At 45.3% G+C, this 288,358-nt stretch overlaps 3 protein-coding genes across 3 annotated transcripts; 1 reads left to right on the top strand and 2 right to left on the bottom strand.

The window, feature by feature from the left end:
- Positions 1-87,817: 87,817 nt before the first annotated feature.
- Positions 87,818-119,651, bottom strand: FECH (ferrochelatase). The gene is made up of 11 exons (XM_060236128.1): positions 119,340-119,651; positions 115,978-116,095; positions 113,430-113,549; positions 112,336-112,484; positions 101,549-101,683; positions 98,490-98,596; positions 96,237-96,335; positions 94,158-94,265; positions 92,469-92,633; positions 89,743-89,802; positions 87,818-89,010 (listed from the first exon to the last, which is right to left on the bottom strand). Exons 1-11 carry the CDS (start codon positions 119,407-119,409, stop codon positions 88,876-88,878), a joined length of 1,266 nt encoding a protein of 421 aa, XP_060092111.1. The 5' UTR covers positions 119,410-119,651; the 3' UTR covers positions 87,818-88,875.
- An 11,392-nt stretch (positions 119,652-131,043) lies between these two features.
- NARS1 (asparaginyl-tRNA synthetase 1) lies at positions 131,044-158,467 on the top strand. The gene is made up of 15 exons (XM_060236127.1): positions 131,044-131,290; positions 133,807-133,889; positions 135,428-135,493; positions 135,601-135,693; positions 138,142-138,231; positions 139,741-139,819; positions 143,129-143,199; positions 143,878-143,964; positions 145,265-145,486; positions 146,299-146,498; positions 147,492-147,627; positions 150,862-150,975; positions 153,149-153,280; positions 155,187-155,318; positions 156,509-158,467. Exons 1-15 carry the CDS (start codon positions 131,248-131,250, stop codon positions 156,638-156,640), a joined length of 1,680 nt encoding a protein of 559 aa, XP_060092110.1. The 5' UTR covers positions 131,044-131,247; the 3' UTR covers positions 156,641-158,467.
- Positions 158,468-163,793: 5,326 nt separating this feature from the next.
- ATP8B1 (ATPase phospholipid transporting 8B1) lies at positions 163,794-270,118 on the bottom strand. The gene is made up of 28 exons (XM_060236109.1): positions 270,020-270,118; positions 214,267-214,458; positions 211,890-211,987; positions 211,197-211,310; positions 206,392-206,490; positions 204,473-204,534; positions 200,531-200,603; positions 200,355-200,425; positions 199,362-199,444; positions 195,919-196,077; positions 195,595-195,683; positions 192,872-193,062; positions 189,390-189,598; positions 188,002-188,045; positions 187,169-187,325; positions 185,641-185,829; positions 185,093-185,205; positions 182,843-183,007; positions 180,089-180,200; positions 179,820-179,895; positions 179,474-179,606; positions 177,867-178,155; positions 175,496-175,719; positions 174,383-174,466; positions 170,582-170,827; positions 167,874-168,012; positions 165,875-166,005; positions 163,794-164,059 (listed from the first exon to the last, which is right to left on the bottom strand). Exons 2-28 carry the CDS (start codon positions 214,442-214,444, stop codon positions 163,829-163,831), a joined length of 3,759 nt encoding a protein of 1,252 aa, XP_060092092.1. The 5' UTR covers positions 214,445-214,458; positions 270,020-270,118; the 3' UTR covers positions 163,794-163,828.
- Between the last annotated feature and the right edge of the window lie 18,240 nt (positions 270,119-288,358).

Genomic DNA, 288,358 nt, shown 5'->3' with positions numbered 1-288,358 from the left:
GAAATGCCATAGAGTCCACCCTCCAAAGCAGCCATTTTCTCCAGGGGTAAATATCAACAGATCCCAATGTAAGTGAATAATAAAGTAAAAAAACATCGGAATAACAATAACACTTTTACACAATATAGTGTATGTGCAACCTACATTTATCAAAATACATGCGTAGCAATGGTCATCATTAGTAACTTATGAACCACTCCTGATACGAAATTCACAAATGCTCATAATACAAATGCAGCTGGAAAGAGTTCTTTTCACTCCCCCACACTGTCTGCTGTATGAAGTACAGTTCCTCAGAGGCAATTGCCTTCCTGCTGTTCTCCCTTATGTTCAGCAACTTGGGTTGAGTTCTCAAATCTCCAGTACAGCTGGCCTCTGATTGTAAGTCTGCTCTGACTATTAGCAGCTTCCAGAGTTTCATGTAGAGGCCGTTTCTAAGGCTGCCAGGTCTGACTCAGGAAACATCTGGGGACTTTGGGGGTGGAGCCAGGAGACTTTGGAGTGGAGCTAGGAGTGAGGTTGTGACAAGCACAGTAGAACTCCAAAGGATGTTTTGGCCATCACATTTAAAAGGACTATGTTGGAAATAATGGAGGATGGGGGCATCTTCTTTGGGGGCCTCATAGAATTGGACCTCCTGGTCCAATCTTTTGGAAGTTGGGAGGGTTTTTTTATTTATTTATTTATTTATTTTATTTAATGAACTTATATCCCGCCCTTCTCACCGAAGTGTCTCAGGGCGGCTCACAACATAATGATTCATTCAATTCCATTTAAAACATTTACAGATACAATAAAAGCATAGTTAATAAAACAAGATAAAATAAAGCCAGCGGTCTATAAGAGCATTTTGTTCCATCCAAAGATGTTCCATCCAAAGTATCAGTTAGGTGTTATAGGCCTGCCGGAAGAGGGCTGTCTTGCAGGCCCTGCGGAACTGCCCTAGGTCCCGCAGGGCCCGCACCTCCTCCGGCAGCTGGTTCCACCAGTAAGGTGCCGCTGTTGAGAAGGCCCGATCCCTGGTGGATTTTAGGCGGGCCTCCTTTGGCCCAGGGACTACCAGCAGATTTTGTGAGCCGGAACGTAGTACTCTCTGGGGAACGTGTGGGGAGAGACGGTCCCTCAGGTAGGCAGGTCCTAGGCCATACAGGGCTTTAAAGGTAATGACCAACACCTTGTACTGGACTCGGAATGTTACTGGCAGCCAGTGCAGATCCCGGAGCCCCGGCCGAATGTGCTCCCATCTTGGGAGCCCTAATAACAGCCGGGCAGCAGCGTTCTGCACCAACTGCAGTTTCCGGGTCCGGCACAAGGGTAGCCCCATGTAGAGGGCATTACAGTAGTCCAACCTCGAGGTGACCGTAGCATGAATCACTGTTGCTAGGTCGTCGCGCTCCAGGAAGGGGGCCAACTGTCTCGCCCGCCTAAGGTGAAAAAAAGCGGACTTGGCAGTGGCTGCTATCTGAGCCTCCATCGTCAGAGAAGGCTCCAATAGCACCCCCAGGCTCTTGACCCTGCCCGACGCTGTCAGCGGCGCGCCGTCAAAAACTGGCAGGGGGATTTCCCTTCCCGGGCCGCAGCGACCCAAGCAAAGGACCTCTGTCTTCGCTGGGTTCAGCTTCAGCCCGCTCAGCCTAAGCCACCTAGCCACTGCCTGTAACGCCCGGTCCAGATTTTCTGGGACGCAGGCGGGCCGGCCGTCCATAAGCAGATAGAGCTGGGTGTCATCCGCATATTGGTGACAACCCAGCCCATACCTTCGGGCAATCTGGGCAAGGGGGCGCATATAGATGTTGAATAACATCGGGGAAAGTACCGCCCCTTGAGGCACGCCGCAGTCAAGCGTGTGTCTCTGGGACAGTTCCTCCCCAATCGCCACCCTTTGTCCCCGACCATCAAGGAAAGAGGAAAGCCATTGCAAGGCCAGCCCCTGAATCCCAGCGTCGGCAAGGCGGCGCGCCAGAAGCCGATGGTCGACCGTATCGAACGCTGCCGATAGGTCCAACAACATCAGCACCGCCGAGCCGCCTTGATCCAGATGCCGCTGAAGGTCATCCACCAGGGCGACCAGCACCGTCTCCGTCCCATGGCCCGGGCGGAAGCCAGATTGGTAGGGGTCAAGGACAGAAGCATCCTCCAGGAAACTCTGTAGCTGCAACGCCACTGCCCTCTCAATAAGTTTGCCCAAAAAGGGCAAATTCGAGACCGGCCGATAGTGTGCCAATTTTAGGAGAGGCACCAAATGCTGTGCAGAAAATTTGATACCTCTCCATCTAAAAACGGGGGAGCCCCCTAGCTCCTGATACCCACAGATTGATTCTTCATTGTATCCTATGGGGACTGGTCTCCATACGGTATAATGGAGTGCTCAGCGGACAGTCAACCACCCCACACACACTTTCTTATAACCCTGAAGCAAGGGGTGGGCCTCCAAACCAGGGTATCCCCTGTCCCCAACTGAGGATTGGAGAACAAGCATAGAGCACCGCGCGCACCAGGCTCTTGATACAACCAGGATTTTAAAAGATGTGTTGTTCAATAAAAAATCCAGTTCTCAAAAGCCTCAATTAATTTAAGAAGAAAGTGTGGGAAATCAGTCCAATAGTAACATCCCAAGTTCGCTAAGGTTGACCGTATGTGGAAGCACTCCAACATTAACCAGCAATAAAGCAAAGTGACAGGCAAAACCGGTCTACTTTCCTGTTTCGCTGTAAGCTTTGTCTCAGCTGCAGCTTATTCATTCAAAACATTTTCCAACAATCTCATATAACGCTTCACTCTTTAAAAATATCGGTTGTATCGGGAGCCTGGTGCATGCAGGACTCTATGCTTCTTCGCCAGTTCTAACTCCGTGGAACTCTTTTTGTTGCCCAACCAGGAATAGGCAACCCTATCCACATCACTAGCTACTTGATCCTTTTAACTGGAGATGTTAGAGGTCAAACCTTCTGCGTGCAAAGCTGATGTTCATCTGGAGAGCAGTTATAATAGTGGGAGATCTCCAGGTGCCACCTGGAGGTTGGCAAGCATAGGCCATTATGTATAGGGAATCACACAAGCTTGCCTGAGGCTGGCAACCATTGCTCTGAGCAAGTGCTCATAAACCTTTTGTTCTTGAGCCTTTCAAACTGTGGTTTCTAGGGGATTCAGATATTTGTGTCATATTCAGATATTTGTGTCTTTGAGAGCCAGTATGGTGTAGTGGTTAAGTGCGCGGACTCTTATCTGGGAAAACTCCTCCACTTGCACCTGCTGGAATGGCCTTGGGTCAGCCATAGCTATGGCAGGAGTTGTCCTTGAAAGGGGAGCTGCTGTAAGAGCTCTCTCAACCCCACCCACCTCACAATGTGTCTGTTGTTGGGGAGGAAGAAAAAGGAGATTGTGAGCCGCTCTGAGATTCAGAGTGGAGGGTGGGATATAAATCCAATATCTTCTTCTTGTCTGGAAGTTCTGAGCCTGCTTAACAACTTGTCCAGATGTCTTTCCAGAGGTTTGGTGGTTAGCTGGTGAGATCCAACCTCTCCTTGAGATGATTTTTCAAGGTTCTAAACAGAAGTTTGGAACTGGAGGCACATAGTAGCTACCCCAGGGTGCAGTTCTCCTCAATATTAAGTAACCACAAATGGTCCCCATGCAACCTTGGATGAAGGGGTCTTTAGCCCCCCCAGCAGCCTGGCCCCGCTCCTGATGAAGTGAGCTCTGACATTACGTCTGTGGGGTGCTGCCTCTCTAAGAGGCTATCCCAGAAGGCCTTGGTGCAAGCAGGAGAGTAGTAGGAGTGAAATAGCTTCGTTTGCCTGTTAGCAACTTGCAGGAGTGCAAGGCCTATACACAAATGGGGTTGTCAGTCCAGCTCCGAGTTGTGATGGAAGCCTGCAGCTTAGATACACAGAAACATATGGCTAGATTTGTTCTGTGGTTCTAGTTTGCATGTATGAAACGTACATGCACAATACACGTGTTGCTCCTTTGGAGCAAATTCATATACCAGGAGGACCATGAGTAGCATCCTCCTGACATGCATAGTTGCCAGTTGCGCATAGACGTATGATCTAGGGTTGCCAACTTCAAGCTGATGAATTCCTAAAGACCTGTGGGCTGAGCCTGGGCAGGAGGAGCTAGGGGAGAGGGACCATAGCACCATAAAGGGCATCCTCCAAAGCAAGCGTTTTCTCCACAGCAACTGAGCTCAGTAGTTTGGAAATCAACTGTAATCCCAGGAGCTCAAGATGATGGTTAATGGATGGTTAGAATCCACTCACAGATGGGCGGCATATAAATCTAAAGTAAATAAATAAAATAAGTCTTTGTTACAACGTTGTGAGTGAGTGAGAAGTGATTCTAATGTTGAAATTTGAGGTAAGATTTATAGGATAAGATGAATCTGTTTTATGGGGAACTGGTGGTGAATTAATAAATGGATGTTAATAAGTAAAATTGTTTTGCAGAAGCCGGGAAAAAGCTGATGAGGGAAACAGGACAATAAACCGGTTTTGCCTGTTACTGTACAGGTTGAATATTTGAGAATGTTGGATGTTTATTCAAAAGTATTATTGCCTACTGGTTGGGAGAATATGTTTGTCTGAAGAGAAGTGCTGTGATGGTATTTCTTCCGCCCAGTGCATACTTGTTTGTTGCACATTTGAAAGCGGAGTAAAACATTGATATTGTCATTTGAGAGTCATTATTATTGCTTGAAAGTTTGAGAATATATGTCTTTAAGAGGCACGCTGCACGGAGCCTACGGGTTTCTCTCCAGTCCCACCTGGAAGTTGGCAAGTAATCCTCCCTGGTGCCTGCTTATGGTAGGGTTGCCAAGTCCAATTCAAGAAATATCTGGGGACTTTGAGGGTGAAGCCAGGAGACTGTGGGGGTGGAGCCAGGAGACTTTGGGGGTGGAGCCAAGATCAAGGCTGTGACAAGCATAATTGAACTCCAAAGGGAGTTCTGACCATCACATTTAAAGGGACGGCACACCTTTTCAATGCCTTCCTTCCATAGGAAATAATGAAGGATAGGGGCACCTTCTTTTGGGGCTCATAGAATTGGACCCCCTGGTCCAATCGTTTTGAAACTTGGGGGGTATTTTGGGGAGAGGCACTAGATGCTATACTGAAAATTTGGTGCCTCTACCTCAAAAAACAGCCCCTCCAGAGCCCCAGATACCCACGGATCCATGATTTTCTATGGGAATAAATCTCTCTAGGGAATAATAGAGTTCCCAGCAGACATTTCCCTCCCCTCCCCCCGCTTTCTGATGACTCTGAAGTGGGCAGAGGACCTTCAAACTGGGGGATCTCCTGCCCCCACCTGGGGATTGGCAACCCTAGCTTATGGTGGGCAATCTCCCAAAAACTTTGGCTGCTGTTCATCAAAGCTAGTGTTGCCAGCTCCAGGCTGGGAAATACCTGGAGATTTGGGGGTGGAGCCTAGGGAGGGCAGGGTTTGGGAAAGGAGGAACCTCAGCAGGGCACAGGGCCATAGAGTCCACCCTCCAAAGCAGCCATTTTCTCCAGGGGAACCAATATTGGTAATCTACAGATCAATTATAATAGCAGGAGATCTCCAGGTACCACCTGGAGATTGGCAACTCTATCCCAGCTGGCTGGCAAACTGAAACAGGCCAGTCAAAGGCGGCAGCAGCAATCATCCTCCTTGTGTGTTAACATCACTTCCAGCTTGACCTGAAAGTGCTGGCATTGCTCCAGGGCAATACCCAAGTATTTGAAGAAGATTATGATTTTGGATTTATACCCCACCCTCCACTCTGAATCTCAGATCTCAGAGCAGCTCACAATTTCCTTTACCTTCCTCCCCCACAACAGACACCCTGTGAGGTAGGTGGGGCTGGAGAGAGCTCTCACAGAAGCTGCCTTTTCAAGGACAACCTCTGCCAGAGCTATGACTGACCCAAGGCCATTCCAGCAGCTGCAATTGGAGGAGGAGGAGGGGGGAATCAAACCCGGTTCTCCCAGAAAAGAGTCTACACGCTTAACCGTTACACCAAACTTGGCCCAACTCTGTGGTTTCCATAGCGTTTCATCTCCCACTCTGGGAAATCCTAGTATGGTTTGGAAAGGACTTGTTAGCCTTTGATGTGCCATTGGAACCCCTGTTCTCCATGGCTCACACAAGCTGATAATGTTGAAGACTCCTTGAGCATCTCAACTGGGCTTTCGTTGCTGGCTGTTTCTGGGATTGTCAAGGAGGGAAATTGTTTTGGATTGGCTACAGATAACAGACTTGTAAAAACCCCTTGTTGTTCCACGCTGGCCTTCCTTCTCCCTTCCATCCAGGGAACTTGAGATTCATAATGCGCGTTTGGCGAGGCCTTTGCATACTCAGGAAAAGGAGGAGAGGGGGAGAATTATGTTAGCTCAGCTTTGTCTCCAGCCACATGCATTAACTTAGCAGATTAATGTTGCATTTGCTCGGCATAGCACAGTCGAGCAGGGGAGGAAATATAGAACTGTAGAGTTCATAGGAGTAGATATAAAATATTAGGTGAAGAGTGTCTGACCCCCTATGCTAAAAGAGTTGTGTAGCCTGAATTCATTTCATAGCCATTTCCACTGGTACGCACTCCCTGTAAGGATATGCTGTATATTGCCTAAGTCAGGAGTGTCGAACTCATTTGTTATAAGGGCCGGATTTGACATAAATGAGACCTTGCCAGGCCGGGCCATGTCAGGCCGGGCCATATGTGTACCTATTTAAGATTAAGCTGGGCTATTTTTGAGCAGGAACGCACAGAAACGCAGTTCCAGCTGGCTTGGCCTCACAGGGTGTGGCCTAATATGCAAATGAGTTCCTGATGGGCTGTTTCTTTAAAAAGCCCTATGTAAAGCAATGTTGATGTCAGGGTTGTGGCCTAATATGTAAAGGAGTTCCTGCTGGGCTTTTCTACAAAATAGCCCTGAGATTAAGTAGCAGAGATATAAACTTCATAAAGCATGCAGACAAATACAATAAAGATTTTTTTAAAGCCCTGTATTTTTAAAGCCCTGTGTCAAACAATGGAAGAAACAATCTTTGCTGTCAGGAGATCAGTTGTAAATCTGGGATAGCTCTGGGCACCGTTTTGAGAATGGCAACCCTACCAAGCATATCTATATACAGGGAGCATACAAGGGCTGCGTCAGGATACAAACCAGGATGTCTACATTGGTATGTCATGCCTGACCAGTTAAGATCCTCTTCCCTAACCCTGTTCTCTGTGCCTCTACTTGCAGACATCAGTGAAGGTGGTGACAGGACCTTTTTGGTGGTGACACCTTGCCCTTGCAAAGTCCTCCCCCTTGAGGCTCACCTGGCTCCTACCTTTTAGGTGCCAGGCCAAGACATTTCTCTTTGCCCAGCCTTTTGACTAAGGAGTTCCATCATTTAAAGCTGTTTTTATGCTCTGCTTCTAGCATGAGGATTGTTTTATGGATATTTTTAGGTGGCTCAATGGTTGTTTTACGGTTTCTTTATGCCAATGGTTGGTTTAAATTACTTTCTATGGCTTGTTTACATATTAAATTTTTTTTTTTAATTGTCTTGCTCTTTGTTCTGTGAACTATCTCAAGCAAGTTCTTGGAGAGGCTCCCTATCAATATTCTAAATGAGTGACTGTCTGAACCAAGCCACTGTCTGTATTTGTCAGGGCTTTTTCTGTAGCAGGAACTCCTTTGCATATTAGGCCACACACCCCTGATGTAGCCAATCTTCCAAGAGCTTACAGTAGGCCCTGTAAGCTCTTGGAGAATTGGCTACATTAGAGGGGTGTGGCCTAATATGCAAAGGAGTTCCTGTTACCAAAAAAAGCGCCCTGGTGTTTGTTGTCCAGCCTTGCTTAAGGTTTCTTGGCACCCTAGAGGAGATGGAGGCCGGGTGCACCTATGGAAACAGCATGTCTCTAAACTTCCTTTGGACCCGGACAGGGTAATGTTCATCCCAGAAGCAGCATATGAAAAATGTCTGTTTCCTCCAGCATGACACCCCTTGAACTGAACCACCCCATGGGCTTTGGAAAGAGGCCATTGCTCAGTAGCAAAGCATCCACATGGCATGCAGAAGGTTCCCAAGCGCCATCTCCAGAATCTCCAGTTAAAAGGATCAGATAGGAGATTTAGGGTTGCCAGGCCTCCTTGTCATGCTGGCAAGGGGATTTGAGGAGGGCATTCTGGGACATTCCCAATGCAGTGATGTCACCTGGAAGCAGGGGTGGAATTCTAGCAGGAGCTCCTTTGCATATTAGGCCACACATCCCTGATGTAGCCAATCCTCCAAGAGCTTATAAGGCTCTTTTTTGTAAGCTCTTGGAGGACTGGCTACATCAGGGGGTGGGGCTAATATGCAAAGGAGCTCTTGCTAGAATTCCAGTCCTGCCTGGAAGTGACATCATCACATCAGGGATGTTGCATGGCAACGCTCTGGGTTTTGGGCAGAACCCTAAGGTAAAACTGGCCTCAAATCATAGAGTTTCCCCCTCAAACCAGAGCATTGCTGCACGCCATCCCTGACGGGAGATGTCACTTCCAGGTTACATCATTACATCAGGCAGCAGCATGGCTCTTTGGGGGTTGGTTTTCCCCCACCAGCCAGCCAGCTAGCCAGCAGCAGGGGAACTCCTGCTGGGACCTGGGGACTGGCAACCCTAGAAGTGATGTGAAAGACCACTGCCTGAGATTCTGGAGAGCCACTGCCAGTCAGAGTCAAGACTGATAGACCTAGGGTCTAACTCAGGATAAGGCAGCTTCATAAGAACGTAAGTAGAGCCTAATGGATGAGGCCAGTGGTCAGGAGTCATTATGTAGAAAAAGAGGTGCTGGAACGCATTAGCACAACTCATTTGCATATGCCACACACCCATGACATCATTGGAAGGTGTACTAAGTTATAGCAGCTCAGCATTTACCTTAACATGCTTCTTGAATTATAACTGTCATCATAAAACCTTACTCCCGTCATACTTTTAAAATTACTTTCTCCGATGCAGCCACAGTGGCATGAGGAAGGTTTCCATCTGGCTGCTTTAGATGTTTGGGTTATTTTCCCTTTTTTTGTGGGGGGAAATATTAGGAAGTTTGTCAAATCTTAGAGTTCAGCAAAGTTTCCGGCTCAACATTAGGATGAATTTCCTGACCATTAGAGCAGTTTTTCAGTGGAACAGGCTTCTTCAGGAGGTGGTGGGCTCTCCTTCCTTGGAGGTTTTAAAACAGAGGCTGGATGGCCATCTGACAGCAATGAAGATCCCGTGAATTTAGGGAGAGGTGTTTGTGAGTTTCCTGCATTGTGCAGGGGGTTGGACTAGATGGCCCTGGAAGTCCCTTCCAGCTCTATGATTCTCACAGGGGGTTTGAATGATGGAGCCCAGAAGCAAGTTTTGTTTTTTTTTGGGGGGGGGGGAGGCGGGGGTTAAAAGAAAGAAAAGGCACTATAAAATTTAGAGGTTCTGCCGTTCTGCTCCTGTGAGCTCCTGCCCAAAATAAGGCCTGCTGGTGGTCCATCTAGTCCAGCTTCCTGTTTCAATGAGCAGCCAGCCAGCTGCTCTGAAGGGCCAAACAAACTGAGCAGAGAGGCCTTCCCCTGCACTGGTATTTAGAAGTTTGCTGCCTCTGTGTATGGAGGTTCCTTTTACTCGCCCTAACTAGTAGCCATTGATGGGCCTTTCCTCCATGAATCTGTCCAGCCATCTTCATATGCAGCTGACTAATCTGCCTATAGGGTCATGCTGACCCGGTTAATTATCGCTCTACGTCAGCCGCAACTGTCTTCACAGCGCCCACGATCTGTATTAGTTACTTCAATTGAGAGTAGATGGGCCTGAGAAGGTCGGATATCGACATCTCGGCAATTTGCACAATAAAGTTTAACAGTTTACATCTCATCTACGGCTTCATCAATGTTTTCAATGTATCACCTGCTCCGTTGATTGGTACTTATGCGCGCATTGATTCTTTTCTCTCTCTCTCTCTCTCTCTTTATTTCACTTTCCCAAGCATGCAAACGCAAAGAACAAGAACCAAACAAAGACAGGAACAATTCCCAGAAGAAATCTCGTCTGGTCTTCACCGATCTCCAACGCCGAACACTTTTTGCCATCTTCAAAGAGAACAAACGCCCGTCCAAAGAAATGCAGATCACGATCTCTCAACAGCTGGGCTTGGAACTTACCACTGTCAGTAACTTCTTCATGAATGCTCGGAGGCGGAGTCTCGAGAAATGGCAGGATGACCTGAGCACCGGGGGATCTTCCTCAACCTCCAGCACTTGTACCAAAGCATGATCGAAGAGCAGAATCTAAATTGGGCACAACTCAACTAATGTGTATCGAAAGAAACGGATTCTTAAAGGGGCCCTTCACTGGTGATTTGAAAGCACAGTTCTCTTAGGCAGTGATACTAATTTACAGCATAGGACATTTAAATTGATTTAAATGATTCTTCTTCTTTTTTTTTAATGTACAAGTCAAAAATGCATCCAAGACAAGCTAAGCATGTCTGAAACAGAAGTAGGTCATTCATGACTCAAAATTAATCCACAGCCACCATGGCAGAGCGAAAGCTCTGAAGGCTCGTTCGTCATCTTTGATGAATGGGATGATGTTGAGATTGGCCAACAAAATGGCAGGCAACTTAGAAAATTGGTCACCAATTAAAAGCCAAACATGTCTGATCTAATTTGTTTTTCTGAATGCTTAGATTATAACACACTACCCTATACCAAAGCTCACAAACATGGAAACACACGAGTATTGAGCACAAACTTTAAATAGACCTAAGAACATTGGGTTTTTATTTTAGAAACTCAGGCATTGTTACATTAGATATTTTCAGAATGATCTGACTTCACCCTTTGGGGCTTTTAAATATATATATATATATTGTCTTTAAATATTGCCTGTGAACATAACAGTCTTGGATCAGTACGATTCGGTTCCCTTGAACCCAAACTATCAAGCACAAAGACAATAGCTAGAGGAAACAGGAACAGCTCTGGACTCTTTGCCTGTTCTTACAAGACGTGCTCGGAGTTAGGGAGGTGTTAGTGAACACATTGGTTTCAAGCACACTTTTGCAGGTTTTCCCAATTCCTATTTGTACATAGTGCAGACACACACTCAGGAAACCAGTTTAGATGCTACCACATGGAGCAAATGCAACACTTCCAAAGCTCTAGATTTTTATTTTTCAGAGGATGACACACACACACACACACAATTCATACACGCATTAGTTTCAAGACATCTAATTTGTCATCATAGTTATCCAAGTCACAGGTTTGGTTTTGATTTTACCTCATTGCTTCTCGAGTCATTAGCTGGTGTTTTAGGCAGGAAAATAACCCATGTAAATGCCTTCGAGATGTTACCGACCACTTGAGTGCTTACTTAACGCTAATCTCCAGGTCTGTTCCATGGATTTTTTTTTAAACCACCCATCTCCACCTTACCACATCATGTAAGAATGCGGCACACCAAAGATGCAGGTTTCTGAAAACCAAAGACCATAATCACTTGCCATTTTCTCACATTGTCATCCTTGTTATCAACCATCGACATAGTTAGATCTTCTTGAATGCATTAGCAATTGATGGCAGTCAATGTCCAGCTCTCTTTCGGTTCCTCCTTCCAGCGAACCGGAAGAGATATTGCTCTTGAGGGAAGTAGCGACGCTAACTTTTCACCACGTCTGTGTCCAATGTTCATCTAATGATACCCATCTGCCATCTTTCTCACTGGAATCCTTACAGTCACCCAATGTGCATATTTACCAGTGAATTGCCCCCTCTTCCTTGGAACACCACTTGAGTGTTCAAAAGCAAGCCAAACGCTGTTAACGATCCTTTAAAGACACTTGAGACTCTTTTATGTACTACTTAATCGAAACCAAAGAAACTTTTTTCTGCACCTACTTCTGCAACAAACTGTTCCGTTTAGGGGAAAAAAAATAAAGAAATGAATAATAATTAAAAAAAAAAAACCAAAACAAGGAAGCACGTCAGGAAAAAAAAAAACCAATGAGAACACACTGTGTTTTGACAGACATCTTGGGACATTTTTAGGAAGCAGAGTTCAAAGAAAGGGTTGACAAGAAAAGAATGGAAAAGCCAACAGGATTGCTGCTTCATTTGACAACTCAGTAATCTTAAAGTTGAAGATTGTCTTTAATTTGTGCCTATGCAGTTTTTTCAAAAGAACAAGGAACAGAGCAACCGAGACCTCAACAGCTACAATACCAAAGATGAGGATTTCTCACGACTTTTCGTTCAGTTCATTCTCTTCCCTTGCACAGCTAATATGCTTGTAGCACCATTGATCTGTGTAAAGGTAAATTAATTCTGTTTCTTTTGAGCAACAGCAACCAACCAACCGAGCAAAGGATGATTTTTTTTCCCTTTTAAGTTCTTTTTTTTTCTTCTTCCAATTTCTGCTCCCACATGGAATCTTCTAAAGGATTCTATGGGCTCCACGTATAAGATGTTGGGATACTAAATTAAACAATCCTCTCTAACCAAAACTAGCATGTCAGGGTGGGGGTGGGGGGGGGAGAATCATACCAGTGAAATGCTAGTTTGGGTTCCATGGGGTTTGTGTTGTGTTTCCTACTTCTAACGATGCAGGGTTAGAGGGAAAGTTTCATGAATGCCAACTGGATGACGTTTTCTTGGTTGAGACAGGAACACTGTTGGGAAATAAGCCCAAATCATAGAATCCAATTAATTCTTCATCAGATTTTTCATTGTGCTTCATGTAGCCACAGAGTCATGACCAGCCAAGTCCAGAATGTTCTACTAGATCGTTGTTCAGACTATGAAATAATGTCGCTTCTCCAGGACTTTTTTTGTAGCAGGAATTCCTTTGTATGTTAGGCCACACCCCTCTGATGTAGCCAATCCTCCTGGAGCTTACAGTAGACCCTGTACTAAGAGCCTTGTAAGCTCTCAGAGGATTGGCTAAATCTGGAGTGTGACCTAATATGCAAAGGAGTTCCTGCTACAAAAAAAGCCCTGTACGTCTCAAAATCTGCTAAAGCTTCTGCCGCTTTGCCCATGGTTAACCTACAGCGTCAGTGTGTATATTGTAGATTATTTTTCTGGAATTCTTGCTCAGTGCAGGCCCTATGGTATCCATTTCATCCCTTTAGTTCCTACACACCACAGTCTTGTAAGACCCTTCATCTCTGACTTCAAGTTACTGTGCCTGTAGCAGTCAGGGATGCAAGACCAGCTTTCATCTACACAACCAATATGTGATCCACTGCTGGGGCCCCCCTGTTCATGGGATTGGCCCTCGTCTTAACTGGAAAACACTGTTCAGCCACTAATTTCTAAGCCTTTGATCATGGGACTCCTCCAACAGAATTTTGACTTCATTCTTATAGTTAGAAAATGAAAGTTGCTTCAGTGTCATGGACAAAATCCACCTCTGTTAATCTGGGACACCACCAACAGAGCTCATGTGACTCTTTTTTTACTGGTTTTGTTTCTGGAAATCGATGACCTTTTGAGAATTGACGGTGGGCTGTCCAAGAAACTATTCTGCGGACTATAATCTAGTCCCATTAAAACATACTGAGACTGTTCCTGTTGACAGCACAGATTTCAAAATGTCATGGATCCTGAGAAGGAAAAAGATAACTTCCCATAAGAACAAGACAACCATATGATTTGCTTCTTCATAAAAATAAATTTGGCACTGAGAATCCATCCATGAAAAACAGACAAAATTTATTTGCAAAGCCAAACTCAAACATTCCTGAAATTCAGAGGAGCTGAGGCTTCAGAGGTGGATTTTGCTCCTTCTCAAAAATGGGTTCTGGCAACAAGATTTCTGAGACAAAAAAAATGTACATTTCCGCTATGAACTTAAGAATGACTAAGGCAGCAAATAAATGCTGGAGTTTAGTTCTACCAAATGCCACAGTGATAGATCAGAAAAACATAACATTGCATGAGTTTTGGAGCACCATTATAGGTTGCTTCTGTTGTACAGAAAAATGGAATCACAGAACTACATACGTATTTTGTGTTTTGAGTCATTGTGGAAATTTTCTGTTTTGGCAGATATATTCAGTGATCCCTCCCCCCTTTCATTATTATCAGTTCCTTATATAATTCTCTGGCTTTATAACAGTCCTTAAGTGGACATGGTTGAAGAACAAAGTGGTGTTCCTTAACTTGTCTGAGTTTATTCACTATTTGTGCTTTTAGTTAGAAGAGGCTAACATACACACGTGTTTCATATGTCAATCATCCATGGCCAAATCAGTTATCATATATCTGTGAGACACTTGATAAGAAGACTTTTTTTTTCTTAATATGCCAGGAAAGCAGTTTATTTCTATCTTCAGCAAACCCTTTCCAGATTTGCTGAGAAATCCCAGAGTGTCTGCCGTAGGATCTTTGTGATCGACAAAGATTCTGGGAAATGCTTTAAAGAGCGCCATCAGTTCAGGCAGTTCTTTAGCCAGTCCTTTGGGGTCCACAGATGTCCTGCCTAAGCTGAGAGCGTCCGCACTAACACACCCCTTGCGTGTCAGTGTCACGGCGATGAGAAAGGGGGGCTGCACCAAGGCAAAACGAAGATGAAGAAACAAATTGGTGCAGAGGGAAACAGAAGCCTTAATAATTGTACAGCCCCTACACGTTTTGTGTGCTGCTTTGTCAGTTTACACTATTTATGTATGAGAACGAAACCAGATAGAATCGGAAACATTCCCCCAATGAGGCTGCATGCGAAACATGTAGGGGATGTACAATTATTAAAGATTCTATTCACCTCTGCACAGATTTGTTTCTTCATCAGTGTCACCACAAAACATCAGCAAATGTTAACGAGCGAGCCGCCATCTTGACAGGAAGCTCCTTCCACTTTCTGAGAGGCTTGGTCTTCACTCTCATCCACAGCTCCTAATAAGTTTCTGAGGAAATAAGCTTCCCAGAAACATGATTTGAAAACCACGAAACTTAGGATCTGTTTTATAGCTCATTCACATGGAAGTTAATATGAGACAGTACTTTCTATTTGTACATATACAATCTGTATTACCCTCCAAACAGAGTCATACTGTTTGCCAGAACATTTGCCCTTGAATCATGAATTCCCCACCCCCCCAGACCATCAGTTGGCACTGGGAGCTCTGGTGAGCCGGGATTTTTTTGTAGCAGGAGCTCCTTTGCATATTAGGCCACACACCCCTGATGTAGCCAATCCTCCTGGAGCTTACAGGGCTCTTCTTACAGAGCCTACTGTAAGCTCTTGGGGGATTGGCTACATCAGGGGTGTGTGGGCTAATATGCAAAGGAGTTCCTGCTACAAAAAAAGCCCTGCTAGTGAGGAAGCTATGAGAGATCCTTAAGCATGTAAAAAGCGTGGTCTCCGTTTAAAGAGCTGCAAGGAGCAGGGAAGAGAGTTGTTACATCATGAAACTCTTCCCTTATTATCCTCAGTGACTCTTGCACTGGTATTAAAAAGCATGGAGCAAAAGTGCGCTTGCTATGATGAGCTTTGTCTGTACCAAGGGAGCCCTTTGCAATGCAGAGCCAAGGAGACCCTACTGTACCCCTCTGCCTTGAATCCCAATCACCCATTTGAAAGAGAATTGGAACAAATCCCTTGATCCCATGAGACTCATCCAGAATAATATCGCTGCCAAAGATGTGGCCAGGGGGTCTCATTATAAACCCGAGACACACACAAATTTGCAACCCTTGTTCAGCTGGCTGTGGAAAGATGAGGAGGAACTGGGAAAATTTCACACCTAAGCTCCTTATCCAAAGAGGATTTTAGTCTCTGTGAGTTGCAGACCGTGCAGCAAAACCAAGCTGTTTGTCTGTTCTGTGATAGGCAAGCAGGCAGGCTGCTGTAGTGGTTCAAGCTTAGCTTAAAGAAAAGAAACACTGGGAGACAAACGAACCCCAGATGTTAAGAGGGTCAGGGGACATTTTCAGTTCCAAGCATTCAGATGGGCTGATTGCAGGCCACAATCACTTGCATTATTGAAGCATTAAATAATATATAGTCCTATACGAGATGGCAGATCATTGCATTTTGGGATAGATGGCCAACAATATTGCCATAATGAACTGGGGCCTCTTGTTTTATGGAAGCAAAACTTCCAGATCGAAACTTGCCCAAAGTTCAAAGTTGTCAACTCTATGAGATACAGAGCCAGTTTGGTGCAGTGGTTAAGTGCGCAGAGTCTTATCTGGGAGAACCGGGTTTGATTCCCCACTCCTCCACTTACAGCTGCTGGAATGGCCTTGGGTCAGCCATAGCTCTTGCAGGAGTTGTCCTTGAAAGGGCAGCTTCTGTGAGAGCCCTCTCAACCCCACCCACCTCATAGGGTGTCTGTTGAGGGGGAAGAAGATATAGGAGATTGTAAGCCGCTCTGAGCCTCTGATTCAGAGAAAAGGGCAGGGTGTAAATCTGCAATATTTTTCTTCTTCCTCCTCCTCCTCACTAGCCTTTGCCCAAAAAATCCTGGGAACTGTAGTTTGGTGTAAGTGCTAAGAACTCTGCGCCAGAGTTCCCAAACTTTCCTAAGGAGAGCGGTACATTCAGGGGTGGAATTCTAGCAGGAGCTCCTTTGCATATTAGGCCATACACCCCTGATGTAGCCAATCCTCCAAGAGCTTACAAGGCTCTTTTTTGTAAGCTCTTGGAGGACTGGCTACATCAGGGGTGTGTGGCCTAATATGCAAAGGAGCTCCTGCTAGAATTCCACTCCTGGGTACACTATAAACCCACTTTATTTCTGCGGCATAGTTAGAACTGTTGTCTTCTATCAATGGACCACAGCCCCCACCACCAATGTTATTGTCCAGTGGTTTTTCTAATGGGTTCAGATATGATATATTTTTGTGATTTCAGTCTACCGAGATTTAGCATTGGTGGTGGTGGAAAGTGCCAACAAGTTACAGCCGATTTATGGCAACTCTGTAGTGTTTTCAAGGCAAGAGACATTCAGAGGTGGCTTGCCACTGCCTGCCTCTGCAGAGAGACCCTGGGCTTCCTTGGTGGTCTCCCATCTGAATATTAACCACAGCTGAGCCTGCTTGGCTTCTGAGATCTGATGAGATCAGGCCAGCTTGGACCATCCAGGTCAGGGCTGAGATTTATCATTAAGTCTTCCATTTCATCTTCCACGGCAACCCTATTATTATTTTTTAAGTGCGCACAGCTCAGGACTGCACATGGCACATACATCTTGGTGGGGGGTCTGTCATTTAGTGTAGCCTTACAACCAGCAAAAGTAAAAGCAGGGGTGGAATTCTAGCAGGAGCTCCTTTGCATATTAGGCCATACACCCCTAATGTAGCCAATTCTCCAAGAGCTTACAAGGCCACACACCCTTGATGTAGCCAGTCCTCCAAGAGCTTACCAAAAACAGCCTTGTAAGCTTAGAAAAAAGAGCCGTGTGGCCTAATATGCAAAGGAGCTCATGCTAGAATTCCACCTCTGAGTAAAATATGGGTATGCATGCCTCCACCAGCATTGTACTATGTTCCTGTGATTGGCAGTGGCATACGGCACATGTATATACTTCCAGTGCATGCAGAAGAACCAGTGCTGGATTCCTGAGGAATGGGAAGAAAAGGGAACTTGCAAGAGACGTGGAGGGTGATTTCACTGCTCATAATTCTTTGCATTTCAGGGTCAGGGTAAAGGCTTGCAGAGCTGTGAGAACACTATAGCTCTAGGTGTCAGGATTCCTAAAGATCTATGCTTTGATTAGAACCAAAGTGCCCAAATGTTTGCAGGATATGCTGTGTGCACAAATATGCATGTACATGGGAGGTATGCATCTCTGATGTGCCAGGGCACCTGCGCACATTTGCATGGATTTACCAAGGGTCTCCTTTTAAACTCTGATATTGGTTTCAGAGCCTCTAAATGTTCACTCTGGGGGAGAAAACTATCTCAATGTTGTATCTGGTCCAATTCCGACATCTGGTATGTCCGTTCAAACCTGAGAAGCAGAGCCAGTTTTTATAATGAAACAGAACCAAAAGGCCGTGTTAGAGTTTTGCATTCTGGACAATGGCTGAGCCAATGATTTCTCACCAACATATGAAAAATCAGCAGATTTGACGCATGAAGTTCTCTAGTATCCAGCCTTGCAGTTTCCCAAATTATCCATCTTCCCTACACCCCTAACAGGCAACCTTTTATACCCATGATCCGTTTCTAGCCTTCTCTAATATACACTTGATTGATGTATACCTCTATCTTTTTGCATACGACTAGCCTAGTATCCCAACATCTTCTTTACCTCTATACTTGGAGTTGTTTTTCATGGGCACATCCAAGATGAATTCAACTTTCAAGAAACCTTGGATATTGTTTAATCATCTGTGGAGGAACAAAGAATGTGCTTGATTACTTCGGTTGAATAGCTTTATTCTGGATCTCTCTTAACTAAAGCTAAATCCAAAGACCTATGAAAGGACAAAAACCAGCAAAATGTAAAGCTCAGACCGACTTACGGGAATACTGACCTCCCTTTTTTTTTAACACCCAAAACCAAAAAAAAAGAGGAGATATGGCGATGACATAGCTATGGGGGAACAAAAATTCCAATGTTTTTCTTGCTTGTTGTCATATTTAAGTACTTTGGGATCTTTATAGATTATACTTGGCCTACTCATCAATATTTATTGCAGGAATATATATATATATATATATATATATATATATATATATATATATATATATCTTTCTAATGTTATTGTTTAAAGTTATGCCAGTCAACTTCAAAGCCTTGTATTTCTTCCCTGATACATTTGGGCTGCCACCCGATATATTGGTTCTCCGTTGTGTGATATATTTAATTAGATGGAAACCCCCAAACCCACAAGCTTTAGCTCATGCTAAACTTTCATTCCATTTAAAAAGCTTTGGTTGGCATTAGGCGTCCCGCCTTGAAGCATCAAACTCAACTTTAGTGGGAGCTAAAGCTTCACGGTTCAGGGAGGACTGATTATCTTTTGTGATTCTTTTAATGACATTCCTGACTATTGTGGCCACGATCCACTCGGAGTTGCTCCCACTGAAGCATTTCCCATTGAAATGAATGCATAGTTGTGCGAAAACTGCCTCAAATTTTCAATGTGGCATGCTCGAGGGCCAGTTTCCCAGTGGGTCATGCCTTTTGTTGGCTAGACTTACTTTTGCTTATTGATCAGTCCTAGAAATATAGTGCAGCCTAATGCAAATCTGAGGCTAGTGCATAACTTTAACATTTAGGAATTGGGGGGTGGGTTATTTTTTGTTTTTGTTTTTGTAAAGGAAGTTGCCAAGTTCTGTTACAGACAAAGGGGGAGGATAAATTACCAAAAATATTAACAATCCCCCACCCCTCTCCCCTAATGGGGGTATGTTTTATTTCTGATACTCACTTTCAATGATTGATTAAATGATCAATTCTTAAGTTATTTAAATTAATTCTTCCTCCTCACCTCACTCAAAATAATAAATAAATAAAACAGTGAGGCATAACCTTTAATTATTATTGTGGCACATTAAAAGCCTTCTTAATATAACTTATTTATTTAACTTATTCAGCATCTACTAAAGATGCCCTTGTATAGTTTGTATTTTTTTTTATATAAAATCAACTTAAAGCACTACAGTTTATTTGGTATCAAAACAACAGAGTGATATTTCCTTTTTACTTTTTTTTTTTTTTGGACAAGCAAGGAATATTTTGGCTAAAACATGCATTCAGGAACAACAGGGGATTTAAAAAATAAAAAAAACCAAGACACTACAACACTTTGCCTGAACTTTGTGGCTTTTTAAAAACCTAAGCTGGGGGCGGGAAAAATATTAAAAAAAAAAATAACAACAAGCAAAAAATAATAATAAAATACTAATAAAGAAATGAATTTAAAAAGAGAGAAACCCTTAAAGTAGCTGCTTCCAAGAATGAACTTTGTGTGTGTGTAAAAAAATAAATAAATAAAAGGATTTAAAAAAAAAACCAGAAAAAAGGAAAAAAAAAACCTTTCTATTTCTAGTGAGAACCAAAGAGGCTACCTCACTGAGTTTTTTCCATTTGTAATTTTAATCGTGTTGATGATACCAAAGATACCAAAGATTTCTTTCTCTGTGCGGTCTGCAATTTTGCTCTTGCTCGTTTTGAACTTCTTTTTTTCCCCCCTGTCTTTTGACATCCTCTATGTACAGCTGCAACTCAGATAACCCCCAAAGAAAACACCGTCTGAGGGAACTGCTAATTCTGACGAGAACATTTTCTGTGTTTCTCTTTCTGCCAATCCCTTCCTCTTTTTCTCCTGCCTCTCCAAAATGGGCCTATGACCTTGATCCTAAGCACGATTGCCATTATCCAGAGGGGGGATAACTGCATGCAGATAGAGGTTTCCATGGATACACCTCATGACACTCATCCAGGCCATACTGAATTGGCTGGATAAAGGGATGGGGGAAGTGCAGGCCTTTCCCAGTTAGTTGCTGAGGGGGAAATTAGAGACTATAATGGGTGTGGGTGTGAATGTTATACAGTAAGACCATTTATATACAGTAGGACCATTTATAAAGTTGCTAGCCTCCTGGGCTGGAGATCGCCTGAGATTACAAATGATCTCCGGGGGATGGAAATCAGTTCCTCTGAAGAAAATGGCTTCCTTGAAAGGTGGACTGCATAGCATTATACCTGCTTGAAGTCCCTCCCCTCCCCAAACCCTTCCATCTTCAGGCTCCACCAAGTAGAGGTGTTTAGGCTTGACCTTTAAGTCTGGTTAACATAAATGAGACAAACTATATTAACTGTTCTTAAGGAGGCATTCCTGAGTGTGCATCATTGGAGGTAGGACCACTGGACATCCATGGGATTTGTAAGAAATCCCTACATGTCTCATTGGTTTTATCTGGCACTAGTGTTTTTTTCAGAATTGCACCATTCAGTTGTGTTGATCCTATGCACACCTACAAGTAGACCTTTCCTTTGGTTTTAGCAGAAGTATAATCTCCCTAGAGTGGCATATAGCTTTCGCAAAGCATTGAAGTTTCTTGGGAAGCCCTTGCATGCATTGAAGCAATGTGTGTGCATGCACACATCTTTGGCAGCTCCTATACCCACTACAAGAAACCCTTGGATGAGGGTAAGCGTGCTTGAGATCAAGACGTAGGACTTTGAAATGAAAGAAGGCAATTGTGTTGAACATGAGTTGAATTCATGATTCATTTTTGTTCCTAGAAAGTTAACTTAGCTGATCCCTAAATGCCTGTTGGGAGTTTCGGGGGGATTTTACAAAAGATTTATTAGCAATATTTGACCTTGAACTTGCTTGCTGGTCTTAAAAATGTTTTTTTTTTAAAGAGTGAGAAAGTCCTCACTCTGACCAATGCTAAAGGTGAAACTACTAAAATCTGGTTAGATCCAAATAGGCAGCCGTGATGGTCTGAAGTAGTAGAACAAAATAGGAGTCAATCTGGGTTCATAGACTTACTGAGTTTAATTAACAACATTTCTGAAGGTTTTTTAGAAGGGAAAAAAGAGGGCAAAGTTTAGTATCCCTTTTGAATTTGTTTTTTAACACTATCCCTGCTCCCTCTGTAGGCTAAACCGAATGGCTAAACTGGCTTAGATGCAGCATTTAATTATGATTTAATTTAATGCATCTTTAAAATTATAAACATAAATAAAATGACCACAAGCCAGGCAAAATTAAGCTCCTTTAAATTATTTAGATTGAAAGAGTTTCCCACCTGTTTTAACTCTCCCACTGAAACTCATAGAATTTCAAAGCTCTTAACTTTTGCTAGATTATATTTACTCTATGAAGTAAAATAAAAAGAAATCTAGCAGCAGACTCAAGTACGCTCTGTCAGTCCTTGCAAAATGAAAAGGTCCCTTGGCAGCTCCTAAGAGAGCTGATGGTCTTCCCTTGTGTGGGAAGTCCATAAGCAAGCTCACAAGAGAAACCAGGTTCCAAGAAACTGGCACTTTGGCCAACAAACAGAACATTATTGAGCAGGACTTCAATACAAAAGGTTTATCCATAAAATATGCCCCTTAAATTTTCCAACTCACAGGCCTCTTGAAGTTTGGAAGCTGCAAGCCCACACAGTTTTGTGATGTTTCTTGATTAAACAGCTTAAAAGATTCCCCCCCCCCCCCTATAAATTGTGTCTATTCACCTCAGCCTAGCAAGGACTGCCTAAATAGGTTCCCACCTAAGCAGATGGAAACCACAATTGTTCCTTTTGCAAGAGCGTCCCTTCTGAGAAAGTAGTTGGTGAAGTTACAACCTCTTTGTAGCCGTTCAGCCTATTCATTTATTAAAAAATCATTCCACAAAGTAGGTAAATAAGATTTCAGTACCAGCGAGGTGGGCAGTAGAATGGAAGGTCCCAGGTTCGATCCTTGGCACACCTTCTCAAAACCTTGGAAAATCACTGTCACTCTTATCAACTAGACAGACCAGCGGTTTGAAACCATGAGGCCGCATCTATAACTACAGCCCTGGATAATACTAATGAACATGACTCATAAGCACAGGTCTTTGTCAACAACCAGATGTTTGCAAAAAAGGTTGTTTGGTGTGTTGTTTAAGATGCCTTGCAACACAACCATCTCAGCATGGAAAGGCAGAGAAGTCTGTGACTCCCATGCCAGACAAATTAACTTTATCCGGTCAGGGTGTCTCCTGAGGAATATTGTACAGGAACTGTTTGTTGAGGGTGCCAAAACTTTTCAGTTAAAGAACAAATTGGCTCCTCAAGACAGAACCCTAATTCCCAGCATTCCTTGTGAGGTACTCATGACTGTTAGAACAGTGTATATTTGTAATGTAACCCTAGCTCTGGACTTGTGGCAAGAGATTTTAGAGGATATCCAACATTATTGGCAAATGGAGGCAAGTGGGGTAGTAATCCCCCCATTCCCAACAAGGCAATTCCCCACTGATTTTCTAAATGTAAATTGTGTTCCCCTCATCAGTTCAACACAAAACTGCCCCCCTCCCCTGGACACATTAAATACTTTTTTAAAAAAACCTTTTGTAGTCTTAATTTTTAAATTCCTTTACCCCCCCTCCCAAAAAGGCATGTTTTTCTTTCCTCCAATCCTATTGTATAATGTACAACTGTACGCCTTCAACTTAGAGCTATAATAATTCTCAGGATTCCTTCCATGTGTGGAAGATAATGATAGATCCTTTGTGTTAAACTTTCCAAGCCAGGCCCTCTGTACACCTCCCGCCCTGCAAGGGAAAGTGAGGAGGGCCAAAAACCTCGAACGCAGTAAAATGATCAAAATTGGCAGGACCCTTCGACGGCGATTGCGTTTTGATATCAGACTCTTGTTTCATGTGCAAAGTGTGAATTTACCACAGGACGAGTGCCTTGCTTGAACCAAAGCAACGATTTTGCCAGTCTAGACCTCTCTGTGCTTTTTTTCCTTTTTTTAAAATTCTTCCTGTGAATACCTCAGCGTCAAATGGGCCACCATATTGTAACTGGTGGGCTTATTGTACTGTGGTGCTTTGCAATGCAACTCTGCAAAGAACACAATTTGTAATAAGAATACCAAAGGTCCTTTCCCTCTTCTTCTTCTCTCCTCTCTATTTCTTCATGGTTCCAAAGCTTTAAAATATAAACCTGGGCATGTTGGCAACGCAGACCGCTCAATTCCTTACCGAATTTTCTCAGATATACCTCATAGATAATAGTGTTTAGAGTAATGTTATTATAGCGTATGTAATAAATTATTCACTTGTTTTCATTTTGGTAACTGTGATTTAAAAGAAATTTTAAAAAGCTTTATACGTTTTAGGTTGTGCTTTTGTAATAGACAGGAGAAAAAAGTACGCTTTAAAAATGTTTGTCCGTCTTTCTTCCCTTTGGATTTTTATTTATTCTGGATTGGGGAAAGTTGCAGAATGAGCCCAACGTTTACAGTTTTTCATAATTTGCTGAAGAAACAATCTGTGTTAATCTGCTCTGTCGAAGAAAAAAGTATGATTATTTTCTACATTTGTGCTACTTGGTCTGAACGATTAATTGTTCTGTGTTAACAGTGTAGTATTATAATTAGCAACTGCTATAATTTCAGTGCTATAATTTTGATGCATGAGGCAAAAAAGAAGAAAATTTAGCAGTGTAATGCATTGTGGTTCTTAATAGCAACTTTTTTCTTTTTCGTTTGGAAATAGGTGTTTCCCTTTTGATTTCATGAAATTTATTTATGCATGGGAGGCTGTTATCCCTTAGCAGTTGTGAAAGAGTTGTGTATACATGCATTTAGACTGTGAAAATGTGCACAGTTCTGTCTCATACAGTTGGAATACTGGTTTGCAAAGAGAAGGTACTTCTGTTTTTAATATGTGTTTAGATCAGTGCACATTGAGAGAGAAAAAGAAAATATACACCCAATCCAAATTGGATTCTGATTATGATACTAAAATAAATATGAAAAATGAAGATCGGTCTGTCAAGTTCCCCATTTCTAAGATTAACAATGTAATTTATGAGTGGGTAGTTTGAAAAGACACCTTTGATTGGAAATTCAAGTCAGCTGTGCATTTTTTCCAATTAAAAAATCAAAAGGAGTTCCTTTGGCTTTATGGTTTTTTGTTAAAAAAAACAAAACCTTCCAGTGATACAATGCTGTGAAGAAGGATCATATCCCCAGCTCACAGGAAATGATCATATTGATGTATTTGTGCTTTCTTCCTTTTGGGGTGTGTTACAACAAGAGAGTCAGCGCTCAGCAGGAACCAAACCCCACCGGAATTAGCAGAGTCTGTTACAGTCTTCTTGTCTCCTATGACTGACAACAGGCATTCTTGATAGTTTAATAGAAACCAAAAACCAGTTATAATTGTCATTCACCTACCTTGCCTATGCAACTGTGTTTCAGTTTCCCAGTGTGTCCGAAAGGTGTCTGTTCATTTTATTTAGTACGTCACCCCAAAATTAAACAGAGGCAGGGTCTTTCGTTTGCCTTCAGGACATAAAGGAAGGTATTGCAGCCTGTAAGGTAATATTTATTGAAATATATATTTTGGATGGAGCTCAAGAATGCTGCTGAATATATAACTCAGTGTTGCCTGAGGTGTCTAGATGCAGGACCAAAGAGTAGAATGCAATTTTTAGTAACATTGTTAATTCCATCCCCTGGCCCCGGACCCAAAAGATTCGGATTTCCATTTGAAATGTTGTTGACAACAAGATCCGCTGAACCACAGAGACAGGGATTATCTTTGCTGACCTTTAGGTGAGGGCTGGAGATCATCCAGAATGGCAACTGATCTCCAGCTGACAGAGATCAGCTCCCCTGGAGAAAATGGCTGCTTTGGAGGGTGGACTCTATGGCACTGTCCCCTGCTGAGGCCCCTCCCACTAACATTCACTAGGCTCCACCCCCAAATATCCAGGGATTTCCCAGCCTGGAGCTGGCAACCCCAACAGGATGACCAACAAGCGTTAGGCTTAGCATGTTGTGAAACACAGTTCTATGTTTGTGCTAAATCTCTGACACAACTAAACACCTTGCACAAACTGAGAACGTGCCACAATGCAAATGGTACAGGAACTGGCCTTGACACAGTTTATAACAATACGTGGCATTAGTATATCTGTGGTCATAGATATTTGGGTCTGTGCCTGACCCTGTTTGCACACTTTCCGATGAAACCGATCTTCACCCATTGCACCATAAAGCCAAATCAACTGCTAAGTACACTTCCTTTTGTTTAACAGAGTGTAACTTAGGAATCCGGGTGTGTGGAAAATGGCAGTCTGCTATACAAGATGTCCAACGCAACCATCCGTACAGTGTTTATATGTCTTTTTGTCATTAAGAATATACTGGACGTGTGCTTTCATTAGTGCAAAAGAACATATTTTTTATTTGGCCTTATTCAAGTAGATTGTGATAAAAAAAAAAAAATTGAAAGCTTTGTACTATAGTCTTATTTTTGTTTTGTTTTTTGTTTCCTTTGCTTTTTATTTCCTATTTATCTGCCAAAGATGGTAATGGATAACAAGGATTTTAAATAGGGGTTTTTTGTAAGACAGTTAATGATTGTAATAGTGTTGAAACTTCCCCCCCCCCCCAAAAGCTTTATATGTTCTTCCGCAATAAGCCGAATCAATATTTCTTTCAATAAAGACCAGTCATGCTAACAGATCCACCAACCATTCTTTAACCAAAAATGCAGTTGTAATATTTTCATGAAGTTCAAATGCATTTTTTTTTCTTTCAATCCAAAGGAAATAAGGGGTATGTGAGAGAGCAGCGATGCCTGCTACTGTTTAAGCAGCGCAAGGCTCAGCTTACTAAACTTTGCTGAGAATACTTGTAATTTAAGGTATATTTTATAATGCCATTCTATGTCTTGTTTTGTTTTGTTTTTTTAATTTTCTTTTGTGAAGGTGATATGTTAAATCGAGTGTTCCAGACAAATAAAGTAGCTACAGAATGAATGTTATTTTTATTATTAAATGGTTTTTACTCAATTATTTGTGCCAACGGACATCCTTTACCTTATTAACAAATTACTGTATATGTGTCAAAGTCTTAATTTATAGTTCTTGATGTGAAAAAAATAAAAGAAAAAACACATATGGTTTGTCAAAGTTGAATAAATGAGGAAACAGCTCATTTTTATTTATTTTTGCTTCCTTGTGCACTAGAGAGATGCTTTAATGGGATTTTTTAATTTATTTTTTTTTTTTTTTGCGTTAGGGGCAGAGACACACCACAAAGACACAGACTATAGAATCCAGAACCAATTTGGTGAACTTCTGTGCACATGGTATTGCTCCCATACACACATGGGGCTCCACAAATATAAGGACTGGTCCAGTCTCATTAAATGCATTTTAAATTGATCACTCCATAACACTGAAGGGAATAAAAGAAAATACTCAAAGCTCCACTTAAGCATGGAATCCCTGCAGGAAGATGAGATGTGTTCACAAAGTTTTATAATCTATAGAGCTGGGAACATGTGAAGTAATTGCATCAAGAGACTATTCCTACAAACTGGAGGGCCAGATGCCAAACCGGTCCTAATACTGAAGGGCATTTGCTGTTTTTAGCATTCTTGGGCTGTCCTGATTTCAGCGTTAGGACTTGCTGTGGCTCAGTGGCAGAGCATCTGTTTGGCATGCAGAAGGTGAAGGTCCCAGGTTCAGTCCTCAGCATCTCCAGCCAAAAGGATCAGGTAGTAGGTGATGTGGAAGGCCTCAATCTGAGACCTTGGAGACCCACTGCCACAGTAGACAATAGTGATGCAATACTAGCTACAATGGACCATTGGTCTGATTCAGTATAAGACAGCTTCCTGGGTTCAAGTCGAGTATATTGGAAGAAAGCAAACTGCTAAAGAAGGCAGCACAACACTAAACATGTAGCAGATCCCAAAGAAAGAATGCGTTGAAAGGTTGCTTCCATAAATTCACAGCTCTCTCATTCTGTCTCCTTCAGAATTTAGAGTGATAGTAAAACTAGGGTTGCCACTTGCCAATCCCCAGTTGGGGGCCGAGGATACCCTGAATTGGAGGCCCTCCCCCCACATCAGAGTTACAGAAAACGGGGTGGGGGGGGAGGAAATGTCTGCTGGGCACCCCATGATACTCTATGGAGACCAGTTCCCGTACAGTATAATAGAGAATCGATCTGTGGTATCTGGGGCTCTGGAGAGTGTTTTTTGAGACAGAAGACGACGACGACAACTGCAGATTTAAACCCCGCCCTTCTCTCTGAATCAGAGACTCAGAGCGGCTTACAATCTCCTACATCTTCTCCCTTCACAACAGTCACCCTGTGAGGTGGGTGGGGCTGAGAGGGCTCTCACAGCAGCTGCCCTTTCAAGGACAACTCCTAAGATAGCTATGGCTAACCCAAGGCCATTCCAGCAGCTGTAAGTGGAGGAGTGGGGAATCAAACCCGGTTCTCCCGGATAAGATTCCACACACTTAACCACTACACCAAACTGGCTTTCAGCATAGCATCTGGTGCCTCTCCTAAAAAAACCCACCATGTTTAAAAAAGATTGGACCAGGGGGTCCAATTTTATGAGCTCCAAAAGAAGTTCCCCCATCTTCCATTATTTCCAGTGAAGGGAAGGCATTTTAAAAAAGCACAGTCACTTTTAAGTGATGGCCAGAACTCTCTTCGGAGATCAATCGTGCTTGTCACAACCTTGCTCCCGGCTCCACCCCTGAAGTCTTTTGGCTCCACCCTCAAAGTCCCCTCCCAGATATCTCCTGAGTCGGACCAGGCAACCCTAAGCAAAACAATTCCTCAGCTCAGGGATGCGAGATTCCAAATGCTGGAGATTCCAAATGTCAGCTCAGATTCCAAATGTCAGCTCAGGGATGCGAGATTCCAAATGCTGGAAATTCCAAATGTCTAGCCTTTATTCCCCGCCCTTCTCGCCCAGATTCCAAATGTCAGCTCAGGGATGCGAGATTCCAAATGCTGGAAATTCCAAATGTCTAGCCTTTATTCCCCGCCCTTCTCTCTGAATCAGAGACTCAGAGCAGCTTACAATCTCCTATATCTTCTCCCTGTGAGGTGGGTGGAGCTGAGAGGGCTCTCACAGCAGCTGCCCTTTCAAGGACAACTCCTGCGATAGCTATGGCTAACCCAAGGCCATTTCAGCAGCTGCAAGTGGAGGAGTGGGGAATCAAACCCAGTTCTCCCAAATAAGAGTCCGCACACTTAACCACTACATCAAACTAAGGACCATTCCCTCACATCATCCTCAAAAGCCAGGTCGATGATTCAAAATTCACCAATATTTAAGTCAGCCAACTCCTCAACAGCATTATTTACTACTCTGATAGCTCTTCGCAGCATTCTAAGATCTTTCGCCTTGTTAGATCACAGGATCCAATCCCTACTTGTGACCTGGAAGCTGACTGGAGGACCCTGGGCAAGTCCCCCTCTCTCAGCCTCACTACCTCACGGGGTCATTGCAAGGATAAAATGGAGGAGAGGAGAAAGACGTCAGCAGCTTTGGCTGCCATTGGGGAGAAAGGTGGGGTACAAACAAATTTGCATATGCCACACACCCCTGACATCACCGGAAGGTATACTAAACGATATCAGCTCAGCATCTACCTTAAAATGCTTCTTGAATTATAACTGTCAGAATAAAACCTTATTCCCATCACACTTTTTACATTTCTTTTCTCCTATGTGGCCACAGTGGCATGAGGAAGATTTCCATCTGTCTGCTTTATATGTTTGGGTTATTTTCCCATTTCTGGGGGGGGGGAGGAATATTAGAAATTTGTCAAATCTTAGAGTTCAGCAAAATTCTCACAGGGGGTTTGAACAATGGAGCCCAGAAATGAATATTTTTTGGGGGGGAGGGTAAGAAAGGAGCACAATAAAATTTAAAGGTTCCAGAACTCCGCTCCTGTGAGCTCCTGCCCATAATGAGGTCTGAGTGGAAGAAAAGTGGAGGGGCACAGCAGAAATCACCTGTACAGCCAATACAGTAAACTGATAGACTTTTGCACTCATAAGAACATAAGAGGAGCCATGTTAGATCAGGCCAATGGCCCATTCTGTGTCACAAAGTGGCCAAAAAACCAGGTGCCATCAGGAGGTCCATCAGTGGGGCCTGGGCACTAGAAGCCCTCCCACTTGGACTGGGAAGAGCTGGGTTCAAATCTCTTAGGCTGTGAAGTTTAGTGCATGGCCTTGGGTCAGTTGTTTGCACTTAGCCTGACCTATTTTGCATGGCTACTGTGGAAACTAAAATGGATTATTCCATCCTCGTGTACTACCTGGAACTTCTTGGAGGCAAGACAGACAAAGGAAGCCCAGAAACAGCTAATACCCAGAGAGGTAAAAGGTTTGCATTAACACAGGATGTTTCCCTTAAGCCATCTAACAACAACAACAAAGAATTTTCATACAATTTAAAAGAGTAGATCTCTTGGTTCCAAATGAATTTGGGGGTAGAGCCTGCGGAGAGGAGGGTTTGGGGAGGGGAAGGACTTCAATGGGTCATGATGCCATAGAGTCCACCTTCCAAAGCAACCATTTTCTCCAGGGGAAGTGATCTCAATCGTAATCCCAGGAGATCTCCAGCTACCACCTGGAGAATGTGCAAACCAAACAGGAAAGAACACAGTAAGCCTGGAAGCCTGGAGAGACCCGTGTTCACTAATACGACTTAGCAATTGGTCACAATTCCTGGGATTTATCAATATTACAAAAATTTCATGGCTTAATGCTTATATCAATTTACTTAGTATTCAAATCCACAAATTCATACAAATTAATGAATTCCACAATTCCCAAAAACATTCATTTTAAAGCAATAAGCACACGTTCGTTCAAAAGAATACAAATGCTCACGCTGACAAGGCAAAAATGCAAAGAGTTAATAATATGTATGAGTCGCTGAGAGAGTCCACCGAGGACGAAAATTTCTAAAAGTGAAGCGTCCTTGTAGGTGCGAAGACCTCTCTGAAGCAGTAGCAATATAGTCGTACAAAGACGATCCTTTTGAATGAATGTGAATTGCTTTAAAATTGTATGTTTTGGTGGGAATTGTGGAATTCATTGATTTGTATGAATTTGTGGATCTGAATACTAAGTAAATTGATATAAGCATTAAGCTGTGAAATTTTTGTAATATTGATAAATCTCAGGAATTGTGACTAATTGCTAAGTCATATAAGTGACCACCTGGAGAATGGCAAACCTGTTTAGCATGCATTTCTCAACAGAGTTACATCCTGAAGAAGTGTGCATGTGTTAACCTCAGTTTGTAGGCTCTGTGGGGCAGAGAACTTGGAATGAATCTTGCCAGCGGTGCAATCCTAGCAGGAGCTCCTTTACATATTAAGCCACACACCGCTGATGTAGCCAATCCTCCAAGTGCTTACAAAAAAGAGCCTTGTAAGCTCTTGGAGGATTGGCTACATCAGAGGTGTGTGGCCTAATATGCAAAGGAGCTCCTGCTAGAACTCCACCCATGAATCTTGCAATAATTCAAAGAGGGTAGAACATTTTAAATTTTCACTTAACATCCTATCTGCTGAATCCAGACCGGCAGTTCAAGCCGCCTCAGGGACAGCAGGTCAGTGGACAAAAAAAGTGCATCCAAACGTACACATCTGCCCCCTGTCCTGCTCCTGCCCTCAACCCATCCCTATCTGCAGGCTAGCCAGCTCAAAAAGGTACCACTACTGAAGTGGTACCAAATCACTGAGGTGCCTCCGAGGTGCCTCCCCAACTGTCTGGATGGGCAGGAAGCACCCTGGAAGCACCTGGGGAGCAGGGGACGGGCGCATGAGTGCTCTGAAAGCTCCTCTGGGGTGCCTACAGCCCGTCCCTGTTCCAGCGGTGGGCTGTATGCCGTCTGGACACTCCAAGGTGTTCCTGTTTCCACCAGCTCACTTCTGGGTTGGCACACTGCTGCCCTGAGCCAGCGGTCTGGACACAGCCATCATCTGACAAAAACATAGAACCAGGGGTGGAATTCTACCAGGAGCTCCTTTGCATATTAGGCCGCACCCTCCTGATGTAGCCAATCCTCCAAGAGCTTACAAAAAAGAACCTTGTAAGCTCTTGGAGGATTGGCTATATCAGGGGTGTGTGGCCTAATATGCAAAGGAACTCCTGCTTGAATTCCACCCCTGCATAGAACGTAGTAACACAACAGTATAATAATCTTTTAAAGTCCAAATAACTAACTTTCCCCTCTTTTACAGCTTGTCTCCCCCAAAGTCCATTTCTTTCCTCTTGTTGGTGACCCAGGAAATCTCCAGCTAAACATTCTCTGCACCGGCTTCCAAGACAACCCAGCCCTTTTAAACAAGATGTTAAGAGCCTTGCTTCCCTCCTTTGCGTTGCTTTCCACACAGTCATCCTGCTGCTTCTAGAGGCTCCACCCCTTCCAAACTCATTCCATTACTAGCGAGGGGTTATACATGCACACAAAATCTTATATCCAAAATGAAACTTTGTTCATCTTCAGGGTGCCACAGGACTCAAACTTCATTCTCCCGCTTCAGACCAACACAGTTACCCACCTAAATCACCCTTCTAAAATGTGTGTCTTATGCTTGCCAGCCCCCAGGGCCAGGTGGGGGATCTCCTCGTTTTCAATCAATATTAATTTCAGTCAAAAACCAGAACAACACGACAACTCATAAGAGTACAGTCCATAAAATCAAGGCTCTTCCAGATATTTCGTCTTACAAATTACAATTCCACCAGCCAGCTGGCCAAACCCAATTATAGGATGGAGGAAAACTCTACCCCATAGACTGCTCCCTTACTTTTGTTTTCCTGTGTTAGTTTGTAAAAATTGTTTGGAATACAGCAGATTGTTACATTCAGCAACTCCAGTGAGTAAATTCCCCCCAGTGAGATCACAAAACTGTGTGTTTGCAAACTGCTTGTGTTTATTTTGGCTGCTTTGTGAAAGTATGTGTGTCCCTTAATAAAGCCATGTGTAGAAATGCTACCAAAGCCTGACAAAGGACTTGTGGGGTATGACAAATTTCACATTCATTTAGTGGAAGAGCAGCTGCTGCGGAACCCTTTGAAGGTTAAAAAAAAAAAAAAAAGAGGATGAGGAAATGAAGACTGTATTCAGGGGAACTGTGTGGCTGTGTTTTTAGGGGAACTGTTTTCAGGGGAACTGTTTTCTGGCTGTGTTGCCAGAGCTGGATCTGGCAACCCTAGCGGGTCTACTGGTCTCATGTTATAGCAGGAGACTTCCAGCCTGTACAGCAGCAGGAGGAAGAATGGGAAACAGCCAGGCGTTGCAGCAATGCTATGATGTCACTTCTTGAACAATCTAGGGAGACCTCCAGTCCTCACCCAGTGGTTGGCAATCCTATAGCTTCTTGCCACCATTACTGAGCCTCATTCCTATCCAAACCTTGCCTTCGATATGCTACACAGTGTACATTGATTTGTTACCACTTTGGAACTGTCATGGCTTCCCACAAAAAGGTCTGGGTATTTTACTTGGGCAGAGGAGTTGCTCAAAACTCTAACAGAGCCCCCTGGCTTCTCCGTCTTCCCCGAAGCTAGGAAGGAGGGGAATTGAAAACATTTCATAGCCAACTGGAGTTGAAGTCTGTCATCTGGAGATTCTGGAAGAGAAGCTGGCCCTAGAATGAAACCATTCCTTGGGGGGGGGGGGGTTAAAATACATTTAGATTTGCCTCAAAGAGAGTGTGTTCCAGTGACCTTCCCTTTCCCATACCATGGGAAAGTCTCCTGCTTGTCTTGAATGGCTTCCTGCAGAGAGTAGATGTGACCGAGTCTATCAGCAAACAAGGAAAAGCACTTAGGAGTGAACTTCCCCTTTGTTTTTCAGAGCTCTCTCCCTCTCTCTTTCTCTCTTTTTAAGCAAAAGCATTTAAAGGGAAAACTTTTCTTCTTTACTCTTACCTGCAGAAATGGAAAAATACCACACACACACACACACACAGATATCTAAGTCAAGTTGCAACTGATTTATGGAGACGGTGAGACTTCAGCAAGGGGCTTTTAAGTCAAGGCAGAAGCAGAGGTAGTTTGCCATTCCCTTCCTCTGCAGAGTCTTCCTTGGTGGTCTCCCTTCCAAGTAGGGTTGCCAAGTCCAATTCAAGAAATATCTGGAGACTTTGGGGGTGGAGCCAGGAGACATTAAGGGTGGAGCCAAGATCAAGGCTGTGACAAGCATAACTGAACTCCAAAGGGAGTTCTGGCCATCACATTTAAAGGGACGGCACACCTTTTCAATTCCTTCCTTCCATAGGAAATAATGAAGGATAGGGACACCTTCTTTTGGGGCTCATAGAATTGGGCCCCCTGGTCCAATCTTTTTGAAATTTGGGGGGTGTTTTGTGGAGAGGAACTAGATGCTATACTGAAAATTTGGTGCCTCTACTCCCAAAAACAGCCCCCCCAGAGCCCCAGATACCCGCGGATCAATTCTCCACGATTTTCTATGGGAATAAATCTCCATAGGGAATAATAGAGTTCCCAGCAGACATTTCCCTCCCCTCCCCCTGCTTTCTGACGACCCTGAAGTGGGGGGAGGGCCTCCAAATCGGGGGATCCCCTGCTCCCACCTGGATATTGGCAACCCTACTTCCAAGAACTGACCCTGCTTACCTTCCAAGATATCTGACGTGGTAGGGCTGTACTATGCTGCCTTCCCTTCCTCACATATATGCACCCCCCCTCAAATCTCTTTCTTCTGAGGAAAAATGCAGCATCAATCCTGCTGATTATGGATGTCTGCAGCAAGACCTTCTAATATACTGTTTACAACGTAATCCACTTGAACAATCTTATGCCCTTCTAATCCCATTGATGTAAATGGATTTAAAAGCATGTTCACTCAGTTTAGGATTGCACTGTTACCAAACCGCATGCCAAGCCTGCCCGCTGTGCCTTGTTTTCTTGCCTCTTCATAGTCAATTTCTGCTAGAGTGGGTTAATTCCATGACATCTTTACATGGGGTGTGAGATAATGGAGAACTGACAGTCTTCAGAGGAGGCTGCCTGTTCCATCTCTGCTAGAGTCAGTGTTCTGGGATTTCACAACCAGTAACTCATGCAGAAACACATGGCCAGGTCATTCTTCCTTCCCTCATCCAAATGTAAGATTCTTGGCTATGAAATGTTTTCAATTTTAATTCAGACAAGAAAAAAAAAACCCTATTAGCTCAGCTATCAGAAAACTGGGAATCACAGATTTAAAGTGAAGAAAAAGAATCCCCCCCCCCCCCCAAGCAGGGACCTGAAGAGGCTTACAGCACTGTTCTCCCCTCCTCCATTTTATCCTCACAGCAACCTGTGAGTTAGGTCAGGATGAAAGAGAATGTCTGAGCTTCCATGGCAGAGTGGCGGTATGAACCAATATCTCACAGACCATAGTACCAGAGTCCCCACCCAGTGTGGTCCCCGCCCAGTGTGGTGCCTGCTTTTCAGGCACCTGCCAACACTTTTACAAAGTGGGTAGGGCTCGTCTGATTGGCCATTGGATATCAGATTGGTTGTGCAGATTACAATTATCTTTCTCCTTACAGCAGCTGCCACATATTATTGGCATTGTTCTCTTCCTCGCTCCTATTCTCCATTTGCATTTCTGCTGTGTATATGCATGTCTTTGCCTTCCTAGGCAACCATTTTGTGGCTGGCTGCGCCTCTCGTGGTGGCCATTTTGTGGTTGGCTTCAGCTCCTGTGTCAGCCATTTTGTGGCTGTCTCCACCACCCTGTCAGAATTCCAAAGGTACCAGCAAGCTCAACAACGTTGGGGTCTCCTGTCCAATATTTTAGTAAGCAGCTGGGTAGGTCTGAAGCAGAACAGTCAAGATTCGAGTCCAGGGCCAACAAGAGTCTCAAGGCAGAAGCTTTTGAGAGGCAAAGCTCTACTAATGTCTGATGAAAGGAGCTTTGACTTTCAAAAGCCTGTAGCCTGAAAAACCTTTTTGGTCCCTAACGTGCTACTGGACTCAAATCTAGCTGTCCTAATGTGACACTGTAACCACAATGACCAGCCAGTGTAGTATGCGGAGACTCTGGTTCAAATTTCCACTCAGACACACAATTCACTGGTTATCTTGCCCAATTCACTGGTTATCCTGCTCCCAGCAGGAGCTCATTTGCATATTAGGCCACACACCCTGACACCAAGCCAGCTGAAACTGCATTCCTGTTCTAAAAATGCCATACCTTGGCGTCAATTGTGCTCCGTCTCAACTTTCTACCTCATAAGGCTGTTGCGAGGATAATGACTGGGCAGGGGGGGAAGATCATACTGGCTGCCCTCAGTTCCTTAGAGGAAGGAATGAGGTAAAAATGTGATAGATTGGGGGGGGTGTAGAAAAAGCCCAGTGGGAACTCATTTGCATATTAGGCCATACCCTCTGACACCAAGCCAGCTGGAACTGTGTTCCTACTCTAAAAAAAGCCCTGCCTTGGGGTCAATTGTGCTCCATCACAACTTTCTACCTCTTAAGGCTGTTGTGAAGATAATAACTGGGCAGGAGGGACAGTCATACTGGCTGCCCTCAGTTCCTTAGAGGAAGGAATGAGGTAAAAATGTGATAAATAGGGGTGGAGGGGTTGTATAAAAGGCCCAGCAGGAACTCATTTGCGTATTAAGCCACACTTCCTGACATCACCATTGTTTCATACAGTGGGGACACATTTGCATATTAGGCCACACACCCCTGACACCAAGCCAGCCGGAACTGTGTTCCTGTGCATTCCTGCTCAAAAAAAAGGCCCCGTAGATAGATACAAGCAGGACCGGATCTACATGTCAGGGGGGGGGGGGCAAAATTAAAAAATGATGCCCCCTTTTGGCCGTTCTGTCTTATGGTCCCATAGAATACAATGGACTCCGTACCCAATTTGGGCCCCCCCTTCATCGGCACCTGGGGCAAGCACCCCCCTCTGCCCCCCCTCCCCCAATCCGGCCCTGGATACAAGAGAGCTCCTGAGAAATAATTGCAATGAGGTCTGAAATTGCTCTTTGCTGGCTCTGTTAGCCCATCTGGCTTTGTGGCGTTCTATTAGCCCAGCAGCAGGAAGCATCCATTTGCGACTCCAGTTGTCAGAAAGTGTATTCAGCTTGACCTTGCGATAAGCACAGATAACAAATATGGAGGGCAGCTCAACCAGCTGTAACCAATTGTCATTTTGAGAGCCACTTGACTAAACCCTGGGAAGCCACTCCACAATCTTTCTGGAGTGGGTGACCAGAACTAATCATATGGCCGTCGAGGGGATTTGAAGGAGCAATTATCAACGGGGCCAATTTTCTGTATTAATTACCCTCCTCTGTATTCATCCCGCTGGGAACAATTTAGGTGGAGTCTAAGAGCATCCCTTTCGATCATTTTAGGCCTGACTCAAAGGTGACGCTGGCCAAGGATCCGGGGAGGGGGTTTTCCACAGGGTTCAGCGTCTCATTTAACACAGGATATGACCCATGCAAAGTAGTTTCCTCTGGACAGCAAAGATCAATACCTCTTGCGTGTTGGCATGCTAACTAAGGGTGAAGGGGTGCTTCTGGGCTGCCAAACCCTAGGTGGGGGCAGGGGATCTCCCATTTTGGAAGCCCTCCCCCCACTTCAGGATTATTAGAAAGCAAGGGGGTAATATGTCTGCTGGGCACTCCATTACTCCCTATCCAGACTGATTCCTATAGGGTATAATGGAGAATTTATATGTGGGTATCTGGGGCTCTGGGGAGGCCTGTTTTTTTAGATAGAGGCACCAAATTGTCAGCATAGCATCTGGTAACTCTCCTCAAAATACACCCCCCCCCCAAGTTTCAAAACGATTGGTCTAGGGGGTCCAATTCTGTGAGCCCCAAAGGAAAGTGCCCCTATCCTTCATTATTTCAAATGGAGGGAAGGCATTCAAAAGGAGTTTGGCCCCTTTAAATGTGATGGCCAGAACTCCCTTTGGAGTTCAATTGTGCTTGCCACACCCTCTCTCCTGGCTCCACCCCCAAAGTCATCAGATATTTCTTGAGTCAGACTTGACAATCCTAGGGTGCTTTGCTCCAGATACAACCCAGTTTAAAGGTGGCACTGAGCTGGTACAATGTGTCCACCCTAAGTAAATCCAGTCCTACGTTCAGGGCTTTTTTTGTTGCAGGAACTCTTGCATATTAAACAACACACCCCTGATGTGGCCAATCCTCCAAGAGCTTACAGTAGGCCCTGTTACAAAAGCCCTGTAAGCTCTTGGCTACATCAGGGGTGTGTGGCCTAATATGCAAAGGAGCTCCTGTTACAAAGAAAAGCCCTTGCCTATATGTGCAACAGAATGAATTGGCAGAGCGGACTGTACCACTTCAGGTTGCAAAGGTTTGGGATGTTAAAAAACCTCCCTGCAACTGTAACGTCTGTACTGCTTAATATGTTGCGGAAATACTTATGCTTTGCGCCTGTTCTTTCTAGTGGTTCCAGTCTTCTAATATCCTAATGCATTAAATAGTGAATCTCCCATTTTGTGTAAATTGTAGTGACTTGCTCTGTATAATCTGTCTCGAGTCCATCTGAGAAAGGCAGATTATAAATAAAGTCAGGAGTCATTTCGTAGAAAAATGGGTGGCGGAGCTCATTAGGAATAACTCATTAGCATATGCTGCCCCCTACCAGCCAAAAACAACCCAATCCAAGAAAGGAGAGCCCTGGACAAGCAAGGCCTGCTTGGGCTGGCTAGAGATCCAGCCAGCCCAAGCAGGCCTCGCTTGATTGAGGCTCTCCTGCATCGCCTGCCCAGTCAAAAGGCCAGCAAGCTACAGGCCGCACAAAATCACATGAGGAGGAAAGGGTGGTGTAGGCTTCTCCAGGGCTGCTGGGGGCGTGGCAAAGCCCCTGGTGACTGGTTGGCTGCCTGCTCTCCTAATCCAGGGATTGTTATCAGCTGTACCTACTATTCAATGGACAAGGTAGGTGGGGAGGAAGAGGGGGAACCCTCAGAAAGGTTCAGGAACTGCACTCCTGTGAGCTCCTGCTGAATCTGAGGCCTGAATAAAGTAAATAAAACAAGCTAAATAAAACAAGTAACTAAAACTAGCCCATCTGGCTTTGTGGCGTTCTATTAGCCCAGCAGCAGGAAGTATCCATCCATCCCAATATTTGATCGGCAGCAATTTCTTGGGCCCAACCAAGTGATGTGACATGCTTTCTAAAATCTAGATCTACTAAGGATCCAACCTGGGACTGATCACATGCAAAGCATGCCTTCCACGTAGCCTTCCAAAGCGTGGCCACCAAGGTGCTGTGATGCTAACAACAGATGTACCGCTCGCTCACTCTGCAGAAAAGCGGCACTTTTGCTTCCCCGATTCTTTGTCAAGAAAAAACAAATGAGGCAACCTTAGACAAAATATATATCTCCTTTGCCAGCAGAGAGACAAGAGATCGGACAGAAAATCTTTCCGGGATGTTTATAGGCTTCTTTATATTGGTTGTCATTATACACCACTTAGTACTAAGACTTTGGAGTCTAATTAGTCTCCCCACAATGTATGTATTTAAAAGCTGACTCACGTGAAAGGTTTTCCGGGCCGCTGCAACCTTGGAGTGATTTAAACACAGGAAACCAGCCATTCCATGCTAGCAGATCCAGGGCTTTTTTGGTAGCAGGAGCTCCTTTGCATATTAGGCCACACACTCCTGATGTAGCCAATCCTCCTGGAGCTTACAGCAGGCCCTGTAAGAAGAGACCTGTAAGCTCTTGGAGGATTAGCTACATCAAGTGTGTGTAGCCTAATATGCAAAGGAGTTCCTGCTACAAAAAAAGCCCTGTGTTTCAATGACCACCTGGACAATCAGGCATTGTTCATGTGCAAAGACCTGGAGTTTTCATTTATTTTTACCCCGCGTTCCTCCCTAGGGTGCTCCGAAAGCAGCTTACAACATTGTTCTCAGCAGAGCTTTTTTTTTCTAGATAAAGCTCAGCATCAACTTATTTGAATATTAGGCCACAGCCCCGAATGTCACCATTGTTTCTCACAGGGCTTTGTTGTAGAAAAAGTCCAGCAGGAACTCATTTGCATATTAGGCCACTCCCCCTGACACCAGGCCAGCCAGAACTGCATTCCTGTGCGTTCCTGCTCAAAAAAAGGCCCTGGTTCTCAGTTTTATCCTTATAACAATAACCCTGCGAGGTAGGTTAGGCTGAGAGAGGCCACCAAGCAAGTTTCCATGGCAGTATGGGGATTCAAACCTGAGCTGTGTTCCTTGTCCCATACTCCACCACTACACTGATTCATTTCAGAAATCCTCTTGGGTTACTTTTTCTTCTTTTTGGGGAAAGCTGCAGAGCATTTTGCAGCTTCACAGCAGGCAGAAAGTCTGCAGTTTGGGCTTTTCACAACATAGAGATCTGGGAATGCTTTCTCCTCTTGAATTTCTGCCTATAGTTCAGCTATTCACACACACACACCCATGGGGGGTAGCAACTGCCTTCCGGTTGAATGCACGCTGAATGATTGTGTGCCCTTCACAGCCCATGCTTCAATGAAGGAGGGCAACTTTGCGTTAAAACATTAGTGGCAACTACCAAATTGTTCACAACCCAGTGGGCCTGCATGGCCACTATAAGCTCAGGATTTTCAATTGTGCAAATAAGGAACCCAAGGCAGTGAGGGGAGACAGAACTAGCAGATGTGGGGCGAGGGCGGGGGGGGGCTGCCCACAAACAAGGCGGGGGTATTTGCATAATCAAGGGGCTCCCCATGGTTTGCAAGCTACCCACAGACCAAACGGTGGGCTGTGAATATTCAAGGAGCTCCTCAGCTATGCAGGAAAACTTTGATTGTAAAAAGTTCCTCAGTGGAACAGACTTCCTCGAGAGGTGGTGGGCTCTACTTCCTGGGAGATTGGCATCCTGTCTCACACAGTGGCCAATCAGTTCCTCTTGAGGCCAACAACAGGACATAGAGGCCAAGGCCTTGTGCTGATGTTTTCTCCTGGTGCTGGTATTCAGATACTTAGTTCCTCTGAAGGTGGAGGTGTAATGTACTGAGTGACGAGACGTGTTGAAGGCAACATGCTTTATTAGCGAGTACATCACAAGAGGGGGAAACGCGGGCCGGGTCCCGATTATATACATAACCCGGAACAACCCTCAGCCTGGCCAGGTCCAATCGTGGCCAGTTAAACTTCCCGCCACAGATCTTGATTGGCGGAGCGTATTTGCGAGCTTACGTCCGGGGACCAGTGGACTCCCACTGGTCACCTCTGTAGATATCGCTGCGTTGCAGCTTCAGGACTGAAATGCAAGACACAACACTCCTCCCCCCTTAGTTCAAGACACAAAGTCTTTCAAGTAGGCTGGCACCCTGCGTTCCCTGGTCGACCTCCTTGGGGTTATTTCGGGAGTTGGAGCAGCCACCATAGCTGGCGGGGCTGCTGCTTCCTCATGGTGGGGTGACACCGGAAGAGGGCTGTCCGCCGCTTGTTGCTGTTCCAGAACCTCATCTTTGGGGGGGGGGTCGCTTCCTCCGCTGTGGTGCTCTTCCGCCTGTATAGTCGGCGTGGCCAGCATAGGCTGGGTAGCTCCCGGGGGTTTTGCTGTTAGTTCTCCCCCACTCTCCACTCCCCCGATCGCTGTCGGTTCTTCCGGCATGGTGCAGCGGCGCAGCTGGTCAATATGCCTCCTTAGGATCTGCCCCCCCTCTGATGAGACCTTGTAGGAACAGGACCCGGTGACCCGCAGCACACGAGCAGCTACCCACTCCGGCCCGCTTGCAAAGTTCTTTGTGTATACCAGATCTCCTGGAAAGAATCCCCTATCGGCTTCCCTGATTTCGGGGGAACTGCAGAGGTCCGTAGCCCAGTCAGGGAGCAACCTGTCTAGCCTAGTGATCAACTTCCTCCCCATTAGCAACTTGGCAGGGCTTAACCCGGTGACGGGGTTGGGGGTGATTCTGTTCCCAAATAGGAAGGTTGCCAGGTGGTGGTCCCAATCCCCCTGTACAATGCGACCCAGGGCCTCTTTAGTGGTGCGCACCATGCGCTCTACTTGGCCGTTGGTGGCTGGATGGAAAGGGGCGGAACGAATGTGCTGGATGAGGTACCTATTCAGGAACTCCTGGAATTCCCAGGAGGTGAAATAATAATAATAAAATTTTATTTGTATCCTGCCCTCCCCGCCTAGGCAGGCTCAGGGCGGCTAACAGCATTTCATAAACATACAATGATAAATATAAAACTTTAAATTTAACAAATATAAACTTTAGATTTAACATCATTTAAAAACCAGTCAATATAATTAAAATTTTATAACTTAATCTGACAGTGACAATGGCATTTTTGACGCTAGTTTCTGTCAGTTTGCCATTGTCTGTGACAAGGGTCTCGGGAATCCCATGGGTGCAAAAGACCCTTCGCAAGGCTCTGACTGCCGCCACGGTGGAGGTTGAAGCTACAGGAATCACCTTCAACCACTTGGTGTATGCGTCAACTAGAATAAAGAATATTTGGCCCTGGTATGGCCCCGCAAAGTCTTGGTGTAACTGGGACCATGGCCTCCTGTTGAACTCCCAGCAGTGGACAAGGGCACTGGGCGGATCAGGCCGGGACTCTTGGCAGGGTTGGCACCTTCGAACCCACCCTTCTATCTCCTCGTCCATCCCCGGCCACCATACATAGCTACGTGCCAGGGCCTTCATACGCACTATCCCTGGGTGTGTTTCGTGCAAGGCTTCCAGCACCTGCTTCCGCAGTGGAGGGGGGGAACCACCACCCTGCTACCCCAGAGAATGCACCCCTTGTGTATGGACAGTTCTCTGCGTGATGCGAATGCCCTGAATTCTGCATCCAGTTTGCCCGCAGGCCATCCCCTTCCCACCCAGTCTAAAACGCGTGCGAGGGTGCAGTCTCTACCTGTGGCCCTAGCTACCTCCGCAGCATGAAGGGGCCTCTCGTGTAGAGTCTCTAGAAGCATCACATGGTGGGCAGGGGCGGGATCCGGGTCCATAGAGGGCAGCAGCAGGCGGCTGAGGGCGTCAGCATGTCCCATAGCTTTGCCAGGGCGGTGGACCAGGGCATATGTGTACGAGTTGAGGAACTGGTTCCACCACAGGACGTGCTGTGACAGAATCTGCGGTGTCTGGCGGTCCAGGGCGAGGAGGCCCAGAAGCAGCTTGTGGTCCGTGGCAATTGTGAAACGCCTACCGTACAGGTAGTCGTTGAATTTATGCACACCCGCCATTGCAAAGGCCTCCTTGTCTATCTGGGCATAGTTATGCTCCGCGGGGGTCAGGGTCCGCAAATAATAGGCCACGGGAACCTCCCTCCTCTCTGGGAGTTGGTGCCCCAGAATGGTGCCCACCCCGTACAGGGAAGCATCGCAAGCCAGAATCACTGGTAGGGATTTGTCAAAATGGTGGAGCACAGCATTGGAAACTAGGAGGTCTTTGACTGCCTGAAATGCGGCGGCCTGCTTCTTTTCCCAGACCCACGGGGCGTGTTTAGCAAGGAGCCTAAGTAGGGGTTCTGCGATGGCCGCTTTGTGGGGCAAAAATGAATGGTAAAAATTTAATAACCCCAAGAAACTTTGTAACTCCGCCTTGAACGCGGGGGCCGGGGCATGGACTATTGCCCTGGTCTTGTCGGGTGGACTCCCGCGGCGTCCACAGCAAACCCCAAGTACTCCACCCTCAGCACCCGAGGGAACACTTCTCCCACTTCACTTTAAATCCCACCGTCTGGAAGCGGCGGAGTACCTCTCGCAGACGGCTGCTGAACTCCTCAGCGTCCGGGGCAGCGATCAAAACGTCGTCGAAAAACGGTTGCACTCCGGGGATCCCTTTGAGAAGAGATTCCATTAAAGATCCCCGGAGCCACACTAATCCCAAATTGCAACCGCCACACCCGAAAAGCTCCCCTGTGAGTCACAATGGTCTGAGCCTCTGCTGTCTCAGCATCCACCGGGAGTTACTGGTATGCTTGGGCCAGGTCCAGTTTCCCAAAAACGTTAGAGCCTGCTAGGGCTGCCAGGACGTGACTGACCACAAGAACGGGGTATGGATTGTCCTGGAGCACTTTATTTATTGTGCACTTATAGTCAGCGCATATGCGCACATCTCCATTCGGCTTTACCGGAGTGACTATGGGTGTTTCCCATGCGGTGTAGGATACCGGTTCTAGTACTCCCTGGGCTATGAGGCGGTCCAGCTCCGCTTCTATTTTCGGTTTAAGAGCAAACGGAACTCGCCTGGCCTTCAGCCTTATTGGTCTCATGTGGGGATCGAGAGGTAAGGTGATGGGAGGCCCCTTGTAGCACCCAAGGGACCCGTCAAACACTTCTGGGAATTCCTGGCACACGTGTTTGAAATTGTTTATTTGCATCTGCTGCATCCCCACTATTTGAATGCCCAGCGGTCGAAACCAAGCCAGCCCCAGCAATGTGGTGAGCTGGCAGCGTGCCCTTAAAGTTCTTAAACTCTACCCTTACAGTGGCCCAACCCAAAATCTGAACGGGGTTTTTCTGGAAGTCCCGCAGTATGAAATCAGCCAGTCGCAACCTGGGCCGGCCACGGGGGCAAAGTTTTCTTAGAGACTCCTCTGAAATTATGGACATGGAGGAGCCTGAGTCCAGCTCCATTAGGCATGGAGCACCCTTGATGAGGACCGACACCATGACCCTATCGGGGGTGGTGAGGGGCAAGTTCATTACCTGCAGGCTAGTCGATCGGTCGAGTCGTGGTGGGTGAACTGGCATCTTTGGTTGGCCTTGGCCCGGCAAGCCCTCGCTATGTGGCCCACTCTTCCGCAGTTCCTGCAGTCCACGTTGTGATAAGGGCAGTCCCATTGCTCGTGTGGATCTCCACAGCTGGCACACTTGGTGTTGGCTGGTCTCTGTCACACATGGCCAAGTGGGCGCTCTCGGCCCCATCCCTGGTTGGCGGCGGAGATGGTGTGCCTCCTCCTCCTCTGGGTTGCCCGGTGCCATCTCCTCCTGGTGGACGGCTTCAGCTCGCGGGTTGTGGTAAGCTTTGGTTGCTCTCTCGAACGCGGTGGCTTCGTTGAAGGTGAGTTGGAGGGTGAGCTCCTCCTTTGCAAAGAGCTTTTGTTGCAGTCTTTCATCTCGGAGGCCCCAGACGAATCGATCTCTCAGGGCTTCCTCCAGCTTGTCGAAGCTGCAGTTCCCCGCAATTTGGTGGAAGGCGGCCAGGTAGACAGCGGCCATCTCTCCCACCCCTTGATCCCTCTTGTGGAAGAGAAATTGGCGGGCGATGATGGATGGTTGGGGCAAGAAATGCCCCGTCAGGAGTCTGACCACCTCTTCGAACGTTTTCTTGGTGATCTTTGCGGGGGTCCAAGAGACCCTTGGCTATCTCGAATGTGGCCTCCCCACAGACGCTCAAGAGTATGTTTCTCTTACAGCTGTCGTCTGTGATCATGTTTGCTCGTAGGTAGCAGTCGACCTGCTCAGTGTAGGTCTCCCACCTCTCGGGATTGGTGGGGTCGAACTCAGCAAGGTGGCCCGTCGTCCCACTCGGGTTAGCCATGGTGGCGGTGGGCGCTTCAGTCTCTCTTGACTGCGTGCCTTCCTCATCTCCGGCCAGGTCAGCAAATTCCCACTTGGGAAGTTACCTGGCTAGGATCCCACCTTCGTTGCCAATGTAATGTACTGAGTGACGAGACATGTTGAAGGCAACATGCTTTATTAGTGAGTATATCACAAGAGAGGGAAACGCGGGTCGGGTCCCGATTATATACATAACCCGGAACAACCCTCAGCCTGGCTAATTAAACTTCCCGCCACAGATCTTGATTGGCGGAGCATATTTGTGAGCTTACGTCCAGGGGCCAGTGGACTCCCACTGGTCACCTCTGTAGAGATCGCCGCGTTGTAACTTCAGGACTGAAATGCAAGACACAACAGGAGGTACCCCTCAATCACCATGGTTTGTAGCCATCGATATACTGATCCTCAATGAATCTATCTTTTCAAGGTGTTTATTCCTGGGCCATCACTACATCCTCTGGCAACCAATTCCACATTTTAATCCTCTCTACTATGTAAAGTAGTATTTCCTTTTGTCCATCTTGAACCTACTGCCCATCAGCTTTGTTGATGTATCCTAAAGTTCTAGTATTTGGGGAGAGGGAGGCGAGGGCAGGGAATCCACGTTTGGAGGCCCTCCCCCCACTTCAGGGTCATCAGAAAGCAGGGGAGGGGGAAATGTTCACTGGGCACTCAATTATTCCCTATGGAGACCGATTCCCATAGGGTATAATGGAGACTTGATCTGCAGGTATCTGGGGCTCTGAGGGGGGTGTTTTTGAGATAGAGGAGCCAGATTTGCAGCATAGCATCCAATGCCTCTCCTCAAAAGACCCTCCAAGTTTCAAAAAGATTGGACCAGGGAGTTCAGTTCTATGAGCCACCAAAGGAGGTGCCCCTATCCTTCATTATTTCCAATGGAGGGAAGGCATTTAAAAGGTGTGCCATTCCTTTAAACATGATGGCCAGAACTCCCTTTGGTGTTCAATTATGCGTGTCACACCCTTGCTTCTGGCTCCACCCCCAAAGTCTCCTGGCTCAACCCCCAAAGTCCCCAGATATTTCTTGAGTTGGACCTGGCAACCCTACTCTATCATGTCTCCCTTTAGTCGTCTCTTTTCTAAACTGAAAAGCCTGTCCTCATTGGGAAGGTGCTCCATTCCCCTAATCATTTTGGTTGCTCTTCTCCTCACATTATCTCTTGCATTCAGAAACAGACTTATATACAGGGCTTTCTTTTGTAGCAGGAACTCCTTTGCATATTAGGCCACACACCCCTGATATAGCCAATCCTCCTGGAGCTTACAATAGGCCCTATAAGAAGAGCCCTGTAAGCTCTTAGAGGATTGGCTACAACAGGGGTGTGTGGCCTAATATGCAAAGCAGTTCCTGCTACAAAAAAAGCCCTGCATATATGAACACGTATAATATAGTGGGTTCTATTCATTAATGAGGCAAGGTGGTAGTGAACATAGTTCTTTTATTGAATACAGCATGGTATAGCACTGCCTACGAAGACTAACTACTAGGGCCGTAGGGCCTTCTATATATACACACCCAAAGTTCCCACGCTGCCTGTGACTGGACCATTCAAACCAGTTGAGGGCTCTTGATTGGAGCAGGACAGCAGGATTTGGATCCTATTGTTCCCGAGTCCCCCAAGCTCTGTCCTTCAGGCCCCAGTGAGCCAGGCAAGAACTCCAGCTTATAGATACAATTCTAAGCAGATATACAACATCCCTCCCCATTTAGTTTGCAAGCCTAGCTGACACAGTCATTGAGGTAGGCTGGCTTGCGATGCTCTCTGGTGGATCGCCTGATCCCTGGAGGGGGTGGGGGAGCGGACGCAGTTGCAGCGGCGGTGAGTGGAGGGGCTGCCGCTGTATCACTCTCAGCTGGCAGTTCCCAGGCCTCCATGACAGCCGGCTCCGCCTGAAGGGCAGGGCTCGGGGCCCCTGCCTCCGCTGCATCGGTTGGGGAAGGAGTGGAGGTGGCGATCATATGCAACAATAGAGGTTCAGACTGAAACTTCATGGCAAATGCCTATCAGTAGATCTTTCATCAGTAGACCCTAACTCGGACCGTTCCCTGAAAGGTCTGATGCTGAGGCTGAAGCTCAAATACTTTGGCCACCAAATAAGAAGGGAGCACTGACTGGAGAAGATCCTGATGCTGGGAAAGACAGAAGGCAAAAGATGAAGGGGACAGCAAAAGATGAGATGGCTGGACAGCGTTACCGATGTAACTAACACAAATTTGAGCAGACTTCGGAGGATGGTGGAAGACAGGAGGGCCTGGTATGACTTGGTCCATGGGGTCGCAAAGAGTTGGACTCGACTGTGCGACTGAACAAAGATCTTCCATGAATTTCTCCCTAAAGCCATTTGGGAACCGAACTTCACCTGATGTCCAGCTGCCTAAGCAATTCTTTCCCTTAATGGCTTGGAGCCCCCCCCCCCTCCACCATGCAACCGCAGAAGGCTTGACAAAGCACAGCCAATCAAAACTATCCCCCCAGCTGTTTTCTCACCCATGGGGGGGGGAGGAGATACAGGGATTTGAAAATTGCAACCTTCCAGCAGCTGCCCATACATTTTAAAAATAACACGGGGGAGGGGGAAATCACACAACTGAGCATCATATATAGTTCTGGCACCATGATTTGGGACCATGAGATCCCATAGTTTAATTATACATTGTGTAAAGAGCCCTTTTTTAAAAAGGGGGGTTTTGCCCCAAATCTATTACATGTCAATGACAATGTGAAATTTCTCTCCTTCTCTTTCTCTTTCTCCCCAGTTCTTTTAAAAACACAACCCCGCATAAATTCCTCTCTCTACCCGTTTCCTATTATGGACACGATGTCCTTCCCCCACACTTTTTTGTTTGATTATCCTCCCTTTCCAATTCATCTTTTGGTATTCTTTAAATTGGCTAGAACAGAAATTATGTGGTAAATGTAATTTTCACAAACGCCATCGAGAATCACGGGGAAAAAAGCGTTCATTCATCACACTGGAAATGTCTTTCCCTCTTGCCTGGCAAACATCAATAATAATAAAAAAAACCCTTCCTAAGACAAAAATTACATTTCTGTCATACTGTTGTTTCTATCCGTTTAAGGTCATGACATTTAGACTCCATTCTCCATTAACATTTTACATTCAGTGCCAACCAGATTAACTTCACTTTGTGCAATCAGTCTGTTCCGATGACCTTGCGGTAGTCGCGATGCTTTTTGACCCGACAAGATCTTGCATGATTATTTCAAGTTAAATCATTTTCTTCCTTTTTCTCTCTTTTTTTAAAATAAGGAAACAAAGAAACCCACCCAGTTTTGACCTTGAAGAAAAAGGAACAGCTTCATAAATGATACACCCACACTGGTATAAGCATTTGGAGGTGTGATCGGCCCTTTCCAAGCACTAAGATACTTATATGCGTTGATTTATCTGAAAGAGAGGGTTTTTGCTGCCACGCAAATACAGCATGCCACAGTAACGGATATTGTATACAGAATTCAACAATTTAGAAGAAGAAGACCATAGATTTATACCCCGCCCTTCTCTCTGAATCAGAGTCTCAAAGTGGCTTACAATCTTCTTTATCTTCCTCCTCCACAACAGACAATCCTGTGAGGTGGGTGGGGCTGAGAGAGTCATGCGGAAGCTGCCCTTTCAAGGACAGCTCTGCTAGAGCTATGGCTGACACAAGGCCATTACAGCAGCTGCAAGTGGAGGAGTGGGGAATCCAACCCAGTTCTCTCAGATAAGAGTCCACACATTTTATCACTACATCAAACTGCATGTTGTTTTTTAAGCAAGTTTTTAATCTTTATGACATGGCAAAATTTACAAATATGGATTAATGCCAAGTGAATGTAGGGTTATCTTTTACTAATCTGAAGTACTTAAGGTATTTATAAGATATTTATACTCCACTTTGCAAAAGGAACCCAAAACATCCTCCCATCCTCCATAGTATTCCCACAACGGTCTTATGACATAGGTTACTCTTTAAGCAGACCAGGATCACGCAACAAGCTTGCATGTGCCACAACAGGATTCGAACCTGGGTCACCCAGAGCCTAGTCAGATGCTCTAATCTTGGGTTCATTGATATGAAAAGTCAATAAATGCCAGATTCTGCAAATAAGCCATCATCCATACAGATCCAGTTTTATTTATTTCCAATATTTATATCCCACTTTTGGTTGTAAACATTTCTGAGACAGTTAACAACAACAAAAGAATAAATCAAACACATCATAATGAAATCACTAAGAGAAACCATGTTAAAATAATTCAACAGCTGGAACCATTCAAACAATTAATAGGAAAGCAGAAGTAACAACCGATAAATCAGTTGTTAGTGGTGTAGCCTGGATATCTTCTTGGGGGGGGGGGGGTGTCTTTTTCCAGAGTTAGAATCATATCCAAATAAATTAGGGTTACCAGATCTGAATTGAGAAACACCAGGAGAATTTGGGGGTGAAGCTTGAAGAGGGCAGGGTTTGAGGAAAGGAGGAACTCAGTGGAGTATAATGCCACAGTGTTCACCTTCCAAAGCAGCCATTTTCTCCAAGGGAACTAATCTCTGTCACATGGAGATCAGTAGTAATCCCAGGAGATCTCCAGCCACCGCCTGGAGCTTGGCAACCTTAAAACAAATGGATTGGAGTTTCTTTCCTTCCCCCCCCCCCCCAGCCTCCTTCTTTCCACAGCGTTTTCTCCTTGATAAAACAGTCCCAGCAGCTGCCTTTGCAAAAGAAAAAAAAAGACATCTAAAAGAAACATGGTTGTGTGTATTTGTGCCAGAATTTGGGGTGAGACTGGCAACCTCCAGGTGGGACCTGGAGATCTGCTTTTACAAGGGGTCTCCAGCTCGCAGAGATCAACACCCCTGGAGAAAATGGCGGCCTGGAACTCTATGGACTCTGTGGCATTGTACCATGCCCGCCCACTCCTGGATCCACCCCCAAAGTCCATAGGTATTTTCCAACACACAGACCTGGCAACCCTAACTTGGGAACTGAATGAGATTTCCAGTGGCCAGATGGCAATGTGTCTGCTGCCCCGCACAATATCCTTTCCCTCTCTTCCCCACTTCTAGTTAGGCCCCTGCTGGAAACATTGCTGCAGATGGACACAGAATAGAATTGCCAGGTCCAACTCAAGAAATATCTGGGGACTTTGGGGATGGAGCCAGGAGCAAGGGTGTGACAAGCATGAATGAACTTCGAAGAGAGTTCTTGCAATCACATTTAAAGGGACTGCACACCTTTTAAATGCCTTCCCTCCATTTGAAATAATGAAGGATAGGGGCACCTCCTTTGGGGGCTCATGGAATTGGACTCCCTGGTCCAATCTTTTTGAAACTTGGGGGGGGGGGGGGATGTTGAGAAGAGCACTCGATGTAGTGCTGAAAATTTGGTGCCTCTACCTCAAAAAACACACACACCCCAAGCCTCAGATATTAACAGATCAATTCTCCATTAACCCTTATGGGAATTGCTCTCGATAGGGTATAATGGAGTGCTGAGAAAACATTTCCCTCTCCCCATTTCTGATAACCCTGAAGCATAGGGTTGCCAAGTCCAATTCAAGAAATATCTGGGGACTTTGGGGGTGGAGCCAGGAGACTTTGGGGGTGCAGCCAGGAACAAGGGTGTGACAAGCATAATTGAACTCCAAGGGAGTTCTGGCCATCACATTTAAAGGGACAGCACACCTTTTTAAATGCCTTTCTTCCATAGGAAATAATGAAGGATAGGGGCACCATATTTTGTGGCTCATAGAAATGGACCCCCTGGTCCAATCGTTTTGAAACTTGGGAGGTATTTTGGGGAGAGGCACTAGATGCTATACTAAAAATTTGGTGCCTCTACCTCAAAACATAGCCCTCCCAGAGCCCCTAATACCCGCGGATCAATTCCCCATTATTCCCTATGGGAATCGTTCTCCATAGGGAATAACAGAGTGCCCAGTAGACATTTCCCTCCCCCCCCCACGCTTTCTAAAGCGGGGGGAGGGCCTCCAAACCAGGGAATCCCCTGCCCCCTCCCTCTCTCACACATACAAATACTTACTGGGTCTTGTTCCTGCAGAACTTTACTTCATCTGAAAACGAAAGCAAAACAAAGGGAGGGGCCGTTCTCCGAAGCTCTTCCTGTTTCCTGCTCAGCCTTAAAGGCACATATTTTAAAAACGGACCTGCAAGAACTCTAAAACTACATGGTGATTGTGGGGGGCGGGGCTTCCCCGCCGGCCAGCTGGCTGGGGGCGGGGAGAAGCCTGTAAAAATGGGAGATCCCCGGCTGGGACCTGGGGATTGGGAAGCCTACTGAAGCAGGAGGAGGGCCTCCAAACTGGGGGATCAAAAGCCCCCACCTGGGGACTGGCAGCTCTAACATAGTACAGTGTGGCCTGGCCTCTGTTTTGAAGCCTCTTCACTACAAGGCCTCGGCAGGTCAGAAACATGACAACACAGTCAGGCAAGCAGAAAGCTGTACCAAGACGCAAATAAAGACCGGTTTGGGAGAGGCCTGAGTGAGGAGGGATTTGCACCTCCACCCGCTAGCAGACCTCCTTAGGGAGGCCTGCTTCATCACTCAAACCCCACAGCCGCCATGCATTATGCAATTCGTGGAGGGCTCTTCTCTCCTCACAGCCCCATTACCAGACTCTGCCGCACACATATCTCGCTCTGCATAATAGCTGAGAGAAAAACAAGGGCCGCGCTCGCTCTTAGGGTCTCCATGGCCATCAAAGAGCCTTTTGCGTTTTTTTGGCCAATATAAAATGGCTCCAAATGACTCCAGGGCCCATCTACTGGGAGGAGAAGCGTAATGGGCAGGAAGCCATAATATATTAAAACAGTAGATTAAAACAAACAAGAGCCCTTTTGGATCGGATTACACATCACTTTTCTTCACGTCTGACAACAGACGAAATCAGAGGCAGTAAAAGACAATCGTAGGCCATAATGGTCTAATAACTCTGCGCTAAAAGTACTTGTGGGAGTCGACCGCTACCAGCTCAGCAGAGGCCTTCAGGATACGTAGCAGGCCTTAAAACCCACCACGGCATACTCAAGAGCATTTCGGCGTAAGTGCTCGTTTAAGACTTCCTCCGAAATGCAACACGCTCACTTAAGAAACGTAATTAGGCCTCAATTGCGGGTGATGTTCACACATTGTGGATCATCCTTAAAGTGACAGGGGAGGGAGGTTGGGGGGGGGGAGGAATGAATGACCTAGACTGAGAGCTCTGAAGGGTGCATTACGTGCCTGGCTCCATTATGTTGCCGTGTGGGGAAATTACCACTTTATGACCAAAAGAAGCACTGGACCAATACAGCACTTTTTGCATGTGCTAAAGATGCCAAGGACAAAAAAATGGTATGTCTTAGGGTCACCTTGCATGCGACACAAAAAAATCCTGCATGGAAAATAAAATAACGGAACTATGGTTCCCTTTTCTGACTGACTTACGTACACAGTATTTCTTGCTGGAAATAAGAAATACGGCTGGACTCAGTTTGAGGGAGCATCTGTATCCCAGTGGTACAAGACAATCTTTTGTTTGTCTATACTAAAGTCTGTCTCAACCAGTGCATTTTTGTAGGGAAAAAAACAGCAGGAGCTCATTTGCATATTAGGCCACACCGCCTGGCCTGGGAGCACGTGGCTGCCGCATGGTGGATCAGGCCAGGAGAAGGTCCACTCCTGTGGAAGCCGGCAGAAAAAAAGCCCTGGTCTAAGCTGTGGAGTCTTGAGAGCAAAAATTCTACTTTCTGAGCTACTGGTATTAAAGTTGTGAGCTACTGCATAAATTAGTTTAAGAATATAAGAACATAAGAGAAGACATGTTGGATCAGGCCAATGGCCCATCCAGTCCAATACTCTGTGTGTCACACAGTCGCAAAAAACAAAACAAAAACACAACAGGTGCCATCAGGAGGTCCATCAGTGGGGTCAGGATACTGGAAGCCCTCACACTGTTGCCCTTCCCAAGCCCCAAGAATACAGAGCATCACTGCCCCAGACAGAGAGTTCCAACAATATGCTGTGGCTAATAGCCACTGATGGACCTCTGCTCCATATGTTTATCCAATCCCCTCTTGAAGCTTGCTATGCTTGTAGCCACCACCACCACCTCCTGTGGCAATGAATTCCAGGTGTTAATCAACCTTTGGGTGAAGAAGTACTTCCTTTTATCCTTTTAGCTTGCTCTGGGGCCATCTTTCCTGAGCGAAGACAAAAATGTGTGAGCCAGAGACTAAAAAACTGAGCTAGCTCACATTAACTCAGCTTAGAGGGAACACTGGTCTCAACTAAGGCTGATATCACATAAGAGTAAGCCTCAGTGAACACTACAGTTTACTTTTGAATAAATATACATAGGTTTGTGCTTCCTGATTTTCAAGTTTCACATAAAAACAGGGCCAGAGAGACAGACAAACTATGCATATGACCAAGAAGGATGACTTTGGGGGTGGAGCCAGAAGCAAGGTTGTGACAAGCATAATTGAACTCCAGAGGGAGTTCTGGCCATCAGATTTAAAGGGACCGCACACCTTTTAAATGCCTTCCCTCTATTTGGAAATAATGAAGGATAGGGGCACCTTCTTTGGGAGCTCATAGAACTGGACCCCCTGGTCCGTTTTGAAACTTGGAGAGTGTTTTGAGGAGAGGTGTTGTATGCTATGCTGCAAATTCAGTGCCTCTACCTCTAAAAACAGCCCCTCCAGAGCTCCAGATACCCACAGATCAAGTCTCCATTATACCCTATGGGAATCAGTCTCCATAGGGAATAATGGAATGCCCAGCAGACATTTCCCTCCACTTTCTGATGACCCTGAAGCGGGGGGAAGGCCTCCAACCAGGGGATCCCCTGCCCCCACCTGGGGATTGGCAACCCTACAGTTCCCCTAGAGAAAATGGCCGTTTTGGAGTGTGGACTTTATGGCATTCTATCCTGCGGTGGTCCCTAAACCCTGCCCTTCCCTGGCTGTGCCCCCCAAATCTGCAAGAATTTCTCAGATCAGAACAGGCAACCTTAAAAGGGGGGGGGGGGGGAGGTAACCCTTTTCACAACAACACATCATGGTGCACACTGTTTCAACAATGATCAGAATATCAAGAGGCAATGGGGAATGAGTTGTCTAATTGCAGGGTAGATGCCTGGGCGTGAGGTACATAAGAACATAAGAGAAGCCATGTTGGATCAGGCCAATGGCCCATCCAGGCCAACACTCTGGGTCACACAGTGGCCAAAAAAAAACCCCCAAGTGCCATCAGGAAATCCACCAGTGGGGCCAGGACACTAAAAACCCTCCCACTGTGCCCCCCTCAAGCACCCAGAATACAGAGCATCACTGCCTCAGACAGAGAGTTCCAACGATAAACTGTGGCGAATAGCCACTGAAAATAAGGTACTGACAATAAGGTAGCAGCACACACACAATTTCTTGCACAAAAGTGACATTGTCTTTCATTTTAATGCAATAAACAACAACACTCCCCCCCCCCCTTAAAAAAAAAAAAACAGCCAGCATATCAAAAGTTTAGGCAGCATTCGTCTTGGTCACTTCAGGCCAAACAAAACAAAGCACAATAAGAAATCAGGCCGGCTCCTGAGAACTCATGGACGACATCTCATCCAAAGGAAAACGACCTCCAACATGGCTGAATGGGTAGGAAATGATGGGGAGATTTCGGCAGGCCCAGGAAGTGGGCCGTTCCAGCCTCCCTTGTCGCTATAGACGCAGAGCACAATATATCACAGTTGGAGGCAGATGGTGAATAGATGGGGGTCACTGCGGAAGCAGAAGCTGGGCAAGTTGTGAGGGGAAGCGGCCCGCTCCACTGACAGGTGGCTCTTGTTAAAACAAGGGTCTCCAACCAGCCCTCTGAGCCAGGCCTTTGTTGTGAGCCGTGCCAGCCGCCTCAGCCAGAATTGGCCAACGCTGTTCCTTCAGTCACAGGGATGGTTCAAAAGAGGGTTACCAGCTTCCGGGTGGGGCCTGGAGTTCTCCCAAAATTAGAGCAGATCCCCAAGCAACAGAGATCAATTTCCTTTGAGGGAAAGGCAATTTCAGAAGACAGACTGTATGAACACACAAATGAAGCTGCCTTATATGGAATCAGATCTTTGATGTCAACATTGTCTACTCAGACTGGCAGCGGCTCTCCAGGGTTTCAGGAAGAGGACTTTCTAGGTTTGCCAATCCCCAGGTGGGGGCAGGGAATCCACTGGTTTGGAGGCCCTCCCCCTGCTTCAGGATCATCAGAAAGCCGGGGGGGGGGCGGAATGTCTGCTGGGCACTCCATTATTCCCTATGGAGACCAATTCCCATAGGGTATAATGGAGAATTGATCCATGGGTATCGGGGGCTCTGGAGAGTCTGTGTTTTAAGGTAGAGGCACTGAATTTTCAGCATATCATACAATGCCTCTCTTCAAAACACCCTCCAAGTTTCAAAAGGATTGGACCAGGGGGTCCAATTCTATGAGCCCCAAAAGTAGGCGCCCCTATCCTTCATTATTTCCAGTGGAGGGAAGGCATTTAAAGGGTTTATGGTCCCTTTAAATGTGATGGCCAAAATTCCCTTTGGCGTTCCATTATGTTTGTCACAACCTTGTTCCTGGCTCCACCTCCCAATGTCTCCTGGCTCCACCCCCAAATTCCCCAGATATTTCTTGAATTGGACTTGGCAATCCTGGGTCTTTCATATAATCTACCATCTAATCGTTTAAGAAGATGATGAAGAAGAAGATATTGGATTTATATCCGCCCTCCACTCCGAAGAGTCTCAGAGCGGTTCACAATCTCCTTTACCTTCCTCCCCCACAACAGTCACCCTGTGAGGTAGGTGGGGCTGGAGAGGGCTCTCACAGCAGCTGCCCTTTCAAGGACAACCTCTGCCAGAGCTATGGCTGACCCAAGGCCATTCCAGCAGGTGCAAGTGGAGGAGTGGGGAATCAAACCTGGTTCTCCCAGATAACCACTTAACCACTACACCAAACTGTCTCTCCTGGAGATGCTGGGGATTGAACATGGGACCTCCTGCATGCCAGGCATATGCTCTGCCGCTGAGCCAAGGCCCTCCCTTATGGCATCAAATCCCCCACTGACCTCCCAAACTCAGCCCTCTCCAAGCTGTGCCCTCAAATATCCAGAGATTTCCCCAGCCTGAGCTGGCAATACTTGTTCAAGAGCCAGTATGGGGAGTAGGTTCGAATGCCAGACAGTGACCCAGTTTCAAACACCAGCTCTGCCCTGAGAGTTTGCTAGGTGACCTTAGGCCAGCTACTCTCTCTCTCTCAGCCTGATCTACTTCACAGGTTCATTGTGATTAGGATAAAAGAGAATTAAGCCACTTGAATTAAGATACTACAAATGTATATCCAAAAGCCCAGATATGCATGCTGTTTTCCTACCCAACTAGTAAGATTTGCATTTTGAAAAGTGCATTTCAGAATCCTGGTGTTAAAACCTTTAAAAAACCTCACCTTTTAATCCTGCAATTTTTCATGAATGGATTGGTTGCAACAGGTAACTAAGGCATACGTTTCAAACTGGAATTATGCTGTTGGGTTTTAAAATCTGTTTGATGCTCTGAGAGCCAGTTTGGTGTAGTGGTTAAGTGCGTGGACTCTTATCTGAGAGAACCAGGTTTGATTCCCAACTCTTCCTTTTGCAGCTGCTGGAATGGCCTTGGGTCTGCCATAGCTCTCACAGAGCTGTCCTTGAAAGGGCAGCTTCTGGGAGAGCTCTCTCAGCCCCATCTACCTTACAGGGTGTCTGTTGTGGGGGAGGAAGTTAAAGGAGATTGTGAGCAGCTCTGAGATTTGGAGTAAAGGGAAGGGTATAAATACAACATTTTCTTATCTTCTATCTGCAAGGCTGAAGTCCTTTTTTTTAAAAAAAAAAAATCTAACCTCAGTCTGGCTACACATAATGGGTGATGCACATGCTTTGTAAGAAATAGTAACAGTTCAGCTGAGAGTCAATGGATGTTCACTTCCATCCATCCATCATGGATGATCTTGATGCCATTAACTAGGCTGAAGTGAAGATTTCCTTCAATTTCCCATCATTCATTGACAGGCCCTAATGCTACAGCGAATTTGTCAGTTTCTGCTGCTAACCTGGTTTGGAAGCATCATCAGTAGGAGAGCTGGAGGCGGGGGGGGGGGGGGGAGTTGCAGGGGTAGGGAGGAGAGCCAGAAAAATGTTCCTTAAAGCTCTAAGAAATCACACAACTTGGGCACCTGCCATGAATTTATTTTTAGCCCGCTTCCCAACTTTATTACATTTTCAGGCACTCGTGTGGATCACGCTGACAATATGGTCATGTTGGAATGCGAGATTGATCATGCGGGTGTCTTTCACACATGTGTGTGCATGCACAGACACAGACACACAGAATTGGCAGCCAATGTATCTTGTGCCCAAAGGTGGAATTCTAGCAGGAGTTCCTTTGCATATTAGGCCACACCCCCTGATGTAGCCAGTCCTCCAAGAGCTTACAAAAAGAGCCTTGTAAGCTCTTGGAGGATTGGCTACGTCAGGGGTGTGGCCAAATATGAATGAGTTCCTGCTAGAATTCCACCCCTGCTTCTGCCCAGGTACATTTACTAGGCTAAACATAATTAAGAGTGCTTGACGCAAATGCAAATAAACTTACTAACTAACTTCTTTTATGCCCATCCTTTCTCCCCAGTGGGAACCCAAAGCTGCTGACATTATTCACCTCTCCTCCATTTTCCCCTCACAACAATCCTATGAAGTAGGCGAGGCTCAGAGAGTGTGACTAGCCCAAGGTCTAGTGGGGACTCAAATCCAGGTCTTCCAGAAACTAGTCTGAAACTCTTCATCACTACAGTCAGTAGTAGTGGAGAGCCAGTTTGGTGCAGTGGTTAAGTGTGCAGACTCTTCTCTGGGAGAACCGGATTTGATTCCCCACTCCTCCACTTGCAGCTGTTGGAATGGCCTTGGGTCAGCCATAGCTCTGGCAGAGGTTGTCCTTGAAAGGGCAGCTTCTGTGAGAGCCTTCTCAGCCCCACCCACCTCACAGGGTGTCTGTTGTAGAAGAGGAAGATAAAGGAGATTGTAAGCCACTCTGAGTCTCTGATTCAGAGAGAAGGGCAGGGTATAAATCTGCAGTCTTCTTCTTCTTCTTCTACACCACACTAGGTCTCTGCTTGCTAATTCCTGCTTGACATGAAACTGAGTGACACTGATCCAGCCATTCTCTTTTGACCTAATCTACTCTACAGGGTTGTTGTGAGGATAAGAGAGCCAAGTATGCTGACCAGAAAAGAAGAACCAGGTAACGCTGAAAAGAAAGGTTGGGATGAAAATATACAAAATAAATAATGGGCAGATTTGTTCTAGATTAATCCATCTATCTCTCCATCCAATGTATGTAGGTAATGTTAAATTAAATTGAATTAAAGGATCAGTCATGCCTTAAAGGTGACATTTTTGATGCACACAAGAAAAGCAGAGGGGTTGGAGAAAGTAAAAATGTAAGACAAAGGGTGTGTCAACATTACACTAAATAATGTGTTTTGCAACTGGATTTTTACTGTGCAAAATGCATTATTTAGTGTAGTATGAATGCACCCAAAATGAGATTATTATTATTTTTTACATCAGGTGTTTATATGCACCAGTGGAAACAGCCACATGGAAGCAAAGAAATGTTTTAGTGCAAAGAGTATTAAGGAGGAGAAGGCATTTTGGGGCAAACAGAGGAGGCTGTTTTCAGAAGACAAGGGTGCTAGAAAAGTGAACAAGCATGAAAGCAAGGGACAGATAAATTGGAATGGGAGAAATGAAGAGATCTGAAGGTCAGCAGAAGGGTTCAGAAAGAAAGAGGAAAGCACTGTGCGGAACAGGAAACACAAGGAGTAATATGATCATAACGATGATGTAGGAAGGGAAGCAAAGCTTTCCCGCCACATGAAGATGCTTTGGCAAGCAGCAATTTCTCAGTCACCTTACCCATGTGAGGTTATTGTGAGGGTGAGCTGACAGCATACAATTCCCTGAGTTTCTTAGAGGAAAGCGAAGATGAAAATGGGATGGATTGATTAGCAAATCCAGGGCTATTGTTTCTTGTAGCAGGAACTCCTTTGCGTATTAAGCCACACACCCCTAATGTAGCCAATCCTCCTGGAGCTTACAGTAGGCCCTGTACTAAGAGCCCTGTAAGCTCTTGGAGGATTGGCTACATGTTATTAAGAGGGGTGTGTGGCTTAATATGCAAAGGAGTTCCTGCTACAACCTGTGTGTTTTGACCCCTGGATTACAGCTACCTCATAATAAGCACACTATTTTTAAAAATATTCTATTCAATGTTCTTGAGTATTAAGAAACATTTGACCTCTCTGCATGGTTAGCATAAAGGTAAAGGTAAAAGTAGTCCCCTGTGCAAGCACCACTCATTTCTGACTCTGGGGTGACATCACATCACAACATTTTCACAGCAGACTTTTTACGGGGTGGTTTGCCATTGCCTTCCCCAGTCATCTACACTTTCCCCCCAGCAAGCTGGGTACTCATTTTACCGACCTCGGAAGGATGGAAGGCTGAGTGAACCTTGAGCCAACTACCTGAACCCAGCTTCTTCTGGGATCGAACTCAGATCATGAGCAGAGAGCTCTGCACCATGGGGCTCCTCATGATTAGCATACAGCATAATAAAGGTGTTTAATAGAGGAAAGGGCAATATCCATCCCTGCCCTTGTTTCTGAGAGAGAATGTCTTAGTAAACTGACCACAGTTTTCTTTACAATGAATCTGGTCCTGGCCTGTCCGTCTGTTTGTCTGTCTCTCTCACTCTCTCTTTCACTCCCCCCCCCCGCCCCGTACACACATTTCCATACATAATGCACTAAACTCAGGCTTCTCTCATTTCCAGAAGACTTAACTTGAAGCAGAGCCTTTTTTGCAGGAAAAAAGCCCAGCAGGAACTCATTTGCATACTAGGCCACACCCCTGACACCACCATTGTTCCACACAGGGCTTTTTTGCCAAAAAAGCCCATCAGGAACTCATTTGTATATTAGGCCACACCCCCTGTTGCCAAGCCAGCCGGAACAGCGTTCCTGTGTGTTCCTGCTCAAAAAACAGCCCTGACTTGAAGGATCAACTCAGTCTGTAGAACCCAGCCCATCTGTTAAGATCCTGTTTCCAAGCTGTGCTCTCTGTGTCCCCGTCTGCGGAGTTGACTGAGCTAGTGGCCCCCTCACCTATGGAATTCCCTCCCCCTGGAAGCTTGCCTGGCAACTGCCGCACTCTATTTTATCACCAAACCAAAACATTTCTTTTTACTCAGACATCTGAGGGCCAGTGACACAAACACAATACATTTTTAACAAGTTGAGTCCAGGGATCTTGGATTCTGTTTCCCTTCATCCCCATAGCAGGTGCTGGGAATGCCCATGTAAAATTCTGAATGCCAGTGTGAAGTCAAGTGGTTAAGAGGGGCAGAGTCTAATCTGGTTTGATTCCTCACTCCTCCACATGAAGCCAGCTAGGTGACCTTGGGTCAGTCACAGTTCTCTCAGAACTCTCAGCCCCACCTACCTCAGTCACAGGGTGTCTGTTGTGGGGAGAGGCAGGGAAGGAGATTGTAAGCCACTCCGAGACTCCTTTGAGTAGTAAAAAGCAGAGGTATAAAAACTAACTCCTACTCCTCTTCTTTTCTTCTCCTCTTCCTTCTCTGCCAGGAGCTCAATTCCATTTGGTACTTTAGTGCCAAGGCCTTCCTCAGATGTTGCCTCCTGGCCCTGGGATCGAGAGGCAAAGTGTTTCTGAATGTGCAGGTCCCCCTCCCTCACCATGGCTAGTAGCCATTGATAGACTTCTTCTCCATGAATCTGTCTAATCCTCTTTGAAAGCTGTTTATTCCTGTAGCCATCACTACATTCTCCGGCAGCAAATCCCACATTTTAATCACTCTCTCTCCCTCTCTCCATGGCCGCTTTTCAGAGCCAAATTACAAATTTCCAGTCACAGAATGTAGTGTGATTCTAAATGAATATAGCACACAACCGATAATTGGCTGGGGTGAGAGAAACGTGAGGGGAGGGAAACAGCCCCTGCTATAGTAGGGAAATTAGAGTGGTGCCAATATTCAAGTATTCCTGACACCCCACCCCCTTCTCCTCTCAGCTGTGAAACACTGGCCTGTATGTGCTCATCTACGCTGACTGTCTGCATGTATCAAAAATCCCGTCTGGCACAGAGTGAAGCCCACTATCATGACTGTCAGGGGGATATTGTTTGAGGGGAGATTTCTATTTATAAGAGCTCTTTTCAGAGCCGGCTGTGCACTTGCCGCTCACAGGCTTTCAGCTTCACTTCTTCCGCATTTCTGCTGCCGCCGAAGGCTTTCTGGACCTCTGGGGAACGTAAATGTGCCTCCTCGTGCATTTCTGAGAGATCTTGGAAGCCTCGGCATAAATCAGAAGAAGTTAATTTTTTTGTAATGTATTTTTTGCAGCGAGACAATGAGACACTTCCCTTGCAGTCCGTGGAGGGCAAGATGCTGGGAAATTCAGCACTTCCATAAAAGTCTCTGGGAATGCTGGGAGAGCTCAGTTCTTTTGAGCCTCCATTCATTATTATTATTATTATTTTCAAGAACCAGAGCATCTCTGTGCTAGCAAGAGTTGTTTGTTTTTGTAGAGCCTCACTACCCACAAGCATCATATTGTCCTTGCTCAAAATAGACTTTTTGACTTCTAATGCCATTTGTCACGTTTTTGAGGTTTGAATGGCTGCCAGTGTTCAGAAGTGGGGGCTTGAAAGAACACTAATAGCACAAATATAGCACTTTTTAAAAAGTGATTTAATTCATTGCTCAGGCACTGAGAGTACTGTCTCCCCCCCCACACACACACACACACACTCACAACCCTTTTCTTTGTCCCTCCTAAACACCCCTCCAATTATAAGACGAAATAGCTTTTAAAGGAGCTTTTGGAAATATCTGCTCAGGCCTAATGAATCTCTTGGGTGAGGGAAATACCAGATTCAAACCGCTGAGGGGAGGTGGGTGCGGAATGAGAAGGAGAAAGAGCAGCCCCATATTTGCTAAGGGGATGCTGCTGTTCAATTCCCTTGAAAGATAAAATGAGGACAGAAGATGCAGATGGTGGAAATAGCAAGCGATCTACTCTGATAGACTGCAAAGGCTACAATCCTTTTTAAAAGCCCAGTTTGTTGGGAGTAAGCCTTATTTAATAAATTTAACAATTTAATAAATTATAAGGGGGAAATTCTAAGAACTATAAGCAGTTCTGTTCTCCAGAAGAGACATTACCAAAAACTGTATTAGAGCTGATCTATATTAACCAAAGTACCTCTTGAAGAAAAGAAGTAAAAATCCTTTAAACTAAACTACTAATACACTCTCTGAAATGTTCTAAGAATCCAAATCTTTATATATTAGGAAGTTTTTACCTCAGCAATCTTGACACTAAGCTACCAATACACTTTCTTGAATGTTTTAAGAATCCAAATCTTTATATATTAGGAAGTTTTTACCTCAGCAATCTATAAACCTCTAAACCTCTCTAAACCTCTAAACCTTGACTCCTTCTATTATATTTATATATAGCCTGTTTAATAAAAAGAGCCCCATGGCACAGTGTTAAAGCTGCAGTACTGCAGTCCTAAACTCTGCTCATGACCTGAGTTCAATCCCTGGTGGAAGCTGGGTTTTCAGGTAGCCAGCTTGAGGTTGACTCAACCTTCCATCTTTCCAAGGTCAGTAAAATGAGTACCCAGCTTGCTTGAGGGGGAAAGTGTAGATGACTGGGGAAGGCAATGGCAAACCACCCCATAAAAAAGTCTGCTGTGAAAACGTTGTGAAAGGAACGTCACCTCAGAGTCGGAAACGACTGGTGCTTGCACAGGGGACCTTTCCTTTTCCTGTTTAATAAAATATTTATTCTGTTTTTGAAAGTAATCTTTTGAGAAGACAGGCTTGCTCCCGAAGAGACACATAGAGCAACTAGTAAACTGAAGGGGTCCAAAGACAGTGTGTGTGTCGGCTTCTGACAGAGAACACCTGGTTCACCTCTGCACTCCACCATGAAGCTCACTGGATGACTTTAGGCCAGTTATTCTCAGTTCAGCCTACCCCACTCTGAGCTCGATGAAAAGAAGGCGGGGATGTTCAAATCTTATCTCCATTTCACACTTGCAAAGTAGCTGTAGACGAATCACGGATGCTCAGTCATGCCTCTCCATCTACAATATGGGGGTCGTCCATGGATTATCAACATTTTTGCTCCTGGCATTAATATGTTATGATTACTGGCACTGTGCTCATGGCACAGAGTGGCAAAGCTGCAGTGCTGCAGTCCAAGCTCTCTGCTCACAACCTGAGTTCAATCCCGGCTGAACCTGCGTTCAGGTAGCTGGCTCAAGGTTGACTCAGCCTTCCATCCTTCTGAGGTTGGTAAAATGAGTACCCAGCTTGCTGGGGGGAAAGTGTAGATGACTGGGGAAGGCAATGGCAAACCACCCCATAAAAAGTCTGCCATGAAAATGTCAGAAAGAACTGGTGCTTGCACAGGGGACTACTTTTACCTTTATATTTTAACCATCTAAGCTCTAAAACCATTCAAATGTTGCTAAATGTCATTAGAATATGTTATTATATTTTGACACACACATTCTTCCTCTCCTCCATTTCCCCCCAATTCAACTGCACAAATTAGGTTAGGTTGGGACAGGAACAATGATTGGCCTAAGACCAACCTGACTGAATCCAGGTCACCTCTACACTACTTTTTGCCCTTTGAAAAATTCACTTGCTAAATGTGTGTGCTAAGCGCCACCAACCAATAAAGTCCTTCAACATGTCCTATTGTTAACAGTCTGGCTCAGGTCTTGCAAACTGAGGGCCATAGCTTCCTTGTCTGAGGCAATCTGACACCTTCAGCTTTCGCTAGCATTATTGAACTTAAAAAAATTAGAGAGCAGCAGCCTGTGAGATTGCACTGAGAGGCAAGGAAATTTTGTGTGAGGTATTCTGTGGAATTCCACTGCTTTAGCCTGGAAAAGTGAACTTGGTGGCAACTTCCTGAAGATATCAAACTAGGCAGAAGTAGAAGTTTAATACAGAACATTTCAGCTGTGTTTACTTTTAAAAAATTAAATTCCTTATCTGTCTTCTGTATAAATTTTGTTTGCTTTCCCCCCCCTTTTTTTTAAAAAAAAAAAAAATCCTTTTCTGTCTTCTGTATAAATTTCTTCCAGCAAGCGAAAGTTTGCTTTTTTATTCTCACCCTGGTGATGAAATTTCTGGGCCCTCCTGACAAAATCAGACAAGACAGCAACCCCCACGGACAGCTCCTTTGTTTATACGAGGCACACATAAAGTGAAATGTTTTATTATAGGCAATATAAATATGAAGCACATGTCAATATACTGTGAAAATTTAACACACTCTGACCCAAGTGGCAGGCTTTCGGAAATCTATGGGATGCCAGAGATTTGAGCCCAGAGTTCGCAAACGATTCCTAATCTCGACGCTTTGGTGAGCGCCATTTCCTCTGCTTGCATTATCCTGTTTTTCCACCTAGTGTGGACCATGTGATCCAAGCCTTAAACTCTTCTCTTCGGAGAACAATGGGAGTGACACCCTCAGTGCCTTTGCCTTCTTCAGTGGCCTCACGACCTCTTGCCCTCTGAGGTTCAGAGGTCACTTCAGGCAGCAGGGCAGGCAGTTTTTGATGTAACCTCTGAACTCCAGAGGATAAAAGACTGCGAAGCCCAGAGAGACAATCCATCTCGGCACGGTGGCAATAAAGAATGCCATTCAATCAGAAGCCCAGCTCACAAATTAAATGACACTCTCCTCTCGGAGGTGATCGCTTCAGCATCCAAATTTGCCATGTGTGATAGGGGAGCAAGAGAGGGGATGGAGGAAAAGAAGGGAGCAGAAGGCGGGGGGGGGAGGATTCGGGGCCAGCGCTGTCAAGACAGAGTCACAGGCACCCCAACGGAAAGGTTTTTGACATCACCACAAAACCCCATAGGATGAATTGACGATTAATTCCTCCTGGTGATTGCAGAGAGTCATTCTGCCTGTTTGATAAGACCGTCGAGTGATTCCAGATTGCTTACAAAAAACAGTCAATCATCTGTCAGGTTTTCAAGCGGACGAACTCATCTACTAGCCTATTGCGGTACAAATTATGGCACTATGCAGGGTAGACGAAGCTATTCCAGTCCTTGAAAGCAGTGAGGAGAAATTTTCAGGACTATGGGATTATCTTTACTGAGGTGACCTGCCGCAAGTGACACATTCAGAAAGGGATCATTGCATGGCCAGTTGTTTTTAGATTTTTTTAAATCTTTGCCCAACTTGTAAGAAGCTTAGGAAAGCTAGTTTGGTGTTGTGGTTAAGCACACGGACTCTTATATGGGAGAACCGGGTTTGATTCCCCACTCCTCCACTTGCACCTGCTGGAATGGCCTTGGGTTAGCCATAGCTATCGCAGGAGTTGTCCTTGAAAGGGCAGCTGCTGTGAGAGCCCTCTCCAGCCCCACCCACCTCACAGGGTGTCTGTTGTGGGGGGAGAAGATATGGGAGATTGTAAGCTGCTCCGAGTCTCTGATTCAGAGAGAAGGGCGGGGTATAAATCTGCAATTCTAATTCCTTTCTTAGGTGGCTCTTGCCCTCCTCTTAACTTCACAACAACCATGTGGGGTAGGATAGGCTGAGGGGCTTGCTCTGCTCCATGGTATGATTCACATGGTTTGTGCTAGATGGAATAACAGGAGTCCAAGCCTTCCGAAAGGCCACTATCGCTGTGGTCACTACATCAAACAGGTTCAGCTTCTGAGTTGTTATATTTTACCTCCTCAGAGGTGCACTATTTGAATTTCCCTGCCTCAGATATAAAAGGGCGTATCTGGGGTCTGTGGGGGTGTTTTTGTTTTTTTAGTATTACTGTGGAATTGGCCAACAAGAATGAGAAATGATGCCTTGGAATATTTAAAGCAGTGCATCCTTGAAGGATAAATGATTCCTTTTCCCTACCAGGAAAAGCTAAAACTTTGAGGCCTTTTGAGGGGGATGGGGAGAGATTATGAGAGGAACATGCTCTTTAACTGACAAAAGGACATAGCGGCCGGAGGAATCTCTGAAGCACCACGGCAGAAGCTTTTGGTCTGCCTCCTTCTAGATGTAGTTAATGCATTCAGGACCGTGGACAGGTAAATTTAGGCCATATTTGGGCTGTATATTTCTCAGTGGTAAAGCATCTGTTTAGCATGGAGAGGGTACCAGGTTCTCTCTTACATTCTCCTGTTGGAAAGGACCAGGCAATAGGTGATGTGGAAGACCTTTCAGCCTGAGGTCCAGAGAACTGCTGCCAGTCTGAGTAGACAATACTGATCTTGATGGTCTGATGCAGTATAAGGCAGCTCCCAAAAACATCTGCACATTATTGTTGTGTTTCTCAGCCCAATAATGAAAAAAAAAATCCATTTTTTTACACATTTCTGTCTTCCTCATTTACAAGTTCTCCATATTTATTTTTCAAATGCAAGCTAGGGCAGATCTGTGCTCTATCAAGGTCGATACTGTCTACACTGACTGACAGCAGTTCTTTGGGGTCCTTCACATCTCCTACCCTCTTGATCCATTTAACTGGAGACGCCAGGGCCTTTGAAACTGGGGCCTTCCACATGTGAAGATGTGGTTCCACCACACTGAACTGTGGCCACTCCCGGTAACAGTCCCAATTGAACCATAGAATCATAAAGTTGGAAGGGACCTCCAGGTTCATCTAGTCCAATGCAGGAAATTCACTCCCTCCTTGGAGGGAGGTTTCTTATTTTCCTAGCTAGCTGCTGCACAGATCATGATGAAGATACATGTCAGGAGCAACAGATAACTTATACCCCATTTCTTACATCTTTAGTGAATGCAGTTATCCTTGACTGAGAAGCCATTCTCCTAGGGCAGAATCACCAATCTCTCCCCACCCACCTCCAGACAAACACATGAATCTGCCTTATACTGAACAAGACCATTGATTCATCAGGTTAGTATTGTCTACTCAGACTGACAGCAGCTCTCCAGGGTCTCAGGCAGAGGTCTTTCACATCGCTCACTACCTGGTCCTTTTAATTGGAGCTGCTGGGGATTGAACCTGTGACTTCCCTGCATGCCAAGCAGATGTTCCACCTCTCTGAGCCACAATTCCTCCTCAACAGGCAAGTGGTAGTGAATGAAAACGCCACATCTAGAGCAACTGATCAAAAGAACACTGATCATAACCTGTTTTCAGGCTTTTTGACTCCCTAAGGTTGGTGTCCAGGACTGAAAACCCCTCCTTTTAAAGCAGGCTATAGGGTTACCATATTTTGGAAGAGGAAGAAGAAAAAGAAGAGGAGGAGGGGGTTGGACTTATGCTCTGCCCTTCTCTCAAAGTCTCAGAGTGGTTTACAATCTCCTTCCCTTCCCCTCCCCACAACAGACGCCTTGTGAGATAGGTGGGGCTGAGAGAGCTCTTGAGAGAACTGCTCTTGAGCAGAACAGCTCTGAGAGAGTTATGATTGACCCAAAATCACTCCGCCAGCTGCATGTGGAGGAGTGGGGAATCAAACCCGCTTCAGCCAGATTAGAGTCCATGTTCCTAACCGCTACACCAAACTGGCTCTTTGGGACATATTGCCCCACTGAAGACTTCAAACAAGCAATCACTGTGACCAATCTCATTTTAAATACCCCTACTATCTAAACTGTGATCATTGCTACTCACTAGGAAGATTCCTAACCTTCCAATCCAAGAGGAGGACATTTTCATCAGGTTTTTTTTTAAAGCCCCAAAGAGGATGGACATGCACACCAAAAAAAGTGGACATTTTTTTTAGAAGACATCAGGTAATTCTAGTCACTGGGGAAGGCGGAGAGTTTCAACTCACCCAGCCTCCTTTCTCCCTCGTCTATACCTCTTTTATGTCAGCAAGACTAAAGTCTGGCTCTCCCTTCAGCCCTGGGCCCAGGTTTTGAAAAGGGTATGAACTGGTGGCATTACTTCAAGAAGCTCATGGGACAAGATAGCCCTGGGCTCATCCAATGCCCCCAGGATCTGGGGCAGGGCTGTGTGGGATGTGTCCAACTGGGGAGACTCAACAGGGTATAATGACAAAGTCTACTTTCCAAAACAGCCATTTTCTTCAAGGGAATTAATCTCTGTTGGTGTCCCGAGGACACCCAGGTAGGGGCTGTGCATCATTTGTAAAGCATTTTGACCCAGTTTCAAAGGAGTTTATGTCCACCTTGAAAATGGCATAGAATTTTTATTTAGAGGAAATTTGTATTCTGAGTTTCATCACTAGGCTCAAGTGAATGACTATAAACTGACCCAGATCAGCCAGACTAAGGTTGCCAAGCTCCAGGTGGTACGGTACAACAGACACACAAAAAACCTGTGAATATAACAGGCTAAGACACTATATACCAAGGGTGGCCAAACTGTTGTTCAGGAGGCACATGTGGCTCTTTCACACATATTGTGTGGCTTTGGAAGCTTCCATCACTCTGTTGGCTGGCTTGGAGAAGACATTTGTCTCTTTAAATCACTTCAGCAAGCCAAACCAGTTGGTGACTTGTACAATGCATTTAAAGTTGCTTTCTTTCTGCCTCTCCTTCCCCATCTATTTGTCTTCCTTCCTTCGTCTTGTGGCTCTCAAACATCTGATGTTCATGTCTTGTGGCTCTCAAACATCTGACACATTCTATGTGGCTCTTACATTAAGCAAATTTGACCACCCCTGCTATGTATTAATTGCAATATGTATCTCAGAGCAATTAACAACAGTCATCATAAGTCACATACATAATCAAGTACAATGCTGGTAGTTCTTTCAGATATAATGCTTGTAATTCATTCCAATCACAATAGGATGCAGTCCTTCAAGTGCATTCCAATTTCCAGTCTTTATAAAAGTGCTGGTGCTGATCCTATGAAGTCCTAATAAAGTATTTCAAATACAATCTTTGTCTCTTTCAGTGCATTCTGGTAAGTTAATATCGCTGAATTCTGAATGGAATGGACATATTCAAGCCTTCGATGAAAACTGTCAACCTGTGACATCTTTTCTAAGTGAATCTTTCTCAGAAAGGCATATGGTCCATCCAAATCCTTCAATTGTGAACAAATCCTTCAAATGTGAAATTCAAGCACCAATTTTCTGGAGAAAATATTCCACTTTTCTTTTTTTGCAGGTTTGTTTTGCTGTATTGCCTGCGTTATGAATATCTCATTTTGTAATCTCCAGGTAGTGACTGGAGATCTCCTGGGATTACAACTGATCTCCAGGTGACAGAGATCAGTTCACCAGGAGAAAATGGCTACTCTAGAGGGTGGACTCTATGGTATTATCAGGGGTGGCATTCTAGCAGGAGCTCCTTTGCATATTAGGCCACACACCCTGATGTAGCCAATCCTCCAACAGTTTACAAGGCTCTTTTTTTGTAAACTCTTGGAAGATTGGCTACATCAGGGGGGCATCCTAATATGCAAAGGAGCTCCTGCTAGAATTCCACCCTTGGGTATTATACCCCATTAAAGTCCCTCCCCTCCCCAAACTCCACCTTCCTCAGGCTCCACCTCCAAAATATCCAGATATTTCCCAACCCAGAGCTAGCAACCCCAAGCCAGAGCCTGCAGCACTGCTTCAAATCATGAATATTTTTGCTAGCTGGGGAAAGAACAGAGCCAGCCAATATCAGATTAGGATGTGGATTCAAATCCCTGCTCTGCTACAGACGCTCGCTGGGTAACCTTGGGCCAGTCTCTCTCAGTCCAACCCACTTCACAAGGTGGTTGTTGTGAGAATAAAACTGAGCCAGGGAGAACAATGTGAGCTGCTTTGTGACCCCATTTTGAGGGATGGGGAAACACAGCGTATATGAATAAATACAAAGAATACAGTCAGAGCAGTTCACCGTATTAGTCTGTTGCTAAATAGTAAAGAAGAAGATGACCGCAGATTTATACCCCACCCGTCTTTCAGAATCAGAGACTCAGAGCAGCTTACAATCTCCTTTATCTCCTTCCCCCACAACAGACACCCTGTGAGGTGGGTGGGGCTGAGAGAGCTCTCCCAGAAGCTGCCCTTTAAAGGACAACTCCTACAAGAGCTATGGGTAACCCAAGGCCATCCCAGCAGGTGCAAGTGGAGGAGTGGGGAATCAAACCTGGCTTTCCCAGGTAAGAGTCCGCACACTTAACTACTATACCAAACTGGCTCCAGTAGCACCTTTTAAGACAAATTTTATAACAAATTTTATTGTGGCGTAATTCTTGATAGTATCTTACAGCTTCCGGATTCATATAAACTGCTGAATCTACTAAACAACAATGATGGGAACATAACTGATACTGTGGCAACGTTTTTGCAGGCTGCTCTTTTTATACGCAGTAATGTATTGTAATTGAAATTTGTATTAGACAGATTAATTTTTGACTTATTTTTGTACAAATTTTAGACCCTTTTAGAATGTTCTTTTGTCTTGACTTACATTGGCATGTTTTACCTATTTGTATGCACATGTGTGTACATCTATTTTTTTTTCTCTTTTACCTCTCCTTTAATGCCAATAAAGGTAACTGAACTTTGGTATAAGCTTTCGAGAAGCACAGCTCTCATCATGCTTATGCTCCAATCAAATTTGTTAGCCTTAAAAGTGCTGCTTGACTCTTTACTAAATAGTGCAATGTGAGCCATATTCCATTTACTGAGAATCAGGGAGGCCAACTAGACCCCCAAAAGTCCAGCCTGGCCTGGCCTTTTAACAGCAGCTTAATGCTCGGGAAGAAGCAGTGAACCTTCAAAGCAGGCCTGATCCAGCAGGAGCTCATGGGAGCGCAGTTCCTGAATCTTTGTGAGGGTTCCCCCTCCTCCTCCCCACCTACCTTGCCCATTGAATAGTAGGTGCAGCTGCATAACAATCCCTGGATTAGGAGAGCGGGCAGCCAGCCAGCCATCAGGAGCTTTGCCGTGCCCTCAACAGCCCTCATTAACCCCTGGAGAATCCCACACCACCCTTTCTCCACTTCTTATGTGATTTTGTGCGGCTGATGGCTTGCTGGCCTTTTGACTGTGGAGGGGGAGGCCAAGGTGAGCCCCAGGTGAGTGAGGTCTGCTTGGACTGGCTGGATCTCTAGCCAGCCCAAGCAGGCCTCGCTCACCCGCGGCTCTCCTTTCATGTGTTGGGTTGCTTTTGGCTGGTGGGAGGTGGTGGTATATGCTAATGAGTTATGCTAATGAGCTGCAGCACCTATTTTTCTACAAAACAACAACTGCTTCAAAGCATTCAGATGTCTGCACACCCAGATACCGCAGAGCGCACAGGAGTAAGGACTGCTTGATCAGTTGGCAATCCGCAGGACAACAGGTATGACAAACAGAAGTGCCACCAGTACACCAGTACACAGCATCATACTCAAAGCCCAGTACTTAGTAGCAGTACCTATGCCTGGCTGGATTTGGGTCAGACGTGGGTACATTTGCAAAGACCATTAAATGTCGGGTTTGCAATTAATCAGTGTACTTGGCTGGACTGGCCTGAACTTCTTGAATGGGAATGCACCCTGGTCTTCTCCCCTGCCTCCCCCCACCCCCCCTTCAGTGATGTCTCTTCTACATAAACACACACACCAGAGATCAGTAATGAGAGCTCACTAATGGATTGGCTTAAGCATGGAACAACATCCCATCGCCGTTCCAGAAAATAATCAATCAAGCACTTAATTTTAAACGTAAAAAAACTAAGCTGCCTAGAGACTGTTAATAGATAACCAAATAAATTAACAGTTGTGGGTAGGTTTTCATTTAAGACAAGGTCAAATTGCTTGCTCCGGCTTCCTCTTCCCCCCCCCTCCTCCTTTGCCATCTTTTTTTCAAAGCTCTCTTTTGTTAATGCTGTCCTTGGCTCAGAGCTGATTTTTGATAAGAGAGAGATGAATGGCATTGGACTTTCGCCTTCCAATGGGGTTCCTGGCCCACACACGGTTTTGGGGGGAGTGCGGGGGAGATACACTGCAATAACTATCGACAGCAAGCGGGTACGCTGGGATACCTGTGCACCCTGACCTAAATCCTAGCATCATAAAGAGGATGTCCCAAGGCCAAGCATTGAAAAATCCAGATAGAAACATTTAAAATATATTAAAAGCAGGGCTTTCTTTGTAGAAAAAGCCCAGCAGGAACGCATTTTTATATTAGGCCACACCCCCTGACACCACCATTGTTCCACGCGGCTTTTTTGTAGAAAAAGCCCAGCAGGAACTCATTTGCATATTAGGTCACACCCCATGACACCAAGCCAGGTGGAACTGCGTTCCTGCTTGAAAAAAAGCCCTGATTAAAAGGTACAGAAAGTCCACAGCAAGGAGTCTTCAGCAGATAAGACTATGGAGAAAGTGGTCTTTGTACGTTTTATTTTTTTGCTTATACCCCACCTTCCTCCCCAGTGGGGACCCAAAGGGGTTTACATCATTCTCTTCTCCTCCATTTTATTCTCACAACAACCCTGAGAGGTAGGTTTGGCTGAGAGAATGTGCCTGGCCCAAGGTCACCTAACAGGCTGCCATGGCAGAGTGGGGATTCTAGCCCAGGTCTCTAGACCAGGGATATCTAACACAGCTGTTATGAGGGCTGGATCTGACAAAAATGAGACCTTGTTGGGCCGGGCCATGTTGGGTTGTTCCATGTGTGTACCTATTTAAGATTAGGTAGTTGGGGTTTGGAGAGGTCGAGGAACTAGAGATCAAATTGCCAACATTTGATGGGTTATGGAGAAAGCATGGGAGTATCAGAAAAACGTCTATTTCTGCTTCATTGACTATGCTAAAGCCTTTGATTGTGTGGATCACAACAAACTGTGGCAAGTCCTTAAAGAGATGGCTGTACCAGACCACCTCACATGTCTCCTGAGAAACCTGTATAAGGGTCAAGAAGCCACTGTCAGAATGGGATATGGAACAACTGATTGGTTTAGAATAGGAAAAGAAGTTTGACAAGGATGTATATTGTGACCCTGCTTATTTAATTTATATGCAGAGTACATTATGCGGAATGCTGGCCTGGATGAAGCACAACCTCAGATATGCAGATGACACCACTCTAATGCAGAAAGTGAGGAGGACCTAAAGAACCTCTTGTTGAGGGTGAAAGAGGAGAGCACAAAAGTAGGCTTCAAACTCAACATCAAGAAAACTAAGATCATGGCATCCAGCCCCATCACACCTTAGCAAATAGAAGGGGAAGACATGGAAGTACTGACAGAGTTCACATTTCTGGGATCCAAGATCACTACAGATAGTGACTGTAGCCATGAAATTAAAAGACGTTTGCTCCTTGGGAGAACAGCTATGGCGCACCTGGGCAGTATAATAAAAAGTAGAGACATCACCCTGCCAACAAAAGTCCGTATAGTCAAAGCGATGGTATTCCCTGTGAGAGCTGGACCATAAGGAAGGCCGAGCGCAGAAGAATAGATGCTTTTGAGATGTGGTGCTGGAGAAGACTCTTGAGAGTCCCTTGGACTGCAAGAAGATCAAAGTCAGTCCTAAGGGAAATCAACCCAGACTGTTCCCTGGAAGGTCAGATGCTGAAGCTGAAGCTCAAATCCTTTGGCCACCAAATGAGAAGGGAGCACTCCCTGGAGAAGATCCTGATGCTAGGAAAGATAGAAGGCAAAAGAAGAAGGGGCAGCAAAAGATAAGATGGCTGGACAGTGTTACTGATGTAACAAACACGAATTTAAGCAGACTTCGGAGGATGGTGGAAGACAGGAGGGCCTGGCGTGACTTTGTCCATGGGGTCACAAAGAGTCGGACTCGACTGTGCGACTAAAGAACAAGCAGAGATATAAATTATATAAAGAACACAGACAAACACAAATGTATCTTTTAAAAAACTTAAAACGTTCTTAAAACATTAGCACTCATTGGTCTTAAAGATGCTTTCTTTGTATTTCTCCCATGGGATCCAGGGAACTGGGCAAAGGAAGCTTTGTCTCTTTTCTTCCTTCCCCAGGGGACTGGTGAGGGGGAGGAGCCTCAGCCAATAGAAGGAATAGAGGCTTTGCTCAGTAGCTCTTCTATGCTATTGAGAGAGTCTGGCATAGCAAGCTATTCCTCCCCTCTTCTTCCCCAAGGGAGGAGCCTCAGGCAATGGAGAAAATAGAGATTTTGCTCTGTAGCTCCTGTGCAATTGAGCAAGCCTTGCAAAGCAAGCTGTTATGCAGAAGGAAGCAAGAGATAGGGAGAGGGGAGCAGATGACAGCCAGTTGCTCGATGGCCTGATAGGAGCCCTCCGGGGGCCTGATTCGGCCCCCAAGCTGCATGTTTGGCATCCCTGTTTAGACACGTATAACTGCTACTCCACACTGGCTCTCAGTTTGGATTTGGTTTGGATGCTGCTGGTAGAAAGATGCCTTTGCAGACAGTTGAAAGACAACCAACACATGCATCCAACTCGTCTGTGGGCTTTCGATTTTACAAGCTGTTTTAAAACCTGGCGTAAACAAAGAAGCAAAGAAAAAGGAGGGCTGCATCAAGGCAGCGGGAAGATGAGGAAACAAATTGGTGCAGAGGGTTTATGAATCTTTAATAATTGTACAGCCCCTATGCGTTTTGTGGGCAGAACCAAAAAGAATCTGAAAGATTCCACTGCCCTGACAAAGCTGCATGCAAAACACAGAAGGGCTGCATAATGATAAAAGATTCATTTCCCCCTGCACCGATTTGTTTCTTCGTCTTTGTAAAATAAAAAGCAGCCCATGGAGAGTTTGACATAGGGGCACTCCCGTTCTGAGAGAGAGCAGGGAGAGCTGGCGTTGTGGCGTGGTTAGGAGCATCAGACTAATACCTGGGAGAGTCAGGTTTGAACCCCCCTTCTTCCATGGAAGCTCTCTGGGTGACCTTGGGCCAGCCTCACCTACCTCGCAAGGTTATTGTGACAATCAAACGGAGAAGGGGACAATGTTCTGAACGACTTTGGGTTCGCAATGGGGGAGAGAAATGGGGTAGAAATAGCATAAATAAATCAATAAAGGCTGAAGCACGCGACGCAACTTAGATCAGGTCTTCCCAACCTTTCTGAGCCTCCAGGCACACTCGGGATTCTGACACAGAGGGGTGGGCGCATCCATAAAATGGCCGCTGTAGAACTACCTGACAGAGCAGTTCCTCAGTGGAACAGGCTTCCTTGAGAGGTAGTGGGCTCTGCTTCTGTGGAGGTTTCTAAATAGAAGCTAGATGGCCATCTGACAGCAACACTGATCCCGTGAATTAGGCAGCTCATGAGAAGGAGGGCAAGAAGGGTTGCATCAGTGCTTAGTTCTCGTGGCCCCCTTTTATACACCCAGGGAAATGCCGATCACCACTTTGGGGTCAGGAAGCAATTTTTCTCCAGGCCTATTTGGCCAGGGATCCTGGAGAGTTTTTTTGCCATCTTCTGGGCATGGAGCAGGGATCACTGGATGTGTGTGGGGGGAGGCATTTGTGAATTTTGTGCATTGTGCAGTGGGTTGGACTAGATGGCCCTGGAGGTCTCTTCCAATTCTATGATTCTAGGTGGGGCCAGCCACAAAACAGCTTACTTTTAGTCAGGGGTGAAATTCTAGCAGGAGCTCCTTGGCATATTAGGCCACACCCCCTGATGGAGCCAATCCTCCAAGAGCTGACAAGGCTCTTTTTTGTGAGCTCTTGGAGGATTGGCTACATCAGGGGGTGTGGCCAAATAGGCAAAGGAGCTCCTGTTAGAATTCCACCCCTGCTTTTAGTCACACAGTGGAGATCCCTGTGCTGTGGAGACAGCTTCGGCCAAAGCAATATTTGTGAAAATCTGCAAGTTGATCAAGTCTTCCATGGCCCATTGGAAAACTTGCTGTGACCAAAAGCCCCAGCTGGCCCTGCCCCCTTTCTAAAAGCCCTTAGTGGGCACAAGGAACGGTTTTGGGGGGCACTGTGGCACCCATGGGCACCAGGAATAGTGGCACCCCTGGGCACTGTGTTGGGGAGACTCAACTTAAGGTGCTTATCATCAGGGCTTTTCCTGTAGCAGGGACTCGTTTGCATATTAGGCCACACCCCTGATGTAGCCAATCCTCTAAGAGCTTACAGGCCTGTTAGTACAGGGCCTACTGTAATCTCCTGGAGGATTGGCTACATCAGGGGGTGTGGTCTAATATGCAAAGGCGTTCCTGCTACAAAAAAAGCCCTACTTATCGTCCAGGTATAGAAACCCAAGGAGCCAGATGGGACAAACATATTGGCGGTGCTTATAGCTCCACCTTTGCCTCCGTTTCTGCTTGCAGACAGCACTGCTTGGATTTGGCTTGACTGCACGCTCTTTGTGTTCCCTGCCCAGAGAGATCCAAAAAGAAATGCTGCCTCCGTCGCTGACCGCAACGCAGCGCCCTCCCCACATGCATTTGCTTGATAATCATAACATGTATTATTTATAAAGCACCCAAAGTCCAAGGCTTTGTGAAAAACTATTAATTAGTAATCAGGTACATCTTGCAGAGGCCAAGAGCCCTAAAAATAAACTCAGAGCCTCAGATCTTTAATGCTGGACTGCCGGAGTGCCCAAAGGGGGGGGGGGGAAAGCTAATCAGTATTATTTTATATATATTATATCCCATTCCTCTGACTCCAAGAAGCTTGGAGCAAGCAGAACGGGTCCAGCAGGCAGCCAGTGTGAGGTAGTGATTCATGTCAGGCTAGGACCTGGGAGACCCAAGTTCAAATCCCTCACTCTGTCTTGGAAGTTAGCTGGGTGACCTTGAGCCAGTCACAGTTCTCTCTGAGCTCTCTCAGCTCTAGCCTCTTCACAAGGTGCCTGTTGTGGGAAGGGCAAAGGAATACGATTGTAAGCAGCTTTGAGACAAAAGCAGGATATAAGACCTATTCTTCCTCCTCTTCAGTTCCTGTGGTCGTTAGCATGGCTTTTTTGTGTAGTAGGAACTGATTTGCATATTAGGACACACACCCCTGATGTAGCCAATCCTCCAAGAGCTTACAGGGCTCTTATTGCAGGGCCTACTGTAAGCTCTTGGTAACATGAGAGGGGTATGGCCTAATATGTAAAGGATTGGTTACATGATAGGGGTATGGCCTAATATGTAAAGAAGTTCCTGATACGAAGAAAGCCCTAGTCGTTACCATAGAGATCAGGGAAATTCCCAGAATACCATGCTACACGGTGACATAACTTCCGGGTCTCCACCATGATATTGCTATGTCAAGTGATGCTGATTTCATCAGTCTCTCACCTCCCCGTCCCCAAGTATTGTCAGTTGCCTGTGAAGGCCTGGAACCCTACTGAAAGGCCTACATGGGGGCTCAAGCCACCACCTATCGTGACCCCCATAAATAAATAAATGTATGCAATAGCAACATGCAGGGCAACGTGCACACTGTCAGACTCATTTGCATATTAGGCCACACCCCAATGGCACCATTGTTTCACAGAGGGCTTTTTTTGACGAAAAAGCCCAGCAGGAACTAATTTGCATATCAGGCCACACCCCCTGACACCAAGCCAGCTGGAACTGCGTTCCTGCATGTTCCTGCTCAAAAAAAGCCCTGCTTAGACAGAATTTTTACTACAGGGACTGTATGTACAGCCGCCCCCAATGTGCCCAGTCACAATAGCCTTATTTTTTGCGCCACCCAGAATTGCAATGGCTGCACACACAATGCCCAGGAAAGGCACCGGTTTTCACAGATGGCACTTCTGCAAGTGTGAACCGGATCACACCACCTGACTATGCTTATAATCAGGATGCTCGTAAATGCAAACAGGCTTACTGGCTCCCTCTCAGTTGCACAATCTGTATGTCAAAATTCAGTTCTCAGCATTCCGCCTCCAGTCACCAAGAAGCCTGGAGAAAGATGCCCTGGGGTAATTCATCTGCTTGGCATTCAGTAGGTCCCAGGTTCAGTTGAAAGGATATGGCATGGCAAGAGGTGGTCTGAAAGACTTCAATCTGAGATCTTAGAGCAGCGGTGGCCAAATTGAGACTCAGGAGTCACATGTGGCTCTTTCACACATATTGAGTGGCTCTCGAAGCCCCCACTACTCCGTCAGCCAGCTTGGAGAAGGCATTTGTTTCTTTAAATCACTTCTCCAGTGTCTTGGAAAAATGCATTTGAAGTTGCTTTCTTTCCGCTTCCGCGTCTTCCTTCCTTCCTTCCTGCCTTGCAGCTCTCAAACATCTGATGTTTATTCTTTATGGCTCTTAAGTTAAGCAAGCTTAGCCACCTCTGCCTTAGTGGGCTGCTGCCAGTCCGATTAAGAAGACTGCAGATTTATACCCCGCCCTTCTCTCTGAACCAGAGACTCAGAGCGGCTTACGATCTTCCATATCTTCTCCCCCCACAACAGACACCCTGTGAGGTAGGCGGGGCTGAGAGAGCTCTCCCAGAAGCTGCCCTTTCAAGGACAACTCCTGTGAGAGCTATGGCTAACCCAAGGCCATTCCAGCAGCTGCAAGTGGAGGAGTGAGGAATCAAACCCAGTTCTCCCGAATAAGAGTCCGCACACTTAACCACTACACTAAACTGGCTCTCATTAGACAATACTGACTTCGATGGACCAAGAGTTTGATTCAGTATAAGGCAGCTTCATGTGCTCATGAACCCTTTGGCAAAAGTTCACCCACTGCACTATGCTGGCTTTACCCTGCATTGGGCCCTTGGCTTTTCCCTCATGAATGCAAACAGAAATACTGTAATCCTGATGCCATGATGCCAGAAGAAGCAACAGTATTGAACGCACAAAATTTAATTATACTGTCTCCGCTAATCAAAAACCACCGGCTTTCTTCTTGCCGTCGTCATCTGTCTGTTAGAAGCCTGAAAATTAATTGTTATCTACATTACAGGCTAATAGCAAAAAGTAAAACAAACACGTTGGGGTAATTATCCGACTTGTGGTTAAGGAAAGATAAAAATTGAATTTTAAATACCTCCCGCTACCACGGGGGTACATGCGATGCCTCATAATTTATGCCAGCTAATTCTTCCTACCTTCTTTTAGCCAAAAGATAAAAAGCCAATCAATTTTTATAGCTATTATAACATGCCCACAAAGTTAGCCTTCGGTGTTCGAGACTCACAGATTTGCAGCCGACTGCCAGCACGCAATACGAATGCATTGGCAGTAAAGCTTTGGAGGAAGACCCTATGGATATGAAGCCGTAATTCATGCGCCTGAGGCAGCAGCTCTGGCCTCAGTGGGTTACCAACCTCCTGTTTGCACCAAGACAAGAGATTGCGCTGGGGGTGGAATTCTACTAGATCATTTGCATATTAGGCCACACACCCCTGATGTAGCCTATCCTTCAAGAGCTTACAAAAAAGAGCCTGGTAAACTTTTGGAGTAGTAATGTATGGCTGTGAGAGCTGGACCACAAGGAAGGCCAAGCGCAGAAGAATAGATGCTTTTGAGATGTGGTGCTGGAGAAGACTCTTGAGAGTCCCTTGGACTGCAAGAAGATCAAATCAGTCAGTCCTAAGGGAAATCAACCCAGACTGTTCCCTGGAAGGTCAGATGCTGAAGCTGAAGCTCAAATACTTTGGCCATTATTTTCTATGGGAATAAATCTCCATAGGGAATAATTGAAGAAGAAGATGATGATATTGGATTTATATGCCGCCCTCCACTCCAAAGAGTTTCAGAGCAGCTCACAATCTCCTTTAACTTCCTCCCCCACAACAGACACCCTGTGAGGTGGGTGGGGCCGGAGAGGGCTCTCACAGAAGCCGCCCTTTCAAGGACAACCTTTGCCAGAGCTATGGTTGACCCAAGGCTATGCTAGCAGGTGCAAATGGAGGAGTGGGGAATCAAACCCAGTTCTCCCAGATAAGAGTCCGCACACTTAACCACTACACCAAACTGGCTCTCCAGTAATGGAAACTGTAAATAGATTGTAAATAGTTCCCTCTCTGAGGGGCTTTTTCCAACGCCTCTAAAAGAGGCTGTGGTCCCTCCCCTCTTGAAAAAAGCTACATCAGACCAGGCCAAATTGACAAATTACTGGCCAGTCTCGAATTTACCCTCTTTAGGTAAAATTATTTAGAGGGCAGTAGCGCTACAGTTACAGAGTTTTCTGGATGACGCTTCCGTTTTAGACACCCACCAATCTGGCTTCCACCTAGGTCACAGAATGGAGATAGTGCTGGTTGCCCTGGTGGATGACCTCCAGCGGCATCTGGATCGAGGCGGCTCGGCGGTGCTGATGCTGTTAGACCTATCGGCTGCGTTCGATACAGTCGACCATTGGCTACTGACTCGCTGCCTTGCCGATGCGGGATTCAGGGGTCGGCCTTGCAATGGCTTTCCTCTTTCATTGATGGTCAGGGACAAAGGGTAGCAATTGGGGGAGAACTGTCCCGGAGGCACCCGCTTAACTGTGGGCTGCCACAGGGGTCGGTTCTCTCCCTGATGTTGTTTAACATCTACATATGCCCCCTTGCCCAGATTGCCCGGAGGTATGGGTTGGGTTGTCACCAATATGCTGATGACACCCGACTCTATTTACTGATGAACGGCCGGCCTGACTGTGTCCCAGAAAATCTGGATTTGGCATTGCAGGCTGTGGCGGGATGGCTCAGGCTGAGTAGGCTGAAGCTAAATCCAGCGAAGACAGAAGTCCTTTACCTGAGCCGGGGCGACCTGGGTAGGGAAATCCCCCTTCCAGCAATTGACGGTGCGCCACTGAAAATGGCGCACAAGGTCAAAAGCTTGGGGATGTTGCTGGAGCCTGCCTTAACAATGGAGGCCCAGATAGCAGCCACTGCTAAATCTGCTTTTTTTCCATCTTAGGTGGGTGAGGCAGTTGGTCCCCTTCCTGGGGTGCGACGACCTGGCGACAGTGATCCATGCAAGTCACTTCAAGGTTGGATTACTGTAATGCCCTCTACATGGGGCTGCCCCTGTGCCGGACCCGGAAACTGCAGCTGGTGCAGAACACGGTGGCTAGGTTGTTATTGGGGCTCCCTAAGTGGGAACACATACAACCGGGGCTGTGGGAACTGCACTGGCTGCCAATAGTGTACCGGATTCGTTACAAGGTGCTCGTTATCACCTTTAAAGCCCTATAAGGCCAAGGACCTGCCTACCTTAGGGACCGTCTTTTCCCATATACTCCCCAGAGGGTACTTCGATCCAGTTCTCAAAATCTATTGGTAATCCCCAGGCCAGAGGCCAAATTAAAGGTCACCAAGGAAAGGGCCTTTTCGATCGCTGCCCCCCACTGGTGGAATCAACTCCCATTGGAAATGCGGGCCTTGTGGAATCTTGGTCAGTTCCACAGGGCCTGCAAAACAGTCCTCTTCCAGCTGGCCTTTAATTGATATGGAGCCTATATCATAGATGGAATACCGTCACATTGTAAAATTGAACAAGATAATATCTGGATCTGTTGACCAAATGATATGTTGTTTTAATCTTTAAATGTATACTTTATAGAAAGTATTATTTTATAATATGTATTGTTTTAACTCTGTGGATGTTTTATGCTGTGAGCCGCCCTGAGCCTGCTTCAAATCAAATCAAATAAAAAAATAAATGGAATGCTCAGCAGACATTTCTCTCCCCTCCCCCCGCTTTCTTATGACCCTGAAGTGGGAGGGAGGGCCTCCAAATAGGGGATCCCCTGCCCTCACCTGGGGATTGGCAACTCTATCTTGGAGGATTGGCTACATCAGGGGTGTGTGGCCTAATATGCAAAGGAGCTCCTGCTAAAATTCCACCCCTGGATTGCGCCAAGACCGTAGGACTAGGGCCTCTGTGGTGATCAGGAAGAGAAGAGCCAGTTTGGTGTAGTGGTTAAGCCGCCCTGAGCCACTTGTGGGAAGGGCGGGATATAAATCCTAAATAAATAAATAAAAAATAAAATAAATAAGTGTGCGGAATCTTATCTGGGAGAACCGGGTTTGATTCCCCACTCCTCCACTTGCACCTGCTGGCATGGCCTTGGGTCAGCCATAGCTCTGACAGAGGTTGTCCTTGAAAGGGCAGCTGCTGTGAGAGCCCTCTCCAGCCCCACCCACCTCACAGGGTGTCTGTTGTGGGGGAGGAAGGTAAAGGAGATTGTGAGCCGCTCTGAGACTCTTCAGAGTGGAGGGCGGGATATAAATCCAATATCTTCATCTACCTCACAGGGTGTCTGTTGTGGGGGAGGAAAGTAAAGGAGATTGTGAGCCGCTCTGAGACTCTTCAGAGTGGAGGGCGGGATATAAATCCAATATCTTCATCTACCTCACAGGGTGTCTGTTGTGGGGGAGGAAGGTAAAGGAGATTGTGAGCTGCTCTGAGACTCTTCGGAGTGGAGGGCGGGATATAAATCCAATATCTTAAGAGCCCAGGGAGGGGGGCTGCTGGGTATTTCTCCCACTGGGAATGAGAACACCCCAGCATTACCAGTCAGGATGGCCATGCTGCTAGGCCTCTGCCTGGGAGGAAATCCTGGCAACTCTCTTCCTGAGCCCCAGTGTAGTATAGTGGTTAAGAGGGGCGGACTCTACTCTGGAGAACTGGGTTTGATTCCCCACTCCTCCACGTGAAGCCTGCTTGGTGACCCTGGGTCAGTCCCATTTCCCTCAGAACTCTCTCAGTCCCAGCCGCCTCACAAGGTGCCTGTTGTGGGAAGAGAAAGGGAAGGCGATTGTAAGCCCCTTTGAGATTCCTTAGGGTAGAGAAAGGGGAGGTTTAAAAACAAACTCCTCTTCTTCTTCCTGAAATGGACACAATGGTAGACACCTACAGATGGAATGGAACTCATGAGGAGTTAATATGTTACATACAAAATAATCATAAGGCAAACACACACAATTGCTATGTGCCAATTTACGGTGGGCAGTTTGCTGCCCCCAAATGGTAACCAGTATGGAAGTCAGAGTGAACAGAGAAGAGTGAAGGGGGACAAATGCTAGCACAGAGGTGGCCAAGCTTGTGGCTTTCACACATATTGTGTGGCTCTCGAAGCCACTTCGAGAAGACATTTCTCTCTTTAAATCACTTCCCTAAGCCAAGCCGGCTGGCAGCTTGGAGAATGATTTAAAGTTGCTTTCTTTCCACCTCTCTTCCTCCCACCTCCATTTATTTGCTTTCCTTCCTTCATTTTGTGGCTCTCAAACAACTTAACGTTTATTCGATGTGGCTTTTACGATAAGCAACTTTGGCCACTCCTGTGCTAGCAGCTGTGTGAATGTGCTCTAGGAACAGCAACTGGGCCTAATCTGACCCTAACAGAGAACATTGCCTGCCTGTGTATGTACAGTACGATCAAGTTGCAGCCCACTGATGCAAGAGACATTCAGAGGTGGTTTGCCAGTGCCTGCTTCTGCAGAGACCCTGGCCTTCCTTGGTGGTCTCCCATCCAACCACTAACCAAGGCCAACCCTGCTTAGCTTTTGAGCTCTGCTGAGATCAGGCTAGCCAGGCCAAGGCAAATGCTGCTTATCGAAATAAACACACAATGTGGGATACACATCTCACAATAAGAATAATCAAAAAAGGGGTGTCCCCTCTGTGCATGATTAACATGGGGCGACTGCTACTCATTTTCGTGAATGCTTGTCAACCCCACCACACACACATTTATAAACCTAAAGGTAAAGGTAGTCGCCTGTGCAAGCACCTGTCGTTTCTGACTCTGGGGTGACGTCGCATCATGATGTTTCCACAGCAGACTTTTTACAGGGTGGTTTGCTATTGCCTTCTCCAGTCATCTACACTTTCCCCCCACAAGCTGGGTACTCATTTTACTGACCACGGAAGGCTGAGTCAACCTTGAGCCAGCTATCTGAACCCAGCTTCCCCTGAGATCAAACTCGGGTCATGAGCAGAGCTTGGACTGCCCTACTGCCCAATTAATCAGAGATACCTTTTCAAGCATTTAGAATATTTTAATTAATTAATCCAAGCAATTCATTTACTAAACAATCATTGCAATCTTTATTCATGTAGCACCTTGAGTGTGCGCGTGAAAACGCTTCCCGTACAATTGATCATCTTCAGGAATGTGTACAAGGAATCTGTAAGGTCGGTTGGTATTTTTACTCCCACAGTGTATACATAGGAGAGGCAAAGAGAGAGGCGCTTTGCTTAAGGCCACCCAGCAAGCCTGTGGCTGTAGTTACATTTGAACCCAGGACTCTGCAGTTTATTATCTCAATGTCTACCCAGCAGCAGTTTTGTAAGGTGTAGAAAATATAGAGATCTGTAGTACAGGACTAGCTAAGAAGTCAGTTTGGCCCTGACTGCATCTTTTTCAAACGTCCTAACCAAACTGAGGAGTCTCCCACAACTAGCCCAGGGCTTTTTTTGTAGCAGGAACTCCTTTGCATATTAGGCCACCCCTCTTATGGAGCCAACACTCCAAGAGCTTTCTGGCCTCTTAGTACAAAGCTTACTGTAAACTCTTGGGAGGATTGGCGACATCAGGGGTGTGTGGCCTAATATGCAAAGGAGTTTCTGCTACAAAAAAAAGCCCTGAATATCTTTCACTCACTTACCACCTCTCCAAAAGCGGTACTTTTGATTTTCCCAAGTTAAGGATGTATGTAATCCTTCATCTGCTAATCGCAAGAGAGTCCTTATAACCACCAATCTCATACCACAAGTTTGTTTGTTTTTTTCAAATGTTCCAACAGATCATTTTGGGGAGATTAATTGACAATTAAATCCCCCAATTAATTCATCTGGGGGATTTAATTGACAAGACAAAATTAAATCTGGATCAATTTGTATTTGGAGAAATCCCACAAAAACCACGGTGTCTTGGCAGCTGGAAAGCGCTAAGCAAAATCTATAAAGCGGCTGTGAAGAGAAGCCTCACATTCTGATTTGGTCACATAGAAGGAAGCCCTCGGTCAAAAACATAAACTTGGGCATGTAGAGGACGCTCCTTACACAGAAACAAGAATTCTGGGTGGACGTGAAGGCAGCTACCACCTCGAACCCATCCCATATAGATCAATGTGGCCTACTCATTTATGAACATATGAAGCTGCCTTATACTGAATCAGACCCTCGGTCCATCAAAGTCAGTATTGTCTTCTCAGACTGGCAGCGGATCTCCAGGGTCTTAAGCTGAGGTTTTTCACACCTATTTGCCTGGACCCTTTTTAGTTGGAGATGCCAGGGATTGAACCTGGGACCTTCTGCTTCCCACGCAGATGCTCTACTACTGAGCCACCGTCCCATCCTCTTTGCAAAAGGATATTCTCAACACTCAGGGCTGTTTCCAAGTTGCATTAATGGAGAAATTCCCATTGATAGCTAAACTGTACATATTGCTGTTAAGCAAGGCTTTTGTAACAGGAACTCCTTTGCATATTAGGCCACACATCCCTGATGTAGCCAAACCTCCAAGAGCTTACAGGGCTCTTAGTACAGGAGGATTGGCTACATCAGGGGGTGTGGCCTAATATGCATAGGAGTTCATGCTACAAAAAAAGGCCTGGCTGTTAAATATCAGAAGTTTGGTAACTGTTAACATTTACCGATAGTTCTTCAGAGAACTGAGGAAATGCAGATCTTGAAATTTACCAGCACCTTAAATTAAGCATCCAAGCAACCACTTCCTTTCCATCTCTCTCAGCACTGGCCATTTCATATGCTTTAAGTATAAAAATAAACCCAGTGCTCATGACACAAATACTTCTGTCATTTTCCAGTAGGCCTTCTAAAATTACTGGTAAATATCAACATTTGCCAGTTTCCTTATAGTTTACTCATAACGGATCCCTGTGAACTGGAATCATCAACATTGTCTGTTGCAAGCATGATGGAGGATGTGCATGCATGCTAATGGTTGTATACACAGACTGTTCCCACACAGTGATGGTTTTCCGCATGGCTCTTGTCACTGGTCTGACTGCAAAAGCATCTATAATGGCAAAAAAGCATCCCCATGGCTCTTCTCCCCATGCTCCCCTTCCCTGCTTCCTCTGGCCTCTCTTTCCCTTCTGCCATTGGATGGCTTTTCTCAAAGATCAGTGACAGTACAATAATGTTACCAGTCTACAGCTACGATCTACTAGATCCAAGGTTGTTTTAACAAGTCACTATCTAGCTTCTTTCATTGCATAGATATAAAGGAAAAGGTGTATCACACCTTGGCAAAGGCTTTTTAAAAAATGGAAGTTGGTAATTTTGAGGGGCTACTGGAGTGTGGCCGTAGCCAGTTTTAATGTTGTTGTGTTAAGCAACCTAGCAGCTGCTGGATTTTTACAAAAGGCCCCTAAAGTTCTCCAGTGCAGGGAAGGGGGGACAGCAGAGGCTGAGACGAAACCTTCAAAAACCTACTGAGGCTGAGACGAAAGGAGTTCCTGTTACAAAACAGCAGAGGCTGAGACGAAACCTACAATCCATCCACATGGTGTGGGAAAAGTGGTCGGACTGTGCTTCTTCAATAAAGACAATCATCTTTCCTAATCTCAGACCAGGTTTTAGAAGGATCTCAGCAAAGCAGAGGATAAGGGGACCCAGGGGTGGAATTCTACACCCCTGATGTAGCCAATCCTCCCAAGAGCTTACAAGGCTCTTTTTTTGTAAGCTCTCGGAGGATTGGATACATCAGGAGTGTGTGGCCTAATATGCAAAGGAGCTCCTGCTAGAATTCCACCCGAGTGGACCATTTACAAGGTGACATTGTGTAGATGCTCCACACACCCCTTTAGTTTGGATGCCAAAACAGATCAACACCTCCACATGGAGGTCACCGGTCCCCGGGGGGTTGGGGGGGTGGTCACCAGTGGCCTGGAGTAATCTGAGCCAAGTGCCCCACTGGATGCTACAAGAGTCAATTGACTCAGACTGCAATAATGACAGCAACAGGTTTAAGCAAGCCCATGGCACGAGCCTATGCCCGTTAACCCCACAGCGGCTCTGCAAAGCCTGCTTGGCCAGTTCACCTCCAGGGTTGGATACAGATGGGCAGCTTGGGGCGGCAGCCACCTGTCGCAGAAGGAAGCTGGCATAAAGTGCCCTGGGGCAGTCAGATGGCGCATGGGGATGGGACACGCACCCCAGAAGAGCGGTCATGCACTCCGATGCTCAAACGCTGCATCCCTGGTGCTCCCCAGCCATTCGGACGGCTGGGAAAGGAGCTCCGGAAGCACTCCGCAATTGGCTACCACTTCTGACATAGTAGCTTTTTGGAGCGGCACAGTGACGGCAGGGAACGAGGTGAGGGCGGGAGCAGGGCAGGCCCCAGATGTGCATGTCTGAATGCACCTTTCTGATCTGGATGTGACCTATTCTTGTGGCGACTTATACTTGCTGGCTGTATCCAGCCCAGGACTGTTACACTGATCCAACCTGCCCTTCGTGAAGAATGTTAAGGTAGCTTCCACACGCTTTAGCAATAATGTGCTTTAGTGAACATTTACAGTTGGCTTTTCTCATTTCAAACATGGAATTCCTGTTGCAAGCCATCGTGCATTGCCAGCGTATCATCCAGCAATGAGACAGCGGCCTCGCAGCTCACAAGATCGAATGCAGTCATACTGCAAGGAAGAAACGTTCCTGCAAGGCTAGTAACCCAAAACTCCTCTAGGAGCTGGGAAGGCACATCAGTATTCGGCAAAACTACCCACAAACATCCCCGCTACCATTCAGTGTGCTTACAGTCGGCTTCATGCCCAAATCTGAAGAGGCATCCACTTCCTTTTTTAAAAAGGAGAGAGGGGGAGAGAAATCTTTTCTTCATGTACCGCTGAAATCCCTGCAAAGAAAAGTATGCAGAATGCAGTTTGGGTATGATTCAGTTATTATTTGGTTGTATGCAGGGGGCAAAACCTTTTTTGGGCTGCAGCAGAATCACTTTCATGTGAAAAGAAACACAACATAAAAAAACAAAAACCAACCTCTTTTTTTTTTTAAAATGTACACAGGCCATTAAAAAACCCTTAGATGTCACTTGTTCATTAAAAAAAAAAGTAAAGGCAATCAGCTGCTCAATGAATTTGCTACAGAGCTCCAAAAACAGGACCTCAAAAAATAGTAGTTTATCCTACCTGGAAGGCTTGATGTAAATATAAGTGCATATTAAGAGCTCTCAGAGATCTAGGTAGAAATTCTCAGGTCCAGATCTCTGGAGCAGGCTTTCTGGACTGGACAGAACTAGGCTGGAGGACGGGCCCCTCCCACAGAACCAAAAGCCACCAGCCGTTTCTCCTCAAACAGCATCAATTAAATCAACAGAACTAAACCCCAGTGTAAGTGGCTGGGGGAGTCCAACATGTAACATTTCAGCTCTTGGTAGGCCGAAAAGGGAACTGCTGGGACTGATACTGAGGAATACGAAGAGCCCTCGTCTTCCCCTGCCACGCTTATCTGTTCTAGAGGGAGCCGAGTGTTCTCCGCACTCTGCAGGATGGAGTCCTTAGAAGTGACTTCCAGGCATGGAGTTCTAGCAGGAGCTCCTTTGAATATTAGGCCACACACCCCTGATGTAGCCAATCCTCCAAGAGCTTACAAAAAAGAGCCTCCTAAGCTCTTGGAGGATTGGCTACATCAGGGGTGTGTGGCCTACTATGCAAAGGAGTTTCTGCTACAATTCCACCCCTGGCTACTTCCCTTCCGCACTAGATCCCTCAACAGAAAAGAAAACAAGTCTCAAGTTCTTCCCTCTTGCATCCCAGTGTAAACCACTCCTCGGGGTCCAGGGCTGCTTCACAATGGACACACACAAACACAATCGTGTGTGAAACGGTCCAAATCGAGGAGCTGAAGAAAGAGCGCAGAGGAAGATTCTCAAAATCCACAGGGCTTCTTCATCCGAAGGTATCGCCTCCGTAAAAGCACACATCATTGCTCTTGACTGGTAAAGAAAGATTTCATCTCGCGGCAGACGGGATTCACGCAGAGCGGGCAGCTGAGGGTCAACTGCTTGGAGCAGATTTCGTTCGACTGCAGATGGGAACAGACTAAGTCTGCCAGTGCCTGAAAAAATGTTTTTTTTTAAAAAAAAATTGAAATTGTTAATGTCAAGCTTCCAAAGATCAGCAAAAGCAAGTAATGGCAAGTGAGGGCTAGTAAAAGAGAACAAAAAAATCACAAAACTTTGCACAGGACTTGAGAAATACTACTGCAGAGGGGCTGTGGCTTAGTGGAAGAACCTCTGCTTGGCATGAAGAGGCATGAGAGTCAGTCTGGTGTAGTGGTTAATTGCGTGGACTCTTATCTGGGAGAACTGGGTTTGATTCCCCACTCCTCCACTTGCACCAGCTGGAATGGCCTTGGGTCAGCCATAGCTTTCACAGGAGTTGTCCTTGAAAGGGCAGCTGATGTGAGAGTCCTCTCAGCCCCACCCACCTCACAGGGTGTCTGGTGTGGGGGAGGAAGATAAAGGAGATTGTGACCTGCTCTGAGACTCTGAAATTCAAAGTGGGGGTGGGGGGGTGGGATATAAATCCAATATCATCATCGTCATCATCATGCAGAAGGTCCCAGGTTCGGTCCCTGGCATCTCCAGTTAAAAAGGGTCAGGAAGTGTTCCTTCACTGCACAATCCATTCACATGTATTTCTGGTGCAGATTTCTGCTTTTTAAAATCCAAAACACTTGGTCGACTATAAACTGATGGGATCATTACCGGAATCAAGATTTGATTGTGTGTAGTATTTCATACCAAACAGCTAACAACCCCAGATGTGGACTGCTCATTGTAATTACCTTGGCAAACAGAGGACTTCCGTTGAGAGATTCTGCTCTTCTGATGTTTTCAATCCCACACTGGGAAAGGAGAACGAAGGGTTAAAGCATGGTACCACTATACTATGGATAGTTCAATGATCCGGATTGCTAACGCTGGGCTTGAACATACATCATCGAAATAGTGAGATATCAATTTTCCTGTCCTGATCCTATGCTACGGTGGTAATATCCATATCAAGAATAAGCATACAAAATAAAAAAAATAATCATTTTCTTGTTTTTTCTTCACTGAAATTTTTCTTGGATTGAATTCTATGGCAAACATTAACACTAATTATTAACCACCTTTCCCCATCAATCTACTACAACATTCATCCACATTTTACAACGGAAAACATTCGTCAATCAATCCAAAATAAAAGCTTGTGCTGCAAAGTCACAGGTATAGAAAATGGAGTTACAGAAGTAAAATGTACCAAAGGAGACATGCCTGTCAATGTAAAGTGGTAATCTCCTTATTCTGATGAGATGAAAGCTTGCCTGAGTAGTATACAAGACAGCCAGTTTGGTGTAGTGGTTAAGTGCTTGGACTTTTATCTGAGAGAGCCGGGTTTGATTCCCCACTCTTCCACTTGTAGCTGCTGGAATGGCCTTGAGTTAGTCATAGCTCTCGTAGGAGTTGTCCTTGAAAGGGCAGTTTGGTGTAGTGGTTAAGTGTGCGGACTCTTATCTGGGAGAACCGGGTTTGATTCCCCACTCTCCACTTGCACCTGCTGGAATGGCCTTGGGTCAGCCATAGCTCTGGCAGAGGTTGTCCTTGAAAGGGCAGTTTGGTGTAGTGGTTAAGTGTGCGGACTCTGAAAGAACCGGGTTTGATTCCCCACTCCTCCACTTGCAGCTGCTGGAATGGCCTTGAGTTAGTCATAGCTTTCATAGGAGTTGTCCTTGAAAGGGCAGCTTCTGGGAGAGCTCTTTCAGCCCCACCTACCTCATAGGGAGTCTGTTGTGGGGGAAGAAGATATAGGAGATTGTAAGCTGCTCTGAGTTTCTAATTCAGAGAGAAGGGTGGGGTATAAATGTGCAGTCTTCTTCTTTTACACCAGGGACTATAAATTGTCTAATGAGGTGCACGCTAATTAAGTTGCTTTGGAGGAGTATGTTAAGTACTAGGAGTTCCCTGATGAGATGCAAGCTAGCCTGGAGATTCTGATAAAGTACACTGAATATTACAAATAGTCTACTGAACTTTTCAGGTCCTCTGTATGGAGACATTACTAGATTGACAAAGGACCTCTTCCCTTTTCTCAAAGCACTGGCAACAATTGTTTCTACTCCCAACCCTGCCACTCACGTTTCTGCATAATAATCAAGCACTTGAATTTTTTCACTACGGCCAATAATATATGCACCCACAATCCACTCTGCATATTTACCAGCAGCACCTTAACATGCATGCAGCCTGATCCAAAACAGGCTTAGGTGACCTTGGGCCAATCCCACACTCTCAGCCTAACCAACCACACAGGGTTGTTGTGAAGATAAAAGGCAGGAGAGGAGAAGAATGCCAGTCGCTTTGGGCCCCCGTTCGGGAGAAAGGCAGGGATACAAATAAATGTGCAGAAGAAAAAAATCATCCAGTTGAAAAGGGCTTGCTTCCCACAACACATGCTAGGAACTGCAACTACAGACCTTCCATCATCAGATCCTGGGGTCAGAACTGCTACTGGGTAGAAACAGCAAATGGTCTTGGCAGCTGTACCCAATATATGCCAGGGCTTTTTTTTGTAGCAGGAACTCCTTTGCATATTAGGCCACACCCACTGATGTAGTCAATCCTCCTGGAGCTTACCGTACACCCTGCACTAAGAGCTCTATAAGCTCGTGGAGGATTGGCTACATCAGGGAGGTGTGGCCTAATAGGCAAAGAAGTTCCTGCTACAAAAAAAAAGCCTTGGTTTTGCTGTAGATGCTGGGCCACTTCTCAGCAGCAGAGCCTTTGCTTTGAATGTAGAAGGCCCCATGCTGAATCCCCAGCCTCTCCAGTTGAAATGATCAGGTAAGGAGGTGGTGTGAAGGACCTCTGGCCAAGACCCTGGAGAGCAGGCCCACAGCCAGGATTTTTTCAGTTGGGGGCATTGGGGAAATTGCAGGGGGGGGGGGGCTGACAAAATTAAAAAGTCCTTCCAGCGCCTCTGTGCCACTCCCTTGCCTCATTGCCCTTTCTTCCCCCTCCAAAGACTTCGTTCGATTTCCCACTAGCGTTGCTCCACCCTGAGTCTTATGTTTCCCCCCAGCTCAAGATAAGAGTCCACACACTTAATCATTATACCAAACTAATAGAAATAAAGTGCACAATTGTATCATCCTGAAACCACTGCCCGCCCACCCAAGTCCGTGGAAAAATTGTCTTTCTCAAAACCGGTCCCTGGTGCCAAAAAGGTTGGGGACCTCTGTGCTAGAGAGCCATCACTGATCAGACCAGACGATCTTGACCTATCAATAATCTGTTTCCAAATGTGGCAGCTTTGCTCAGGACAGGACCATGGTTCAGTGACTGCACATCTACTTCTCATACAAAGTTCAAGTCTGATCCTTGTCGTCTCCACTTGAAAGGACCAGGTAGTACCGGATATGAAAGACCTCAGCCTGAGACCCTGGAGAGCTGCTGGCACTCAAAATAGACAAGACCAACCTGCAGAAATCAACAGTCTGACTCAGCACAAGGCAATTTCATGAGTTTTTACCTCCGTGGCTAACTTCTGAGAGTACTCAATGTCCAGTTCATAGAGGGTTTCGATGTGGTCGCTGGTAAATGCTATCGGAACCAACAAAATATTCCTCTTCCCCCTTTGGCAGAGCCCTTTGATGGTCTCATCTGTCTGAGGACCCAGCCATGGCATAGGACCCACCTAGGACAAAGAAGCAAGACAGCAAGCATTTTTGGGGGTAGAGCGTGCTATGAAGTCACATGGGGTTTTCAAGCAAAAACTTTAATTGCAAAAAAATGGAAGGAAGAACGCATACCTACACTCAACAATTGGTATGACAAAATTTGGGAACGTTTTACTTATAGTAAAATTGCCTTTGGTTGTTATAACACCTCTTCTTTGTCATCTTATGAGAAAAAAAATTGTAATCCATCCCTTGGTTCCCATTAGTTACCTTTTTAACTCAACAGGCGATTATACCAAGTAATCTTATGTACCGATCATTAATATACTTTTAGGAAATAAGTATCTTTTTAGTTACTTTACTATTTTCCAGGTAGATTTTAAGCTAAGTTAAGCAATTCATAATTATTTCCACCCTATTGTTTACACAAAATACTGCAAATTTTAATGGTTAAATCCTATACCTTAGACATGCATACCTGTTACTATAACAAATCCTCTGTCACTTTCAAGGTTTAAAGGACCGTTGTATCATGGTTAAAGTTCAATAAAAATGTTAATTGGAAAAAAGGAAAAAGACATTCAGAGGTGGCTTGCCTGAACTTCCTTGGTGGTCTCCCATCCAAATACTAACCAGGTCAGCCCCTGCTTAGCTTCCAAGATCAGGTGACGTTGGGCTAGCCTCAGGCATCCAGGACAGGGCTCAGGGGGTGTGGCCTAATATGCAAATGAACTCCTACTGTGTGAAACAATGGTGACACCAATGGGTGTGGCCTCATATGCAAATGAGTTCCTGCTGGGCTTTTTCTACAAAAAAAAGCCCCGGCACCAGCCCTCCTGAAATTAACACAGACGGTACACCAAACAGCTCCTATTCCAACTACAGGCAGTTAAGCATCATAGGACAAATGTGCCCTTCCGACAGGAAGTCAGTGCATCAGGAATTAGGATTAGAATATAGTCCAGGGGTGGCCAAACTGTGGCTCTCAAAGTCCCCACCACCCCATCAGCCAGCTTGGAAAAGGCATTTCTCTTTAAGTCACTTCTCCAAGCTGAGCCAGCCAGCAGCTTGGAGAATGCATTTAAAGTTAAAGTTGTTTTCTTTCCAACTCTCCCTCCCTCCTCCATCCATCCTACTTCCTTCCTCTCTCCCAGCTCTCAAATATCTGATGTTCACGTCTTGTGGCTCTTGAACATCTGATATTTATTCTATGTGGCTCTTACGTTAAGCAAGTTTGGCCACCCCTGGTATAGCCTTCTTCCTAAGGTGCCACGTTTCCTCCTGCAGAGTGCTTTGGACACAAGCAAGCATCCCCCCACCAGCATCACAAAATGGTATTGTCCAGCAGAAGTCCCTTGACTTTTCTGAATGTTTCACTTGACCCGTAGAACTGCAAGGCATCCAGGCAGGGACCACTGAATTTCCTTACAACATACAGCACCGAGCACACGTTAATAACAGCAGCAGAGACGATCAATCAGCCATCAAGCGTAGAATGTTTTTGATTTAGAGAGCTGTAGAAGCTCCCATCTATTCCATACCTTGGATTGCCACACCAGCCTGTAAGGGTTGGAGTAGTTGAGTTTCTCCATAACCCTCTGGACAGTAGCTCCCACCTCTTGGGGATATGGATCACCTCGATTAACTACCTGTGACATGACAATGAAAAGCTTCAGCTCTTAAACACATTCCTTTGACATTAAAGCACATGCCGGAAATATTTCAGACTCTACCACATGCTCAGGGTCTGGCAAACTGTGGGCTGTGGCTTCCTTGACTGAGTCCATCCATCTCCTGTCGGATCTCTTTCCTCTTTTCCTACCATTAGTGCTTTTCCAGCGACTCTTTCTCTTCTCAGGATGTGACTGATGAATGATAGCCTCAATTCAGCCATTTTTGCTTCTAAGCAGAGTTCAGGCTTGATTCAATCTAGAACTCACTGACTTGTCTTTTCAGTAGTCCATGCCAGGGGTGGAATTCTAGCAGGAGCTCCTTTGCATATTAGGCCACACCCCCTGATGTAGCCAATCCTCCAAGAGCTTACAAAAAAGAGCCTTGGAAGCTCTTGGTGGACTGGCTACATCAGGGGGTGTGGCCTAATATGCAAAGGAGCTCCTGCTAGAATTCCACCCCTGGTCCATGATATCGATAACATTCTCCTTCAACACCGCATTTCGAACTAATCTACTTTCTTCCTGTCAGCTTTCTTCATTTTTCAACGTTCACACCCCTATACAGAGGAATCAAAATTTGTTTTTTTTTTTAAAAGGTACCCAAATCCAAAGTTATACTTTAAGCCAAAGTGTTCTTTATTGGGAGAGGGAGAATTAAAAATCACTGTGAACTATCCTTCAACTGAAGCAATATGCCTGAACCTCAAGATCCTTATCAGATGTGCTGTAGCAACATTTGAACCACTTGTTTTGCTACTGCTGACCACGAGATGGCACCACATACCCAAGAAAAGCAAAATCTTTGCTCTAGTTGAGATGCGGGCTGGAAAGGTGAAAAGGAACAAAAAACCAGTTTTCTGATCCCACAGTTACTACTGGCATCAACATAACAAAACTAAGAACATTATTTATTTCCTCTAATCCTTCTACTCCTCCATAGTACAAACAACTGAGAGGACAGAAACAGATCCACCAATTATGCCAACAAGATCGATCCAGGTGGGTAGCCACGTTGGTCTGAAGCAACAAAACACACTCTGGGTCCAGTAGCAGCTTTGAGACCAACCAAGGCTCTTTTTGAGCAGGAATGCAGTTCCGGCTGGCTTGGCATCAGGGGGTGTGGCCTAATATGCAAATGTGTTCCTGCTTGGCTTTTTGCACACAAAAAGCCCTGCACAAAGCAATGGTGATGTTAGGGGGTGTGACCTAATATGCAAATGAGTTCCTGTTAGGCTTCTTCTACCAAAAAAGCCCTGAGACCAACGAAGCTTTATTCAAGGTATAAGCTTTCATGTGGTACACACATACGCTTATACCTTGAATAAAATCTTGTTGGTCTTAAAGCTGCTACTGGAATCTTACTTTATTCTATACCAACAAGATGAAGCCCACAAGCAAAAAAGGAAAACTGAAACTTTTTCTTTCTCTTTTAACAACTGCAGTGCACCCTAAACATGGAAATGCATCCTTCTCTTGCATTTGAGAATTGTGTCCTCAATATCTGAATAGTTTCCCAGCATTTGCTTAGACAGCATACAGGAATTGCAATACTTTTGATAGTTTCCATAATCCTACGTAAAAGGCTTTATGTTACATAGGTTTTAGTAATAATATTGGAGGATTAAATATACAAATACCTTGTCATAAACATGTTATTTACCACTGTAAAAGAAAATGTTCCATAATCCTCTCCCCCCCCCTCCATTTTTCCAGGAAAAAGTGACTTTGGGAGGAAAAGCCCCCCCCTCCCGTTTCAGTTTTTTCCCGGGCCTTCCTATCGCTCCACCACATCAGCCTTTTTGCCTGGTGAATGACCAACTGAGGAACGGGTCCAAGTTGTGCAGTGCCTCCCCCCACCCAAAACAAATCAACGAAGCTGAAAAAAAGAATAAGGCCCTTCTTGAGGGAGAGGTTCAATCCCTTCCCGAATGGCTTTTTGCTACTCACAGACATAGGTAGGGAGTGAGCGGAGAAAAGTATGACAACGTCTTTCCTCTTTTCGGGTGGAAACAACTCCAGCTCCTTCTGGATGTGCTCTGCAAAACACTGGACACACAAATCAAAGGAAGTCACGTGTCGCAAGGTCAAGGCTGACTCCTCCAATCATGAGAACAATTGCTCAAACAGAATCCAGGAGCTGAATATCAAATTCTGTGATTTTCTTTGGCCATCTTACGTTTACAACATGGGCCTATTAGGCTCAGGGCCTGATGCCTTTAGTAGCCAATTTGGGAGCAGCCACAGCTCAGAGTTAGAGCCTTTGCTGTGCATGTGAAAAGTCCCAGGTTCAATCCTTGGCATCTCATGAGAACATAAGGGAAGCCATGTTGGATCAGGCCAGTGGCCCATCCAGTCCAAGACTCTGTGGCCCAAAACCCAGGTGCCATCAGGAGGCTCACCAGTGGGACCAGAAATCCAGAAGCCCTCCCACTGTTGCCCCCCAAGCACCAAGGATACAGAGCATCACTGCCACAGACAGACAGTTCCATCTATACCTTGTGCCTAATAGCCAATCGTGGACCAACAGCCAATCGTGGACCAATAGCCAATCCAGTCCTCTCTTGAAGCTATCTATGCTTGTAGCTGTCACCATTTCCTGCGACAGTGAATTCCACGTGTTAAAGATTCTCCAGCTAAAAGGATCCCTCTACTTTGTGAGCTACTGGCATTAAAATTATTGCGTAAATTAGTTTGCTCTCAGGCCATTTTTCCTGAGCTAAAACAAAAATGTGTAAGCCGGAGGCTAAAAAACTGTGCGCTAACTCATACTAACTCAGCTAAGAAGGAACACTGTCAGGTAGTAGGTGATGTGAGACCCCAAAGAGCTACTGCCGTCTGCACAGACAATGCTGTCCTTGATGGAGCAAAACTAAGTTTATCATTAATGCCTGGTGACATTTAAATTCGGAGAGGAAAGAACAAGTTGTTAGATAGAGTTTCTTGGGGTTGAGAGTAGAGTTTTAATGCACTGCATTCCTGCTTTTAATGCTCTGCAGTACTGCCTTGAGCCGTTGTGAGTGCTGGTTTAGAGATTGTGGTAGAGACCTAGTGTCCTTTTTGGAATATATTAAGATTGCTTCAAAGAGTTCATGGCAGTTGAAATATTGTATTGCTTGAAGAATTGTTTGGAAACTCAACTACTGAAGTATTTTTCACAATTGGAATATCCCTTGCTTGAGGAAAGCTTTGAAACAGGCATGTCAAGTCGACTCCCTGTAAGGATTATATTTTTATGTGCGGCTACACCAAGTTTAAAAGGCAGTCCCCTGTGCAAGCACCAGTCGCTTCCGACTCTCAGGTGATGTCGAATCACAATGTTTTCGCAGCAGACTTTTTACGAGGTGGTTTGCCACTACCTTCCCCAGTCATCTACACGATGAGCTCTGTTCACGACCTGAGTTTGATCCCGGTGGAAGCTGGGTTCAGGTAGCCAGCTCAAAGTTGAGTCAGCCTTCCATCCTTCCGACGTTGGTAAAATGAGTACCCAGCTTGCTGGGGGGAAAGTGTAGATGACTGGGGAAGGCAATGGCAAACCACCCCATAAAAAAAGTCTGCCATGAAAACGTCGTGATGTGACGTCACCCCAGAGTTGGAAATGACTGGTACTTGCACAAGGGACTATCTTTACATCAAGTTTAAGAAGATATATCCTTACATGGAACTTTGTCAGTAGTATAAAATGGAAGAAGATGATGATGATATTGGATTTATATCCCGCCCTCCACTCCGAAGAGTCTCAGAGCGGCTCACAATCTCCTTTACCTTCCTCCCCCGCAACAGACACCCTGTGAGGTGGGTGGGGCTGGAGAGGGCTCTCACAGCAGCTGCCCTTTCAAGGACAACCTCTGCCAGAGCTATGGCTGACCCAAGGCCATGCTAGCAGGTGCAAGTGGAGGAGTGGGGAATCAAACCCGGTTCTCCCAGATAAGAGTCCACACACTTAAGCACTACACCAAACTGGCTCTCCAGAGATTCTCTCATGTGTAACTAATGGCATACACACCCTATTAATGTTCTTTTGGAATTTGTGATAATATTGTCTTTGCCTTTAATACAACTGAATTTTGTAAACTGTTAGTAATTTCTGTCACTAGAACCTATTGGTTGTGTTAGTCAGTCTCAGAATAAGGCAGCTCTGGGTGTTTTGCACTGTTAATCGTCACTCCCCTAGCTTTGCTCCCCACTGCAAGAGTGCCATACCTGAATCAGAAGGGGATGCGTCGGCCACCGATCTATGGTGCTCCACTTCATCTTTGGCTTTGCCCCTTTGGTGTTATAGTGGCGATAGATGGCATTTAAACTGCTCCCTGAAAGGCAAAACAAATCACGAACATTGGCAGGAAGGGTGACCCACAGGGGTTTCAGCACACCAAATCTACTACTTATCAAACAGGGAACATACATGAAGCACACAGATCTTACATGTTTAATGACAATATATCTGATTCTTGTGACAAGCAAGCTCTCCTTGGGAGCTTCCCTGGGTGTCTCTGCTGGAGAAGAGAAGATGATGATATTGGATTTATATCCCGCCTACCCTTCACTCTGAATCTCAGAGTGGCTCACTATCTCCTTTATCTTCCTCTCCCATAACAGACACCCTGTGAGGTAGGTGAGGGCTGAGAGCGCTCTCCCAGAAGCTGCCCTTTCAAGGACAACCTCTGCCAGAGCTATAGCTGACCCAAGGCCATTCCAGCAGCTGCAAGTGGAGAAATCGGGAATCATACCCGGTTTTCCCAGATAAGAGTCTGCGCATTTACCCACTGCACCTAACTGGCTCCCTGCTGTAGCAGGTGAATATTAGATTCTTAAAATACCACTTCCACCAACAGCAGAACGCAATTTCAAGAAGAATTAGTTTAAATGCTACTATAAGATACACTCCACTTCCCTAATTGTGCTCTCTGGGCCCCTACTTTTAGAGGTCAGGAGGGTGGCGACTATAGACAGGGCATTTCCTGTAGTGGCACCTTGCCTCGGGAATACCCCCCTCTCTGAGGCTTGACTTATGCATACCTTCCTGATTCTGTTCCTGCATATAAACTACCCAAGTCCTTAAAAGAGCTCCCTCCCCACCCTAGGCAACTGCAGGAGTTCAGCCATTCAACAGGGTTGCAATCTGGGCAAAGCCATTACAGACTTAGCTTGCACACCAAACACCTGTTGTCCCTGAGGATTCTGTGCCATCATGCTAGAAAGTGCACATCACTGCTTTGCATGGATTGCAGCACAACTGACACGAGACCCTGAGTCTGTTCAGAGTTGCTCAGGGAAGCTCTTCCACCTTGCCAGCCTGGCTCTGCAACATGATCGCCTCCTGCCCTGCCAACCCAAGCAGCACCACACACATAAATCTATCACTTCGACTTCAGGTGTCCAAATGTACCCTTGGGAGAGATGGTGTCATGTTGCAGTTAGAGGGACAGCCCAGGACTGGAGAGACCTAGATCCACATCTCTATTCTGCTGTGGAAACTTGCTGGGTGACCTTAGGTCAGTCATTCTCACTCAGCCTAACCTACCTCACAGGGTTGTTGTGTGGATAAGAGAGGAGAAGGTGGTCTGACACCCTGAGCTCCTTGTAAGACAGGAAGGACAGAAGTCCGATTTAAGGCATTGTTCAGAATGCAAAGTAAACTAAAAAGGAGGGAGAAACGATGGGGTTTTAGCTAGATTGGAAGGGCCATGGCCTTGTGGTAGAGCAGGGGTGTCAAACATGCAGCCCAGAGGCCGAATCAGGCCCCCAAACAACTCGCTGTCATCTGCTTCCTTCTACCTCCCTCTTGCTTCCTTCTGCATCACAGCTTTCTTAGTTGCACAGGAGCTACAGAGCAAAGCCTCTGTTTTCTCCATTGGCTGAGGCTCCTCAGGGAAGAAAGGGGAAGGGATAGCTTGCTTCAAAGGAAACTCTGGCTCTTTCCTTCCCCAGAGGACCAAGAGGGGGAGATGACTCAGCCAATAGAAGGAAGAGAGGCTTGGCTCAATAGCTCTGCTGTGCAACTGAGCCTGGATTGCATGGGAGAAATAGAAAGAAAGGACCTTTAAGACCAACAGGTGCTGATATTTTAAGTATGTTTTTTTTTAAAGTTTTAAAAAAATCTTTGTGTTTGTGTCCTTTATAAAGTTTATACCTCTGTTACCTGTCATTATATTTTATGACACACATGGCCTGGCCCAGCAAGGTCTCATTTATGTCAGATCCGGCCCTCATAACAAATGAGTTCGACACCCCTGTGGTAGAGTACTTGCTTGGCATTCAGAAGGTCCCTGGTTCAATCCCTGGCATCTCCAGTCAAGAAGAGGTGATGTGAAAGGCCTCCATCTCAGACCCTGGGGAGCTGCTGCTACTCTGAGTAGACAATGCTGGCCTTGATGGCCCAAGGGCCTGATTCAGTATAAAGAAGCTTCACGTGAAATGAAATAACCTACAAGTCTGGCCCCCCTTCTCCCAATGCCAGACTGCACTTTCTCAACAGAGAGGTAAAATATGAGCCCTGCTGGGACAGACCAGTAGTCTATCTAGTCCAGCATCCTGCCTCACACAGTGGACAACCAGTTCCTCTGGACGGCCAACAACAGGGCATAGAGGCCAAGGCCTTCCCCTGATGTTGCCTCCTGGCACTGGGATTCAGAGGCTGACTGCCTCTGGATATGGAGGTTCCCTTCAGTCTCCATGGCTAGTAGCCATTGATAGACCTATCTTCTGGGCTTTTTTGTGGAAAAGGCCCAGCAGGAGCTCATTTGCATATTAGGCTACACCCTCTGAGACCACTATTGTTTCACACTGGGCCTTTTAGTATAAAAAGCCCAGCAGGAGCTCATTTGCATATTAGGCCACATCCCCTGGCACCACCATTGTTCCACACAGCTTTTTTTATAGAAAAGGCCCAGCAGCAGCGCATTTGCATATCAGGCCACACCCCCCGATTCCAAGCCAGCCGGAACTCTGTTTCTGTGTGTTCCTGCTAAAAAAATGCCCTGCTATCTTCCATGAATCGGTCTAATCCCCTTTTAAAGCATTCTATGCCTGTGGCCATCAATACATTTTCTGGCAGTAAATTTCACATTTTCATCACTCGCTGTGTAAAGGCATATTTCTTTTTGTCCATCCAGAGAACATACTTCTTACTTGCAATTATCTCACATATTCTAGGCCTCAGCTGCAATGTTTAAAGAGTAGTCTCAAAGCTAATGCCTACAAGAGATCAAGCTGAGCTTTGAAGGCTGGGAGCTGGACACTTCCTTCAAGTACACACTCACCTGTGGTCGAGCAGCTGAACTGTGGATACTGTGTGAAAGCGATGGCCCGTTCGATGCCCTCTTGCTCCATCAGCTCAATTGCTTCTTCTGTCAGAGGGTGGACATAACGGAAGCCGATATAGTATTTGTGGGGAGCTGGAAAGAGAAGGCATCAGGTGACTTTACTGCCTGGTTAACTGGGAAGAAATCTCTTATGTTCTTGAGCATTTCCTAAGTTTGGCACTCTGAACATAAGAGAAGCCATGTTGGATCAGGCCAATGGCCCATCCAGTCCAACACTCTGTGTCACACAGTGGCCAAAACCCCCAGGCTCCATCAGGAGATCCACCAGTGGGGCCAGGACACTAGAAGCTCTTTCACTGTTGCCCCCTCCCCGAAGCGCCAAGAATACAGAGCATCACTGCCCCAGACAAAAAGTTCCAACAAGTCCACTGATGGACCTCTGCTCCATATGTTAACAAGCCTGGCTCCCAGTTTTTGTGGGCTTAGGAGAACAATATAACTGCCCACACTCTTTTTGTCACTCCTCCACACTGGCGCCTCAATTCTGGCTCTTCCCTCTCTCTAACCACACCCCTTCCTTCTTGCCTTTCCCCTTCAGTTCCGTCTTTTCAACCTGGTTCAAAGGAAGGCAACGAAGACGATCGGGTGGGGAGGAAGGGAGGTCTGAAAAATATGTCCTAACCAATGTTTCCTCTAAGCTGTGGGGTCTTGTGAGCAAAAATTCTGCTTTGTGAGCTACTGGCATGAAAGTTGTGAGCTACTGCATAAATTAGTTTGCTCTAGGGTAATTTTTCCTGAGCTGAGACAAAAATGTGTGAGCAGGAGGCTAAAAATTTGTGAGCTAGCTCACACTAGCTCAGCTTCGAGGGAACACTGATCCTAACTGAAGAGGCTGAAAGAACAGGGAATTTTTTAAAATCACAATTTGTATTTATTCTTTCACAAATAACAAGTTAACTAAAAGGAACGATAACAGTAAAATTCCTAGCTACGTGTCAAGGAACAGGGAATGTTTCAGCTGCTACATATAAGATCCACACTATCTTCGAAAATTTTAAGTTCTAGTTCAGGAAGGAAATTCCAGACAACAAGAATTCTGGCATCTCATACTGCAGCTTTTTCCTGCTTCTTTAAGCACCAGCATGGTGTAGCGGTTAAAGTGTCAGCCTAGGATTTGGAAAATCCAGGTTCAAATCCCTACTTGTACCACCGAAGCTTTCTGGGTGATCCTGGGCCAGTCACATTCTCAGCCTAACCTACCTGACAGAGTTGTCGTGAGGGTAAAAGAGAAGTGAGGAGAATGATGTAAGCTGCTTTGGGCCTCAATGGGGCAAAAGGCAGATATACATACATAAAAACATATGTTTCTCTATGGAGCCAGGTCACGTAGGCACCTGTCCTGCTAAACCTTGAAGCACATGGTTTTTTAAAAAATTGGGGGGGGGGGGTTTGACTGTTTTACATGCCTGTTAAGACTTTATGCGACACTGCAATTATCAAATGACAAATGTGAATGCAGGTGCAATATCCCTGGGCCAAGGGAGGCCAGATTGAAGTCCACCCGGGATCGGGCCTTCTCCATAGTGGCTCCCCTACTGTGGAACCAACTCCCGGAGGAGGTACGGGCCCTGCGATGTTTAGACCAATTCCGCAGGGCCTGCAAGACCCACCTCTTTAAAATAGCCTTCACTTAATACCAAGCCAAGAAAGTCCTGCTGGATATGTTTTATGTTTTAGTCACTGGATTTTATGGAAGATCTTAACTATAGCACCATAATCTTAATCTTAATGTAAATTTTTAATGATTTTAAGGATGATTTTATAACTGAAATTGTAATTATTGTATATGGTTTTATTGTACACTGTATTTACGTGTTGTGAGCCGCCCTGAGCCTGCTTGCGGGGAGGGCGGGATACAAATATTATTATTATCAGATAATTTAGATAGCTGACCATTTGTGTTTGGGCCACTGGCCCCCCGGCAACACGAGCCTATTCACTAGCCAGGTTCACTGTGCTACCATCTGCGCTACTTCTTGGAAGATTCCATAAAACTCCCTATGCCAACAGACTGTGCACTTGTGCATGTCCAGAGATAGAACCTTTAGAACACGTGTTCCTAAACTGTACTTTTTACTCTGAACTGTGCTCCATACTCATTGACCCCTGTCTGAGTAAGCAAACAGTGAAGCCTGACAAATATAAAATTGTCTTCCTGTTGTCAACTCGGAACCAATTGGTAATTGAAACTGTCGCAAAATTTTTATATTTAGCAACTAAAAAAAGGTAAAGGTAAGTCCCCTGTGCAAGCACCAGTCATTTTCGACTCTGGAGTGATGTTGCTTTCACAACGTTTTCATGGCAGACTTTTTACGGGGTGGTTTGTACTAGAAGGCGCTTAATGTATTTGCAAACTGCCATTTGATGGAGGGACTGGTTCCTTGTCATGTTCGATATCATGCCAACAAAGGCTATTGTCTTGTATTGTCTGGGCCACTGGGAGGCAGCATTTCCCTTCTGATGCAGAAATGCAAGCCCCCCTCCTCCTCCCATTCCTACAGTACTCTGAAAGGTCAGGGAGAAGAGGAGGAGAAGGCCTGATAGAGCAGGGAAAATGGGTCGGCTCCCAGAAGAGGGCAAGAAAAACATGTGCCACAGCAAACGCTTCATAGCAAACAGAACGGTGTGGGGAGAAGAGCCCAAGGACGCGTTCGGAAGGGACAGGATACGTTCAGCATGAAAGTTCAGTGGGCTTTGGACTGGCATCTCTGTTGAGAGGCCCCCTGGAATTCCAAAGGAGAAAGGGCGGAAGGGGAATGCAATGTGAAATATTTATACCTTCAATTTTTCCCCCAAAAGGAAGCTAACACAGGTTACAATATTGTTTTCCACAGGGCTTTTTTTTTTGTAGAAAAATACCAGCAGGGACTCATTTGCATATTAAGCCACACCCCCTGACATCACCATTGTTTCACAGAGGGCTTTTTGTAGAAAATCCCAGCAGGGGCTCATTTGCATATTAGGCCACACCTCCTGATACCAACCAGCCGCAACTGTATTCCTAGCCCTGGTTTTCCACAACCAGCTGTCTGCGAGGTAGGCCAAGCGTGTACTATGTGCCCAAGATCCCCCAGCCGTTTTCAACGGAAGAGTCGAGATTCAGACCTGGGTCTCTGGTCTCACGCTGCCTCATATTTGTTGTTTATAAAAAAAAATACCGAAAAGGATCTGTGAATACGATCGTTTACAGAGCTAATCTACAGCTTTGTTGGAAAACTCGCTGGGTAAGTTTGGGCGAGTCACACTGTCTCCGCCTAACCAACTTTACAGGGCTATTGTGAGGATATGATATAGGAGAGAAGAGCCACATATGTTGTCCTGAGCTTCTTAGAGGCCAGCTAGGGTACACAGATATTGGTGCATGAGCCAGCTCACGTTCACATTACTCTCTGCAACAGGGGGAAATCACTAAGTATGCTTCACGCACACAATTTCCTTTATTGGCATTATAAAAGGTATTAGCATAGACAAAAGTAAGATAAAAAGAAATGCAGAAATGAAGCATGCACGTGTAAAAATGTATTTCCGTATTTCAATTCCACTCTAAAGTAAGTGATGAGTTAAATTATCATAAAATAGCTTAGTTTACCATGGTACTACGTGTAAGTGCAGCTGCTTGGAGGAACTAGTTTCAGTAATATTGTTGACAGTGTTATTTAACAGAAAAAGCCATTTGTGTGTATCAGGTAAAGCTGAAATACTACCAAGAACTGGTGATACAATGCTATGCTGTACATACATTGATGTATTAACAGCATTCTAATAGCACATGGGATGGCACCACTTGCACAGGGATGGTGGCTCAGTGGTAGAGCATCTGCTTGGTAAGCAGAAGGTCCCAGGTTCAATCCCCGGCATCTCCAACTGAAAAGGGTCCAGGCAAATAGGTGTGAAAAACCTCAGCTTGAGACCCTGGAGAGCCGCTGCCAGTCTGAGTAGACAATACTGACTTTGATGGACTGGGGGGTCTGATTCAGTATAAGGCAGCTTCATAGGTTCACAGGGACATAATCTATTGAGGAAAGGTGTGCCATTGGCTCTTCCCCTTAGGATCGCTGAGGGGAAGATCTTAAGCCTAACAAGTGAAAAGGTTCAATGTAGTGTTGAATTCTGAAGTTGGTAAAGGTAACTGGGAGGGTGACCCACAACAGGTAATATCCCATAGTTGAGGGGAGAGCAAGTCTTATTGGCTGCACTGCACAATTCAGCTAGTGACCCACAATAGGTAATATCCCATAGTTGAGGGGAGAGCAAGTCTTATTGGCTGCACTGACTGACTGCACAATTCAGCTAGTTCTACTTCTAACAATCTGTCCCTTATTATTCGCAGACAGGATACACAGATATTGGGGCATAATCCAGCTCACATTTACATTACTATCTGCAATAGGGGGAAATCACTAAGTATGTTTACCCCTCCCTCTGCAATAAATCCCATCAATTCTTTGGTTTACGCCTCTCTTTGTCACTAATTCTACTTCATGTAATAGCCAGGGTGGTTTAGCGGATAGGAGTGTCGGACTAGTATCTGAGAGACCCAGGTTCGAATCCTCCCCTTATGTCATGGAAGCTCACCGGATGATACACTTTCTCAGTCACATTCTCTCAATCTCACCTACCTTACAGAGCTGTTGTGAGGACAGAATGAAAGAGAGAAGAATGATACAAGCTGCTTTGGGTCCCCACTGGGGAGAAAGGCAGGATATAAATAAATAAATAAATAAATAAATAAATAAATAAATAAATAAATAAATAAATAAATAAATAAATAAATAAATGAAACATGATGGGCACATCTCTTTGTATGTGCTCCGTACACTCTTCAAGAAGGCCAAAATCGCCCTAATTTGAGTAGCCCAGGCAAGCCCAATTTTGTCAGATCATAGAAGCTAAGATGGGCTGACTCTAGCAAATGCTTGGAAGGGAGACCTCCTTGGAATACCAGGAACGGGAGACGGAGGCAGGCTGTATCAAGACACTGCATCAAGCCACTTCTCTGAATATCTTCCATGCCCCAGTAGGGGTAGCCAGAAGTCTTCCAGGCACGTGGACACACGCACACAAGAAGGCCAAAACCAACAAAAATGCCACAAAATTATTTCTAATAGATGCACACTTTTAGCATATCGGCTGAAAAGGAAAACTCAGACAAGCCATCGAGTCCAAACAGAATTCCAAGGGCGGCAAAACCACATCAGAGTCCCCAGCGCAATAACTGCTACAAATGCCATCGCTTGCCCACCTCTGTCTTGTATTTCCCTAATAAATTATAGGTATGCAGCCCGCGTAGCAGCAAACAGCGACAGTCCCGCCAATACAATAGGAGCAGGAGTTAACATGCAAAGGGTGTCCAAGCAGATAACACGACAGGCAACTTTTTCTTGGGAAACCAGACTGTGAAGGCAGAGGGAGTGACGAGGCCTGACGGGAGCAGATAACACTCCCCAAACGATTAACTTGATGCTCACGAGAACCCAGCCCTGGGTTTTTATTAAAGCTTCCAACTTGCACGCCACAGTAAGGGGCAACGGGTAAACCCATCCTTCGCCTCTGAAGTGCTCAGCTGTGACAGGCTTCGCTGAGAGACTGTGCCAAGCCAAGAGTATTTCTTTAAAGCCTGTTATTCTCCATCAAGGACTCGAGGTGAGTCGTCGAGACCCCAGACCAAAGAAGGACGTGGGCAAAGGCCAGGCTGCATTCACTTTTTTCCAGCTGCATTCAGCAGCTGCTTTGTTACTCAGTTCCCCTACCACCTCTACTCCCATCTCCCCATCGTCGCAGCAGAGGGGCCTAAGAGGTGGGTCACTAACAGGCAGCACTTGGGATTTTCACCTGGCAGATTCCAGTCAACTGGACCCAACGAGGCCTGCAAACAGGAGTCAAACACTGTTTGAATGCTCCACCTGGGTAAAACAAACCTCTTACAAGAGGTTCTAGCTCAGGGGTGACCAAACTGCAACTCAGGAGTCACATGTGGCTCTTTCATAAACATTTTGTGGCTCTCAAAGCCCCCACTGGCCCAACAACTGGCTTGGAGAAGGCGTTTAAAATTAAAGTTGCTTTCTTTCCACCTTTCTCTCTCTCTTCCCTTCCCCCCCATCTATTTGCTTTCCTCCCTCTCTTCCTCCCTGTCTTGAGGCTCTCGAACATGACATTTATTCTATGCGGCTCTTACATTAATCAAGTTCGGCCACCCCGTCCTAGTTTAACAGTTTGTCGTGTATTTATATTGGTTTCCAACCTCCAGCTGGCACCTGGGGATCTCCCACAATTACAGTTGATCTCCAGTCAACCAAGATCAATTTACCTGGAGAAAATGGCCGCTTTGGAGGGTGGCCTCTGTGGTATTGTGCCCTGCTGAGGCCCCTCCCCTCCTCAAACCCCGCCCTCCCCAGACTCCGCCCACAAAACCTTCAGGTATTTCCCAAACAAGAGCTGGCAACACTAATTTACCAAGAAGTCTAGACCACATATCTCCTCCATGTTTGCATCAGCTTAGATGCAAACCCCTATTCTAAGTAGAAAAGACAACCTCCCCAACACACACACACACAGTGAACTGCTGTCATTATCCAAACAACTTTTCTTATCTCCTGGCCTATATGCAGGGGAGGTGTTCTCCTAAGGCCTGGGTGGGACAAATGACGGTTTTTCCACTTAACAGCATGGCTGGGGGGGGGGGGGGAAGAGACACACCAAGAGAAGGAGGAACTTTAATAAAAAAACGCTCATTGGTTCGCTCTAAGGGCTGCTTTTTCAGCAGTGGTGCCACTACGGCACAAGGATCTGCACGGTGTTACTGAAGTTAATCTGTGGGCAACATTTTGTGGCTGGTTCTGCCTCCTGCAGCAGACATCTGTTGTTGCTTCCGCTGTATTATGTCACAACGCCAAATGAGTCTACAGGCTCAAAAACGTTGTGGGGGCCAATCACAATCGCACCACATTTCCTTCGAACAGAACATTCCAGTCACCTCAAAAACCAAGAACCCACAAGGGTTACAGCACATCAGATCTACCTCTTCTCAAGCAGTGAATGTTTATGGGGCATATAGATCTTCCAGATTCAGGGCCAGTATACCAGATGCTTGGAATAACAAATGGAGCTGACTGTTTCTATCAAGCTCTGCTCAGAAGCTTCCACAGTCCCTCCACTAGTCCCTGATGAAGGGCAGATGAACCTTTGGCTTGCTTCAGTAGGCAAGTTTTGCATTCATAAAATACCACTGCAACCAAAAGCACAAGATGACTCCAAGGACTAGTGAAAATACTACTGTAATCTATAATCTGCTTCCTAAATCCTGCACTCTATGACCCCACCATCAGAGGCCAGGGTGGTGGTGATGAGACACAGAGAAAAGAGACAGCTCACCTTTGGAATGCCCTCTTCCTTAAGAGTCAGTCTGGTGTAGTGGTCTAAGCGAGCAGACTATTATCTGGAAGAACCTGGTTTGATTCCCCACTCCTCTACTTGCAGCTGCTGGAATGGCCTTGGACTAGCCATAGTTCTCATAGGAGTTGTCCTTGAAAGGGCAGCTGCTGTAAGAACTCTCTCAGCCCCACCTACCTCACAGGGTGTCTGTTATGGCGGGGGGAAGATTGTGACAGGTTTGAGACTCCGAGATTCAGAGTATAGGGCGGGATATAAATCCAATACTATCTTCTTCGCCTTGTGCCTACTGTATTGTCTTTTAGATGCCAGGCTGAAACATTTTTTTTTTAAACACAGGATTTTAATAAGGGTTGTTTATATTTTAAACGGTTTTATGGCCTGCTTCTGGTCAGAGTTTTATGATGTTTTTATATCCCTGGCCTTGTTTGTTTTAATATTGCAAGTTATTATTTTACTCATAAACTGCCTTGAGCAAACATCTGGACAGACAGCATGACAATCTCCTAAATAAACAGTCATCCCTTCTGAGATAGATCAAGATGGGTAGCCATGTTAAGTCTGTCTGCAGTAGCAGAAAAGAGCAAGAATCCAGTAGCAGGGATGTCAAACTCATTTGTTATGAGGGCCAGATCTGATATAAAGGGACGGTGGCTCAGTGGTAGAGCATCTGCTTGGGAAGCAGAAGGTCCCAGGTTCAATCCCCAACATCTCCAAAAAAGAGTCCAGGCAAATAGGTGTGAAAAACCTAAGCCTGAGATCCTGGAGAGCCGCTGCCAGTCTGAGAAGACAATACTGACTTTGATGGACCAAAGGTCTGATTCAGTATAAGGCAGCTTCATATGTCCATATGTCCAAATGAGATCTTGTTGGGCCAGGCCATCTGTCATAAAATGTAATGCCAGTAGCTGAGATATAAACTTTATAAAGGACACAGACAAACACAATTAAAGATTTTTTTTAAAACTTAAAAATAAAACATGATTAAAACATTAGCACTAGTTAGTCTTAAAGGTGCTTTCTTTGTATCTTTCCCATGGGATCCAGAGAACCAGAAAAAGGAAGCTCTCTTTCCTTCCTTCCCCAGAGGACCAGGAAGAGGAGCCTTAGCCAGTAGACAGAAGAGAAGCTTGGCACAGTAGCTCTGTTGTAAGATTGAGAGAGCCTGGAAAAGCAAGCCCTCCCTCCCCAAGAGAGGAGCCTCAGCCAATAGAAGGAAGAAAAGCTTGGTTCAGTAGCTCTGCCTTGTGATTGAGCAGGTCTGGCAAAACAAGCTGTGATGCAGAAGGAAGCAAGGGGGGCAGGAAGGAAGCAGATGACAGCCAGTTGCTCAAGGGCCTGATAGGAACCCTCCGGGGGTCCAATTTGGTCCCCAGGCCACGTTTGACACCCTTGCTCTAGCACTTCAAAGTTTACTAAACTCACCCTCAGGGCAATTTTGTGAGGGTGACGGCTCAGAGAATATGCTTTCCATGCTGATGTTCCTGAATTCAGTCTCCAGCATCAATAGATCTCTGGTGCTGGGAAACTTTTTTCTGTCAAGACCCTGGACAGCAGCTGTTAGTCTAAACCAACAAAACTAGTCTGAACAGACCAACACCCTCAATACGTACAAGGCAGCTTTTTTTGAAGGAAGCTACTCCCGTTTTGCAGAAATAAAACCAAGGCCTCGAATAAGGCTGAGACATAAGGACGATGGATCGATCTGGACAACCAAGTTATTAATAAGGTTGCCAACTCCGGGCTGGAAAATCCTGGAGGCTTGGGGGCAATGTTCCCTCTAAGCTGTGGAACCTTGTGAGCAAAAATTCTACTTTGTGAGCTACTGGCATTAAAGTTGTGAGCTACTGCATAAATTAGTTTGCTCTGGGGCCATTTTTTTCCTGAGCTAAGACAAAAAATGAGTAAATCAGAGGCTAAAAAAACTGTGAGCTAGCTCACACTAACTCAGCTTAGAGGAAACGACGATGACGAAAACAACTGTAGATTTATACCTCACCCTTCTCTATGAATCAGAGACTCAGAGTGGCTTACAATCTCCTATATCTCCTCCCCCCACAACAGACACCTTGTGAGGTAGGTGGGGCTGGAGAGGGCTCTCACAGCAGCTGCCCTTTCAAGAACAACTCCTGCGAGAGCTATGGCTGACCCGAGGCCATTCCAGCAGCTGCCAAGTGGAGGAGTGGGGAATCAAATCCAGTTCTCCCAGATAAGAGTCCACACACTTAACCACTATACCAAATGCTGCTTGGGGGTAGAATCTGGAGAGAACAGAGATACAGTGGGTTATAATGCCATGGACACAATTCTTCAAAGTAGCCATTTCCTCCAGAACTGATCTCGGTAGGCTGGAGATCTGCTGTAATACCAGGGCATCTCCAGGCTCCACCTGGAAGTTGGCAACGCTAGTTATTAGCTTGCTCATTACAGTCATCACGATGTCTGTACCATGAGTGGATCCGGACAACTGTTTAACAGTGAAGGTTCTGCACCCAGTGAGACCTGAATTTACGTTTCCATAAGTTCAAATGTGGATCACTCCAGCTTTTGAGGCCGTTCGATGCTGACTCTGCTCCTAGTTTCCCTTTGGAATGAGCTGTTCCAAGTCACCCAAGTGTGCACTAAGATCATCCCAGTATTGCACAGAGATTGGAGTATCCAATTGCTAGGTTGTATCCTAGAACATCAGAGGCAAGCACACTGTACCTGACAAAGGAGCTACCATTAGCTGAGCTGTGTATACAGCCCTCAGTTTTTAAAAAGACGACCTTTTTTTTTTTGTTAAAAATCTTTGCTCACAAATCAGTTCCCCAAGGAAAGGGGTGGTTTCATCTGCTTATGTTTCACCAAGGAAGGGAGTCAGGTCAAGTTTTAACGGTTCACAGGATTCAACTCAGTTCATAATACCTTGAAGAAGAAGAAGGTATTGGATTTATATCCCGCCCTCCACTCCGAAGAGTTTCAGAGCGGCTCACAATCTCCTTTACCTTCCTCCCCCACAACAGACACCCTGTGAGGTGGGTGGGGGTGGAGAGGGCTCTCACAGCAGCTGCCCTTTCAAGGACAACCTCTGCCAGAGCTATGGCTGACCCAAGGCCATGCTAGCAGATGCAAGTGGAGGAGTGGGGAATCAAACCTGGTTCTCCCAGATAAGAGTCCGCACACTTAACCACTACACCAAACCGGCTCTCTCTGAAGAAGCAGCACACCAAGTAAGTATCTTGCTGCATTTACAGATAATAAAAACTGCTCCCCATCCTTTCTCCATTGGAGATCACAGCGGCCTACATGGTTCCCCCAGTTAAAAACAAGCAAAAAGCAGAGGTCCTAAATACCAGAGTGAGGAGCCATTTCGTCCAGCAGTTTCACCATGGCCTCTCCTTGCGTCGCTGTCCATTTCTTGATGGGTGATCCTCCTCCAATCTGTCTGTATTGTTCCTGGATTTTCGGAGTGCGCCGCTTCGCAATGAAGGGAGCGAGCTTACTGAAAACACATAAAGTTAGTACCAGCGCTACAGACTGTCATCAGTTCTTATTGGCTGTATATCAGGAGGTGTGGTCTAATATGCAAAGGACTTTCTGCTACAAAAAAAACCCTGGTGAAACCTAAGTTCAGGACTCACCATGGGGAGGGACGGTGGCTCAGTGATAAAGCATCTGCTTGGTAAGCAGAAGGTCCTAGGTTCAATCCCCGGCATCTCCAACTAAAAAGGGTCTAAACAAATAGGTGTGAAAAACCTCTGCTTGTGACCCTGGAGAGCTGCTGCCAGTCTGAGCAGACAATATTGACTTTGATGGACCGAGGGTCTGATTCATTATAAGGCAGCTTCATATGTTCGTCTTAGAAACATGGTCTACTTTAAATTGGACCCTCAGATGCTACACAAGCATCGTCAGCATGACCCAGAGAACAGGAAGCATGCCCGCTCAGCAATGCACACACATCAGCCAAAGACTGCACTTAAACACAACACTACACAAGAAAGTTCTTATTGATAACCTGCATCACATTTATTACTGCGTGTCCAAAGACTGTAGGACTCCCACCACCAAGGGTCGTTTTGTAGAAAACTAGGTGGTGGAGCTCATCCAGGGATTGTTATGCAGCTGCACCTACTGTTGAATGGGCAAGGTGGGAAGGAAGAGGGGGAACCCTCAGAAAGGTTCAGGAGATGCGCTCCTGTGAACTCCTGCTGAATTCAAGGCCTGCCCACCACTATTTGGGGATGAGATCTGGCAGAAAATGTCTGCTAGCAGGAAGGGGCAAAGAGATTTTTACCAATCACCCCTTCTGCTGCAGATCTCTCAGCCCTTCCTCATGTGGTTGTCCTTGTTTTGAAAATCTGAAACCAGTGCTTTTCAGCCAATGGCAATTTGACATGACTTCTTTTCCACTTGCTAAAGGATTTGCCCCAACAATGTGCCTTACTTTTGAACTGGAAGCGTCATCAGGTCTCTGTCCAGAAACAGCCGAAGGAGGAAATCATGTACTTCTCCCAGAGTCTCTGGGCCGCCCATGTTCAACATCAAAATCCCTGTTTTTGGTTTCCTATGAAAATGGAAATGACAAACAAACGTTTCAACATACAATGTCTCCGAATAACAGCAATTTACTCCCAGCTGGTGAGAGATCCTTCATTGGATTTGTGGTGTTCATTCACCACAGGAATAAACAAAGGGGCAGACGGACCACTGCAGAATCAGGGAGGAAAACTGGGAACGGCTCCCTTTGCTTCCTATAAGCTCTGGAAAAGCTAAACCTAGAGTGTCGTACATGGAAAATGTGTTCCTGCAGCGACAGCATAGATATCAGGTAGTGCTCCCTCTAAGCTGAGTTAGTGTGAGCTAGCTCACAGTTTTTTAGTCTCTGGCTCACACACTTTTCTCTTAACTCAAGAAGGATGGCACCAGAGCAAACTAATTTATGCAACAGCCAAATCGCTCACTCACAATTTTAATGCCAGTAGCTCACAAAGTAGAATTTTTGCTCACAAGATTCCACAGTTTAGAGGGAGCATTGCCCATGGGATGCCAGCTCAGAATGCTCTGAAAGAAGCAAAGCACTATATAAATCTTACTGCATTTACAGACTGTGGATTAAGGCTCAAACTCACAGGGAGATTTGTAAGCCACCTTGGATTACAAAGAAAGGTGAGGTATACATGTTTTAATAAATAAACCAACTTGTCTCCTGAGCACTTTCTTCCTATTGAAAGAAAAAAAATTGTATCTATATGGCTTGTATATCACCACAAGGCCAGCTGAGGGGGAAATGGTTCAGCTCCTTATCTTCCTACACCAGGAGTAGCCAACAATAGCTCTCCAGATGCTTTTTGCCTACAACTTCCATCAGCCCCAGCCACTGGCCATGCTGGCTGGGGCTGATGGGAGTTGTAGGCAAAAAACATCTGGAGAGGTTGGCCACCCCTGTCCTATACCATGATCTGAATGAGGGAGAGCTGCTATTTGGCAGTACAAGCACACCCAGGAGATTAATTCGTGGACCAGCTAGTCTCTCTCTATGGCTGCGATCACACACAGTAAATAATGCAGTTTCAATCCACTTTCCAAAAGTAAAATCCAGTTGGAAAGTGTACCGAAACTGGATTGAATGTGCACTATTTAGAGTGGGTGACAGCAGTCCTAGGGTGTGGTCACATATCCCAAATAATACTATTTCAATCCACTTCAGAAACTGCTTGAAAGTGGATTCTGCCATTTCACGCAGCAAAATTTTGTTGGAAAGTGCCTTGAAAGTGCATTATTTAGCATATGTGACCAAACCCCTAGTCTCCCCTTCCAATTCTAAAATGAGGAATGAGCTACAGTACACATCAGGTCAATATCTCCTGACCGGACTACCTGTAACTATTTGAAGCAGGTCTCAAAAATTACACAGAACTCTTTGGTATTTAAAGAGAACTAGAGTTTCCCCACACACACACACACAGAGTCCCCCACATCATAGCTTCATATTCCACAAGCTGACACAGCATGTTCAAGGCATGATCTGAAAGAATGTGAGGCAACAACATTGGCAGAAACTAAGCAAGTCTGGATCTAGTAAATGCTTGGACCAGTGTCTTCTCAAGGCCTCTCTGTATATCACCTTAAATTCCATGAAAGAAAGGTAGGGCAGAAATTCAAGATGGGTAGCCATGTCAGCCTGGAGCAATAGAAAAGAGCAAGAATTCAGCAGGACTAACAAAATTTGCAGCAGGTAAACAGTGACTCATGAAAGCTCATACCCTGTCACAAATTTTATAGGACAGAAATTAAAAAGAAAGAAACAAGTTCTCACTGCCTGAGAGAATGAGCTATTGTTCTTTGATATCTCAGCCCCTTAAATAAGGGGTCATCAACACTTTTGACCCTGTGAACCCTTTTGAAATTCTCACCCAGAGTGGTGGGTGCAATCACAAAATGGCTGCCACAGGAGGCAAAGTCAAACACAAAATGGCCACCACGGGAGGCAAACTCAATCACACATACAGAGGAAATCCAAGTGGAAGGGGACAGAAGTGTAATTAAAAATATATACTGGGAATAAGAAGTGTGAGAGAGAATAATACAACTGCAGTAGCAGCTGCCATTATAACAATTTTACTTCAACCTGCACAGCCAATCCAATATCCAATTGGATGCCCTGCTGGGCAGGAGACCCACTTGGTCCCACTTACTTTCTCAAAACACTTGGTGGGTGTCTGCACTTGTTATATATCTTTTGTGTGTGTCTGTGTGTTTTAGTTTAATAAAATAAAAAAGTTTTAAAAAACACTTGGTGGGCACCAGGAAAAATGTTGGTTGGTGCCATGATTGCAGAGCCCTGCCTTAGAGGTCAGATCCAGCTAAAAGTAGCGCTATCCCAGCGCTATCCCTATCTTCTCTTGCTGAGGTACTTCTGCATAAGCGACACATACACACATGATCTTTCACCAATTCCTGTAGAGATGACCACCCACGGAGAAGTCCCCTACCTTTTTTCAGGTTGAATTTGAGGCTTGGGTTTTTTTATTTCGACAGGTGCTGCTGCAGTCAACTGACATCTCCATTGTAGCTGGATTCGTGCTGGATTGCATCTGTTGTTTTTTGCAACTGAATGGAGGAAAACCAACAATTTGGGTAACGTATACTGTATCTTCCGCACAAAATGTGGGCTAAAGCAAAAGCATGCAGTTCATGCCTGCATGTTTAAACCATGCCTGACGGGTTCAAGAATGTATATATATTTATTTAGACAATTTATGCATGTTCAAAATTTATTTCTTTACAAAATGTACATGATGCCTCTCTGCAGAGTTCCTTGAAGCAGCTTACAACTAAAACAATAAAACATACCAAAAAGCCATTCAAAACAAACCAGGGCATAAAACAAAAAATGATTATTTATTTACCTCAATTATTTCCCACCTTTCTCTCCAATGGGAACCCAAAGAGACTTTTATCATTCCCCTCGCCTCCATTTTATCCTCACAACAACCCTGTATGGTAGATTAGGCCGAGAGTGTTTGTCTGGCCCAAGGTCACCCAGCCAGCTTCCATGGCAGAGGAAGGATTCGAAACTGGATCTCTCATACGCTAGCCTGATACTTTCAACACAATGGTATTCATAAAACTGTTCTAGTCTCAAAATCTCAAGGTCCCTGGACCAAAAGAAGCTCGATTGTCCACCACCAGAGCCAGAGTGTTCTCGGTAATAGCCCCCACTTTGTGGAATGCCCTCCCCCAAAACATCAGGGACCAGCGGGACCTGCCACAGTTCCTCAGGGCCTGTAAGACCAAAATATTCAAACTCGCCTTCAACGGTTAGGGGGAGGTGGCTATTACCTTACAGCACTGACAATCTCACTGAACTAATATAATAGAAATTAGAAACTTGCCATCTTGGACTTTTAATGAATGAATTGATGACTAGGGTTTGTAGAATCTTTCGGGCTCAAGTGCCGTGTTCTACTGGAGAAAGTTTTCCTTCCAGACGTTTCGTTCTCAGCTGCGGAGAACGTCCTCAGCGGCGTTGCAGCCGGAACAGGCGCTCTGACCTTCTTGGCTGCTGTGCATTACTCCAGTCTGGACTCAATGCACAGCAGCCAAGAAGGTCAGAGCGCCTGCTCCGGCTGCAACGCCACTGAGGACGTTCTCCGCAGCTGAGAACGAAACGTCTGGAAGGAAAACTTTCTCCAGTAGAACACGGCACTTGAGCCCGAAAGATTCTACAAACCCTAATGATGTTACCAGCCGTGAAAACATGAAATCTTTGAATTGATGACTGTTAATATGTACGGAAATGTTTTTTTTATTTTTTAAAAAATATTCTATGTTTGTTAATTGTTAAATATTTTTTAACTGTTGTTAACTGCCCTGAGCCTGTCAGGGGAGGGCGGAATATTAATCTGATAAATAATAAAAAAACCATTCCTGAGTCTTGAAGCAGACTGTTAAAACAGCTCAGGTGGAGTCCCTCTGTTAAAAACCTGAGTAAACGAAATGTACTGGCCTGGCACCCAAAGAAAACTCATATAAGGGCTTGGCCAGTCTCCAGGGAAAGACCAGTGTTGACAGAGGACATGGCCCTGCATTGAGAAACACCAAAGGCCAGAAACAGGTGGCTTTAAAAAGATTTATGAAGCAGGCTACTAGCCAAGAGAACTCCAAAGAACCTCCATACTCATTAGAAATCAGCCCCTGAATACCACTGCTAGGAAACAACATCAGGGCAAAACTCCAGCTTCTGTGCCCAGTTGATGGGCCATGTGGAGGATTTGGCTGACCAAAGCTGCAAAGCTGGGGGTTGGACTCCAGGAAACATTTGCTTCCTCCAGCGGGGCATTCTCCTGATGAGACCAGCCACCTGCCCTGTCGCTTTTCCCAGGTCTGGAGCTGTGAGGCCTCTTCTGCAAGGCCGGACAACCGGGTTTGGGACCACGCTGTGCCAGATCCAACAACTCAATGACTGTGCTTCCCCACCCCCACATGTTGTGTAACAAGAGTAATGAGGATCTCAACCTGGGGGGAGGGGGGGAGGACTGTCACCAGCAGGGGTCATTTTGTAGAAAAACAGGTGGTGGGGCTCATTAGCATAATTTGTTAACATATGCCACCTCCCACCAGCCAAAAGCAACCCAAGGTAAGAAAAGAGAGCCCTGGGCAAACAAGCCTGCTTGGGCTAGCCAGAGATCCAGCCAGCCCAAACAGGCCTCGCTCACCTGGGGCTCTCCTTGGCCGCCCCCCTCCACAGTAAAATGGCCAGCAAGCCACCCTCCACCCAAAATCACATAAGAAGTGGAGAAAGGGTAGTGCTTCTTCAGGGGTTCATGAGGGCTCCTGGTGGCTCTCCTAATCCAGGGATTGTTATGCAGCTGCACCTACTACTCAATGGACAAGGTAGATGGGGAGTAGTTGGGGGGGGGGGCATAGCTGTGCTCCTGTGAGCTCCTGCTGAATTCAAAGCCTGGCCGCCAGAGAGGAACAAACCTTGGGGGTGGAGGAGACAAACCTACACCAGCCATGCAATTGACTTGCATAGCTTAGTCGGGTTGGATCGGCGTGGAGAGACCCAGAGGGAATCTCTGCCCTCGCCCCAAGGTGGGGGGGGGGGGCGGCTTTCATGCAGGGTGCCCGGGGAAGGCGGAACTTTTCTGCCTCCCCCACAGCCTGTTGAGAAGAAGCACTTTCTAGCACAGTGTTGCGACCTAGCTTTCAAGAGGGCGCGGCGAGAAGAGGAGGGGTGTGTTTGATCCATGCGGGAAATTTCCCCCCCCCAAACCCGATTATTGCAAAACCACTAACAACCGCCGCCCCGCCCCCCCGCCAAATATGCTTCTCCCAGATAGCGAGTAGTCGGTTTGTTTTAAAAGCAATACAGAGGCTTGTGAACACGCATTGAATAATGCACTTTCTGGCTGGATTTTTGCTACTTCACACCATAAAATCCGGCTGGAAAATTCTCCGAAAGCAGACGGAAAATGCATTATTCAATGTGTGTGATCGAAGCCCAGAAAGTGCCTTACATAAGAGAAGCGGTTGCATAAAAGCTCCTCTCCGCAAGACTCCCCCTTCCCTTACAGGACACCCCCCCCCCCGCGACGATCACGCCCCCGAAAGGGCAGCGTTCGTCGAGCCCCGAGCCTCACCGCCCGCGTTGGAAAAGACGGAGGGGAGGAAGAAGAGACCCAGAAAAAGCAATTTTTCAAACACACCCCCTATATAGCAAGTCCCAAATCCAAGCGCACGAGACCTCCACCACCCCGCTCCCTTCCCAAACTGGGAAGCGACACGCCCCCAACAAAAAGGAACAACATCAGACATTGCAACAAGGTGTGCGTAACGCCGATCCACTTACACGGGTGCAGCGTTCGGCTTGCAGTCCTGAAGACGGCGGCAGCAGCCATGTTGGTGCGGGCTAAACGCATTCCCTTACTTCGAAGCAGCAGCAGCAGACGCGGAGTTCTCCCCTCCGCTTCGGCAGCCTGCCCTTTTGCATTATTCCGCCCTGTCTGCAGGGAGTTTCCCTCCCCAAAAGAGATCTCGCCTAGGATCTCAACCCCACGTTGCCTCGCCCCCGACAAGAGGAGGGCGGGGCGGCCGGGGAAGCGCCCCACTGGCCTTTTGCGCAGGAGGCGAGCACCGCCTTCGGCTGCTGCCAGAAAGACACGCGAGAGCCGGGCCGGCAATCACGTGTGAAAAGAGTGACTCAGAAAAGGTGACAGAGCGCTTTCTGGCGAGCTGCTCGGCCGGGTGCTCCGGTTACGCTGGTGGAAGTTTCGAATGAACAAATGCAAAGAGAATAAAAGAGGGATCAAGACGGGTAGCCGTGTGAGGCTGGCTGTAGCAGTAAAAAAAGAGCGAGAGTCCATCCAGTGGCACCTTCCAGACTGTGAACTTAGAGGCAGGAGCAGTGTTCCCTCTAAGAGGAGTTAGCGTGAGCTAGCTCACACATTTTTAGCCTCCAGCTCACACATTTTTGTCTTAGCTCAGGAAAAATGGCCCCAGAGTACAATAATTTGTGCAGTAGCTCACAAAGCAGAATTTTTGCTCACAGGACTCTGCAGCTTAGAGGGAACATTGGACAGGAGTTATGTTTGTTGGCGGTCCATGGTATATGCGAAACTCTCCTCCAACACCATATTTCAAAGGAATCAACGTTCTTCCTGTCAGCTCTCTTCATTATTGCTCAGCTTTCACACCCACACATGGTAACGGGGAATGCTATGGCATCGATTAGCTTTGATATTGGTCACCAGCGTAAAACTCTTTTGGATCCAAGCCTGTCAAATTTACACAGTGGAGCAGGAAAGTTGTTCATATAACCAGAACGCCAGTGCAGAAATTATTCCCACTTACCAGTGGGGCTGTGTTGGTCTGTCCATCCTCCCACCCCCCACTTCATTCCCAAGGATAACCCATAATCCAGATCAGAACAGGGAAGTGTCATGTGTATCACATTCCTGATGTAGGAATGCACGGCTGGTAATAGTAAGTGTAATCTTCTCCTCTCATTCTACACCTGATTTAATCACAGGTGTTTCCATACTGTTATGTATGTGGGCTCAAGGGAAGACTACGGGTGTTCCTGCTAGGCTCATTGGAGCCAGACAGACTGAGCTTGGGGACTTGGGAACAAAGGGCTGCAGGATCCATATCTCTGCAGCCGTAGACCAATCACAAGCCCCCACTAGTTTGAATGACCCAATAATGTGCTTGCGCAGAAACCCAGAGGTGTATGTAAGTTTGGCCTCGTTGGCCTAGTCCCCAGTCTTGTAATGTAGCCTGATACTATGTTGCACCTATTAAAGAGCTTGTTATCACCCAGCCTGAGACTCCTCCAAGTGTAGAACACACTATATGATACATACCACATTACATCTAGGTGTGCATTGTTTCAGTTTTTAGTACAGAAGACCCAGAGAATCAGGTGCTCTAACATAGGAGTGTCAAACATGCAGCCTATGGGCTAGATCAGGCCCCCAGAGGGCTCCTATCAGGCCTGCAAGCAACTCACTGTTGCCTGCTTCCTTCTCCCTCTCTCTTGCTTCCTTCTGCATCACAGCTTGCTTTGCCAGGCTTGCTCAGTCAAGCTACAGAGCAAAGCCTCTATTTTCTCCATGGGCTGACCAGCACAAGAAGCAAAGTATGTACAAAAGCTCACAATGCCCAGCCATTTCGTATTTTCCTCTGGGTTTTAGGCTTAAAGCATTGACCATGAGATTGCTGTAATGAATGTCAGTAAATGAAAAGTAGGTTTACAGCTAACACCTGAACAGCATACAAGTTTGCTACAGCAAATTTTGTCTGCTTTGTCTCCAGATTTTGATGCAGTAATTCAGAGCAATAGGTGTCAGTTATGAGACTGTTACATAAACAAAATATTGCAAGAGTGCTAATATTTTAAGCATGTTTTATTTAAAGTTTTTTTTTTAATCGTGTCCTTTGTAAAGTTTACATATCTGCTACCTGGCATTATATTTTATGACACATATGGCCTGGCCTGAAAAGGTCTAATTTATGTCAGATCCAGCCCTCATAACACATGAGTTTGACACCTATGCTCACAGATCTTCAACATTGTAGGTTAAAAATTACCCAGTAGTAGGTTAAAAGCCCCAGCAATAAAGACAATGTTTGAATCCAGGTCATATTTAGGAGCATCAGTTCCCTGCTTGAGTCCTGCCCCTTACTCTGAGTGGCAGACCTTGGCTCCACCCACTCCTATCTATAGCCTCTCCCTGAACATCTTTTGCTTCCCTCTGATAGGGGTGGGTGCAAAAGCCTCCTTTTTTCTCCTCCCTCCTTGTCAGGGAAGAAAAACTTGTTTTGTTAGGACAGGGATCAGCAGCCTTTTATAATGGCAAAATTAACAGACATTCTCACATGTTACTGTTTTTATTGGTTTCCCACGCTAATGCAACCCAGATCAAAGGGTTTTCTGAATTTGTTAATTTTACTATTCTGCTACGATTTTAACTTTGTACCACTTTGCATTCTAAACCCCACTAGCTATATGTAGCTCTGCCCATTGTACCAGATTCTTCGTCTGATGAAGTGTGTTTGGAGCACACGAAAGCTTACGGTACATTCTGAATAAACGTTTGTTGGTCTTAAGGGTGATACTGGACTCCTGCTTTGTTCTAAAGTCACTTCAGTGCAAGAGACCGACAAAGAGCCAGCATAAGAAGGTCCAATTGCCTAAGTAAAAATATACAGCTGAATGTCACTGACAAATGTTGTGCTAATTAATAGTCCATAAAGAATGCTGGTTGCTGCAAGACTTTTATTACTATAGGGTTGCTGGCTCTTGGTTTGGAAATTCCTGTGGATTTGCGGGAGGGGGAGAAGCCTGGGGAGAGGGGATTTAGGGAGGGGAGGGGCCTCAGTAGTGTATGATGTCATGGAGTCCACCCTCCAAAGCAGCCATTTGCTCCAGCGGAAACGGTCTCTGTCATCTGCAGAGTAGTAATTCCAGGTGATCTCCAGGCCCCACCTGTTGGTTGGTGACCGTATAGGAAGTGAAACACACGAAGTTTCCCAGTACGTAACGAATATACACAGGAGCACTCTGCATGACTGGCTTTGCGCACTGGCAAAGATGTGCACATGGTTTGCACTTGGATAATCAGTTATTGAGAACCAGTGTGATGTAGTGGTTGGAATGTCAGAATCTGGGAAGACCCAGGTTCTAATCTCTACTCTGCCATGGAAGCAAGCCACTTGGGTTCCCTGGGTGTTGGTGAGAAAGGTGAAGTAAATGAAGTAAGTAAAATTTATGTAATTTAGTAAAATTTAGTAAATGAAGTAAGTAAAATTTTTAAAAAGCTGTCCACCTCTATGTCACCTTTCTGTAATGCCCCTCTAAGGTGCCCTTTTCTGCCATAAAATGATTTGCCTGCAATTCGTTTTGCATGAGTTATTCTAGCATCTCACCTACTCCTCTGCCTTGATTTAAAGATTTGATTTTCTTCTGTAAAGAACTATATTTGGTTCTTCTGTACTAAGCCACAGAGGGCTTTTTTTAAAAGCAGGAACGCAATACCAGCTGGCTTGTCATCATGGGGTGTGGCCTAATATGCCAATGAGTTCCTGCTGGGCTTTTTCTACTAAAAGCCATGTGAAACAGTGGTGACATCAGGGGTGTGTCCTAATATGCAAATTAGTTCCTGCTGGGCTTTTTCTACAAAAAAAAAGCCGATTAGCCACCTATGTTAGGGCCTCACTCAACCTGGCATGGCTGCTTTTTTCTTTTAATGCTAACATGGGGATGGTGACTATATATCTCAGAAAGGATGTACGAATCCATTGCAGCAAAAGCAAACAAAAGCAGGGTTGCCAACTCTGGATTGGGAAACACCTGGAGATTTTGAGGATGGAGCTCAAGGAAGGTGAGGTTTGGGGAGAAGAGGGACCTCAGTGGAGTATAATGCCATAGCATTCTCCTAAAGCAGCCATTTTCTTCAGAAAATCTGGAGACCAGAGGTAATTCTGGGAGAGCTCCAGATACCACCTGGAGACTGTGGCAGCCCAAGACTTAGGACACCCCCAGGGCTGACACACACACAAAATGTGGCCCAAACTTCTATAGATCCTGATCTGAATAGCTCAGGCTAGCCTGATCTCATCAGATCTGGGAAGCTAAGCACAAATTCGGCCCAGGTTAGTGCTTGGGTAGGACCATCAAGGAAGTCCAGGGTGTTGCTACACAGAGGCAGACAATGGCAAACATCTCCTGCCTTGAAAACCTTGCAAGGTTGCTATAAGATGCTACAACTTGATAACACTTTCCACCAGCACGAAGCTTCCCTGGACCGGATCCTCCTTCATCAGATGTGTCCAGCTCCTGAACACTTTTGTTGCATTATTCCAATCTGCACTTTAATGCAGGAACCCTGTTTTTGTCTGTGTTTTGTGCCCTGTGGTCCTTAACCTCAATAAACAAAACAGCTGTTAGCAGCACCTAGCAACTGTTATTATGTGGTTGGGATCACGACTAGCTCTGCTGACGACAGTATATTGCTCAACTGCATGCCCGGAGAAGAGTCCGAAGGCAGATGATGCAGCTGCTCCCGCTGTTGAAATTAAACAGGCCTAGGACTGGAAGCTGCTTGGACAATTTGTTTGCTTTCATATGTTTAATTGGCTTTTCTCCTGAAAAACAGGACCCAAAGCAGGGACCCTTTATGAAAAGTACCTTGAGAAAGCACAGTCTAGAAGTACAATTTGTGCAATGGGAAAAGAAATGCTAATGCCATGCACATACATGACTTTAATAATATCATTATATCTTAGAATTCCTTCATGACCTCAAATGCAGCACAAAGACCAAAGACTTTTTGGTGAAGGAGGGATGGTGGCTCAGTGGTAGAGCATCTGCTTGGTAAGCAGAAGGTCCCAAGTTCAATCCCCGGCATCTCCAACTAAAAGGGGTCCAGGCAAATAAGTGTGAAAAAACCTCAGCTTGAGACTCTGGAGAGCCGCTGCCAGTCTGAGTAGACAATACTGACTTTGATGGACCAAGGGTCTGATTCAGTATAAGGCAGCTTCATATGTTCATATATGTTCAAGAACTGTACTCCTGCTTCCAAACCAGAATTCTTTACTCTTGGTTTATTTATTTCATTTGTACCCCACTTTTCTCCCCAGTAGGGACCCAAAGCAAGATACATCATTCCTCTCTCCTCTGTTTTATCCTCACAACAACCCTGTGAGGTAGGTGAGGCTGAGAGTGTGTGACTGGCCCAAGGTCACCCAGCCAGCTTCCACAGAAGAGGGGGGATTTGAACCTGGGTCTCTCCAACTCTAGTTCAGCACTCTAACCTCTACACCAGAAGTTCCCAAAGTTATTTGGCCTAATGCCCCCTTTTCCGAAAAAAAATTACTCAGCGCCCCCCTGGAAATCGACCTTCAAGAAGTGTACTAAAAGATGCAGTGACATATTTGTAAACAGGGTAAACAAGGATGTTGTAAATAAGACACTTTGAAGCTTAAATTCTAAAATTATTTTATAAAATCAACCATAGTAACATTTGCATACACAGAGAATTTTTGAAATTTCTTTATAATTATTATCCCACCCTCCTTGCAAGTGGGCTCAGGACAAGTAACAACAATTGAAATATAGTATGCAATGCATCACTTCCATCATACAGAACAAAACCAACAGAGATAAAATATGCATATAGCAGTAAAAAGGAAAAGCAACAGGCAGTCTGAGTTCAATTCACGAATTAGTTCTGGCTTGCAAAACGTTGTGGTCAGTTAAATCCTATTTCTCAGTCTTGCTCATCCACTTCTCTTTCAAATAGATTCAGTTCCAACAAACTGGCAGCCCTGAAGTCTCCAACTTGAAAGATATACACACAGAAAATTAAGATAACAAAGGATAAAATAAAAATAGGGTATAATGGAGAATTGATCCATGGGTATCTGGGGCTCTGGGAGGGCTGCTTTTTGAGGTAGAGGCAACAAATGTTCAGCATAGCACCCAGTGCCACTACTCAAAACATCAAGTTTCAAAACAGTTGGACCAGGGGGTCCATTTCTATGAGGCCCCAAAGAAGGAGCCCCTCTCCTTCATTGTTTCAAATGGAAGGAAGGCATTTAAACAATGTGCAGTCACTTTAAATGTGATTGCCAGAACTCTCTTGAGTTCAATTGTGCTTGTCACAACCTTGCTCCTGGCTCCACCCCAAGGTTTCCGGGCTCTACCCCCAAAATCTCCAGATGTTTATTGAGTCAGACTTGGGAAATCTGCCCCCACATGAATAGTTGGAGAAAAGCCACTTTTGTAATTTCTTTAATTTTGAAATCATTACTTAGTAGTATTTGAAGCAGCAGCTGTTTATCTCAGTCAGCTCCATAGGAAGTAAGGTCAGAGCGTAGAAAACATGAAGTAATGAATGAAACAGGCAGCCAGCAGTGGGCTTCTGGCTTCAGGCAATTCAGGAAACACTTAATGGCTTCCGGAAGGACATGAAAGAATAAGGAAGTTTATTTGAAGAAGCTTTACTACTATGGAGAGAGAGACTTCTTTGATGTAATGCCAGTTGGTCATTGCTTAGTTTTTTAATGACTGTGTCATAGCTACAGGATTGGGTTGGGAGGGCAGACTAGACTGCCATGGTGCCCCATCCACAAGTCACAGAAGCCTCCTTTCAAGAAATTGAGCGTTTCATCAACCATGTGTGTAAGTGTTTGTCTGCATCATTACCTGGAAAATGATAATAGCCGAGTTCTAAGTGTTTGTGTGGGTTGCTATCAGCTTAAGTAAGCCTAGAGACCATGTTCTTAATGGAAAACACTTGTAAAATAGTAAACACCTGTGAACTGTCAATTCCAACTGACAGGAGGCCATCTAGTTTGACAGGTATTTGACAGGAGACGATCTAGATAGGCCCAGCTAAATTGGTTGTTTTGTACCAATGATTGCTTGCACAATTCTAGCACTTTGACAGCCAGTCAGGGATATAAGTGGATTAGTAAAATATAAAAACTCAAGAAGTTCAGTGCTGGCGCTAGGGGTTCTGCCACCCTAGGCGTGCCTCTCTGTGTGCTTCTAAGGGGGGGATATTCTTCGCGCACTGGTTTTGACATCATCACGCCAGCCAGCAGGCAAGCTGAGACCCCTGGGCCGCGCACACAAGTGCTGTCGCACCGCCACTTTTCTTCACAGGGCAAACATTGTCTGTGCTTCTCAAAGGCTTCAAAGGAAGCCTCTGAAGAGCGTCCCGTTTTACTGTTTGAAAGCAGCTAGGTGGGTGGCATCTTCCCATTGCGCACATCAGCTCTGACTAGCGCAATGGGAAGGTGCTGCTAGTTTCAACCCGAAAACAGCAGGCAGCGGTAAAATGAGGCTCTCTTTGGAGGCCTCCTTGGAAGCTTTCGACAAGCACAGGCAACGTTTGCCCTGCAAAGAAAAGCGGCAGTGCAGCCTACTGGCTGATGAGATTGTAACTCCCATGCACTGCCCTTGCTGAAGACTCTCTTGCAGTTGCGACCACCTGGTAACCAGAGGACTGTAAGAAGCTTGACGCTCTGCAGAAAACCTTGTGAGGAGAAAGCTGCAGGTTGGAAGTCTTCAGAGAAGTTTGTGCAGTTGCCTCAGTGCTTCCACTGTCCTGACTTGAATTGTATTGCTGAGGGAGAAACTGCAAGCAACCTTGAGAAGCTGCCAGCTGTAGCAAGTATCGGCTAGGATAGGCTTGCAAGATTTTTTTTGTTTCTGTGTTGCTTGTTTCTCTGTACACCTGCATTTTTTTATTCTGTCTTGTAAATAAACTGCACCCTTCTTATATTTTAAGTGGAAGGAATTCTGGTTCTCATTGCTAGACAAATTAGGTGAATTTGCACTAAGTAGCAGACAAAAAGGAACATTAGAAATTCTGGATACCTCCCAGAAACATGATGTTTTGACACCTACCACCCTCTTCTCTTCCTTGTTGGTCTCTCATCCAAGCACTAACCTCGGCCGAATTTGCGCTTAGCTTCCCAGATCTGATGAGATCAGGCTAGCCTGGGCTATTAATGTCAGGGTCTATAGAAGTTTGGGCCACATTTTGTGTGTCAGCCCTGGGGGGGGCCTATAGTAGAGAAACAACATGCAGAGTTTCACCGCTCAGTCTCCTGATATAAATAGGTTTTTGGCTATGAAATTGACACTGAATGTATATGGTACTATTTCACTTTTTTTTTCCTATTTGAAATTAGATTCAGGCAGGTAACTGTGCTGGTCTGAAGCATCAGAACAAAATTTGAGTACAGTGGCTCCTTTAAGACCAACAAAGTTTTATTCTAGGTATAAGCCTCTGTATGCATGCACATTTTGTTCTCTAGATTTAAATTAATGTGCCTCAGCCAGGTTTCTTGTATGTCTGTTTAGACACCTGTGCTGTTCTCTGCTGATCTGTTCCTTGAAACTAATCTGTAAACTGGTTTACAGTTTGGCATTGTGGTTAAGAGTAATATGGGAGAACCGGTTTTGATTCCCCACCCCTCCACATGCACCTGCTGGAGTGACCTTGGGTCAGTCACAGTTTCTTGAAAGAGCTCTTCTCTCAAGAGCAGTTCTCTGAGAGCTCTCTCAGCCCCACCTATCTCACAGGGTGTCTGTTGTGGGGAGAGGAAGGAAGAAGACTGTAAGTCGTTCTGAGACTCTGAATGAAGGTTGGGGTATAAATCCAATCTCTGCCTCAATTTTCTCCATATTCTATTTGCTCACCTCATGGCAGTGAACCTAATGCCTATACCCTTTAGAGCACCTGGTAACTGAGGGGAAGGTTAATGGTTCAAAACCAACCTACTTGTCCCCCCAAAAAATCATAGGAGGCCATGGGTCTCCTCAGTTGACAGAAACACCTTGTCACACATGGCTAGTCTGCTATAAAAAGGGAAGGGACCCCAAGGCAGACTAAGAGAGTTTCCTTTCCCTTTCTCTATCAAAGCCCCACCTCTTCTTCACTTTCATTATGGCCAGGAAAGCACCAGGAAAGATTTCCATCCACCCCCAAACTAAACACCAAAGCGGAAGGCAGGAAAAACAGCAACCAGTTGCCCCCCCCCCCTCACGTTGTCTGGCAACGCTCAGTTGCCACTTTGCAACCAGATTCCCCAGGGGGGCAAAAATCCAGGAGAAGATTCCCTCCGTCTGAATTTCAAACAGCTGTTAGTTATACTCAGGTGACTTTAATTTATGCATATTTATTTCATTCAATTTATAACCTCAGTTTATCTCCCCAGAGCCAGCCCAGAGCAGGTTACAATTTTTTTAAAAAAAACATACACTCCAAAACCCTTCTATTACAAAATATAATTTCAATAAATGCAATAAACGCAATCAAAATAACTACTGCACTAAGATGGTGCAAAACTCATATGGAGGAGCAGTATATAGGCATCTGAAACTAAGGGAAACGAGGAGGGGGGGAGAGGAGGGGGAAATGAAACTTAGATGACCCCTCAACCACAGGCCTGGCAGAACAACTGTTTTGCTGCCCTATGGAATTGTACCAGATCCCACAGGGCCCTGATTTTGTTTCCTGGAGCACCCATCATGGAAGAGAGGGGACCTTTGTGTGCAGATGTACAAAGCACCCATGATTTAAAAAGCCAGGAGCATCTCTGAAAGCCAGTTTGGTGCAGTGGTTAAGTGTGCGGACTCTTATCTGGGAGAACCCGGTTTGATTCCCCACTCCTCCACTTGCACCTGCTGGAATGGCCTTGGGTCAGCCACAGCTCTGGTAGCTGTCCTTGAAAGGGCAGCTGCTGTAAGAGCTCTTTCAGCTTCACCCACCTCACAGGCAGTGTTCCCTCTGAATTAGCGTGCGTAAGCTGAGCTCACAGTTTCTTAACCTCCAGCTCACACATTTTTGTCCCAGATCAAGAAAAATGGCAGTAGAACAAACAACTTTATGCAGTAGCTCACAACTTTAATGCCAGTAGCTCACAATGTAGAACTTTTGCTCACATGACACCACAGCTTAGAGCAAGGGTGAGGAACCTCCATCCCGAGGGCCGTATACAGCCCTCGAGGTCACCTGGTGTGGCCCTCGGGGACTGCTGCACCGAACCAAGCCATGTGGCAACCTCCCTGGGGCCTGGCTGCCCAGCGAGGATTGTGGGGCCCAGCTGCGCTGTGCAGCAGCCTCCCCAGGACCCGGAAGGAACCACAGGGCCCAGATGTACTGTGCGGCAGCCTTCCTGGGGCCTGGCTGGCCAGCCAGAATTGCTGCAGGGCCTGGAAAAGTTACTGACACAGTTCAGGTAAGTTCCCCCCCTCATTTGTTTCCTTTATTCCATTTCCTCCCCCAGGGTCATCACTGGGGTATTAGGCAATAAAATCCGCTTGCCAAAGTGCCCATTTTCTCCAGGTGAACTTATCTATGTTGTCTGGAGTCGAAGACCAGTTGTCATTCCAGGGGATCTCCAGCCTCCACCTGGAGATTGGCAAGCGTGGGATTTCCGGGCTCCGGATGTTTGCACCGCCCGATCTTCCGTGGCTAAGGCAAGACTTCCTCCTTCCCCGGCAAGAGGCGGTCGGTGGGTGGGATCACCCGGCTTCGTGTGGCTCTCAGGCTCGCTTTGCGGCAGGGCAGGCGGGGCTGATGCAATCCAGCTATCATGGAGGAGAAGAAATGGAAAGAAAAGGAAATAAAGAAATAGGAGCTTGCAACTCTACTCAAGACTGATCAGCCCTGTCTGCAAGTTTCCTTGGTTGCAGAAAACAAGCAATATTCAAAAGCACCCAGGTGCTATAACGCAATGCAGAGCGAGCCAGGGAAGGCGCGTGGAACCCCATTCATTTGACCTCCATTCCCAGAGCTGTGCGCACTGGGGGAAGTCACTTAAACCTGTGTTCTGTGAACAGCAGCTGTCAAATAGCTGCTCCTCAATCCTATATAACAGACGAGCTAACTTGATGCTGTAAAAATGCTGGGAGAAGTTCAGGGCATATACAGAGTGCGTTGTATAAAAGCAAAGAGATCCAGGCTGCGATCACACACACTAAATAATGCACTTTCAAGCCACTTTCCAACTTGGATTTTGTCAGTTCACACAGTAAAATCCAGTTGGAAAGTGCATCGAAAGTGGACTGAATTTGTATTATTCAGTGTGTGTGATCGCAACCCCAGATGGGCAGCCGTGTTGGTGTGAAGCTTTAGTCTCCTACGTTGACATATTTATTGCTCCATTGGTTCCCCACCGCCCCGTAATTAAATCCAAACATATTTGTGACCCATAACCTTCACTTGTCATTTAGTCTTTGCATATGTCAAAACATGCTGCGTTTCTGTTCACCTACGTAGAAGCATCTTCCTATGCATATGAAACGTTAGCTTCCATTTCTATGTGTCTGAAGAAGTGTGCGTGCACACAAAAGCTCACACCCTGAATCAACTTTGGTTGATGCCATTGGACTCGAAATCTGCTCTCAATCCTGAAAAGGAACGTGTCTCGGTGCACAAGCAGAGCTCTTTAACACCCCCCCCCCCTTGCTGATGCAATCCGGGAGCCTGAAAGTGAAACCAACGTCACCCCGGCAGGCGACACGCCGCATTCTCGGCAATGATTCCTCCTTCCCGGGCAAGAGGAGTAGAAGAGGGCGGGATCACCCGGCTTTGTGCAGCAACACTCCGCGTTGCTTTGCGGCAGGGCGAGCTGCGTGCGCCTGATGCAATCCGGCTGCCATTGGGTGTGATTTCTTGGGGAGGCAGCCGCTTGGAGAGAAGCGCCCCTCTTTTGCTCCCGGCCTTAGGAGAGCAGCCATGTCTGCGGTCATCATTGAGAAGGCGGAGAGTCTGGCCTTGGGTGAGCTTGCAGTGGGGAAGGAAGGGCTGGGGGTTATCCTGCTTGCCCTCCTTGCGGATCTGGGGCTGGAGGCTCTTGAGGGCATGGGGGTGGGCGTCGTTCTCGCACCCTAGATTTCACTGGGGCCGGTTTGGTGCTTTCTAGGCCAGTGGGGTTGCGGAGGGTTTGCTTCGGCCTCTGTTGCACCTGTGTCTCTGTGCACATCTTTCAGGTGGTCTTCTTCTTAGCCACAATTACGCTTCCGGTTGTTTAAAATTGCTGGTGATTTGTCCACAAAGAGTTCCACTGCGTTTTGGTTGGGCCAAAAACACTTATCTTTATTGGCTGGAAATCAGTTCCAACAACCACGTTTAATGGCATTATACACTAAGAAGTAAACAGGAGATGAGGAGTATTTAATACAATTAAAGCAAATCGTGCCTTTTTGAAGCCAGGTACAAAATAATTGCCACCATTTCAATAGTTACAGTGTTTTTTGAGGAAAGAAGAAAAAGGGATTTATCGTTGTCAGATCGGCCTATTAAATCCACTAACAACTGATCTAAATACTTAACATGAATGTCAGAGTAATAATCACAGTACAGAAGAGCATGCCTTTTCTACTTCCTTTCTTCCACAATAAAAAAAACACACAAGCAGTTTGGGTATCAGGACAGCTGTTCTAAATCAGGGGTTCTGCAGACCTGTCCTTTGATTCTGGGTTCCCCGGATAGATCTTTTTGGAAAGAGGCATTGTGATTCTGCCTACCACGCCCTCTTCAGGTCTGGGAACTGATGCAAGAGGAGTCTTTTTTAAAAAAAAAATAAAAATAAAAATAGGTTCAATGCAGAGCTGTCGACCAGCTTGATGCAGTTGGGGATGGGATAGAAAAGGGAAATGGGATTTTCCAGGGCATCCTGCACTTTGCAGCTGGATTTTACGGTGCAAAATGGCAACATCCACTTGCAAACTGTCACTGAAGTAGATTGAAACGGCATTGGTTAACATGTGTGAAAGCACCCCCTAACTAATCTTCAGCTCTGCCTTTTACAGCAGCATGGCTGACCCCTTGCCAGTCAGTCGCAGGCAAAATGGTTCACCTGCAAACAAGGGGTGTGTCAGTGGCTGCATTTTAAGGGCGGGGGAGACTATTGGTTTCTTCCCTTGAGTTAGGTGGGCCGAGGCCTGTGCATATGTGCTGCCCACTGGTTGCCATGGAAACCAAAGAGCAGGAGGCGTTGTAGGCTGGAGACTAAAGGGTGGGCTGTTAAGTCAGTTGTTTTCCTTGAGGTGGGTGAAGGGACTGTGTTGTCTTCTCAAACTGTTTAGCCTCATACGTCCCTCAAACAGAAAACTACCACAGCAGGCAAAAGCGGAAGGGAGATGCTGCCTGGTGTCTAGATGCCAAAGTAGGATCTGAGAAACCTAGGTTTGAATCCCTAGTGCTGTGGGATTAATCACAGCAGACTGCACATTGTGGATTCCTGCTTTAAGCACACCTTTTCATTAAAATTCAAACATTTTATTCCTTTTTTCCCCCTCACTGGGGACCAGAGCAGCTGACATCATTCCCCCTCCCCTCCATTTTATCATCATAACCACTCTTTGTAGTAGGTTAGACTGACCTGTGTGACTGGCTCAAGGTTATCCCACATGCTTCCATGACAGGATTTGAACCGAGTCTCCCAGATCTGACTTCGACCACCTCAGAGTTAATGGGCTGTTGTTTCCCAGGTGATATTATTTACCTTACCTCGATGCCATGAAAAGCTTCGGCTACCCATTTTCACACATTAAGCCTTTATTAAAGGGATATTTTTTTTCCTCCAGGCCTGTTGGTAACTCTGTCTTGACCCTTGAAAATCTGCCCTCCCCCTGTTACCTGCTGTAAGCAGATGGGCTCCCACTTTCTTATGAGCTGTGATGGGCTAAGGCACTTAAACAGTGCTGCGATCACACATGCTAAATAATTCACTTTGAATCCACTTTCAGTGCACTTTCCAGCTGGATTTTACTGTGTGAACTGTTAAAATCCCATTGGAAAGTGCATTGAAAGTGCATTACTTAGTGTGTGTGATCACAGCTGGTGAACACCTAACTACAATGCTGTATAGGAGATGGGAGAAACCTTTCAGAACAGCACCCCAAAGCCTTCATTCTTGGGGTGTACTGATTGTAAATGTGGAACAGAAAGAGTAACACATCTGGTTCTTGCTCCTGAAGAATTCTCTCAAAATTCCTGGCCCTCCTGCAGCAAGTTTCTCCTGTGGAAAGCTGCTTGTCTTTGCTTGTCTGTTTCTGTGAGCTTTGGGAATTTGGGTTGGGAGTCTCTGCCCCTAAGAAAGCCAGCACCAAAGTGGAGAGAAACACACAAACGCTTGACCTGTATTTTCAACTGTCTGTACATTTGGAAGCTCAAACAAAGACTTGTAGCCCAGAGAATCAAGTGGGTGTTTTGTCTGACTTGAGCTGTGTATGGCTGCGCATGTGTACACAAAGCAGCAGCTCAGACCAGCGTCTCTGTGTACTTTTACAGGAGAGATGTATGTCTCTGACCGAGAGGGCTGCGACTCCACAGGCGATGGAACACAGGAGAAGCCTTTCAAAACAGCTTTGAAGGTACTGTCTTCACTGATTCAAGTTCCCCTGTCACGTTAACTAATAATAAAACACCACATTTTATTGAATTTGGGCTGTGACATGAATTCTCTCTAAGAACATACGAAGAACCTTTCTGGATCAGGCCAGCGGTCGGTTTAGTCCAGCATCCTGTTTCGCACAGCAGGTGACCAATCATCCATGAGGGCCAACAAACAATGCATGGAGGCTTAGGCCTTCCCCTGCTGCTGTTGCCTCCTAGCATTGGCATTCAGTGGTTTATTGCCTCTGACTATGGAAGTTTCCTTTACTTTCCATGCCTAACAGTCATTGATTGACCACTCCTCCATGACTTGGCCAATTCTGTTTTAAAAGCAATTTACATTTGAGGCCATCAATGCAACCACTGGCAGTGTATTACACAAAATTTCACGGATCGTCAAGTAAACAAGTGTTTCCTTTTGTCTTTCCTGAATCTATTGTCCATCAATTATGCTGGGTTGCCCAAGGCTAGTGTTATGGGAAAGGGAGAAAAAGTTCTCTATCCTTTTTCTCCATCCCCTGCATAATTCTATAAACCTCTGTTATGTCCCATCACAGCTGTCTTTCCTAATTTGTATGATAATCTCATACTACTCATGTGAGTAGTTCCACGTATGCTTGGATACGTGCTCTGTGGAAAAACATAAATTTGCAAATGGGGTAACTGATCCGTGTGGCAGCTACTGTGTAGATGGGAAAATGTACTCCATTATAGTTTACAGGAACTGACTCAGTGTTCAGGAGTGCCCGATTCACACGTTCCATTTGTCTACATGAGGTGTGTATGCACCTCATGGAGTTCACTGCCACAAGAGGTGGTGGTGGCTGCAAACATAGACAGCTTCAAGGGGGGATTGGATAAACATATGGAGCAGAGGTCCATCATTGGCTATTAGCCACAGGGTATTGTTGGAACTCTCTTTCTGGGGCAGTGATGCTCTGTATTCTTGGTGCTTGGGGGGCCACAGTGAAAGGGCTTCTAGTGTTCTGGCCCCACTGATGGACCTTTTGATGGCACCTGGTTTTTTGGCCACTGTGTAACACAGAGTGTTGGACTGGATGGGCCATGGGCCTGATCCAACGTAGCTTCTCTTATGTTCTTATGCCTGAGGGTTCATGGAGCTGCATGCCAGTTTGGTGTAGTGGTTAGGAATGCAGACTCTAATCTGGGAGAATCAGCTTTTAATTCCCTACTCTACGTGCGGCTGCTGAGTAACCTTGGGCAAGCCACAGTTCTCTCTGAGAGCTCTGTCAGCCCCCCACCCAACTTCACAAGGTGTCTGCTGTGGAGAGGGGAAGGGGAGGGGGTTGTAAACTGCTCTGAGATTCCAAGTGAAGGGCAGGGTATAAATCCAATCTCTTATTCTTCTACAAGCAGAGTATTGTGTGAATCTAGCCCCATAGATCATAATTTGGGAACTTCTATATAAGAGGCTAATGAGGAAGTCTTTGACCTTTAAACATCAGTTATTTGAAAAAACAAACACTCATATATCTCTTTCCCCCCTCCCCCGAAGGCTTTGCTTGAAGTGGGAAAGGAGCCATTTCCTACAATCTACGTGGACTCCAACAAAGAAAACGAGGTGACGTAAAACTGAATCCTTCTGTCTTTCATGCAAAGTCAGGTTTTCTTTTCACCTGCAAGCAAAAAATAAAAACGTCATTGCTGTTTTTGTTTTCCTCTGCTTAGAGATGGGCTGCTATTTCCAAGACTCAGCTCAAGAACGTGAGAAAACAGTGGCAGAGAGAGCTATCGAAAACTGAAGCTCGAGAAAAGAAAGAGGTGGGCTGGGGAACCGGATCAATTAGTATTGGAATTGTCCTTTTTTCAGGAACTGTCTTCAAGACACATTGGAATGAATTCTTCTCAATATTTTCCTTCATTAATGTCTGAGAAAGAGAGTCTGACTTTCCCCAGACAACTTGGATGGACAGAGCTTTGTCTTGGGCTATTAAATGCTGATTCGCACACGGCATGTTCATCTATCTGGCAACTGTGGCCTTAAAAATGAATGTGTGAACAAAGCCGGGTGTTGGCCAGGGAAAACTTACTGGGTGATGTTTCACTCACACAGGAAGTGGTTTGAAGTGAGTCACGATGCATGTGGAGTTGCTGTAGAATCATAGAGTTGGAAGGGGCCATACAGGCCAGCTAGAGCAACTCCCTGCTCAGTGGAGAACTAGCCTACAGCATCCCTGCCAAGTGTATGTTCAGCTGCTGTTAGAAGACTGCCGGCAAGGGGGAGCTCACCACCTCCCTAGGTAGCTGATTCCACTGTTGAACAACTCCCATTGTAAAGAAGTTTTTTCTAATATCCAGCCAGTAGCTTCCCACCCTTAATTTAAACTTGGTCATAACATTTAAAGCCCTATATGGCCTGGAACCTGCCTACTTTCGGGACCGCCTCTCCCCATATGTGTCCCAGAGAGCACTACGTTCGGGGTCCCAAAGTCATCTTAAGATCCCCAGACTGAAAGAAGTTTGATTGTCCTACCACTAGAGCCAGAGCGTTTTCGACAATAGACCCCGCTCTGTGGAATGCCCTCCCCAAAAACATCTGGGTCCTGTGGGACCTATAAGGCCGAACTATTTAAGTATTGCCTTCAATGGTAAAGGGGATGTAGCTGGAGAGCCAGTTTGGTGTAGTGGTTAAGTGTGCAGACTCTTATCTGGGAGAACCGGGTTTGATTCCCCACTCCTCCACTTGCACCTGCTAGCATGGCCTTGGGTCAGCCATAGCTCTGGCAGAGGTTGTCCTTGAAAGGGCAGCTGCTGTAAGAGCCCTCTCCAGCCCCACCCACCTCACAGGGTGTCTGTTGTGGGGGAGGAAGGTAAAGGAGATTGTGAGCCGTTCTGAGACTCTTCGGAGTGGAGGGCGGGATAGAAATCCAATATCTTCTTTTATCTTCTTCATCTTCTAACGCCCCACAGCACTGACAATCTCATTGGAACAAATACAGATAATCAGACGTGCATCTTGGATTTTTATGGTTGGAAAATGTATGGAATTGTTTTTATTGTATATTCTGTTTTTTAATATCCTATGTGGTTTTTAACTGTTGTTAGCCACCCTGAGCCCATTAGGGGAGGGCGGGATATAAATTTGATAAAAAAAAAAAAAACTTAATTTGTAGCCTCCATATGGCTACTTTGCACAGGTAACAGCTCCTGTTCCCTTCATCACACCAGTTGCTCGCGGGCCAGATAAGAAACCTGGACAGGCTGGTTCTGGCCCCTCAGCCTTAAGTTTGACATCCATTTCTAATCGGCAGGCACAGGCTGCCCATGATCAGCCGCTCTTCTGTTGCTCATCCAAGAGCACATTCGTAATTAGTCATCTCCTGTCTGCCATGAGACTGCTGGTGATTTAGGAACCTTTGGTGTACTTCTATATGTTTCCACATACACTTGCGTATGTCTCAAATGGCAAAGTTGTTTGGCTGTACCATGACAAGGGAGGCAGTTTTCTATAACTTCAGCAGACTTCTTCCCAGAAGAGAGAAGTGATGGGTTTAGGTTTAGGTGCGTAAATTGGCTCTTGAGAGATCAAAAATCTAAGTAGGCAATCCAATCTAATTAGGCTCTTTTGCCTCTGCTTTTGAAATCAATCTCTGCATCCACAAAGGCTGGGAACTTCATTTTAAAATGGAATGATAGAATCATAGAGTTGGAAGGGACCTCCGGGGTCATTTAGTCCAGCCCCCTGCACAATGCAGGAAACTCACAAATATCTCCCCCTAAGCAAAGATACTCAGGACTCTGAAAGCTTATTTCACAGTATCCACCTGCATTTAACTATTCAGGTTGCTCTGGCATTTATGTATTTGTTTTGAAGATCATTTCACTTATTTATGTTATTTATAGTTTGCCTTTTGTGCTTGAACCCGAGATAGATTACAACACAGTGAGTCACTACAATCAAGAGGATGGGATTTTCAGCAAACAGTGCCATAGCAACTACAATTGTAGAAACAGCCAGAAGTTTAAAGCTTAGAACTGAGGCAAATCATGAGTAGTAACATGACACATGAAATGATGCAAAAATTGCATTGCGGGATTCTTGTTTCAGCTTTGGCAAGTTACACACAGTAGTGTAGTATTTCAATATTGCAGTATACCCCACACTTGAATATCATAGTGAGATTTCCACTAAATTGTTTTGGATTGCAGTCTACATTCTTTTGTTTTAATGGATTACCAGAATAAATTACCTTTAAAAAAAAATTTCAGGCAGAAGATGCGCTACGACGTGAAAAAAACCTGGAGGAAGCAAAGAAAATTGTCATTGAGAACGATCCCAGTCTCCCAGAGCCTACATGTGTGAGTATAACTTATAACATTTAAAATGAGATCATAAAAGTTTAAGCATCTGTTTTGGAGTTGTATGGAGTTGTTTTTTTGTAGAAAAAAACCAGTAGGAACTTATTTGCATACTTGGCCACACCCCCTGGCATCACTATTGTTCCACACACCTCTTCCCGGCTCCCTCTGAAGCAGGAGAGGCCCGGGCATGGGGCGGGCCACACTGTGCCTGGATGGCAGTGGGCTGCCACACACCCCGATTTCACTGAAGTTTGGGCAGCCTTGGCGAGGTTGGAAACAGTGGGCACAGGCAGTGCATGAGGAGAGGGGTTGCATCCTGGCGCCCCTAGGACAGGTGGTGCCCAGGCCACCACCTACTTGGGTGACTCCCATGCGCCAGCTCTGGTTGTAGCCCAGGAAATATTCTGCTCCAAAACCTGTTCATCACAAAGGTGTCGAACTCATTTGTTATGAGGGCCAGATTTGTCATAAATGCCACTTTACCCTCAAATGTAATGCCAGGTGTCAGAGATATAAGCTTTATAAAGGACACAGGCAAACCCAATTAGCATATTATTTTTTTTACTCAAAATACAAGCAAAAGCAATTGATTCCTAGCTGTGAAAGTTATTAATTTACTGGAAAACCCACAAAAGCCCCAATAAATATATTTAATCGTTTGCAAGACTGGGTTCCCCCCACTCCCTCCAAGGGATACCATAAAAGGGGAAGCACCTCATACTTCCATACATACCAGTTGCTTGTGGGTCGGGTAAGAGCCCTGGATGTGCTGGTTCTGGTTTGCAGGCCTTACATTTGACACCCTTGATCTATAAGATGGGTAGCCCTGCTGGACTGGGCTAAAAGATTCCAGTCAGGTAGCAACTTAAAAGACTGACAAGATTGTAAGTTTTCAAGCGTCAAAGCTCCCTTCATCAGATACCCTCGACTCTTGAAAGCTTTTGCATAGAAATCTTGTTGATCTTTAAGGTGCTTCTGGACTCGAATCTTGCTGTTCATCTCTAAGACTCCCGTTTAGGGTAGCTGCAGAAGTCTAACTAGAATGTTTCTTGAAAAGTGACATGCTCTAGACCAGGAGTGGCCAAACTTGACTAATGTAGGAGCCACATAGAATAAATGTCAGAAGTCTGAGGGACACAAGACATGAACATCAGATGTTTGAGATCAGGAAGGCAGGCAGGCAAATAGATGGAGGGAAGGAGAGAGAGGTGGAAAGAAAGCAACTTTCAGTGCATTCTCCAAGCTGCTGTCTGGCTTAGCTTGGAGAGGTGACTTAAAGAGACAAACGCCTTCTCCATGCTGGCTGATAGGGTGATGGGGGCTTCAAGAACCACACAATATATGTGACAGAGCCACAGTTTGGCCATCCCTGCTCTAGTCCATGGCAGGACAAATTCCACTTGCAAAAGTTTTTTTTAATTTGTTCTTAACTTAGTATTAAAAAATACCCACATCCATTTGATGTAAAACTTCAGTTGCTGATTTATTTATTTTTTTGTTGAACAGGTAAAGATCCGTGACCTTGAGGCTCACAGAGGGGAAAGAGTGAAAGTTTTCGGCTGGGTCCACAGACTGCGTAGGCAAGGTAAGCAGACAGAGGAGGGGTCTGAACTTGCGTCTCCTCAAGCCTAGTTTGACGTACCAAACACTACTCTTTTCTTGATTTTTGAAATAATCTTGAAATCAGAATTTTATAAATGCTTGAGATAAGATCATTGACTTCTCCCTGATTTTTATGCAAGAGCTGTTCAAAAGGAACAAGAGGAACCTTAATAATCTCATTGAAGTTGTTTGTAAAAAACATGTTTTTAACCTGCAGGTACCTAAAGCATGGTACCTTTACACCCAGTTTTTTCTCTAATCCTCCTTAGTTATAAAGGTACCTTTATAAACAAAGTCAATAATTCTATATATATCTTTTCCTCTCCAGTCTCTAAAAGCGTTCAATTCCTACCCAGGGGTAAAGCAATGTTGATTTAAGAAAGTAATCAAGTGCAAGCGCACAGGGAGTAGGAGCTTCCTGTATTTATCCCATATTTGTAATGAATTGTCTAAAAAGATGTTATTTTTAATGTTTACAGGTCTATAATTTTTAGGGCTCCAGAATAACTCCTGCATTGAAAAGTGCTCAGAATAGGATTCCTCCACAATTTGCCATGTCAGATACGCTCTACCTGAAATAACTTTGACTATGCTAGCCAAATTCGAAGCAGCATAATAAGATTCCAAATCTGGCATACCCAAAACACCATCTGACGTTGATCGACGCAACGTATCAAATTAAATTCTGGCTTTTTTACCAGCCCAGAAGAATTCGTTAAGAGATCTCTGTCACATCTGCAACTGAGATTGTGGGATATGAACAGGAAGAGCTCTGAACAAAAACAGAAACTTTGGCAATAAAAAACTCTTAATAAGACTGATTCTATCTGCCCGTGAATATTTCATAGTCATCCAATTGTTGTATCTTAGTTTTAGTTTCCAAATACAATTTATTAAAATTACAGGACAATAAGAACATAAGAGAAGCCATGTTGGATCAGGCCAATGGCCCATCCACTCCAACACTCTGTGTCACACCCCCAAACATCTCCATTATTATTCCAGAACAGTTTTGTAGAGTTTATAATTTGAGATTTCAGCTCATTCCTTACTTACGATGGAATAATGTGATGGTAGACCTGGAGAAAGCCTTTGACAGTGTGGAATTCTCTTATTTATTTAATCTCTTGAAAGGTATGAACTTTGGCCCAAGGTTTCAAAATGCTTTATCCTTGATATGCCCTAAACCATCGGCTAGAGTACAAGTTAATAACTATCTCAGTGAGAGCTTCTTTCTATATTGTGGTACTAGACAAGGATGCCCATTGTCTCCTTTGCTATTTGCAATTCCCATCGAGCCACTAGCTCAGTGTATTAGAGCACACCCAGCAATAACAGGGGTAAATATTGATGGTAGAGCACATACTGTGAGTATGTATGCTGATGATTTGGTAATTTTTCTATCTAACCCGGCATCGTCTTTGCTAAATTTAGAAAAGACCTTTGAAAATTTTTTCTCAATTTCCGGTTTTAAAATTAATTTCAACAAATCCTACCAAACACTACTTGATGCTAGTGGAAAAGAGCAAGAGTCCAGTAGCACCTTGAAGACTAACAAAATTTTTGGCAGGGGAGGAGCTTTCTGAAGAAGTGAGCCGTGACTCACAAAAGCTTACCCCCTGCCACAAATTTTGTTAGTCTTCAAGGTGCCACTGGGCGCTTGCACTTTTCTAGTGCTAAAGGCAGACTAACATGGCTACCCACCGTGAACTCCCTACTGTCTCTTGTGGGGGGGAAAGGTGATTTTAGTGTTGCTTTCCTCCCTGTGGTGGTCAAAATTAACTAGGGAAAGGTGGGTATTTTTATGTGTGTGTGTAAGTATCTTTGTGTCAGCACCTGGAAGTGTCAACCTCTGGTAACTGACCCCTACTGGGGGCCTGGAGAATATTTAGGGAGATGGATGAATAAGGCCTGCCTCTGCCCTCATGACTCCTGGTATTCCAAAGAGGGTTCCCATCCAAGTATCTGCCAGAGTTGACCCTGCTTAGAGAGCCAGTTTGGTTTGGTGTGGTGATTAAGTGTGCGAACTCTTGTTTGGGAGATCTGGGTTTGATTCCCCACTCCTCCACTTGCAACTGCTGGAATGGCCTTGGGTCAGCCACAGCTCTTGCAGGAGTTGTCCTTGAAAGGGCAGCTGCTATAAGAGCTCTCTCAGCCCCACCCACCCCACAGAGTGTTTGTTGTGAAGGAGGAAGATAAAGGAGATTGCGAGCCGCTCTGACACTCTGAGTGGAGGGCAGAATATAAATCCAATATCATCATCATCTTCTTCTGCTTAGCTTACGACATCTGATGGGATTGGGCTTGCCTGCCTGGGCTATCCAGGGAAAGTTTTGAACTGGGTTTTCCCCTCAGTTCATGAAAATGTCATAATCATTTTTACCCCTTTCTTCCTCCTCCTGAACGTGTTGGCTACCTGCTGCAGTCTACCTTTAGCAGCTGTTCAGGTGTGTTTGCATGGGCCTGGCCTATCACTGGTCTGTGTTTTGGTCTGTCCTTCCTGGAAAGTTGGACCCCGTGAGGCTCATCAGGAGCTTCATAAGAGACAGCAGGCCAAACAGGCCTTCCAACTGTCTCTGTTTTCCATTCCATTTGATCTCTTTCTTTGGGATGCTGGGTGGAGGAGAACTCTGAGCTCTGGTCTGCAAACAGGCAGCTGTGGGCCATGGGGTCTCCTGGGAGACTAGGAGCAAGCTTCAAGGTAATGGAGACAATGTAGAGAAATAATGCAGCCAAGTTGAAGAGCTTGTCCTAGTTAGTTAGGGCCAGGGGTGGAATTCTAGCAGGAACTCCTTTGCATATTAGGCCCACACACCCCTAACACAGCCAATCCTCCAAGAGCTTACAAGGCTCTTTTTTGTAACCTCTTGGAGGATTGGCTACATCAGGGGTGTGTGGCCTAATATGCAAAGGAACTCCTGCTAGAATTCCACCCCTGGTTAGGGCACATGTAGCACTAGGCTTAGAATTTGCGTTTTGGATCAACTTCTTTTGTTTCCGTTGCTTAAATCTGATGCTGTGCTAAAAGTATGCTTATAAACATTTTCTTCTTAATTAATATTTTAAACTGATGGAAGGAGCGGTTCTCTGTACCAACAGACCCCCATTGTTTTGAACACACTTTTAAAAGGGGCTGCAAAGAGGGGTTGGCAAGCAGCTATTTCTCCAGGCTCAGAAGGAGAGGAAGGGAAGGACAAAAGGAACATCGAGTTCTTAAACAACTAATCTCTCTCTCTCTCTCTCTCTTTGTCTGTCTGTCTGTCTCTCCTACTCTCTCTCTTATTTTGGCTAGGAAAAAATCTGATGTTTATTGTGTTAAGGGACGGCACAGGCTTTCTTCAGTGCGTCTTGACAGATGAACTGGTAAGTGGCTTTGGCTATCCCCCTGTGAAGTTCCCTGCTCATGGTATCTCTTTCTGACAGCCCTACTGGAGGCAGGGGAGGGTTCCCATCATCCTCTGCCTTGGGGAACTCTTTAGGAAGGCGCAGAGGTGGCAAGAGGAGTGGCTTGGCTTGTGCGAAGGTGGGGAGGAGAAGGAGAGCTGAGAGAGCTGAGCCAGGAGGGCAAGGGAATAAAGCAGGAATGACTGGGTGGGAATGAAGCCTTGTAAATTCCAGTCCATGCACCCTTGGCAAGAGCCAGTTTGGTGTAGTGGTTAAGTGTGCGGACTCTTATCTGGGAGAACCGGGTTTGATTCCCCACTCCTCCACTTACACCTGCTGGAATGGCCTTGGGTCAGCCATAGCTCTGACAAAGCTGCCCTTGAAAGGGGGGCAGCTGCTGTGAGAGCCCTCTCAGCCCCACCCACCTCACAGGGTGTCTGTTGGGGGTGGGGAGGAAGATAAAAGGAGATTGTGAGCCACTCTGAGACTCTGAAATTCGGAGTAGAGGGTGGAATATAAATCCAATATCGTCATCATCAGAATGCAGAGTGTCAGTTGTTTGAGAAGAAGTAAGAGTTTGCTCCCCTCTCCCTAAAAATCAAAAGAAAACCTCACCCCCCCCCCCCGGCTGAATGGTGTCCTCTCTGTCCCTCCTAGTGCCAGTGTTACAATGGGGTTCTTCTCTCTACTGAGAGCACTGTTGCTGTTTACGGAACACTCAACTTGGTCCCTGAAGGCAAACAGGTGAGCAGAGGTTTGGCCCTTTTGGGGACGGGTGGGTGTCCCTTGCTCTGGGCTGCCATCAGTTAACGTTTGTTTGGAACCGTATTTGCAAACCATGGGGGAACGTTTGTCTCCTCTGCCCTTCTTCTCCCTATCCAAACAAAACCGAATACATCGGAGTATAGGATGGTGTACGCAGTCCTGGGCTTCACCTGCTGATCGTCTGAATTCTCTGGACGGTCCATTTCTTCTCCCACTTCACTTCCTTAGTCATTTAGTTTGATGGCTGCCAGGTTGGCTCTCTTCCCCATGAAGGTTCTTCAGTGATGAACGCAACTCTGAAGGTGTTCTCTCCCCCAACACACACACTCCCTTTCTCATTGCAAGCCATAAACTTTATTCGTAAATCCCATTAAATTAGTCTATATGCTTTTCCACTGAAGCATTTTTTAAAAAAATCATTTTTGTAGTTCAGGACGTGTATGCTGATGCAAACCAGCAGGGGGAGATGTTGGAGTACACAGAAGGAATATTGGCATGAATAATAGCCAGGTCTCTTTAGCAGTAAGCCTGTGCTTAGTAATAAGTACTAATATACCTATGCTGTGATATTACACTAGGAGTCGAATGTATAATTTTTCATAGCATGCTTTTAAGGTCCTGATTTTGAGTAATGTTCTGCTGAGATGGTTCTTTTAGTTCAGGGGTGGCCAAATTGCAGCTCGGGAGCTTCTTATTTTTGCATTTAATTGTTCGCTAGCATAGATGACTGGAAGGCAATGGCAAACTACCCTGTAAAAAAGTCTGCCAAGAAAATGTCTTGATGTGATGTCACCCCCATGGGTCGGTAACGATTCAGTGCTTGCACAGGGGACTACCTTTTACTTTGGCAGCCCTGTCTGGGGAGGAAGGTTGGGTATAAACAGGGCTTTTTTAGTAGCAGGAACTCCTTTGCATATTAGGCCACACCTCTGTGGTGTAGCCATTCCTCCTGGAACTTACAGTAGGCCCTGTAAGAAGAACCCTGGAAGTTCTTGGAGGATGGGCTTCATCGGCTGGGATGTAGCCTAATGTGCAAAGGAGTTCCTGCAACAAAAAAACTCCTGGGTATAAATGATGTAAATAAGGATCTTGGGTAGGCAGAGAAAGGTATATTCCAACCCCTGCTGATACCCTAAGAGCTGCTGCCAGCCTGAGTAGGCAGCATTGAGTTGGGTCCCTGGACTGTCATGCCCAGTCTCAGAGAGATTCATGGCTCCGGTGGAGTTTGTCCAGTGGGGAGTTCTTGAGTCTTTGTTCCCATCCCGCTAAAACCCTACAGGCTCCTGGAGGCCATGAGTTGTCCTGCGACTACTGGGAGCTCGTTGGCCTGGCTCCAGCCGGTGGAGCCGATAACTTGGTCAATGAAGAGTCAGATGTGGATGTGCAACTGAACAACCGGCATGTGATGATTCGAGGGGACACCTTGACCAAAATCCTGAAGGTGCGCTCAGCGGTTGTCCAGTGCTTCCGGGACCACTTCTTCGACCGGGGCTATTATGAAGTAAGTGTGTGTGTCTGCACTGGTAAGGAAAGGGTGCTTCTGCGTCCCAGAAGGTGCTCATTCAGTCCTTCCCAAAGAAATTATTTTGGTGTCTGTTAGAAAACTATCTTCAGATGGGGAGAGATGGATGCACCCTGTTCTGAGACAGACTTGCTTTCCATCCCCAATTGCCCTGCTAATCAGAACCTACCAGAATGGGCATAACTGATTCTGTAGTATCTTATGTTCAGTTGTTCTCTGCATAAACATGCTGACATCTTGTGGGGTTTTGCAAGGAGCTGTTGCATTGGCTCTGCTGTGCACTGAACCTTTTTGCTGGTGCCCCCAAATACCCCTTTGAACTTTGGAAATCACTTTGTGCATTCCATACATTAGCTGCAAATTGTAAAGAAGTACTGCCTAAGAATTAATTCCCCAAATGCTACTTTTTGATGCCTGGACAGCCCTGTTTTCTTCTGTGTTCAAGGTACCAAGCATTAAATGCTTTTTCCAGTTGTCTGTATATACAGTTTCTGAGTTAGAATCTGCAGTCTTAATGGCTAGATACTGGGTTTTAAAAATGAAAGCCACATTACTTGCAGTATTGAATCAGAACCGGTCAAAATCAGAACCTGTAAAATAATCCTGCGAATTCACAGGAGCTGTGCCTAAATAAATACATATCCCTTCTGCAGCCCTGAGGACTGGAAACATGATAAAAATTGGGAGTTAGCAGCTCTCATCAGCTTCTGCACTGAGGCAACACTTCATACATGGGTTCTATGCAGACTATCTTCTATGATAAACGCATGATGCCAGTTTTTCTTTTCCAGGTCACCCCACCAACTCTGGTCCAAACGCAGGTTGAGGGAGGCTCAACTCTCTTCAAACTGGACTATTTTGGGGAAGAGGCGTATTTGACGCAGTCGTCCCAGCTGTACCTGGAGACCTGCATCCCAGCCTTGGGAGACGTGTTTTGCATCGCTCAGTCATACCGTGCAGAGCAGTCTCGGACTCGCAGGCACCTGGCTGAGTAAGAGCACGCTAGTATAGTAGTGGCAAGCAAGCCACCAGAAAATAGTTAGAAGGGATTCAACGTCCAGACTTCATTTTCCCCTGACTTTGGGACCTAACTTTGCAGGTCTCTGTTAAGCCTTCTCCTAGCTGCAGGGAAGGAACGTGGTCAGCATCAGTGGCTTGTCCAGTCACTGCAGCATTGAGAGCTTAAGCCGAGGGCCTGATAGACTTTGGGCTGGATCTAGTCAGTTTTCCTGCTTGTGGAAAAGGGAGGGAAAATGGCTCTGAGAGCCAGTTTGGTGTAGTGGTGAAGTGTGCGGAATCTGGGAGAACTGGATTTGATTCCCCATTCCTCCACTTGCAGCTGCTGGAATGGCCTTGGGTCAGCCATAGCTCTCGTAGGAGTTGTCCTTGAAAGGGAAACTTCTGTGAGAGATCTCTCAGCTCTGCCCACCTCACAGGGTGTCTGTTGTGGGGGAAGAAGATAAAGGAGATTGTAAGCCACTCTGAGACTCTTGATTCAGAGAGAAAGGCGGGGTATAAATCTTCAGTCTTCTCCTCCTCCTCCTCCTCTGCTGGGAATTGACCTGCATGAACAAAAACCACCTGAGATGGGTCTGTAGAAAGGAGGAGGACTGAAGAAGACTCATCAAAGATCACTAGCTGGATTTCCCCCAGCAGGGGCTCAAAGCAGCTTACCTAGTTCTCCCCTCCTTCATTTTGCACTCACAACAGCCCTGTGAGGTAGGTTAGGCTAAGAGTTTATGTCTGGCCCCAAGTCATCCTGTGAGTTTCCATGGCAGAGCGGTTATTCAAACCTGGGTTTCATAAGTCCTGGTCCGACACTAACCATCGCACCATCTGATCCAACCTATTTGGTCTGGTGGTCCAATACAAAATAATATGGGCCAGCATCTTCTGTGGATTTGGTTGCCAGGATTTGGTTGGCAGTGATCTACAGCAAATTCTCATTCTGTGTGATTTAGAAGGCCTCCATTTTGTCCTGCAGATATACACACATTGAAGCCGAATGCCCTTTCATGACCTACGAAGACCTCTTGAACCGTTTGGAGGACCTTGTCTGCGACGTGGTGGACCGAGTCTTGAAATCCCCTGTGGCGGCCTTGGTGTATGAACTCCACCCGGTAAGTGGCCGTAGGGGAAAGACAGTTTTCTTTGCTTCTTCCCTGTTTATCCAGCCCACCTTCCCATCTAATACTGGCCTTGTTGCCTCAGACAAAGCTGGCCTTTCCATGTGTCTCCTCAGAACCAAACAAGGCCTCAGGTCCTGGAGAAGGCGAATTTCCTAAGCTTGTTGCCTCAGACAAAGCTGGCCTTTCCATGTGTCTCCTCAGAACCAAACAAGGCCTCAGGTCCTGGAGAAGGCGAATTTCCTAAGCTTGTTGCCTCAGACAAAGCTGGCCTTGCCATGTGTCTCCTCAGAACCAAACAAGGCCTCAGGTCCTGGAGAAGGCGAATTTCCTAAGCTTGTTGCCTCAGACAAAGCTGGCCTTTCCATGTGTCTCCTCAGAACCAAACAAGGCCTCAGGTCCTGGAGAAGGCGAATTTCCTAAGCTTGTTGCCTCAGACAAAGCTGGCCTTGCCATGTGTCTCCTCAGAACCAAACAAGGCCTCAGGTCCTGGAGAAGGCGAATTTCCTAAGCTTGTTGCCTCAGACAAAGCTGGCCTTTCCATGTGTCTCCTCAGAACCAAACAAGGCCTCAGGTCCTGGAGAAGGCGAATTTCCTAAGCTTGTTGCCTCAGACAAAGCTGGCCTTGCCATGTGTCTCCTCAGAACCAAACAAGGCCTCAGGTCCTGGAGAAGGCGAATTTCCTAAGCTTGTTGCCTCAGACAAAGCTGGCCTTGCCATGTGTCTCCTCAGAACCAAACAAGGCCTCAGGTCCTGGAGAAGGCGAATTTCCTAAGCTTGTTGCCTCAGACAAAGCTGGCCTTGCCATGTGTCTCCTCAGAACCAAATAATGTCAAGACAGTGTGCGATTGCAATAAAAAAGGCCAACGCCATGCTGGGAATTATTAGGAAGGGAATTGAAAACAAATCAGCCAGTATCATAATGCCCCTGTATAAATCGATGGTGCGGAATACTGTGTACCGTTCTGGTCGCCGCACCTCAAAAAGGATATTATAGCATTGGAAAAAGTGCAGAAAAGGGCAACTAGAATGATTAAAGGTTTGGAACACTTTCCTTATGAAGAAAGGTTAAAACGTTTGGGGCTCTTTAGCTTGGAGAAATGTTGACTGCGGGGTGACATGATAGAGGTTTACAAGATTATGCATGGAATGGAGAAAGTAGAGAAAGAAGTACTTTTCTCCCTTTCTGACAATATAAGAACTTGTGGGCATTCAATGAAGTTGCTGAGCAGTAGGGTTAGAATGGATAAAAGGAAGTACTTCTTCACCCAAAGGGTGATTAACGTGGAATTCGCTGCCAAAGGAGGTGGTGGCAGCTACAAGCATAGCCAACTTCAAGAGGGATTTGGATAAAAATATGGAGCAGAGGTCCATCAGTGGCTATTAGCCACAGCGTATTATTGGAACTGTCTGGGGCAGTGATGCTCTGTATTCTTGGTTCTTGGGGAGGGGGGCAAAGTGGAAGGACTTCTAGCCTCACTTGTGAACCTCCTCTTTTTTTGCCACTGTGTGACGCAGAGTGTTGGACTGGATGGGCCACTGGCCTGATCCAACATGGCTTCTCTTATGTTCTTAAATAAGGTCTCAGGGCCTGGAGAAGGCGAATTTCCTAAGCTTAAACAAGGACTCTACCCAGAAGCTCTGTTGCCTCATATCGTCTTCCTGTTCAAAATTTGGCTTCTCATGATAGGGAGGGTTGCCGTACCAATCCTCCTGGAGCTGGATTCAAGAGAGGGTGCTCTTTTGTGCCCCCTCCCCACCATCACATGCCTGTCACTGGTCCTTTGGCCATCATCACAATCTTGTCCTCAGGGGCAGCTCTGCTTTTCTTTCCAATTAAATGGCTTCTATCCCTGGCACTTGAGGCAGGGCACCCAGGAGGTCTGTCCACCCACTAGACCCACGGCCCAGACCAGCTGCAGCCTGAGCCCTTAAATGATATTTTGGGCTCTACTTTTGTGATTGTTATCTAGGCTGTTATTCATTGGGGGCGGGAGGAGGAAACAAAAGGATGGCGTTTTTGAGATAATCTTTGGGCAAGAGCTGAGCCTCAGGATATAAGTCTGCATCCAAAGACAACATTGGTGATTTCAAAACACGCCTAAGCCTACATTCTGCCAGGGAAGCTTGCTTGGTGATCTCAGGCCAGTCACACCCCCTCAGCTTCATCTACCTCACAGGGGACTGGCTGTGGCTCAGTGGAAGAGCCTCTGCTTGGTATGCAGAAGGTCCCAGGTTCAAGCCCCAGCACCTCCAGTTAAAAGGAGCAGGCAGTCGGCGATGTGAAAGACCTCTGCCTGAGACCCTGGAGAGCTGCTGCCAGCCTGAGCAGACAACACTGACCTTGATGGACCAGTGGTCTGATTTAGTTCGAGGAGGCTTCATGCGTGATGTGGGTGTTGTGGGGATAAAATGGAGGAGAGGCAAAGTGATGGAAGTTGCTTTGGTTCCCCACTGGGGAGAAAGGCAGGGTATGATTGAAATAAGGTAAATAAATACAGATATTTTCCACCTGGAGACTGGCTTGAACATTTCCCCATTGCAGCTGCTGATGCAGCACAGTGGCAACAGAGCTTCCAGTTTTCCCTGCATTTTCCCTGCCTCAGTCCCCTGGCAGCAGCCACCCCCCCCCCCATTCCACCGTGACCTTTTGTGTGTGTTTGGGAGGGGGGAGGTGAAAGCCTTAATTATTACAATCTGTGTGTCAGGTTGCCAGAATTCCCAACTTTCATTTTTTTTTAAAAAAAGATTAAATTTAGTTGAGTCCTTTAATGGCAGAGAAACACATTTTCCCTTATATCTCCACGACAAAAGGGGCTAGAGACTTTTTAAAATGAAAGCTGCGAATTCAGAGCACCCGACATACAGATCGTTGGAATGATTCTCAGTTGCCAGTTTTTTTTTTTAAACTCCCCCTGTGTCTGGGGGAATGGTTGTTGTGGGAACAAGGGCAGGGAAAACGGCTGCCCTCCAGTTGGTACTGGGAAAATCCAGCTCTCCTGCCCACGCATTAGCAATCTAGATTGTGCTGCTGTGTTTTCCCCAAAATGTCACGACAAAAAGTGGGATGGGAAAATGAATGGAGAAAGGTGGGGAAAACCAGGATGAACCAAGATGCTGGGGGTGGGTGGGTAGGGTAACTGCTTTGCAGCAACATCAGACCGAGGCAAATAACCAATGTGGAAAAGGTCACCTCCTTATTAACCTGCCCCCATCTCTTTAATACAGGAATTTCAGCCCCCCAAGCAACCCTTCAAGCGAATGAACTACTCAGACGCCATTGTGTGGCTGAAAGAACATGATGTGAAGAAGGAAGACGGCACCTACTACGAATTTGGAGAAGTAAGATGTTGGTGGAAGCTATCTACTAGACTGTTCAGCGCTGATGGGTTTCTGTAGCTGGCCTGTAATGCATCTGAATGCATGAAGGGGGGTGGTATTAAAGCAGCATTGGTGAAATAGGGCTTAAATACCCCACCCCTGGACTGTATCCATGGCCTAAATCTCATTTGCAAGTATGCCCCTGGAGCAACTGCTGTTTTAATGCTTTAATGACAGAAAGGCAGAATAGAAATTTTCTAAAATAAATATTAGCCCTGCTGGGGACAGTGTGTGCTTATCTCTTTGGGTGCATAGAGAACTGGCTGGAAAGCAAACAGCCTCTGTTCCTTCTCCGCTGCAGTTTCTGTTGCCAGGACATATGAAGCTGCCTTCTACTGAATCAGACCCTCGGTCCATCAAAGTCAGTATTGTCTACTCAGACTGGCAGCGGCTCTCCAGGGTCTCAAGCTGAGGTTTTTCACGCTGACTTGCCTGGACCCTTTTCAGTTGGAGACGCCGGGGATTGAACCTGGGACCTTCTGCTTACCAAGCGGATGCTCTACCACTGAGCCACCATCCCTCAACACTGGACACAGTAGACAAGGTTGCCTGCTGCCCACTGGAGAATATTTTGGGTTCAGGGAGCATTTGACAGTCAGAAAAAAGGCTGTCATTTGATGGGCATCTATGACAGACCCAGACGCTTCCCAACTCCAGGCAGATTTTCCCACCCAAACCTTTTAGTTCCCCTCAGTGATTGAGTCGCCCCCAAGTAGCGTGTATTCCTTTGCTTTGACTTAAATGCCCAAACTGTGTCACCTTGGTACAGATATTTCTTTAGGCTTATGCCCCAGCAGAGGAACCTGAGGGAAAAACAGGGATGGTCTTGTTTTTAAAAACCTCTTAAATGGGACTTGGGGCAGAGTAACTTTCAAAACAGAATCAAGATTTTATTTAACTGGCAGGGAAATATATATATTGGAGAAGTCAGAAACTCTGAGGCAAAACTTTTTCCTGTGTACAGAACTGAAATCTTAAAACATACAAGAAAGTGTTGTGGCTTTTTTTCAGGGGTTTCTAGTTCTTTTCAATGAAAGGTACTTTTCTTAGTGTACTTCGGCAATAACACAATCTTAATAGTGTTCCCTGGAGAATAGCTCTTTCTTAGGGTTTCTGTTAGAAAATTACACTTTTCCACTAACTCTTGAGGTGTGGTAAAGCTTATTCCCCTTTACCACAGACCTGGGTTCTCAGAGCACAACCCCTCTTTACCGGTAGGAATTACACCTCCTTTTTTTCAAGAAGCAATAACTCTTTACTATTTGGTTTGACTGGGAGTTACAGCTTGACAACCCATTCCCTCTAGCCAAATCTCTCTTCCAGTAACTGTTGACTGTGTAAAGAAGTATTTTTATTTTTAGCTTTCTGGACTCAGTCACAATTCTCTCTCAGAGTAGTTCTAATACCATAAGGGCAAAGGAGTCTCTCTTCTTCTAACTGTAGAAGAGCCTTTCTGACTAACCCTGTCAGAACACTGACTCCAGTTATCCCTTCCTTGGTCAGAAGCAATGCTCCCTCTAAGCTGTGGAGTCTCGTGAGCAAAAATTCTACTTCATGAGCAACTGGCATTAAAGTTGTGAGCGAGCGATTTGGCTGCTGCATAAATTAGTTTGCTCTGGGGCCACCCTTCCTGAGCTGAGACAAAAAATGTGTGAGCCAGAGGCTAAAAAACTGAGCTAGCTCACACTAACCCAGCTTAGAGGGAACACTGGTCAGAAGCCGTCTTTTTGGCTTGTTCACTCCAGGACCAAGAAGCCCTTCCCCCCCCAGAACAGCTGATGTTTCTTGCTGGCCAATCAGAGAGTATGAAGAGCAGCCAATCACAGAGTATGAAGAACAGCCAGTCACACAAGCCGTCCACTCCAGGGCAGATGAACTCCTGATCTCCCAGTCTCTCTGAAAGAGCAATGTTTTAAAACCTGCTTTGCTGTGCACCCTGTCACAGCATCCGAACACCAAAGAGGAGAGGCCCACATTGCTGTCTTTGCAGATGAACCGAGCTTGACACTGTTCAGGGGCCTTTTGGCTTTAAGGAAGGGCTTGAAAAGGGGGGGGGGGGACCTGATGAGGTTGGCCTTCTGATGGGAGGAGATGGCAGCAGGTGAGCTCATAAGGCTTTTTTTCTCAATCGCAGGACATCCCGGAGGCACCAGAGAGGCGCATGACAGACACCATCAATGAGCCCATTCTCTTGTGTCGATTTCCCACTGAGATTAAGTCCTTCTACATGCAGCGCTGCCCTGAGGATTCCCGCCTGACCGAATCGGTCTGTTCGTATTCCTTATGCAAAATACAAGAAACTCTGAAGGAATTTTAATGTGTGTTTCCCAGCTGTGGAGTAGTGGTTAAAGAGCAGCAGACTCTGATCTAACCGGGCTTGATTCCCCACTCCTCCACATGAAGCCAGCTGGGTGACCATGGGTCAGTCACAGTTCTCTCAGAACTCTTTCGGCCCTGCCTACCTCACGGGGTGTCCATTGTGTGGAGAGGAAGGGAAGGCTGTTGTAAGCCACCCTGTGACTCCTTTGGGTAGAAAGAAGGAGGATATAAAAACCAACTCTTCTTCTCTCCCAATCACAGGCTTTCTAGTTGCATTTTGTAGACAGGCAGAAGTGCGAAGTCTGGGAACTGGTTAGATGGGCTGGGCTGAGATGTCTGGAAAACCAGGCAAGCAGCTGCATTTAGAAATTCAAAACATTCTTTATCTCAAGTCAAGCTATGTTTTGAGACAGGCAAGGAGCTTTGGAGCTTCTTTTTAAGGGTCGCAACACTTAATTCCTCCTCCCTTGATGGATGGGAGCCCACCCGCACTGCAGAATGAGGTGGCAGGTAGATTGAGCTGGCATTCAAACTGTGAGTCTTTGTATCCTTGGGATGCTCCCCTCTGTGGGAAATGCCAGACATGTAGCAGTAGTAGCCTCATTGGGGAGATGACTGCTCTGATATTCTGTTTCATTTTGCATAAGCAGGGAACATTCACTTGTGCCCCCTCCCCTCCATACACACATATTTTTAACAGGAAATGGGACCATTGAGAATTCTCCTGGCTTATTTTAGTTAACCTGCAGGCTGTAGGTCAGTTCACACCATCCACACTCATTTTTCTGACCTTGCTCATAATGTGTGAATGGCACAGATGATGGAAGTTGCAAGCAGTAACTCTGTGATTAGAAAGCCCCTTTTTTGGCAAGTGTACCTGCTGCCATTCATGGTCAGAGCTGCCAGTTGGATATGTTGGGTTGCTATATCTGCAGACTTTGGGCTGCCTCGGACTTAGCTTCACAGCACACTGAAGCTGCCACTCTAGAACCACTGTTGGCATTTGCGCCAAAAGCTTTGAGCCATATGAATTGCACAGGCCCACCTCTGTCCGATGGCTGATATTCTGTCTCATTTTGCATAAACAGGGAACATTCAGTTGTGCACCCCACCCCCACCCTCCGTACACACATCCTTTTAACAGGAAATGGGACCATTGAGAATTCTCCTGCTTTATTCTATTTAACCTACAGGCTGTAGGTCAGTTCACACCATTCACACTCATTCTGCTGAGCATGGGGTCACACAAGGTTTTATGACCTGGAGGGGGCTGTTTTTCTGTTAGGCCCCAGAACTCTGAGGAGGGAAATGAAGGAGAAACCCAGATTCTTTTAAAGATTATTTCCTTCATGCGCTAGGTACTTGCTTTAAAGCAGTTTCCAAACTTTAGACACGTCACCAACTTCCTCAGTTCTTTTCCGGGTCTGTCTTTAGGTGCCTAACACCGGACGATGACCTTGAAGCAACCGTGTTTTAACATGCTCTGTTGGATTCAAGACTGTTAAAGAGAGCCAGTTTGGTGTAGTCGTTAAGTGCGCGGACTCTTATCTGGGAGTCCTCTCAGCCCCACCCACCTCACAGGGTGTCTGTTGCGGGGGAGGAAGATAAAGGAGATAGTGAGCCGCTCTGAGATTCAGGGTGGAGGGCGGGATATAAATCCAGTGTCGTTGCCATCGTCGTCATCACGCTCCCCTGGCACCCTCATTTATTTTTAGACATTTTTTTGAGAATTTTGTTTCCACAAAGAGATTCTGGAACTCCATTACAGCATGTTCCTCTAGAAAAAAAAGCCTTCCCTGGACTGCATTAATTCTCAGTGAGCTGATGACCGTATTCCATCTTGCCTCTCTCAGGTTGACGTCTTGATGCCCAACGTTGGCGAGATTGTCGGAGGCTCGATGCGTATTTGGGACAGTGAAGAGCTGCTGGCCGGCTACAAGAGAGAAGGCATCGACCCCACACCTTACTACTGGTACACAGACCAGGTGCGTAGGATTGTGTGTCGGTGGCTTTGCGTAGTGTGCTGTTGCACGAATACAGTGTAGCTGGAAAGCAAAAGTCAGATCAAGAAGAAAGGAAACGTGCACGTTTGGAAATGCTTTCTAGCGACAAATCCAGCTTGGGTGTTGCAAGTAATGGATGGTTTTGCGTGCTTGGCATCTAGCAAAAGAGCGGGAGGTTGGAGCAGAGGTGAGAATTGTGACCTCAGGTCATCGTGACCAGCTTGGAAGAACTGCATTACTCACATCCAGCAGAGCCCTTCTAGTTGAATGGAAAAATAAAGCCTAAATGAAAATATTGCTCCCCCGGGGGGGTCATTCAGAAATGCAGGAGAGCCATTTTGGTGTAGTGGTTAAGTGTGTGGACTCTTACCTGAGAGAACTGGGTTTGATTCCCCACTCCTCCACTTGCAGCTGCTGGAATGGTGTTGGGTTAGCCATAGCTCTTATAGGAGTTGTCCTTGAAAGGGCAGCTGCGGTGAGAGCTCTCTCAGCCCCACCCACCTCACAGGGTGTCTGTTGTAGGAGAAGATATAGGAGATTGTAAGTCACTCTTGAGTCTCTGATTCAGAGAGAAGGGCGGGGTATAAAATCTGCAGTCTTCTTCAGGCTTGCAAGAAATACTTCAAATGCTCAGGCTGCTATTCAGTTCCAGCACTGCAAACTGGGATATGTTCTTTAGTCAACAAGCTCATAATGAAGAGAGTTCTCTGGGGCACCAGAGATCTTTACTAGAGGGCACCAGGGGTGGAATTTTAGCAGGAGCTCCTTTGCATATTAGGCCACACACCCCTGATGTAGCCAATCCTCCAAAAGCTTACAAGGCTCTTTTTTGTAAGCTCTCGGAGGATTGGCTACATCAGGGGTGTGTGGCCTAAATTGCAAAGGAGCTCCTGCTAGAATTCCACCCCTGAAGGACACTCATTGTGTCCCTGTGTGCTTAGTTGTTTTGATCTTACTTCCTTTCAGTTGACTTCTCTAAGCTACTCTGCTGTGTTTTCTGTACTGGGCGAGAATGAAGTTATGTAATCCCAGGCAAGATCCATCTTGGTCTCAAGCTTGCTGTTATGTCTTCTCTGAGGTGCCCTTTCTTGAGATCGGGCCACAAGAGAGATGGAGTTTTGTCTTTCTGCCCCGTCGTCTCTAATGTTTTTCTCTCTGCTTTGGCTTCACAGCGTAAGTTCGGCACCTGCCCTCACGGAGGCTATGGTTTGGGCTTGGAAAGGTTTCTGACCTGGATTCTGAACAGGCATCATATTCGGGACGTGTGTCTCTACCCACGCTTCGTCCAACGCTGCAAACCCTAGTCAAGATCTTCTGGACAAACTCTTAACTTAGCAAAACCCCATCCCTGAAAAATTCAAGAACGCATTTCATCCTCCTACCCATCTGTGTTCAAGCAAGAACAACCAATCATCTCCTTTTCTCAGAAGAATATGTCTTTGCAGCTGGTGTTAAGTTGAAATCCGGTGGCTTTCAGAACCTCTTCTTCCCGGCCAGTCCGTCTTGAGATTTGTGCTTATTCATTTGTTCTAGATTGATCTGTAGTCTAAACTCTTCTTCCTGTTACATGTTAAGTCCTGTTTGAAATAGAAGAATCAGGGTATTTGATTACCTTCAAATGAAAGGAGCTGGATTTGGGAACCTGGTTTTTGGTTCAGTGGAATATTGAAAAACAGCGGAATGTTAGCGTTTTCACAAGCATCAGATGTATTGTAATGCAAAATCGTACAAATTAGAATGTTTAGAAAGTATTGGGTTTACTGGTAAAGGAATGAGCTCGGATTTAATCGTAGCCTCTCTCAAAATACGTTTTTAGTATATACTCTTAAAGGGAGATGGAGGATTTACTGTCCATGTAACTGTACCCCAAAAGAAAGTCAAATGCTTAAGGAAAACGTAGCTCTGAAATTACCACAGCTCAGTTGTAACGTTGCCGTAGTTACAATATTCGGTTATGACTACATGCACAGCTATCTAGGGTGGAAGGCAGGAATCCGCAACCTTTTTGAGGCCGTGGGCAGCTTTGAAATTTTCAGAGGGGATGGTGAGCATTGCCTCAAAATGGCCTCCATGGAAGGTGGAAACAAACTGAATAGCTCTCATGGGGGTCAGAGCCAAACCCAATGACTCCTTCCTCACACATCCTGGGAAGACAGAAATCCTGAAATAGGAATGGGCTGAGTAAGGAAAACCCACTTACTTACCAGTCCTCCTGTCCTCTGCTGGGAAACTTTAATTTGAATGAGAGAAGCCAATAGTAAGCCTGGCTTTACAATAGCCCAGCCTACTTTCTAAAAAGCTTGGCTAGTGCCTAGGAAAATACTGGGGAGTCACCATGTTGGAGAAGCCTGGTGTAAGATATACCCAGGGCTTTTTTTATAGCAAGAACTCCTTTGCATATTAGGCCACGCCCACCTGATGTGTCCAATCCTCCGAGAGCTTACAGGGCTCTTAGTGCAGGGCATACTTTAAGCTCCAGGAGGATTGGCTACATCAGGGGTGTGTGGCCTAATATGCAAATGCATTTCTACAAAAAATGCCCTGGATATACCCTTGCTGCAAAAGGCGCAAAGTATATTTGGGACATCTACGAAACCAGCGAGACTGAGTATTAAGCAATAGAAGAGAGACTACAGTATACTGGAAGGAAGTGGACGTATTCCTCAAAGAGCTGGCTGCTGCATTTTGCAGCGTGACTTGGCTATACATTCTTTTTAAAATGAGCCACAAAACTATTTGGCATGGCTTCCCCACCAAGGATCATAGGAGTTGCAGTTTCAGGAAGGTGCTCTGCTTCTCTCAGTGTGACTTGATCTATAATTTCCTGGGCTGGGGAGAGAAGGAGCAGCTGAAAGGTGCTGCTGATTGTAATAAATGGCCTTGTTGTTGCCATTCCTCTTGATTTTAAGGACCCTTTCCCTTGATTTTAAGGACCCTTTTCCAGATTGGTTGGGAGGAACAGGCGGCAGTAATTGGTGTTCTCCGGCTTCTTTCCTCAGGGCCTAAACTCAGCAGCTTTCCTTTTACCTCTTTCTTTTGAACATGACATATTTGTAACCATTGTGCATGTCTAACCTGGCACCAAATAAATTCATGGATTGTGGGTAACCATTCTTCCTGACGGTTCCGAAGACGTGTGTTAGCATTTCTTTACATTTCTACAAATAAAGGGGATTTCTGTAGCTCTTGGGAATGGGTTATTTTGCTAATCACAGGCCAGAGGCACACTGTTTTGAGCCTGTCTGCTGACATAACTCAAGGAATTGTGGGCCGGGCCGTGATTGGTATGGGCCTCAAGGCAGGGGGTGGCCATTGTGTTCCTGATTAGTTGGTGGCTGAAGTAGAAGAGGACCGAGAAAGCTCTGATTTACAGCAAACTAGCATTTCTTGGGAAGTCAACGACCTGATGAAAGGACACTCAGCTGCCAAACTGCCTCCACCCAAAGCTCCAGAGGTGCTTAACTTGATTCAGGGCAAGATTGCAGCCTTTACAAACCAATACTTAATGTTCTGCAGCTCTTGATGACAGAACCAAAGCCTGGGGGCATTTTTGGATGACAAAATGCTGCTGCATCTCTTCCAAACTGAAGAGTGAGCAAAACAGGGCAGAGGGGGCAGGGATGTCCCTTGGCTTCTGCCTGGACCCCAATTCAAACTTTTCATTTTTGAAATAACTGCCTTTCCGCCTATGGTGAAGGAATAGCATAAATCTTTAGTCTTTTGCTTATTTCTGGCTATGGTTTACTGCAGAGGTCCCCAATGTATTGTCATCAGAGCTGGCACGTGGGAGTAGGTGGGATAGGCAACTACCTGCCTCTGGGTGCCCCCTCTCTCTCCTGATGAACAGGGCCCAGGTCTTGCGTACTGTACTCCTTGCAAGGAGCGTGGTATGCAAGCGTTGTGGCTCTCCCCGCCCCTGACTGAGCTTCCTGCAATGCAAGCAACCTGAACAGGGCCAGTGCTTGAGTACTGTGCAAGGAGTGCCGTACGCAAGCATCATAGCTCTCTCCGCCCCCAACTGGCCTTCCTGCAATGCAAGAAGCCTGAGTGGGGCCGGGGCTTGCATACCGCACTCCTTATCCCCTGGCCTGCTTTGATGACGTCACTTCTGATGACATCATCGTGCTGCGTGCACGCAATTTCCTGTTCCAAAGTAGTGGGTGGGGCACAGTGCAGGGGTCTGTCTTGAACAGTAGAACCCCTCGCACTGGCCCTGGCTGCCATGGCACTCACCAAAACCGTTTTTAGAAAGTTGGCAGGGCCAGGTGGAGCTTTGGCCCAGGAAAATTTCTGGGTTGGCCACTGGAAATTTGGCTTTGCATATTTTTTTTAAAAATGTTGCTTTGGAGCTGACAACCTTACCTCCCCAGCCCCAAGGGGAACCAGCAACCCTACTTCGACATCAAGTTCCAAGATATTCCAGAAGCATTGTTTATGTACACTTACTGAACCCTAGAGAACCATGTGCGATCCAATGCACATACAGAGCTTTGGCACAAGGTTATCTTTTTTGTGCACTCAGAACTACCCGCTGCACGAAGAACTTCAAAGCCTTTGTCTACAGGACAATCCTGAACATAACCTTGGTGCTTCTCAGGGCTTTTTTTTGTAGCAGGAACACCTTTGCATATTAGGCCATACCCCCCTGATGTAGCCAATCCTCCAAGAGCTTACAATAGGCCCTGTAAGAAGAACCCTGTAAGCTCTTGGAGGATTGGCTACATCAGGGGTGTGTGGGCTAATATGCAAAGGCGTTCCTGCGACAAAAAAAAAAAAAGCCCTGGTGCTTCTCAGACCAAACTGATCCAACCAGCAGTTGATGAAAGATTGAAGGGCTTTGCAAAACACAGATATATGCAAGTTCACTTTAATAAAAACATTCGGATTGGTGAAAACACTTGTTTTCTTGCGTCACTCTAAAAGATTAAAACTGGAGATCTTTTTAAGTATACACCATCATCTTTTTAAACAAAATGCTTATGCTGTACAGTTCCCAGATGAGTCAATGGAGCCTAGTTTTCCATCTACACCTTAGAAGTGCTGTTATTGCACCCAGTCGAGAAGGCTCTGAAATGCATGGTCAGTTTGCCATCTTTTAAGGAGAGAAGTCAAACACTGAAGCCAAGTAGAGGCTTCTACAAAGTACTGAAAAGAAAACAGTTGTAAACCTTTCCACATTCAATAATAATAAAGAAATTGGGGAGGGATGGTGGCTCAGTGGTAGAGCATCTGCTTGGGAAGCAGAAGGTCCCAGGTTCAATCCCTGGCATCTCCAAAAAAGGGTCCAGGCAAATAGGTGTGAAAAACCTCAGCCTGAGACCCTGGAGATCCGCTGCCAGTCTGAGAAGACAATACTGACTTTGATGGACCAAGCGTCTGATTCAGTATAAGGCAGCTTCATATGTTCATATGTTCAAATGTACAAAGTTCATGCGTATAAGCAAAGGATGCATTTTTACACTTGGCTTTTTTTTGGGGGGGGGATGTGGAATTGTGAATATTTACACATCACAACATGTTGCATGCTGATATTCTTGAAATGTAAACCATTTATATGTCCCGGCACAGAAAATTAAATGAAAATATGCAACACATTACAAAATTCTACAACATGTACACTTAAAAAAATAGCTGTTAAAACATAGTGAAATACATTCATCCCAAATGTGAACTACTGTCTTGGTCCAATTTTATATTTAATCTCCCCAAAGTGAACAAAAGTTTTGCACACAGCTTCTTTTCTACATGGATCTTGCTTGGTTCAGCAAGATTCCTGTGAAAAGTGCATATGCAATCATGAAGAACCCACATCTTTCTTTCAAATGGATAACCTAAACCAGGGGACCCCAACCTTTTGGAGCCTGCAGGCATTTCTGGGATTTCGACACAGCATGATGGGCACAGCCACAAAATGGTGGCTGCAAAAGGTGGAGCCAGCCACAAAATGGCTGCTGCAGCTTACCTTAAGTCATACATTGAAAATCATTGTGCTGTGATTTTTTTTTTAATCTGCACAGCCAATCAGAAGTAGGGCTGCCAAGTTTCTGCTGGGGGTAGGGGATCCCCCAGTTTGGAGGACCCAACCCGACATCACAGAGCAGGCCAGCAGGGAGATCCCTATTCCCAAACAGTCCTGTCGCCTGAAAGTGACATCATAGCACCAAGCATGTTGCGCCGTGGACACTGTAGGATTTGTGGTAAAACTCTATGGTACCATAAAGTTTTACAGCGAATCCTAGAGTGCCCATGGCATGACATGCCCAGTGCAATGACATCACTTTCGGATGACATCATCGTGTCAAGTGTGCTTTGCATGTGCAAGAAAAGAGTCCATCGCTGGAGCAGCAGAGGGGCTTGGCAACCCTAATCAGAAGCCTTGCTGGGTAAAAGCCCCACCTGACCTCGTCCACTTTCTAAAAGCACTTGCGGGCACCAGAAAAGTTGTCAGTGGGCATTATGGCCTCTACAAGCATCACACTGGAAAACCCTGACCTAAACTTTCTTAATTTGTGATAGAATGCCAGCAATCATGTCTCACCCGTGGAAATAATGCAAAGTATAAAATATATAACAGATGAATTTGCCTATGGGAAGCTAGCCAGGGCTTTTTTGTAGCAGGAATTCCTTTGCATATTAAGCCACAAATTCCCGATGTAGCCAATCCTCCTGGAGCTTACAGTAGGCCCTGTACTAAAAGCCCTGTAAGCTACTGGAGGATTGGCTACATCAGGGGTGTGTGGCTTAATATGCAAAGGATTCCTGCTTTTTTTAAAAAAGGCCTAAAGTTAGCTGTTAAGTTGCCAATGATTTCTCAAGTAGGAATCAACAGATCTCCAAGAAAGCATAATAAGAATCATCCCCCCCCCTTTCAATATTTCTCTTTCTTACTTTCAAACAGCTGCAGGCAACAAACAGAGAAATGTTTTAATTTGTGTGGCAAAGATGATGCTACAGGATAGACTCAACTCCAGAGCAGCAGTAGCCACAAAACCACCACGCCCATCTGTGGGTAGTTCAGGTGGGTAGCCTTGTTTAGGCTGCAGCAGCAAAACAAAATCTGAGTCATGTAGGCTGAGAACAGACGGGCATTCTGGGGCGGCTTGGAGGCGTCCCAAATTGGGACAGTGTAAAAAGAGCTGTCTCAAAGCCTCCGCACGCTCACCTACATGCCACCCCCTCCCGTCTGTGCGGCGGTTGGGCGCCTCCGCATGGGAAGGTGCCCCAGAAGCCGGATTCCTTTTTTTCCCTCAGGAGGCAAGCGCTCATGCGCACAAGTGCTCCAGCGCTCTGAATGGTTTATTTTTTTAAAAAAACCTGGGACAAGCTTGGGGCAGCTTGGCAGTTCCACACCGCCAAGTCGCCTCGCTTGCGCCCTTCCTGGTCCAGATGGTGGGGAGGTGACTGGCTCAAAGCTTTTTGAGTTGGTCTCACGCGCCTGGAGGACGGGATGAGGACGGCCAGCAGATGTTGCCACCTGCACAGATTTTTTTGGGTCGACTTCGGAGGCATCTCTGAGTCAACCCAAAGTGCTGGTCTGTAATCAGCCATAGTAACTTAAAAGACCAACAACGTTTTCCAGGCTGTAAGTTTTTGTGAGTCAAAGCTCACTTTCCTTAGATACATCTCACACTGGAAAATTGTTTTTGGTCTTTAAGTTCCATTTCAGTGAGGCTTTCCTTCCAGAATCCTGTTCAAAGCCCACCAAAATAAAGGTTCACTGCAGAAGGAACACAGTACTTCCTGGGACTATAAAGAAGGTAATCAGATTGAACATTTTAAAATCGTGATTCCCCCCCCCCCCATCCAAGTTGAAAATTATTGACACATACTGCCACAGGTGAATATAATGTGCTTAATATGCTACACTCCTGTTGCTTGCACCGGTAACATCACAGAAAGAAAGAATCTTTGGTTCTCTGAAATTGTTATTATAGCGGAATAAATTACTGGAATGAAGTGGCACGCACATTTGTCCTGCTTCTCAGCCGCTCATCTTTGGCGTTGAGGCAGAAAAACAGTCGTTTGGACATTTATGTTGTGATCATAATAAAAGAAGAATTAAAATTCCAATGACTTATTTTTTAAAGTCCCTTATAAACATTGGTCCTGGAGTCCCTCGCGTATTTATATCCTTCAGTTTCACATTAAACAGTGGACTCTGATCTGGAGAACCGGGTTTGATTCCCCACTCCTCCTCCACATGCAGCCTGCTGGGTGACCCCGGGTCAGTCACAGTCTCTCAGAACTCCCATGAAACAAGTATATAAGGATCAGCAATTTTTAAAAAAACAGCAACTACTTGGCTCTTCAGTTCATCAGTGATTCCCAACCAAGCAGTCTGTAAGAACAAAACAGGAGATGGTCTTCAGAACTATACTTAATTTAAAAAAGAAAAAGAATCCTGAGACTTTCCATAAAAAAATAAAAACTTTGCGCAATGTCTTTTTTAAAAAAAACAAAACACCCCACTTCCCGTAGGATCCAAAAAGTCATCAACTGGCTTCTTCGACTCGTCTGATTTCTACCAGATTGTTACTAAGTATTGCAGTTAATGATGCTCGCCTCCTTCGAATATTCCGCCCAGAAGCGATCAGGTCGGCATAGCCTCGCTGGTGTGAGAAGGCGTAAGCAGACCTCCGGCCTGATATTCCCCGCCGGAAGACGCTTGGCCGCCTCTTCCATTGTTCTTCCTCCGCCTTGTACTTCTTGCGATTCTTCTGGATCTTAAAAATGAGAAAAGCAAAACCAGAAATTAAATTAAGGGGAGAAATTCGGGGGGGGGGGAGTTGAGCAGGAATGCATAGGAATGCAGTTCTGGCTGGCTTGGTGTCAGGGGGTGTGACCTAATATGCAAATAAGTTCCTGCTGGACTTTTCCTACAAAAAACCCATATGAAACAATGGCAATGTCAGGAGGTGTAGTCTAATATGCAAATAAGTTACTGCTGGGCTTTTTCTACAAAAAAAGCCCTGGAGAAATTGCTTTGCTTCCTGGAGACAGAATATTCATGCAATGCTCTGAACCCTGAACTACACCGAGCAACGCTAAAGTACTACCATAAATATTTTATATATTCATTTAAAGTGTTTATCAGCTGCCTTCCTATCAGAGACTCAAGGTGGATTACAGTATAAATGGCAAAAAACCCACACTAAAATACATAAAAGATGGCCCCAGAGCAAACTAATTTTTTCAGTAGACGAATGGCTTGCTCACCACTTTAATGCCAATACCTCACAAAGTAGAATTTTTGCTCCCAAGACTCCACAGCTTAGAGGGAGCACTGGCTCTGTCCACAGCAGGGGTGGCCAAACTGCGGCTCGGGAGTAGGGTTGCCAAGTCCAATTCAAGAAATATCTGGGGACTTTGGGGGTGGAGCCAGGAGACATTGGGGCGGAGCCAGGAGCTAAGGTGTGACAAGCATAATTGAACTCCAAGGAAGTTCTGAACATCACATTTAAAGGGACACCTTTTTAAATGCCTTCCTCCCATAGGAAATAATGAAGGATAGGGGCACCTTCTTTTGGGTATTTCGGGGAGAGGCACTAGATGCTATACTGAAAATTTGGTGCCTCTACCTCAAAAAACAGCCTCCCCAGAGCCTCCAATACCCGCGGATCAATTCCCCATTATTCTCTATGGGAATCATTCTCCATAGGGAATAATTGCCCAGTAGACATTTCCCTCCCTCCCCCCGCCACTTTCTGATGACCCTAAGGCGGGGGGTGGGGATGGCCTCCAGACCTGGGGATTGGCAACCCCCTCTCTCTCTCACACACACACTTACCGGTTGGTTCCTCCACAACTACATCTGAAAAGAACAGGGGCTACGCTGCTGTCTCTCTCTCTCACACAAACACGCACATGCACGCACACACTCTTAGTTCCTCTGAAACGAAAGCAAAACAAACGGAGGGACTGTACTGCTGACCCCTCCCATGGAGTACTTCCTGCTCGACTTTAAAGGCACACACACATTTTGAAAAGGACCTGTTTGCAGGTTTCTAAACCTGCTGGAGATCTAGAGCTGCATGGTGGCTGTGGGGGCGGGGCTTCCCCTATCGGCCAGCTGGCTGGGGGTGGAGGGAAGCCTGTAAAACCAGGGGATCCCCCGCTGGGACCTGGGGATTGGGAAGCCTACTTGGGAGCCACATGTGGCTCTTTCCCACATATTTGTGGCTCTCAAAGCCCCCCACTGCCCCATAGGCTGGCTTAGTAATTTGTTTCTTTAAATCACTTCTCCAAGCCAAGCTAGCTGGTGGGTTGGAGAATGCATATAAAGTTAAAGTTGTTTTCTTTCCACCTCCATCTCCCCCCATCTATTTGCCTGCCCTCCTGTCTTGTGGCTCTCAAACATCTGACATTTATTCTATGTGGCTCTTATGTTAAGCAAGTTTGGCCACCCCTGGTCCAGAGGAAATTACAATATAAATTTCCACAGCTGGAAGTGGAGAGAAAGATAAAATGGCAGAACAATCAGATAGTTTAGAGGTAAGCCATGTTGGACCTGGGTTCAAATCCTCAGGTGGGTTGATTACCTTATCACTTTCCGAAGGCCAGATTGTCATGGTCAGGAAACGGATTGCGATCACAGGAAGTAAGCAAAGGGCAACAGTTAAAATGATTGTCAACCAGAGATACGGCTGCCGAAGGGCGTTTGAAGCAGTACCTGGGAAAAAAAGAGACCCAACAGTCATGTTGTCTTCCCTTACCAACACCAGCTTGCATAAACCAAACAAGCCTCTAAGGCAGGGGTATCAAACTTGCAGCCAGAGGGCCAAATCAAGCCCCCAGAGGGCTCCTATCAGGCCCCCGAGCAACTGGCTGTCATCTGCTTCCTTCTCCCTCCCTCTTGCTTCCTTCTGCATCACAGCTTGCTTTGCAAGGCTTGCTCAACTTCACAGGAACTACAGAGCAGAGCTTCTATCTTCTCCATTGGCTGAGACTCCTCCCTTGGGGAGGAAGGGGGAGAGGGATAGCTTGCTTTTCCAGGCTCTCTCAATCACACAACAGAGCTACTGAGCCAAACCTCTCTTTCTTCTATTGGCTGAGGCCCCTCCCCCTCCTTATCCACTGGGGATGGAAGGAAAGAGCCAGAGCTTCCTTTGCCCAGTTCCCTGGATCCCATGGGAGAGCTACAAAGAAAGCGCCTTTAAGACCAATGAGCGCTAATCTTTTAAGCATATTTTAAGGCGTTTTTTTTTTAAAAAAAACCCTTTAATTATGTTTGTCTGTGTCCTTTATAAAGTTTATGCCTCTGCTACCTAATCTTAAACAGGTACACACATGGCCCGGTCCGACATGGCCCAGCCCAACAAGGTTTCATTTATGTCAGATTTGGCCCTCATAACAAATGAGTCTGACACCCCTGCTCTAAGGTACTGTGACAATATGAATAAGAATTGTTGGCTGGGTGAGATTTTGGATGTCTGCCTTTTTGACATATAACCTGAAGAGCATCTTCATCTGAGGAAAGTAATTTTTTCTTATTCATTCAATGTATGGGTGTAAAATGCCATCAAGCCGCAACTGAATTGCCCTGACCTGGATAGTTCAGGCAAACCCGATCTTGTCAGATCTCAGAAGCTAACAAGTGCTTGGAAGGGAAACCTTCTTGGAATACCAGAGCCTGGAGGCAGGGACAGGCTTTATTCAGGCACTTTTCTGAATATTGCCCATGCCCCCAGTAAGGGTCAGTCACCAGAGGTTGCCATTACTTCCAGGTGCACAAACACACTCACATATGCATGCACACAAAGAAAAGGACCAAAAAAACCCCCCACCCCAAGTTGCAGCTGACTTACGGTGACCCCATGTGGAATTTCCAAGGCAAGAGACCTTCAGAGGTGGTTTGCCATTGCCTGCCTCTTCATAGCTACCCTGGACTTCCCTGGTGGCCTCTCATCCCAGTACTAACCAGGGATGACCCTGCTTAGCTTCCAAGATCTGACAAGATCAGACTAACCTGGGCCATTCAGGTCAGCGTGTTCATTTAACGCTACCAGGGGTGGAATTCTAGCAGGAGCTCCTTTGCATATTAGGCCACCTACCCCTGATGTAGCCAGTCCTCCAAGAGCTTACAAGGCTCTCTTTTGTAAGCTCTTGGGAGGACTGGCTACATCAGGTGGGTGTGGCCTAATATGCAAAAAAAGCTCCTGCTAGAATTCCACTCCTGAAAGCCACCATAAAAATGCTTTGACCCTGGGTCCATGAGCAAGACTATCCTATATAAGAAAACATTAAAATTCATTCTGAATGGAATGGAAGAAATGCTTGAAAACAACTCTTCAATCTTTTCTTTCCCCCACTACATTTTCTATACTGTTGACCCAAAAGGTTCTTTTTGATACCATCAGTGCTAGCGCTTGTACTGGGACACTACCTGGTGTTTTTTTTTGGGGGGGGGGGGCTAGCTGCAGTTCTCTGGAATGCATTATGACCCACAAACCCATCCAGTAAGATTTGTTCGGTAAGAGCATGATTTGGTACCGGAAGTACTTTTGCATTTGCAGTCAGAAAGAATTAAGCAGCACCAACCCGTAAACTGGAAGGCATTTGGAAAGAGGACATGGATCCCAGCGCTGTGCAGGTCAAACATGATCCCAAAGTAAAGTGCAATGCTCCCAAATATCGAGAAAGCATTCACGAACGTCCAGTAAGAGGTATCCAGTCCCATCTACAAACAAAACAAGATAACCACATGTAAGGTTATCAAGAGACGATGGAGAAAATTCTGGTAGAAAGTGAAGCAAGGACTCAAAAGAGTAAAAGGGGAGCAAAGTCTAGAAATAATTCCCTTTCAAGGAAAGGAATAACAAACCCTGGGACCAATGCTCCCTCTAAGCTGTGGATTCTAGTGAGCAAAAATGCTACTTTGTGAGCTATTGGCATTCAAGTTGTGAGTGAGCAATTTGGCTACTGCATAAATTAGTTTGCTCAGGGGTGGAATTCTAGCAGGAGTGCCTTTGCATATTAGGCCACACCCCCTGATGTAGCCAATCCTCAAAGAGCTTACCAAAAAGAGCCTTGTAAACTCTTGGAGGATTGGCTACATCAGGGGTGTGTGGCCTAACATACAAAGGAGCTCCTGCTAGGATTCTACCCGAGTTTGCTGTGCGGCCTTTTCCCCTGAGCTAAGACAAAAATATATAAGTTGGAAGTTAAAAAACTGTGAGCCAGCTCACACTAACTCATCTTATAGGGAACACTGCCTGGGACAAAAACAGGGTCTGCCATGGAAGTTGACTGACGTTGATTAATTGGTCAGCAGATTAAAAAAATGTGAATGCAGGTAGTTATATAAGCCACAGGTGACAAATGGCATCTCAAACAAGGCATACACTCCTGTGTAACAGGATGAGGAGTGCCTCTTCCAATATGATTCCTGCTACAACACATCCATGCATCTTTCAAAAGCAAAAATCTTTGTTTGCCTGTCAGCACCAGCAATATTTCATAGGGAGGGGCTGTGGCTCAGTGGAAGTGTCTCTGCTTTGCATACAGAAGGTCCTAGGTTCTATCCCCAGCAACTCCAGCTAAAAGCGCTGGGAAAACAACCTGAGACCCTAGAGAGTGGCTGCCAACTGGAATAGACAATACCATCCCTGATGGACCAAGAGCCAGGGTAAAGCAATGTCACGTGCGTTCATATGCCAGTTTGAGTTTGATCAACTGATAATTCTTCAACCATATAACAAACCCTTTAGGGGATGATGATTGCTTCTTAGTAGCCAATGACAGTTAACATAAGGGCTCATTTTGTAGAGAGGTGCTGGAGCTCATTAGCACAACTCATTTGTATATTCCACACACCCCTGACATCACCAGGTGGTAGAGCATCTGCTTGGAAAGCAGGAGGTCCCAGGTTCAATCCCCGCCATCTGCAACTAAAAAGGGTCCAGGCAAATAGGCGTGAAAAACCTCAGCTAGAGACCCTGGAGAGCCGCTGCCAGTCTGAGTAGACAATACTGACTTTGATGGATCGAGGGTCTGACTCAGTAGAAGGCAGCTTCATAAGTTCATATATCTTCATATCAGCTCAACAGCTACCTTAAAATGCTTCTTGAATTATACATGTCATCATAAAACCTTCACCCCATCATACTTTTTAAATTTCTTTCTCCTATGTGGCCACAGTGGCATGATGAAGATTTCCATCTGTCTGCTTGATATGTTTTGGTTATTTTCCCATTTGGGGGGGGGGGGGAGTCCCTCCTCAACACCCCATCCAGTACACTACTCTTCTTCCCCTTTGCCTGCTTTACACCTCTCAGGTTGCACTTCAGAGGGAAGCAGACTTCCCAAATCTAGGTCTCTATAAAGCAACTCCGGGACCATAAGGGAGAGACAAAGCGTCATTCTCTATTTCTAAAGTGTGACCTTCTGTAATTATTGTTACATTTTGATTTTCTTTTGTTGTTTTTTTAATAATCACTTCTTTATATTGTAAGCTGCCTTGCCTTCCACTAGGAAGAGAGGTGGCTAATAAACATTTTAAATAAAATTAAAAAGTACAATAGTTGTCCCCCTTCTTTCCTTCTGCGTCTGGTCAGGGCCAAATTATGGGGGAGAAATGGGTGCTTCTTTATCAGGATCTGAGAGTGCAGGAAGCCCACCCTCAGCTACAGTCCCACTAATGATACACAATGCCATTCGAAGCAGAGTTACATCTTTCTAAGTCCTGAAGAAACCTGCTGAAGAAACACTGTAAACCCGCATCAGTGCTTAGTTCTCATGGCCCTTTCTTACATGCCCAGGAAAATGCTGAATGCCACTTTGGGGTTAGGCAGCAATTTTCTCCAGACTAGTTTGGAAAGGGATCCTGAGGAGAGTTTTTTTTAAAACCATCTTCTGGGCATGGAGGGGGTCACTGGGGATGTGTGTGTGGGAGGGGGAATGTATTTGTGAAGTTCCTGCACTTTGCAGGGGGTCGGACTATATGACCCTGGAGATTCTTTCTAACTCTATGATTCTAACCTGCATTTTTGTACTGATAGTCAATGCCCTTTCAGAAATATTACAAACATTTTTACTTCAGGATCACGATACTGGGTTATAGAAGAGTTGGGGTTGGGCACGGAGTCATTTTGCAAGTTTGTACCAGGCCTGGAGATACAATACTTGGCCCTCAAGTCTGGTCATATAACTCTGGCACAATAAGTCAGGACAATCACATTGCCCTACCCCCTCCCAGCAAGGTGCGCTTTGAGGACAGCAATCGATATCATGAGGGGAAATCCCCTTGCCTGAAAATTGACGGTGATGACAAGAGCGGAGGCCGTCGTGACAGCAAACGACTGGTAATCCGAGGGTGCCTCTCCGTCTTGCCCCATGGTTTGGAGGTAAGCGCCGAAGGGGATGAAGAAAATAATGAGCGATGTGATGACGCCGTGTAAGAGGCTTATGAAGAACTTCTTGTAGTTGAAGAGCAAGTCTCTCTGTCCCGACAAGTACAAGGACGGGAAGCGCAGGCTCAGTTTGTCACTCACATCCTTAAAAGAACAATTGCAACATTCTTACATAATGGTTCTGCCATGCAAAGTACTGTAGAATCAGATGCACTCCTCACCCACCCACCCCACAGTGTTTGCTGGCCCCTGTTCGCATGGGAAAGAATTCAGATCGAATGGGAAGTTTATGCTGTGAACAAAAACACATATCTTTGCTTTGCCCAGTGGAAGGATCTGCCAAATGTGAATTCTGCTTTCATTTCAAAACTTGAATATATCGACATGACAAAAATACGAAAAGATCAACTGTAGTTCTGAAGCACAAGGACAGGTTTCTAGAACAGTGCTGCATTCAAACCTTCAAGGCAGCTTCAAGAGGGGATTGGATTAACATGGAGCAGAGGTCCATGAGCGGCTATTAGCCACAAGGTATAGATGGAACACTCTGTCTGGGGCAGTAATGCTCTGTGTTCTTGGTGCTTGGAGGGGGGAGGCATAGTGGGAGGGCTTCTAGTGTCCTGGCCCCACTGATGGACCTCCTGATGGCACCTGGTTTTTTTGGCCGTTGTGTGACACAGAGAGTTGGACTGGATGGGCCATTGGCCTGATCCAGCATGGCTTCTCTTATGTTCTTACGCCCTTGTGGAAATGCAGCTCAACAAAGGTTTGTCATCACTGGTTGGGGGGGTGGGGAAACACAGCAAGAACACAGCTTGTTCCTTCCTTCCTTCTGCCTCCTCCCTCTTCTCAGGTGCAACGCTCTGATTGAAGAAAATTTCCCAGCTGGATCAAGATCCACTTGGTTGTAGCACATCAAAACACAGGCTGAGATTTCCTGGCTTACGGGACACAGATGCCTTTTCCCCAAGGCATCGAATCCTGGGGCATCAAGATGAACCGGAACTTTTACTAAACCAGAAAATAGTCAATCAAGCTGTTTGTGAGAAGAGGAGAGAGGTGGGAGATGGAAAGAGACCACTGCAAACAAGCTGTGCTCTTGCCCCAAACTAGCAAAGCTCCCTTACGTCCAGATTGTTGTTGCATCTGAATGCAGTCGAATTTGCCAAATGATGGACCGAGTGACATGTCGTGTGTGTGTGTGAAGTGCCATCAAGTTGCTTCTGACTCATGGTGAAACTATGAATGAATGACTTCCAAAATGTCTTATTATTAACAGCTTTGCTGTAGTCTTGTGAACTGGGGGGCGTGGCTTCCATGACTGAGCCAATCAAACTCCCATTGGGTCTTCCCCTTTTCCTGCGGCCTTCAGCTTTCCCTCGCATTGTTGTCTGTTTCAGTGACTCTTGTTTTCTCATAATGTGACCAAAGTACAATAGCCTCAGTTTACCCATTTTAGCTTCTAGGGAGAGCTTAGGCTTGACTTGGTCTAGGACCCACTGATTTATCTTTTTTGGTGGTCCATGGTATCCATAAAACTCTCCACCAACAACGCGTATTTACTTTCTTATTTACGGTCCACCTTTCTCACAGGGACTCAAAATGGACCATATATCAACAAAATGGAGCAGTCAATAAACAATGCACTAGGATTGTAGATTAAGATTAAGGAGTGTAGGATTAAGAGCCCCGTGGCGCAGTGTTAAAGCTGCAGTACTGCAGTCCTAAACTCTGCTCACGATCTGAGTTTGATCCCGGCGGAAGCTGGGTTCAGGTAGCCGGCTCGAGGTTGACTCAGCCTTCCATCCTTCCGAGGTTGGTAAAGTGAGTGCCCAGCTTTCTGGGGGGGAAAGTGTAGATGACTGGGGAAGGCAATGGCAAACTACCCTGTAAAAAGTCTGCCATGAAAACGTTGTGAAAGCAACATCACCCCAGAGTCGGAAATGACTGGTGATTGCACAGGGGACTACCTTTACCTTTTTTAGGATTGTAGAAGTCTGGAACCAACCAAAAAGAGAGGGGAAAAGAAACTAAACCAAATAAGCAAAACCTCCAAAGGAAGTTTAGAGTTCTAGTAAGGGGCCAACAAAAACAACAATAGTTATAGACAAAAGTACGCAAGTTTATTACAAAACACAGAAAAACCTTGTAGGGGCCTCATAAAATCATCGAAGTGACAAATGCACAAACAAGAACCATATATGACCTGGCATATTTTGGCCTGCAGAGGCCTTCTTCGGAGGCCCAATAGTACAAATTACAACATGCAACAAAGCCCCTGTTACACTGTAAGACAATAAACAATTCATATAGGACCCAAAATTGAATGTCCCAATCTGGATGAATGACACAAAAATGGTTGGCAATAATAACATTGCCAATATAAACCTTCTAGTTTAGGTCCTAAAAATACAAGTAAAATTCCCTTATCAGGATCCGTGTAACATCAGAATATATTTCCAGTACATGCAATTGCTGCTGACATAAGGCCAGATACATTTGTGGCCTCTCAACAAAAAAAATTGTGTCGTTTATTTCCAGATCGGAACATTCCATTTTGGGTTCTATATTAATTATCTTACAAGTGTAACAGGGACTTTGTTGTATGTTGTAATTTGTACTATTGGACCTCTGAAGAAGGCCTCTGCAGGCCAAAACGCATCAGGTCATATACAGTTCTTTTTGTGGATTTGCCACTTTGACGATTTTATGAGGCTTCATTTGGGCCCCTACAAGGTTTTTCTATGTTTTTTTGTAATACGACACGTACTTTTGTCCGTAACTATTGATGTTTTTAACTTTGGCCCCTTACCAGAACTCTAAACTTCCTTTGGAGGTTGTTGATGTCTGGAACCAACCAAAAATCTAAAAGGCAGAACTGAAGCACAGCATGAAGGTGTGATTGTTGCTGTAAAAAACCCAACCAACCAAGTGAACCAACACAGGGTCATCAACCATCCTGCACTTGTATGGGTTACCAGAACCATGCAGGTACTTCTTATGCTAGCACAGGGGTGGCCAAACTTCCTTAACGTAAGAGCCACATAGAATATATGTCAGATGTTTGAGAGCTGCAAGGCACGAACTTCAAGTGTTTGAAAGCTACAAAACAGGGAGAGAAGGAGGAAGGAAAATCGATGGGAGGAGAGGGAGAGAGATGGAAAGAAAGCAACTTTAACTTTAAATACATTCTCCAAGTCACAGGCTGGCTTGACTGGGAGAAGTGATTTAAAGACATAAATGCCTTCTGATGGGGCGGTGGGGCTCCCGAGCCTCAATTTGGCCATTCCTGTGCTAGCATCAGTAGGTCCAACAGAGACACAGGGCTTTTTTTGTAGCAGGGACTTATTTGCATATTAGGCCACACCCCTCTGATGTAGCCAATCCTCCTGAAGCTTACAGTAGGCCCTGTTCTAAGAGCCCTGTAAGCTCTTGGAGGATTGGCTACATCAGGGGTGTGGCCTAATATGCAAAGGAGTTCCTGCTACAAAAAAAGCCCTGGATACAGCACTGGTTTATGAAGTGCCCGCATTGTTCTGCTTCTGTGCAAGCACTCTCTGCGAGCTGACCATGAGGAAGTGAGTTTGCAGCAAAATGGAGCCCCCCTTGCAGGTTGGAAATCTAGGAACAGCTTTTCCATAGCATCGACAACCCTAAATTGCTATTAAATTGATTAATCAGTGTGGAATATTGGTATACCTGGTCAAGCAAGCCAACGAGAAGGACAGGAAGGCTGGTATACAATACATTGTAGAGCGTGATAAACCAATCTTCATAGGCTGTCTGCAACAGCAAGAAGAATTAAAAATCAGCTACATCCTCTCCATCCAAGGAAAGAATTCACCCATTATCGACTGTAAGGTATTAGAAAAACCAAGACGAGCAATGCTGCTTCTTTAATATTAAAACCTTTCTTTTTAAAAAGGACAGAAATTAAAGACATGGATCAAGTCCTCTTATTTATCAAACTTCACATTTTTATCTCAACCTTTCCTTCACAAAGCTGCATGCGTGGCTCTCTCACAACAACCCTGTCAGGTAGGTTAGGATGAGAAAGGGCTAAGGGGTGTCAAACTCATTTGTTATGAGGGCCGGATCTGACATAAAAGAGACCTTGTTGGACCAGGCCATGTCTGGTTGGGCTGAGCCATGTCGGGCCAGGCCAAGATTTGGTAGCAGAGATATAAACTTTATAAAGAACACAGACAAACACAAAAATACTTTTAAAAAAAACTTAAAACATGCGTAAAACATTAGCACCCATTGGTCTTAAAGGTGCTTTCTTTGTATTTCTCCGATGGGATCCAGGTAACTGGGCAAAGGAAGTTCTGGCTCTTTCCTTCCTTCCCCAAGAACTTTGAGGGGGGGAGCCTCAGTCAATAGAAGGAAGAGAGGCTTGGCTCAGTAGCTCTGCTGTTCCTGGCAAAGCAAGTTGTTGCTCCCCAAGGGAGGAGCCTCAGCCAGTGGAGGAAATAGAGGTTTTGTTCTGTAGCTCCTATGCAATCGAGCAAGCCTTGAAAAAAAGCTGTTACGCAGAAGGAAGCAAGATATTGGGAGAAGGAAGCAGATGACAGCCAGTTGCTCGAGGGCCTGATAGAAGCTCTCTGGGGGCCTGATTCGGCCCCCGAACTGCATGTTTGACACCCCTGGACTAGCCCAAGGTCATCCGATGAGCTTTGTGGCTGAGTGAGGGATAAAACCCACAGCCTAACCCATCTCTAACCACAACACGCCACTGGCTCTTTTATCTAAGCTTGCAGATATTAGCAAGGAGATGGTGGAACATTCACAAGCCCTTTCTCCCCTCCTTACCTGTGCAGAATAGCCATTGAAGAAGGAATACCAGAAGTGGACCAGCGTAAATGCGAAGTTCTTGTAGAAAAAATACCGTAGGAACTTGCACATTCTGATGTACGACCATCGGCCGTGAACCAGCAGCAATCGCTGCAGGTATCTGAACTGGCCGAAAGAATAGTCGCTGGACATGACGGCTTGCATTCCTTCTTGTCCACTGATTCCGATACCAATGTGAGCAGCTAAATATTATTTAAAGAAAATCATACAATGGAGAGTTAGCTCCTTCCAAAAAGCAATCTAAGGAACAAGTTAGTATTCACTCAACGGGAACAAAGATGAGGTTTTGTAGAAGCTTCACCGTATCGTTTTTTACACTGATCATCATTTCTTTCTGGTAAAACAGCAAGATTCTACTCCAGTAGCACCGTAAAGGCGAACAACTGGGGGGGGGGGGGATAAGAGTCAAGGCTCCCTTCTTCAGTTACAAGTAAGAACAGCATCTGACAAAGGGAACTTATACCAAAGGGTGATTAACACATGGAATTCACTGCCACAGGAGGTGGGGGCAGCTACAAGCATAGACAACTTCAAGAGCGGATTGCATAAACATATGGAGCAGAGGTCCATCAGTGGCTATTAGCCACAAGGTATAGATGGAACTCTCTGTCTGGGGCAGTGATGCTCTGCATTCTTGGTGCTTGTGGGGGGGCACAGTGGGAGGGCTTCTAGTGTCCTAGCCCCACTGATGGACCTCCTGATGGCACCTGTTCTTTTGGCCACTGTGTGACACAGAGTGTTGGACTGGATGGGCCATTGGTCTGAGTCAACATGGCTTCTCTTATGTTCTTATGTACCTTGGAAATATTGCTGTTTTTTAAAGTATAACCTGCCTCCAATCTTGCTTTTCTACTGCAGACCAACACAGCTATCCACCTGAAACATTTTCTCCTTCTGTATCTTGGAAGTCTTTCAGCGGTTTGTGAGGAAATCTTACTCATTGCCTTTGAAGTATTGGACACCCGCTTTAAGGACTTGCGGAATCCTGAATTTTAATTTTGATTACATAAAAATAGCTGAGGGGGTGGGGAAGGAAAACTAAAATACAACTGCCATTTGTACAGGTAAAAGGTGAGTGTGCCATTCCTGTCTTCATACAATTGAGCAGTATGGCAGGGGTTTTCATTCTTTTGAGGCCTGAGATGCACAGTCTTTCCCACCAGGGACCCACTGAGCTGCAAACTCCTGCTATCAGGATTGACACGACAGGATGTGGAGGAGCCAAAGCCTCTCAATGTGCCCATACTAAAAAAAGAATGCTGTTCATCACTGAGTGACTGGACATACCGTTGTGCTGTTCCTCACAGTGTGAGGAGTGAAGACTAGAAGAAGAGAAAGTTTTATACCCTGCTTTTCTCTCCCTTAAGGAGACTCAAAGCGGCTTACAATCGCCTTTCTCTTCCTCTCCCCACAGCAGACACCTTTCGAAGCAGATGGGGCTGAGGGTGTTCTGAGGGAACTGTGACAGGCCCAAGGTCACTCAGCGGGCTTCATGTGAAGAAGAGTATGTTTTTATCCCCCACTTTTCTCTATACTGAGGAGTCTCTAAGCAGGGTATAATTGCCTTCTCTTCCTCTCCTCACAACAGGCATCTTGTGAGGCAGGTGGGGCTAAGAGAACTGTGACTTGCCCAAGGCCTCCCAGGAGGCTTCATGTGGAGTAGTGAGGAATCAAATCCGGTTCTCCAGATTAGAGCCCACTGCTCTTAGTCACTATGTCACGCTGGTGTGAGGCCTTTGCATTCTATGCCTGTGTCTCAGTAGCAGTTCCTTCCAAAAAGAAGAGAATGTGCCAGTTTCAGTTCCTGGCATCTCCAAGTAAAAAGAAGATGATGAAGAAGAAGATATTGGATTTATATCCTGCCCTCCACTCTGAAGAGTCTCACAGCAGCTCACAATCTCCTTTACCTTCCTCCCCCACAACAGACACCCTGTGAGGTGGGTGGGGCTGAGAGAGCTCTCGCAGCAGCTGCCCTTTCAAGGACAACCTCTGCCAGAGCTATGGCTGACCCAAGGCCATTCCAGCAGGTGCAAGTGGAGGAGTGGGGAATCAAACCCGGCTCTCCCAGATAAGAGTCCGCACACTTAACCACTACACCAAACTGGCTCTCCAGGACCAGGCAGTAGGTGATGGGAGAGATCTCTACCTGAGACCCTGGAAAGCTGCTGCCAGTCTGAGTACAGAATACTGAATTTGATGGAACGAAGGTCTGATGCAGTAAAAGGCAGCTTCGTGGAAGAGCTGACTGGATTCAGCTCGAAGCTTGGGACATCTGAATGCAACCCCAAATGACCCAAGTAATTCTGGAAGGAAACAGGACAAAACTTACTTTTGATCATATTGACGTCATTGGCCCCATCCCCAATGGCTAAGGTGATGGCCTTCTTGTATCTCTTCACCAGATCCACCACCATGGCTTTCTGCTTAGGGGTCACGCGGCAGCAGATGACCGCACTGCACTCGCAAGCCAGATCCACAAAGTTCCGCTGCTGCTGCTCCTTGTACACCTCTGCTTTCCTTTTCGTCTGGAGCTGCTTCTGTTTTTCTTCAAGGGTTTTTGGAAATTTCAGTTTCAGGAGTTTCTTTCTTTTCTTTTTCTTCTCCAAGAGAATTTCATTCTGCATGTGAGAGAGAGAGAGAGAGCCTCGTCGATAAAAAGGTCAAGCGTCATCAGCAGCAATCAGCAAAATTGCCCCTGAGAAGCTTGAGTACTTGATTCTTCTTATGTTCTAGGCCTGCTCAGTTTCTGCGATCTGACAAGATGAGGTTCTGTCATGCTGCTTTCCACCCCCAGTGAACTACCTAAGAAGCTATAAACTTCTGTGTGGATCACTACCAGGACATGCCTAGATACTGATGATCCTTTTTTCCAGGGCTGGATTAACAATTAGGCTCCCCCCCCCATTTTTTCCCTGCCTGCAGCCCTCCCACCCTGCAGAAGCAGCCAGCAACTGAGCCGCTCTTTGCCCAACTTGCCTGGTGTGGCTGCTGCTGGCGTCGTTGCCAAGTTTGTCTCTCTCTGCCTCTCCCCCACAGTTTTGTCAAAGGGCTTTTGAGAAGGTGCTGCAGGCTGGAGTGGGGGCCACAGGCGGTAGGGCAGGTGCTCCGACTCAGAGATAATATGTAAGGGGGCCTGTGAGATTTTGACTGCTTAGGGGCCTCCACAGGGTTTAATCCGGCACTGCTTTTTTTCACTTCTGCTCACCAATGTATGTCTTCTAACATAAATAAATTCAATAAAAGACCTCAACAGTAATAGCTGGGTGTTGGAAGCATGGATACGGGTGCCACACGGGTGATGGATCTGACCAAGTAAAGCTTCAGGAAAAGCCAACTATTGCAATGTGCTGTGCACGTCAGCAGAAGAGAAATTAGGAGAAAATACTCCTGTGAATTAGAAGCAGCAGCTGAGAAAGCTGTGATTAACATGTGGAATTCACTGCCACAGGAGGTGGTGGCGGCCACAAGTATAGCCACCTTCAAGAAGGGTTTAGATAAAAATATGGAGCACAGGTCCATCAGTGGCTATTAGCCACAGTGTATGTGTGTATATAAAATTTTTTGCCACTGTGTGACACAGAGTGTTGGACTTGATGGGCCGTTGGCCTGATCCAACATGGCTTCTCTTATGTTCTTATGTTCTTAAAGCTCTGGGTCCATTAAAAGTGGCAACCTGACATGTATCCCACAATTCCAAGCAAGCGCAGTGGAACAATCATGGGTGCTTTGAGGCACTGCTGTCTACCCCAATTTGCCACATTCTTACAGAGCAATCCTCAGCAGGTCTACTCTGAACTCTACTAAGGTCTATTCAATGGGGCTTACTCCCAGGAAAGTGCTCTTAGGATTGCACTGTTAGTCTCTTCATCAGCTCTTATTTATTATGGACGATCCTCTTACATCAGAAATGAACAACTGCATCTGTTCCATACTTACCAGCCAGGAACCAGTGATAATCAGAGCATGATTTCTGCCCTGCTGCAAAAAGGGTTCAGTGGTCCTTGGAGGTGAATCTAGATTAGATCCACTTCTGTTCCTCTGGTTTTCTAGTCTTGTCTGCAGAAGGGCACTGAGGGAGACAAACAGAGGTCTGTCACATAACTGTTGGTGTTCAACACCTACTATGCGCTAATAAACAGACAGTTCTCTCTACTTGACCCACACCGGCAATTTTCCAAAAGGCTGTAAAAAGGACATCTCAACAGCAGGAATAAAATCAGGTTGCAGACAAGAGCTCATTAGAATTCCTTGCAGGCAGAAACATGCCCCGTTTTCTGTTTACCTTACATCTTCTCCATAATAGATCGTAGTTTCATCTGTCAAGAGTTCACAAGAATATCCGATGTTTTCAGCAGTCTCTGTAACAGAAGACAGTGGTGTGTCACTCACAACCGGTTTCCTCATCTGGCTTTTTATACACACACACACACACAACACACACATCAAGCTTGGACTCAGAAAGGAGTCAAAGAAAAAAGTGCACCCAAGATTATCTTCATTTCTTCCCACTCTACTTAAGAAAGATAAGAAGCACCTATTCATATAGGTTACCTTTTTTATCACCAGTCAACACCCAGATTTTAATGTCTGCCTTTGCCAGTTTGGATATTGTTTCTGGAACCCCATCCTGCAACTTGTCTTCTATTGCTGTGGCACCTAAAAGCTGCAGATTTAAGAATAGACATACTTCGGTATGGTAACTTAATATATCGACTAGAGGTCCCCAACATGTATATAATCCATCCTGTGAAGGGTGCAAAGTTATTCACATGCCATTGATTGTTTGGAGGAATTATATTGCTTTTTATCTGTTTTAATCAATTAGTACCTCTCTATTTATTGATTTTAATTGTTTATGTCTAATTATGTTGTGCACCACCCTTTGGCTTCCAGGGAGGGCGGTTTATGAATTTTGTAAACAACAACATTGATGAGCCTTTCAGCACTTTTTGGAATTCCTAGAAAAGCTGGTGGGCACCCCCACAAAATGGCTGCCACAGGAAGTGGGAGTAATCGTAAAATGGCTGCCACAGGAGGACAATCACAAAAAATTAGGTGATTCTAAAGCCAAGCATCCTCCCATGATGGAGGCAGCCGTTTCTAAAGGTGATTGCTCCTGGAGTCTTCTGAAGCACCTCCTGCTCCAATGAGCTGAAAGAATGCCAGATTTGGCCCTTGACTTCTGGACAGAGACACTTATGTGACAAAGTGGGCACCAGGAAGTGTACCAGCAGAGACCATAACACTCATAGGCACCACGCTTCAGTATGTATCAGAAAACTGGTATATATCAATTTTTAAAATAGTAAATAAGGTGTTGGGGATCACTGCAATTGAAAGACAATACAGACAAATATTGTCCACCCAGGCAATCATAATAGTAAGGGCAGCCTCTCTTGAGGGAACACTGTCAGATGAACCTGCCTTAAACTGAGTCCATCGGGTTCAGTATTGCCTACTCAGACTGCCAGCAGCTCTGCAGGGTCTCATTTGGGGCCTTTCACATCACTCGCTACTCGATCCGTTTAACTGGAGATGCTGAGGATTGAACCTGGGACCTTCTGCTTGCAGAGCAGTTGCTCTACCACTGAGCCATGGCCCCTCACATGGATGATGGTAAGGATGGCTCAGCCAACTGTGGCAGAGACAACTTGGCTTTCAAAGACCTACAGTGGCCAATCACCGCTCAAGGCAGTGGAGGAGAAGAGCCCACCAAAACAGACTGCAGGTGAACCTCAGCCTCAGGCCATTTTGTACATTATAGCTTCCATTTAGCCCAGGGGTGTCAAACTCATTTGTTATGAGGGTCAAATCTGACATAAATGAAACCTTGTTGGGCTGGCCCATGTCAGACCAGCCCATGTGTGTACCTATTTAAGATTAGGTAGCAGAGACATAAACTTTATAAAGGACATAGACAGACACAATTAAAGGTTTTGGTTTTTTTTAACTTAAAACATGCTTAAAACATTAGTGCTAATTGGTCTTAAAGGTGCTTTCTTTGTAGCTCTCCCATGGGATCCAGGGAACTGGGCAAAGGAAGCTTTGGCTCTTTCCTTCCATCCCCAGGGATGAGAAGGGGGAGATGCCTCAGCCAATAGAAGGAAGAGAGGCTTGGCTCAGTAGCTCTGCTGTGGGATTGAGAGAGCCTGGCAAAGCAAGAAGAAGATATTGGATTTATATCCCGCCCTCCACTCCGAAGAGTCTCAGAGCAGCTCACAATCTTCTTTACTTTTCTCCCCCACAACAGACACCCTGTGAGGTGGGTGGGGCTGGAGAGGGTTCTCACAGCAGCTGCTCTTTCAAGGACAATCTCTGCCAGAGCTATGGCTGACCCAAGGCCATGCTAGCAGGTGCAAGTGGAGGAGTGGGGAATCAAACCCGGTTCTCCCAGATAAGAGTCCGCACACTTAACCACTACACCAAACAAGCTATCCCTCCTCCCCTTCCTTCCCAAGTGAGGAGCCTCAGCCAATGGAGAAAATAGAGGTTTTGCTCTGTAGCTCCTGTGCAATTGAGCAAGCCTTGCAAAGCAAGTTGTTATGCAGAAGGAAGCAAGAGAGAGGAAGAAGGAAGCAGGTGACAGTCAGTTGCTCAGGGGCCTGATAGGAGCCCCCTGGAGGCCTGATTCGGCCCTTGGGCCGCATGTTTGACACCCCTGATTTAGCCAATGCTTTCCTCTGCCAAGCAACTCCAGTCTTCCTTGGAGACCTCCAAGTGACCTTGGCCAGCACTGCTTCACTTCTAAGCTCTGACAAGATAGGGTTAGTCTAGGCTGTTCAGGCTGCCATTTGTGAAGAACCCCATAGGAAAGACTGCAAGGTCAAGCATGGCATTTCTTAGGGTTGCTAAACTCTAGGGGGCACCTGAAGGTCGCCCGTTACTACAACTGATCTCCAGATAGCCAAGATCAATTCCCCTGGAGAAAATGGCTGCTCTGGAAGGTAGACTCTATGGAAGAGCTTTTTTTTGTATCAGGAACACTTTTGCATATCAGGCCACACCCACCCGATGTAGCCAATCCTCCAAGAGCTTACAGTAGGCCCTGTAAGAAGAGCCCTGTAAGCTCTTGGAGGATTGGCTACATGAGGGATGTGTGGTCAAATATGCAAAGGAGCTCCTGCTACAAAAAAAGCCCTGATCTACGGTATTACACCCTCTGAGGTCCCTCCCCACACCAAACACCACCCTCCAGGGGCTCCATCCCCAGGTTCTCCAGGCATTTTCCACACCACAGATGGCAACTGTAAATCTGATACTAATTTCACGTGCTGTTCCCCTCGCCTGGATCTACAGTAGACTCACAATGAGATTTTTCTCAATTTCTTCATACACTTTGTCCAGAGCTTCGTCACGGTTTCTCACTGCGATGCTAGCAGCCATAAATTTTTTATTCCATGCCTCATACTCCTCGTTGCTGATGTCCTTGTAGCAAAGACACAACGTCCTCAGGGTTTCGCTTGCAAAGACCTGCCAGAGGAAAGGAAAGAGGAAAGGACTGCATTGAAGCCTCCACTCAGAAAACTCCCTGTGAGAAATCAAACTGAGAGGAATCATTCTACCGGCAAAGGAAGTGAGAGAAAGACGGATGTTGGATGGCATTCGAAGTAATCACAGATGTGCAGGAAATCTAATAAAAATGGTCCCCTAAAACTTCTAATACCTCATTTCAAACCTGTGCTACAAAAACCACCAAAAGGGGCAAAAATATGAAAAGAAACTCCCCAAAACAATTCAAATCTGGCATTTCAGATCTACCAGTTTTAAACCAGTTCTTGTTATTCCTTCCTTATTTAAAATATTTATATGCCCACATTTCCCCTGATCATTTGAGGACCCGAGGAGGAAAAGCAATTTTGTAAAACAACACATGAAATCATTAAAACCAATCTAAACACCCTTCAGGAGCCCCGTTGGCGCAGAGTGGTAAAGCTGCAATACTGCAGTCCTAAGATCTGCTCATGATCTGAGTTCGATCCCAGCAGAAGCTGGGTTCAAGTAGCCGGCTCAAGATTGAATCAACCTTCCATCCTTCCAAGGTCAGTAAAATGAGTACCCAGCTTGCTGTGGGGAAAGTGTAGATGACTGGGGAAGGCAATAGCAAATCACCCTGTAAAAAGTCTGCCATGAAAATGTGATGCAATGTCACCCCAGAGTCGGAAATGACTGGTGCTTGCACAGGGGATTACCTTTACCTTTTTTCAAACATCCTTTAAAAATGAACTAGTGGACTATGGTGTGGAGTTGCGTGGCAATCCTTCTAAGGTTGCCAGCTCTGGGTTGGGAAATTCCTGGAGATCTGGGGACAGAGCCTGGGGAGGGTGGGGGTTTTTTGTGAAGAACCCCATAGATTTTTTTTTAGGGAAAGGACTTCAGCAGTGTATACTGCCATAGAATCCATAGAAAGTCATATTCTCCAGGGGAACTGATATTGGTCATCCAGGGATCAACCATAATAGAAAGAGATCTCCAGATGCCACCTGGAGGTTGGCAACTCTACTCCTGTCTCAAGAGGAAGTTGCCTCTACTGATGGATCAACATAGCCATGGTTTACCTATTCAGACAAAAACAAAACCATAGTTGATAACAACCATGGTCATATACACATTTTGAACAAGCATCAGAATGCTGGACTGGGACTGAGAAGATCTCTGTATGGTGACATAGCCGACTGGGTGACTTTGGACCAATCACACTCTCTCTCACCTGCCTCATAAAGTCACTGTGAAGATAAACAGGAAACCAAAAACCACATATGCTGCCCTGAGTTTCTCAGAGAAATAGCAGGAAAATAACGTGATAAAAATAGGCTAAAAATTGAACCATGTCCTCTAATTCTGGTTTGTTGGCTGGTCAATTCAGACATCACAAGAAACCAAGATCAGCTTCATAGGAACCTAAGAAGAGCCCTGCTGGATCAGACCAGTGGTCCATCTAGTCTAACATCCTGTCTCACACAGTGGCCAACCAGTTCCCCTAGATGGTCAACAAAAGGGCATGGAGGACGAGGCCTCCATAAGAACATAAGAAGAGCCTGCTGGATCAGACCAGTGGTCCATCTAGTCCAGCATCTTGTCTCATGCAGTGGCCAACCAGTTCCTCTGGATGGCCAACAACAGGAGATAGAGACCAAGACCTTCAAAGAACATAAGGAGAACCCTCTTGGACCAGACCAGTGGTCCATCTAGTCCAGCCTCCTGTCTCACACAGTGGCCAACCAGTTCCTCTGGATGGCCAATAACAGGCCATACAGGCCAAGGCTTTTCCCTGATGTTGCCTCCTGGCACTGGGATTCAGAAGCTGATTGCCTCTTTGTTAAATGAGAGTTTGACATGGTGCCTGAACAGGACCTGTTTGTTCTTCTTAATCGTGATTTATTTATTTACAATAAACCAAGAGCTTAGTGAAAAATTAGTCAGTCTAGAAATAAAGGAAATATTTGTCTCAGAACTGAGAGCAAGAAAAGGCTGTAGATTCCATCTGCCAAAGCAACCTCTGGCTTTAGTGTTAGAAGCTCCAGCAACTGCAACACACAAATGCAAATAATAACTTACATCCAGTGCCTCCTGTGTAGTCTGCCTCCTAGGGTTCCGGGGGTGCAGACGTTCATAAATCACCGTATCAGCCCCTTTGCAATAGAGCCGGATTCTACCTTTTGTGTCTCTTACTGAAAAAGAAGCACAAAAGAGAAGAAGAAGAAGATGATGATATTTATATCCCACCCTATACTCTGAATCTCAGAGTGGTCACAATCTCCTTTAGCTTCCCCCCCCCCCGCCACAACAGACACCCTGTGAGGTGGGTGTGGCTGAGAGAGCTCTTACAGCAGCTGCCCTTTCAAGGACATCTCCTACGAGAGCTATGGCTGACCCAAAGCCATTCCAGCAACTGCAAGTGGAGGAGTGGGGAATCAAATCCGGTTCTCCCAGATAAGAGTCCGCACACTTAACCACTATACCAAACTGGCTCAGAGGCATTAAGGCACACACACTAGATAATTCTTTTTTAAAGAGGAGGGAAAAACCTCAGCTCAGCCATTTCTTCTGCAAGCAGAGAAAGTTTCCAAACACTTATAGAAAAGGGATAAAAAAAAAACCCTTACCAATAACCGACATCCGTTTCCGATCACTGTTGAAGTCCAAAATGGCGAGGACATCGTACGTCCTTACAGTCCCCAACTCACTTATTGTAATAGTATTCTGAGTCCGAGAAAGAAAGGCAAAGCCAAAGTTTCTGGCTGCAGTGACTAACGCGCCTTCATCGGGGGAGGCTGCTTGATAGCTGAGGTCACCTAGGTTATTAAAAAGCAGGATTCAAAACAGGCAAGAAAGTCAAATTACTGAAAGGCAAGAAAAAGGCAAGAACGTCAAATTATTGAAAGCAGGTCTCCTGTGCACAGTTTTTGCTCTGCTTTATAAGTGCTCCCCCAGCCCACTGCTCTGTTGAAGGAAGTGGAACTTGAATCAGGGGTTCCCTTGAAAGCAGGAAGGGCTTTTTTTGTAGCAGGAACTCCTTTGCATATTAGGCAAAACACCCCTGATGTAGCCACTCCTCCAAGAACTTACAGTAGGCTCCATAATAAGAGCCCTGTAAGTTCTTGGAGGAGTGGCTACATCATGGGGGTGTGGCCTAATATGAAAAGGAGTTCCTGCTACAAAAAAAAAAGCCCTGAAATCAGGTAAAAGAATACTGGGCACACTGGAAGGCTTTTAAACACAATTGGCTACTAGGCTGTTTCAGAAGGGTAGCCATGCTGGTCTGCAATAAAAGAGCTAAATTTAAGTCAGTAGCGCCTGACTTGGATGGCCCAGGCTTGCCCGATCTTGGAAGCTAGTTAGTCTTTGGATGGGAGTCCATCACAGATGTCCAGGGTCACCATAGAAAGGCAGCCAATGACAAACCACCTCTGAATGTTGCTTGCCTTGAAAACCCTCAAGGGTTGCCACAAGTTGGTTGCAAACAACTTTATGGCATTTTCCATGCTCACCAGCATCAGAGAGACCAACAAGATTTGGGGGAATCTGAGCTTTCGAGGCCAACGGGGCTTTGACTCTCAAAAGCTCATACCCTGGAGATCCTGCTGGTTTTTAGGGTGCTAGCTTCTAAGCAATGTTCTTAGGACAAATACGTGCAGTCCAATGTCTATGCCCCAGTCAATGTAGTGAACACACTTCTATGCAGTAATGCTTCTGGAAGAAGATCCTTAGAATATAAGAACACAAGAGAAGCCATGTTGGATCAGGCCAATGGCCCATCCAGTCCAACCCTCTGTGTCACACAGTGGCCAAAATTATATACACACACACACACTGTGGCTAATAGCCACTGATGGACCTCTGCTCCATATTTTTATCTAACCCCCTCTTGAAGCTGGCTATGCTTGTAGCCGCCACCACTTCCTGTGGCAGTGAATTCCACATGTTAATCACCCTTTGGGTGAAGAAGTACTTCTTTCTATCCGTTTTAACCTGACTACTCAGCAATTTCATTGAATGCCCACGAGTTCTTGTATTGTGAGAAAGAGAGAAAATTGCTTCTATGTAACATTGCATTCCAAAGAATCTGACTGCCTGGTGGGTATCATGGGATGAATCTTTGTGCGTTTTAAATTGATACAAGACAAAACGTACCTTCACTGGCATCCACCATCACTGTGTGGCAAATTGCAAGGAGGAAGAAGAACTGTTGAATCTCAGGTTCGTTCTCAGATCTGATCTGTTCTATCAGGTACTGGTCGTAAAAGGTGAGCTTCCCATCAGCGTGCATATTCCAGCTGAAGTCGACTTGCTGCATTAGAAGAAAGCATCAGAGTTCGGTTAAGGGCCTGCCTTCATTTTTTGCAAGTTCTGGAATTCAGCTGACAGCATACGTGTGCCCCTTTTACAGATGAAGCTGCCCTATACTGGATCAGACCACTGGTACATTGAAGTCAGTATTGTCTACTCAGACTGGCAGCAACTCTCCGGGGTGTCAGGCAGAGGTCTTTTACATCACCTCCAACCTGGTCGTTTTAACTGGAGATGTTGGGAGATTGAACCTGGAACCTTCTGCATACCAAGCAGATGCTCTACCACTGAGCAACAGCCCACCCTCCCTTCCCAAGTACTGTGACTTTGATTGGTTCTGGAGCACAGCAGCAGCTGGCATAGACTTGATTCTGCCATACAATCTCACATTAAGTCTTGGGCTTATTTAAGTAGCTTCAGATCCCACAATACAAACAAATCAATCCTAGCCTGCTAAACACTGGATTGGATCGAACCAATTTTTCCACCAATGGGAAGGGAAGGAGGGAGGGATCCACTTTGACCTCCCAAAAGGGGTGATTGTGGACAAAAATCATGTGGGACTGAGAGTGTAGTAAGAAAGGAAGTTGAAAAAGCTGGATGGGTCCAAACCATTGCATTCACCTTGAATCCTGACAGGCTTTCAGATGGACTGCTAGGTACTGAAAACCACTTACCTCTGGGCGATTACGGAGCCGTCCTGTCTTATCCCTGCATTCCCCTGAAAAGGAAAGCAAATTTCAAATGTCACAGGAGAAATAGCTTGCTGGATCATGAACAGCCCAGCCCAGCCCACCACACAGTTTGAAGCAGTGGCCAGTCAGATGCCCCAAAGAACTTGCCTGGTCATCTGTTCCTAGAGTCTGGTGATCAAAAGGTCTCCATACATTAAGAGCGTAAGAGGAGCCCCGCTGGATCAGTCCAATGGTCCCATCTAGTACAGTATCCTGTCCCACATGGTGGTCAACCAGTTCTTTCGAACGGCCCACAACAGAGCATAGAGAAAAAAGACTTTCCCCTCAAGTTGCCTCCTGGCTCTGGGATTCATAGGATTCGTGCCTCTGAATTTGGAGGTTCCCCTCAGTCACCAAGGCTAGTAGCCACTGATATGAATCTATCAAATTCCCCTTCAAAGAGGTTTATTCCTGTGGACATCGTCACTTCCTCTCATAGTGAATTCCATCTCTCTGTGTAAAGCAGTATTTGATTTTGTCTGTCTTAAACCTACAGCCCATCAGAAAGCACTCAAGTTCTAGTATTTGGGAGAGGGAGAAAAATTTCTCTTTCTCAACACTCTCTACATTGGAGAAAGGAGAGGAGAGGAGAGGAGAGGAGAGGAGAGGAGAGACTTCACTTGGAGTCTCAGAGAAGCTTACAATCGCTTTTCCCTTCCCCTCCCCACAACAGACACCCTGTGAAGTAGGTGGGGCTGAGAGAGCTCTTGAGGGAACTGCTTTCGAGAGAAGATGATGATGATATTGGATTTATATCCCGCCCTATACTCTGAATCTCAGAGTGGCTCATAATCTCCTTAACCTCCCCCCCAAAAAACAGACACCCTGTGAGGTGTGTGGGGCTGAGAGAATTCTTACAGTAGCTGCCCTTTCAAGGACAACTCCTACAAGAGCTATGGCTGACCCAAGGCCATTCCAGCAGCTGCAAGTGGAGGAGTGGGGAATCAAACCCAGTTCTCCCAGATAAGAGTCCAAACACTTAACCACTACACCAAACTGGCTCTCAATTCTCTCAGAGAACAGCTCTGAGAGAACTGAGACTGACCCAAGGCCATCCAGCAGCTACATGTGGAGGAGTGGGGAATCAAACCCAGTTCTCCCAGATTAGAATCTGCACTCTTAACCATTTCACCAAACTGGCTCTCTTTGATGTTTCATTTAACTATGTTGGTAGACTTAGCTACCATGAACTGCTGAATCCTTTCTCAATGGCCATAACCGTATCTTTTAATTCCATAAATATGCCTGAATGAACCAGTACTGCCTTCTCTCTGCCTTTAACCTTCTACAGATCAGTATCTTTGGTAGACCCCAAAGAACCCCAGACTCACCATAGGTGTATCCATTTATACAACACTTTTTGAAAGTCATGATGTTCTGCGTCAGTGTCCCTGTCTTATCCGAGAAGATGTAATGGATCTGCCCCAGCTGTTCGTTCAGAGTGGTGGTTCTGGCCTTGGCAGTTGTATCCTTCTCTGGATAATACATTTGCAAGTCCCAGTTGATGAAATAGCTTTGGCCCAGACGGATCACTTCAACACTGATGGGGAGGTGGGGGGAGGAATAAGGCAACACATCATTATATTAGTCTTGAGCAGGGTTTTTTTTTTGTAGCAGGAACTCCTTTGCCTATAAGCTACACTCTCCTGATGTAGCCAATCCTCCATGGGTTTACAGGGCTGTTCTTACAGGGACTTCTGTAAGTTTTTAGAGGATTGGCTACATCAGGGGGATGTAGCCTAATAGGCAAAGGAGTTCCTGCTAAAAAATAAAAAAAAAAGCCCTGGTCTTGAGGAGGTATTCAAAACTCAAAAGGAAAACTATGTTGTGTTCAGGGATGTGAATGAAGCAGGCGAATCGTGATTGATAAATCTTAGCAGAGCAATTATGTGAATTGATAAGTGAAAAGAAATCAAAGATTTCAGGTTTTCACGGCTGGTAACATCATTAGGGTTTGTAGAATCTTTCGGGATCAAGTGCCGTGTTCTACTGGAGAAAGTTTTCCTTCCAGCTGAGAACAAAACGTCTGGAAGGAAAACTTTCTCCAGTAGAACACGGCTCTTGATCCCGAAAGATTCTACAAACCCTAATGAAAAGAAATCCATCATGGATTAAATACTTAGCTTGGGATTTGAAAATGAATAAAAAAATACATCAGTTTAAAATTATCTGTAGCTAAGATTCAAAATAATATTTACATCAAGCAAAAATCTGAAGAGAGCTTTTGCAAACCCAAATTCATTTACTGAGGATTAGTTAATTAACTCAGAACAAATACCACTGTCATAGCTAGTGGAAAGCGCTGTTGTGCTGCAGCCAACTTAAAGCAACCCCAGAGAGTTTTGAAGGCAAGAGAGAAACAGAGGTGGTTTGCCATTTGCCTGCCTCTGCGTAGCAACCTGGGACTTCCTTGGCCTCTCATCCCAGCATGAAGCAGAGCCAGCCCAGCTTAGCTTCCAAGATCTGATGAGATTTGGGCTAGCCCTGGAAAGGAAAATGAGCTGAATATGCAACAGTGGCAAAACTAATTATACAAACAGAAGACCACAGAGAATTCAGCAGAAATGGAAAGCTTGCTATTCCTATTGTGGGAATCGTTAAATATCTTGATTCTTGAAGCTATTTGTATATTTTATCAAAGGCGATGAAGATACTGATCGCAGTTTTAACTCTTTTTATTATTCAGTATTCCACAAGCATTTAAATATTTAGTAAGAATAAAACTTAAAAATTGTTAAAATAATCAAGACAATATCTAGATTTTTAGGATGGTTTAAACTTAGCACAAAAATTTGTCTAACTGTAAAAGATGTAATCTTTTTATTGTTAATAGAATACTGCAACTAAGAAAACAGTTTATTCTTTTAAAGAGAATTCACCTCAAAATACTGTAATAATGATGTTCTACTAACTGCTCTCGTATTTGAAATATGTATTTTTACTAAAATAGTAGATTTTACTTGCTATATGTAACTATTCATGATATTTGAAAATTACTGATAAATTTATATTTTCCCCTTCCCCTTCTTTTGTTTTTCTAACCCACCTTTTTTTTTTAAATAATTTTAAAAAGTTGATCATGAGATTTGAGCTAGCCTGGACTATCCTGGTCTGGGCACTTTCATTACCCTGCCCTTAAGGAAGGTTGCCAACCTCCAGGCATTAGCTGGAGATCTTCTGGCATTACAACTGATCTCCAGGTGACACAGCTCAGTTCATCTGGAGAAACTGGCCTCCGAAGCCCCTCCCACCCACAAACTCCACCCTCCTCAGGCTCCACTCACAACATCTCTAGGTACTTCCCAACCCGGAGCTGGCAACCCTATATGAGGATCAGATGCTAAACCTTCATTTCACATCCTGGTTTAGACCAAACTCTGGTTATGGAGCAAATCCTGGGTTAGCATTAGCTACAATTAATGCCAAAGCAGACATAACAACCATGAGAGCTAGCTCACAGTTTTTTAGCCTCCGGCTCACACATTTTTGTCTTTGCCTGCTCAGGTAAAATGGCCCCAGAGCAAGCTAATTTATGCAGTAGCTCACAACTTTAATGCCAGTAGCTCACAAAGTAGAATTTTGGCTCACAAGACTCCATTGCTTAGAGCAGGGGTATTGAACTCATTTGTTATGAGGTCCAGATCTGACATAAATGAGACCTCTTTGGGCCGGGCCATGTTGGGCCGGGCCATGTGTGCACCTATTTACGATTCAGTAGCAGAGATATAAACTTTTAAAAGATTTTTTTTTAAACTTAAAACATGCTTAAAACATTAGCATTTGTTGGTCTTAAAGGTGCTTTCTTTGTATCTCTTCCATGGGATCCAGGGAACTGGGCAAAAGAAGCTCTGGCTCTTTCCTTCCTTCCTCAGGCGACATAGGGGGGGAGGAGCCTCAACCAATGGAGAAAATCAAGGTTTTGCTCTGTAGCTCCTGTGTGATTGAGCAAACTTGTAAAGCAAGCTGAGACGCAAAAGGAAGCAAGAGAGAGGGAGAAAGAAGCAGACAACAGCCAGTTGCCCGGGGGCCTGATAGGAGCCCTCTGGGGGCCTGATTTGGCCCCCAGGCCACATATTTGACACCTCTGGCTTAGAAGGACCACTGATAACAACTAACCATGGTTAAAGGTGGCAAGGAGAGAATTTCTGCATAAGTATGGAGATTCTGAGAGGAGGGAGCATGTGATCCCACAGCCCACTCTAGAGTCCTTCACCCTAAAGGTCAGGTGGCAGTGTTCTAAATTCTGGAAGTCTCTTTGGCGGTCTTCTGCAAAGCAGCAGAGTATAAAGTCCATAAAGGAAATAATAAATGAAATATGTGCATCTGCCTGGAGTGTTTGCAGGAAATAAAACAGTCAGGTTGCCCTCCTAAACATATTTAGTAGGAAATCTGACTTAATTATGTGGGGATTACTTTCAAGCAAGCAAGTTTAGGATTTGTCCTAAGACCAAGACCAGAAATGGCCCACCTGACGGATTGTCAAGAACAAGTTTTTAGGGGTTTTATCCCCCAATCACAACCCTCTGTTTCTGACAACTGACAGTTTTTAAATGCTCAGTTAAACAGACCTATTTTATTTGAGCTACAGATTTGCAGAGAAGTTCTCAGGAGGACAGCTATAATATAAAGCTGATTCGGATTTATACTTACAAAGAAAAACAAGGGAAAATGAAATTACTCTGTTCGTGGTTTACCAGCAAAACAAAAACAAAACAAAAAAAAATGAAGGAAAAAAGTCCTTGGATCAAAATGTCATGAACCCCTATCCACCCACAACAGCTTCAGCATTAACGGTCATTCACAATCAAGTTACCTCACATAGAGGGAAATGGGCACCATGGTGTTAAGGACAATGATGTAGCCCCAAAAATTGAGGAAACCACGGTAGGCAGGAGTATAGTCCATTCCATCATAGAGATACCAAGAAATATTGCCAATCTGTTGCTCCCAGTAAGTGTGTCCAATAGCCAGGCCAGAAGACACCAAGATGAGCAAAACAAAGATCTGAAACATACAAGAACAGAACCATGATCTGTAAGGGAATAGTTGTGCATCATCATCTTTTATATCCAAAACTCTAACCCCATAAACAATGTCAAATTGCTGATGCTAGGACAGAAAACTAGCTCTCTGTACAACCTGATGAACTGGCTGGCCACTGTGTGAGACAGGATGCTGGACTAGATGAACCACTGGTCTGATCCAGCAGGGCTCTTCTTATGTTCTTACGGAGGCCTCTGCTTCTATGTCCAGTTGTTGGCCCTCCTCAGGAGGGGGCTGGCCACTGTGTGAGATAGGATGCTAGACTAGATGGACCACTGGTCTGATCCAGCAGGGCTTTTCTTATGTTCTTAACTTGCAGCGCACCAACTCCATATGAAAAGCTGTTTCCTATTTGGGATCATCAATTTATTATTATTTATTTAGACATTTACAAGTGGTGTGGGGACACTGCAGCTCAACAGGGGTTATCCTATCCTAAGAACATAAGGAAGCCATGTTGGATCGAGCCAGTGGCCTATCCCGTCCAACAGTCTGTGTCACACAGTGGTCAAGCTCCCACCCCACCCCCATCACCAGTCCATTCACCTGACCCAGGTTTGAGCAAATGTCCTCCAAATCCATATCTGGCCTCAGGGAGTGGATTTTTCCATCCTCGTGCTGAGGTCCATGTTCAGCGTTGGATATATGATAACCTCCTTTTCTCTCCAAGAGGACTCAAAGCAACTCACAATATAGCTCTCCCTTCCTTCATTTTGTCCTCACAACAACATCCCTGTCTTGATCTATAGCTGAGTGTTCTATGGAACAATATCTTCTTAAATTGTACTTCTTTTCCAAGAGGAAAAGTTATTATATAAATAGAACATCCAAGCAAGAACGTCTTGCCTGCTGGTGAATGAAGCAAGTTGTGACTGCAAATGCAAGAGACATTGAAACTGGATATTTATCACCAGTCAGCTGAGGACATTTTGCTGCTATTCCCAGGGGTGGATTTCTAGCAGGAGCTCCTTTGCATATTAGGCCACACACCCCTGATGTAGCCAATCCTCCTGGAGTTTACAAGGCTCTTTTTTGTAAGCTCTTGGAGGATTAGCTACATCAGGCATGTGTGGCCTAATATGCAAAGGAGCTCCTGCTAGAATTCCACCCTGGCTATTCCCATTGTAGGACCAGATGAGAACATACCTGAGAAACTACACAAGGGTTTTTGGGCTTTAATTACTGAGGACAGTGCTGGGTTTTTTTGGTGTATGCATGTACTGTGATACTGTAGTTATGAAATCTTGTGCTATATTGTACTATATGTATGAATCCATTTATGAATCTTTTGTGCTTGTATAAGCTTTCTATAAATCGTTTTTAACGTTATGGAATATTTGAAAATACTGTTTATTGAATTATAGTTGTGCCAGGGATTATTACATATTGTACTGGGTTTGATACCTCTGGAGCTCTATATTGTTGGTGGTTATAACAAGCTTCCATGGCAGGGGATTTCAACTTGGATCTCCCAGGTCTTAGTTGGGCATTCCAACCACTACATCATGCTGGCCTTCATTCATCTTACTGTATGCTAACACCATGGCCACTTCTACCTGGAGACAAGTCCAGGCTATTAAAAATGGAGAACAGTGGACTTAAATACAATTATAACTGGTCACAGGAACAGGAGAATCTGCTTGCCATCTGTGTTTGTGATGCTGTATTGCCTTTGTTTTTATACTGTTATGTTTTTATTCTGTTATGTGCAGGGCTTTTTTTGTAGTAGGAGATCCTTTGCATATTAGGCTACAACCCCCTGATGTAGCCAATCCTCCAAGAGTTTACAGGGCTCTTCTTACAGGGCCTACGGTAAACTCTTCGAGGATTGGCTGCATCTTTGGGGTGTAGCTTAATATCCAAAGGAGTTCCTGCTACAAAAAAAAAAAAAGCCCTGGTTATGTTTTTATGATGTCTTCATTTGTAATAGATGTTTAAATTTCTGTTGTTAGCTGCCCTGAAAGGGCAGGAAAGGGCGGGATATAAATCTAAAAAATTAAATTAAATCAAAAAAGGTGCGCACAGCCAAGATGGTGTTTTTTCCCCCTTTCTGTAGCACTTTGCTTCCAAAGAGATAAGCTACTGCTCTGCCAAAGTGACTGGCCTCTCTAGCAGCAGGAAACTCTGCAGGAGCAAGAATGGCAAGCAAGAGCCTCAGCTGTGTGCATGGAGCACTCCCATATATGCATAACATTTCCTTAATCCAGACCTGCCCCTTCATCTCACTCACAAAAGAACTGACACACCCATTTCCAGATATTATGGCTATCCTCCCATGGACATGGAGGGAGGCTATTCTGCCACTCCTTAGCATGGCTATCTGGGAAAAGAGCACTTCAAGAGGAAGAAACTGGGAAATGTCTGTACCAGGATATGCCAACGTTGCATGAATCATGATAAAAATTTAATCTGCTCAAACACAAGAAATGGCAGACAGATAAGGAGGCAGGGCCTCTGTATGAAACAAAATCGAAAGGAACTTAAACGCCTTACCGTATATACCATGTAATTCATAAGGGAGTCTATTTTAGTTCTTTTAAAGCGTGTTTTCCCACTGTTTTTCATTATTTTTGTGTCTGCTCCTGAAAAACCACATTAAAAATTGCAATATAAATGTTGCAGTTATTAATACTTTAAACACAATTGTGTTTTCTTAATTTCTGAATTTATCTGTGGATCTTTTACCACTATACAGGTACACTGGATTACTTCTCATAGGATTTCCATTAGTGAAAATTTTCCCCAGAATAAGCTTTAAAAATGTGATTTTCTCTGTTTAAGCTGGTAGCAGCTGTACTTCATTCACCCCATTAGTACCTGCAAATATGACGAGCCCATGGCAAGCATCCGTGTTTCGGATTTTGCAACCACGTAACAAGATTTTGTCGGCATCCACTGCGTAACTCCTTCCTTTCCAATTCAGAGTACCGGTGAATTTATCAAGTCGGTTGTTGGGTTCTTCACATTCTACCAAGCCTGATAAAGGGGAGGGAGGAAAAGGAATGGGTCACAAAAACTGGCTCACCACAGGAGTATTTCACTACATCCTATTTCATTGGGTAGTGACTCAGGGAATATCTTTAACCTCCACCACTGAACACTGTTGAAAAGGAACAGTGCCTTTATCAGCAGGTGTCACAAGGGCTGGCAAAGATTACACAGGTGCGCCATTACTGAGGGGCCAGTGGAACTTGGCACCAGCAAGTGATGTCATCACCCCATGCCCATGTTGGGCTCTTCTAACTTCTCAGCAGTTGTATGCCCACATGCAGGGATGGAATTCTAGCAGGAGCTCCTTTGCATATTAGGCCACACACCCCTGATGTAGCCAATGCACCAAGAGCTTACAAAAAAAGAGCCTTGTAAGTTCTTGGAGGATTGGCTACATCAGGAGTGTGTGGCCTAATATGCAGAGGAGCTCCTGCTAGAATTCCACCCCTGCCCACATGGTTCTACAGTGGAGGCCCTCATACCTCCGCCATGGTTTCCCAGCATCTGCCAATAAGGGTGCCACTTTCCCCTTCCCCTTCAGCAGCACTCAGTGGTGGGGGCTGGGATATTTCCTATACTACACCCAATGATCCACCATTGTTCTACTTGAAGGTCCAACAATGACACACATTTCCAGCTGCTTGCAACCACAATTGTGGCAGAAACACCCTTTATCATTTTACTTATAGCTTGAAAAGTTGTTTTGTGCAGGAGCATTTTTCAACATACTGCTTCCCACATGGATAACCCCCACTTTTATTGTTTCATGCCCAGATATGTTTTTGGTTGGTGAAAATGAAAATGAGTGGGTCCTTCAGGTTTTATACCACAATACGCATCCCCAAAGTGGAGGAAACATGCGCTCAGAGGTAAGAGCACACATGCACACAACTGAATGCATGGTTTGCTTATTTTTCTTTTACAAAAAAAAAATAAATACAAAACCCCAGTGAACTTAAGAAAGCAGCATTATAGCATTTCAGGCCACTGGTTCATAAAGCCCAACATTGTCCAGCACCCCACAAGCAAGTGAGGCAAGCAGACAGGGCTTTTTCAGTAGTGGCACCTTGCCTGTGGCATTCCCTTTCCCTTGTGGCTCATCTGACACCTACATTACCCTGTTTTAGGTGCCTGTCTGTTCATCCAGGCTTTCAAATCAGGAGCTGATTCTTTACCAACCATCTTAATGATGCATTTTAGTTTGGAAACTGGCATTCCTTTTTAAGCTGTCTGATTATCTGTCTTTTTATGCTTTGTTTGGTCGAGTTGTGTTTTTATTTTGTAAGCTGCCTCAGGCAGCTTCCCTGGAGAGGTCGAGTAAATTTCTCTAAACAAAGTCTGCTACTGGATCACACAACATGATAGAACTTGTGTTGTGCAGCCCATACCAATTCCCAGGTGGCACACAACCAAAAAACAGCCACAAAATGTAACTAACAAAATTCTCAAGTCAATATATACTGTAATTGTTATCATAAATTGAAGTAACAGACAACATCAATACATCATATACCAGAAATGTCCTGTAAATATTCTCAAAAAGTTCATAAAGTGCATCACTTATTCTTTCCCATGGTTGTCACACAGAAGGGCCCAGGAAGGCCTTCTACTGGCTGCCACCAATCTGGTAAGGGTCTGCATGGGAGGGCCAAGAGCACCCAACCACCCGTCTTCCTTATGAGTAAATCCTCTTAACTGTGACCAAGAAGACATGAGAACCCAGGCAGTATAACAACAAAAAGAAGTTTATTATTAGTGCTCTAAAAACAATAAGTGCGTGATAAAGATTTAGTGCTATAGTAAATATGAAAACAGTAAAGACTGGTGCAAATAAAGAGAAGCCCTGACGTGTTCAGCTAGGCACTCCCTGCTACTAATACCAAAACTCACCACCTCCGCTGGGTGAGGGATCTCTTCCTGCTGCCTGTCCCAGAGAGCACTCCTCTGTTTGGAATCTCTCAGACAGAGAACCTCTCTGCCTGCAGCCTCTTCGGAAAGAACACACCCTTTATGTGTTTGGCCCTTTTTATGCTCTCCTCCCAGGTCCTATCCCTCTCTAGGCTAGTTTCCCTCCAAAACGTTGCCACCCAATCAGAAGGACAGAAAGGATCCTGTTGGTTTTCTATAATAACTCCTAGGCAGGCTTCTCTGGAGCCTGTAGGCTACACTAGGCCCAGGATCATGACAAAGGTAAACAGGTCTTCCTATCCGCTTCTAGATTCTTCATAGAAAGTGCTTGTGTGGTCCCAATAGTTAAATAAAGATCCTTGAAAAATCCATATGGTGTCAGGTCTCATCAATTTCATGTGATCGAATTGTTCACTTAATGTCCATTTCTCTTATGGCTTTTTCAAAGAAGCATAATCCAAAGTCCATTTCATTCCAATTAGGAGGCTTAAATCCCAAGCACTATGTGTGGAGGGCGGACTCTATGGCATTGTACCCCACTGAAGTCCTCCCAAGGTCCATCCCCAAATCTCCAGGAGTTTCTGAACCTGGATCTGATAACCCTACCTCCCATTCCCACCAGTGACCATAGGGGACCTGGTAACTCTAGAATGCCAAATGCAAGCTGTGTCACAGCACAGGTACAGCACTCTGTTTCCTCAGGGAGGGAAAGCCCTGATCTCTCCCTCCCCATGGAAACATCAGTCCTGGGCACCACATTTTAAGAAGGATATAGACAAGCTGGAATGGGTCCCGAAGAAGGCAATGAAGATGGTGAGGGGTCTGGAGACCAAGTCCTATGAAGAAATGTTGATGGAGGTGGTTTTTTTTAGCCTAGAGAAGGAGGCAGCTGAGAGGTGATATGCTCACCATCTTCAAGTACTTGAAGGGCTGTCATATAGAGGATGGTGCAGAATTCTTTTCTGTGGCCCCAGAAGGTGCGACCAGAACTAATGAGTTGAAATTAAATCAGAAGAGTTTCCAGCTCAACATTAGGAAGAACTTCCTGACAGTTAGAGCGGTTCCTCAGTGGAACAGGCTTCCACGGGACGTGGTGGGCTCTCCTTCCTTGGAGGTTTTTAAACAGAGGTTAGATGGCCATCTGACAGCAATGCTGATTCTATGATCCTGTGGATTTAGGGGTGCTATTTCTATGATCTCCCCATGTCCTTCCAGAGACACAGGAAAAAGCTTGGGTGGGAAATCAAAACATTGGCTTTGGATACCCCACCCACTGTCTCTGTTGCATCTCAAGGGCTTGCATTTTTTCACACCTTAAATCACATGAGACAGTTGCAAAGCAAAAGCATATTTGCACAAACCATCGAAGGCAGCCAAAGAGCTTTCTTCTTGAAGATACTGGTCTGTTACCTCCAGCGCCATTTTGAACTTTAAGTTGGTTTCACTAAAAGAGGAAAAAATGATTAAGTTTGTAAAGGCTGACAGTTGATTTGCAGCTATGGGACACTTTGGCGCTTCATATTGACCAGGGGATCACGCAATGGTGATACAAATTATTTCCTCCTTAATCTGCCTTGGTTCACAATGTAATATTCCAGACAACGGTTTAGAAATTGAAAATATAAACTGATACAACAATAGTGTGGAAAAAAACTTATACAAAACATATTTGGGGTTCTATCTCAGGAAAGTCAAATACATTTGGACCAATTTCAGGTGCTACCACACAAAATTATCTGGTTTTGGTGACAGAAGAAGACAACGTTGGATTTATATCCCGCCCTCCGCTACGAATGTCAGAGCGGCTCACAATCTCCTTTACCTTCCTCCCCCACAACAGAGGTGGGTGGAGCTGAGAGGACTCTCACAGCAGCTGCCCTTTCAAGGACAACCTCTGCCAGAGCTATGGCTGACCCAAGGCCATTCCAGCAGCTGCAGGTGGAGGAGTGGGGAATCAAACCCAGTTCTCCCAGATAAGAGTCCGCACACTTAACCACTACACCAAACTGGCTCTCTTTTCACACAGTGGTCCACTACAGACATAACCCAGAATCATGGGTTATTTTAATGTTGATTAATTTGGGGAACTGGAATTTGATTCTGAGAGTCAAATCCTGGTTTGTCTTAACAGACTTAGTATAAATGCCTTCTTTCAGTTGCTTGAGAGGGTGGCACAAGAGAATGAACAGTGGTTAAGACAGCAAACAATTACACTTCTACAAGAATTACAGTTTCCTGGGACTAAGCCCCACTGAACAGACCTGAATAGGATTCTGAGTAGGCCTACTTAAGAATGTCTTCCTTCCTTAAACTGCAACACGCAGGTTTTCTGCCTATTGGGGCTTTGGACTTACCCATCGAGTTCCGCTGTCTCAACGTAACAAAGGCTGTTGGGTTCTGAACTAGACAGCAGCAAGATATCTGCCTGAGTAAAAGAAGGATAAAGGGAGTTCAAATGCATACAGAGACACTGCCAGAGTTTCAGTGCAAAATCACCCAAACGAACACAAACAAAGATAGTTTCACTTACAGGAACGAAGGCATTTTTCACCAGACGGATGACATCACCAACTTTAACTTCTTTCCATTTTGCACTTTTGAACCTGAAGCGGCAAGATATCTTGCATCATATAAAGAGCCCAAACCTGAACTGAGCAGTGTTAGAAAAATAGCTGAATGTTCTCTATGAACACAATGCCATTGGAAATCGGTATCTGCCATCAGTAAGGTTATCTTTCTCTGTACCACAGACATTTTCCCACACCCTTTTATTAATATCCCCCTCTACCTCCTGGGTAGGCTTCCCAATCCCCAGGTCCCAGTGGGGGATCCCCTGGTTTTACAAGCTTCCCCCCTCCCCCAGCCAGCTGGCTGGCGGGGGAAGCTCCACCCCCACAGCCATTATGCACCTCCAGGAACGATTCCCATAAGGAATGATGGGGAATTGATCTGCGGGTGTCAGGGGCTCTGGGGGGGCCTGTTTTTTGAGGTAGAGGTGCCAAATTTTCTGTATAGCATCTAGTGCCTCTCCCCAAAATACCTCCCAAGTTTCAAAAGGATTGGACCAGGGGGTCCAATTTTATGAGCCCCAAAAGAAGGTGCCCCTATCCTTCATTATTTTCTATGGAAGGAAGGCATTCTAAAAAGTGTGCTGTCCCTTTCAATGTGATGGCCGGAACTCCCTTGGAGTTCAATTATGCTTGTCACACCCTTGCTCCTGGCTCCGCCCCCAATGTCTCCTGGCTCCACCCCCAAAGTCTCCTGGCTCCACCCCCAAAGTCCCCAGATATTTCTTGAATTGGACTTGGCAACCCTACTCCTGGGTAGCTGACATGGCTGACACACCTTACTAGAGTTCTCAGGTGCCTTCCTCCTGCCACTGAGGGATTGGGGGGCATTCCAGGGGTGGCTGGGGATGTCAGTGACACACTGATGTCACTTCCGGAAGTGACATCATCACACTAACAATGTTGGATCAATACTCTACGTTTTAGGCAAAACTCCATGGAAAAACAACTACAAACCACAGAGTTTTGCTCAAAAAGTTGAGCATCACTTCCCATGTGATGGCACTGCGTTGCTGACATTGTGCTGGGACCTCAATTTGGGGGTGGGGTTTCTCCCACAAGCTAGCTGGCTGGCAGGGGAACGGAGCCTGAAAAAGTGGAGGAATCCCACCTGAGGACTGGCAAGCTTACACCTTTGCCTCACTACAATTTTGTGAGTTAAGTTAGACTGATAAGCAGCAACTATTCTTCTAAGGTCACATTCCCCTTTCCCGAACCACTGAAATATATCCACGCATGCCAGTAACAACTTTACAGAACATAAGAGAAGCCATGTTGGATCAGGCCAATGGTCAATCCACATCCTGTGTCACACAGTGCCCAACCGCCCCCCCCCCCACCCTCAGGAAGTCCATCAGTGGGGCCAGGACACTAGAAGCCCTCCCATTGTGCCCCCCCAAGCACCAAGAATACAGAGCATCACTGCCCCAGATAGAGAGTTCCAACAATATGCTGTGGCTAATAGCCACTGATGGACCTCTGCTCCATATGCTTATCAAATCCCCTCTTGAAGCTGGCTATGCTTGTAGTCGCCGCCACCTCCTGTGGCAGTGAATTCCAGGTGTTAATCACCCTTTGGGTGAAGAAGTACTTCCTTTTATCCATTCTAACCCGACTGCTCAGCAATTTCATTGAATGTCTACGAGTTCTCATATTGTGAGAAAGGGAGAAAAGTACTTCTTTCTCTACCTTCTCTATTCCATGCATAATCTTGTAAACCTCTATCATGTCACCCCGCAGTCGACGTTTCTCCAAGCTAAAGAGCCCCAAGCATTTTAACCTTTCTTCATAGGGAAAATGTTCCAACACTTTAATCATTCCAGTCACCCTTTTCTGCACTTTCCCCAATGCTATAATATCTTTTTTGAGGTGTGGTGACCAGAATTGTACACAGCAGGGCTTTTTTGGTAGGAAAAAGGCCCAGCAGGAACTCATTTGCATATTAGGCCACACATCCCTGATGTCAGCATTGATCCACACAGGGCTTTTTGTGGAAAAAGCCCAGCAACAACTCATTTGCATATTAGGCCACACCCCCTGAGAGCGAGCCAGCCGGAACTGCGTTCCTGTGCGTTCCTGCTTAAAACACACACACACACACACACAAAACAACCTTGGTGCACAGTATTCTAAATGAGACCACACCATCGATTTATACAGGGGCATTATGATACTGGCTGATTTGTTTTCAATTCCCTTCCTAATAATTCCCAGCAGAGCTCTCTGTCCCTCCAGAATTTTGTTTCCCCCAGTCTCCTCCCTGCTGACCTGATTATCAAAGACATCACATTTTTTTCTCCATAAGAAATCCCTAGTCCTAGAAGGCTAGAACTACTCTTTTTTAAAATGTGACGGCTGACATTCCATAGAATGTATTCTATCACATACAAAATTATCTCAACATTACACTTGCTCAGTCTCTCTTTCTGTTTCCCGGAAACTTGCATCCAAAACCATGCTGTTCTGTTTAAAATAAATGCCTCCTTTTACTTAGAGCGGAACCAGTTTACATCAGCAGTGACTGCAACAGCTATGAACACAATGGAAGACTACAGCAGTCCCTAAGATTGTAGCTGTGCGAACCCAATAAGCAAATGAAAAGTTCAAGGCTATGTTGTGGATAAATTGGGCACATTATGAATGTATGCCTTTTAATGATGAAAATGGTAGTTTATCTTGATTGTACAATGTGGTGCGTTTCAGAATTGTATTTTTTGTTTTACAGTGACGTGTTTGTGAGAAATAATGCTAAGTCACAGTCAATTTAACTGACAGCTGACCTCATGCTTTTGAAATAGTCCATGTGAACTAGCAGTTTGCTTATCAGAAATAAAAAGGAATATGGAAGAGTCTCAAAATCTCTGCTGTCTTATCAAATCTACCTTATGTTCTGATCCGTTGAAAAACCAAAAGTCCAGCACAATGGTTGAAAATTCTGCCCTCCCGATGGCTAATGTGGTGACTCGGTTCCGACTACTAATTTTCATCCATTGAAAGCACAGGTTTGCCCTGTATTTTGAGCATTTGGAATAAAACTGTGCTTAAGTTGGAAGCCATATTTTCATGGGATAGAGAAGCTAGAGAGAACGAAGTACTTTTCTCCCTTTCTCACAATACAAGAACTTGTGGGCACTCAATGAAATTTGACAACATACTCAATGAAATTGCTGAGCAGTCAAGTTAGAATGGATAAAAGGAAGTACTTCTTCACCCAAAGGGTGATTAACATATAGAATTCACTGTCACAGGAGCTTCAAGAGACAGCTTAAAGAGAGGACTGGATAAACATATGTAGAGGTCCACCAGTGGCTATTAGCCACAAGGTATAGATGGAACTCTCTGTCTGGGGCAGTGATGCTCTGTATTCTTGGTGCTTGGGGGAGCAACAGTGGGAGGGCTTCTAGTGTCCTGGCCCAACTGATGGACTTCCTGATAGCACCTGGTTTTTTGGCCACTGTGTGGCACAGAGTGTTGGACTGAATGGGTCAAATGCCTGATCCAACATGGCTTCTCTTATGTTCTTATGTCTCTCGCTATGATTTCATTATGTAGTACAGATGCAAACTGTATTCAGTGACGGACCTGTACCTGTTTTCCATACTATGGAATTTAACACCATGTGAATGGAGGAAAGGACAGCTTGTTTAAGGAACAGCATTTCCTACCAGCACCATTTCCGACCAGCACCAATACGGAGCGCTTAAAAACGCCGAAGGTACAGACAGTGGGCACTTTCACACACACTGAATAATGTACTTTCACTGTGTGAAATGAGAAAATCCACTAGCAGTCACTAAAGTGCAATGTGGATTGAAAGTGCATTATTCACCATGTGTGAAAGCATCTACAGTTTACACAGATACTCTGGATACATATACAGAACAGGCAAGGTCCCAACTCAATACCTGCCATCCTGGATCACATCACATGTGCGGTTGTTAATTTCATTGTCCATTCGATGTCGAGCCTGAAAAGAGACCTTATATCAACCCCTTGTATTTCCATTCTGACTCAACTTTTACACAGATTTGATGTACCCTATCCACTGAGATCCTTGACCTGGCTATTCTAAGCTAGACTGATCTTATAAAATCTCTGAAACTAAGCAGGGTCAGCCCTGGTTAGTACTTGGACAGGAGACCACCAAGAAAGTCCAGGGTTGCTACACAGGGGCAGGTAATGGGAAACCACCTCTGAACATCTTTTGCCTTCAAAACCCTAAAGGGCTGCCATAAGTCAGCTACAACTTTACGGCACTTTCCACCATCCACTGAGACTTTGAAGGCACCATAGAACAAGGAAGGGTGTCTGTTTTTATGGACTCTGGGCCCTCCACTACTTCTCCTTCCTAGTCCTCAAAAGCCCTTTCACAAGATGGAGTACAGCACAATCCCCTCATGTTCCTTTTAGCTGCACTATCTAAAATGAGTGCAGAAGAGCAGGACGCTACCCCCTTGAGTGCTCTTCCTTTCATCAGGAGATGGAAGATCCTCCCAGAAGCTCTAGTTACATTGCAGAAGCTGGCTGAGGCATCAAATCACTTCAGGTGGAAAAAAAGCCAAAAGTGACATAGGCAGGTTTTACCATAGACCAGGCATGGCCAAACTTACTTAACATTACAAAGAATAAAATCAGATGTTTGAGAGCCACACACAACATGAACAAATATTACATATATGTTTTATTAAAACTCTTAATACTTTCTTTGCACAGAAAGATAAAATACATATGTATGCACTTTACAATACAACTGCGCTAAAAGGTGACTTTAAAAAAAGCTGGGAATAACAGTTCCTGTAAGACCAGCACAGGGAAAAGTTAGGGACTTATTTTATATATTAGCGGGAGAAGGAAACACACATGTACCATATAAATCACTTACCACCATTTGCATCATTATGCATCTGTCTTTGCTTTGTCACCAAGGTTAGTAAATACAGCTCCTACAAGAGCTATGAAACTAAGGGGGAACCCTGTGCTGCCCACTTTAATTCCGTCCCTCCTTCCAGTGGCTCCCCCACTTTTGCACTCTCTTTACCTGCCGTAGGTCTCCAGGCGATCTCTGCGGTCGAGGAGAAGAGCTTGCAAACCTGCCTACTTCCCCCTCCTTCCCTGCTTCATGCATGGTGGAAATAGACATCTAACTATGGCTCAGTCCTCAGAGACTGACTGAGGTCCCAATGCTAAGCATGCTTACTTAAGAGTAAGCCTCCATTAAGTTCCTCCTTGACCTCCAGGAGCCACTCAGTATGAGTGCAAGAGCCACATGTGGCTCCCAAGCCACAGTTTGGCCACCCGCCATAGACTTTCTGGCAATTCCTATGTAATTTCTGTTTTTGTTAGCAGAAGTGACATGATGCCACAGCTGGTGTTACACCCAGAGCTTTTTTTGTAGCAGGAACTCCTTTGCATATTAGGCCACACACCCCCTGATGTAGCCAGTCCTCCAAGAGCTTACAGTAGGCCCTGTACTAAGAGCCCTGCAAGCTCTTGGGAGGATTGGCTACATCAGGGGTGTGTGGCCCTGACGCAAAGGAGTTCCTACTACAAAAAAAACCCTGGTCCCACCCTTCCCCATATCCCTACTTACAGCTCTTCTGCCTTCCTGTGCACCAGAAGGAGAAAATGTGTGTGGGGGGGGGAATGCTCTTAAATTGTGCTGGCATGATTGCAAACTGCTCAGGTAGCTGCCATGTTACCTCTGTTTTTTAACTGGAAGTGATGTTGGTATACTAGTGTGATGCTGGTGTGCCAGGCCATGCCCCCATTTCCTCCTGGGTATTGTTGTGCAACCATAAAATAGCAACAAAAAAGTAATTCTTACAATATCATCCACTAGATCTTTAATCGCGGTGATGCCCAGCACCAGCAACAAAGGGATCAAGGTTGTATACCAGGAGAGGGTAGTTATTTGAGGGATTGTCTGTAAATGAAAAACACCCCTACGTTAGGCAGAGTTTTTCCAAAGCCAAACAACTGTGAAACAACATACAAAAAAATTACATGAAACAAAGATGACCTCTGAAGTGACCCTAATTTATTTTCATGCTGTTATTTAAGTCACTTTTTAAGGGGCCTTCCTCCCAGATGGGGATTCAAAGCAGGACTCTGAGATGCTCAAAGAAAATGAAGCAAACACTGAACACGGCGTAAAGAGATGGCCACAGAAGGCACATCTGCAATGAAGATGTCTTATCTGAACCTCCAAGGAAGCTTAAGAACTGCAATTAGGAAAGAAAGGATGGTTTACATATGAAGTAGTTCTTCACCCGAAGAGTGATTAACACATGGAATTCACTGCCACAGGAAGTGGTGGCCGCTGCAAACATGGACAGATGGCTTCAAGAGAAGACTGGATAAACATATGGAGTGGAGGTTCATCAGTGGCTATTAGACTCAAGCAGGGCTTTTTTGGTAGAAAAAGCCCAGCAGGAACTTATTTGCATATTAGGCCACACCCCCTGACAGCACCTTTGTTTCACACAGGGCTTTTTGTAGAAAAAGCCCAGTAGGAACTCATTTGAATATTAGGCCACACCCCCTGATGCCAAGCCAGCCGGAACTGTATTCCTGTGCATTCCTGCTCAAAAAAAGCCCTAGCCACAAGGAATAGATGGAATGCTCTGGGACAGTGATGCTGTTGTTGTTGCGGGGGTGGGGGGATAACAGCGGGAGGGCTTCTAGTGTCCTGACCCCACTGGTGGACCTCTTGATAGCATCTGGTTTTTGGCCACTGCCTGACAAAGAAAACGGGACTGGACGGGCCATTGGCTTGATCCAACATGACTTCTCTTATGCTGTCTTATGTTCTTACAAAGACTTACTCTGAAAATCCTCCAACAGACACACATGAACACACAATAAGCTGCCTTATACTGAAACAGACCATTGGTCCATTGAAGTCAGCATTGCCTATTCAGACTGGCAGCTGCTCTCCAGGGTTTCAGGCAGAGGTCTTTCACATCACCTCCTACCTGGTCCTTTTAACTGGAGATGCCAGGGATTGAACCTGGAACCTTCTGCCTGCCAAGCAAAAGCTCTGTCATTGAGCCACAGCCCCTTCCAGGAAGAAATCACCCCCCTCTACCCCAATATAAAAATTTTCACACACCAATGGCAAAGAGAGAAAAACAGATGTATTCTGGGTGTTACATATCTTATTCATAAATGCCTCTCACTCCCAGTCCACATTTTCTCATGCAGGGCAAATGGATGAGCTCAACCACAAAGGCTGATCCACACTACAACACCATGAGCTGAACATACACACAAGTTACTGTCAGGGCTTTTTTGTAGCAGGGACTCCTTTGCATATTAGGCCACACACCCCTGATGCAGCCAATCCTCCTGGAGCTTACAGGGCTCTTAATACAGGACATACTGTAAGCTCTTGGAGGATTGGCTACATCAGGGGTGTGTGGTCTAATATGCAAAGGAGTTCCTGCTACAAAAAAAAGCCCTGGTTACTGTTAATGCTCATTAAGTGACAGAAATATGCAGGTGAATTCTGCTCCAGGTATGGCTAAAGAAGGTATCTAGGGTCAGGCATTGGCAAACCAGCTCAAGGTCCTGAGGAGGGGCCACAGCTCAGTGGCAGAGCATTTGCTTGACATGCAGATGGTCCCAGGTTCAATCCCCGGCATCTCCAGTTAGCAGAACCAGGCAGCTGGTGATGTGAAGACCTCAGCCTGAAACACTGGAGAACTGCTGCCAGTCTGAGTAGACAATGCTAACTTTCACAGATCAGTGTTAACGCAGCTTCATATGTGTTCAAGGTATTTTGCCACCACACTCAAGTTTCACCCATTGCCCCCTCACATGTGAATGCTGGCTCAGCCCGATCTGAGCTCCCACAGCAAAGCCAAGGGGACTTGGCTTGCAGTGATCTGATTGGCAGCTCTGATCTGAAAGGTAATGCCCGTAAGTGCCCACCCTGTCAATGACCAGGAGTGAGCCAAGGTGTGAGACAGGCCCAGCTCATTCTGGCATTTCCTGCCTACTGATTAGCTAAGACCCGGGTGGCCAAGCTTGCTTAATGTAAGAGCCACATAGAATAAACATCAGATGTTTGAAAGCCACAAGACATGAATGTCAAGGGAGGGAGGGAGGGAGGGAGGGAGGGAGGGAAGGAAGGAAGGAAGGAAGGAAGGAAGGAAGGAAGGAAGGAAGGAAGGAAGGAAGGAAGGAAGGAAGGAAGGAAGGAAGGAAGGAAGGAAGGAAGGAAGGAAGGAAGGAAGGAAGGAGGGAAGAAGGGATGAAAGAAAGAAAGAAAGAAAGAAAGAAAGAAAGAAAGAAAGAAAGAAAGAAAGAAAGAAAGAAAGAAAGAAAGAAAGAAAGAAAGAAAGAAAGAAAGAAAGAAAAAGAAAATAGATGAAGGGGAGGGATAGGTGGAAAGAAAGCAACTTTAACTTTAAATGCATTTTCCTGGCTTGACTTGTAGAAGTGATTTAAATACAGAAATGCCTTCTCCAAGCCGGCCAGTGGGGCGTTGGGGGATTTGAGAGCCACACAATATGTGTGAAAGAGCCACATGTGGTTCACGAGCCACAGTTTGGCCACCCCTGAGCTATAAGAACATAAGAGAACATAAGAGAAGGCAAGTTAGATCAGGCCAATGGCCCATCCAGTCCAACACTCTGTGTCACACAGTGGCAAATTTTTTATTTATATATATATATATATATATATATATATATATATATATATATATATACACACACACACACACACACACACACACACACTGTGGCTAATAGCCACTGATGGACCTCTGCTCCATATTTTTATCTAAACCCCTCTTGAAGGTGGCTATGCTTGTGGCCGCAACCACCTCCTGTGGCAGTGAATTCCACATGTTAATCACCCTTTGGGTGAAGAAGCTATGACAATCTGACATCAGCATTAATAGAACGGGTGAAAGCTTAGCAATACATATAGATAGAACACAGAAAACTGGGAAGAAGGTGCATTTTAAAAGTATTTTTTTTCTGTAGAGGCTTGACCTGGCCTGAGAAACCGAAACTGCATTCCATTCCTGCAAGCAGACCTTTATGGCTCTCTTAGGGTAACACTGAAGGTCTCACCTCCCTGGACCTGGGGCAATTAGGTCAGTGGGAGGATGAGCCCAAGAGGACCTGGGCATAGCAATCAATCTGTAATGGCACATACATCTTGGCACATTTCAGTAGAGAGAAGGAATAATTAAGACTGAGGCCTGGTTCTTTGGAATGTAAAAGCTGATAACCCAGGAACTCTGAGTGCTAGGAGTATCATCAAGCGGCCTTGAATCAAAGAACAGGCAGGAAGGATAGTGGTTCTCCAAGGTATCTTTTTGATATGTAAACGACTGCTAATTTCACCAAGCTCATCCCAAAATCTGGATCCACCAATGGAATGAAGCCAAGTCATGTAGTGTTACTTGTTTATCCAATAATGTTTGTTTGAATAATGTATGCTCAGGGCTTTTTTTGTAGCAGAAACTCCTTTGAATATTAGGCCACACACCCCTGATGTAGCCAATTCTCCTGGAACTTACAGTAGGCCCTGTACTAAGAGCCTTGTAAGCTCTTGGAGGATTGGCTACATCAGGGGTGTGTGGCCTAATACGCAAGGGAGTTCCTGCGTATGCTTAATGTATTCCTATGTCACTAAAAGCTTAAGACCTCTGGTCACCTTTGTATTCTTCAGAGAACTTTGGGATGTCCTGAGGTCTTAGTGCCTTGTGAGCCCAGTTCTCTCTGTCAGTAAAAAAAGGCAGTCCCCTATGCAAGTACCAGTCATTTCCAACTCTGAGGTGACATTGCATCATGACGCTTTCATGGCAGACTTTTTACGGGGTAGTTTGCCATTGCCTTCCCCAGTCATCTACACTTCCTCCCCAGCAAGCTGGGTACTCATTTCACCAACCTTGGAAGGCTGGAAGGCTGACTCAACCTTGAGTCAGCTACTGAACCCAGCTTCCGCCAGGATCGAACTCAGGTTGTGAGCAGAGAGCTTGGACTGCACTACAGCAGCTTTACAGCTCTGCACCACGGTGCTGCTTCTCTGTGTCAGTACTGACAAATAAAAGATCTTTTCGTTAAGTGTGCGGACTCTCATCTGGGAGAACTGAGTTTGATTCCCCACTCCTCCACTTGCACCTGCTGGAATGGCCTTGGGTCAGCCATAGCTCTGGCAGAGGTTGTCCTTGAAATGGCAGCTGCTGTGAGATTTCTCTCAGCCCCACCCACCTCACAGGGTGTCTGTTGTGGGGGAGGAAGGTAAAGGAGATTGTAAGCTGCCCTGAGTCTCTGATTGAGAGAGAAGGGCAGGGTATAAATCTGCAGTCTTCTTCTCTCCATTCGCAGGACTCCTCGTGTGTTCCTTTGATTGGGCTTGGGGACACATCGGTCCATGGGTTGCATCCAGCAATTATCTACATCAGGACAAGGGCTCAGCTACAAAGCATGCGTGCCAAGGTGCCAGGCTTACAACCCAGTCGAAACCACAAGATGGCATCAAAGAATGGAACATCAGCTTGTTGTGAATGCTACTGTATCCACAGGATGCCTTTCACAGGCTTAACTGTTAAACTGGGTACAAAAGAAAGAGTATCTCGGCTGCATGCAGAAAACTCTACGTGTGCCTTACCTGTAAAATAAGGAGAACCAGGAAATAGAAGTTGGCAGCTCTTTTAAACTGTTCAAGTAGATTTAATGGCAAGAAGGTGATTGGGTTATACTTGTAGGTTTTAATTGCATTTCCCTGTTGAGGACATAAAAAGTGGGGGGGGGAGTCAATCCCGATAGGACATTAAATATATTATATTCATTTCCATGCCATGTAAAAAATTTCTTTTAGTGAAATCCTCCTCCAAGCAGCCTCGGTTAGACTAGTGCATTATGCAAACCACTTTGTCACAGGTCATTTACCTTGGACAAGTCATCTGAAACAGACTTTGAAGGTTTAATATTTTGCAGGAAGTCTTAACCAGCTGCTGGTTTTCAAAGATAGTATCAATCCATTAAAAAAAATCCAAAAAACCTACATTATCAGGCAGAACTAAAAAGGGAAAGAAAACAAACAAAACTTTCATCTCCAGGTGAAGGTTTAGTTGTTCTAAACCTTCTGAATTCTGTTATTGGGTAGCATATTTAGTGTTTATTTAATGCATTCACAAAAACACTACATATTATCCTGCTGTAATATTTACAGTGGCCCTGTAAGGTAGGCCAGTAATATATTTTAAGTCACTTTGGATTCCCAAAGGGGGGGGGGGGGGTGTGAAAAAATACTTGTCATATAGCGTGTGTTACTAACCCCCTTGTGAAGAAATCTACTTACTGAATATTTACTTGTTGTAAGGCACAGAAACTGCGTTTTCTTAAATTGTGGCTGTTCATAGAAGGCGCGATCATTTGCTTTAACTTGCCAACTGCAGTCTGGAAAACAAATACATCACTCAGCCAAATGGAATGAACGTAGGAAAAACTGATCCATCCTACTAGGTTAGAAGGTTAAGTGATACAGTAAATTTATAATTTGACTCCAGGTTAACTGTTCTAGCAAAACAACAGTTTAAAAATTAAAAAAATAAATAAATTTGAGGGTTGTCAGTTTCCAGTAGGGATAACAGCCTTCAGGTGGGACCTGGGGATCCTCTGGAATTTCAGCTAATTTCCTGATTCCAGAGATCAGTTCCCCTGGAGAAAATGGCTGCTTTGGAGGGTGGACTCTAGGGTGTTGCACCCCACTGAGGTCCCTGTCTTCCCCAGGCTCCAGCCCCAAATTTCCAGGAGCTTCCCAGTCTTGAAATGGCCACCCTATCCCACCATCCCCTGGGGATGGCTGGGGGGAACCTGCCAATCCTTGTCTCCAGGTGGGACCTGGAGATCTCCCAGAATTATAACCAATCTCTGGGTTACAGAGATCAGTTCTCCTGTAGAAAATGGCTGCTTTGAAAGTGGCAGATGCGGGGGTGGAATTCTAGCAGAAGCTCCTTTGCATATTAGGCCACACACCCCAAATATAGCCAATCCTCCAAGAGCTTTTCTGTAAGCTCTTGGAGGATTGGCTATATCAGGGGTGTGTGGCCTAATATGCAAAGGAGCTCCTGCTAGAATTCCACCCCTGAGCAGACCCTACTATACCCCACTAAAGTCCCTTCCCTCCCCAAGCCACACACTCCCCGGGCCCCGTCCCCAAAATCTCCAAGAATTTCCCAACTTTGTGCTGACAACCCTCAGACATCTGGATGTCAAATACCTCCATTTGTTCTTATCAGATCACAGTTAACATTACTGGGAAACGGTATGATTAATGTGTCTAACTATGTTTCAAAAATACCCAGACGGCTTGAGAAAAAAGTCGCCAGAACTAAGGAACTTGCATTCTGTGTGGCTTCACTGAATTTGCAGCAATGCTTCTGACTGGCTCAGGCTCATGCTTTACTTTTGTTTTGAGAAATGCAAACTAGAAATTCTAGTAAACCAGCAAAATAACCTTGGCAGAATTTTTTTTTTCAACTGGGAGAACAAGTTCTTATAGGACACAGGTCCAGAAGAGTTAGCTGTATTAGTCTGTTGCTACAAAATAAAAGAGTCCAATAGCACCTTTAAGACTAACAAATTTACTGTAGCATAAGCTTTCGAGAAACACAGCTCTCTTCGTCAGATGCATCTAACGAAGAGAGCTGTGTTTCTTGAAAGCCTATGCTACAATCAAATTTGTTAGTCGTAAACGTAATATTGGACTCTTTATTATTTTATAGGACACGTAAAGCAAAGTCTACTTCTGGTAGAGGGGAGAAGACACCCCAAGTAAATATCACGCAGTCCATTGTGATCCCAGCATTTCACCTTTTAGAAAATTAAGACCAGTGTGATGAGAGGCTGTCTCAATACATCCATCTGCAAGCAAGATATAACAGATTTTTTTTTTTGGAGGGGGGGGGAGAAATAAACTGGTAGCTATTTCTCCTCATGTGGAGGGTTTTTTTAAATGCAATAGCAGTTCCCATAACAATGTGTTTGGGAGGGTGCCAGATTTGTGTGAGGGCACTGCTTGCGTGAACTGGCACCTCTAGGCTGGTGGTGTCATAATTCCATGGTCTACCATTTCAAAAGAAATATCTCTACAAAATTTGGAGGGGCGACACATGTGGCACACTGTATAAACAAAGTCTGTACATTGTTATTGGCATCAACTGGAACATACAGACAAACAAGATGGTTCTTAGCAGGGGGTTTTTTGGTAGCAGGAGCTTCTTTGCATATTAAGCCTTACCCCCCCTAGATGTAGCCAATCCTCTATGAGCTTACAGGGCTTTCAGTACAGGGCCTACTGTAAGCTCTTTGAGCATTGGCTACATCAGCAGTGTGTGGCCTAATATGCAAACGAGCTCCTGCTACAAAAAAGCCCTGGTTCTTAGGTATATTTTCAGTCAGCCATTTGCTTGGCGTTGTCAACCTCCACTTAGGGTCCAGAGATCTCCTGGAAATGTGACAGATCTCCAGACTGCAGAGATCTATTCCCCGGGATAAAATGGCTGCTTTGGAAAGGCAGGCTACAGCTAACATAAATAAATATACGAGCAAAATGATCTTTATAGATGCTGCACTGTGTCAACATGCAAACGGCTTTGGGAGGCATCAGAAATACTGGAGCAAACTTCCCTTTGGTAAAATCTGACTAGGCGGTTATCGTTTGCTGTCCTCCTCACCCTTTCTAAGCGTCTCTCGAGTCACCTCCACTTCCCTGTTGATGCGGTTCTGCTCCGGCTCGACAGCGGGGGGAGTGTCCAATTCATCCTCCGTCTCATCATCACTGTACGGCATCACCTCATCGTTGGGCTGGGAATCCTCATCGAAGGTGGTCTCCGAGTCTCTTTCTGTCGTCATCTTGCAAGCCGTTTCTAAGCAAAGAAAAGAAAAAAAATTCAGCCCCGGTGCGGCAGAAATGTAACAGGATTCTTGCCTGTCCAGTTCTCCAGTTTCTCTTAGTGCCAAGCTGACAAGCTTGAACAATGTTCCCATGGCAGCATTTAACCAAATTCATAACTTTCTGCACCTAAAGCCTGCAGAAGATGGGGAGTGCCCTTCAACACTTTCTGAAGTGACAAGCTTCTTCCCAACTCAAGTCCTTTGCCCTGGACACTCAGAACATTATGGAGGACTCTGCAATAGGTCTGAAGGCTTGCATTCCACCTGGCATTGACCAGGTTTTCCTGATCCCCCATGGACTAGGAAGTGTGCCTTGCACATAAAATCTCATACCTCGAATAAACTTTTGTTGGTCTTAAGGGTGCCACTGGACTCAATGTTTGTTCTAAAACAGGAAGCAGCCTTAGATGGTGATTGTGACTCAGTCATCAGGCTAGAATAGGGTTGCAGGGGATCCCCCGATTTGGAGATTCAGGGTCATCAGAAAGCAGGGGGAGGGGAGGGAAATGTCTGCTGGGAACTCTATTATTCCCTATGGAGATTTATTCCCATAGAAAATTATGGAGAATTGATCCGCGGGTATCTGGGGGGGCCTGTTTTTTGAGGTAGAGGCACCAAATTTTCAGCACAGCATCTAGTGCCTCTCCCCAAAATATCCCCAAGTTTCAAAACGATTGGAGCAGGGGGTCCAATTCTATGAGCCCCAAAAGAAGGTGCCCCTATCCTTCATTATTTCCTATGGAAGGAAGGCATTGAAAAGGTGTGCCGTCCTTTTAAATGTGATTACAAATGGAAAGTTTTCCAAAACAAGATAGAACGATGGTGTGGTATCTGCTTTCAGCTGCAAGGACATTGTATGCGCAGTTATGGAAGCAAGATAAAAACCCAGAAAAATGGGACTGGATTTTAAAAGTTATGTCATGGAGTAAAGTGGACAAACTTACAAGAATCTTAAAAGACTATGATTTGGAGAAGTTCAGGAAGGAATGGGATAAATTTCAAAATTACGTTGAAAAACAATGGAAAGTAAAGGGACATTTAGTGATTTTTGATAAAAGATGAATGGAGTGGAATAATGGACTAAAGTTTATAAAGGAAAAATTTTTCTTTTGAAAAATGAAGATGAACTTATAGAGTTAACTTTTCTTATTTTTTGTTTTTATTTCTTCCGTATTGTTATAAGGTTCTAAAATGGAGATTCTTGATTTGTTAAGTTACTTTGTTTTTTTTAATTTTAAGTAAACACCGGCGGGGGTCAAGAAAAAGGGAGGGAGGAGAAGGGGGGGGAAGCGATGTATTGTTTTTATTCTGTATTATTTTAAAATTTTCTTAAAGATTTCTATAACAATATATTGCAAATTAATAAAATTGTTTTAAAAAAAGAATTTCAATGGAACACAGCTGTCCTCCACATATGACTTCCTCCTCTCCCATTTTACGCACACTGACGTTCTCACCCTCTGGACAACAGGAGGAAAAATATGAATTATGTGCCTGGACTCAGCCAGAATAGTCACAATAATGCACAGAACAGTCATATTAATGAAGAATTCAGAAGCAGTTAGCCATTGCCAGCCTCTGTGCCAAAACCCCGGTATTTTTTGGTGGTCTCCCACTCAAGTACTAACTAGGGGCATGCCCTGTTTAGCTTCCGAGATCAGATGAGATCAGGCTAGCTTGAACTATCCAGGTCGGGGCAAACACACAGCTATCCCATATTAATTAAACAAGACAAGGTCTGAATCTATTCCTGCTTCAGAAATGCACTGTGTTTTCTATTGATGGAACCATGTTCTGCACTGTTCCATGTGTCACGTTTGATACTTATGCTTTCTTAAGATGACAGTTCTCTTTCAAATCTCTTTCAAATTTATTTAGTCCTATTACATTGCTTATTAGTTGCATTATCCTACTGATTGCACTTATTTACACTGTGTAATCCTGACCTGGATAGTCCAGGCAGGGCCGGCCCTCGACTGCCTGGCCCCCTTGGCAAAGCTGACACACCCCTCACTCCACACTGACAACATTACCAAATCACATGGGGTGCCCAATTTGTCACCCACAGAAGGCTGGTGCCCTAGGGAATCAGGCTAGTTATTTCATCAGATTTTGGAAGCTAAACAGGATTGACCCTGACTAGTATTTGGATGGGAAGCCACTGAGGAATACCAAGGTCGCTGCACAGAACCAAGCCACCTCTGAACAACTCTTGCCTTAAAAACCCCAACAAGGGTTGCCATAAGAACATAAGAGAAGCCATGTTGGATCAGGCCAATGGCCCATCCAGTTCTACACTCTGTGTCACACAGTGGCCATAAAAACCAAGTGCCATCAGGAGGTCCACCAGTGGGGCTAGAAGCCCTCCCACTGTGCCCCCCCGAGCACCAAGAATACAGAGCATCACAGCCCCAGACAGAGAGTTCCAACAATAAGCTGTGGCTAATAGCCACTGATGGACCTCTCATAGAGGGTTGCCAGGTCTTCTTCATCCCACAGCAGGGGACATTGGGCTGGCGGGCGGAACTTCCCCCTATGTTGACGGCGTGATGACATCACCCGGAAGTGACATCATCACACCGGCGATGCTGCACGTGGCCACTCCAGGCGTTTCCAGGGAAATTCTATGGTTTTCCCGGACGCTCTAGCCATTTGGAAGGGGAAAAACTCTATGGTACCTACTGTAACATAGAGTTTTCCCTCCCAAATGGCTAGAGCATGCAGGGAAAACATAGAATTTTCCCGGAAACGCCTAGAGCTGCCACTGTACACTGCCTCCAGCACAATGACATCACTTCCGGGTGACATCATCATGCTGGCAACATAGGAGGAGGTTCCGCTCGCTGGCCCAATGTGGGCTGGTGGGTTGGGAACCTCCCAGGTGGGGGAACCCCCGCCCGGACCGGGGGCTTGGCAGTCCTATTCTCATGAAGTCAGTTGTGACTTTATGGCAAAAAAAATCTCCACCTTAAGTCTCCACAAAAAAGACTTGCTATAAATAACAAAAATAATTTAAAAAATATTTAAAATATGGGGGCAGCCCATTGTTTACATTATAGGAACAAGCGGGGCATTTTTGCAGTTCCTCCTTTCCTTGGATGTGGTTCTAAAGCTGACAGTAAATTGTACTTTGTTCAAACCACAAGCTGTAGATGCTCTGTTAAAGAAAACCATAATTCGCAGCTCAGATTCCATGACAAAGCTGTGGTTTGCCTTGAAGAAGAAGACTGTAGATTTATATCCCGCCCTTCTCTCTGAATCAGAGCCTCAGAGCAGCTCACAATTTCCTTTATCTCCTTCCCCAACAACAGACACCATGTGAGGTGGGTGGGGCTGAGAGAGCTCTCACAGAAGCTGCCCTTTCAAGGACAACTCCTGTGAGAGCTCTGGCTGCCCCAAGGCCATGCTAGCAGGTGCAAGTGGAGGAGTGGGGAATCATACTCGGTTCTCCCAGATAAGAGTCTGCACACTTAACCTTTACACCAAACTGAGTCTCTTGAAAGCCAAAGCAGAGGTGGCATCAGCACGCCCTGTGCTGGGGCAGCTGCTGGGACCCAAAAATTCTGGCAGAGCCCCCTAGCACCCATTCCCCCACCTGTATGGTTGTCAACTCCAAGCTGGAAAATTCCTGGAGATTTTTTTTTGGGGGGGGGGGTGGTGTCGTCTGGAAAGTAGGATTGCCAAGTCCATGTTGGAAAATACCTGGAGACTTTGGGGGTGGATCTGGGAGACAGTGAGGTATGGGGAGGGGAAGGGCCACAGCATGGTACAATGCCCTTCAAAGCAGCCACTTTCTCCAGGGGAGCTGATTTCTGCCTGCTGGAGATAAATTGTAAAAGTTGGAGATCTCCATGCCCCACCTGGAGGCTGGCAACCCTATTGAAAAGGATGGGATTTGGGAAGGGGAAGGACCTCAGTGGAGTGTATTTGTCATTGAGTCTACCTTCCAAAGCAGCCATTTCCTCCAGGGAAACTGATCTCTGTCTCCCGGAGAGCAGTTAGAATTCCTGGAAATCTCTAGGCCCCACCTGTGTGCCTCCCCTGCCACTCGCCTGCGGGCCCTTCCCCCTCCATTCACCTGTGAGTTTAACAGACAGCAGAAGAAACAAGTTTGAGGAGGAAGTCATAGGAAGAGAGGAAAAGGAGGAAGTGATATGAAAAGAAAAAGAACTGAAGGACTGGGGGAAGAGAACAAAGATCCACGTCATGTGTAGAATGCACAATCCTCCTTTGCCCACACATGTTAGGGTGAAATTTTACCAATCGTCAACCTCACTCTCACCTGTTTTTAATGCAAACCTGTTTTCAGAGGAAAGATTAAGGACTGCTCTCCTGTATTCAGGTTGGGACCTGATGTGAAAAATGGGCTTGCGTTCAACCCCATCATTCCCAAAGAAAACAGGGGTTGATGCCTAGCTTTTGTAATGCATCTTCCTCAAAAGAAAGGGCATTTTTCTTCTTCCAGAAACATACTGTGGATGTTGAGTAAAGCTAAGACTTCTATGCAGACTAGGGATTCCCAAGACGGAAAAACTTCCGATATTGGAGACAGTCTGAAATCTCTTTGCCTTCATGTTTGTTCGGACCCTGCTTGATCGTTCAATGCTGCATTACTTGCAGATGAATACATCAACTGGTGGTGCAATGTGCTATCAAATTGCAGGTAATTTATGGTGACCCTGGAGACTTTTCAAGGCAAGATACATTCAGGGGGGATTTGCCGTTGCCTGCCTCTACACAGCAACCCTGGGATTCCTGCGTTATGTATTTGCTGTGTTCATTGTTAATAGACCTGTTGTGTATTTGCTGTGTTCACTGTTAGAAGGCCTGAGCTTGGAGCATGCTTCCATTACTCTCAAGGATCCTGATCCCTGCATTCCGATTGGCCAGTCTCTTAGACCTGACCAATCGGGACGTGAGGCATTTCTTCCAGGAAATGCAAATGAAGGATCCTGGAGAGACCAATAGGAGGGATTGCCGCCAACTAAAGGGGGTGTATTTAACTCAGCCACTGCGTATATATTGAGTGAAGTGGCTTGTGCTGTTTGTGACTGTTTCTTCTTGAATAAGCTGTTGCTGCTTACTTAGAGCTGACGGAACTCACTTTATTTCATCCTTGGTGGTCTTTCATCCAAGCACTAACCAGGGCTGACGCTGCTCAGCTTCCAAGATTTGACCAGATCAGGCTATAGCCTGGTCTAGCCAGGTCGGGGGGGGGGGGGGGGAATACATGAACAAACTCCAAAGAAAAGCATCATGGGAAAGGCAGGAAAGGAGAGTTTTGTAGGACTTGATCTGGTGGGCTCATTCACATACTTAGGTATTTATTTCATTCCTGCTCCACCTTTTGCACTGAGACTCAGGGAGGATTACAAAATAGAGAAAAAATTTCTACCAGACAGCATACGTGTGAGTTAAGTCACTTCTGATGTATGGTGGACCTATGAATTAATGACTTCCCAAACGCACTCTTGTTAACAGCTTGGCTCAGATCTTGCAAACTAAAGGCCGTGGCTTTCTTGACTGAGTCAATCCATCCATCTCATGTTGGATCTTCCGCTTTTTCTGCTGCCTACAACTTTTCCTAGTATTACTGTCCTTTCCAGTGACTCTCATCTTCTCATATATGACAGCATAAGATATCCAATAAAGCATGCAATAGGACTAGGATAACAGAATTAGGGTCCCCTTCTGCTGCTGTCAGAGGAGTGGCACAGTGGTAAGCTGCAGTACAGCAGTCCAAGCTCTCTGCTTGTAACCTGAGTTCAATCCCGGCGGAAGCTGGGTTCAGGTAGCTAGCTCAAGGTTGACTCAGCCTTCCATCCTTCCGAGGTTGTTAAAATGAGTACCCAGTTTGCTGGGGGGGGGGGGGAGTGTAGATGACTGGGGAAGGCAATGGCAAACCAACCTGTAAAAAAGTCTGCCATGAAAATGTGATGCGACATCACCTCAGAGTCGGAAACGACTGGTGCTTGCACTTTGTGCTGCAGTCATCAAATGTCAATAATGAAATAAATCAATCATGAAATAAAGCAATGGAAATAAAATAAATAAACTACACACTACGACTGGGAAAGGTGCACAGACTCTCTTTCCAAAAACTGCAACAAGCAAGGGAACAAGAGCCAGGAAATGCTAAAGCTAAATAATGAACGTAATGATACGGTACATAATAAAAATGTCATCTTATTCATCATTTGCCTTTTAAGCAATTAGAGGAATTGCAAAAGCTATTTAAATACATTTTAATTAGGCTTAACCATAAGTGGCTTTTCTGAGGAATGTAAGGACTTGTTATTTCATCCCTAGAATGAAAGTCCATATTAATCTTTACTTTCCCATCTCCCATATACAAAAGAGCCCACAAATTAAAATGCCTTTCATTTATAAACTCATTTATTAAGCTTTGTTTGAGCTCATCAATAAATATTGTTCAAATGGATCCATCAGCTACACTGCAGGCTATTAAACAAGGCAGTGGTCCTAAAACTACATATCAGGAAGGAATGGGCAACCTGTTTGGCGCTGAATATGATGTTAGATTAAAAAAAAAGATGGAAAAGTTGAGACAGGATGGAGGTTTATGATTCATAGGGTAGAAAGGAGACAGAGAGAACTTGTTCTTCTCCCATTATATTAGAACCTGGGGACACCAACGAAGCCAACTGAGGAGAGAAAAAAGTGATTCTTTACTCAGTGAGTGATTACATTTCAGAATTTGCTGCCAGTGGACATAGTGATGGCCACTAACATGGGTGAATTTAAAAGGGGATTAGAAGGTTTCATAGTGGGTACAGCCATCAATAGCTTTTAGCTGCAGTGCTTTTAAAAAATCCACATTTAGAGGCCGTAAACCTCTAAATATTTGCATTAGAAGGCAACACAAGGGGAAGGCCTTGGTCTCTATGCCCTGTTTGTTGGCAACTCACTGAATTGCCAACCTCCAGGTAGCACCTGGACTTCTCCGAGAAATTCAGTTGATCTCCAGATTACATAGATCAGTTTTCCTGGAGGAAAAGATAGCTTCAGGGAGACTCTATGCCAGCCCTCTCCATCTGAACACCCCAGACTTAATCTTGTCCCCAAATCTTCAACCGTAGCAACCGATTGACTACTGCATGAGACAGGATGCTGGACTAGATGGATCACTGGTCTGATCCAGCAGGGCTCTTCTTATAATGAATGCGAAAAAAGGTGCCCAGAGTGTTACAGGCAAAATCCACTTTCTCCAGATGGTAAGCTCTGTAATAATGGTGTGCCTTCAGCCCCTTATCAGTCTATTCTTCCATTCCATTAAAGACTTTAATCATGCCTGTAGATAACCTAGACCTTCTCACTCTTGTGCCACTTTCCCATTTGTACTGCACTATTCTGTTATCACACTTGTCTAGAAAAACTAACAGCCAAACTAGACACTACAATGGCCACAGGTCCAACTCCTAGCTGGCACTTGAAAATCTCCTACTATTACAATTTATCTCCAGACAACCAAAATCAGTTCCCCTGGAGAAAGTGGCTGTTTTGGAGCATGTGCTCTATGGCGCTATACCCTGCTGAGGCCCCTCCCCAAAACCCTCCTTCCTCAGGCTCCACCCCCAAAATTTCCAAGCATTTCTTGACACAGAACTGGCAACCCTAAGTCTGTCTTAGGGTCGCCAGTATTTTCAAGGAAATTTTGGCCATTTTAAAAAAATGCTGCCACACAGGAGATAAAGGTGATCTTGCCCCTCACCCATGATTTTTCCACAGCCCAAATAAGCTGCTTTTAGTACTTGAAAAGGTGTATGTTGGGGGGGGGGGAAATCGCTTGATCCCCCTGTGCTACAGCATTTTTAAAATGGCCATTTTTTCCCCTCTAAAATGGCGCTGGTGCTGTAACATCTAGTTTGGCTCTGAGGTAAGTCGCATGTTGTTCAGATTCTTTCTCCCATGGGCTCTCTTCTCAGAGAAAGCAGCAGCTTGTATCTTCTGAATAAACAGAGGAGCAGTAGAAGCGGATGGGACAGCCTTGACCGTTCCCTTACAAGCCATTTGTCTGCCCAGACCCAGAACTGCTTTTCTCCAGAACAAACAGACAAGCGACCATTATCTCATGGAGTGAAAAGTGTGAAGAGGAGGCGAGCAGATGGGAGAGAGCAATACACAGGAAAGAATACGTTACAGGGAACCCACCCTCTCTTGCCAGTCATCCATTCAATCCAAGGCTACTTGGAAGCCGCATTTCCTGATAAAAGAAGTCCCTTGGAGTGAGAAAAGAATCGCCTTTATACATCCCAGGGAGTGGCCCAGTTAATGCCTAACAGGATAGCAAAACCGTTAGCCGCTCCTCAACCGACATGTCTCCATGCCTTTACCACCAGGAACTCACAAAGGATGGAAATTATGACCTTCAGTACTTCCTTTGAAATTAAAAAAAAGTGGGTAAACTCTGTCATTAGCTATGCCAACAGCTCTCTTTCTGCCCCTGATGTTTTATGGGACAAGATATATTAGGGTTTGTAGAATCTTTCGGGCTCAAGTGCCGTGTTCTACTGGAGAAAGTTCTTCTTCCAGATGTTTCGTTCTCAGCTGCGGAGAACATCCTCAGTGGCGTTGCAGCCGGAGCAGGCGCTCTGACCTTCTTGGCTGCTGTGCATATCCTATGGCCTTCTCAATGCACAGCAGCCAAGAAGGTCAGAGCGCCTGCTCCGGCTGCAACGCCACTGAGGATGTTCTCCGCAGCTGAGAACGAAATGTCTGGAAGAAAAACTTTCTCCAGTAGAACACGGCACTTGAGCCCGAAAGATTCACCCAAAGGGCGATTAACATGTGGAATTCCCTGCCACAGGAGGTGGTGGCAGCCACAAGTATAGCCACCTTCAAGAAGGGTTTAGATAAAAATATGGAGCACAGGTCCATCAGTGGCTATTAGCCACAATGTATGTGTGTATATAAAATTTTTTGCCACTGTGTGACACAGAGTGTTGGACTTGATGGGCCGTTGGCCTGATCCAACATGGCTTCTCTTATGTTCTTATTCTACAAACCCTAATGATGTTACCATCCGTAAAAACCTGAAATCTTTGAGGACAAGATATAGGTTGAGTGTATACGTCAAGAAAGCAGACAGTAGGAATGCAAAAGCACCTTATGTGGAATTCTACACAGGGACTGGAAAATACTTGGAAATGGAGGATCGCTAGAGCTGGTCTATGCATCCAGCATGTCAAGGCAGAGATGGAGAGGTACCACCTTGTTCTCCTTCAGGTACAGACAAGGCCTTGGTTTATTCATGTCATTTCTTTAACTTGCTTTCTCTCTCTAATCCTGGTTAGAAGTTATACAGGAAGCAAGAAGGACTGTACCTGCTGGCCCTTCTGAAAGAGTCTATGCACAATTTTTTGTACTCCCAGCCTAACTATGACCATTCCTCCGGCTTTCAATTCCCAGCTGTCTGCTCTATGAAGCTGGTTTACTTCAATCCCATCCCAACAGATGACACACCAATAATACCTATCTTATGGCCTTGGGTGTAGTATGGCCAGGAGAAACTAAGATTGTCTGGCAGCCAGAAGTTCTAGCTCTTTTAGCATTATGCATCACTAGACTTGTTTTTAAGAAAAGAGATGTTTCAGAGGTGGTTTGCCATTGCCTACTTCTACGTCACGACCCTGGAATTCCTTGGAGGTTTCTCTTCCAAATACTAGCCAAGGATGATCCTGCTTAACTTCTGAGATCTGACAAGATCGGGTTTGCCTGGGCTAGCCTAGTCAGGATCCTGATGCTCTGTTGGGAAGCAATGCCTTGACCTACAACAAAAATGTTGCACCTCAAAGCACACCAAGTATTTAATTGATGATATCCTAATCTCAAGAGAATAAAGCCTTAGCTGTCTATGAGCATGCTTGGGAGAAGAGAATAATGTGCCGGCACCAGGTCCTTATTCCATGGGAACTCCACTGGAGCAAGAAGTTTTATTGGATGAGGGGAGACGTGTGACCTCCATTTGTTTCTGCTTAGCTTAGCAGCCCTTTGGTACCCTTTGGGGAGGGGCTGTAGCTCAGTGGTAGAGCCTCTGCTTTGTATGCAGAAGTTCCCAGGATCAATCCACAGAATCTCCTCCCAACTTTAATGCCAGTAGCTCATGAAGCAGAATTTTTGCTCACAAGACTCCACAGCTTAGAGGGTGCAGAAAGACCTTAGCCTGAGACCCTGGAGAGCGGCTGCCAGTGAAAGCAGACAACACTGACTTTTACAGACCAAGGGTCTGATTCAGTATAAGGCAGCTTCATGCACACTTCGTTTCGAAGGCCTACATTGCCTGGAGAGAGCTCATCCTGGGCAGACTGCTGGGATTCAGCTGGACTTCAGAAGTATGAACGCTGGCTGGGGATGCCAACTCTAGCTTGGGAAATTCCTGGAGATTTGCAGGTGGTGTTTGGGGGAAGTGGAATTTGAGGAAAGAAGGGAGCTCGGAATTGGGATGTAATGTCACACAGTCAGGATTGCCAAGTTCAGTTCAAGAAATATCTGGGGACTTTGGGGGTGGAGCCAGGAGACATGGGGTGGAGCCAGGAGCAAGGTAGTGACAAGCATAACTGAACTCCAAAGGGAGTTCTGGCCATCACATTTAAAGGGACTGCACACCTTTTAATTGCTTTCCCTTCCACTGGAAATAATGAAGGATAGGGGCAGCTTTTGGGGCTCATAGAATTGGACCCCCTGGTCCAATCCTTTTGAAACTTGGAGGGTATTTTGAGGAGGGGCACCAGATGCTATGCTGAAAATTTGGTGCCTCTATCTCAAAAAAAAACAGTCCCCCCCCCAAGCCCCAAATACTTGCAGTTCAATTCTCCATTATACCCTATGGTAACAGTCTCCTTAGGGAACAATGGAGTGCCCAGCAGACATTTCCCTCCCCTCCCCCTGCCTGATGACCCTGAAGCAATGGGAGGGCCTCCAAACTAGGGGACCCCTGCCCCCACCTGGGGATTGGCAACCCTACATAGAGTCCATTGTCTGGAGCTGCTACTTCTAAGGGAATTGATCTGTGCCATCTGGAGATTAGCTGAAATTCCAAGAGAACTCTCCACTCCATCTGGAGGCTGGCAGCCCTAACTCGGAGAGCCAGTTTGGTGTTGTGGTTAAGTGAGTGGACTCTTATTTGGGAGAACTGGGTTTGATTCCCCACTCCTCCACTTGTAGCCGCTGGAATGGCCGTAGGTCAGCCATAGCCCTCACAGAGCTGCCCTTGAAAGGGCAGCTTCAGTCAGAGCTCTCTCAGTCCCACCCACCTAACAGGGTCTATGTTGTAGGGGAGGAAAGATATAGGAGATTTGTAAGCTGCTCTGAGTCTCTGATTCAGAGAGAAGGGTGGGTATAAATCTGTGGTCTTCTTCTTCTAAATCCATTCGCTCATTCTCCCAGCAATCATTTCAGAGACTGAAGGAAATTAAGCAGGCTTGGCCTCTTCCACCTTTGTGCAAACAACAGCCACGTGTTCATAAACATTAGTATACATGTGCCCAGCAGCCGCAGGCTACTCATGGTTCCCTGCCTAGTGCATGCACATGGATTTCTAAGTATGCACCGATAACATTTTCATGTTTCTGCAGGAGGCGCTATTAGTAACGCCAGCACACCTGCAGTAGAGCAAACACAAGCTAGTGTGGAAAGGGTGGAGTGAGCCAAAGGTAGCAACTGAAGTATTTTACTATTGTAGGAAAGCCCCGCCAGAAAAAATCCAGCACAGCATACCTCTCTGAATTGTATGCAATATCTGCAGTATATTACTTGTGCTTTTTGACTCCCATGTGCATAAGCCTTTTTTTTTCAACAAAAGAAGTTGTTCAGTGTATCATCCAAATCAGGATATATGAAAAAAACAAAACCATACCCACACACCACACGCAAAACAGAGAGATCATGGAGGAACTTATGTTCCTTTCTCTGCTTTGCCACTGTCTCAAAGATATCCATTTCACTTTTTTGCAGTTCTTAAAGAGGAAGGAGAGACCATACAACAGGGGTTCCCAGCACGATGCTCAGGTGATATCATAGTGCCCCCTGCCATACAGAGTTGTGAGGATTCCTTAAGAACACACCACAAAGTACGTTCCAGTGTTTAAGATTTCAGATTCAAGAGACTTGCTCGTATCCTGACACAATGTTAACTGGAACAGCTTTCGTTAGCGCAGCACAATCTCATCCACTGAAATCAGGGGGCGATGTGGGGGCGGGAGAAGAGCAGTTTCCAAAGAAATGTTCAGAACCCTCCACATGCAAAGCTGATACGTCAGAACCCTCAACCACTCTTCTTTGTGCCATCAGTTTGCAGCTGACTCACAGCAACCGCATAGGGTTTTCAAGGCAAGAGACCTTCCGAGATGATTTGCCACAGAATGCCTCTGTGTAGCAACCTGGACTTCCTTGGTGGTCTCCCATCCCATCGGTTTGGTGTAGTGGTTAAATGTGAGGACTCTTATCTGGGAGAACCGGGTTTGATTCCCCCACTCCTCCACTTGCACCTGTTGGAATGGCCTTGGGTTAGCCATAGCTCTTGCAGGAGTTGTCCTTGAAAGGGCAGCTGCTGTAAAAGTTCTCTCAGCCCCACCTATCTCACAGGGTGTCTGTTGTGGGAGGGGGGGAGGTAAAGGAGATTGTGACCACTCTGAGATTCAGAGTATAGGGCAGGATATAAATCCAATACTAATACCAAACACTAATCAGGGCTGATCTTACACAGCTTCTGAGATCTGATGAGATCCAACTAGCCTGGACCAGGGCTTTTTTGTAACAGGAACTCCTTTACAAGTTAGGCCCCCCTGACTCCCCTGAGGTAGCCAATCATCCTGGAGCTTACAGTAGGCCTTGTACTAAGAGCCCTGTAAGCTCTTGGAGGATTGGCTACATCAGGGTTGTGTGGCTTAATATGCAAAGGAGTTCCTGCTACAAAAAAAGCCCTGGCCTAGGCTATCTTGACGTCTGGGAAATCTTGCGGGACTGAGAAACTTGGGGTCCTCCAGATTTCCAAAGACTCCCCCACCACCAACCCAAGCCCCACGGTTGTATCAACATAGTTAACTACACAGAGACTTATTATGTGTGATATTGTGTATCAACATAAGAAACTACACTTGTTGCTATCAAAGGCGTATTCAGCCGAAAGGACGCAAGAGATCTAGAGGGTGCTAATGGGAGGGGACTGAGAAGAGATTCTCCTCAGTTCCCACAGAAGGCAACCACACTTTGGGCAAATGTTACAAAAACAGCCAGTGGCATGTACAGTCCCCCCAAGCTGGCTGCCGCTGAAACGCCTGGTAGACATTTATTGTGTCATGGCTCTGCAAAACAAAAGTGTTTTCCACAATGGAACAGCAGCTGCTGGCACTGGGAAACGGAGCTGAGAAATGCTGAATGAATGTTGCCATGACCTGAGCTGAGGAAAGTTCTATCTGCTGCAATGGAAAAGGAGGGGAGAGCTATGCATGTATCTGCCATTTTCAGTGGCAGCTGTGTAATCTCTGTTGCTCTGAAATAAAAATCCATGTCAACGCGGGCACTTGCTATTGTAGTTTATATGATCGATTGCAAAAAAAAAAAAAAACCAGTTCCTGATCTAAATCGGAGACAGTGCTTAGCCCCAGGATATGCATGAGTATTTACCCTAATTTGTATTTACATTAGTATTGCATTAGTAATACTAATTTAGTATACATTAATATTAGTATTCATTTAGTATTAGTACATGTTTAATATCTAGCATTATTAGTATACATCTAGTATTTAGCATGTATTAGTATACATTGATGACGGGGGAAGGCAATGGCAAACCACCCTGTAAAAAGTCTGCCGTGAAAATGTTGTGAAAGCAACGTCACCCCAGAGTCGGAAACGACTGGTGCTTGCACAGGGGACTACCTTTATCTTTTTTTTTTTTTTTAAGTATACATTAGTATTAACATTAGTATTTACCCTCGTAAGGCCCAGGCTAGCCTGATCTCATCAGATCTCAGAAGCTAAGCAATGTCGGGCCTGGTTAGTATTGGATGGGAGACCACCAAGGGTGGCTATGCAGAGGCAAGCAATGGCAAAAGACTTCTGTTCACCTCTTGCCATGATGTAGGGGTGTCAAACATAAGGCCTGGGAGCCAGAACTGGCCCATTCAGGGCTCTTAACTGACCTGCAAGCAATTGGTATGTATGGTAATGTAAGGTAAAAAGATAAAGGCAATCCCCTGTGCAAGCATCAGTCTTTTCCGACTCTGGGGTGACGTCACATCATGACGTTTTCACAGCAGGCTTTTTACGGGGTGGTTTGCCATTGCCTTCCCCAGTCATCTACACTTTCCCCCCATCAAGCCGGGTACTCATTTTACCGACCTTGGAAGGATGGAAGGCTAAGTCAACACTGAGCCGGCTACTTGAACCCAGCTTCTGCCAGGATTGAACTCAGGTCGTGAGCAGAGAGCTTGGACTGCAGTACTGTAGCTTTACCACTCTTAACCACAGGGCTCCTATTACTTCCCCTTTTACGGTATTCCTTGGGGGGAAAAGACCTAGTCTTGCAAATGATTAAATACATTTATGAAGGCTTTTGTGGGTTTCCCAGTAAACGAATTCACTGCTAGGAATCAATTGGTTTTGTTTGTATTTTGAGTAAAAAATATTGTTAATTGGGTTTGCCTGTGACAGAAAGACAGACATAACCGTTATTGGCATAGCAGAAAAGAAATACAAGATCCAAAAAAACACAAGTATGCCTGCGTACTTTATAAAGTTTATATCCCCAGTACTTGGCATTACATTTTACAACACACATGGCCCAGCCCGACAAAGTAGGGTTGCCAATCCCCAGGTGGGGGCAGGGGATCCCCCAGTTTGGAGGCCCTCCCCCCGCTTCAGGGTCATCAGAAAGCGGGGGGAGAGAAATGTCTGCTGGGAACTCTGTTATTCCCTATGGAGATTTATTCCCATAGAAAATCATGGAGAATTGATCCGCAGGTATCTGGGGCTGCGGGGGGGGGATTGTTTTTTGGGGTAGAGGCACCAAATTTTCAGTATAGCATCTAGTGCCTCTCCCCAAAATACCCACCAAGTTTCAAAAAGATTGGACCAGGGGGTCCAATTCTATGAGACCCAAAAGAAGGTGCCCCTATCCTTCATTATTTCCTATGGAAGGAAGGAATTGAAAAGGTGTGCCGTCCCTTTAAATGTGATGGCCAGAACTCCCTTGGAGTTGAATTATGCTTGTCACAGCCTTGATCTTGGCTCCACCCCTAATGTCTCCTGGCTCCACCCCCAAAGTCTCCTGGCTCCACTACATAAGCTACTAATCTGTCTTCACCATGGGTAGTGATATATCTGCCCCCAAAGAATCTTCTGCATGCACAAAACTTTCTTCTACATTCTGATCTGAGACTACAGTGCCTCTGTGCATGCACAGAGTGGCTTTGTGTAGTCTAAAAGGAAATGCAGCCAACCACTGGATATATTTATGGAACTGAGATTCAAAGGAGTTATTTCCACATCGCCTTGAGCCCCCAGTCTTCTTTGTCTTCCAAATGAAGCACTAGAACTGCATGGGATAATACAAACAAACAACCCATATACAACTGAAAGGAGCCATATGGCACCACCTAGACCGACAAAAACTTAAAACATTTGTGAATATACACAATTTAGATGGATGACTGTGTCTTTCAATGCACCTCCTGTATAAGAACAGCTGCTGTCAGCATTGTGAGGGCAGAGTCAATAGTACAGGGTGTGGAAGGATAAATAATAAAGCTTTGAAGTGTTATCATGGCAAGGGAGCGGGCATAACATCAGAGAGTACAGAGTACCTTTTTTTGCAAAAAGCAATATCTGGAACCAACATTTTAACCATATAAGCACTTGAAAGTGCCTTAGTGAGAGCCAGTTGGTGTAGTGGTTAAGTGCGCGGACTCTTATCTGGGAGAACTGGGTTTGATTCCCCACTCCACCTGCAGCTGCTGGAATGGCCTTGGTCAGCCATAGCTATCTCAGAGCTATAGATAGATAATTTTATTTGTATCCCGCCCTCCCTGCCGGAGCAGGCTCAGGGCGGCTTGAAAGGGCAGTTTCTGGGAAAGCTCTCTCAGCCCCACCCACTTCAAAAAGGTAAAGGTAGTCCCCTGTGCAAGCACCAGTTGTTACCAGCTCTGGCGTGATGTTGCTTTCACGTTATCATGGCAGACTTTTTATGGGGTGGTTTGCCATTGCCTTCCCCAGTCATCTACACTTTCCCCCCAGCAAGCTGGGTACTCATTTTACTGACCTTGGAAGGATGGAACGCTGAGTCAACCTGGAGCCGGCTACCTGAACCCAGGTTTGATTCCGCTGGGATCAAACTCAGGTCGTGAGCAGAACTTTCGACTGCAGTACTGCAGCTTTACTACTCTGTGCCATGGGACTCTTCCACCCACCACACAGGGTGTTTATTATGGGGGAGGAAGATAAAGGAGATTGTGAGCCGCTCTGAGACTCTGATTCAGGGTGGAGGGCGAAATATAAATCCAATGTCGTCTTCTTATACTCAGACAGACCACTGATCCAGGTTGACCAGTACTGTCCATTCCACCTGTCTCCAACAGATAGCTCACAGATGAACATTTTGCCTTCCACATGCTAGCAGGGTTGGTTCCAGGCTGAGGAAGGCTCTAAGCAGAAAATGCCTAAGGTCTTCTTTTCTTCCTCTGACTGCCACCAGGTCTCCCACCCATTACTTCCTTCCAGCTTACCCACATCCCAGGAGCCAGGGGGCACTGGTGGTTAAGTGGTGTAGTGGTTAAAAGCGGCGGACTCTAATCTGGGAGAACCAAGTTTGATTCCCCACTACTCCACATGCACCTGTGGAGTGACTTCGGGCCAGTCACAGTTCCCTGGAGAGAGGAACGTAAAGGACCAATTGTCATTGGTTTTTATTGTTATGCTGTTGTGATTTTATCGTGATTTTATTATTTATGTTGTGCTCCGCTCTGAGCCCCTATGGGGAATATAAATAAACTAATAATAATAATAATAATATTCAGAGGTGCCAACACACTGGTGCCATTTTTCTTCTGGCAATGCCTTCCAACTGCTATTTTCCCTGCAATGGCACTGGATGGCTTAAAAGCTGAACAAGCAGTAATCTCGACATTCTGTAAATTTAGGGGAAGTATTTGTGAAATTCTTGCATAGTGCAAGGGGTTGGGCTAGAGGACCCTGGACATCCCAACTCAATAATTCTGTGATTTTTGTGATTGTGTAAGCTGCTTTGAGACTCCTTAAAATAGAGAAAAGCAGGGTATAAAACCTACTCTTTCTCTTCCTCAGCCTGTCTGTATGTTCTTCCTTCCCCCACTCAAGGCCTACCGTAAGCTCCAGGATTGGCTACATTGGGGGAGTGTGGCCTAATATGCAAAGAAGTTCCTGCTACCAAACAAGCCCTACTAAAATTGTGTGTATGAGTTGATCTTCTGGATTAATGACCTGAATAACCCAGGCGAGCTCAGTCTTATCAGGTCTCAGAAGCTAAGCAGTGTTAAGTAGGGTGGCCAAGTCCCCCCAGTGTCGTGCGCTGGCCGCTCTAGGCATTTCCCGGTAAACTCTTATGATTTTCTCAGATGCTCTAGTATTTTTGGAGGGGGAAACTCTATGGTACCTATTGTACCATAGAGTTTTATCTCCCAAATCACTAGAATGTCCAGGAAAACCATAGAATTTTCCCGGAAATGCCTAGAGAGGCCGGTGCATAACGTTGCCAGTGCGATGACGTCACTCATGGGTGACATCATCGCACCGGCAACATTGGGGGAGGTTCCCCCCACCAGCCCAGTGTGGACCGGCAGGTTGGAAACCTCCCAGGCAGGAGAACCCCTGCCTAGACCAGGGGCTTGGCAACCCTACCATTAAGGAATTCCAGGGGCATTACACAGAGGCAAGCAATGGTGAGCCACCTCTTGCCTTGAAAATTCTATGGGGTTGCCATAAAGCCACTGTGACTTGATGCCCTCCCCCCATTCTTTTAATAACCTCCACAATGTCCTATCATTAATTGCCTTGCTGGGATCTTGCAAACTGAGGACATTGGCTTCCTTTATTAAGTCAATCCATCTCATGTTGAGTCTCCTCTTTTCCTGTTGCCTTCAACTCTTCCTAGCATTGTCTTTTGCAATGAGTGTTATCTTCTCATGATGTGACCAAAGGACAACAGTCTCAGTAGAGTCATTTTCACTTCCAGGGAGAGTTCAGGTTTGATTGGATCTAGAACCTGCTTATCTCAACATTTTCAGTGTCTCTGGATTTTTTCCCCATTAAATTTAAACAACGGACAGGAAGGATGCGCTATACAGCGTTTTTACAAGCGTTATTCCAGTACTAATAAACCCCACAGAAAGCTTTGAATTTGTTCAAAGAAACCACACTTGATTTATTTTTCTTTCCTAACCATTTATGTCCCTTCATGTTTTTGTTTTTATCAGGATATAAAATTAACATACGGCCCTTCCAAAATTCCATTCACTGCACGTAAGTGAAATAAAACATGTTAAATCAGATCACACTGTATTTAAGGCCATCTACAACCACTAAAGGACAAATTAAATAGCAATGATGAAAGAAGGCCCAGTAAACCAAGAGGGTAGAAGACAGAAGCAAGCCCATATTAAAGAACAACAAAATTTTCCAGGGTAAAAGCTTTTGAGTCAAAACTCACTTCATCAGATACAAATAGGAATGAAAATTCATATTCCCTTATATCCAGAGCAGAAGGGATAGAGTGTTAAACAATACGGTATAAAGTTGTTACTGAGTTCAAATTCAGCAACCTGACCCCTTCAGCTGGCCCTTCTTATAACACCCCTCCCACCTTATAACCTGGATATAATGGCTGATGGATCTTCATTCTTATTTGTAGCTGATGAAGTCAGATTTCACTTTCACAAAAAGTTTATTCTCTGGAAAAGTCTGTTGGTCTTTAAGGTGCTACTGGCCCCTAATTTTGTTCTGAAGAAAAAGAAGATATTGGATTTATACCCCACCCTTCACACAGAGTCTCAGAGTGGCTTACAATCTCCTTTACCTTCCTCCCCCACAACAGACACCCTGTGAGGTAGGTGGGGCTGAGAGAGCTCTCCCAGAAGCTGCCCTTTCAGGCACAGCTCTGTGAGTGCTATGGCTGACCCAAGGCCATTCCAGATGCTGCAGGTAGAAGAGCAGGAGATCAAACATGGTTCTCCCAAGTAAGAGTCTGCACTTAACCACTACACCAAACTGGCTCTGGTACTCAGATGAACATGGTTACCCACCTGAACCCATATTGAAGCAGTAGGTCTTGAGAACAGAAATTAAAGGAAAAAGTAGAGGAGAAGCAACTTGAGGAACAGGGGAACATAATCAGATAAAAATAAAAGAAGCCTCCAATAACATTTAATCTTCAGAGAAGAAGTACACAAGATTCTGAAGATCACAATGATCAAGCTGTTAAGGGAGACTGAATATGCACTTCTACTGTTCCTCTTGTACAATTAATCCCTCACAAAAGAATCGGTCAATTGCGAAGCATATTAGCGACGGAACAGTTGTTCAGTCGTTTTCAGCAATCCCAACCAAATAGCCCCATGGAATATTATCCTTCATTAAAGTTGTATTAGTTGCTTTAATTGCTTAAAGATTTATTAATGGCTCCTGTAACAGGAGATTCGGACGGGAAGAATCCAAATCATATAAACCAGATATGCTTCCGAAATATTAACAAGGGTTCAAAATAGGTCGTGCACAACATCGATTCATGTCCAGCTGTGGCCAAGGTTCTTTCCAACTGTCACTTGGATCCAGGAAAGAAGAAATAATATCTGGAGCCACTGCAAGAACAGGGAAACCCTGACAGAATAAACCCTTGGTGTTAAGTTGGGACATTCTCATCTCAGCCAGTTTGGTGTAGTGGTTAAGTGTGCGGACTCTTATCTGGGAGAACCGAGTTTGATTCCCCACTCCTCCGCTTGCACCTGCTGGAATGGCCTTGGGTCAGCCATAGCTCTGGCAGAGGTTGTCCTTGAAAGGGCAGCTGCTGGGAGAGCCCTCTCCAGCCCCCCCACCTCACAGGGTGTCTGTTGTGGGGGAGGAAGATAAAGGAGATTGTGAGCCGCTCTGAGACTCTTCGGAGTGGAGGGCGGGATATAAATCCAATATCTTCTCCTTCTTCTTCTCAGTGATTCGATCCAGTCAGTTTTCTCACTCAAGTCTTCCCAATTTCCTTCCTGTCCTATGTAGCTTTTGTCCATACAGGTCCCATGATCCCCAGCACAGCCATTTTGGGTGATCACAGGGGTTCCTCCCCTGCTTTTGCATCGGTCAAAAAAATGGTTGGATCCAATCCCTGAGTTTTCTGCTTTTTTTTTCAGGAGAGAGAATGTCTCAAGTTCCGAAGAGCTGCATCTACAATATTTCAACAATTTTAAAATAAACCTGAATCCTCATGAATCTTAACACGACAAAGCTAACGGGAGGAATGAAAACAATATACATGTGGGGTAATTCAACATGAATATGAAGACATTCCTCTCCTTTCCTGGTGGTGCTCATTCAAGACCCCAACTCTACCAACTTCCTACCTGCCTAGAGCTCTACCCAACCACCTATATCCTCCTCAACCTCTCTGTTATTTCTAGGGTGTGCATTCAGCCATATCTGACCCGAAAAAAATATCCAAAAAAACCTCTCTTTTTTGGGCTGTTCTTTCAGCCAGATATAGATTGGACTACCAGAAATGGCCATGCACTCAAAATCCTGAAAATATTCAGGATTTTTCGGGACTGATGGATAGTCAAAGTTAAAGGGCATTTAAAGGGATTGCAGCCCCTTTAAAGGCCTTCTGGGTGGACTTTCCATTTGGAGAAGGAACCTAAAGGGACCGCAATTCCTTTAATACACCTTTTTCCCTTCCACTGAAACCAATGGAAGGCAAGGGCACCTTCTTTGGGGGCCCATAGAATTGAACCCCCTTGTCCAATATTTTTGATTTTTTTAAGGAGAGGCACCAGCTGCTATGCTGCAAATTTGGTGCCTCTGCCTCAAACAAATTCCTCCCCTGGAGCCCCAGATACCCCTCGATTGATCCCTCATTATACCCTATGAGGACCATTGACTATAATAGTCGCCGTACGGTATAATGGAGCTGTAAAAACTTGAGATTTCTGAAAAATTCCAAATTCGAATACCATACCAATATTGGGATTCAGGAATATTGGAAAGTACTGGTTTCTTTGGGTTCAATATACCCAAAATCAAAGTCATGTCTAACATGGCCCAGAGCTGGGGCAGCAAATAGACCCTAAAAGCACAAGAAAGTCTACAGAATGCTTGGCTGGAGACAAAGTTGTAAACAGCATGCAAAAATCTAAACCTCCCCCCCCCCACCCAACCCATGTAATACCTTTTATTTTGACTAATCAAAATGATATGAAACATTACTGCTCCATTACTGCTCCATTACTGTGGAACCAACTCCCTGAGGAGGTGAGGGCCCTACGATGTTTAGAGGGATTCCGTAGGGCCTGTAAGACCCACCTTTTCAAGATGGCCTTCAACTAGCGAAAAACTGTGACAAATCTAGATATGCTGCTAGAAATGCTTTTATTCCTGAAATGTTTTACTTCTGAAATTTATTGAAACCTGTTTTAACGCCATACTGTTATGTTAATTTTAATATTCTGTAATTGTTTTAACTATTTTATAAGTATAATTGATGTAATGTGTGTTTTGTGTTGTGAGCCGCCCTGAGCCTGCCCCGGCGGGGAGGGCGGGATAGAAATTAAAAATTATTATTATTATTATTATTATTATTATTATTGTGCAAACTTTTGAGCTCAACAGAATTCTTCATCAAGCCAGACGTTACAACACTTTTAAAAGGATGCGCGGGGGGCGGGGAAGCAGCTTTTTCAGGTCACAATGTTATGATCTGGCCTCACAAGCTTCCTGCACGCAGACAAACAGCTTCTCTTCATTGCAAATAATTTGTCCGTTGAAAATTTTTATAGCAGGTTAACATTATTACAAATATTGCTATTTACCAGGTTGTGACTCACATCTGGGAAAAGATGTGAGTCACAACCTGGCAAAATGCTGTATAGAAGGCAAAAGAAAAAGGGGATGGCAAAAGATGAGATAGCTGGACAGCATTACTGATGGAACTAACATGAACCTGAGCAGACTTCAGAGGATGGTGGAAGACAGGAGGGCCTGGCGTGACTTTGTCCATGGGGGTTGCAAAGAGTCGGACTCGACTGTGTGACTGAACAACAATAAAAAGATTTACATCTAGAGATAGCATGTTAACTTCTGTGCTGTATAAAACCTGAACTGGGAAGACACATCCAAACCATAATCTTTATTACGTTTCATCTCAAAACATCCCCAAGATATAAGTCTCTATAGGTCCAAAATTACGATCTGTAATGAGTCACTACATATGGGGGAGGAGGAAGTAGGACAACTCCCAGTAGCCCCACCCCACCCAGTAGGCAAACCCCTATGCACATTCACATGTAGAGTGAAATCTTCTCTCTCCCCATATTCACTGCTAAGTCCTAGGGTTGCCAAATTCCAGGTTGGGACTGGAGATCTCCCAGAATTACAACAGATCTCCAGATGACATAAATTGCTTGTTTATTTATTTATTTTATTTACTCAAGATATCCCACTTTTCTGGGATAAAACGGCTACTTTGGAAGGTGGACTGTATAGCATTATACCCTACCCAGGGTCCTCTCCTCTCCTCCCTAAAGCCCACCCTTCTAGGTAAAAAAAAAGGTAAAGGTAGTCCCCTGTGCAAGCACCAGTCGTTTTTGACTCTGGGGTGACATTGCTTTCATGTTTTCACGGCAGACTTTTTACGGGGTGGTTTGCCATTGCCTTCCCCAGTCATCTACACTTTCCCCCAAAAAGCCGGGTACTCATTTTACCAACTATGGAAGGATGGAAGGCTGAGTCAACCTGGAGCTGGTTACCCAAACCAGCTTCCACTGGGATCAAACTCAGGTTGTGAGCAGAGGGCTCCAACTGCAGTACTGCAGCTTTACCACTCTGCGCCACAGTGCTCTTCCACCCTTCTAGGATCCACCCTCAAATCTCCCAGTATTTCCGAACCCAGAGTTTGCAACCACAGTGTTCTTGAGGAGGCTGAAGTTGGTTCCCAGTTCCCCATTCATTCCTTACTTGGGACTTATTCATAAATCCAGGCACAGATACTGAGGACAGTATAAAGGCTCTGAGCCCCCAAATAAGGTTTTGACTGCCATAAATCATACACCCTGCATTTCAGGGGACTCGCTCCAGTTCAGGAGAGCGAGTCTCCTGAACTGGATAGCCCAGGCAAGCCTGGTTTCATCAGATCTCGGAAGCTAAGTGGGGTTGACTCTGACAAGTACTTGGATGGGAGACTTCCCAGGAATACCAGCAATGGGAGGCAGGGCAGGCTTTATTCAGTCACCTCTTTGAATATCTTCCAGGCCCCCAGCAGGGGTCAGTCACTAGGTGCGCATACACACTCACACATGCACACACACATATGCACATAAAAATACAAAAAAACCTTAATAAAATAAAATAAGAGAGGACATATGCTCCTTCCTTGTCTGAAGCCCCCTTCTTGTGCCAGCTGCTCCAAAGCAAGGTCCCCCCCGGACAATCACACAGGCAGAAACTGGGGCCAGGCTACACCCCAAAACAATCTTTGGACTACACCAACTGACACATCCCCACACTGTGTCCCTTCTAAGAAGACATGTAGTGATGCCAAGTCCAAACACTAGTTCTGACACCACTAGAATTTACTTGGGTTGCCATCAAAAAGACTTTATTATAAAGAACTTTTGAATAAGGAACTGGAATGACTGCATGACCTTTGCACCCCATAATTACATTTGGACCACCAGAAATCATATACTCCAACATTCAGGGGATTCTGCTCTCCAAGAGGACATATGCTGCTTCCTGCTACAAAGCCCACTTTTCCTGCTACCTGCTCCAAAGAGGCTGCCCCCCCCCCCGGACAATTGCACAGGCTGCACTCCAAAACAATCTTTGGAGCACCCCAAATGACACATCTCCATACTCTGGAGACTGTAAAGATAGTCTTTTGACCCTAACACAATAGTTCAGACCTGGATCCTCCTCCACATTCTCCTCACTAGCCCACTGCTCCTTGGGTCTCTCAAGGCTCAATTCCAAGAAAAGTCCTTGCACTCCCCAGGTGTATAGAACAAGGATATGTCCCAACCCGAGGTGGCTTTGGCATACCTTGGTGACCACAACAGAAAAGCTAATGCTACCACAGAAGCTGCCTTCAGACTAGGCAGTGTCCAAGGAGAAGGACAGTTATGCTTGGGGGAAATAAACCTTCAGGTATCATAGCAAACATCAGTGTTAGAGGTAGCGACTTTATATGTTTCATACTGTTTTCTTCAAAATTTAGGCACATTAGTGTGGCAATGTCAAAAATTGTAAATAAATAAATAACTTTCCAAGTGGCAGAAGGTTTTGCACAGAACAGACAACTTAAAATAATTATGATTGGTCATGTTGACATTTATGGTACATTGACTCTGACCATTTGTATTCACCTGTATGTTTTGGGACCAAAATCGAATGGCATACAATAACAACATTGTATGTGTGTAAATATGAGACAAAACTAGACTCTCAGAGGCCTCATAAACATGCCTTGTGTAAACTGATATTTATTAGAAAACTTCTCTTTTTTTTGATCCTACATCAACTTTTACATTGTTTTATTATCGTTTCATGTGCCTATATGTACAAATATTGTTGACCACTGAGGAAGGCCTATTAGGGCCAAAACACGTCAGGTTACAATAATTTCCTCTTGTGTATATGGTATTTTTATTCTGTAATGCGCTTAAAAATGTTTTTAACCATTTGATAAATAAATACATGTATTTATGATTATATTTAGAACATATATGTTTTTATCCATTGGCCCTTTATTCAGTTTCTAACTTACCTTTTTGGTCCTTGATTCAATTTGTTCCCGTAGGTGCCTAACAGTTTTATCTTTTATAACAGTTTTTACTAATTTGCCTGGGACAGACGTTAGGCTGACTGGCCTGTAATTTTGTAATTCCCCTCTGAGTCCATTTTTAAAAACTGGTGTCACGTTTGCTACTCTCCAGTCAAATTTAATTTAATTTACCTTCAGTGGCTGAATTTAATTTAATCTGAGGAGATCTCTAGCCACTACCTGGAGGCTGGCAACCACAGTCCCCTGTGATTCACTGCCACGGGAGGTGGTGGCGGCCACAAGCATAGCCACCTTCAAGAGAGGTTTAGATAAAAATATGGAGCAGAGGTCCATCAGTGGCTATTAGCCACAGTGTGTGTGTATATATAATTTTTTTTGCCACTGTGTGACACAGAGTGTTGGACTGGATGGGCCATTGGCCTGATCCAACATGGCTTCTCTTATGTTCTTATGATGCTGGTAGCAGTTGTCCTGTCAAAAACAAGACCTTCCATGTAAACCAGCGCTGCTCAAAAGGAAGGAGGAGAACTCAGATCCAAAAGGCATTCTGCTCCTTATAAGTTTCCAAATCATACAAAACTGTAACCCAGACAGTACCATCTACTGCATGCTCTCAGAAGCTGCCACTGAACAAGAGAGAGAGAGAGACTCCTGAGCTGTTGGTTTCTTCCCTCAAAACCTCCATATAGCAACTAGGGTCCCGGAAGCATATTACCTCAGAGCTGTACTGTTCATGTTAAAATTACTTCGCCTGCCTGATTGTCTAACCATTCCAGATGTTCAATTAGGCAATGTCCAATAATAAAAACGTTTCTAAATATAGAGACAGCATTCCTTTTTTGTAGTTTCCTCTTTTCTTCCCCTACTCTGGTTTTCTGGAAGTGTGGCACTTTCTGTGCTGCGGAAAAAGATAAATATAAACATCACACACACCTAGGACTGCCATGAGCATCTTGAAATTCTTGATTTGAGGACTGACCGGGGATTATGCTGTATAATTTACCTTTTTATATGCATGCATAAATTTACAATGACGGCATTATAATTAGCATAAAACCAGGAAGGGTATGAACATGTCAGTTTCCCCTCTTCTGAGAGGAAAGGCGCACCTAACTCCAGCTCAGGCAAACATAGCATGCTATTTGATTTTTTACCTCTATTTGTTCAGCCTTTCAGCTAGGAACCTGGTGCCTTCTGACCACATTTGGCAGGAGGGATTGTTGATTTTATGAGGGTTTCACCCAACCAGGAAATGAAAATCTGACAAAAGAAAGGCTCAGAGCTAGAGCTACCTTTGTTTTTTCACTCATAAAAACTCAAAATCTACCACACGCAACATTAGGTAACAGGTTGTTGTTGTTTTTTTTTAAAGAAATATTTCAGCCTAGTAAACATGCTCCTTTTTGTCTTCTAGGGTTGTCAATCCGCATTTGGGGGGCAGGGGATCTCCTGATTTGGAGGCCTTCTCCCTACTTCAGGGTTATCAGAAAGCAGGGGGGGAGGGTGTCTGAATGTCTGCTGGACTCTCCATTGTACCATACGGAGACTGGTTCCCACATAAAGCATAATGAAGAATTGATCTGTGGATATCTGGGGATCTGGGAGGGCTGTTTTATGAGGTATAGGCACCACATTGTCAGCATAGCATCTGGTGCTTCTCAACCTCCCCCGCACAAGTTTCAAAAAGATTGGACCAGGGGATCCAATTCTATAAGCCCCAAAAGAAAGTGTCCCCAACCTCCATTATTTCCAATGGAAGGAAGGCATTTAAAAGAAGTGCAATCCCTTTAAACGTGATGGTCAGAACTTCCTTTGGAGTTCAATCATACTTGTCACAGTCTTGTTCCTGACTCCACACCCGAAGTCCCCAGAAATTTCCTGGGTTGGACCAGGCAACCCTACTATCTTCATTGCTTTTGTTTTATCCTGCACTTCCTCCAAGAAACTCAGAGTGGCTTTCATGGTTCCCCCTCCTCCATTTTGATATCACAACAGTCTTCTGAGGTAGGTGAGGTTGAGAGAGAATAAGTTGCCTCAAGGTCACTTACAATGAAATCTTAAGCAGAGTTTACACAATGGGTTTAAGCAGGGTGTAACTTTTAGAACTGCACTGCCAGAGTGAGGATCTGAATCCCATTTGTGCTAACCATTAGTTCTCTCTACCCCAAAGAGTGTACAATCCAAAATGGCAGTACTGGGGGGCGGGAAGTAAGTCAGTGGAGGACAGGAAGAAGGGAAATATAGGTGATGAGCACAACAACCAATAGGTTATTGTGACAAAATTACCAAAGACTCAAAGATGTTACTATATTACTGAAGATTCAATAGATGATGTTTTACATTCTATTGAATCTTTAGTAATTCTGTCGCAATGATCCCCAGGCTGAAAGAGGCGAGACTGTCGACCACCAGGGATCGGGCTTTTTCAGTGGCAGCCCCCTCCTGGTGGAATCAATTTCCGGAAGAGGTTAGGGCCTTGGGGGACCTCACTTAGTTCCGTAAGGACTGTAAGACTGCTCTCTTTCGGCAAGCCTTCAGTCGACCATAGGAAAATTCTGGAACAACTGTCGTCCTGAGAATATGAGTAACATCTGATTTGTTAGCACCAACTGCAGATTGTTTTAACTTGTACTGTTTAATGGTTTTATTGATTTTATATATATACACATATATATACATTTTATGATTGCAATCATAGTATACTATGATTTGATGTAAGCCGCCCTGAGCCCGCCTCAACGGGGAGGGCGGGGTATAAATCGAATAAAAATAAACATAAACAATAACTTGTTGTTTTGTTCATATTAGTTTGTGACTTCTTTCACTGTTTGCAATCTCCAGGTGGTGGGAGGAGATCTCCTGGGATTACAACTGATCTCCAAGCAACAGAGATCAATCTCTCTGGAGAAAATGGCCGCTTTGGACGGTGGACTCCACTGAGTCCCTCCTTTCCCCAAACCCTGCCCTCCTCAGGCTCCACCCCCTATATCTCTGGGAATTTTCCAACCCACATCTGGCAACCCTTGAAGTATAACAAGGGAAGTATGTGATCAGATGCAGGACATGGCTTTAGACTTCGTTTCATTTGGGAAGAAGATGAAACCAGCGGTTTTGTGGAGAAAGTGAGGTTTGTGGAATCAAAAAAATGACATTGCTGGGACAGTGAGGACGTTCATCCAGGGAAAGCCCCACTACAGGGGGCAGCAAATTACATCAAAGGAATCTTGTGGTCACCGTAAAGCAGAGGTCCCCAACCTCTGGGCCGTGGACCAGTACCGGTCCGTGGCCTGTTAGCAACCGGGCCGTGAGTTGTATAATTATTTCATTATATATAACAATGTAGTAATAATAATAGTAAGAAGAAGACATTGGATTTATATCCTGCCTTCCACTCCAAATTTCAGAGTCTCAAAGCTGCTCACAATCTCCTTTACCTTCCTCTCCCACAACAGACACCCTGTGAGGTGGATGGGGCTGAGAGGGCTCTCCCCAGAAGCTGCTCTTTCAAGGACAACCTCTGCCAGAGCTATGGCTGACCCAAGGCCATTCCAGCAGGTGCAAGTGGAGGAGTGGGGAATCAAACCCGGTTCTCCCAGATAAGAGTCTGCACATTTAACCACCATGCCAAACTTATAGAAATAAAGTGCACAATTGTATTACCCCCAAAACATTGCCCCCCACCCCACCCAGTCCCTGGAAAAACTGTCTTCCACCAAACCGGACCCTGGTGCCAAAAAGGTTGGAGACCACGTAAAGAATAAATTTTGGTTGCCTTTTTTGTGCTTTCTGTAATAGATCGACATGGTTTCCCCACCAGGACGGCAAAGGAGTCTTTGGCATGGCACAGGGTTACAGAAGGAAGTTCAAGAGAAAACTGAAAGAAAGAAGAAGATTGTTTTCCCCAGAATAACCACAGGAAGTTCTGGCCCAAAGGCCAAGTTAGGTTCAAATTCTTTTGATTGGTTTTCAAATGCTCACTGCAAACATCAAGTGTAGATTCAAAAAAGATCAAATAAAGTAAAAAAATTGATCCTGAGGAATTTAGCCATAGGACATTTGGCGAGGTATATACAATCTAAAAGGTTTGCTCTAATTATATATCCATTTCCATGACACAAGAGAATATTTTTAGTCACGTTCCACCTAATATATAGTCCAATTTTTACCCCAGCTTAATCATTGAGACCTCAGACATGAGGTCAACTCAAGGATAGCTCATTACCGGGAATGTGTCATGGTGTGTGGCAGAAGAGCGTGAACGCAACACACACCTGCACAACACCAGAAAATAGTTTTCAAGAGAATCTGAGCAATTTGTACAGGTCCTTATTAATGCCATGTAGGAAGAGAGAGACGCAGTTGTAAATGCCACCTGCCCTTGTGGTTCAGGGTGACGCCTGCTAACCTCAAACAGTGTGAAGAACAAAATCACCATGGACATGCTCTCCCCTTTCTACATAGTACTGTGGGCCCAAGTGTGGTTTAGGAGCTCACGCTTCCCCAAAATGTTAGAATATCAAGACATGCAGGAGCAGAAGAGGAAGCAGGTGTTCCAAGTCAGAGCATGCCCTTTAAAAACACTGCCGCGTGAAGGTGAAATGATGCAACTTTAGAAATTCAGGTGCTGCACGATACCAGGAAGAAACATCATAAGAACATAAGAAAAGCCATGTTGGATCAGGCCAATGGCCCATCCAGTCCAACGCTCTGTGTCACACAGTGGCCAAAAAAATTATATATATATATATACACACATACACACACACACACACACACACACTGTGGCTAACAGCCACTGATGGACCTCTGCTCCATATTTTTATCTAAACCCCTCTTGAAGGTGGCCATGCTTGTGGCCGCCACCACCTCCTGTGGCAGTTAATTCCACATGTTAATCACCCTTTGTGTGAAGAGGTACTTCCTTTTATCCATTTTAACCTGTCTGCTCAGCAATTTCATCGAATGCCCACGAGTTCTTGTATTGTGAGAATATTCTCTACCTTCTCCATCCCATGCATCACATCACTTTTATTTTGAGACCAGTATGTATGTATGTGTGCGTGTGTGAACGGACAGACAGACAGACAGATAAGAGCAGAAAAAAGCAAAAATTATCAGCAACTTCTGTTTAGACACTGTTTAGAGTCAGTTTGGTGTAGTGGTTAAGTGTTCTGGGAGAAGTGGGTTTGATTCCCCACTCCTCCACTTGCACCTGCTGGAATGGCCTTGGGTCATAGGAGTTGTCCTTGAAAGGGCAGCTGCTGTAAGAACTCTCTCAGCCCCACCTACCTCATAGTGTGGCTGTTGTGGAGTGGGGGGAAGGTAAAGGAGATTGTGACCACTCTGAGACTCTGAGATTCAGAGTATAGGGTGGGATATAAATCCAGTATCTTCTTCATTGTCTTCTATAACACTGCTCAGAGAAAGCTGGTAGCAATCTCTGTTCCCCAGGTCTAGTTATTATTATTTATAAATGAAGCATCTACAGTAACTCAGCTTCAAAACAGAAGTTTTGCCCTCTGGCTTACAACGCAAGAGACTGGACATGCATGGGGAGCAAAAGGAGTCAGTTTAAATATACAAGTGAAAAGGCAGTTTTTTTAAACAAGACATCTAAGGATAACTACAGAAGAAGCAAGACAGATTCCAAGAAGTCTAGCTCTTTCAGAAGGCAGAAAGTATAATTTTGGATTTACAAAGCACACTTTTATGTCCAGGTTTGCAAAATTATGTGACTTAAATAATTCTTCTATTTGTTTTTGAATTTAGTTACGGTATTTATTTCCCATGCTTCTTCAAATCTCACCTTTCCTCCTAAAAAGGTCTATATACAAGTTTCATGTGTACTTCTTCATCTGAAAGACTCAAGGGGTTTCCCCCCTTCTATTTCCGTTTCCACTATAGACTCAAATCCTGCAGTGCCACAGAATGTTCACAAGCATTCCAGCAGCTGAGGGGAGGTCCAATATTTAGCAGGCCCCTGCATAGATTCGTACCAACTCAGAGCTGCTTGAAATAATGCAGTACCTCTCCTTCCCAATGCAGAGCAGACTAGCAATATTTCTTCATAGTGGAGACTTCCCCCAGATGTATCACAGCACTTGAAAGCTGCAAAACCAATGCGGATCTCATAGAATCTCCATCACTGGCCAGGAAGTACATGAACACTGGTTCAAAAGCTCCCCATTCAGAATGCTGAGTAGTTAAATGGAAAGGGGCCTAGGAGGTAATGCCAGGGAACCTGAGAATGCCCACATGACTACAGCAGCAAAAGACTAAGAGAGACAGAGCCAAAGGAAAATGCATTGGCACAAGCGTGTATCCACCCAAATCGCTGACTGTACATCCAAAGCCTGTACATCCAAAGTTATGCAGCCACAACAGCTCACGGAACGCAGCCTAACTCATGTCCTTTAGCATGTTAGCTTATTCACCATCAAGAATCACCCTGGAAAGGTAACCTGAGCTTGGAGCATATGCATGACTTAGCTATGTGCAGATTATTTTGCACATTATTTGCATTATTGTCATAGATGACGAGCAGCACCTAGTAAACAAGTTGTATTATCTCTTTCAAATTAACAATATACAAATAAGCTCAGAAGTCCTGGAACGAGTTTAGAAAAAAAGTTTGACACAAAGGTATTTAAATTTTTTACTTACCTCCTTGGTTTTTGAACATTTTGTACTTAAGTCCACTGTAGCATTAACATTTAAGATTTTAACAGAGAGTTAAAGGGAAAGAGTAAAGGGAAAACTTATGCAAGCACCAGTTGTTTCCGATTCTGGGGTGACATTGCATCACGTTTTCACAACAAACTTTTTATGGGGTGGTTTGCCATTGCCTTCCCCAGTCATCTACACTTTACTCCCAACAATCTGGGTACTCATTTTACCGACCTCGGAAGGATGGAAGGCTGCGTCAAGCTCGAGCCAGCTACCTGAACCCCAGCTTCCACTGGGATCAAACTCAGGTCTGAGCTTTTGTGAGTCACTGTTTGCTTCTTCAGAGTGAGTAGTGACTCACGAAAGCTCAAACCCTGTCACAAATGTTATTAGTCTTTAAGAGAGAGAAGAAGAGAAAAGACTGGATTTAAATCCCACCCTTCACTACCCGAAAGAGTGGCTTACAATCTCCTTTCCCCTCCCCTCCGTACAACAGACACCCTGTGTGGTAGGCAGAGCTGAGAGAGCTCTGACAGAAACTTCTATTGAGAGAAAGAGCTCTGCAAGAACATGACTGACTCAATGTCACATCAGCAGGTGCATGAGGAGCGGGGACTCAAACTTGATTCTCCCAGATAAGAGTTTTCTCACTTAAACACTGCACCAAACTGGCTCTCTTTACGGTGCTAATGGCCTCTTGCTCTTTCTTACTGCTAAAGACAGACTAACACGGTTACCCATCTTGAAGTCTTAACAGTTTAGTAAAAACACTGTGTATTTATTTAGACCGCAACACAACCCGTGATAATACTTCCAAACTAAAGACACAGAGGGTTTCTTCTTATTCTTCATTCAAAGATCAACTTTAATTCACACATGCATTGAGACCCAGGATTCACAAGGATTGAACCAAATGTCAATGTGAAACGGTTGCCTTCTACACTGTTCAGAATCTGTTTCCCGAAGAAGCATTTAATTACCAACTTGCTACTAATTGAAACGAGCGCTACCACATAAAGAACAGGGAAGAATGAAGAACGGTAAACAGGGAATTTACTCCCTGGAGGCAGAAAGCAACAGGACTAATTAGCATCTGGCTCTTCTAAGACTAATTGGAACCTTTTCAGCACTTGCTTCAGAACCGGACACAGACAACCTTTCTAGAAGCACAGCTAGCATTGCAGGACTTTGGGAAAGAAATCTCAGACAGCAGATTGCTATAGTGAGCAAGAAGCCAATAGTTGGATTCAGCCATTTATTATCATTCTTAAAGGTAGATTTCTTGGCACTTCTCAAAGGCTGAAGGAATACCAAGTCCATCAGCATGCTAGTTAGGAACAATTTGGAACAAGTCTCTTATTTAACAACAGTCTGCTCCAACTTGTTCCTAACTAGCGCCAAGTACGACTAAAGTATCCGCTCTCAGTCACCAAAATCACATCTCAGAGAATCTGATCATGTATTCTCCACCATATCTTCTAAATAAATAGACTTGCAATGCAAATCTAAATATTTCCTGAAGAACTCTCTGTCAAACATGCAGAACTTGTGATGCAGCTGGTCCAGATGCAGTCCATCAACGATGTATTGTTGCCTCTAGGGACTCAACTCTCACACACATTTTGAGTGTCAACACAACAGGTAACAGAAACAGGAGAGTCACTGAACCTCTGGTGGGTTGTGTAGGGATGGCAATAGCAGTTGATCACACTACAAAAACCTCAATTTTCTCCATTGGTTGAGGCTCCTCCCCCTCCTGGTCCCCTGGGGAGGGAGAGAAAGAGCCAGAGCTTCCGTTGGGATCCCTTGGGAGAAATACAAATAAAGCACCTTCAAGACCAACAAGTGCTAATATTTTAAGCAAATTTTAAGTTTTTTGCTGTTGTTGTGTTTGTCTGTATCCTTTAAAATGTTTATATCTCTGCTCTCTAATCTTACACACATGGCCCGGCCCACGAGGTCTCATTTATATCAGATCCGGCCCTCATAACAAATGAGTTTGACACCCCTGCTCTAGGATGATCCTGCATTGAGCAGAAATTTGGACTAGATGGCCTGTATGGACCCTTCCAACTCTGTGAGTCTAAGATTCTATGTACCACTGGGGGGAAGTCACCTTAAAATGTTCACTTGGTACTGTAAGGAGGGAGATGCAGCTTCCATCTCACTACCTGGATATTGGGGAAAACCTTTCTGCAGGAAGAGTTGTTCAGCAGTGGATTCAGCTACCTAGGGAGGTGATGAGCTCCCCTCCCCCTCCCTTGTAGTCTTTAAGCAGCATCTGAACAAACAGTTGTCAGGGATGCTCTAGGCTGATCCTGCATTGAGCAGGGGGTTGGACTAGATGGCTTGTATGCCCCCTTCCAAACCTGTGCTTCCATATACATTGGGGGAACTCACATTAAAATGATCACCTGGTGCTGAAAGGAGAAGAAGAAACTGGATTTATATCCCACCCTATACTCTAAGTCTCAGAGCAGTCACAATCTTCTTTACCTTCCCCTCTCACAACAGACACCCTGTGAGGTAGGCGGAGCACTCTCCCAGAAGCTGGCCTTTCAAGGACAACTCCTGGAAGAGCTATGGCTGACCCAAGGCCATTCCAGCGGCTGCAAGTGGAGAAGTGGGGAATCAAACCTGGTCCTCCCAGATAAGAGTCCACACACTTAACCACTACACCAAACTAGTTCACTTAACCACTACATGAAACAGAAGGGAGAAGGAGCTTTCATTTCCCCTCCTGCCCTGCTTTCACTAGTAGAAAGAGCAATGGTGTGGTACCCTAAGGACACATGTCAAACCAGATATCCTAAGGACAATGTCAGCAAAGGGGCAAATGCTCCCTAATCTTTCCATTGGTAAAAGCAGGTAGGAGGGAAAACATATCTCCTCTCCTATGAACACATGTCAAAAAATAAGCAAAAGCCCCTTTCTGCTTCCCTTCCCATGGGCAAAAGTGGGGTGGGAGGGAAAATGGAAACCTCTCCCCCCTACAGCACTTCCTGGTAGTGCTGAACAAACAAATTATTTTTAGGTGAATTCCCCTGAGATATGTCTGTGACTGCTAGTCTGGTCACACACCCATGACCCGACATGACAGGCATTTTGTACAGTTACTCCCTCAGTCATTTGATAATGGCCATGCCCATTGGATCACCATACATGCTAGTAAACTGCATTTCAACTGGGGCATAGCAAATTGAGAGACAGTTTGGTATAGTGGTTAAGTGCACAGACTCTTATCTGGGAGATCAGGGTTTGATTTCCCACTCCTCCACTTGCAGCTGCTGGAATGTCCTTGGGTTAGTCATAGCTCTCGCAAGAGTTGTCCTTGAAAGGGCAGCTGCTGTGAGAGCCCTCTCAGCCCCAACTAACGCACAGGGGGAAGAAGATAAAGGAGACTGTGAGCCACTCTGAGACTTTGATTCAGAGAGAAGGACGGGGTATAAATCTACAGTCTTCTCCTTCATCTTCAAAATTGGTCAGCAGGCAACTCTTATCAAAACCCTACCAATCAAAACCTCCAAAAACGGCTTTCCTCCAGGGTCCATCAAGAACAAATCATTAGGATCTCCATAATCAGAATGTGGGAAAAGTCTTTTCATCCGCTAGAAGGACTGTGCCAACAGCAACGTACTGCATAAAACACGAGATAAGGCATAGCAGATACTATTTAAGGACAGGACAAACTGGAAACACCTACGACATTTGAAGAGATGGACATCAAACGTCACACACATATTGACAGCAGCATTCTGTCATTCCTAAAGCAGCTTCCTCTACCACAGGAACGCTGCAGATATCAGGATCCTGACCTTTGTTCTCGTAATCCAGAAGCAATCCGGTTCATGCAGGCCACGATGGCCCAGTTCAGACAGAACTAGGGTTTGATTCAGCTTCAACGAGATGATACCTTAAGCAACTATGAGTATGTAAATAGACCGTTCTACTAGCTTTGGTTTTTTAGGGTACATCAAGCCATTGTTTGAAATTGGCTTCTAAATTTATTTATTTATTTGTAGATTTATAGTCCGCCCTTTCCTATAGCAGGCTCAGGGCAGATTACAACGTAGTAGAACAGTTAAAATAAAACAATTGAACAATTAAAACAATTAAACAATTAGATAAAAACAGCGTGGATGGTGTAACATGGTGTAGATGGTTATTATGAGAACCAGCTTGTCACAGTGGTTAGAGTGACTGGCTAGGATCACAGAGAACCAGGTTTGAATCCCCACTCTGTCATGGAAGCTCACTGGGTGACCTTGGGCCAGTCACAAATTCTCAGCCTAACGTACCTCACAGGGTTGTTGTGAGGAAAAAGAGAGGAGTAAGGCACTTTGGAACCACTGAGGAGAAAGCACTTAAATAAAGCAAATAAATAAATTAATAAGTATATTGCCAGAAAGATTTGTTTGTTTATTTAACTTATATCCTGCCCTACCCCATGAATGGCTCAGGGTGACTCACAACATGATACAAATACAATAAGACCAATGATATAAAAACTGTTGAACAATGTAAACAACTAAAACAAGATGGAGTTAAAAACATAAATTATCTAACATCTCCTGTGATGTTTCAACAGGCAATGGTAGCTAGCCTGGAGTATAAATGGAACAAAGGAAGATAGCAATTTAAACATGAAATCAAGAGAAGATGCACTATTTGACAGCAATTAGCAAACAACATTCACAGCTTTGGTTCTGACATCCATCTTTAGGGACCTCTCTGTCCCTCAAATCAATGTTCCCTCTAATCCTTGCCCTGCAGTGGGTAGAGCAGGTTACATCCTGAGGGGAATATAATTGTTGTAATCTTAAGCAATGGGCAGCTCCAGATTGTTACTGAGAGGGACTTCCTATATTAACCAGTGGCCACTCACGCACACACCTTAGAGGGAATGCTGCCCCGACCCCAGTAACTAAGAAAACCAATTATTTTTATATATATATTAAGACCACCTCTCCAAGAACCTGCACAAGCCTGACAAAAAAATTAAATAATAAATAATAAAATATATTAATTGAAAGCCAGCGTTAATAACCCAGCCAAGCATGAAAAATACAATGTCATGCCTTTCTCCCCCATAGGGACCAAAGCAGCTGACTTTTGTTCTTCATTTTATCCTCACAACAATTCTGTGAGGTAGGTTGGGGGAGAGTGTGTGACTGACCCAAGGTCACCCTGCAAGCTTCCACACAACAGAATCCAACCTGGGTCTCCCAGAATCCTAGTCCTACACTCTCTATATAGTAGGCTCCTTTCCCCTCAATTAACAGTGGAAGAAAAACATTAAAGGCAGAAAATGAAGGCAGGAGTAAAACTAAGCATGAATCACTAGGGCTGAAAATGAAGCTCGACTGGTTTTCCGTAGTCCGCTATTATGTCAGATGTTGCAGCACATGTGAAATTTTTTCACTGAGTAGAGTTACAGGTATTTGAACATGCTCTGTTCTGCGTTTATGGATCACACAACCTATGACTAATCAAGAACTACTATACTTAGGTGAGACATCTGCCACCCCAGATCCCAAACTTTTTGTAACAATGGAACCCATCTAAAGTTTAATACTTTCGGCAGGTCTTGGATGTTGCCACAAATCTGTCAACCACCTTTTTGTCTTCCTCTGTTATTGCATCTTATCGAATTCCTTGAAATTAACGGAAATTCAACGGCCACTGGCAACGTTGACTTTCTAAAAAAGATTGGTCTAATTCATGGATTCATTGATGGTTATGAACTGTAAGAAACTGTGGGATAGCAAGGAGTTGTAGTGATAGTGGAGAATTAAACTGCCTGTAAAACTACCTCTCTAGGATTCTACAATCTCTAAGAGGCTTCAGCAGCCAATCAGCTCCCTTCCTACCTGCCCCTGACAAACTCTCAACCACTGTCAACATTCCACACCTCCAAAAGCCTAATTAGGCCAGGTATCTTTTTGAAGGTGTGTGTCTCCTTTTTTTGGTTATTTTACAGCAACATTTTTTCCTATTTCGGTATTTATTTATTTATTTATATCCCGTCCTCCCTACCGAAGCAGGCTCAGGGCGGCTCACAGCATAAAATCCCAACAGACAATTAAATTAATAAACATGAAAGAGCAGGGGACCCTAAGCTTTTTGAGTCTGAGGGCACCTTCAGAATTTGGACAAGATGGTGGGCACAGGCACAAAATGGCTGCTGCTGGAAATGGAGCCAGCCACAAAAATGCACCACAGCTTTCCTTCAGTCACAGAATGAAGATCTTTGTTCTATGGTGGCAGCTGCTGGCAAAGCAACTTTTTTAAAAAATCCACACAGCTAATCAAATCTCCAATGGCCAATCAGAACCCTTGCTGGGCAAAAGCCACACTTGGCTCCACCTTTCTTAAGACACTTGGTAGGCACCCAGGAAAGGTGTTGGTAAACACCATGAGCGCCACATTTGGACCCCGGGTGTAAAGTCTCCTAATTATGTAGAAACCCCTGGGTAGCTTGGTTTTGTTGCTTCCATCACCTGCACAGAGGCCAGACAGTTTACTACAGGAACAGTATACCTCAATACCAAGCAATGAGAAGATGCACCTTCTTGTTATATGGGCTCTCCACTGTTAGAAATAGAATGTGGAGGGACGGTGGCTCAGTGGTAGAGCATCTGCTTGGTAACCAGAAGGGTCCCACGTTCAATCCCTGGCATCTCCAACTAAAAAGGGTCCAGGCAAATAGGCGTGAAAAACCTCAGCTTGAGACCCTGGAGAGCCGCTGCCAGTCTGAGTAGACAATACTGACTTTGATGGACTGAGGGTCTGATTCAGTTAGGCTTCCAGGTCCCAGCGGGGGATCCCCCATTTTTACAGGCTTCTCCCTGCCCCCAGCCAGTTGGCCGGTGGGGGAAGCCCCGCCCCCACAGTCACCACGTAGTTTTAGAGCTCCTGCAGGTTTAGAAACCTGCAAAAAGGTCCGTTTTTAAAATGTGAGCCTTTAAGGCTGAGCAGGAAGCAGGAAACAGGAAGGGCGTCATGGGAAAGGGTCAGTAACAGTTTTGTCGGAGAACAGCTCTCCCTTTGTTTTGCTTTCGTTTTTAGAGCAAGTAAAGTTCTGCAGGAACAAGACCCAGTAAGTATTTGTGTGTGTGAGAGAGGGAGGGGGCAGGGGATTCCCTGGTTTGGAGGCCCTCCCCCCGCTTTAGAAAGCGTGGGGGGAGGGAAATGTCTACTGGGCACTCTGTTATTCCCTATGGAGAACGATTCTCCCCTATGGAGAACGATAATGGGGAATTGATCTGCAGGTATTGGGGGCTCTGGGGGGGCTATTTTTCAGGTAGAGGCACCAAAGTTTTAGTATAGCATCTAATGCCTCTCCCCAAAATACCCCCCAAGTTTCAAAACGATTGGACCAGGGGGTCCAATTCTATGAGCCCCAAAAGATGGTGCCCCTATCCCTCATTATTTCCTATGGAAGAAAGGCATTTAAAAAGGTGTGCCGTCCCTTTAAATGTGATGGCCAGAACTCCTTAGGAGTTCAGTTATGCTTGTCACACCCTTGTTCCTGGCTCCATCCCCAAAGTCCCCAGATATTTCTTGAATCGGACTTGGCAACCCTAGATTCAGTATAAGGCAGCTTCATATGTTCATATGTGTTGGCCCAGATAAAATTCAGTCACATCCACCCAGGCAATTTCTCTATTCAACTACTTTCAAAACACCAGATGAAAACTGTGGATATATTTGTTTTTCCTCCTGCAGTGTTTGGCTCCTCTGTAAAGTGTACTCACTGTGGATTTGTGTAAATGACCTGCCCTAAGGCCAGAGAAACACAGCAGGCAGGATGTCCTCAAAACCTTCTTTAATGTGCAGAGCAGAACAGCAAGGGACAACTTAGACTTAACAAGGGCTAGAGTCCTTAAATATCAAGAACCCAGTTCTAACTGGTATATCCCAAAAGACATACCTATGCATGTGAAGAAAGGGAGTTCCACCAAGAACCTAAGCCTGTCTCTTAGAGACAGCTTCCATATACTACATGCTACTCTCTTTACATGGGTATTCCTCAACATGACATGTCCCCAAATGCAATATCTATCACAAATTTGGGGTCAGAGGTTCAAGCACATGCCTCTCCTGCTGGGAGGAGTGCCTTTGGGGTTCAACTATCCTTGGGTCAATCATTAACAAGTCATTTTCAACATGAATCTGGTCCTTCAGAGGACAGTATGCTCTACGTTCTGGTTTGACTTGTTTCTGCTTAAAAGGCTGCCTCTGTTTAGGGGTTGAGCCCTAAGGCTCTGTAGGACAGGATCAGTGCTGGTGGACTCTTGCAACTGGTGCAGCAAATGATCACTGACTGGATCCGCTTGTGCAATTGCACAGATTATTTTTTTCACCTAGAACAACATCTGCGTTTTCTTGAGGGGTGGTTATGTTGACCCTGGACATGTCAGCAATAAATTTGCCCTTGCCCTTTGGATAGATGATTCTCAGGGCCTTTTTTTGTAGCAGAACTCCTTTGCATATTAGGCCACACACCCTTGATATAGGTCCGTTTCAAGGTCCTGGTAGAAGAAGAAGATATTGGATTTATATCCCGCCCTCCACTCTGAAGAGTCTCAGAGCGGCTCACAATCTCCTTTACCTTCCTCCCCCACAACAGATACCCTGTGAGGTGGGTGGGGCTGGAGAGGGCTCTCCCAGCAGCTGCCCTTTCAAGGACAACCTCTGCCAGAGCTATGGCTGACCCAAGGCCATGCTAGCAGGTGCAAGTGGAGGAGTGGGGAATCAAACCCGGTTCTCCCAGATAAGAGTCCGCACACTTAACCACTACACCAAACCGGCTCTCCCTACACCAAACCGGCTCTTAACCTTCAAACCGGTATTAACCTTCAAAGCCCTATATGGCCTAGGACCTACCTATCTGCGGGACCGCCTTGCCCCACATGTTCCCCAGAGAATCAATGCCATGGGGAACTCAAGCTCTCAAAATCTTTTTACTGTTCCTGGGCTAAAGGAGGCTAGGCTCACTCCACCAGAGCAAGAGCCTTCTCGGTTGTGGCCCCAATACTTTGGAACACCCTTCCAGAAGCCATCAGGGCCCTGTGGGATTTATTGCAGTTCTGCAGGGCCTGCAAGACTGAACTGTTTCGGATGGCATATAACATCTAATGGGAGAGGGCTGCCACCACATCTGGATCCATCGCACTTTTATTACTAACTGCCGAGGATCTGTGCGCATGAGAGAGAAAATTTTACATGATCCACCTAAAGTAGCACCATTGCCGTTTATCTGATCGTTTTATTGTTTTCATATTATTTACTGTCTATTTTATGCTGTTAGCTGCCTTGAGTCTGTACAGAATGGGCGCGATACAAATATAATGTAAATAAAAATAAAATAAATAAGTAGCAAATCCTCCTGGTGCTTACAGTAGGCCCTGTACGGAGAGCCCTGTAAGCTCTTGGACAATTGGCTACATCAGGGGTGTGTGGCCTAATATGCAAAGGAGTTCCTGCTACAAAAAAACTCCGACAATTCTTATGTCATACCGTTGTAGTTGCAAGAGCATTCTGGGTAGTCTGGCAGGAGCTTTGCTGATGGGCTTACTGAAGATCGCTTCCAGTAGTTTGTGCTCTGACTGGACCACTGCTGGTACATCAAGCACATATGGATGAAACTTCCCCATGGCAAAAATGATGGCCAGAAAGCTCTTTTCCAATCCGTGCATAGTTTTGCTCAGCCAGTGTAGATCTACAGTGTAAAGAGGTGTAGGCAACGGGTTGCATCTTTTGGACTGGGCATGCACCCAAGCCATCTTTGGAAGCATCAGCTTGGACTACCAGCCACTCTGCAAGATCAAAGAATCTGAGCACAGGAGCTCTGGTGACTGCTGTCTTAAGAGCATCCAGCACCTCTTGTTGAGGTGGGCCCCACTCCAGGCTCCTTCCACAGGCAGAGGGGCTGTTAGAGCTGGTTCATTAGGGACGTACCTGCAGAGCAACTTTACAGTGCCCAAGAGACATTGTATGCCCAGTTGGCAAGGACATCTGAGTCTGTACTTTGGTGGTGGTGTGTATTGAGTCTGTACTTTGAGATGGTGTGCCCCATGTACTTTACTTTTTCAGCCATGAACTGAACTCTGTCAGGGTTGAACTTCACACTTTTCTGGAGAGCCTTCTTTAGGGCTTGTTCAAGGATCTGATGGTGCTCTGCTTCCATGAAGGCTAGAACGATCATATCATCTGCGATGAAGGTACACACCTGGGATGTCACAGAAGCGCTCATGATTCTTTTGCAGGACAACTTCATTGGCTGACTTGATGCCAAAAGGCATCCTACTGAAATGGTAGCAGGCCCATGGGGAGTTGAATGTGCACAGTCCAACAGATTCCTCGTTGACTCTGACCTGCCAGTAGCCATCTTTTTCATCCAAAATTGTGAAGAATCTTTTGCAAGCCAGGCTTTGTTGCACATCCTCAATGGCAGGGAATGGAAAAGTGATGCCACCAGATGGCTTCGTTTAAGGGTCAGGGGTCTAGGCAAAGCAATCCATTCTCCTTCTAAGTACTGACAAGGCTATCAACCGATGCTGTTGGCTTCATCATCTTAGTGATAACATTGGTCTTTTCCAAAGGTTTCCTTGAGGGCAGGCAGTGTAGCATAAGGAATTTTGCAACAACCAGGTATCACCAGTGGTATCTCAGGACCTATGTCGACACGGTAGTGCCAGGGAACTGTCCTAGCCCTTGAAAGACATCTGTGTAGGTTTGCAGAAGGTCATCTTTAGAAGCCAAGGCAGGCGATGACATACTATGGACTTTCCTAAGAAGGTCAAGGGCCAGGCACGCTGGTTTGCCAAGCAGTGTGTGTGTGTGTGTGTGTGTGTGTGTGATCATCTTCCCTAACATAGAAGGTCAACATGGCTGTTTGAGAGCCATCCATGCAGGGTGCTGTGATTCCTGCTTTCAGTCCAACTTTGGACCCTCCAAAAGCAACCAGAATGACAGTTGATGGTGCTTCCTGCACGATAACTGGCAAAGCAGAGACTATGCCTTCAGGTAAGATATTTGGTTGAGCACTACTGTTCAGCTTGCAAATACAGGAACACCCGCTATGCTAATGGTAGAAAGCCATGGCTCAGATGTGCTGGGTTCTCCCCCAGGGTGGGGTGAACATAAGAGAAGCTATTTGGATCAGGCCAATGGCCCGTCCAGTCTAACACTCTGAGTCACAGTGGCCAAAAAACAAACAGGTGCCATAAGAGGTCCATCAGTGGGGCCAGGATGCTAGAAGCCCTCACACCCCAAGCACCAAGAATACAGAGCATCACTGCCCCAGACAGAGTTCCATCTATACCTTGAGGCTAATAGCCACTGATGGACCTCTGCTCCATATGTTTATCCAATCCCCTCTTGAAGCTGTCTATGCTTGCAGCTGCCAGCACCTCCTGTGGCAGTGAATTCCACACGTTAATCACCCTTTGGGTGAAGAAGTGCTTCCTTTTATCAGTTCTAACCCGACTGCTCAGCAATTTCATTGAATGTCCACAAGTTCTTGTATTGTGAGAAAGGGAGAAAAGTACTTCTTTCTCTGCCTTCTCTATCCCATGCATAATCTTGGAAACCTCGGGTGCTGTGATCACTCTCATGAACATGGAGTTCAAACTCGTCTCGCTGGGTGGGGGTCCATTTGCTCCTGCACACCTTTGCAAAACGATTCTGTGCTCCACATCTGTAGCAGTTAGCTCCAAAAGCAGGGCAGGCTTTGGGCTTATGGCTGCAGCCACACCTCTTGCAAGATGATTGCTGTGCAGACAACCTATCTCTTGAGGCTGGGGTGTTGCTTGGAAACAACTACTTTGTATCTTTCCTATCTGTGCTATTGCACAGCCTCTTCAGTTGCTGATAGGACTTGTGCATGAGCTAAAATTTGAACTTTGAAAATATCAATTGCTTTTGCAAGGGTGAGATCAGCGTATTCTAGCAGCCTCTCCTTTAAGTTACTGTAACGTTATTACAAGTAACGGAAGAGACTATTTTGTCCCTAACCATAATGTCATTTGTTGCTCCAAATTCACAGTCTTGAACTTTGCACCTCAGTTGTGTGACAAAACTATCAATGCCCTCTGCTACAGTGAACCGAGGTTTGCCAGGTCTCTTGGATTGGTATGTGGGGGAAGAATAAGAAAAGGTTGGATTTATACCCCTCCCTTTACAACCCGAAGGAGTCTTAGAGTGGCTTACAATCTCCTTTCCCTTTCCCTCCCCACAACAGACACCCTGTGAGGTAGATGGAGCTGAGAGAGCTCTGACAGAAACTGCTCTTGAGAGGAACAGCTCTGCGAGAACTTGTGACTGACTCAAGGTCACATCAGCAGGTGCTTGTAGAGAAGTGGGGAATTAAACCCAGTTCTCACAGATAAAGAGTCTGCACACTTAGCCACTACACCAAACTGGGGGTGAACTTACCCGGAGTGGGGAGGGAAGAAGCTGGAAATAAATATGAGGTGCTTATGTCACACAGAAGTGGCATAGGTGTGTCGGGAACAATGCTCTAGTTTGTGGGCAAAACATCTATGGCAGAACTAGCTTCTATCTCATAAAGTTTTGTCACACACACACCCCACCCCCGCAATGTCACCAATGTTCCTATAAAAGTAAAGGTAATCCCCTGTGCAAGCACCAGTCATTTCTGACTCTGGGGTGATGTCGCATTATGACGTTTTCATGGCAGACTTTTTTATGGGGTGGTCTGCCATTGCCTTCCCCAGTCATCTACATTTCCGCCCCAGCAAGCTAGGTACTCATTTCACCAACCTCAGAAGGATGGAAGGCTAGTAAACCTTGAGCCAGCTACCTGAACCCAGTTTCGAGCTTTGCATATCAGGCCACACCATCCTGATGTAGCCAATCCTCCGAGAGCTTACAAAAAAGAGCCTTGTAAGCTCTTGGAGGATTGGCTACATCAGGGGTGTGTGGCCTAATATGCAAACGAGCTCTTGCTAGAATTCCACCCCTGTGCCTATGTCACTTCCAGATGATGTAGGCACACCCTGTTTATTTCTGGCTTCTTGCCTCTTGGGGGGGAGGGGTAACTCCCCCCTGGCAGCCAGCTGGCTGGCAGAAGAGAGGAGCACCCAAAACAAGGGGACCCTCACTTGCATTAGGGGCCTGGCAACCTGAGCTATCAAAACTGGTTAGCATTAAAAACAAGTTTTTTTCCAGGCTCAAAATAATATTTAAAGGCAATGAGGACTTCTTCCAGGATTCTGCCGGCTGAATCTACAAACAGTTCCTGCATATTATTGTAAATTTCCAAGGCTTCAACACATATGCAGTGCAGTAGGCCTGCAATCTTATACACTTCTGGTTTATTTGATGCGTTGGATAGCATGAGGTAAAAATGAGGCTTTTGCTCCCATCTCCTCTAGTTCTCCCCCCAAGTTGCCAGTGAAGACCAACCGAGACAGAGATCGGAAAGACTGCATCTTACAGGATTGAACAGAAACCGCAGGGCAAGCTGCATCAGGCTTGATGAAGGAGCAGACCCGATTCCATGTGGGGTTTGCCTCCTCTGTAAAGTGTACTCGCTGTGGAAGTGGGTAAATGGTCTGTTAGGTTGCCAAGTCCAATTCAAGAAATATTTGGGGACTTTGGGGGTGGAGCCTGGAGATATTGGGGGTGGAGCCAGGAGAAAGGTTGTGACAAGTATAGTTAAGAACATAAGAACATAAGAGAAGCCACGTTGGATCAGGCCAACGGCCCATCAAGTCCAACACTCTGTGTCACACAGTGGCAAAAAATTTTATATACACACATACACTGTGGCTAATAGCCACTGATGGACCTGTGCTCCATATTTTTATCTAAACCCCTCTTGAAGGTGGCTATACTTGTGGCCGCCACCACCTCCTGTGGCAGTGAATTCCACATGTTAATCACCCTTTGGGTGAAGAAGTACTTCCTTTTATCCGTTTTAACCTTTCTGCTCAGCAATTTCATCGAATGCCCACGAGTTCTTGTATTGTGAGAAAGGGAGAAAAGTACTTCTTTCTCTACTTTCTCCATCCCATGCATTATCTTGTAAACCTCTATCATGTCACCCCGCAGTCGACGTTTCTCCAAGCTAAAGAGTCCCAAGCGTTTCAACCTTTCTTCATAGGGAAAGTGCTCCAGCCCTTTAATCATTCTAGTTGCCCTTCTCTGGACTTTCTCCAATGCTATAATATCCTTTTTGAGGTGCGGCGACCAGAACTGCACACAGTACTCCAAATGAGACCGCACCATCGATTTATACAGGGGCATTATGATACTGGCTGATTTGTTTTCAATTCCCTTCCTAATAATTCCCAGCATGGCGTTGGCCTTTTTTATTGCAGACGCACACTGTCTTGACATTTTCAGTGAGTTATCTACCACGACCCTAAGATCTCTCTCTTGGTCAGTCTCTGCCAGTTCACACCCCATCAACTTGTATTTGTAGCTGGGATTCTTGGCCCAATGTGCATTACTTTGCACTTGGCCACATTGAACCGCATCTGCCACGTTGACGCCCACTCACCCAGCCTCAACAGATCCCTTTGGAGTTCCTCACAATCCTCTCTGGTTCTCACCACCCTGAACAATTTAGTGTCATCCGCAAACTTGGCCACTTCACTGCTCACTCCCAACTCTAAATCATTTGTGAACAAGTTAAAGAGCATGGGACCCAGTACCGAGCCCTGTGGCACCCCACTGCTTACTGTCCTCCACTGCGAAGACTGCCCATTTATACTGACTCTCTGCTTCCTATTACTAAGCCAGTTTTTGATCCACAAGAGGACCTGTCCTTTTACTCCATGACTCTCAAGTTTTCTAAGGAGCCTTTGATGAGGAACTTTATCAAAAGCTTTCTGGAAGTCAAGGTAAACAACATCTATCGGGTCTCCTTTGTCCACATGTTTGTTCACCCCCTCAAAGAAATGTAACAGGTTAGTGAGGCAAGATCTTCCCTTGCAGAACCCATGCTGAGTCTTCCTCAATAACCCGTGTTCGTCAATATGCCTACTCATTCTGTCCTTGATAATGGTTTCTACCAACTTTCCCGGTATTGAAGTCAGACTGACTGGCCTGTAATTTCCCGGATCTCCTCTGGAACCTTTTTTAAAGATGGGGGTGACATTTGCTACCTTCCAGTCCTCAGGAACGGAGGCAGATTTCAATGAAAGATTACAGATTTTTGTTAGAAGATCCACAAGTTCAACTTTGAGTTCTTTCAGAACTCAAAGGGTTGAACTCAAAGGGAGTTCTGGCCATCATATTTAAAAGGACCATACACCTTTTAAACGCCGGCCCTTTTGAGAACCTTTTGAAGAAAGCAGTTACTGCTCCGGAAGAGTATTGAGTCTTGAATTCAAAAGCTTTGATAAAGCCTGGATGGTGAAAACAAGGCTTAAGGTTGCTAGAAAAGCCCATTTGTGTCTTTGAAACGCTTTAAATATTCATTCTACTTGGAAGTATTCACGGACTGAAGTTTGCCAAACGGCACAGCAGACAGAGGTCTGGTCAGTTTGCCTTTCATCTTGGGAGAGTCAAGATAAATGCCGGAGAAGAGAGTGGGGCTTTGCCCTTCAACGACTTTAAATTGCGGACTGTTTACCCTTCTCTTTCCTGTTCTGTGTCTGTATAGATTGTGATTGTTATCTAAGTATTTTCTAAGTTGGATACATAGTATTTTGCATGATGCTGGAATTTTATAAAGCGTTATTGACATAAGTGCATGGTGGTCTTTCCTCCCCTGCTCACACCTGGGGATTAGCAATCTTATGGTCTGCCCTAAACACAGCAAGCTGGATGCCTTCCAAACCTTCTTTAGCATGCAGAACAGCAAAATAAGGAACAACTTAGATTTAACAGGACTGGAGTCCTAAATTCTAACTAGTATATCCCAGAAGGCATATCCAATCATGTGAAGAGAGGTAGATTTTAGGACCGAAGAGAGAGCTTTCATATATTACGGCTTCATTATAGCAGAACAGCAAGAAAACAACACAAACACATGTAAGATTAATGACTGCACAGTTCTCAGAGGTTTTAAAATAACACACAGGGTTCACATTTTTGTACAAAGCCGCAATATTTTTTCCCCTTCTGCCTGCCATTTGCAAGTTGCTATGAATGTTATAAACACAACAACTGTGTGTCCCAATACTGAGTTCAAACTGGATTTGGCTGACAAAATGCACATGCCTTCAGCCAAGTCTGTCCATCTTTCCTGAATAGGTCTTTGACAACTGCATAAGAACATAAGAGAAACCATGTTGGATCAGGCAAATGGCCCACCCAGTCCAACACTCTGTTACACATTGGCTAAAAAAACCAGGTGGCATCAGGAGGTCCATCAGTGGGGCCAGGATACTAGAAGTCATCCCACTGTGGCCCCCCCAAGCACCAAGAATACAGAGCATCACTGCTCCAGATATAAGAACATAAGAGAAGCCATGTTGGAGCAGGCCAATGGCCCATCCAGTCCAACACTCTGTGTCACACAGTGGTCAAAAAACCCAGGTGCCATCAGGAGGTCCATCAGTGGGGCCATTCCCGGGATATGGAGAAATTAAAGTATGAACTGGAATATGCACAGATACAGGCGACAATCGTTCCCACAAGCACGTTTCCTGTCCATTGTTCATATATATACAGAAGGAAGAAGTGGTGTGGGAGCTGTTCTTGAGTCATACCATCACTTGCAAGTATGGTGTTGCAGTTGAGAGTGTCCGACTAGCGTCTGGGAGACCCAGGTTTGAATCCCCACTTGTGCTATGGAAGACTTGGGCCGTCACACTCTCTCAGCCTAACCTACCTCACGGGACTGTTGAGAGGATAAAACAGAGGAGAGGAGAATGATGTAAACCAGGAGCGGCAAACAGTAGCTCTCCAGATGTTTTTTGCCTACAACTCCCATCAGCCCCAGCCATCAGCCATGCTGGCTGGGGTTGATGGGAGTTGTAGGCAAAAAACATCTGGAGAGCTACGGTTGACCACCCCTGATGTAAACCATGCTTTGGGTCTCTGTGGCAGAACAAGCCTATTCTGACCTGCAGGCCCTGCCCTCCTAAGTGTTTCTCCACACCAGGAGGGCTTTTCTTCCAATCTCAGGATAGTTCACCGCTGCCACCGCCACCTGACCTTTGTATGAAATGGCCAACTGGGAAGGTCAGGACTCCCAGTTTCTCTTCTAAGTTCTGAGGCCTTGCCTCTGTGTCTCCCACTGCCCAGCGCCTGGTCACCACTGAAACAATTTACTGCCTTGTGTGCCCTAGACTTTGGAGGATGGTGGAAGACAGGAGGGCCTGGCATGACTTGGTCCATGGGGTTGCAAAGAGTCAGACTCGACTGTGCGACTGAACAACGACAAGTGCCTCTGGAGCAATGGCCACTTGCCAACTGCTTGCCTCCCCCATAGTGCTACTTTTAAAATAGCGTGTCTAAGATAGTGGAAGTCTAGGTGGTACAGAGAACCACTCCCAGCATCCAAAGTTATAAAATATTTATTAAAAAGAAAAGGTTTACAAGTATGCTTTTAGCATAGCATCAAACTGAGCGAGGGATACCAAAAGAAATGGGTAAAATGCAAACCCTCTGTACCTCTCTCTGAATATGCCTTATCAGATGTTAAAATGGGACAGGCCCCCTTTCTTAAGATGTTACAGATCCCTATAGAGTCACCATTAGCTTGACGCTTGCTCCAGCCTTTTAATATAATTTTAACATTATTATTACAATACACAGTACAAGCCATAATTGAATTAAAATAAACCAAAAGGATAAGGATCAGCATTCTGTAATACTGAAAATATAATACAAAGAAATATAATACTTCAATAGGAAATACATTCTATATGTCAAAATTAATATAGCTCTACCAAACTTATTAATCTTAAGGTTGAAGTTCTAAAGGTTACAAATATAAAACCAAACTGTGATGGAGATATTTAGGAATAAACTTCTTAAAAGAACTTATATTCCATTCAAAATCTAACACCGGATACTACTTATCTAAAATTGTTCCAGCTTTTGAGCCACACACTTGATCAATGGCTGCCTTCCCAGAGGAGAGCTCTGTATGCGCTCATGGATGCAGCACCCAAGGAAAAGAGACCTCCTTCCTGTTGCAAGGAGGTTTTATCCTATCTGTTTCTCTATACCAACTGACCTGGCTAGGCCAGGTAAAGGAAATGTTTCCTGCAGCTTCTTCCCGGAGATTATCTGGGATTCTATCCCTCCAAAACACTGTTCCCTGCCAGAAGGAAGGGGGAGGAGAAGAGGAAAGCTTGGCCACCCCATTGTTTAGACCTACTAGCATTTGTATGAGGGTGGGCTGAGGTAAGTTTGGAGACTTCTCCTTCTCTTGCCTGTTCTCTGCCCCGAGGGGGGAAGTTAAAATGGAAAGTGGAGGTTTTGACTCCTTACAAACCTCCCAGGGAAAAAATTTCTTCACAGTCCCCATTGGAGAGAAAGGTGGGGTATAATTTAAATAAATAAATAAGATGGACTGCAAAAATGGTGCACAAACTCTATATAATAAGGTTATGTTCACTTTTAAAAGGTTTGCAAACAGCTGGCAGGATTTTTCAGCTTGTACATAACCCAGACATTCATGCAATCATATTATGAAGCTGTGTGTGGTGCTAGACGTGATCAAACAATGTATATATTGAATATAACCTAGTCACTTTCGAATGAACTGGAGGAGGAATGAGGAAAGCTGCTTTTCCAATGGAATTTTAAGAAGTTTCCAAGAGAAGTACCCTATCAACTTGTGCTAAGCATGCTCAGAGTTTAACCGTTTAGCACTCTGAAAGGCATAAAAACCCCTGTTTTTGAGAACCGGATAAACCGCACCATTAGGAACACAACCCAGGTGTCCCATCTCCCTATTGTACGAATAGTGATCCGTGGACTTTGAACATGTATCGTTAAGATCACAGGTGTTCACAGGAGAACAAGCATCCAATAAACTGTTTTATTCCACAATGCCAGGAGTCTCCAATGGCAGTTTCTTGATTAGACCAGTTCACATTTTTAAAATACTACTAATAAAAAGCTTTTAAACCTTTAAAAAAAAAGTTTTACATGAGATGCTATCTCTTGACTGGCTAAAGCTGCAATCCTAAACATGTTTTCCCCACCGTAATTTACAATGTAATCCACTACATTTACAAGCAATTACTATCAGGGTTTAGCCGCATACAGTTTTTTTATTATTATATTTTTCCCAATTAACATTTTATTGTATAATCCAAAGATGGAAAATAGATAGTCACAGAAAAGGGATACAGTGAAATGAACCTAATAGGATATGCTAAAAAAGGTAAAGGTAGTCCCCCTGTGCAAGCACCAGTGGTTTCTGACTCTGGGGTGACGTTGCATCGTGACGTTTTCACAGCAGATTTGAACGGGGTGTAAATACTAGAATGTATTTCTCTTTTAGAACAGTGCATCAAAATGTTGTTGTTTTTGTATTCTCACACTCAAATAAGGGCTATTGGCTGTTTATCTTATTACATATACTAACCCATCTTCCACTATATTTTAATGTATTCTTTTTTTCTAATGGCAAACTACAATGATATTACAACCTCTTGAGAAACTAATGCCCTCTATTTAAACCCAGAACAAAGCCAGAATGATACCCAGATTTATGGCATTTCACATTTAGGACATCGATCTGCTTTTTATCACCCTCCACTGTCATTTCAGCCCAGTTAACAACAAACAAACACAGATCCCAATGTGTGATTCTTTTAATCTGCTAAAAACATTTCCATGACTCTACATACCAACTCACTGCCCACTTTCTCTATATTTAGGATTGCTTGCCATTCCATTTTTGTCTGATGAAGTCTGCATAGAGCATACGAAAGGTTACATTCTGAACAAAACTTAGTTGGTCCTTTTATTTAAAACTAAGTTACGGTGATCTGATTGGGATGCAGAAATATACCTGCTTCAGATTGCCATGTTACAGTCCAGTCCTATGCATGTTTACTTGCAGTATGGTCTGTGGAAATTAACACTCTCAAGGAAGTGAGAGAAGGATCAATACAGCTTCAGGGGATCACTGCTGGCTAGATACATACAGGGAACATTTCCAAACAAGTCTATACGGACGTAAGTCCATATTCTGCTGGGCCTACTCCCAGCAAAATCGTTTTAGGATTGCAGCCATAAAATGTTCCAGTTTGGTAATTTTATACCATGTTCTCACTATCTGGCACTCCTATGTCTCTGTTGGAGTTGCAAGAATGTTAGTGATAACACCTATAAGCTGTAGTCCTCCAGGCAAGGTCAGCAGAGTATTTGACAGCGCTGTAATATCAATGTTATTGCGCTGATTATAGCACCGAATATTTTATGTATTTTATGTTTTTATATTATTCTATGGTTTATGGTTTTAACGAATCCTGTGTTTACTCATGCACATCCATGTCTATGTGAGCTGCCTTGAGCCCGCCTAGGCGAGGAGGGCAGGATACAAATGGAATAAAATAAAAATAAATAAAATAAATGTTCTGATAGTCATACAGGTAGAACCAACTACTGCTTTGAAACTGTGCATGTCTCTGTACATAGGGATGCATATACAAGACAGCCCAACCAAGAGCATGCAAGTACTCTGTGTAAAACTGCTGGCAACGATGCCACAGGAAAAGAGGCAACTCCTTTTCTGCTCTTTAATCCGCTGCAGTCTTCCAATTTGTCCCAAATCTATTTAAACATGTAAACCCGGTTTTTTTTAATTCACATGGTCTATAAGGCAGTGAAACACAGTAACCATCTATTTTAACAGCTGACTCACATATAGATTCAAAAACACAGCAAAGTTAATTTTTCTATTGATTACGAAGAGTTTTTTTTTTAAAGGAGACACCCCCCTCCCCAAATAAACATCCCTAAGTTACTCTCTCTCATCATCTCAGTTTCAGCGATGGAGCTGTTCACGTAAAGATTTGTGCTTACTCTCTGAAAAGCAGTTATTGCAAAGAATTTGAAAGAGTTCATCTCTTTTTTTTTTCAGCCAAACTCTCCTTTCTCCTCCAGCTTTATGGATAGTTTAAAATTACATTTCTATATTCTAGGGCTTCAATTGCTTTTACCATCTGACTTTAAAAACTGATTACAGACAAATGAAACTCAACAGTTGTCTAAGTGATATAATATACAAAAATAATATCCTGATTTCTGTGAAAATGTATTTCTTTTCAAGTCCCGAATAGCTCCAAATTGTGTACGAGGTCATCTTGACAAGGAGTGATAGGTAAGCTGAACAAGTATTCAATAGTTACATAGACGAGGATGGGGCCCTTTGATTTATTTCATTCCATATAAACTCAGCATGTTTCCACTGATTGATCAAAAGTCCCAAATGACAATCCTAACACATGCTTCCCCGATCACTCAAAATATAGCGGTCAGTGGAAAATAACCTGATTTCACTTCTGAAGAGCGCCTTCTATTTACATGCCAAGCCCACCCTGGAAAGATTTAAAGCTCTGGGTAAATAGCATGTGTGTTTAAAGAGAGATGCTTTGAGTGGAATCTCCAAACTGATCACACATCTGGAGTCTGGTCAAGACCAGCTAGGATTCCTGCTGCTGGGTTACCAAACCAGTTTACCATTTTACTAGGGAACCAGCTGCAGGTATTTAAATTTGTTCTGACTTAGGTACCATCAAGCGAGGACGGGGCCCTTTGGTTTATTTCGTTCCATACAAGCTCATGTTTCCAACATAATCATGCTCAGAATACTAATTGATCAAAAGTCCCAAACGACAATCCTAACACATTGAATGAAGCGAGTTGTAGTTGGTAAAACTTATGCCACAATATATCTGTAACGTCTTTAGGATACTATAAAACTCTCTGCGGCTGCAACAGAGCAAATTGTCCAGAAAGGGCTACAATCCTAGGTATATTACTTGAAAGTAAGCTCATTGGCACACAAGAAAACACACCATTAACATGGCAGGACAGCTGCGCCAGACCTCTTTCCTTATCTCCAGGACCTCATACAAAACAGATTCAGATGCACTTCATTGTTCAAGGAGCAGAAAATAGTCTCGCACTGCGATTAAAAACTGAAGACCTCATGGAAACTGAACAATTTTCCCCCATGAAGGAGGCAGAAAACATTGAAATCCATTCATCAGTTACATTAAGCGGTTAACAGTGCTATCCTGTGCAGGTCTACTTGGAATGTCTACTCAACAGGAAACTCAGGAAAGTGCAAAAGACATAGCCAGACCTTTGACTGATTGGGTTGGAGAGAAGTAAGCACTTTGAAAACACTGGAGGGAGCGAAGAGAAACAACACTTTCTCCCAAGTAGTAAAACGTTCTGCCTCACTTTCCCCCAAGTAGTAAAAAGTGGTTTGATTTCCATGCGATAACAACATGAGGCTTGTAGTGTCTTTGCAATACTTGCTAGATTTTCAAATATGCAAGCAGAACACAGCTGGAGGTCAACAGGCACTTTGGCAACACAACAGAGAGATTAAACGCCCTTTATCAGGGCTCCACTAAGACCCTGAGTCCCAACCTTTACCCAAGTCACAGCTTGCTCTCCCGCCTCTGGTCTTCAAAAACCATGAACTGTGATCTCTGCCTCTTCCCTTTGACAAGAGAGGTTATCAATTTTTCCACATTCCGATGAGTATTATCCAAGAGCACAAAGACAAGAGACTATCTCTCACTGATGAAGCATCATCTTCCACTGAGGAAATGATAACTGACTATCCTCACCTATCAACCAGCAGGAACGGTCAGTTAGCAGTTCAATAAAGATCATCTTGACCAGAATTCAGGAGAAGAGAAACCAATGTCCCTATGACATAAGAACCGAAGAAGAGCCCTGCTGGATCAGACCAGTGGTCCATCTAGTCCAGCGTCCTTTCTCACACAGTGGCTAACCAGTTCCTCTGAAGGACCAACAAGAGGGACACAGAGACCAAGACCCTCCCTGATGTAGCCTCCCGGCTCTGGGATTCAGAGGCTGACTACCTCTGAACATGGAGATTCCCTTTAGTCACCATGGCTTTTTGTTGTTCAGTCGCACAGTCGAGTCCGACTCTTTGCAACCCCATGGACAAAGTCACGCCAGGCCCTCCTGTCTTCCACCATCCTTCAAAGTCTGCTCAAATTCGTGTTAGTTACATCAATAACGCTGTCTACACCATGGCTAGCAGACCACAAATCTATCTACTCCCCTTTTAAACCTGTGGCTGTCACTGCATTCTCTGACAGAGAATTCCACATTTTAATCACTCGCTGTGTAAAAAAGGATTTCCTTTGGTCTGTCCTGACAAGGTTCAAGTGAGAGAACGGGTAAATGAAGCTTTCTCCAGAAGAGCCAGATTACAGATGTTTGGCATCGTTACAGCAACCAAGCAGACGGCAACCAGATTCCAGGGAAAAGCAAAATCCTAGCCTGTCCGGACATGGTGATCACCATTCCAAGCTTGGTCCGCCCAGTCAGAAAGAGGCAAGCCAAAGGCCAAGCCAACTTTCCACGCGCAACCGGTGCCCGTGGGGAATAGAGGGATGTGGCTTTGTCTGTACCAGGCGCAACTGCCGGAAGCAAAACAGGCGAGAACTCAATCCAAAATAATACCAATAATTAAAAACGCTGCTTTTTGTTCTAGGGGAAAGAGAATTTGGGTGCTTGCCCCAGCCGATCCTCAGAGATGCTTCAGGCTTCCAGAAAGTGCTGAATGGGGAGATGCCCTGCTAGGAAGCCGGTCTCAGGTGAGAACAAAGCCCCAGGTCTCCATGCCAGCTCTTCCCCACAGATCCAGAGGCCTTCTCCCTCTCCCTCCCCCCTTTACTCACCCTCCCAGTCTTCCAGGCAGGCTGGTGTCCAGTTCAGCTCAGCTCCCTCTCATGCTGAGTCCACCAATGGCTCCTTTTCCCCTCTCGCCTCCTTCTTTTAAGGCAAGAGCACACACACACACACAGTCAGCCCGGGGTGGCCAAACAAGTTTCTCAACTTCTCTTTCTCTCTCAGTTTGCCCTCCTCCTCCCTCCCGCGCAGCCAGGTAAGCCACCTCCCAACAGGGGGCGGGAGAGAAGAGCAAGGCGTGAAGGGAGGAGGGAAGGGGAAGAGGGCTGGATTGTATTTTTATTTTTAATTTTGGACCCTGTGGGGAGAGGGAGCGGGAGGCGGAAGGAAAAGAGGACCCACCTCCAGCGGCGCTGGCAAGGCAAAAGCCCAGCCCCTGGCCGGGAAGCGCTCACGTGACCTGCAGGTAAGGGCTGGAGCCCAAAGGGTGCGCCGCCCCCCCACCCCGTTCCCCTCCCCTTCCTTGCGCCGAGCATCACGCCCAGGCAGCGACGGCGCTGCAGGCGCGGAGGCCGCCAGGGGCGCTCGCGTGCGCAAACACGCGCGCTCACACCGGGGGCGCGAGGCGTCTGCAAGCGGGGCTGCACGCGTGACCGGGTGTCGTGTGAACACCGAGCGCGGCGTGTTGTCTGCAGTTTTGGGTACATGGAGTCGAGTGGGGCGCGGGCGGTGCACGAGGAACGTCGAAAGGCGCTTGACGGTTTGGTGCGAAGCTGGGAAGTTTAAGTCAGGGGTGACATAAATGAGACCTTGTTGAGCCGGGCCATGCCGGGCGGGCCATGTGTGTACCTATTTAAGATTAGGTAGCAGAGATACAAATTTTATAAAGAACACAGACAAACACAAATATATATTTTTAAAAACTTAAAACATGCTTAAAACATTAGCACTCATTGGTCTTAAAGATGTTTTTTTTGTCTTTCTCCAATGGGATCCAGGGAACTGGGCAAAGGAAGTTCTGGGTGGTTCCTTCCTTCCCCAGGGGACTGGGGGAGAGGAGCCTCAGCCAATAGAAGGAAGAGAGGCTTGACTCAGTAGCTCCACTATGAGATTGAGAGAGCCTGGCAAAGCAAGCTCTCCCTCCCTAAGGGAGGAGCCTCAGCCAATGGAGAAAATAGAGGTTTTGCTCTGTAGCTCCTGAGTGATTGAGCGAGCCCGGAAAAGCAAGCTGTTATGCAGAAGGAAGCAAGATATAGGGAGAAGGAAGATGACAGCCAATTGCTCAGGGGCCTGGTTGGAGCCCTTCAGGGGATCTGATTCAGCCCCCAAACTGCATGTTTGACACCCCCTGGTTTAAGGGTTTTGAGAGTCTTTTTGCCTCCACAGTGGAATGTGCAGTGTGTAAAATAATGCAAATCTCCTGGGGCTTTTTCAAGGAGGGCGCCTGCTTCCTTTCTGGATTCTTGTTCCTTTTAACGATAGATTCAGGTGGGCAGCTGGGTTGGTCTGAAGCGGGTTGGAGTCTGGTGGTGCTTTTAAGACCAAGTGGAATTCTGCATCTACATGCACACGAAAGTGTAAACTTTAAATTTTCATGTGCATGCAGAATTTCACTTGGTGGTTGTTCTTAAAGGTGCCCCCTGGATGCCAACTTTGTTCTTTCTTCGGTGGAAACGTGGCAGGGCAAGCCTTTTCCAGCTTGGAGAAACACTTCACCTGTTGAATGTCTGCATTTTGCGCGTTGCGAAATTGCAAGCCTGCTGTTCTGGCTGAAGCATAGGTTGATAACTGAATGCGGTGTTTATGTGTGAAGAGGAATTGCTTGAGGTGCAAACATTTTGGACATCTGCCACCCCAATAATGTAAGGTTCTTGAGTTCTGGGACGCAGTGAACAGTTTCCTCCTGGGCTGGCCCCAAATCTCTTCAGGCCAGTAACAGAGCGTGGTTGTGCCAGCTGTGGAGAAAGTAGACTGGCTAGCTCTGCACCAAAATGATGCAATGGGGGAGCGGGCCTTTTTATTTATTTGTTGGGAGGGTTGTCTTCCACCAGGCTGGTTTTTTTTAAGGGGGGGGAGCTTCATACAGGCACACCCTAATACCCCCCTCATTACAACTTAAGTTTGACTGCCCCCAACATTTTGTCTCCTGGTACTAGGGTTGCCCTCCTCTAGCCAGATGGCACCTGGAGATCTCTCACAGTTCCCCTGGAGAAAATGGTTGCCTTGGTGGATGAAGTTTATGACGTGCCCTGCTGAGGTCCCTCCCCTCCCCAAACCCCACCCTCTCCAGGCTCCACCCCCTGAATCTCCAGGTATTAGACTATTTGGTACAGGGGTGGCCAAACTGCAGTTTTGGAGCCACATGTGGCTCTTTCACATATATTATGTGGCTCTCAAAACCCCCACCACCCTATTAGCTGGCTTGAAGAAGGCATTTCTCTCTTTAAATCACTTATCCAAGCCAAGCCAGCTTGCAGCTTGGAGAATGTGTTTAAAGTTAAAGTTGCTTTCTTTCCATCTCTTCCCCATCTTCCTTCCTTCCTCTGCATGCCTGAGGAATCCAGTGAGGATACCGTACTGTGCCTGTGACTGGGCCTTCTTGTGCTGCCCCACTGATACACACCCCTGATGTATGTTCATGCATGCACATCTGAAGAAGTGTGCATGCACACAAAAGCTTATACCCAGAATTAAACTTTGTTGGTCTTAAAGGTGTCACTGGACCCAGACTTTGTTCCTAGCATTATTGCCTTTTCCTTGGTTGTTGTTTTTTTTTGGGGGGGGGGGAGTCACAGATTCCTGGTCCTTCCCATCTTTGGGGAGGATTTTGCCTCCCTTCTAATGTTCTTGTGCCTTTAACAATTATACGACATGTTGAAATTCAGCATGTGCTGGACTCATTCAGTGTAGAGACATCTCGCTGGGAAAACCTTGCAGGTCTATAAACTTAGGGAGAAAGTGGTGCCTCTAGTTTGAACCTGCCTCTAGCTGTTGATTTTTATTTCTTTTCTGCAGCGCCATGTCATAAATTAATGATTTGGACCCAGGTTTGTCTGTTGTGATTACAAGTCAATTAAGAATGTTGTTAGGTTAAATTGTCATAAGATTACCTCCTTGCAGGTTTTTTTAAAATAGCAAACCACTGATTTAAATCCATACCACTCTGTTACCAGTATAAATTTGTGGTTTCCCAGAAACTACAAATGGCCAAGGTGTAATACATGTGGAATATCATCACTGAGTTATTATTAATTTTCTTTCTTTCTTTCTTTCTTTCTTTCTTTCTTTCTTTCTTTCTTTCTTTCTTTCTTTCTTTCTTTCTTTCTTTCTTTCTTTCTTTCTTTCTTTCTTTCTTTCTTCACTTATATCTTAAATTTCCTCATTGTTATAGTTGGGTCCTGGATCTCCCCCCGCCCCCAATTAGAACTTCCACAAAGAATGATATTTTGAAACAAATTCAGGGGTGGAATTCTAGCAGGAGCTCCTTTGCATATTATGCCACACACTCCTGATGTAGCCAATCCTCCAAGAGCTTACAGTAGGCCTTGTAAGAAGAGCCCTGTAAGCTCTTGGAGGATTGGCTACATCAGGAGTGTGAGGCCAGATATGCAAAGGTGCTCCTGCTAGAATTCCCCCCCTGAGCAGATTAATGGAGTAGACTTCCTTTGGGACTGATTCCCAAGAGACCGATTTCCAATATTGCCTCTGTCAATTGACTTCTTTGCTGATTTTGGAACTGTTTGTATCATACCCCTTGATACAAGTTATGTTTTCTTATACGTTTTCCAGTTTTTCATATTTTTTCCAGCATAGATCATTATTCTAATAATCCTACTGAATGGTATCCTACCCTACATAGCTGAGCATAAGAAAAAACATGTTGGACTAGGCCAATGGCCCATCCAGTCCAACACTTGGTGTCACACAGTGGCCAAAACTCCAGGGGCCATCAGGAGTTCCACTAGCAGGGCCAGAATGCCAGAAGCCCTCCCGCTGTTGCTCCCCAAGCACCAAGAATACAGAGCATCACTGTCAGAGACAAAGTGTTCCCTCTATACTTTGTGGCTTATAGCTACTGATGGACTTCTGCTGCAGATGTTTATCCAATCCCCTCTTGAAGCTGTCTGTGCTTGTAGCCACCACCGCTTCCTGAGGCAGTGAATTCCACGTATTAATTACTCTTCGGGAAGATACAATAATATAATACATTATGACAATATGATTTTTGTTGGGTTTGTCTTCTAGTATGTTGGGGTGGGGGGGTCTGGGTTTCCTATGCCTCCAGAACAGCTGTTTTAAAAGCAGAGCAGGCCCTGCAGGGCTTTGGATAGCAGTTTTACAAATTACTGATGAGAGATTCAAAATGTCTGGGTCGGCTGAATGTTGTTTGCCTGCTTGCTGCCAGTGTGCTGTAATGTTTCAAGCACCGAGTTCAGATAGTTGCTGAGACATGAAGTATGTGGCATTGGCCTGATCACACTCCCCAAACTAACTCACCTCAGAGGGTTGTTGTGAGAATTCCGTGGAAGATGGAAAGGCATGCCATCCTGATCTCCTTTTTTGAAGAGTGGGAATAAAAGGTAGGGTTTTTTTCCCTTTAAAAACTGTACTGAAATTCAGTTTTATCTTTATTCCTTGCAAATGTGTTTTTTACAAGCAACAGAGTTGTGTGAGATGAATAGGGGCCTTTCTGCTTTCCTATTCAGGGTGTAACCCATTGCTGCAGTATATAAAAATATGTTTGCCTTGTAGCAGCACAACAGAAAAGGGTATGGATGTTTTATTTGAACAGGTTTTGTTGATTTTGCGTAGACAAAGGCCAGTGGCTTTCCCTGTAAAAGTCATCTGGTGCAGAACAGTAAAGCAGTTTATTTTCAGGGCAGACCCATGCTACAGCTATATATAAGTTTCAGTTTCATACAAAATTTGGAGATTAATTGGGAAAACATACTAGATAAAGGGATAGATGACTCTTTAAAAGAAATGTGTGCCTTGTTAGAACACGGTCCCATCTAATACACCTGAAGCTGAAGATGCTTTACAGCAAGATTAGAGTCCCACAGCACTTTTGAGATCAAGAAGATTTGCAGGATGCAAACTTTTGAGAGTCAAAGCTCACCCTGGCAATCTTGATCCATGTGTATTGGGGGCTCTGGGGGGGCTATTTTTTGAGGTAGAGGCACCAGATTTTTAGTATAGCAGCTAGTACCTCTCCCCAAAATACCCCCCAAGTTTCAAAAATATTGGACCAGAGGGTCCAGTTCTATGAGCCCCAAAAGATGGTGCCCCTATCCTTAATTATTTCTTATGGAAGAAAGGCATTTAAAAATGCATGCTGTCCCTTTAAATGTGATGGCCAGAACTCCCTTGGCGTTCAATTATGCTTGTCACATCCTTGTTCCTGGCTCCACCCCCAATGTCTCCTGGCTCCACCCCCAAAGTCCCCAGATTTTTCTTTAATTGGACTTGGCAACCCTATGTGTGGCTCTCCCCCCCCCCCCCACTCCATGGGACCACTTAGAGAAGGCATTTCTCTCTTTAAATCACTTCTCCAAGCCAAGCCAGTCAGAGTCTTGGTGAATGCATTTAAAGTTAGATGTTTCCACCTCTCCTTTCCTCCCCCTCCCCCCATCTGTTTGCTTTCTTTCCAACTACCTACTTTCCTTCCTTCCTTGCTGTCTTGTGGCTCTCAAACATCTGACATTCATGTATTGCAGCTCTCAAACATCTGATGTTTATTCTGTGTGGCTCTTACATTAAGCAAGTTTGGCCACCCCTGTTTCTATGGAAGGAAACACTGCCCTGGAATCTGGATATGGGCGACTGGAAAAGAAAAACACATCGCTGAATTTTTGTAGTAAAATATACATACCGTGCAATGAATACAGCTGTCTCACACCAGCATGAGGACTCAGTTTAGGATTTCCTGCCTAAAATGCCTTTTTTGCTTGCTTGTTTGTTTGTTTGGAAACACAGCCCCCAAGACTGGTTTATCAAAGCAGGGAATGGTGTGTGGATGGAGAGGGAAATTTTAATCCATTGCCGTTTTCTCACCAGAAAAATACATCCCTCAGCCGCTTGTACCTTAACAGGCAGAGGAAAAAAACAACTTTACCCTTAAGTTTTCCCCTGGCAGAAGAAAAAGTAGTTCAGCAGTGGCTCCCAGCAAGAAAAAGGGGAAAGGGTTAAAATTTCCTTTGCTTCCCACTGGATTCTCCACTTCGATTAATTAATCCTGGCAGCTAATTTTGTGAAAGGGAAAAAAGTTGATTGAAAGAAACACGGAAGAAATGGTAATACATAGAATCAATCAGTCTCCGTTAGAACGGTCAAAGACCAGCACAAGTCACAGTTGGCATAGATCACAATAAAATATAGGTATAAATCCATGGGGGGGGGAGAAATACGTGAATAAATACAAATTACTAAAATTCTTCAATATGCAAACCTTTCTGACGGGTTTTGCAAGATGCTGCACAAAACTTTGCGAAGCTGAAACTATAAATCATCAATCTATCAGTAACATTCTGGCATACACCGAATCTGAAAGACCAGAATATCTTCTAAGCAAAGGAAGAATAAATTTAGAATGAATCTGGATAATAAGGACATGGGTCCCCAATGTGGTGCCCAGCCCACCAACCCTTTTGGAGGTACCCACCCAGTGTCTTTAGAAAGTGGGTAGGGCTGTTGGTTAGCACGGCTTTGGACTAGACACTGAAGATGTGATTGGCTGTGGCAGGTTTTCAGTGGCAGCTGTCACCCCAGGGCACCAGGGTGGTGTAGTGGTTAAAAGCAGTGGACTCTAATCTGGGGAACTGGGTTTGATTCCGCACTTCTCCTCCACCTGAAGCCAGCTGTGTGACCTTGGGCCAGTCACAGTTCTCTCAGTGTTCTCTCAGCCCTGCCTGCCTCTATAGGGGTTTGTTGTGAGGAGAGGAAGGTGACTGTAAGTTGCTTCGAGACTCCTTAGGATAGAGAAAAGCAGAGTATAAAAAAACCCCACTCTTCTTTCTCATTCCTCTTTCCCAGTGTATTTTTAAAGTACCCCCTCCTCCTCCTCCTGTGGCAGCCATTTTGTGTTTAGCTCTTTCTCCTGAAGCAGCTGTGTTTGTGGTTGTGCCCACCATCCTTTGTCAAAATTCTGGTGCTCACAGGCTCAAAAAGGTTGGGGCCATTTTGTATTAAAAATAGGTGATGGAGCTCATTAGCATAACTAAATGCCGCCACCCCCCCTTGCCCCAGCCAAAAGCAGCCCTATGCAAGAAAGGAGAGCGCTGGGTGAGTGAGGCCCGCTTGGGCTGACTAGGGATCCAGCCAGCCCAAATAGGCCTTACTCGCCTGGGACTTGTTTGGGCCTCTCCCCTTCTCCAGTCAAAAGGCCAGCAAGCCACCTGCCACCCAAAATCACATAAGAAGGGTGGCACGGGCTTCTCCAGGGGCTCATGAGGACTGCTGGTGGCTGGCTGGCTGGCTGTCCACACTCCTAATCCAGGGATTGTTATGCGGCTGCATCTACTGTTCAATGGACAAGGTAGGTAGGTGGGGAGGAGTAGGGGGAACCCTCAGAAAAGTTCAGGAGCTGTGCTCCTGTGAGCTCCTGCTGAATCTGAGACCTGGGGACTCCTAATATAGCAAGTTGTAGTTGACCCTTAAGGGTTCTCCCCCTTCCCTTCCCCCAAGTGGAGGGCATAATATGTGAAGGGATGCTTATTTGGCACTACTTTGTACCCAGTGGCTTTTGCTCTTGACGAGTATCTCAAATAGTAGAAATCCCCCCCCCCCTTGAGTACTCCTGAACCATTCTTGCAACCCAACTTGTGATACAGGCTGTTGTTCAAAGAAATCAAGTCTGCCTCTTCTGTGCACACCTCAGATGTGTCCAGGGTCTTTTTTTGGCTGTTCAGTTGGGTCTCTACACTTGCACAAACAGTGTATTTTCACAATGGCACAGAATAATACACATACACATTATGTAACAAGCGTAGACACGTTCGGCTAGAAATCTTGGCTTTCTCTTTGGCTTCTCCTTTGTTCTCCCATATCCACCCATTTAACCAAAATCATGTCAGTTTTCCTCCTGAATGACCAAGCCCTTAGCAAAAGTTCTTTCGAGTTAATTAATATTTTGATTGCAGCAGCCAGGCTTACTATAGCTTCAAACTGGGTAGATTCCTCACCACCCTTATTGGATCAATGGTTTCATAGGCTGTGGGAATTGTTTGTTCTTTTGACAAGCCTGTCTGCAGGATGTGAGTGTAAAAAAGCTTGGCGTTCGTTTTAGGGGCCTCATGTTTAGTTTTTTAAAAAGCAGCCTCCTCACGAAGTTTCCAAGCCCAGGCTTCCAAAGGCCAGGCAGGCCTCAGGGCGAACACCCCTGCGGTCAAGAGCCCACTGCTTCCGACGTCTTGGCCTTTAAAAGATTCGCCATTCAAGAAATACTCCAGACGGTGCATAATAATGATCATTGGCAATTTGGCCAAGGCAAGAGGACCACTTGTCAAAAGAACAAATGCAATTCTTTCGATTTCTCGATTGAATAATATGAACATTGTGTGGTTCTGTTTGGTTTCCTCTGGTAACATATTTAACTGAATGTGACATTGTATCTAATAATCTTTTCTATAAAAAAATTGATCTACTTTTGATCTATTTTTGATCTTTGTGTTATCTTTGCTTAATGTTATTTTTATATGTTTATTTATTTATTTACATTAGACTTTTATCCCGCCCTCTCCGCAAGTGGACTCAGGGCGGCTTACAACAGTCGTTTACACGATTTAAAACAATAAGTCGATAAAATCTATAAAACATTAATACAATTAAAATTTAAAAACTATTCCATGGTGCTGTACCATTACTATGTTGGCGGTTCTGCTTTTCAGACGGTTGGTCACCGGGAACTCTAGCTGATGTCAGGTGGCAGCTCTCTCTCAGTTTAAGCATCGAAGGCCTGTCGAAACAATTCGGTCTTACAGGCCCTGTGGAATGTAGGAAGGTCCCGCAGGGCCCTTATGGCCTCCGGGAGAGCATTCCATAACTCTGGTGCTGCCACTGAGAAGGCTCTGGCTCGTGTCAAACGCAACCTGGCCTCCTTTGGTCCAGGGACAGCAGATTTTTTGTCCCTGAACACAGTACTCTCTGGGGGAATATATGGGGAAAGGCAGTCCCGCAGATAAACAGGTCCCTGACCATAAAGGGCTTTAAAAGTCAATACCAACACCTTGAAACGGATTCGGAAAACAATAGGTAGCCAGTGCAGCTCTTTCAGCACTGGCTGAATGTGCTCCCAGCAAGGGAGCCTCATTAACAGCCGTGCCGCAGCGTTCTGCACTAACTGTAGTTTCCGAGTCAACGTCAAGGGTAGCCCCGTATAGAGAGCATTACAGTGATCTATTCTTGAGGTGACCGTAGCATGGATCACCATTGCTAAGTCACTGTGCTCCAGAAAAGGAGCCAGCTGCCGCACCCACCAAAGAGGAAAAAAGGAATATATGTCTTATATGATATATGCTAATTTTCATTTGTGTTTGTTATTGTATTGGCAAATGATAAATAAACCTTCATTCAGACTTTAAAAAAAATTTCCCTCCCGAACAACTTTACAAAACCTGAAACTTTGTTCATACTTTGGTTATCTCCTGTGCAGATTGCTCACAACCTCTCTTTTGGTCTGTTCTTGTTGCTCACCACACTCTGTTGCCAGAGTTTATTCACCTTTGTTATTGGCTGTTAAACATTAGGACTAAACTTCTCTATCCCTGCCTGCCTGCAAGTATATGGTCTGGGAGTGGCCAGAAGCATGCAGCCAGTTTGGTGCAGTGGTTAAGTGTGCAGACTCTTACCTGGGAGAACCGGGTTTGATTCCCCACTCCTCCACTTGCACTTGCACTTGGGTTAGCCATAGCCTCTCACAGAGCTTGTCCTTGAAAGGGCAGCTTCTGAGAGAGCTCCCTCAGCCCCACCCACCTCACAGGGTGTTTGTTGTAGGAGAGGAAGATAAAGAAGATTGTGAGCCGCTCTGAGACTCTGAGTGGAGGGCAGAATATAAATCCAATGCTGTCGTCATCTCCTCCTCTTCCTCCTCCTTTCAGGTTCAGTTTTGCATAGTTTGTGGAAAGCCAGGAGAGCGGGAGCCTTCCTGGCTGCTTTTTATATCTTTTGCCAGACAATACTCAACAACTCTGCATTCTCTATTTAAAACTAGAAATGTTATTTAATATATAAGAGATAAAGCTGCAAAAACATCTTGTAAAAAATGTAAGGTGATATGTACAACAACTTGTAAACATCAATATCAAATTCTCAACATGGCAAAATCTGTGGATACTTAAATCTGGAGACTGGAGCCATGGACGAACAAGACAGATCTTTCTATGAACCTGAAAAATACAAAAATACAAAAAATTTAAAATGGGAGGATGGATTATGAATTAACTCCCCCATATTATTAAAGGGAAGTGCCTGTAGCTGTAAGAAATACATGCCCTCAATGGCCATTGCTAGGCAACCACAACACTCCCTCTTCACTCCCTCAGTCCTCTGGTGGGACTGCCAACCTCCAGGTGACTCCTGGAGATCACCCACAATTACAATTTATCTCCAGATGACCAAGATCAGTTCCCCTGGAGAAAATGACTGCTTTGGAAGGTAGACTATATGGCATTATACCTGCCTGAGAGCCCTCAAAAACTGGTAACTCTAGGCCTTTCCCCAATGTTGTCTCCTGGCCTAGTGTTGCTGCCTCTGGGTTGGGAAATGCCTGGAGGTTTTGGGGGTGGAGTCAAGAGAGGGTGGGGCTTGGGGTCAGAAGTAGGGTTGCCAGCTTTGAGAAATATCAAGTGTGGGGGTGGAGCTTAGGGAGGGCAGGGCCTCCACGGGGATGTGATGACACAGAGCCCACCCTCCAAGCAGTCATTTTCTCCAGGAGGGACGGCTGTCAGTTATTTGGAGAGCAATTATAATTCCAGGAGATCTCTGTGCTGTACTTGGAGGCTGGCAATACCCCCTGGTGCTAGTATTCAGAAATTTACTGCCTCTGAATGTGCAATTTCTTTCAGTCCCGCTGGCCAGTAGCCACTGATAGACCCTCATGAATCTATCTAACCCCCCTTTAAAAGCCCATTAAACTCATCTATTTGTTTACTTTTAAAAAATGTTTGCTAAGCTGACACAGTTCCAGGAAAGAAGTGTTAAATATACTTAGTTCATGTATAAACCCATGCTAATCTCCTTCTTTAAATGTTATTCTATGCCAATGATTTATTTCTTACTCTTGTCACGTGGTGCATCCTTCCCAAGCCTTTAAGTGGTTTTCTGTACATTAGCAATGAACGTGAGTTGTCCACGTTACTGTCTCTCAACTCTGCTAAGGTCTACTCTAACACCATCCTCCATGATACTATTAACCTTGTGTTGTTCAGGTTCCTCACATAATTGTTACCTTCCAAGCTTCTCCTCTTTGTGTGTTCTCACCTTTTTCCAGCTGACAGGTGAAATTTGTAATTAATTGCTTTAAGCGGGGAGGACAGGTCACTAGCAAGGAATGCGGTGACTCTCCCAAAGGCAAACGTGTGCCAGGACTCACCAAAATTAACCTGCCATCTTTTGTGGCCGAAAAGAATTCCTCTCGCCGACCCTCTTGTCACACAGTGAAGGCTCTGTGCCTTCTATGCAGGGTCGAATCTGAGGGGTAAAACGTGAACACGCCGTCAGGACAGAAGCATTGATCAGCAAAGTCTAAGGTTCCAGTTGACCCAGAGGGAATGAGCCTGTGAAATCTTGGGCTGCCAGTCTTTTTTTGTGCTTCTTTAGCTTCATATCTAATTAGAAGTGTATGAGCTCATCTTTAATACCCATGTGCATGAACCAGGATGATGTAGTCAGTCATGGCTCGGTGACACCTGTACCTGCATGGATTGGGTCATGTGCAGAGGCAGAATGAGAAAGGTAAAACACCTGTTCTTTTGTTTTGCTTTTTTTTAAGCTTCAGAGCAGCCCATGTGCTTGGGCTTGGTTTGAAACATGGAGCCTAGAAGGTCAAAGGAAATAGTGAACCATGTAAGCTGTTATAAGCTATTGGGGAAAATGGAGCCAGGGCTTTTTTTGAGCAGGAACACACAGGAACGCAGTCCCAGCTGACTTGGCATTGGGAATGTGGCCTGATATGCAAATGAATTCCCACTGGGCTTTTTCTAGCAAAAACGCCCTGTGTGAAATAATGGTGATATCAGGGGTGTGGCCTAATATGTAAATGAGTTCTTGTTGGGCTTTTTCTGACAAAAACGCCCTGTGTGAAATAATGGTGATATCAGGGGTGTGGCCTAGAAGAAGAAGAAGATATTGGATTTATATCCCGCCCTCCACTCCGAAGAGTCTCAGAGCGGCTCACAATCTCCTTTACCTTCCTCCCCCACAACAGACACCCTGTGAGGTGGGTGGGGCTGGAGAGGGCTCTCACAGCAGCTGCCCTTTCAAGGACAACCTCTGCCAGGTGGCTGACCCAAGGCCATGCTAGCAGGTGCAAGTGGAGGAGTGGGGAATCAAACCCGGTTCTCCCAGATAAGAGTCCGCACACTTAACCACTATACCAAACTGGCCTAATATGTAAATGAGTTCTTGTTGGGCTTTTTCTGACAAAAAAGCTCTGTGCGAAACAATGGTGACATCAGGGGTGTGGCCTAATGTGCAAATTAGTTCCTGCTGAGCCTTTTCTACAAAAAATAGCCCTGAATGGAGCATTCTACCAACAGGCTAGGTTTCTATTTGTATGAAGTCCTTCTAGGATTGCCAGAGCTGGGATGTGAAATACCTGGCAATTTTCGGAGTGGAGCCTGGAGAAGGCAGAATTTGGGGAGGGGAAGGACCTCAGTGGGTTATAATACCATAGAGTCCACCCTCCGAAGCAGCCATTTTCTTCAGCAAAACTGATCTCTGTCATCTGGAGATCAAGTGTAATAGCGGGAGATCTCTAGGTGTCACCTGAAAGTTGGCATCCCATGAAGTTTGGATCAATAGATGAAGCAGGGCTTTTTTTGAGCAGGAACACATGGGGGAATGCAGTTCCAGCTGGCTTGGTGTCAGGGAGTGTGGCCAAATATGGAAATGAGTTCCTGCTGGGCTTTTTCTACCAAAAAAGCCCTGAGATTAATATTTTTTCCCCTTTGGTTAATCCACAGTAATTGTTATTGGCCATCCTCCCTGTTTTTTGCAGTGTGTGTTACAGAGAGCCAGTTTGGTGTAGTGGTTAAGTGTGTGGATTCTTGTCTAGGAGAACCGGGTTTGATTCCCCACTCTTCCACTTGCACCTGCTGTAATGGCCTTGAGTCAGCCATAGCTCTCGCAGAGTTGTCCTTGAAAGGGCAGCTGCTGTGAGTCCTCTCAGCCCCACCCACCTCACAGGGCGTCTGTTGTGAACATATGAACATATATGAAGCTGCTTTATACTGAATCAGACCCTTGGTCCATCAAAGTCAGTATTGGCTACTCAGACTGGCAGCGGCTCTCCAGGGTCTCAAGCTGAGGTTTTTCACACCTACTTGCCTGGACCCTTTTTAGTTGGAGATGCCGGGGACTGAACCTGGGACTTCAGCTTACCAAGCAGATGCTGTACCACTGCGCCACCATCCCTCCCCTTGTGGGGGAGGAAGATAAAGGAGATTATAAACCAATCTGAGTCTCTGATTCAGAGAGAAGTGTGGAGTATAAACCTGCAGTATTCTTCTTCTACACGTTTATATGTTTTTATTGCTTGAAATACTGTTTTAATCAGGGCTTTTTTTCTGAGGGAACACTGCAGAATGGAGTTCCAGAACCTCTTTGTGGAAACAAAATTCTAAAAAAAAAAAAAATGTTTAAAAGTTCCTGAGGGGCACCCATGTGTTTCTTCTTCATTTTCCTCTTGAGAGTTCTGGCAGCTCTGGAGAAAATGGCTGCTTTGTAGGGTGGACTCTATGGTATTGTACCCTGCTGTGGTCTCTCCCCTCCCCAAACCCTGCCCTTTGTAGGCTCTACTCTCAAAACCTGCAGGAATTTCCCAACCAGGAGTTGGCAACCCTAGTACGTGGCAGGGAGAACAGGGGAAACCTCTGAAGTGTTTTCTGCCAACACAACCTGAACTGTCTCCTGTTCTTACCTACCCCAAGTTGAGATTTTGAAGAGAAGTGTCCCTTCCTCAAATTCTAAAAGCAGACAAAGAAAAAGGATTTTCTGTGAGAAAATATTATTATTATTATTATTATTATTATTATTATTATTATTATTATTTGGTGTAGTGGTTAAGTGCGTGGACTCTTATCTGGGAGAACCAGGCTTGATTCCCCACTCCTCCACTTGCAGCTGCTGGAATGACCTTGGGTCAGCCATAACTCTCACAAGAGTTGTCCTTGAAAGGGCAGCTGCTGTGAGAGTCCTCTCAGCCCCACCCACCTCACAGGGTGTTTGTTGTGGTGGAAGAAGATGAAGGAGACTGTAAGCTGCTCTGAGTCTCTGATTCAGAGAGAAGAGCAGGGTATAAATCTGCAATTCTTCTTCTTCTTCTTCTTCTTCTTCTTCTAATAATAATAATAATAATAATAATAATTATTATTATTATTATTATTATTATTATTATTATTATTATTATTATTATTATTTTAATTTAGTTTTCCATCCTGCCCCCTCTGCAATTGGACTTAGGGCAGCTAGCAGTCAATTTAAAAAAACAATTTAAGGTTACAATTTAAAACAATTAAAATACATTTCATGGGGCTATTCAAAACTTCAGTATAGATGGGACCATAACTTTCTTTCTTCTGTCAGTGATCCTATGGTGAAACAGGATTTTTACTATGGTAGGACTGAGGAAGAGCTAATTTAGTCCTGCTTCCTGTGTGGTTATTTCACCTATGCCCCAGTGATTCTAGTTCACGCTTGCCTAGATTGAAATGTGGCTTTGGCTGATTCCTTCCTGTTAGAGGTAGAGAGAGGTCAGCAAATGCCTTCAGGAACACTTGTTTGAGGAACTTGGAATAATTCTTGGCTTTGGGCTGAATATCTTGCTGTTTACCATTGCTATAGTTTTTTTTTCCCCCCAGTTCACAAACTGTAGAATATCCGCATACTGCTTGCCTGCGTAATGAGTCTGGGATGGTATAATATTCCCCGTCACCTAGTTGTTGATGTCAGTTTCTGTTGCTCAGGTACATTTGAAGAACTTCTTCAGAATTGCGTCTCGTCACAGCTGCTTGCTCTCTTCCTCAGGACTGTGGCAAATGTAACTGCGTTTCCCCCCTAGCCTTGTTCTGGTTGCAATTCTGGTATCTTCCACCTCTAGGCAATCTACTCACGGCTTGCTCTTGGGCCACACTAAGTTCAGGGTGTGTCTCTGAGCAAAGGTTGCTAGCCCTCCAGCAGCAATTTGTGGGAGCAATTTGGGGTGGAACTTGAGGAGGGAGAGTGTCATAGACACTGTGATGTCACAACCAGATAAGCGTCTGAAAGTGATGTCTTGGTCATAGAATCATAGAGCTGGAAGGGACCTCCAGGGTCATCTAGTCCAACCATGGCATTCTAACCCACTGCCAGAGCCTAGTCTAACCCACTGACCTCAACACCATACTGACTTGCTCTCCAGCGCATTTAATGAACTTTGACTTCATTACCATTCTAGGGTTGGCTGCCTCCACAACCACATATTTTATGCCACAGTTGCATGCACCATAATCTTACAAATGTATTATTTGTTGGATGAGAAAATTATAATCCTTATTTTTGTGGAGACAAAAAAATAATGAGCCAGATGCACAGGAAATGTACGGGAGAGAGGCGACTTGGTTTCCATGCTTGCAACATCACATTCCAGTCCCTTAGATTGGTTTATGCAGTGCATTTTTGCCCCACCCTTCCTCCAGAAAGTTCAGAATGCCATGCGTCTGTGATTCTTCCTTCCCCCGTTTTAGCTGTGTTTGAAATTCCATCCCACAGCAAGAAGCAGCTTGTAGGGCCCTCCTTGAGAGTTACACCCTTCAAAGCCCATTCGCTTCAGTGGACTCAGAAGAGTAGAGATCTCTGTTTGGGAGAGTGTTGGAAAGAGCTGCTGTGTTATCATGAAATCCCTGATGCAGATCTCACCCGAGTCATGAACTCAATAGGTCGCCTTAGGCCAGCTGCTGGATCTCGCCTTCCGCCCCACGTCAACATGAGAGTGACGCTGCTGACCCACTTTTCAGAACTATGGAGATAATGAACATTCAACGCTCTGAAATGTGCTACATCAGTGCTGGGTATTTGCATGGTAATGCTTCCAAAGACGCTGGAAGCAAAAGGAAGAACCCATCAGCTGAGGAAGCACATTGCCCGCATTGGCCACTGTGCTATTGTTATGTGGAATCAAACTGTGGTGTGGAATCAAACTTGTTTGCCTGGGAGGAGGAGGAGGAAGAATAAGTTTATACTCTGCCCTTCACTCAGAGTCTCAAAGTGGTTTATAATCTCCTTTCCCTACCCTCTCCCTCCCCTTACACGCTGTCAGGTAAGTGGGGTTGAGAGAGCTCTTTTGAGAACTGCTCTTGAGAGAACAACTCTGACAGAACTTGTGACTGACCCAAGATCACACCAGCAATTGCATGTGGAGGAGTGAGGAATCAAACCCAGTTCTCCCAGATAAGAGTCTATGCACTTAATCACTATACCAAGCTGGATCTCAGGGGGAGAACACTGGCTCAGTTGCAAAGAGTCAGGGATGTGATCCCTCTTTACATCAGGGGAAAAGGTTTCATGTGGCACTAGGAAGTCTGCATGTCTAAAGCCAGGGAGCACATGAAGCTGCCTTGGTTTATCAAGGTCACTGTTGCCTTCTCTGACTGTCAACTTCTCTCCAGGGTCTCAAAGCCAAGTTTTTCAAATTGCCTACTATCTGGTCCTTTCAATTAGAGAGGATGGGGATTGAACTTGGGGACTTTCTGCATGGAAAGCAGATGTTCTACTATTGAGCCGCAGTGGCATCAAGCAACAAACAAATTGAGTTCCCTCATGGCTTCACTGAGAGCAGTGAGGCCAAGCCCCAGGTAGGAAGAGAAAGGAAGACATAATGGGCGCTTTGGTCCTTTCTAACTCTGTGATAGCGGCCTTTGTTGTCATGGGAAAGCCATCCCCCTTATGGGAGACAGGCCTTCACATAATCATTGTGATCACTAATAATTCCCTTTAACAAATATATTTTAACAAGTGATCTGACCAATTGAAAGCAGATGGATTCAAAAATACTTGTCCAACTAAGGAGAGTTAAAACATTGTCTAGAGAGAGGCGAATACTATGGAATGTATTTTAAGTCCTGAGGTAATTTTTTTTTTTTACATTTATCTGTCTCCTTTCCTGTGTCTCAAAATCCAAGGCAGGTTATGTGGGACATGCATCTGTTTATTGTCAGCTGTGTTCTGAGGGTTCAGTATGGGTTTTGTGACTATATTCCAAATTCTTGTTAAATTTACTTAGAATGCTATCATATTTTAAATCCAGGCTTAGGAAAATAAGGAAAGAAGAAAAAAGAAAAACTAGACAAGATGTGTTAATTTGGTTTTGATTGTCAGAAACGAAAATGCATCAGTCTGTCATCTGGAATAGTGATTTCTGTCTTAAGGCAAGCCATGCGTTGAGTGTATGAAAGAACACTCTTTCCTATATGTTCAGTGGCGTATAGGGCCATACAGTCCACCTTCCAAAGCAGCCATTTTCTCTGTCACTTGGAGATCACACATAATCGCAGGAGATTTCCAGTCACTACCTAGCATAGAACCTTTGCTTTAAAAGGCAGTGTGGAGATAGAGACAGTCATTTGTGGGTCTTTCTAAATTATTATGAGGTAGACATAAAGAATGGCTATTTAAAATTTGTGATTTTTATCTTGTGCCCCCATGAATGAGACTTTGACCCTTTACATCATTCATTCCCCCACGCCTCCGAAATTCAGAATGCCACCCCTCCTTTTTTTGCAAAACATGTTGAGGGATATTTTGTCACAGTTTTTAACGGTCAAAGCTGTCTACCTATCAGAATTTCCTCCCTCTAATAAAACTATCTCTGAGTTAGGGTAGCTCGTGTTTGTGTCACATTAATGATCGGAAATTGTCACCACTCACAAATTAGCCTACAGCTCTAACACAGGCGTAACAGAAATCGATGACCACTTTTGACAGCTTGGTTGTTAAATGTTTCAGTCTGTCAGGATCTTCTGAATAACAAAACAGAAGACTACTCTTAAGTAAATGGATTCTTCCTTGATTCCATTACTGGAAGTTTTCAGACTACTAATGCTGAACTGTAAATAAGGTTGTAAATTCTTCTTTGTATCTGGGATTTATTTGAAATTCTCCCCGTTACATAAGATTTAGAACATAAGAACATAAGAGAA

This window comes from Heteronotia binoei, chromosome 4, assembly GCF_032191835.1.
Source record: "Heteronotia binoei isolate CCM8104 ecotype False Entrance Well chromosome 4, APGP_CSIRO_Hbin_v1, whole genome shotgun sequence".
Taxonomy (NCBI): domain Eukaryota; kingdom Metazoa; phylum Chordata; class Lepidosauria; order Squamata; family Gekkonidae; genus Heteronotia; species Heteronotia binoei.
The sequence above is the reverse complement of the archived record's forward strand: the minus strand, read 5'-3'. Positions and strand labels throughout refer to the sequence as shown.

Coding starts and splice junctions, on each gene's coding strand:
- FECH (XM_060236128.1), bottom strand. CDS start 119,409: ATGCGTTTAGCCCGCACCAACATGGCTGCTGCCGCCGTCTTCAGGACT. Junction 96,336..98,489: donor CGCATCCCCTTCTGATTCAG/GTATGGCACTCT, acceptor TTGTGTGTCCAG/TGTTTTGCAGAGCACATCCA. Junction 94,266..96,236: donor CTCACTCCCTACCTATGTCT/GTGAGTAGCAAA, acceptor GTCATGTCACAG/GTAGTTAATCGAGGTGATCC.
- NARS1 (XM_060236127.1), top strand. CDS start 131,248: ATGTCTGCGGTCATCATTGAGAAGGCGGAGAGTCTGGCCTTGG. Junction 147,628..150,861: donor TGGTGTATGAACTCCACCCG/GTAAGTGGCCGT, acceptor TCTTTAATACAG/GAATTTCAGCCCCCCAAGCA. Junction 155,319..156,508: donor ACTACTGGTACACAGACCAG/GTGCGTAGGATT, acceptor TTGGCTTCACAG/CGTAAGTTCGGCACCTGCCC.
- ATP8B1 (XM_060236109.1), bottom strand. CDS start 214,444: ATGACGACAGAAAGAGACTCGGAGACCACCTTCGATGAGGATTCCCAG. Junction 199,445..200,354: donor GAGACAGCGGAACTCGATGG/GTAAGTCCAAAG, acceptor TTCCTCTTTTAG/TGAAACCAACTTAAAGTTCA. Junction 180,201..182,842: donor AAATTGAGAAAAATCTCATT/GTGAGTCTACTG, acceptor TTAAATCTGCAG/CTTTTAGGTGCCACAGCAAT.